Source organism: Pteronotus mesoamericanus, unplaced genomic scaffold, assembly GCF_021234165.1.
Source record: "Pteronotus mesoamericanus isolate MK-2021 breed Mesoamerican mustached bat unplaced genomic scaffold, CSHL_Meso_final contig_116, whole genome shotgun sequence".
Taxonomy (NCBI): domain Eukaryota; kingdom Metazoa; phylum Chordata; class Mammalia; order Chiroptera; family Mormoopidae; genus Pteronotus; species Pteronotus mesoamericanus.
The window spans coordinates 42,626,570-42,870,362 of NW_026555027.1; the positions used below are offsets into that span (position 1 = coordinate 42,626,570).

The 243,793-nt window shown below is 36.8% G+C and overlaps 2 protein-coding genes and 1 non-coding gene across 5 annotated transcripts; 2 read left to right on the plus strand and 1 right to left on the minus strand.

The window, feature by feature from the left end:
- Positions 1 to 109,010: 109,010 nt before the first annotated feature.
- Positions 109,011 to 109,526, minus strand: LOC129073476 (peroxiredoxin-1-like). Its single transcript, XM_054577106.1, has one exon. It carries the CDS (start codon positions 109,524 to 109,526, stop codon positions 109,011 to 109,013), a length of 516 nt encoding a protein of 171 aa, XP_054433081.1.
- A 25,683-nt stretch (positions 109,527 to 135,209) lies between these two features.
- ATP11B (ATPase phospholipid transporting 11B (putative)) lies at positions 135,210 to 239,457 on the plus strand. Of its 3 annotated transcripts, none has more exons than XM_054581029.1 (31): positions 135,210 to 135,523; positions 157,108 to 157,224; positions 162,622 to 162,711; positions 164,394 to 164,474; positions 168,629 to 168,736; positions 168,922 to 169,050; positions 169,577 to 169,680; positions 176,425 to 176,472; positions 178,528 to 178,592; positions 181,086 to 181,167; positions 188,051 to 188,201; positions 189,370 to 189,567; positions 195,121 to 195,363; positions 195,915 to 196,090; positions 196,519 to 196,587; positions 197,815 to 197,888; positions 197,966 to 198,069; positions 200,182 to 200,363; positions 202,240 to 202,443; positions 204,257 to 204,410; positions 205,912 to 206,014; positions 207,255 to 207,400; positions 208,891 to 208,950; positions 210,493 to 210,620; positions 212,195 to 212,333; positions 217,008 to 217,073; positions 217,585 to 217,688; positions 218,139 to 218,304; positions 220,775 to 220,860; positions 231,810 to 231,943; positions 235,975 to 239,457. In XM_054581029.1, the coding sequence occupies exons 1-30, from the start codon at positions 135,497 to 135,499 to the stop codon at positions 231,910 to 231,912; spliced, it is 3,507 nt and encodes a 1,168-aa protein (XP_054437004.1). In that variant the 5' UTR covers positions 135,210 to 135,496; the 3' UTR covers positions 231,913 to 231,943; positions 235,975 to 239,457. The 3 variants fall into 3 exon arrangements, with proteins under 3 accessions (XP_054437004.1, XP_054437014.1, XP_054436996.1); XM_054581039.1 differs by lacking the exon at positions 235,975 to 239,457 and adding an exon at positions 223,882 to 224,007 and having other exon boundaries at positions 231,810 to 231,942; XM_054581021.1 differs by lacking the exon at positions 220,775 to 220,860.
- On the plus strand, positions 162,332 to 162,438 carry LOC129077287 (U6 spliceosomal RNA). Its single transcript, XR_008529806.1, has one exon. It is a non-coding gene; the product is annotated as a U6 spliceosomal RNA (small nuclear RNA).
- Positions 239,458 to 243,793: the final 4,336 nt, after the last annotated feature.

A 243,793-nucleotide genomic window follows, 5' to 3' on the forward strand; every position in this document is an offset into this window, starting at 1 on the left:
CATAGTCATCCAAACAGTCCAATTATTTGTTAGGTAATTTGGGTGATTTTTCCAAGGTCATGGAGCCTGACTGTGATAGCCCAAGCAGCGACACCCACTATTTAGCACCCCTGACACAGCCCCAGGGCAAATAAAGAGATCTTGGAAAATACATGCAATAGCACAATAATTAGATGCATGTTAAACATTTACTGTGCTCTTGTGACTATTTAAGGGATGCAAAACTGAACTGACATGGATCATGCCTCTAAGAATTTATAATCTTAAAACCTAAAGTTGTAGGGTTCTTTAAAGTTGACATCATTTTAATCTGTCTTCATAGCCCCATGAGGCAATCATGCCCCCGACTTTGGAAGTGAGGTTTTATGATTCATTCAAGTCACACAGATAAGAAGAAGGGGCAGTTGTTCAGAATTAAAAGCAAGTTCATCATCCTACCTCACGCTGCCTCTTTCCCAAATGCAGCTGTTAGAGACCCCGGATTTCATGACAAGGGGTGGAGGACAAAGGCAGCAGAAAGCTCTCTTGGGGACTAGTCATCATGGAAGCCAAGAGTAGAATGTCTTTTCTTCTTTCCACCATTTCCAAACCACTCCTGACCTGAGAAAAATGACCATAAATCAAATCTCTCAATAGATCTGATTAAAACAAACTATCTACATTGTGTGGGTCTCAAAAAATGAGAACTATAGAGAACTTCAATAATCTAAAAAAGGAATATACACAAAATACCTACAGATAACACCATACTTAATGGTGAGAGACAAGGTCCTTTCCCCCTAAAATAAGTAACAAGACAAACAGATCTTCTCTCATCATTCCTATTCAAAGTCCTAGCTAGTGCAATAGGACAAGAAAAGTAAATAAAAGGCACACTGATTAGATAAAGAAATAAAACTTTTTATTTGCAGATGACATGACTGTTAATGTAGAGAACTTAAAATAATCTAAAAACAAAAAACAAAAATATCCTCCTGGAACTAATAAATGATTACTGTAGCAAGGTAACAAAAGTCATTATTTTCCCACATACCAGCAATAAACAACTTGAATATTGTGAAGCAATACCATTAACAATACTACTAAGAAGAGGAAAAACAACTTAGTCACAAATTGAACAAAATACATATAGGATCTGCATGTGAAAAATTAACTTCAATAGAGAGAAACCTTGTGACACATAAAAATAAGTCAATAGAATCAGGAATAAAGCATTCTTTATCATATAAATACTGAGGAATTTTACTGGAGGTAAAACTCTAAATTTCAAAATCCCAGAATCAATAGCCCATCAGTGGTTGTCTGGTTCCCCTCTCCCTTCTTCATTCTTCTTATAGAATAAGGGAACCATAATAACACATGACATGCTTACAGTCCCCAAGTCACTTAGGAAAGCTAAGGAAAGAACTAAGAGGGAAAAGAGTAAAGTTTTGTTTTTGTTTTTTGTTTTTTCATAAAAAGCCTTAATACTGTCAGATAGCAAAAAGAAGCAAGTACAGCATTTCTGCTGGCTCCAAGGACATGATGTTCTGTCTTTCTTCCAGCAGTTAAGATTCCAGATCTAAAATCCCCCAAGTAGCTCTTCTAATTAAAGAGATCATTTTGACTTGTCGAATGGATATGAGAGATACAGCTAAAGTTTCCCCTTCCACACTACCAGCACCACAAAAAATTTCATGTGCAAACATCATGCATCACAAGAATAGGATGGACCTTGACTCATAGGATGCTTACTGTATGCGACTCTGTGCCAGGCACTTCCACAAGTACTTTATACATATTAGCTCATTTTATCTCCATACAACCCCATAAAGGAAGTACTATTATTATCCCCATCTTCCATAGCTAAAAATAATGAATTTTTTAACATTGCAAAGTTTGTTTTTAAGTTTCAACTTGTGTTGCACAACCTATAACATGTCAACTGTAATATTTTATAATAATTTGAATACTTCACAATGTTTCAAGAAACTACTATTTGTGAAAAGCAAGGTATATTGGTGTTCTGGGACCCTTGCATGGGGTAAACAGGCAGGAAGGTGACTCATCTGAGGGAAATCTCTGCAAATTTAGTAGGGTGCTGGTCAGTATTTAACAACTAGCTCCTTATTTAAACAAAAGGGGCAATGGGGGAGAAAGTGAACAAGGAAAACCCTGGCTTACAGTGTTGGCCAATTTCCATGTATAAATACTCACCATTGCTGATTACAAGGTTCACAGAGTTCCTAAAAATTTAACCAGCTTCTGCAAGCTGGCTCCAGCACACTGCTACAAAGCGCCTTGAAGACAGGGTGCATGACTGTTTTATTCAACCTAACACCCAGCACAGCACCTACCAGTAGGCACTCAAGAAATATTTGTGGAATGAATGAGTGCATTAATGAGATGCATTCAAGTAAATTAGAAAGTTGTAAGTATATTCTCTTCCATTGGTTGTAACATACTGGGACCTTATTACTTCAATGGCATCATGGTCTCTATCATGATGGCTGTGATTTGTGCTACAATTTTGTAGCAAGAAGGGGAGCATTATCTCAACATTGTGCTTTGTTAAGTATAATGGGAGTACTAAGGGATATAAGACTCCTGAGTACAGGTTTTCAAAAGCAGTAAAAAAAAAAAAGAGAGAGACTAAATTTGTTTTTGTCCAATTTAATCAAAGAGAGTATACTTATAATTTTGAAATTTTTTTAATGATTGATTTCAGAGAGAAAGGAAAAGAAAAAGAGAGAAAAAGAGAAACATCATTTTGTTGTTCCACTTAGTCATGCATTCATTGGTTGATTCCTGTATGTGCCCCAGCCAGGATCCAACCTCAACCTTGCCATATCAGGATGACACTCTACACAACTGAGCTACCCGGCCAGGTACTTAGAAATTTTAAATGTTATTTAAACTCCTCTTAGGAAAAAATAAGTTTCTTATATAATCTGAAACTTCAGCCTCTATCCTTTTGAAATACGTGAAAAAAAATTATTTTGCTGATCAAATATTCTTAGGAACTCAGTTGTTTCATTTGAACAAAACAGACAGGGGACTCGCTCTCCCGTGCTACCAGGTACTTCCTTTTTGCTTCTGGAAAGGCTTTTCTTGTAGCACTCATTGAGCAGAATCTCAGAAGGGGACTAGTCATTCACTCATTCATAAATAAATAAATGTGCCTAATAAATAAATTTTTCAATGTGTCTAATATCGACTGTGTGCATGAACTTCAGCTCCTGTGAGAGATGGATGCAGACGTTGTGTAACACCATTAAACTTCTAAGTAGTGAGTGAGGGAAGAGCAGCAGGGCCCTGGCATAGCTTCAGTTGAGCATTAGAACAGTTCGCGGTGTGTAAGGGGTTGGGCTCGTGGCTCCCAACCTAGGACCGCCATATAAAATGCTGGCTTCCCATTTACATTTGAGTTTCAGATAAGCAATCATTACTTAGTATAAGTGAAGCTCCCAATATTGCATGAGACTTATACAAAAAATAATTCATTGTTTATCAGAAATTCAAATTCAGCAGGGCATTTGTATTTTTATTTGCTAAATCCAGCAATCCTATCCCAAAGACATATTAGCTTGAAATGGCTTACAGGGGATACTAAAATTTCAAATAGATTCGATATTTAAAAGTAAATAAATACAAAGTTTTGAGAGAATTCTTTAATAACCTTAGTGATGAAAGTCCTTCTAACGGACACAAAATCCAGAAGCTGTGAAAGAAAAGATTGGTAAGAGCCACTTCCTAAGAATCAAAACAATTTTTCTGGAGAAAAAAGGAAGTCAAGTAAAAAACACATGGCATCTGGGCAAAATTATCTGCACCTTAAAACATAGATAAAGGGTTAATCTCCACATTTATAAAGAGTAGCTACAAATCCATACAAGTAAAAGAAAAATCACTTATTCAATTAAAAAGTTCACAAAGATGGGAACAGAGCATTCACAGAAGAGAAATAGATATGGTTTTTAAATAAGGAGAAAAAGAACACATGTCTAACTTTACTCATGGTAATAAAACTGCAAATTAAAACTAGGTGAAGTTGAAGGATTTTTCTTTCACCTAATAGATTGACAAAAATTCCGGAGGTTTTATAATAAACTATGGTGGCAATTTTGCATAAAAATAGCACTTTTATATGTTGCTGGTGAGCTATGAGTTTGTAGAATTCTTATGGAGGGCTATCTGACAGTGTTTATCAAAGATTGAAATACATATCCCATTGACCCAGTGATTCTATTTTAGGAATTTTTTTCTACCAATATACAAATGCAAACCAAATTAAATACAGTGATACTATCTGTAGCATTGTGGTAATGGAAAAAAATTGACAACAACCTAACTACTCATTAACAAGAGACTAATTAAATAAATTATGGGTCTATCCACACATGAAATACTATATATATATTTGTATTGGCTTCTATTTGCATGAAAAAATATCCTTGAGAGGGTAATAAGAAATTAATAATAGTGGTTATTTATCAGAGGGAGAAGGATGGTTGGCAGGGAAGGAAAAGAGTCTTTTAATGAATAACTTTTATAAGTTTTATACTTGAAACATGTGAAGGTACTATCAATTCAAAAAATTAAATAAGAATTATAAAAATAAATGTATTATGATTATCCTGACACTGTTGTTATACAAAAATAATGGGGCCTGGAGACAGCATAATACATTTACTATGTGGTCGGTCCTATTGAACGGTCATTTAGGCCAGCGATTTTCAGCCTTTTTCACTTCATGGCACATATAAGCTAATTGCTAAAACTCTGTGGCACACCAAAAAATGGGGGGTTTTTTGGTGATCTGAAAAAAGTAGGTATAATTTTGATTCATTCACCCCAGACGGCTGTTGTGTTGGTTATTGTCATTTTTTTATTTGACAATCTAAGGGAAAAGAGGTCACTGCCCCTGATTAGTCAGATATTGCATGTTTTAAAAATTCTTGCAGCACACCACTTGCAAATCACTGACTTACACCATTATCTATTTATTCAACCATTTATTGAGCAAATACTATACTTACTATACTTCTGCTGAGTGCTTAGGGTACAGATATAAATAGTATAAACATGATTCTCACCTTCTCTGAGCTTAAAGTCTGGTTGAGAAAAGATGCTAATAGCTAATCTTCACGGAGTGCATTTTCTGTGGTAACCCCTGTACTATGCATTTATGCAATTTATCTTACTTAATTCTCACCATAACTCTGAAAAGTAAGGACCGTTATTTGAACTGGAGCTTGAGGGATAATAAGACTTTCCATATGCAAAGAATGAGGAAAATCAGCCCCACAGGTTGAGGAAACAGCGCAAGCAAAAACAAGTCAGTAAGGATAAGCTGGCAAGTTTGTGACTGCATCATCAGGTGCATGGAGGAATGAAGGGCCACAGAGTTCATCTGAAGCCTTAACCCCAAGGTGAGGGGGGGTTGGAATTTTATTCTAATAAAATAGGCATAGATAGTATCTGATACTTCTTCCTGCTTTTATTTGTGCTACTCAAGATTGTGAACTAAAGCAGTGTAAGAATGGGACAGAGGTCGCAGGGTAAAATTCAGCTTGAGGAAAGCTCCGCTGGCTCTCCCAGAGACCACGATGATGAACACATCAAGTTACAGCTCCATTCAACAAGCACCCATAAGAGCCAAGCACTGAGCCAAGTGCTGTAAATGCGGAATAAACAGGTAAGCCACATTCCTTGGACATGAAAGTTTATAGTTTAGCAGAAAAGAGACACTGTTAAGAGAGCAGGTACAGTTTAGTGATAACAGTATTTTGGTCTGGGAACCACGAGACACTGTGGGCACAGTGAGCAGAGGCATATGCCTTAGTACATTGGAGCCCCCCACCCCAAGGAAAAGCCCCTCAGACCTGAAGCACAAGTGTAATTTAACCAAGTAAAATAGGGAAAAGTAAAGAAGGAACAGCATCTGCAAAGACATGGAGATATAAGAAAGCACAGCTTGGAGAAATGGAAGAAATCTAGTGTGGCGCACTTGTGAAGAAAGAAGAGTAGGTTTTTCTCCCTTTCTACAGTGTTTCTTTTGCTTTCTCTGTGGCCCACTTGTTTCTCCCCAAATAGCCTTAGGAAACAAATGGAGAACTGGAAAAATAACAAGGTATAGAATTAGAAAAAGGCAAACACTACCTGGAAATGGAAGTAAGGAGGAAGAGAAGGCAAGAGGAAACGACTGAGGAACAAAGAAAGGAGATGATAGGAGGGAAACCGAGTGCGGGGGGGGCAAAGAAAGAGGTGACAGAACTGCAGATATTTTGAAATCATAGGTGCTGGTAAAGATTAAAATACTCTGGGAACAGCAAAATCCAAAAGCGTTTTTGAGAGAATCCTTTCAAAAAGGATCAGAAGAAAGAAAACAGCCACTGAGCACCTGCAGTGTGTACGAGGCATTTTCATACATGGGATCTCACTTAATCCTCACAAAAGCCCTACAGCTAAGGCTGTGGAAGGCTAAATGAGTGGCTCAGATTTACATGGTTGGTGACTGATGAAGCTGACATTTAGACCTGGGTCTACTTGAAAGTCTCTGCCATTCAAGACAACAGGAAAGCTCTGGCACTGAAAGGGGACGTACTCAACAACCTGCATCTTCCTTATCATTTTGCCCAAGGCTGTCTTTGAACCTGAGAAAGGAGTCATCTGCATTTTAACATAAAGCTCTTGGAAATGATACATTATTAATATTTTTAAAATATCTTTAATATACTCCTGGCTGTACATATTATCCATGACAATAAAATCATGAAAGATGAGGAAAAAAATACATGAACTCTGACACTAATCTGCAACCTCAGATTCACTAATAGCTTCCCAGTCATTTCAATTTACACACAGACACAAATACACACACAAATAGAAGGTAGGGGAAACAGGCATAGGCACAAATGTTTAGAAATACAGACTTAAGCATCATTCCATTTCACTTTCCTATGAGATGCATAGTCCAAAATGGCAGAAGGAAAGAGAAGATATTAGAGCTGTTGATGATCTGCTAATTATAGAATCATCCCTCTCCCTTTCTCTTTCCAGGGATATCCATTCTTAACTATTTGGTGTTTGTCTTCCAGACCTTTCCCCGTGAACATACATACAAATATGAATATATTATTATAATATATACACACAAATAGAAAATACATACAGCCAATATATTTCATAATATGCAAATATATACACACATAGATATCCACTTAAATTTAGGGTTTAACAACACAATCGTACTATGCTAATTATTCAGCTTCTTGCATCTTAAACATAAAAATATATCCTGGATTTCCTTGATTCCCTTTACTTGATGAGGAACACTCTGTTGCATGGATACACCATAATTTCTTTACTGATTTCCTTGTTAATGGACTTACAATGACTTCTGTTTTTATAAACATAAATAATGCTACATTAAACATGTTTGCAATTATATGCACACGCACTTATGTATTTCTGTAAGTTAGCTTTCTGGAATGGAAATAACTGGATCAAAATATTTATACTTTTTTTATACATACTGCCAACTTTCCCACCAAAACTAAACTCTTTACTTCTTTTGCCAGGATTTATGACAACTAAACTTTCAGTAAAACCACCATCATACATGCAGAGTCTCATGTTATTACAAAAATCGCATTTCGCAGATAGCTTCCGAAAAGGGTCTTCATTTTTCTTTTCCTTCAGTTTGGGTGTTACTATAACTAAATGAAAAGCTGAGAAATTTTGAAACAGGCTACCTGACAAGGATTCCATCAGAATCCCAGTACAGACAGCAGAAATAGAAGGTTGGGCTAGGGCTCAGGTAGGCCCCCAAAGCCACGCAAAGCCTGGGGGTCGACAAATGGTAGCAAGAACAGAGTGTCAATTCGAGTGGCAGCCATGAGGCAGAACCAACAGTGTGAACCAGGAACTTGACCCAGAGGACACATCAGGTGAGGTTGGTAAAGACCCACACCAGTTTATCATTCCCTCAAATATTTATTAAGCAACTACTACTATGGGCCTGGCACTGCACTAGGCTTGAAAAATATAAAAACAAATAGAACATTTCTCCCTAACATTAGAGTTGCTCCTAATCTAATGAGAAGCACTCTTGTCTTCTCTTCTGGGACTTCTAAATGCTAACTGGCTCCGGATTTTATGCTGAGCCCCTCCCCCCACCATGCGCCCCACCCCTAGCTCCCTTTCTTCCCTCCGCCTAGAGCAGCGGCTTACAATCCTGGTGGGACAATGGGGTGATGGTCAGGATGGGAGGGGAGATGCGGTAAATCATAGGATGCATTTTAGCCCATCCAAGGTCTCCAGCCGGGGCACTGGGAAGTCATCCACGTCTACTTCTTCCCTTGTCATGAGTCAGTCTTACTTTATATTTTTGGTTCATTTAACATGCTGAACATTTAAATGCTTCCTGCTGTCCTGGGTGGCTTAGGACAGCCAATCTGGGATTGCCACTCACGCTCAGATTTAGAGAGTTTAAAAGAGCAAGTTCTGTGTTTGTATCCATGGAGACAGGACTAGGGGGTGGTTCACCCATTGCATGTAACAGGCATCCTAAAGCAGTCTCTGGGGAGGACCTCACAACGTGGCACCTCAGGCTTGTCAGGACACTTCCCTGCACCATCACATTGCCAATTTACAAAGAGTGGGGAACTCATATTTTCTTAGGTAATTACACTGAACTGTCAGAATGACTAATCTATCCGTTCAAAGCCATCACTTGTCTTCTAAAGGCAACCTCAGTCTCTGCTCAAGATCAGAGTTCAAGGCAGGCTAGGATCTCAGCCCAAGATTAAAGTTCTTGGTGTACCCCTCCCAAAGCCTACCCTGAGGTGCTTCCGAAAGAGTAAAGAGCTTTTAATTAGAAAATCTAGATTCTCTTCTTTTCTCAGATACTAGCAAAGAAGAGAATCTAGTGTGTTTTAGAGATTCAGCATCTTCATATCTAAAATGGTGAGACAATCCCAACACCCTCCTGGACCTCAAAGAACTTCCGTAATGACAAAATAAGAGAATGCGTTAGAAAGCATCTGTAGCTGCAAACTGCAATCGCTCTATAGGAGATCATGATGGTGATGATGGTGATGATGGTGATGACGATGATGGTAGAGGAGGAGTCAGGGGCATGGCTAAAGTCCACAATTGGATAAGATTGGTCAGCAAATTATTCAATTTTGTCAGAGTAAGTGCATTAACTCTCAACATGAAAGCTTATTTCATGTATTGTCCCAAGTGCCCACTTTAGCCTTAGAAACCAGAGTAACCCAAACACAGTGTATCACTTTCTTGGTTCAGAGGTCAACATTCTGAGGAGCTAGCAGTTACAAACTAGGTCACTGGGCCCAGCATACGTGCCATGGATATGCGAAAGTAATATTATGAAAGCTTAAAGTGGGAAAAATCCTGAGGCCACACAAGTTGCTTACACATTGTGCTAAATAACCAATCCCCAGGGAGCGGCAGGAAGAAAACAACCGCATACTCTTGCTAGTGACCCAACTTTCCGGGTGCGTATGAGTTCATGGGAATGCCCACTTTATTGGAAGCGGGCTGGGCTGACCTGCAGGGACACTAAAGAATGATCCTCCTTCATGGAGCTCTCGTTGCAGACCTCGGCAGTCTTTTTTTCTTTCTGTTAATTGAAAAAACTAAACTCCTCCTGCCTCAATCCTGTGATTTCCACAGTAGGTCCTTAAAAACTACAAAATAAAGCCCTGAGGCCTCCTTAAACCAAGATTTTTAGAATTGGCTTCGCTTTCCAAAACCAATTGCGGGGAATAGAAAGGGAGTGAGGGAGACGGGGTTGTGAGTAGATGAGAACACATATAATTCCCTTGTATAAAATTATTGCATAATGGAACTTTTTGCAAAACCAGAGATTATGTAAGACATGAAAGCAAAGATTCCAAATCAAAGCACTCTATTTGTCAAAGTAACAAATAGTTTAAAACACACGCGCGCACGAATGCACGCACGCACACATACTGTTTTTCTAAAGCGTGATATTTTCTGCCTGAGCCTTTTCTTCTCACTTGGCAGCCCTGTTGTGTACACACGATCTCTACAGGAATGCAGAAAAACCACCTGAGGGAGAAAATTACTAATCACTAAAAATTACTAATCACTCTCTCGCACTAAACAAATCCCACCGGGAGGTTTTTAGTTACACGTTGGGATATGGGTTCTTTTTTTCCCCCCCTCTCAGGTTAATGATACAAAGGCATACAAAATAAAAAAAGGAAGCATGTCACATCTTAATATGCATTAGTGGGGATATTTTTACATGATAGTATCTAGGTCTCAGTCCAAAATAAAGGCAAAGTAGACTGAAAGTCTCTAATGCCCACCACTGGGTCTCTCAGAAAGAAAAGAGGTTGGAGAGAGAATCGTACTTCTCACAGCCCTGAATGCAGGGCCTATCATCCCCCGGCGGTGGCCCCTATCATTTACCCTAACATTCAACAACCTTATTTTCACATGATATTCAGTTCACAAGCTCATCAGGTGCCTGTCATATATTATTTCATTAAATAGATTAGCGTGTTATTTATGGCAGTTTATCTCAGACTTGTTTATCTTTTACTGTTTCTTTAGTCCATTGTAAATAGCCCTAGACCCGTGTACCTGCTTAGCTGATCAGAAGTTGAGTGTATCCAATTCAATGGTCATATTACAAATGAGAGAAATTGGTAGAAGCTGTAGAATTCAGAGTTTCTTTCATTGGAGTGCCCCTTGGGTTCTTTTTTCTCCTTTATTATTATGGTTTTGGCAGATTATAAAACATAATACCATTCACCATAAAAAACGTTTGAGCAGGTCAAAGGTTTATTAAGTACAAAGTAAAAGTTACTCCCTTAAAACCCCCTCATCCAAAGCCATTGTACACAAACATAGTACTCTTTATGTATGTTAATATAATTATAGATATAAGTGTAAATATATCCATCCAAGTAGATAATATTACGTAGTTCTAATTCACTTTCCACTTAACAATATATTCTAGATATCTTTCCATGTCAATAAATATAAAGTTATATCTTCCTTTCAAAGAGCCACTGAGTATTCCGTTTGGATATATCATAATTCATTTAAAAGATTTCCTATTAGAGGGTATGTATCTTGTACCCCATTTTCTTTTTTTTCTTGTACCCCATTTTCACTCTTATTGATGAAGGTACAATGAACAAGCTTATAAATATATCTTTGACTGCCTTTCTGATTTTATCCTAGAATAAATTTCTAGAAAAGTGTTCACTTATGAAAAATCATGACCATTTTAAATGTAAAATATATTTACAATATACTTTGCAGAGAAGTTGACCCAACACACCTATATTCGCACAAACACTACATATGATCAATATTTTTTATCTTTGCCAATCTGATAGATAATGATCAAATAGAATGTTGTTATTCTTTCAGATACATTTCTTTGTTAGTGAAACAATATTTTCAGATGCCTAGTTCATTGATATTGTGATCAAATCTAATTTTTTCAAGGTTAAAATTATTCCCATGCTATTTTATAGATGGAAATTACCCTTGCTCTTATTGGCTACTATTTCTCACAGCATTTAAAAAGTCATTCCCATTTTATAGGTGATGCTGAGTCCAAAAACATTAAGTAGGCGGCTAAAAGAGTAAATAGTTGACAAGCCTCCCAATGCAAACACTACTTCTGGAGGGGGAAAAAATGGATGAGAGGTACTGCGTGCTCTACACAGGAAGCAGGAAGCAGAAATATTAACATTTACCCCATTCGAATCTAAGCCATGTAGAGTCCAATTGCATATACAACCAAAAAACCTAGCTGACAAAGCATTTGAGCTTGTGCTCCCAAACTCCAAAATCTAGACCCCTGGTGTGGCCTGCTGCACTGGCACCTAAAATACCAATAGGAACTGTGCTCTATCTTCAGTTCGTCTTTACTGTGCAGATTACATTCAGTGCCGAATCAAACGCACTGAAAAATGAGCCACATCTGGCGGCGACCCGCCTCTGATCCACAGCTCCAGTGAATGGGGTAAACCAGATGGAGTCTTCCAATCTTTTAATTTTCAATCAGAAAATCAAGGAAGGGGAACTACGTGAGAAAGAAAATGTGGAAGAGAATACACCTCAGACAGAAAAGGGGGAAGAGGAAGGTAGGGAGCGCATGCACATGCACACATGTTAAAATTCTGCTTCCCTGTGACATTTGCCTTTCCAATTACCTTTCAGCACTTAGAGTAATTAAACAACATCTGCTAAATACCCTGTTGAAGGTGTTTCCTTCCCCCATCCCAACCCCCACCTCCACATCCACTGGCTTTGTTTTTTCCCCTCTTTATTTGAAGGCTTGTTGAGGCCTCCCAGTCACCACCTGTGTGGCAAAACCAGCCTTCCCTCAAGATCAACCTCTCTGCCACAGAGCACAGGTGTGTCCTGAACAATCTCGGCATTCTTGTTTTTCACTTAGGCAGAAAGAAAACAAAGAGGCAGAAGATCAAGTTATACCCCGGTACAAACAGATGAGAGACAGAGCATAGGAGAGGCCATGGAAGCTAGAACCATATTTAGGTAAATGGTACTAGAGGGTGCCTAGTGATGTAACTGGGATCAAAATGAATTTTAAAATCAACAACTACACAGACAGAGAAATCTGACTTTTATGTGATAGCACCAATTAATTTTAGTTATTATGAAAATGGAAAGTCTATAGTAAATATGATTATATTATTGGTGGGGAAGAAGAGAATTGACATGTATTGAGTACACCTCCTGTGTGCCATATCGTATGCATGCCAAGGTGTTCGGGGTTTTTCTTGGAAGTTTGAACTTTGTAGTATAAAGTGCACAAATCTATAAAAAATAAGGCTCTCTGGTTTCTTCTCTTGCCCCTCCCCACGTTGCTGACAGTTCCTGATGCCTCAGATCTGCCTGTCTTTCAATGTGAAAACATTTCTTAATCCTCTCTCATACATGCACACATGTTGTGAAAATAAATATGAAAATGCATTCTTAGGAAGGCACTACACAAACCCAAGGATCACTGAGCCTTGTCAATATAATGTGTAAATCCAAGGAGATAATAACTACAATATTATGTTGTGATGAAGGAAAGCAAATTAAAATCCTTAAAAAAGACAGGATTTTTTTCAATAGAGAACAGCAGGCTCCTTCCTTCCTCCATCCCTCCTCTTTCTCTCTTTCCCTCCCCTCCTCCCCCCTCCCCTCCCCTCCCCTACCCCTCCCCTCCCCTTCCCTTTTTTTCCCTTCCCTTCCCTTTCTCTCCCCACCCTCTCTCCCACTCCCTCCCTCCCTCCCTTTACCCCCAACTCCACTCCTCTCTCAAGGGCTGACTCCCATGTTGCAATAACATCTCCACAACCTTGGGCAACTGAAATACCAGTCCTTAGCTACAGAGTATTACTCATTCTGTGTGTTAAGTTTTCTCAGGCATTGGCATGCCAGGACATCAGAAAATCACAGAGAAAAGGCCAGAGCAATTAATTTTTCTTATGTCTACAAGAAGAAAAATATTTTAAGTAAACAACCTCAGCTAACATGAATAATTAAGAACAATGTTTTACAGAGGCTTCCCACTCAAGGAAAACTCCTACATGGTATTGCTTCTGAGTTTTTATCCCTGAATCTGGAGACACTGATAGCAAAACTGCCATAAGACCATTGCTGGTAGAAATGTACTTCTTGCTACCCAAACGTTTGCTAGCTGCTTCATACAGGAGGCAAGGAGAGCGTGGGCATCTTTAGCTCAGAGGCGGAAAGCTGAGGAGCATCAACACACAAGCTCCAGGATGCTCCTGTCACACAAATGACAAATGAACTAAACATGTCCCTCCCAAACCCTCAGAGCTGCTGCTGAATTATGACAGGCTATAGACCTGAACAGAATGCAGGGGCAGGGGTGCATAGCATTGTGGTTCAGAAAACAGGCGCTAGGACCATTCAGGTTCAAATCCCAGCTGAGCTGTGTACAAACACTGTGACCTGGAGCAAGTTATTTAACCTCTCTAAATTACCATCTCTTCTTCTTGACCATGGGCAAGTCAGTTAAGCTTACCATCTCTTCTTCTTGACCTTAGGCATCTCTCTAAGATACCATTTCCTCTTCTGTAAAATGAGCATAGGAATAGAACTTCCTTGTGACTTTGCTGCTATTATCGAATGAGATGATGACTGTGAAGCTGTTAGCTGCACCGTGCCAGAGTTACTGCTTGATAGATGGTAGCAGTGAGCATTGCTAGCCCGCGTCATCCGTTGGGACTGCACACATGACTTGCCCAGGGTCTCCCAGCTAATTAGCCAAGAGTAAGACTCAGTTAAATCCACTTCCTCCTTTGCCACCTCTGCCACCTACCAGCTCTGCCATCACCAGGTCCAACTGATTTATAGAAACAAGTCAGTTTCCCATGTAACCCAGTCACGCCCAGCTCTACTCGCCCCACCTTGACTTCACCCTAACCCTGCCCTGCCCTGCCCTGCCTTCCCCAGCCACGCTGGGTAAGTCTCAGTGGGAGGCTCTAGACAAGCCAGGTCTGAGCACCCGTCTGACTAGATAGTGAGGCCAAGGTCCAAAACCAAACTTGACCCACAAACCCAGGTTGAAACTGCTGCCATTGCCAACGAAAGGCAAGGACTTTCAAACTAGGAGAAAGGGGAGCAGAAGTAAACAAGTCATCCCAAACCTGCCCCTGCCACACTGCTAAGTAAGAGATTTGTCAAGGTTATACAATGGATCAACAATAGGAAGCCCAACAAACAAATTAAAAAAAAAAACTTCCCCATAAGGCTGGAATGGAGGAAAGGCAAGGCAAGGTATCCAAGATAACAACTTCAGGGCTCCTGAGACACAGACAGTGGCTGAAAAAGTGAAAAAGAGCAAAGAGAGACTGAGCTGGTACAGGTCCAGGCAGAGAGTGTCACGGACTTGAAAATGTCATGTCTGCAACTGTCAGGCTCACACAGAATTCTGTGCTCAGTTTTGGCCCCTACAAAAGACGGACAAACACTGGGACACCCAGGAGATGACCGACAGGCTAGTGGTGAGTCTCAGTCCTGTGTGGCGGGGGTAATGGAGAAAAGATTTCAGGTGTTTGTCCTGGAAAGGGTGTTTTGGATGAGCTATATCAGCTTCCTATGCATTGTTGAAGCTTTCCCAGCTAGGCCAACTTTGCCTCTGTGGCTCCCACCGGCAGAGCTGGGCTTGGTGTGTGGAACTCACAGTCAGGTAAATGGCAGCACCATATAAGAAAGGGATCCCAACTTTAACATCCGAAGTTGCGGTGGGAGAGTGGGGGCTATTCTGGCAGTTGTCAAGAGGGTGGTGGACACAGGCTGGATTCCTGCGCTGGGGATGGGGGCAGGGGATGAAAGAGATGACTTCTGCCACCTGAAGTCCCTTTCCGTTCTGGGGCAGCAAACTGAGGAGAGTCAGAGGGCACACTGAGCGCTGCTGTTCTTCGTAATTAATACCAATGTATGTTTCCTCCCCTCTTCGCACCACTTGACTTTTCTCTAAATAGGTAAATGGGACATAATCGTTTCCTAACCCTCGGGTTCAATAACATTTAGAGGCTGATTATTAACTTGCTGAAAACACTGGATTACCTTTCTATCTTTTATCCTAATGTGTTGGAAACAGAGAAAATAAGTAATTTTTTAAATATTTTTAAAAGGTCAAGATTGACATATTTCTCATTTAAGAAACAAAACTGAAAGACAAATACACTGGACGAGGATAATGTTTGAAATATACAGGACAAAAGAATAGTGTCTTAACATATAAAAAATACATATTAACCAATATGGATACAATCAAGGGCAGGCAGAGCAGGGGAGAGGAATGGAGGAAAAATTGGGACAATGGTAATTGAACAGCATTTAAAAAATATGGAGACAACCATAGCAATAAAAAAGAAATGGATCCTCATTTTTTGTAGAAAAACAACAAATTTTATATGTATGGGTATTTGCTTCAGTGGGAAGGAGGGATTCTGATCCATTTCTGATCTCTTTAGACAGAAACAATGCCAGGGGGGAAGTTCAATCATAGCACAATTACTTGAGAGGAGTTCAGTGGGCAGACCCTCTTCCGGTCTTTAGTTGCAGCGTTAAAAAAGAAGACGGCACAATTTTGCAGAAAGGTTTCTTGCAAGAATGTCATATGTATTACATGTTTTACTTGCTGAAATGTAAAATTTATCGTTCTGAGAAAGCTGCAAACAGATCTTGGTGAGATGTACTAGAGAAAAGTAGACAATAGTCACAATTTGCTATTTTCAGTTCTTTGCAAAAGAGAGGTAAGCATTATTCAATGTACAGGGCTCTTTAGGCCTATACAGGAAATTGAACCAAGGGTCTCTGAAGCACACAACTTTGAATAGGTAATTTCTCTTCTACATTGCTTGTAATAGAGATAGAATTAAAAAAAAAAAAAACTAAAATTCCATTTTGATACCTGTAAAAAGCTTATGTGTAAAGTTTTGTTTAGAAAAAGTTTCTAAGCACTAACTAAAAAGGCATCCTGGATATCTTAAACTGTAAATGTTATATGCTCTCCTTATCTCCCATCAGTGAGAAGAAGTCAGAGGTAACTGAGGGGAAGTCAGAGGAAACACACTGTGATGAGGAAGGTGGGCAACTTCTCTGAAAGAGGGAAACTAGAACAGAGGGACTGAGACAGTGGTCAGGAGAGCAAGCATGGTAGGTGAAAGAGAAAGAGAAAGTAGACAGAGAGAAGCAGAGAAGGATATAGGAGAGCTGGAAGGGAGAAGAAAATGGAAGGAAATTTTCAGGACGGCAGTGAAGGAGTAGCTTCCTCAAGGCTCTTCCCTGGTTGGTTTTCCAGGTGTCCATCTCCTTGAAGGCAGGGAACAGTCCCCTTTCAAAAGCTCCTCCCTCCCGGCCCTCATTGCTGCCTGAATTTTGTTCACTGGAATTGAAGTTAAAGAACATTGATGTTGTCTTTGTATTCTCTTTTACATTTTAATAACTTTTTACTATTACAAGCTATGTTAATTGTAGAAAATTAGAGAATTCAGAGAAACCAAAAGGAGTAAAATAAAAATCACCTCTACCTACCTCTCGCTAGTAGGCTTAAATCTGAAATAGATTTAGGTATAAATTTTCCTGCCTTTTTTTTTATTGTTTTTGTTTATAAAATGCGGGCCAAAATCAATGAGCAATATCTGAATGGTGTATCATCCCTGTTTCAGATAAATTTTTAAAAGGAAGAATAGAAGCCATTTGACATCATTTTCTAGATTTTTCGATGGTGTAAAACTTTCAATTTACTGTATCTTAAAAAAAAAAAAAAAGGAGCCAGTTTTTATTTTTTCAAGAGCTGGCACAAGAAAATAGGTAGCCAGAGAAAGAGGGAAAAAAATGAAAATTTGTGTAATCAAGAAACTGAGTAAACTACTTTGAATAAGCCAAGAATATCTGTATAAACTACTCTCAGTTGACATAAAAAGTAGTGTATCATTTACATAAAACCAATATACAACTGGTTAAGCAAATGCTGTTACTCTACAGTTTTCAGACTAACAATTTCATTTCAATCATTATTAGAGACTATACTGCATCCAAGCACTTTCTTCCAAACGAGTGTAAGGGCATCAGGACAAACTGCCCCAAGAAATTATATCTAAATTGAGACCTGAAGGATATGTAGACAGATATGAGCAAGCTGACAGGTGGGCCTGAGACCATGGTAGCAAAGGAAGAGTGTTCCAAGTAGAAGAAATAGCATGTTTGAGAGGGAGGAGAACATGTCACATTGCAAGACGTAAAAGGCTTCATCATGGGTGGATGTGGAGTTTCAGGATAATATGGCATGAGATGAGGCTCGTGACATGAGCCAAATAGGGCAGGGTCTCCCCCAGCTCTTCACCAGGCTTGGCACAGCACTTATTCCACATGGAAAATTAGTCAGAGAAGCCATTTCTCAGTGAGCCATGAGGAATGCTATCTGCAGGGAAAGCCGTTGATGTGAAGCCTTCTGTATTATAGAGCTCTACCACAAAGCTTACCACTGCCACCGATGTGTGGTTCCTGAAAATTCTATCAAGGTTGGTCAAAATCAGCTAGCAAGTGTAATAGCCAGACAGCACTTCCATAGCACACACTATGATCCATGCATTGTTCTAAGAGCTGTGGATGAATTGACTCATTTAATCTTCACAATAATCATGTGGGATAGGTAGTATTATCAGCCCCATTTTACGGATTAGAAAACACAGAGAAATTAAGTAACTTGCCCAAAGTCACAAAGCTGGCAAGTGGCAGAGGAACAGAGGAAGGAGACTTGGCTCCAACAGCTGTGCTCTTAAGGATAACCCTACCCACCCTCTTCGTGGGCATTAAGTACCTGCCATATGGGCTGCACTTTGCATCAGCCCAGAGTGAGGAATGTGCCCCAGTGAGAAGAGGCCGCAGTTAGTGTTCTGCTGCAGAAGACAAACTATATAGCAAGTCCCTTAGCTCAACGTTGCAGTACTTCATCAAGGTGTGCCTTGCTCAGTGGCAATGAAGTGCTAATGATTCCCTCTGGTATTTGTATAACGCACTGTCATTTACGAAGCACTTCCCCATGTCATCTCATAGCCATGGTTGTCGCAACAACCCTGTGAAGCCAGAAAGACTAGATGATCCTGAAGAATCAGACCCTGAAGAGGGAAGTGGCTGCCAAGGGCACAAGCAGGAAAGCTCCATCTCAAACCTTGGCGCCCCGCAGCACTGCCAGCGGCTCTACGGAGGCTCACGGCGCCGCCCCGACCTGGGACAACTAGAAGCTACTTAATTTGCTAATTCTGTGACCTCTCTGCCTCAATTTCCTCACCTCCAAAATAGAAATGATACTATCTGCAAACAGCAGTCCCCATCCTTTCGCTCTCCTGCTGCTCACCTCCTGCTGTGCAGCTGGGTTCCTGACAGGCCACGGGTGGTACCAGTCCACACCCCGGGTGTTTGGGATCCCTGAATAGACAGTTGTCGTGAAGACTCAGTGAGGTCACACAACAAATTCTGTTTCCTTTTTCCTGACAACTACATGCATCTCCCAGAGAGAAGGTATACAGCACATTCATTTTTTAATTAAATCATAGTTCAGATGTTGTTATATAAAGGAACAATACTCCCTTTTCTCCTCACCAGCATTTTCACTGATCTGTATCTTCTGCGTGGGGTTTAAACTCAGTCACTTAGCGTATAGCCTCCAGAAAGTGTGCATGTGAGAGGGTGGAGGGCACAAATCCCCCTCACTGGCCCCACATTTCTGAAGGCGACAAAGTGCTTGTATCTGGCTCAGATTCAAACTCCCAAGTCCAGAAACAGCCAGAGATGGAGGGACTTGCTCCAGATCCCTCCCCAGAGACAGCACCAGACGCTTGCCTTCCTGAAGCCCAGCCCAGCACACAGGCCATTGAATCACACTCTGTTCTTCCCCAGGCCTCAGGGACTCACTGTCCCCAGAAGCATAAAAGCCTGCACGTTGTGGTGAGATGCTCCACCAGCGCATTTAAACCCCCAGAGACAAGCGTCACAGTACTGCCACTGGCCCTTGGGCTTCCTTCTGGCAGCCGCACCTGCTCAGGTTTGTTCTGTGTTCCCCTGTCGAAGCAACCAGCAGAAAATGCTGGAAATTGAGGAAATTCACTGTCACCTTAAAAAGTATATTAAAAAGAAAACATATGTCATGCTTTTTATGTGAAATAAATTCAGACACTGAAATGTCTGAGGGAGAAAATGAGTCTTTGAATAGGAGCCTGCAGCAGGGAGAGAATGGAGGAGAAAGCCGAATTTCGAAAATAACTACATTTCTTTTCTTTCTTTTAAACACTGCCTGTTCAAGCAAGAATAAGCAGTCTCCAGCAGCACCCTCCCCTTGGCTCTTCCCAGGGCCTCTAAATCCAGGGAGGAAGAAATGGTGTAGTTTGCTTTGCATCTTTCTGCTGTATTTCTGCAGTATTTGATTGCCCTCGTGGTGTTTACCTCACAAATGCAGCCTAGTTCAGGCCAGAGGGGAGGCAAAGCCAATGAAAAGAACTCCACGGGCTAGAAGGGGAACAGGCTGGATGCCAAACAGTAGAAGCCTTTTCAGAGGCAATCAATGAGAAGTAGTGGAAGCCTTGGCTGCAGAGGATGCAGTATTCATTGGGGGATGGTAGGGACAGCCAACCTTTGGTTACAGACTGGACTCCATTATCTTAGAGGGTGGGCCAGAGAATAGATGGCCTCCCTTGGCCCTGCCTCACTGCAGCTCAGTTCACCTTGCTTTGAAGGAGTAAGGGCAGAACATCACTTACAAAAAGATCTGGAAGGTTTGTCATGGGTTATAGCATTCCACCCTCTACCACCCCGCATCCCATGGGATCCTCTTGTATAGCCAGCTCTGTGCGTTAAACCCCAAACTTCCCAGGAAGCCTTTGCAGATCCCCGAGGGCAGAGGTAGGCTCCTTCTGAGTCTCTCATGTAAGCTGTTGCCCTTCATTCATGGCACTTCACTATGCTGTCCTTTAGCTATCTTTTGACTTGTCTCTCTCCTCTTCCTGGCTCTAACTTCCTGAAGGGCAAGAACTGGCTTGTTCACTATTGTATCTCTGCACCACATTATGGGCATTCAATAATTACTAGTGAATGTTGAAATCTGAAAAGAAAGAGATGTTAGGCACCTACTGACCAGGTAGGTGCCCTCAATTGTTCCTACCCATAACGCACACCCACTCATTGCTTCCCCTGGAATGCTTCAGGCCATTCACATAGAAGGAAAATATTAGAATATGAGTATGATTATGAACTGTGACAGGTGAAACATGGGCTTTGGTGTCAGAACAGACCTGCTTTTGGATTCCAAGTTCTACCAACATACTATCTGTACATACTTGGACAATTTTTTGTAACTTCTCTTAACAAACTTTCTGATAAGAAGATAAAACTCATAGAAATAATATAAAGAGCACATGAAATCATTATGTGACAGTTGATATATGAAGTCTCAGCCCAAGCATTGCCCTGCCAGTCAGTTTTCCACCCCCGTCCTCTTCTACCCTAGCCTCTACTCTACTCCAGCCTCCCATTTCTCAATGCATAGTACGTACAAAATAAGTAAAATTTTGATTTTATTTCTCCAAAGGCTCAGCTCCTGGAAAAAACAAGACCTGGGAGAATACAACCTGTTCCTCTTCCATCTCCTTTACTTTTGCCTCCATGCCATCTACAAGAGCCATCTACAAACTGGGAAAAGTGAAGAGAACAAATTTAGATGTTGATCTAGAGGTCACGATCCTGCATCCTTAGACCAAATCCCTGTATGGAGGGGCGGTGCTTGAGGTGGGAGGTGACAGAGCATTTGTAGGTTGGAGAAGCCCTGAGGAGAGGGGGCTTGAATACCACTTGCTCTAAAAGGGTCTACTGGTAAACCTATAAGGGGGTCTCAAGGCTGAATGAGGAGACATTGCATGTACACTCCCTCAGGGGAGCTGACGAGAATGCAATTATTTCCTAGGAGATGGCCAGTGTGGAGAAGGACATGCTCAAACAGCTTTATCTCATGGGAGGTGGAACAAGATCTCAACAGATCAAGATCAAGAAAGATTTCCATCCTCTCCTCCACATCTACAGCAGCATATTCACAAATCTTTGCAGTTTTGAGGATCAATTATCAGGAAGAAGGAGAGGAATAAGACAGAAAGCCCAGATTTACATGAGTTTATGTATGAAACGACTAATGTAAGTCACCTAAGGAACTGAATTGACATAGATATAACTGGACTGTCTTTTACATCAGAAAAAAAATGTTTAAGGTAAAATTTAAGTTCACTTATAGAAAAATAAAGCTATATCCTTTCTTTTTTGTGGGCCTTGAAACTCATACTCACAAAGAATATGAAACACCTAAAATAAGGCATAGGAGGTTCTGAAGAAATTAACTCCCCTAGCCTGTGACATTTGTTGCTTGGCTTAAGAAACCAATTAGGCCTATTTTGAGAATGCAAATGAGTCAATCAACAATAATTATAATACACAACTATAAAAGCAGAGCACTGACCTTCCAGGAAGTGATGCCGTAATAAGTAAAACAAGATAATGCCTATCACTACCCAAGTGGCAGTAAAGTGGAAAAGGCCATGTAAGACGTGGATGCTTTATCTCCTCAGTATAATCAGACGTCAACAACTCTCATTCTTTCAACAACTCTCACTCTAGTCCAGGCTGCCATCTCTCACCTGGATGCTGCCTAGTCTCCTTGACTCTGCTGTTGTTCCTACAGTCTGTTCTCTACACAGAGTGACTCTTTTCGAGCACAAATAGGATTGTGTTGCTCCTCTGCTTAAAACACTCCAAAGAAGCTTAATTCCTACTGCCTCTCTTTTCCTGAGGGTGCGATAGATAGGAAAGAATAGAAGAGGGAAAGGAGACTATAGCAACTTTGTGGTAGAGAAATCTGGAAAACCTACCCTAACCTAATCATGAAAGTTAACATCCCCAGTGACGCCATGTGGTTATCAGGGACCACTTGATATGACATGATGAGATGGAAACCTCACCTCTGTGGCCTAGTTTCCAAAAACCCAGAGCCCTCGTCTAATCATGAGAAAGGCAACAGAGTAATCCAAGTTGGAGAACATTCTGCAGAACCTGACCAGTTCTCCTCAGGAGAGCCAAGGTCATAAAAAACAAGGAAAGATGGAGAAACTGTCACAGACCAAGGGAAATTAGGGAGACATGGCAACCAAATGCAATATGGTACCAGGGATTGGATCCTGGAATAGAAAGAGACATTAATGGAAAAACTAATGAAATCCTAATAAAACCTGGAGTTTAATTAATAGTATTGTAATATACTGGTGTCAATGTCCTAGTCCTGACAAATGAACCGTGGTAATTTAAGATGTTAGTGACAGGGAAAACTGGATAAAGGATAACTCCCTGTACCATCATTGCAACCTTTCTGTAAATCTAAAATTATTCCTGAATAAGTTAGTTTTAAAAACTAATGCAGAAATATAACCTTCTCTATAGTTCTATAATAAGCTTCAGTTTTTGAAACCCATTTCTGTAAATGATGAAAACCTTTTTATTTTTATCATTTTTGAAGTAACACAGGTAATTCCAGAATAAAATATACTGACTTTTGGTTTAAAAAAAACAAAACAAAACAGAAGACTCCCATAATTCCCAATTGCAAAGTCCTTATCACGGCCTAGAATGTCCTATATAGTGTGATAGTGTGACCCCTCCTCCGTCTCTGGCATCCTTCTCATTCTCAGAAGCTTAAAGCACATTCTCACCTCAGGGCTTACACATTTGCTGTTTCCAGAAACCTACATAGTGCCATTCCTCCCTTTTTCTCGACCTCTGCAAATATCCTTTTTTTAGAGAGGCTTTCCATGATCACACTAAAACAACACTCTTGCCCCCACCCCGTCGCTCCCGAGCCCCTTACCTTGCTTTCTTTTTCTCCAGACTTCTCACTAACATTAAATTTTGGACTGATTTGTGGGGGTGGTTTGTGGTTTGGTCTTTTTTAAGGGGTTTTTTGGTCACTTTTGTCTGTGAGGAAAGGGATTTTGTCTGTTTTGATCTCTGCTGTAACTCCAGTACTTAGCAGTTCCTGACATGCAGTAAAAGTTTAATCTGGTGAATGAGTGAAAATTAAATCTGTGCCGTTCTTTCTTCAGTCCATGTCTCTTCAGGTGGTATTAGTCCATTTCAACAGGAAAACTAAGATTGCTTTCTGGGCCCAAAAGATACCAGTGATGGACATGTTTGATGTAAATGAAATGAAACCTCCTGCCTTGGACTAATTATAAGAAGCTATTATAATTAGCTCATTGTTAAATTAATCAGCAAAGCTTTTGCTACCTAAGGAGTAAAGTTTTTCTCTGAATGATTTTGGCACTGCTGATAAACCCATGGGCATTGGACCATATTTGGCTGCCAGCAAATGTTAAATAAAATTACTTGTTTGTTTCAGACACTGGTAAAATTTAAGTCTTGAGACCTATCTTTATAATTTACTGGCATGACTAAGCCATATTTCTGACTGCAATTATTTTTATAATCAAATGTAGTCTGTATACTTCAAACTATGCCCCTATATTAGGGAACTTTCTGGAATGATGGAAATGTCCTCTATCTTGATCAGGGTGGTGGTCACATATATGAATACTCAAATTAATTTATCAAAATTAATTGAGTATTATACTTAAAATGTGTGGTTAACTGTATGTGACTTTTACCTTGATTTTTTTTAAGTATGGCCTTAAAGTGGTTAAAAATTCCATTGTACACAACCCATGTTTTCTTTAAAAAACTATTTGTAGGAGAAATGTATATGTTTATAGTAACTCTATCAGTTACGAAGGGGATATATATATTATAAGGACTAACCTTTGAACTGTATTTTCTGTTTGGAAGTTTCTAACTAGAAAACACCATACTGATATTTGCCATTATCGTCATTAATGTATTTTTTTTATTCAAAGACAAATCATCTTGAAACTATGTTTGTTGCCCTCATGACATAAAAGGCAAAACAATAGGTAGTAAAAACTGTCTAAATGTAATCTAAGAGCATAATCTTTCTTACAATTATATTTTTTTCCTTTGGAAAATATGTAGAAGTATAAAAAAACCAAAAACCATCCATAATCTCCCCACTCAGAGATAACTACTATGAACACTTGCTATATTTTTTCTAGTACACTTAACATATGTTGGGATTACAGAAAATATATTATTTCCTGATTTTTCACTAACATACTCATTTCTCCAGGTAATTAAATCTTCCTTAGAAACAAGATTTTAGGAGGCCACATAATAGTCTATTGAATAGATCCCCAACAATTTACTTAAGCATTGACCTCTTAGAAGACATTTAGACTATTGTTAGTTTTTCACCAATTAAAAATAAAACTGTAATGAATATTAAGATGTATAAATATTTGTACAGCTGAATATTCCTTAGGAATAAATTCCTAGACATGAATTTAGTGGATCTTGCCATCTATTTAAATTGCCCTCCAGAAGAGCTAGCTCACATGGGCACATGTCTTCCCAACTCTGCATTCGGTGACATCATGTTGGTACCTTGAAATTGGCCATGATAAGAGTATTTATACCATTAAAATTGGCAAAACATTCCAAATCAGCCTGTTTTCTCCCAGCTTGCTAGTTGCTAAACCTTTGGTAGAAGGTTTGGTACTTTGGTACCAAAGTTTATTTCTATCAGTAGTGTTTAAGAATGCCTTCCCACATAAGCACTGGATGCTACCATTAACAGCACTGATTATTTTACAGCACAGTCTTAACTGGAAGCAAAATGTACTGGAATACTTGCAGTTGCTGGGAGAATTTGCATAGAGAAAAGGTAAATACCTTAATTGGAATTAAGCCAGGTGAAACCCCTATTCCTTAAAGGAGGAACTAAAGACACCTGCAGGTAATTAGTACTATCATTAACACAAAAAGAAACACAAGGTAATGAGCCAAGACTGCAAGCACTCAGCTCAACTCTGGAAGCAATATTGTGAACCTAGGATTCCAACAGTAAATTAGCTCTTAAAATTATTCCAGTACAATAACTTTATAATACATATTTCTGTGTCTAAGTTGCCAGATCATGACCTATAAGTAACTAACATCAGATTTTCCCAAGAGGGGTTCTTACAGAGAATACGTATTCACAACACTCCTACTTTCAATCTCACAGAGATGACCTAATACGGTACCAACTGAAATTTAAAACATTTTTTCATTATATTTCTATTAAAGGCCTCTTCAAGTAGAGAGTGGGTGTACGAGGCTGACATCCTTTCCCTCATCAGTATTCACTTTGGCCATCAACTTTCCTAGCCTTACTGATGTACTTCACAGCACCTTGTCATCTGAAATCTCATGATTCGTGTCAGTTGGCTGACTTGTTTATGAGTAGGCCTCGCCATTGCCATGTGAGTTCTGGGAGGGCAAGACTTGGATTCCCCTGTCTTTGTGTGTCCCAGCACCTGGAACATTGGCCAGATGCGGAGCAATCGCTGAACCACCCGATTCTGTCACCTTACTGGTGTGGGCATGCCCTGGGAACAGGCTGCTGTGGGAAACACCAAGAGCTAGATTCCTTGGGGCCCAAAGCAACTTTTTATGGGGCCACTCCAAAGAGACTCCCAAGGGGTGATGTAACGGCTAGATGAGGGGTGGCGCACAGCAGGCAGGAGAGTGGCAAGAGGGGGAGCGGTTTCAGGGGGCTGGCCAGGCCGCATGCCATGAGGAGAGTGCCCGGATGGGTTGATGCACAGCAGTTCTGAAGTGGGTGATCTGGGCAAAACATACAAAAGCATGGCTTGTAGGCAAAGGATGTCAGCAGCACAGAGGGGTCAAGAGGTAGGGCCCAAAGGAGAGCAGTGACAATGACACAAGAGGCAGTATGAGAAACAGTAGACTGATACACGGGCAAGGCAGGGGGACATGTAGGTTACATAGGGAAAAAACTGGAAAACAGAAGAAAACAATAACATAATCCATCTGCAATGCACAATCACCACCACCGTGTGGGCATTTCGTCCCCGGTCCTTTTTGCCAGCCCTCGTGCTACACAAACATTACATCTTAGGGAGTAACTGCTTTCCCTGAGCGGGGGCTCCGCTCACACACATCCCCACACAGACTCTCTAAGTGTCCTGCCTCATGTCTGCCCTCGCTCCGTTCCTTCTGCCTGAAATATCCTTTCCTTTGCCCGTTTCCTGGTGACTAAATTCTACCTACACACCAACGGGCAGCTTTAATGTTGTACTGGTATAAGTTAAATTATTTATATCCTTTTAGGAAATGGGCGACTTTGAGGGCAAATGTTAGCTGTATCCTTGGAAAGAAGAAGTGCAATAAAAAATGTTCTGAGCTTTAGAGTGAGAAACATCTGGGTTCAAACTAGCAAAAATCACAGATACAGTATCAGGTGAACTATCCGTTCAGTTTCTCTTCTGCCTTAAGCCATGGATCGAAGGGCTAACCAGAGTTGATTGGTGGTAAGTTCAAATTCTTTGAAGGTGGAAGGTGGGCTTCTGTGACGGTTCCTTTGGGTTACCATCTTCCAGTGGACTAGATACAGGTGCTGACTCTGGCAGTGTTTTAAGTCCAACATTTTCTATACAACACTCCTCATACCCTGTTCAAGGCTGCTGGCATAAATCACCAGGGCACAGGTGGATATCCGGGCTGGCTGCATCAAATGGCGTTCTATTTGAAGGCAATGAAAGAGGAGGACGACAACTTCTGGTGTTCGCCGTCCACCTAAAAGGCCCCCATAAGTCCTCCAGCTTCTTGGTGTATAAACCTGAGGGGAGGAATCAGACACCATTTTGTTCTCGGATGGTGCGCTGACGCTCCCGTGCTAGAGAGTACACTTCAGGCCTTGGCTGTGGCGGGCCAGAAAGCATCCGTAAAATACAGCAGGTACTGGTCAACTGCCAGGGCCTTGAAAGCACTACAGGAATAGGGCAGAGGTGCCCAGAGGTAGCAGAGGTAAATGCCATAACTGCTCCAAATTCAGATATTCTGATCCAAGTTCAGTTCTCATTACGTGAGAATCTCCCTGTGTGGTATATCAAGACATATCCTCCCCTTAGAGCAACTGGTGGAAGTTTTGCTGGGCTGTCAGTGGAGATTATAGACCAGTGAGAGTCAGGTCACACATTAGGACTTGTGGGTGATCCATGAGGGCACACTGGTCATGATGACAATGATAAAAACAACAGCAAATATTTTGTACACTTCCCATGTGCGAGGCACTGTAGTATCCCGTGGAGGACCTTCTGTTATTATTGCCATTCTATAGGTGTAGAAACTGAAGTGCAAAGGTAAAATGACTTGCGTAACTCCACACAATGAGCGAACACTGGAAGTGGGACCCAAATGCAAGCAATCTGGACCCAGAGCCTGCCCTCCAAACTGGGCCAGCGAGCAACAGGAGCAGGGCCTGGGCAGTGCAGAGAGATGAGCGCAGCCTTAACGAGAACACCCTCTACCCAAGAGTGTTCATTCAGTGTGAGAGAGGTGAGTGGGAGGTTAAAATAAAAGAAGAAAGAGAGGGACTCACTCCAGATCATCAAAAATCATGCCCCTTAGCCCTCTGCCATAAGACTTTGAAACTACATGGTACAGCTAGCCATTTTTCCACCTCTAGGCAAAACTTACACCAAGCATAGCCCAAATTTGTGCCGTGGTGATGCTACAAGTTTCAGGAAGTCCTGTAATAGAAGCTTACTAATCTGGAAGAAAAGTTTATTTAACTCTGCTTCTTTCACCAAATACATGGCAAACCACATCAGCTCCCTGGGATCATATGTTCATGTGTTCCATATGTCCTAATATACGTACACCTGCAGGAGAAAGCACAGCAATGTCTTTGAGTTGTAGGAGAATTGCTCCCAGCGCAGCTATTACAGGCTCAAGGCAACAGGAATGCTAGAAGGACCAGGTGTCCTAGGCTATACGCTAAAGTATGAGCTCACTTGCCTGTGGCCTGAGGAGGCTGTGGGGCTCACTGTCAGCATGGCATGCCCCTCTGTGACCTCTAGAGGGTTCTGAGGCGTTGAGTTGAGTCATCAAACCCTGAGAACCCAGACCCTGAGCCTAGGTAAGCCTTCTAAAGCTGCCCAAGAAGGGCTCTATGCTCCCCTAAAATCTGCTAACTGGAGGACAGCATAGGTCCCTGGAAACACCAGGGTTTCTCAGAAGAACTTCCTGACACAGTGCCTCCCCATGGCTTCACAGCCTTGGAATCAGCACCCGGGGGAAGATGGACCTAGGAGCCAAGGCAGATACAAGCAGCCAGGCCCAGGTGAGTGGGCAGAGAACAGAAGAGAATCCACAGTCCAAAGTTAACAACGAGTAACAGGAGTACAGGGCAGGTTTCAAAGGTGGAGCCCAAGAGCTGATACAGAGAAGCAAAGGTGTTGACACAGTGACTGTGGCTGAGCCCATGGGCAGGGAAGCCTGACTGAGGGCACTGAGTCTGTTCTAACAAGCATTCCTAAACTCCAAGTCATCCTCCCACTATTTATGACAAAACTAGTGTCCGTCTTCCCCCATAAAAGGCAGATTTTCCCATTTAATGACATAATGACAGATGGAGTTGAGAGTTTTCTTTTACTTGGGGGTTATAAGTATTTAGGATATGTATATATATCTTTTACACACACACTCTACATGTTATACACACACACACATATATACACACACACACTACAGGAAATATGCACACAATATCTAGGAAATAAATATATATAAAATACATCTGTAAGAATAAGTATTTAGTTGATAAAGACATAAGAAGTGAGACATAGAGACAGAGAGAGATTGAAAGCAACAGAGACACAAAGAAAAAGAGTTAGAGACTTAAAAAATGAGAGAGGCTTACAGATCTAGAGTTCTACATGCAGGAAGAAACCGAAGTCTTGTTTGTTTTTTGAGAGGGGTGGTACACTTTGGATTCAGAGTGCCGTGTCAAGAAAACAATGTCCACACGTCTGGATTATGTCTGGGTTATCTGCGCCCTCCGATCTTAGTGCAACAGGATTTGCCAGTGGACCATGTCCACTGGAACAAAGACGTAAAAAGGATGCACATTCCTTCGCACACACCATCACACAGTGACCTCCAGGGTCCAAGGGCCATTTCTGTCTGTGGCATGTCCATCTCCTGTCATTAGGCTTCCAGGCCTTCAACCATGAAGAGGTGACTAACAGAGAGAAGGAAAAGAAGCTTGACACTCTTAGCAATTTAGTAAAAGCCCCTCTGCAGGTATATTTTCTTTAGTACTCCTGCTTTCCACCTTTGTTACCCAAGGCTACACTTGCCTACAGGTGAGGTAAGGGCCACCATTATAATCATTGTGCTTCAGGGTGTCACTGTTTGTTGATGTATTGGCAGTACTGGTCACTGTCTTCCTTTGCTAGATACAACACATTCGGGTAAAGGGTCCTGACTGCTAGCTGATATCCCCACTCAGTGTCAGAGTGCTAGGGTGTGCATGCTACTCTTTACTGTGGGTCACTTGAAATGATAGATGTTGGAGGATGTTAGATTAGATTTTCCTGAAATCCTAGCTTTCATTTGTACAAGTAAATGTCATCTGATGCTTGGCAAAAGCATTCAACTGAAATGAACAAGAATCTTGGGTTTCAGGCAGAAATGACCATTGAAATGATTTGTGTCAGCGGATAAAGGTTGCCAAAACTCTTCCATCTTTTTAAGAACTCTTAAGACTTGCCAAAGACTGCCTTTATGCCAATGTAAAAATGATTAGTGGAAAAAGGGTCAAAGAACTGCAAGGAAACTTAATTTTCATTTTAATAATTTTAATAAAATTAATTCATGAGAAAATTAGTTTAAAAGACAAATGAGTTGATTTCCACAAGCTGTCCAAAATCATAATAACCCATCACTTTTTAATTCATAAGGGTATGCAAAAGTAATCTGATGAAAACTGTCTATCCTTCCTTCCTATAGACATTTCTCTCTGCCCTCATTTTCTCCTCCCATTTATCTTTTCTAACTCACCAAAGTATATAATTATTCATGTAGAAAAAGGATTTGTGACCCCAACTGTCTTCTGAAAAATCCTATAGGAATACATAGTGGCATGGAATGCCTTTACTTATTCAAGTTATTTTTGTAACCCAGAATCAATCTATTCTTTCATTCATTCAGAAAATATTTATTGACTAACTACTAAGCCTGGCATTGTCTATGCTAAGAATGCATTAAGGAATAATTTAAACAGGTTTCCTGTCTTCATGAAACTTATAGTTTTCTGGGAGAAAAGACACTAATCAAAAATTCCATAAATACGCTCTGGCCAGTAGGTTAGAAAGTCATCCTGATATGCCAAGTTTGCCAGTCCAATCCCCAATCAGGGCACATACAAGAATCAACCAGTGAATGCATAACTAAGCGGAACATTATCTCTCTCTCTCTCTCTGTCAGTCTGTCTGTCTCTCTCTCTCCCCCCTCATCTCTATCCTCTCTCTCTAAAATCAGTAAATAAAAGTTTCTATATATCATGCTTTAATTAAAAATTGAAATTTTAATTCTGGTAAGTGCTGAGTAAGAATTACATGATGCTAAAAGCATATGGTCAATTGATTGACCTAAAGATATCAGAGGATGCTTCCTTAAGCAAATGACAATTGTAATCTGTATAAAAAGAGCAGAAGAAAACATCAAGTTATAGGTAAAGAGACTGGGGAAAAGGGAGTTATCCATGGAAAGACCTTGTGGCAATAGGGAATATGATGCATTTCAGAAATTAAAAGTAAACCAAGAACTGTATTAGTCACTAGGAAAATACAAATCAAACTATAATGAGATACTACTTCATAACTATTAATATGGCTATAATAAAAAGAAAAGATGGACGATAACAAGTTGGCAAAGATGTAGAAAAACTAGAACCTTCATATGTTGCTGGTAAAAAATGTAAACTGCTGTGGCAACTTTGGAAAAGAGTTTGGCAGATCCTCAGAAATCTAAACATAGAATTACCATATGACCAAACAATTCAATCTCTAGGTATACACCCAGAAGAATATGTTCACAAAAAAATGTATACATGAATGTTCATAGCAGCAGTACTGATAATAGCCAAAAAGTGGGAACAACCCAAATGTCCACCACCTGATGCATGGATAAATAAAATGTGCTATATCCATAAAATTTGGCCTAAAAAGGAATGAAGAACTAATACATGGATGAACCTTGAAGGCAGTGTGCAAAAGAAAGTCAAACACAAAAGTCCGCATTTTGTTTATATGATTCCATTTATTTGAAATGTCAAAAACAGGCAAATTCATAGAGGCAGAATATAAATTAGTGGTTGCAAGAGGCAGGGGAGAGGGAAATAGAGAGTGACAGCTAAAGGATTCCTCATGGGGGTGATGAAACAGTCCGCAACAAGACAGTGGTGATGGTTGCACAGCCTTGAAAATATACTAAAAAGCCTAAACTGTGCACTTCAAAAGACTGAATTTTACAGTATGTCATGCCATTAAAAGTGAATACCAAAAAGGGTAAATTATATCTTAAGTTTTTAAAGAAAGTCAGGATATGAGAAGTAAGGAGGTTATGGGTAGTGTAATGTAAACTGAGGCTGAAACAGGAGATAGGACTCTGATCTCACAGGGCCTTTGTGACGTACAGACTTGGTCTAAGAGTAACAGAGTCTTTTAAGAGAGAGGAAGATACTATTAGATTTCTGGTAAGAACCATCACTTGAGCTATATTGTGGATAATGGATTGGCTAGGGCAAAAGTGGATACGACAAGGCCAGATAAGCCTTTGTAGGATCCAGGTGTGAAAGGTTCATAACATGGACCAAATTAGGGGAAACAGAGATGGAGAGAAGTAGGTGGATTTAAGATTCTTACAAGTAACATCTCTATGACTTGGTGAGTGTGATGGTGGATGACTTCAGGTTTCCGATCTGCATGACAAAATTAACTATAATATCATTTACTGAGAAAAGGAACACTGCAAGAGGACTGGACAAAAGCAAGAAGGCAGTGATCTCTATTGAACATTGAATCACAAGTCCTTTCACACATCCAAGTAAAAATGCCAAGTAAGCTGGTGGATGTTCAGAGCTGAGGCCTAGAGAAGAGATGTAGACTGGAACTTGACATCTGTGAACATCTCCACAAGGTCGTTATTAAAGCTTTAGGCATGGGTCAGAGATGAGGAGAATAAGGAATGAAAAGAGGAAGAGGCTTAGGGCCAAATCTTGAGGATATCTAATATCAGTGACCAAACAGAAGGCAATGATCCAGCAAAGGAAACAGAAAGAGTGCCCAGACAGGCAAAAGGGAAAACAAGAGTGTGATGTCATAGAGGTAAAGGAAGAAATTGCCTCACAAAAGATGTGATAGGTAGTATTCTCTCTAAGTCAATCTGTTCCATGGGAAAATGTCCTGGGGAGTGGGGGAGGGCAGGGGGAGAATCTATAGTCAAATCCAATGTGAAATACTGGATTAAGCAAAGTTAAATAATTTTCTTTACTACAGGAATCCTCAGATTTTTTAGCCTGTTAATGTATATTGTGAATCTGCTACGGCATACAACATATGCCTTGTACGGTATACAACCCTTTCTTGTGTTGGAACACCTACTAATGTGGTTTGAGACACTGTCTGGGGAACACTGTAGGAGGCCATGTGGAGGTGAAGCTCAGTTATCACCCCACCCTCCTTGAAGCAAACACCATCCTCCTCTACAACTAGTAGATTTGAAATGAAGGTCACTTGTCCTTTTGCTCTTCTTTTGTCCTCCATAACACCAGCACATAAGCCTATTCAAATACACCAGACTTGACTAAATAGTTTAAGTAACTAAAGTTAATAAAACATAGGGGGTAGAGTAGACAGAGGGTGGATTGAGGGACATAAAATTTCATGAGACTTTTCTCACATTCAAAGGCAGAGCATCCAATAAAATATGTTACAGAGGAAAGGGGGTCCTCATAGTCACAGCATCTTAGCGCTTACCCTTGCTCCTCTATACTTACAACCCTGCCTCTCTAAGGAGGCATCTCTGCAATGAGAACCTCCTTCAATCCTCAGCAAATGTTACTTCTTATCTTCTAAAGGGGATCTTATCTGAAACATCTTTCCTCTTTACCCTAGCAGTGCCTTTCCCTGAGCCCAAAGTTTTCAGTCTAGAGAATAACATTCCCAGGACTCCAGGAAAGAAATTAGGTAGCATTTGACACATCAGACCCTAAAAGTCAGTGTGGGATTGGGGTGGAGGTGCAGATATACCTTTCAGGCTCAAAAAATCTCAAGGCAGTCCAGAGTGGGCCTAAGCATTGTCTAAGTAGGTCTTTTTTGGTATCACATATTCATCATACAACTATTCAGTAGATAGCTATTGAAATACACACATACACAACACACATTTCCCAAGGACCAATATTAACTCTCAGGGACAAGTAAGGAGAAAAAAAATATCTTCTTAACTCCTTCCATATCTTGCAGTATCAACCATCTCACAATGGAATTTTTAGTTTACATTTTTATAAAGAACACTATTATTAGTTATTTTGTTCTTTGCACCCCAGCCTGTTTAAACTGTGCTCCCTCAGGTCTGTCAAAAAAAACAATAAACAGTCCCATTGTTGAGCCATATATCTTTCCATAATTACCAAAAGACTCAGCTTATAAGGAGCCATATCAAATTTTTCTTGCATTGGGAGAAAGAGTTTGTTTGACTCTGCTGGAAAAACATAGATTGGTGCTTCACATTCTTAGAAAAACATTTAGAAAAAAAGAGTTGCAATAAAAACTTCAACTCTTAAATGCCTTGAACACAAGTAAATTCACACATAATTTTTATGCATCATTGAGTTTTCTCATAAGAGATCTCCGAAACTTTAGAACTGCCTAAAAGGTAACAATGGGCTTCACATGCCATTTTCAAGATTTGTAAATGTCTAAAAAAATGTTATACTTGGTCACAATAAGGGAACCTATGATATCTGCAAGTTTCTTTGGTTTAGGTAAGAATTATAGCAATTCAGCATTTAATATATATTATTCACATTCATCACAATGGTTAACTGGTAGCTACAACTGTCATTGCTTATTAAAATGAAAATGTCATTGTTTAATAAAAACAACTTAATGGGAAAAAATCTTTTGAAACTTGTAAATCATAGGGCAGGTGGGTGATAGGACTTTTGCTACTAACAATGTTAGGAACCACTATTTCTATGGTTCCATCAGAATCCTCTGTCTCCTGAAACAATGCATTAAACAAAACAGCTGCTTTCCAGCTTAGTAGTCATATTCGCAGGCGGTCTTCTGCTGACAAATTTTTGTTTTGTTTTCTGCGTTTGTGTTTACAGTAATAAACATTTCTTCCATTGCATCTACAAGGTTATAATTATTAGGTGTTCCAATTAAATCCATCTAAGGACCCATCTATTGTTGCATGATTTTGAAAACATGCTATCTATTTTGATGACTATTATATTATTAATCAGCTAATTATCATCATTGGAAAAACTATGTGTCCGAGAAGTTTTAAAAACACCTTCTGAAAACAAAATAATTAAAACCTTTGAAATGTGTAGGTTATTTGCAGATAAGATGCATTTTTATGTGTAACTGCTCAGCTCCAAACAATGGCAAAAATAAGCATAGGACCTCACAGGAATTGTGCCACCTTGTTGACTTCTGGTTTTTTTGTGACATTCCCTTCAAGCTCAGCACAAGGTATGTGTCTGTCAGCAATGGTCAGCTAAAGGATTAGCTGACACAGCTCTTCACTCTATGGGTCACTGGCAGAACAGACAGGTTCAAATATACAAGATGTTGGCTCTAGCTCTTCCTGAATGCCTTTTTTACTTCATTAAGCTTTAAGCATAGCTGTTTGTGTAGGAAAATAACACACACTGACACTCAAAAATATAAACCTACTGCTTAAACTCAATAGATCTGTGTAGGAATGACATAGACTGATTTTCAAGAAAGGTTTTTGTAAGGCTAAGATAAGAGATTTCAACTATGTTTTATTTTGAACTGTTTCATCCATACAGCCATATAAATATGACATAGTAGTAGACCCACATGTGGCCAAAATATCTGTTCTTCTTAGCTAAATCACACTCATACATGCACATGATATCAACCGGAGTTCATCAAAACAAACTATGACCAATAAAACATTCAGCATTTTCTGAACAAATCTTATAAGACAAGTGTTTGATTTAGTACCATAGCATTAAATTACTCAGGGAATGATTAGGGAAGACCAGAAAGTAAAAAAAGGACAAAAGATGCATGACTTGGAATAAAATGAGACAATCCAAAGGTTAATATTAAACTAAAATTCATATCAGTGTAATTGGCAGTCTTTCTTCCATAGACAGGCTATTAAATATGAGACCCCCTAAGTTCTAGGAAACTGGAAGCCCTATCTCCCTGTTTATCACTAGATCCTGAGTGCCTGGAACTTAGTAGGTACTTATAAATTGTTGACAAATAAGTGGAGTTTGAAAGAATCTTAGAAAATCTCCAGACAAACATTTGATTTCATAGAGGAGGAAACTGAAACCAGAGAAGAAAAACAATTTTCCAAAGTCACAGTAGCTGGCAATCTAACCCCAGTGCTTCCACAACATCTTGCTAGAGTTTCTTGGAGGAAGGCCTCATCCTCCACACTCCAAGGAAGGTATTTATTCTTTTACTCCAGGAGTCTATTACCTATGGAAGTTAGAGTTAAAAGTGGCCACTCCCAATATGAGATGTGCTTTAATTTTATTCCACATACCTGTGGCATGAGGATAGTTTCTCAGGGAGACTCCTTTCCATTCAGATTGCCCCAATTTATGATCCTGTCGAAGTGATAGTATTTGCTAATAAGAGCTAAGAAATGGGCACAAGGTGACCCTGCCAACCCAAAATAAAAGAAAATGTTGTGAAGATGGAGGATTTTTAAAAGTAATTTTGGTGACATAGAAAGTATAATTGAATGCCAAAAGTATATTTAGGCAGAAAAGATCCTATCCCAATGCCTAGCTTCCATGGTGTTGAAATGTAAGCTAAAGTTCTTATTATATAGAGTGAGGCATTTCCTTTCTCATTTTGAGTATGCTTGAGTGGCAATGGCTGAAGATTTTGTCATCAGACAAAATAGAAGAATATTACCTTTTGTACAGAGTTTTGTAGTGGAAGGGTACCATTTTATAAACCCAAATTGAATGTTAGAGACATAAATCAATGTATAAATTCTATAGACTATGAGAAGGGATTTAACAATCAGCTATTGTGTTAGAGCCAAAATAGATATGTCCACAAACCTATGGAGCAGGACTTCAGCCTTTTTGGACAATGCAAGTCAGACCTAAAGGCAGAATGTCCTCTCATCATTATGAAGCATCCAGCTGCATGTGGCCCTAGATGAGCACTATTCAGGCCAAGTAGAAGACACACCCTGAGGTCAAGGACCATACAATCAAAGACAACTTTAACACGGCTGAATCAAGTGGCATAGGAATAATTAGATATACACAAACCACGGAAATTACCACGTATGTCCCCATTAATTCCATTTACGCACAGCATAAGCATGTTTCACAGGGAAGTAGGAGAAAGGAGAGAAGTCATGGCATTTATTTATACAGACAGCTTGAAGCCTGAAAGAACCTGTGACCCAATGCTAGAGTATTCAGGATGACATCATGACAGTACTGGGCATTCCAGAAGACCCTGTCCGCAGGGTAATTTGATGAGCACGAGGTGAAGGTAGTATAAACAGGAAACAACAGCCTAGGAAACCTCTCAGGGGTGAGGTTGAGATGATTTGACAAGTTAGTGGATGAATATGTTTGAGAGGCCTGAGGGTGTGGGGCTGCAGGGAAGCAGGAGGAGATGGGAGAAAGTAAAGCTCACCATACATAGAAAGGACAACTGCCTCCTGTGTGAAGGGTTTGGTCCCAACCCTGCAGAGAACATCTACTGAAGTTCTAGTTTACCTGTTGATGCATTTAAGAATTCAAGAGTAATTTTCACTTTGATAAGCTTGGTCCCCTCCCAGGCTATAACCACTTTGGTGGTAAGAAAAATAATCTCCTGTTTCATTTTCATTTATACATATTTGGGGGGAAGGGAAGCAAAATAAGGAAACTCAGACACATGGCCAGACCTGGGAACCTAGGAAAATCAATCAGCCAGGCAAGGGAGTTACACGATCTAAACAGGAAGTCCTCTCCAGATCCAAGGAAGCAATAGCAGTCAGGTCATTGTCATCCTCAGAGGTCCTTGGTCCCTTAATCCGCTGTTTCATAGTTACAGAGTTGTAATCAAATATACCTCTAAAGAAATTTTTCTTTCCCCAATACTGTTTGCAAAACACCTTCAAAAGACACTTACCATTCCAAAAATGGCTGAGGTTCTTTTTGACATGGCTCTACAATGCCTGTTCTGGCTCAGGGGAGGGCTCTCTGTGTTCTTCCCAAAGTGTGCTCTGTTTCCCAGAGTGGTGTTATTACAGTGGAAGGTATCACACGTGTCTCCCTCTCCACCTCCCGTAACACTGTGGCTGCAGATTCCACGGCACTTCCTCCACGTGGCCTCCAGGCCCACCACCAGCAAACTCAGTGACCCCATTGAAGCTCATTGGTCTATAAATACATAATCTTAGTTATTTTTCCTTAAGTGTGATCATGCATATTATCATATATGCATTATAAAAACTGGATATTGATGAAATTTTTTAATGGCTGAATTACCTTCTTTCCCCTCAGTTTACTGCTAGCAGAAAAATATGTTTCCATTAAAAGTTAGCTGGATAGCTGAAGGGTACCCTATTTTAAGCAAAGGAAGTGAGTTCAGAAACTAGAAAACAGGACAAACATGGATTTTTTAAATGAATTCAGAGCTAAAACAAGTGTATGATATTTAAGATTCTAGATGTCAAACTTTATTTTTTTCCAGCTCTAAATTTATTTTTTTCTAGAACCAAATTTTAGAAAGAGAAGGCCTTGCTATACATCTTTACTTCATTGGGGCCTAGTTATATCATAGCACGCTATGAACTGGGGTACACTTAGCAAATGCTTAATGAGCATAATATAAGGAGGAACAACAGAGTTTTGGAAATCGCAATCAGTAGAAGCAAAAACATGGCTCTATATTAAAGTTTAAAAGAACATGACAATTGTTTCTGTGCAAGAGAGTTGGATGTGAATAATTTGGTTTGGGTGAGAAATATAGCAATTCAGTGTTGTATATATACGGTTCGTATTCATTACAATGGTTAACTGGTAACAACAATTGTCTTTCTTGTTCAAGTTAAAAAAACTCATAATTACTTAATAAATACAAGTCTACATTTTACTTAGATATTTTGCTCATAATCTTTGGCTTCACCCTCCCACTTGATGTAATATATATATACCAATCCTTGCCTTGACCTTTCCACTTAACTTAATACATATACCAATTTTCAACTTCAAGAACAGTAGATTAACAGAAAGATTAGCCTAAGTACTAGGGTAATGTTCAAAGTAAATTAAAATATCAAATTACAAAATACAGTAATACCCACTGACGAGTTTATTCCCTCTTAGAGTCTTAATTGTACAATTCTTGATTTCCCAGCTAATTAACCAGTTGCCACGACAAAGAGAATTTTCCTGTCTTCTTAATTAAATCAAATGTTGAAAGTCTCTTGGATTACATCAGTGACTCTCAAACTTGACTAAGCAACAGAATCAGCTGGTAGATTAGTTAAAACAGAGACTGCTTGGCCCAACCTCCCAGTATTTCTGATTCAGTGGGTCTTGATTTGCATTTCTAACAAGTTCTCAGTTTATGCTGATGCTGCTGGTCCAGCGACAGCTATCTGAGAACCACTGCATTAGAGGACATTATTTTGAACTATTACCTTTAATGGAAAGAAGAAACTTCACCTCCCAAAACTACCAGGATATATGGTTTTTCAATAAACATTTCAATAGTGTTGTTACTGACATCTTCAGCAACAGGTTGGTAGACCAGAGCCAAGCAACTGATGAATCTGCTGAGGGGTCCGGAGGAAGGGGAGGAAGGGTGGGAGGGGAAGTCCAATAGTTCTCCAGTCCAATAGAGTAGAGAAAGGAATCTGAGAGAAACTGACAGGATCAAGTCAACACTATAAGTTAAGCTGCCTCAACTCTGAACTCTATTAGACAATCTGACAGCTAAAGACCAAACGTGAACAATACCTTACTTCGAATACCTGAAATACCTGACTCTGTCAAGATACAGGTTGAGCGTGGGAGTCCAGGAGCTGTGAGGCAGTGAGGAATGGGAATCAAGCCTGGGAGACAGCTCTTAGAGAGCAAGGTGGAAACAGTGCGAATACCAAACCGAGAACAAATTGTTCCAAGAATTTCATTAAAATGAATAAAGAAAGTTTCTCCAGATATTGTAGGTGGTTATGATGTAATGTTGGAAAAAGATGGAAAATTCTGAATATCCAAAAGTACCTATATCACCTGGGAAACTTTTCAAAAATACCAATGTCCAGGCCCCACTCCAGACCTCAGATAAAATCCCTAGTGATGAAGCCTGAATATTAATGTTTCTTAAATCTCCCAGGTGATCCTGGTGGATAGAGGATTGAAAAATCACTGGGGTAGAATAACAATATTACATGTTTAAATTAGTATAAGGAGTCAAAGCAGGAAACTGAAGCAAAAGAAAGATGGACTCACACCCAAATATATCAATAAATGAAAAATAAAAACTTCAGTAAACTAAACTTAACAGTTTAAAAACAAAAAAAAAAAAGATATTGACATAGTGGACAAAAATACAAAGACCCAAATATATGTTGTTTATAAGAGAAACACTAAAAATAAAGTAGAAATCTATTATTCCTGGAAACCAGAAATTGGGAGTTGCTGTATTATCAGCCAAAACAAAATTTGACAAGCATAGTTAGAGATGAGAGGTTACCACAAAATGATAAAGTGCTCAATTGTTCAGAGTAATATAACAATTTTAAGCTAACATGCACCCAGTAAAATAGCCTCAAGATATACACAGCAATTATTTGATAGAACAACATGGAGAAATTAACAATTCCATGCTATATTCACAAGTAATTGTCAGTTCAAAAGATTCTATTTTTAAAAAGACTGCCCCGGACTTCTGGCCAAGATGGAGGTGTAGGTAGTTACCCTTTGCCTCCTCACACAACCAAAAGGACAACAACAAATTTAAAAACAAAAAATAACCAGAATTGCCAGAAAATCGAACTGTATGGAAGTCTGACAACCTAGGAGTTAAAGGAGAAACATTCATCCAGACCAGTAGGAGGGGCAGCGACACCATTTGGCAACGCAATGTCTGGCAGAACAGGCAGTCCCACATTTGCGTGCAGATAAACTGGAGGAACAGCTGGAGAACCAAACAGACCATGCAATACAGGGTTCCAGTGTGGGAAATAAAAGCCTCAGAACCTCTGGAGATAAAAACCTGTGGGAGTTGAGGTGGCAGGAAAAACTCCCAGCCTCACAGGAGAGTCCATTGGAGAGACCCCACAGGGTCCTAGAATGTACACAAACCCACCTACCTGGGAATCAGTACCAGAAGGGCCCAATTTGCTTGTGGGTAGCAGGGGAAGTGACTGAAAGCCTGCCAGGAGCCAAGTAAGTTGCATTGCTCCCTCTTGGACCCCTCCCACATACACAGCATTACAACGACGTGACCTGGGTTCCCCCTCCCTGGCGAATACCTAAGGCTCTGCCCCTCCCAATGTAACAGGCACTCGGAGACAAAGAAATATGGTCCAAATGAAAGAACAGATCAAAGCTCCAAAAACAGAACTAAGCGATGAACAGATAGCCAACCTACCAAATGCACAGTTCAAAACACTGGGAATCTGGATGCTCACTAAATTGGTTGAGTATGGTCGCAAAATGGAGGAAAAAGTGAAGGCTACGCAAAGTGAAACAAAGAAAACTACACAGTGAACCGACAGTAAAGGGAAGGAAACCGGGACTCAAATCAATGACTGGGAGCAGAAGAAAGAGATAGACATTCAACCAGAAGAGAATGAAGAAACAAGAATTCAAAAAAATGAGGAGAGGCTTAGGAACATCTGGAACAACTTTAAATGTTTCAACATCCAAATCAGGGATGCCAGAAGGAGAAAAGAAGAGCAATAAGTAGAAAACTTATTTGAAAAAATAATGAAGGAGAACTTCCCCAATCTGGCCAAGGAAATAGACTTCCAGGGGATCCAGGAAGCTCAGAGAGTCCCAAAGAAGTTGGACCTAAAGAAGCACACACCAAGGCATATCATAATTACATTACCCAAGTTTAAAAATAAAGAGAGAATCTTAAAAGCAGCAAGAAAAAAGGAGACAATTACTTAAAAAGGAGTTCCCATAAGACTATCAGCTGATTTCTCCAAAGAAACCGTGCAGGCAAGATGGGGCTGGCAAAAAGTATTCAAAGTCATGAAGGACAAGGACCTACACCCAAGATTACTCTATCCAGCAAAGCTATCATTTAGAATGGAAGGGCAGAAAAAGTGCTTCCCAGACAAGGTAAAGTTAAAGGAGTTCATCATCACCAAGTCCTTATATGAAATATTAAAGGGGCTTATCTAAGGAAAAGAAGAAGATCAAAAACTATGAACAGTAAAATGATAACAAACTCACAACCAACAACAATTGAACCTAAAAAAAAATAAAATAGCAAACTAAACAAACAACTAGAACAGGAACAGAATCATAGAAATGGAGATCAGAAAAGAGGAGGGTGAAGAATGGTGGGAAAGGTACATGGAATAAGCAGCATAAATAGTAAGTACAAAATAGGCAGGCGGAGGTTACGAATAGTATAGGATATGGAGAAGGCAAAGAACTTATATGTACGACCCATGGACGTGAACTAAAGCGGGTGGGAGGGAATGCTGAGGGGAGGAGAGGTACAGAGTGGAGGGGAATAAAGAGGGAAAAAATGGGACAACTGTAACAGCATAATAAATAAAATATATATTTAAAAAAGAAAAATAAAATAAAGTGCATTAAAAAGAAAAAAATAAAACCCACTTTTGGGAAGGAAAAAAAGACGTCCCCATGCAAATGGTCAATATAATTGGCTGCTCTGAATAGGATAAACTTAAACTGGGTCACTATCATACAGTGGTATATATAATATTTCAGAGAAGTACCATGCGTTTTTTTCAGTATGGATATAGAATGCCAAACGTATCCAAAATTTGGATGCAAATTTAAAATATGAATAATATACTCCATCTTTTATATAAATAATTTGAATGAAAGGTAATTTGCAGCAGCAGTTTGGATTTACTAACCTGGAATGTTTCTGTAGCATCCTAACTGTGCTCCCCACAGATCTTATTCTTGATCTGATATCATTCAGGGCTTCAGATAGCTCCCTGTTTTCTTTCATAACACTTTTTATAATATTGCTCACAATTTATAATGGCATTCACAACACTATTTCTAATCATATATTGATTTCTATGCTCATTCCTCCCTCTATATGTGTGTGTGTATATACACATATATACATATGTACATATGCATATATACATGTATATACTATATATGATATAGTTTTCTCATGGAGCTTATATTTTATGATATATACATATATGTATACATGATGATATAATATATCATGTATGCATATATACATATATGATATATACATATATAGCATAAAATATAATCTTCATGAGACCAAGTCTATTGTTTTCAAAAGCACATACCTAGCACTTCGCAGAGTGTCTGACAAAAGGCATCTAATAAATGTTTGTTAATGAATACATTCAGAGCATTCAGAGCAAGTGAAAGACTAAGAAGCTCAGCCCATGTGAGCTAACTAAAAGTTTACATTGCACCAGAAAACAATCATCAACTCAATCACATTTTGTTTCAAAACCATGAAGCAAAATAACTGCACCATCAACTCAATAATAGACAAAGGAAAAACACAGTTTCCATTTTTTATTCTCTGCCAGGTTAAAATACATCTTTGAAGCACATTAGAATGAAAACACTGAGACACCTTCAACTGCCACAGCAGGAGACAACCCTGGAGAGGATAGAGATATTGTATTTTAGCAAGGCTATAATCCACTCTTTGACTCAAACTTAGTCCTTCAAAAAAGAATAGGTCTTAGTGAGTAGGCAAGTTAATTTATAAGCTTTGTTGTAGCAACCAAACAGAGTGACAAGATACTACTGAGAAGTTTTAAAATTTTTTATTCTTTCTTTCTTCTGGAGGAAGTATATATTTTTTAAAAAATATATAGGGAGGAAATAGGAAAGAAAAGAAAAATCAAGACATCTTGAACAAGATGGGGTCAACTGAGTTACATAAAGACAGAGTAAAATGAATTGTACAACAGCTCACTTGGGAAGCTTTGGGACAGATGGATTGGTTTCATACACTGTTCTTGGTTGGGAAAAGTCTTCCTAGCTGGATACTTCATACAGAAAAAGATAGTTACTCTTCTATTCACAAACAAAAAATAATCTCATTGATATATGCTAATGTTCATTAAGTAATGATTACATATAAGACGGGCTAAAAGATAGGATGATCATAAAATTATAAGGGGGATGGAATCTCACATATTTTTCTTCAATTCTTCTCCTGGGAGCTATTTACAGAAATAACATTTCAGTTTTGTAAGATTAAAATAGAGCCCTGGGTATCTCTATATTGCTCTTAAAATTTTGGTTAACATACTATAATCAGACACAAAATATCAATAATGAACATAGAATTCATTGACTACATAAACTCTTCAGTTTTTTCTTACAGGTTTTATTTACTTATTTTTAGAGAGAGGGGAAGAGAAGGAGAAAGAAAAGGAGAGAAACATTGATCAATTGCCTCTCGCATGCACCCCAACAAGGGGTCAAACCTGCAACCAGGAAGCCCTGACTGGGAATCAAACCCATGACCTTTCACTTCGTGGAATGACACCCAACCAACTGAGGGACATCTTTCAGGGCTGAACTTTTTACTTGTTGAAACAATTTCTATCCTCATTTTCACTTCCATTTATATATGTTTATTTGTTCAGTTTATGTTCAAATCTGAACTTGTCAACTTCCCTTTAAAACCACTTCTTACATGGTTCATTTTTCAAGTTTAGAAACATAGGGACCATTTTTTATTTGTCCTGGCTGTGTGTTGAATGTGTGTTTATGTGTATGTATGATGAATCCTATAAAATCTGTCTATTCCATTTACTCAGTAATTCCTTTCTACTAGAGAAAACTCAAAATAAAAATTGATATTTAATTATGATGTGATGTGATTTTATTGTGGTATGATGTGGCCATCAGGAATCATGGTTCCAAAAAATAAATAGCAGTATGCAAAAATGCTGATAATGTGATGTTAAAAGCAAGTTACAAAAGTATACCTATGTTTTAATTAGGAAAGTAAATATTTGCATGGGGAAAAAAAGCTATAAAGAAGTAGAGCAAAGTAGTTGTCTTTGGGTGGTAGAATCATGGGCTATTATTCTTTTCTCTCCTTTGTTTATGTCTATTTTCCAATTTGAAGAAGTAGCTCTATTTAGTCAACCTTGTCTTTTATGACCCAAACTCTCAGTCAGATGGTCTCCCTTTGTCTCTCCAACGATCTTTTCCCCCTCCGCACCTTTGCTTACCCTCCTACCTGGAATCCCCATCTGCCTTTTCTCCCAGAGCAAGTTTCAATCTCTCCATTTTCATAAAGGTTTCCCTCGATACAGTGCTCTTTAGCCATCACTTCTTCCTCTGGACCTCTGCTATTCCTCAGTTGGTGGCATTATACGCCATTTATCAAGGGCATGGATTATCTCCTTTAATCCCCAAAGCTCCCTGGGAGACTTACATTATTATAACCATTTCGTGGATGAGGATACTGTGTGATGCAGAGCGATTAGGTAACTTGCACCAGAGCACGTTTCATTACTCTTTAATTATTTCATGTCTTTACATGCTTTGTCTCTCCACTGAGATTATAAGCACTGTGTGTTCAAGGATCTTATTTTATGCAACAGTACCTGGCTTATCTGGTATCCAGGAATCAGTTTTTGCCACAACTGTATTTTCTAAACAATTGTTTGCTTTAATTATTAAACAGCATTTTGTGCTAATTATGTGAGCATAATTAACTTTTTTCTATTATGTATTATCAGTATGAATATTGCTTATGATACAGTACTGTAACATAGTGACACTCTCAGAGAATATTGGGAAATAGAATTTGCCCTTATACCAAACATCAGCCACAGAATCCTAGTGTGTCTTACATTAAGTACTACCAATTAAGACTCATGTATCTAATTCCTTGTGGGTAGTGTGGTCCCTGAGTCCCTGCATATCAACATCTTTTCTTTTTCCTCTGTGAAGGAGGCTATTTTGGCTAGGTATAGGACCTTCTTCCTTCATTGGACAAATGGTAAGAGCCAATAAGGGCCTGTTCTAGGTGGTAACAGTGACCACACAAATCCTCTGTCCTCATGGTGTTCATATTCTAGTGGGAGAAAAGATACAGTAAGCAAATACACAGTAAAGCAGATAATGATAAGTGCTATGCAGGAAATAAAGCAGAGAAAGGAAGATAGAGAGTGATGAGAGGGGTTGTGATTTTAATAAAATACAGGGAGTTAGAAAGGGCTTCCTTGAAAGACAATAATTAAACAAAGACCTAAAGGCAGGGAGGGAGAGCCATGTGGGAGTCAGGTGAAGTGAATCCCAGGCCTAAAGCAAAGAAGCCATCGTGACTGCCAAGGTGTGAATGAGGGGAGAAGTGTCGTAGATGAAGTGAAAGAAAGGAGAGACCTGCTGAAATGGGAACTGCAAAAGCGTTTAAGCACACAGTGATGTGATCTGACCAGTCTTTTAGAAAGATCATTCTGGCTATTGTGTGGAGAACAGACTCATAAATAGGTTCTTGCAGTAATCCAGGTGAGAGATCCAGGAAGCTTGGGCCAGTATTTGAGATGAAGCTTCGCAGGGTTGTTTGTTTCCTCTCATATGAATTAGATTATAATAATTTTATCTCAGTCTTTGACAGATTCCACTATCTTTGGCTTTCATGTTTCAAAGGAAAAGAATAAAGCCAGTCCGACTCGTTTTATTTTTTTTTGCATACGTGTAATTTCCATGTGGAAGATTGTAAGACTCTCCTACTTATCCTTGAACTAAGCTTTCTAATGAAGCAGACAAAAGACATTGAGTAGGGTACCCAAGAAGAGTTGGGTTATCAAAGTTCTGAAAAACACAAAGTTGGGGACAAGAACTATTGGAAGCCCTGGGCCTAAGCACATAGGCAAATGGATAGGGGCAGAAAGTCAGTTCAAAGAAAATCTTTCCCAGGGCCTTCCTTGCCTGGCTGCAGGGTGGCTGCCCTTCCCCCACCAGCCCCCGCTCAAACCAGTTGACCTCAGATCACAGCCCCCAAGCTGGACTGACATCCTATGTCCTCTGCTTTTACTATCATTTTCCTTTGGGGGAGGGGGAGGCAGTACATGGTCAGAATTAGATTTGGAGATAATTTCATTGGCCACATATGTTGCCAATATGTAATTCCAATATATCTACTTTCATCCCTATTCATAAGCATCTGTTCTAGATACTTACTTAGTACTTAGATAGATCTAAGTATCTAGTCACACATATCTATGGCCCTGAAAGAATTTGGATATATTTATTCAAGTGTATAAATAGAAATTCTGCTTTATTTAGATGCATTTCTTGATTTTTTAAAAATTCCATATTTGGCTAAAAGCTGAGTTCATGTCTATAAAAAGTTAGTCTCCCTTTCAATGTAGGCAGGGAAGAGCCTTGACGAAAGTATCTATGCCTTGTGCTGTTTTGTGGGGACAGAGCAGGGGATGAACAGCGAAGCCTGACCAAATACAGGGCAAGTGAGACAAGGCACCTCCATTCACTGTGGAGGGTGAATGAGAACATAGGCTCCAGGAATGATGACAAAACATAAGCAATATCAAATGGAGATCACTGCAAAAAAGCAAATGCTAACATTAGATAGTGCTCCCCAGAAAGAGAGGTGCAATAAAAACAAACAACTTCTTATTTTATTGTGTGTCCTTCCCTCCTCTGTCTCCTCAGCTATTGGGATCTGTCTTGCTTTCACTCTTTCCCTGTTGCCCCCATCACATTTTTCTTCTCATCCATTCTATGAACATCTTCATCAGCTATTTCTGTGTTTTCAGATGAAGAAACACTTCAATGCAGGTAATGTGCAGCCTAGAAGATACATATGCAATCGTGGGTGATGTTAACTGACCAAGAGATACCAGGAAGGACATAAAGACCTAGAGAACTAAGTGGGCAAGATGCCCAGTCAGTGGACAGAAGGCAAAGATGAACAAAATCCAAAGAGCCACCTGGAGAACAGATGGGAACTGGGGACCAGAATGCTCTTCCCAAATCAAACGGAAAACAGGAAGGCTGTCCAACGTTTTGGGGGGCAGAGAGTAAGCAATGCAGAGGGAATCATGACCAATGAGCTAAAGCAGGTCCAGGCACAGTGGAGGTTCCCATTAAAGGTTTACAATTTGCTCAACCAGTTCTAGCAGGGAATCTCAAAGGATGCTACCATTTTCAACTTTAAAATACCCTTCTTCTTCAACGGGTGCATTTGTTTTTAAGAGTACAGATACATTAAAATATTCATGGAGGAGAGTTTTTCAATGGGAAAAGGGTATCCCGGGGATACCTTCTGGTTCTGTCTTGCCGCCTTGTGAGGCGCATTCTCCCTCGCTTCATTCTTCATTAGGCTGGAATTGGGATGAAAGAGCAGAATGGGTCATAAGGTCCTGTTCCAAGTAATTAGAGAGTTTCTTCTTTTATCTAAATGTGCCTTGTTAAAGTATATCAGTGTCAACCAGGTTAATTGGAACTTTAATACATAATTGATGTTAATTTATGGCCCTTTTTGTTCCAGGATGCTACTGCAGACCTGAAAGTCAGGATACAGTTTTCTTGTTATTAATTATATACAGAAAGCCAATATCCCCTTTGAGAAGAGACCCATGTCATCTGTTGCTTATTAAAGATACAGTGTGTCAGCCATAGGTCACTTTTACTAAATCCTCCCTAAATTCCATATTACTCCATAATAATGTAATACACTAATCCCAGTAGGTGAAATTAGAATTTTCAGTTAAGGCTCATGTATACTATATTTTTAAATGTTTAATGCGCAATGTTAAAAATGTATTCTGTTTCTTTGGACTCATTGCATTCCACAAGGCCAAGGGATCCCAGTTTCATTTTGGAAATCAGTACACCACCTAGAACCAAAAATGCTTCCATAAACATAAGCAATAATACTGCCGTAGCTGAGTCTGCCATGGACAAAAATGCCAAAGGGAGACTATGAAACTTGAATTTTCCTAAAAAGTTTCCCTTGCAATTCTGATTCTTGTTAATCTTTTTTGAACACAGGAGGAGAAAAATGGTGTGTCTCAAATCCAATAAAAAGTTCTGTGTTCTAAATTTTTTCCACTATGAGAACTAATGCTGACTTAAGAATCCAGGAGGCAAAAGTGCAGAATCATGCAAGAACTGGAAGCCACATAAGTCATGTATTGTCCAAAGTACCTTAATCAAAACATCAAACTAGAAATTGAGAGAAGGGCCATGCACTTACTTGCTGAATCGCAGTCTTACATTTGTTGATGGTTAAAAGATGCTAAATTTGCCGACTTCACCAAGTAACTACACCACTTCAAAGAGTAAAAAATGGATCACTTTATATAAATCTAATGTACTGGATTTTTTATATGTCACCCTGTTTTGTTCAACTTAACATTAGCACCATGTGATCAGATATGACACAATGTGAGAAACAGCAGGGGTGTCTAACAATGGAACATGACACAACATGATGTGTCAAGTTTCTTTTGAACCTTTCTTAGGATCCAATATCAGCCAAAAGGAGGTCATTTCAATTATCAGATGATTAATTAATTAGATAGTTGTCAGAGGTAGATGAATCCAAAGACAATGCAGTTCTGCACATGCATGTTTGCACACAGAGAAAAATGTGCCTTTTTAAAATATACTGACTAAACAAAAAAATACTAAAGTTTATAGATTTCAATTATTTATTATTCAAGTAACATTGATGAATAGCTACTATGTGTTATGCCATGTGCTCTGGGAAGTAGAGATTCTTTCCTGCTCTCAAAAGGCTGATACTCAAGTTGAAAACACAATGCATTCCCACAAACAATCTGGACATATAGCTAGTGCTTAATAAATTTATTTTTAGTTAACAACAGAGGAACAACTTCTAAGGCAATGAGTAAAAAATACACACTATACTATATATACCATAGTACTTTGCCACCACTTGCTTTTTAGGAGAAGCCAGCATATACCAGTAACGAGGGCAACTGGCACAGCAAAGGTTTTGTTTTTAAACATAGTAGTGAAACATCAGTGCCAGACACTCTATAAGTATAAACCTTTAAAAAATTAAGATCCTATGTAAAACTTTCAAAGAATCGGTGTTTTACAATTATTGTTTACTTTTGATTTCTCAGCTAAAAGTAGAGATTCAGGACAAGACAAATATTCAGTTTCATGTTTTTATCTAATGATGGGACACCTAAGTCCCCATCTCTCCTGCTTCCAGGTAGAGCTGGAGACTCAGAACCCTAATGTAAGAAGAGACTGTTGATATTTTGAGTTCCTTTATACCTATTTAGAAAGTTTTTTAAAACAACCAGTGGCAATTAATGCATCATACAGAATCATTGACAAACATATTTCCTAAGCATTTGTTCGCCTAAGATTCTGTCCTAGGCATTATACAAAGCAAAAACTTAATGATCTGCAATCTAAGATGTAAAGTACTTCTCACTATTCTAAATTAATGAAGAGGTTTTTGTTTGATTCTTTTCCCCTGCCAACATTTGTAATTAGCTCCATTGACTTCTCTGGGCCCCAGTCTCTTCATCTGCAAAATGAGGCTGTACTACCCGCTCATGGAGCCCAGTGATTGTCAACAACTTCTTTAAATCATGTCTGCTGTTTTTAACCATTCTATGTTAAAAATAAAAGATAACCAGAATGTTAGGAGGGGTTTTCAGACCAGAAAAGAGTTATAGTGTACTCCACTTATGTGAGCCAAAATGGGAAGAGCTCCCAGGCCTTCATTTCTATAGAGCCTAAACTATTATGATTTATTGCCTTTTTACGGTGCTTCTCAAAGTAGTGTCATGATTGATCCTCCCCTTTCCCTCACGTTCTTCCCAATCCACCACGAAGACTGCACACCCTGTCTCCGAAACCGCCCTGGAATTTGTGCACACTCCCCATGCCCAGCCCCTCTCCAGGTCCTCAGCGTCTCTGGCTGAAAATGACTGCACTGGTCTCTTCAGGTCAGGATTCCCCACCCAGTCCATCTCCCACGCTGCAAGCGTAATGCGCTATCAACGCAGGTCAGTGGGTCTGTCCAAGTTCTTTTATTCTCAATTGATATTCTTACTTCTTATATTACAGAGAAAACAGAAGCAAATTAAAGAGAACTTCCACAAAGCTCTGCCACTACATCTAGCCACACACCTGTGTCCACACTCACCCATTCTGCCTTTCTTCCTTTACTCCAGATGAATTGCTTTTGTTTCTGTCTAAAAGCAACCCTTCTGCTTGGCTTCTAGATCCTATTCCTTCTTACCTGCTTGATGACATTGCTCCAACGATTCTCTCCTCTGCAGCATCACCAGTTTCTTCTTCACCACTGGATAATCCCGTGAACAGACAAATACACTACACAGTAACAGAATCTTGTGATGCTGGGGTTAGAAGCATCCACCCCTGCACCGGCGCCCAGTGGAACGTCAAGGACTCTCCAGTTAGCCCTTTGCATCCGCAGATTCAACCAACCACAGATCAAAAGCAGCAGTTTCCATCCCTGGTTGGGAAACCACAATTGGGAATGCGAAAATACTGTCCTCAGTCCAGGGTTAGTTGAATCCATAGCTGTGAAACTCATGGATTTGAAGGGTCACCTGTATTTACTGAAGAAAAAAAAAAAAAGATTTGCATGTAACAGTAGAGTTCAAACCTGCGTTGTTCAAGAGTGACCTGTAATTTATCACACCATACAAAAAAAATTCTTCCTACACTTCACCCACCCAGTGCCCTAAGCCACTTACACCTCCACATTGGACTTCTCCCCTGAACTTCAGCTTCATGTATTCAACTCCTCATGTAACACCTCCACCTGGATGTCTAAGAGGCATCTCAAAGGTAATGTGTCCCATCTGAGCTCCTAATATTCCCCCAAACTTGGCACATTTAAGAAATAGTTAGGAGTCTTCTTCATCTTAGTAAATGGTAACACCATCCTTTCAGCTGCTGAAATCAAAACCTTGACTCCTCTTGAATCAGCAAATCATGTCGTTTCCCTGCACCTTACTTTTGGACTTTTCACCAACTGTGCTACTATCACCCTGGTCTAAGCCACAATCTCCCATCTTCTAAATTATGCAATTGCCTTCTTTTTATTTTTTTAAGTTGGAAAAGAAATAAAATTGTCTTTATTTACAAATGATAGGAGACAAGGTCAACAGTCAAAAATCAATTGTATCTATAATAAGCAACAGAGAAGGAAAAAAATTATGACAGCATTGAAAAACTTTTGCTAAATTGATTCTAAAATTTCAATATAAATGCAAAGTACCTGAAATAGCCAAAAATAGTAAAAATAAAAATATGGAGGACTCACGCTACCCAATTTCAAGACACATTAAAGCTACAATAGTAGAGACTGTGTAATACAATCATCCCTGGGTATTCTTAGGGGATTTGTTTTAAGACCCCCTCCCCAAAAGATACCAAAATCCTTGGATGCTCAAGTCCTTTATATAAAATGTCACTGTATTTGCATATAACCTGTGCACATCCTCCCACATAGTTTAAATCATCTCTATATCACTTACAATACCTGATACAATGTAAATACTATGTAAATAACTATAATACTGTATTGTTTAGGGAATAATGAATGACAAGGGGAAAAAGTCTGTACATGTTCAGTATAGATGCAACCATAGCAGGCCTCACTAAATAGTACCCGTCAGCAACAACGTAACTTTTCTTCCCAAATATTTTAAATCTGCCATTAGTTGAATCCGCGGATTTAGAACCTGTGACTATGGAGGGCTAACTGTAATTGGCATAAAGACAGACACCTCTAAAAACAGAGGATCCTGAGCTCATCCTCTGTGTCGTATAAGGACTTGAAGTAGGAGTTGCTTAGAGCCTCAGCCACTGTCACCCTTTGCTTCGCTGCCAACAGCAGCCTCTTCTCAAGTGAATTCTTCCCTGGTATTATCTTCCTAGGGGTTCGCCATTATTACAGTCTCCTCTGAGGAATTCTAGAAAGCAGCGAGTGCGCCAGTCCCTGGGTTACGCAGGCATCGCAGTGACGGCAGGCTGTCTGCCAGGCTGAAGCAGCCCAGCCACAGAGCCCTGGGCTCAGAGGACATAAATTGGAGTGCGTTTTCCTCAACAGCGCCTTGGCCGAATCTATAATCACTGAGTGTCACTGGATCTGCGCTCTGATGGGGCTGCCTCTTCGGTGCCAGACAACAGCCAACACGGCGCCCGGATCTGCCTCGTCTTCCTTTTTCCCACCCCGCTTTCTTTCTCCCCTGCCCCGCCTTGCTCTCCCTTCTCCCTACCCACCACCCCCGCCCCGCTGCCCCCTCTTACCTTGCCATAGCCTTATAATCAGCCTCTCTAGTACTTCCACCCTGTCTCCCTTCAATCTGTTCTCAACACAGCAGCCAAAGTAATCCATTTACATAGTAGTTAGACGACGCCTCTTCGCTGCTTAAAACTCTTCAATGACTGCCCATCTCGTGCAGAGTGACAGTCAGAATCGGTTGAAATGGTGCAATATTGTCTACAGGACTTGGGCCCCAGTTATCTCTGACCTCATTACCTTCTGTTCTCCTTGTGCACCTCACTCCGGCTGCACTGGTCTCCTAGCTATTTCTGAAACATGCCAAGAATGCTTCTGCCTCAGGATCTTTGCACTTACTCTTCCCTCTGCCTGGACCACTCACCCCCTAGAGATCCTCGATGCCCACTTCCTCACCTCCTTCCCGTCTTTGCCCAAATTCACCTTCTCAGTGAGGCCTTCCCTGATGCCTATATGAAATCACACCTCCCCCACCCCACAAAGAAGACACTCTGTATCTTTCTGCCCTGCTTTATGTTCCTCTATAACAACTACCTCACCTAATATACTCGTTGTTTCATGAAAGCAGGGAGGTTTTTGTCTGTTTTGTTCTCTGCTGTACCCTCATGCCTAGAATAGCGTCTGGTCACCAGTAGGCGCTCAAAAAGTATTAGGGGGACCCTGGCCAGTGTGGCTCAGCTGGTCCACGGAGCGTCAATCCTGCGAAAGTCATGCGTCGGGACGAGTATGAGAGGCAAGTGACTGATGCTTCTCTCTCACACGGACGTTTCTCTCCCTCTCTTCCCCTCTCTCTAAACTCAGTAAGCATACCTCCCGGTGAAGACTGCAGTATTTGGGGGATGGGTAAAACTGTGTTTCAAAAGCAAACATGTGGTGTTGATGAGAGTACAGGGCTACAGTTACTCTAATAGTCCGATAAAAATATAAATTTTAACAATTTTCTGGTGGCTAATTGGGGTGTTAGGATCCAAAACCTTAAAAACATAGGTATTATGCAACCCAACAACTACAGTTTTATCATGGATATGGGGAAAATCTTGTATGAGGATGTTTATTGTAGCACTCTCTGCAATAGTAAAAAATTGTGAACAATCCTAAAAGTCAAACAAAAGAGGTTCGGTAGGCTAAATTAGGCAGTACAGTACACCTATATGATAGAATTTTATATATCTAGTCATGATAATATTTTAGAAGATCATATAATGACTTGCAAAAGTTGTTAATAATAGATACCATATATTAAATCAAATTTTGTGAAATACTATATGCAGAGAAAATGACCGGGAGTACTTATCTGTTTATCTCTGGATGATGGAATTACACATAATTTACTGACTTTTTTTGTATTTTTTAATAGCTATAATGCCTAGGTATCACTATTATAATAACAATATATGGATAATAACAATAGTTAAGATTTACTGAGCATTTACAATATGCTAAAAACTTTTTATATACCATCTCATTTAATTCTCAGAGGGTTACTATCTTTGGTATTATCTTAGTCTGTTTGGCTGCTATAACAAAAACATTATATACTAGGTGACTTATAAATAACAGAAACATATTTTTCACAGTTCTGGACTGACTCTGAGAAGCCCAAGATCTAGGCCCAGATTTGGTATCTTGTGAGGGCCTGCTTCCTGATTCATAGACACCATCTTCTCAGTGTCCTCACATTGGAAGAGCAGAGGGACTCTCTGGGATCCATCCATTCATGAGGGCTCCATCCTTTGACTTAACTACCTCCCAAAGGCCCCGCCTCCAAATACCATCATGGTAGGGGGTTAGGTTGCAACATAATGTGTGTTAGGGGAACACAAATAGTCTATGGTAGGTATGTACTATGGTTATTCCCATGTTGCTGCTTTGAAAATTGAGGCTTAATGAGTTTAAAATTTTGGTCACGGTCCTACAGTAAATGGCAAAGCCCTGGCTGGAACCCAGTTATCTCTGACACCTGAAGTCTGTGCTCTTAGTTATCAAAGGGATAAGATAGATAGAAGGTAAAATATTCTCTTCTCTTTTAAGATCCAAAGCAGACGCACACTCAAAGACAACCAGAACAAGGACCACCAATTTCTGATTCTGAATTTCCGTGTGACTTCTCCCTTTCAACTCGGTTAGCAGCTGCCGCAAGTCCCTAACCTCACTTTTGCCTCCCCTTCCAAAGCAGCAGCTTCTCCCATCACACCCTGGCCTTCACCTAGTATAAGCTGGGGCAAAACATCATGAGTGATTACTGTAAACATCTCAGGACCCACCCAAGCACCTCTGTGGGTAGGGCTAATGTATTAGGAGACTCCACAATTATAGCCATGTGAGTAGAAAATCAAAAGTGAAGGATATTTATAGTGTATCAACTAAAGACATGCTTTCTTTATGAGATATCTGACATCACCTAATAGGAACTTAGCAGAAATAGGTGTTCAGTTTAAGGACCAGGATTAATCATTCCTAGTAAAGAGTGAAGGAAAATTCACAAGATGAACTGACACTTCTGTTTCCATATAACTACAAAAGGCCTCCAACCTTTCAATTACTACATTAAGTATGCAACGATGATTAGTTTCCAGGAGAAAATATTCATTGTGGTAAATGAAGTTAAGGAAACACTGCTTCAAGGGGGGGATCAAGATGGCAATGTAGGAGGTTTCTAGAACTCCCTCCTCCTGTGGACACACTGAATATACAGCTACACACAGAGCAATTCCATCTGGGAGAATTCTAGAAACTGAGTGACTCTTATACATTGAAACAGGTAGGAAAGGCTGAGACATACTCTTGCTATAATCCCCACCCAGCACAGCATCATACTGTTACCAGAGAAACCCTGGTTCTTCTCAATGATGCCGTAAAGAATTACAGGTTAGTGAGCCTATTAGGATGCACGCAAAGTGTATTAGTGCTAAGTTCTAAGGGGATAGCAAAAACAAAGGTGGCTAGAGTAAGGGTGACAAAAGCAAGATGGTCAGACACTGGTTGGCCGTAGCCCAGGGGGCCAGAGGACCCTGGCCAGAGGCTTGGTGGCCAGGGCCCCCCACCCCGCCACCATGTGGCAAGAAAGGGCCAAGAGAAGGGAGAGAGTCCTTTGTTCTGAGGACTTCCATAGTTGGCAGGGTTGGGGTGAAGAAGTTACATATTGATTGATGAGTAAAGATGGTTCCAGCTTTTCCCCAGGGAGACGTGGCTACCCAGACGTAGGTATGGGTGGGGGTCTATTAGCCCAAATCCTCATCTTGCTCCGAACTCTATTTTCTCATTTTGCATACGTGACAGGGGACAGGCAATTAACCAAAGTTGTTTTAGGGGCTTTTCTCTGAACATTGTAGACTCCCCTTTTCCCCCCCTTCAGGCCTTGGGATGAATACCAGTCTCAAGGTTTTCCTTTTACCAGCTAATGGAGATGAAACGCACAGACTCTCAAGGGCTCCCCCATCTGACACGATCTTGTTCAGAATGCCTGGCAGACTTATCAAACCAGGCTCAGGATTCCTGGATCAATGAGTGAGATATGTCTTCCTTTGCTTTTAGCCTCCTCTATTAAGTTCTTTGTTGGATTGCAATGGTGAGGGTCCTGCCTTTATTTCCCCTCTGGCCACTCATTCCTAGCTGCTACCTAAGTGTTAAAAGGTGTTGTCTGGCAATTGGGATGCTAGCAGCTGGCCAGCAACATCAGGACAATCTCAGAGCTTTTTCTATGTTCCCTCCTGCAATACAATCAGGAGGGAAACCCAAACTCCGCACTTCTCCCTGGAGAGCAAAAGGTCTGCACTGCACTGGTAGCACCCTATCTTCTAAGAATTCCATTCAAAGGATGGGGCCCCAAAACACCTAGCTCTGAAAGCCAATAGGGCTTGAGTCTATGAAAACCACTGGATTATAGTAAACAAAGAAACAGTTCTTAAAAGGAACATAAGCACTCACCACTTCTATCCCCTCAGGGCTCTGTGCAGAGGGAGTAAACAAAAAAACCCATCTCCCAGTTTTTCCCTGGAAGTGGTTTAACAACATACTTTCCCAGCTGCTGCCTGTATCCAGCTTCTAATCAACCTCGGTTTGGGTGCTGCCAGTGATCCTCCCCTTTGGGATGCTGACAGGTCTTGGCACACTCACAAATATCGGCTTCTACAAAGAACAAAGATGGCAGCTTGTACAATCGCAAAAGTTTGAGAGAAACAGGAGCTAGGGCCGATCTGATTGACAAAATTTGTCTCCTACACGAGATCAGTCTGTCAAGACTCGGAAAGGTGGTTATTTTATCTAATGCACCAAAACCAACACAGAGAGTCAAGGAAAATGAGGAAACATAGAATGTGTTCTAAACAAAAGAACTAGGAAAAAAAACTACACCCAGAGTTAATAGAAAGAAGAAAATAAAGATCAGAGTGGTAATAAATGAAACAGAGACTTAAAAGACAAAAGAAGATCAATAAAACTAAGAGCTATTTTTTTTAAAAGATAAACAAAAGTGACAAATCTGTAGATAGACTAGCTAAGAAAAACAGAGAGAAGACTCAAATAAAATCAGAAATGAGAGAGAATACATTATAACTGATAACAGAAATATGAAGGATCATAAGAAATTCCTAGAAAACTCCTAGAAACATATGACCTAACAAGACTGAATCATGAAGAAATAGTAAAGAGATTGAATCACTAATCAAACACCTCCCAAAGAATAAAAGTCCAGGACCAGATGGCTTCACTGGTAAATTCTACCATACATTTAAAGAAAAATTAAGGCCAATCTTCCTCAAACTCTTCCAAAAAATAGAAAGGAAGGGAACACTTCCAAATTCATTTTACAAAGCCAGACTTACCTGATACCAAAGCCAGAAAAGGACACGCCACAAAAAGAAAATTACAGGCCAATATCTCTGATGAACATAGATGCAAAATATTAGCAAACCAAATTCAACAATACTTTAAATATCGACAAAATATTAGTGAATCAAATTCAATAGTACATTAAAAAGATTGTATATCATGATCAATTTGGATTTATTCCAGGGATGCAAGAATGATTTGACTTCCATAAATCAATAAATGTGATATACTTCATTACCAAACTGAAGAACAAAATAATATATGATCATCTCAATAAATGCAGAAAAAGTAATTGGCATCATTCAACATCTTATGGTAAAAACTGTCAACTAACTGAGTTTAAAAGGAACATATCTGAACATAATAAAGACCATATATGATAAGGCCACAGCTAACACCATACTCAGTGGTTAAAAACTGAAAGTTTTTCTCTAAGGAACAAGACAAGGGAGTCCACTCTCGCCACTTTTATTCAACATAATGCTAGAAATTCTAGAAAGACCAATTATGCACGAAAAAGAAATAAAAGGCATCCAAATCAGAAAGGAGGAATTAAAATTGTCTCTCTTCACAGATGAATTATTATATAGAGAAAACCCTAAAGACTCCACCAAAAAAACTGTTAAACCTAATAAACAAATTCAGCAAAGTTGCAGGATACAGCATCAATATACAAAAATTGATCCCTCCCCTGACACACCTGGCCACTTATTTTCAGTACGATCTCATGTTCTATGTTACCCACTAAGGAAGCCCTAACTACCCAATATCAACCAGAGCCTCATCTCACAGGCAACGTTCCTACATGCATTTTCTTCAAAGCACTTTTCTCCATCTAAAGTTGTCATTTTACTTGTGTTCTTATTTATTTTCTATTTCCTCCCCCTAAAAAATCAATTCCATGAAAGCACCAACCATGCCTGTATTGTCCACTACATGTACTTGGCTTCGATAAATATTTATGGAATAAGCAGATGAATGAAAGATAGGCATAAAGAAGCATGGCGGTGTTGACAGGTAGTCCAGGAATTCAATGGGCCTTGAAGGACAAAGAGTGGTAAACCACTCAGAATCTAATTTAGCTGGCCCTCTTTCACTGTTCATTTCACTGGGAAAGCGTACCTACCTCAACATCTGGCCAAGTCAAACAAGTAACCCAGAAAGCAACTGCTAAATGTTTACTGAATTTAATAACTTTATTTTTAAACAGTTCTACATGATATGTATCAGTTCTGCATAGAAGCTAAGTGCCAGTGTGGGGTTCAATGGAGTTTCTTCTGGTTCAGACCAGCGCTGTCCCGGACAGACTGCTCTACGTGTAAAGTAGGAACAAAATGAAGCAGAGCTGCAGGTAACCCTAACCAGTGTGGATATAAGAGGGGGGAAAAAATCCCATTCCAAGTAAACTCCTTTTCCATCTCTTAAGCCTCAAGCCTAACCTAACAAAAGTACATGGAATGTGGAATCTTGTCAGCTTTTGTGATTAAAATACTATAGTGTTCAACTTAGGCAAGTATTTGGTTTCTCTAACATGCTTTTATTTCTGGGAATACTTACACAACGATGAGAAATTTAAGGCTTAACTTCTCTCCATTAGATATCCATACTCCCAAAGTCTGGGTTTTTTTTTTTAAAGAGAGAGAGAAACATTGATTTAAGATAGGAACATCAATCTATTGCCTCCCATACATGCCCCAACACGACTGATAGGATTAAACCCACAATGTACGTATGTGCCCTGACGGGGGAGTGAACATGCAACCTTTTTGTTGTATGGGCTGATGCTCCAACCGAATGAGCCACCCAGTTAGTACACACTCCCAGAGTTTTAAATTACTACTACTTGGAATAGTTGCCCCCCATTTCCATCCCATGGTCCCCAACACTGTGTCATTTCAACCACAATCAAGTAGGATACCAAAGAGGATTATATATTCTGTGAGGATGAAATATGTTCAGAAAACCCCATAAGAAGAAAAGATCCTTTTTCTATTTATGTGTTTAATAATGACGAACAAGAAAAGAAAAAAGCAAATGAAGAGAGCATCAAGAAATATTTATTGGATAGTTGTTTGGGAATATAGGAATTGACAAATCTTTCACTGGTATGACAACAGCTTTCAGACTAAGACTAAGATAGTAATACATTTTCAGTTGGTGCATTATGCCCTCAAAAACCCTCCAAGGTCAAGGAAAAACTTGGTAAATAAGAGAAGGAAAATGTGCTGTCTGAAATAACTAAAACTGCCTTAAATCTTAGATTGCACAGCTTATAGCAAATTTGTATGTGTGACGGTGTCACAGACACATACTTATGAAATTATTTTTTCTAACTTCTGGAAATCAAAAAATACTCAAACACAGACATCATAAACATATATATTCTGTGAAAAAGGAGATTTGCCCCATATGTGACAAAAGATTAAATGCTTATCATGTAAAACACAGTTTGCAAATTAATAAGAAAAAGACGGCAGTCACAATAATAAATGAACAATATGAAAGAAAGCAATTGACACAAACAAGAAATTCAAATGCCCTAGTAACATTTATTCGTATTTTTTTATTCATTCATTCAACGAATATTTACTGAGTAATAAGTATGTGCCTGGCATTAAACAAGATATCATGTGTATGTTGATGAGCAAAAAATGGCCCCGCCCGGCAAGAACTCATAGTATAATATTAACCCTGATTTTTAACCAAAGAAATTCTAATTAGTGTTTTTCCCATTAAATGCCTTCAATTTACATTTTATAAGTTTGGCAAGATACACTAAGAAGCTTAAAATTTTTTATATGACTTAGTAGTCCTATACCTGGGAATTTTCCCTAATGGAATAATCAGAAAGATGCAAACAAATTTATACACAAGGATGTTAACTATGCTATTTTAGAACAGTTAAAGCTGGAAACCACCTTAATATTCAACAGTTGGTAACATTTTCTAAAAATATTTAATGTCATTAGAATATTCTCACCAAAAAAATGTAGCTGAAAAATTTATGATACATGACTGGACATAGCGATAACATGATATTGATGTGTGGATAATTGTATGTCCTACATTTTCTACAGTTGAAGTGTCAGTCTAACAATTAAGAAAAATGCTTTTTAAATAAGCAACATGAGTGCTTTTGACAGTGATGCAATCTTGTAACTTATCTTGCCAAATAAACCGTCTAAATGTGTTTTTAATGTTCACAGTTTGGGTATATTTTGAAGCATATTGGGGCTAAGAAAATAGTCCTTCTGTTGGAAGCGATGCAAACCAATCCTCTTAACTGCTCGAGCAATAAAACGCCACTTCATTGTTTCAATATTTTTTAAGGAAAGCTTCAAAGTTTAGCTGACATTCACGTCTGCTTTAATAAAAAAGAAACATAGCACATGAAATCATTTAAAGCCCCAGACCACCGAGTTTTGGACTCAGGACTAGGATTGTCTCGGTCGTGCCCTGACTCACAAAGGTCCCCAGCAGACTTTGGGTTGGCAGGAGGCAGCCTCGGAGTGAAGCACCGCCACTCCACTTCCTGCCTGAGGGAGGCACTTGGGCCCTGGTCGGCATTTCAGAAATCTGTTCGAGCCACTTCTTTATGGGTGATCGTTCTTATTTATTAACTATATATTTCGCTCTGCTGAGGACGCAGAACTAATCACTGCCACTTCTCTTTAATAATAAATGCTGAACTTCAATTGCGACAGAACTCAACCAACTAATCAGTACTCGCCGGGAGGTGCAAAACTGCAACCCTCCAGTGGACATGAAAGGCTGAACATTTCCTGTTCCAGCTCGAGGCCCAGAATAAACTTACACCAAGTGGGAGATGTGGTTGCAGCCGCCCCCCGCGCACCGGCCGCGGGAGCCGGGCATCCATCTGCCCACGGCCAGGCGGTCCGCCCCCTTCCCCTTTCGCCCCGGGGACCCTCAAAGCGCGCCGCTCTGCCTGCTCCACAATCTGGGATGCGGCTCCCTAGGGCTTTTAATGCTTCCTTTTAAATTCGCTGTTCAGTTGCAAACCAATTAGCCCTTTCCATTTACCCGGGCGAGCGGCTGAGAACGGAGAGCGCCCTGCGCGCCCCCTCGCCAGCGGCAACGCGTGGGCTCGGCGCAGTGGGCTCCAGAGCTGCCAGGCCTACGCTCGGCCAAAGGCGGGTCAGCGCACCAGGGGGCATTTACGCCAGCATTCAGGCTTTGGTCTTCAAGGTCTTTTTTATTTACTAGGAAAAGTAAGGGTCGCCCCTTTGATGGTTTTCTTTGTGTAATGTAAAGTATAAGGGCCACCCCACACACTTGTATTCTCATCAAAGCAGCGCGGTCCCACCTTCATCCATTGCTGATCTGGATATGCTACCCGGCCTTTGGAAATCTTGAAAGATTTCTGTCCCAGACACAGGGATAAAGATACTGGATATATGTTGAAACATAAGTCATATTCATCATAAAACTCTGTTTATCCAAGGTGTAATATGAACTCTCTGTCGCCCATTCTGATGAAAGCATGAGCGTTTGAAGTGGAGCTGACTATAGTTTTCTGATAAACCGTACTATAGTTTTAAAAGAGAACTATATTATTCCCAAATTATTCTATCATTTGTATAATTACTCCATCTTTTGTGTCCTGGAGACCCAAACAGATGTTAAGTGAAATTTATTTTCATATTTAACACATTTCTGTTACTTTTTAAAACGTGAATTAATTTAGAATAGGTTGTTAGCAACATAGGAATTGATATTAAAATAGCTCTCCCTGGTTCACACAGAGCCCTGCCGATATACGTTTAATTTTATCCACTTAACGATTCGCAGGGGTGGAGAAAAGATTGGAAGCGCTTGTTCTCCGACCTCTCCCTGAAAAAACAGCGGGTATGTCAGTGATGAGCCTGGAGTGCCCCTCTGTGGAAGAAGGTGAGCACTACAATTTCTTTCTTACAGGTGAGTCCGTTGCTGCTGCTGTTTTGGGAATTTTGTAGTTCTTTACCTTTGGTCACCATCGGGTCGGACGTTACTTTTTCCTTTAACATCTGTGAGTGGAATCTCACTCCTTCATTTTCATGGAAACACAAATATTTGTGGAAAATAATGAATTTATGAATCCTTTTGTCTCCTCCCCTCACCAAGCTTTCCAGCTGATAAAAGGTGAACATTTATTTTCTCACAAAACCCATCGCTGTTAACTCCCCTTTCTGACATTTAGGAGCAGATAGAATGAAATGACAAGGAACACAAATAACTTGCCTCATATGCCAGCTCTCAACAATTGGCAATGGCTGCCAAAAAAAGGATACTGAGGCCAAGTTTAAGATCAAAATGAACAGAGTGGTGTGATGAGTGAGCAGGAGCAGAAAGTTAATCAGTCCTGGAGCTGAAACCTCTACTGTTGATCTGTAACAGTTGCTGATCATTGGCTAACAGTCATGGAGTTTAATTTTTTTCATTTCAGACTTTGTTTTCACCTCAAAAGTTAAAACCATACTGGGGTGGTTCAGTGGCTGGAACGTGGTCCCACAAACCAAAAGATCACCAGTTCGATTCCCAGTCAGGGCACGTGCCTGAGTTGCAGGCCAGGTCCCCGGTAAGAGGCAATCAATCTGTGTTTTTCTCCCTCTTTCTCACTCCCATCCCTCCTCTCTAAAAATGAATAAGATCTTTTTAAAAAAGAAAGAAAGAAAACAGTATATTCTTCATATCCCTTTGATGCTGACAAAAAAAAACAAATTTAAACGCTCTCTCGACATTATTGCTATAGCCTCAATCCTGGCTTTCCAGATGATTACCAGTTCCACCCTTCATGTGCTCTTCTTTTCCTCAGACTTACTCTGATCTTTGTGCCTGTATATGCTGGTGCTACCCAATCATGCAGTTTATAAGGGGCGGGGGTGGTTAATAATTTTCGTGGCATAAACTGGGGCTATCCTAGGCAAATTAGGACATATGGTCACCCTGCCTGTAAACTCTAATGTTGTTGTAGAGTTGTTTAAACTCTAACGTTCAAGGACCAGGGCTACTGTGCACGTCAGAATGCAATGAGCACCTCAGCAACCACACGCATGATAGGCTCACATCACAATAAATTCCACTCAGTAAATGTTCTTCAGAAACAGTGTCTGTGCTGCTTACTCATTCACTCTTGTTTGCTTGACAGCAGGTATGCCTAACTATACAAATCTCAGACGCCTTGCAAACTTCCAGCTAACTGCTAGAGGAAACTTAGGCTTCCACCGCAGAGGCTACTAGACCCTCAGAAGTCGAGTACAGAGATGACATTTCAAGTACCAACAAGCCCAGAACAATCATGCTTCCACTTTACACAACTGATGTGTCCCTGAAAAAGTGTACCTCAGGTGAACCACATTTTAAATTCACTGGAGAAACTGGCTAAATAATGAAACCTTGGAGTGAACCTCCCACAAAAATTTTTTAAAACATTTAAAATGCAAATAATTTACTGTTTTATAAGTCTAGATCATTGTATAATTAGTTTTCTTAAAGCGGAAAATGTGGCCTAGAACTTTGGTTTCCCTCAGAGATGATAAAACTTTATCTGAGCCATAAGTTCAAGTTTTACTCTAAATGGAAATATTTTAATTAGGATGCTTTTTAGCTGCAAGTGACCAAATACCGCATCTGTCCTTTACAATGAAGAGGATGTATTGGCTCATATAGCTGAAAATTCCAGCTGAAGCTTGAAGCAAGAGTTGTTTTAGAGGATCCACAAGTTCTAGTTTCTTTCCATTTTTCTGCTTTATCTTCCTAGGTGTTGGCTTCATCCTGAAGTTGGATTAATGAAATCCCCAGCATTATCATAGCTACAGGAAGACGGTAACTCAATGTTCTCTAACAAAGAATAACAGGTGGAAATGGCTGAGTCATTTGATTAAGGATTTTTTATGAAATAAATATTGTTTATAAATTAAACAATATTTAAAAGAAAAAAAAAACAACTTTCTCTGTTGTGAGCATAGAGGCCCGTGGTGGCGGAACCTCCCTTTTGTTACTGTATTGTATTTAGTGTGGTAGTAAGGGGAAGCTGTGGTGAATACCAGCCCTTGCTCCAGGCTTCACATATTACCCCGCACTGTTGGTGCTGGGAGAAACCTGAGAGAACACTTGGTGCTGTCTGTAGCGTTCTGAGGAAGTAACTAAAGCCCCTAGGCGGGGAACCAATATAAATTTCATTTATGAGAACTGAAGAGACACTTTAAAATGTGAATGGGGATCAAGTTTCTACATGCCCAGACTTGTTTATTTGTCCAGAAATAGCACCTGCAAGTCAATTTCACCCAGAACTTCAACCACTCCAGACCAAACCAGGACTCCCAATGAAGATTCCGTGGTGCAATTTCAAAGCAACCTGGTTCTGATACCCACAGCTTCTTCTTGGCTTAATATGGTGTTTTCTGAATTGAGGTACATATATGGTAAATGATACATTATATAGTGTAGGAAAATATCATTTATATATCAAGCTCATGATTTCAAGATTATTGTTTAGGATGATACTAGAGTTGATGTGTCACTGACATTTCACCTATATAATCCTTTTTTAACTTTAAGTGTGGATTCAAAAATATCTATGAGAAAGCAAATTTTACACACTGCTGTTTTCACAGAAAAGCTTTGAACACTCTGGATAGGTATAGAAGATTTAAAAGAAAAATTTTATAAAGCATTAAAGACTGTCAATCTCATTAATGCCAAACCATTGATTTCTTTGCTGTTTTCTTTATTTAACTTTTTAAAGAAATGGAGCTCATTGGTTTTTACTCAGTAATGCTCACACTCCTCTATTTGTTTTGCAAAAAATGCTTCAAGTCTCTTCTATATGTAATCTTTAATCTGACAAAGTGTATGCATGACTTGTGCTGGTGTTAAAAGGTAATTGTTCACTTGACACTCTAAGTCTAGCCTTCCATGGCAAGTCCACATTCTACATGCAAGATAAAGTGAATGGGAAATATCATAAAGCTGAAGCTATGAGGAGTGCTGCTTGATCAAGGTAAAGTTTTATTGTCCTATTTACCTTGTTTAAACTCTCCTACAGAATAAGTTACAAATATTTCAAATCTTATTAAAGAGACACTTGGGGAAAAGCCTCAGATTTCTGTTTCAGGCAGTTAGAGGCTAAATATCCTGAAAGATCCTCCTACCACAAAATAAATAGATCCTGGATAAGCCATCATTTATGGCATTTTTGAATTTGTGAAAAAAAAGGGGGTAGAATTTTCAGGATATTTTCTCCAAAAATAAATTCTTAAAATGCAGGACAATAAGCATTAATAAAAAAGGAAAAGTATACTGACCTAAAGACAAAAGCCAATATCAGAGCTGTGATAGCTGGACTAAATCTTGGGCTACAAGCAAGTACAAAGGTTGGACCTGAGGTTCTCACATTAAGCTGATATTCTCAAAGAGAATCAAAATACTCCAGGTCCGTACTCTCCAATCATTCCCATTGTATTCCCAGAAGATTCCAAAAAATTAAGGAAAAGCAAATAATAGGTCAAAATCAAAATCAGAAAATATACATGGAAAGAAGTCACTATTATTGCAGATCATCAATAATACAGATTAAAGTCCCCAAGGAATTCATTTGAAATTATCAGATACAGAATATAAAATTTCTGTATATCAACTGTTTAAATAATGAAATGTATGTTTACAAAAATGAGTAATCATTAAGAGACTGTCAAAAATATCCTGAAGATTTGAAAAATGAAAACAAAAAGAACTTCGGGAAATAATAAATATTGTTTCTTTTATAATTAATTTTTTCATTGTATTTTTTATTTTATTTTTAAATCATGTTTATTCTATTACAGTTGTGTCAATTTTCCCCCCTTTGCCCTCCTCCACCCATCCCACCCTGCCCCCCACACCCCCAGTCAATTCCCACTCTGTTGTCCATGCCCATGGGTCATTCATACATGTTCTTCGTTTAGTCCCTTCTCCTTCTTTCCACCATTGTCCTCCTTCCCCATCCCCTCTGGTCACTTTCAGTCTGCTTCATGTTTCCGTGCCTGTGATTTATTTTGTTCGTTAGTTTATTTTCTTGAACAGATTCCACTTATAGGTGAGATCATATGGTATTTGTCTTTCACCAGCTGGCTTATTTCACTTAGCATAATATTCTCCAGTTCCATCCATGTTGTCACAAAAAGTAGGAGTCCCATCTTTCTTTTTTTTTCATGCAGATTGATATTATTTATTTATTTTTTTAATGTCAAGATCCATTATAAAATATTAAAAATTTTAAATCCATTATAAAGTCTCAGCAGTCATGACAGCTGCCTAGAAATAATCAAGTAGATCAGTGAAATAAAATGAGCATTCTAGAAACAAACGTATATATCTTTCTAAGAATGTAATATATAATTAAGTTGATATTTCAAATCAATGGATAAAATAAGGCTTATTCAACATAGAGGGGCATGGATCACTAAAACTTAAAATAAGACAAATATAGAGCCCTATTTCACACATTATACAACAAATATTTAGGTGAGTTAAAAATCAGTATGTAAAATCTAAAGAGTTTTAGGCAAAAATACAAAATAACATTTTTCTTACCCTGAAATAACATATTCAAACCAAGAAGCTATAAAGTAAAATATTGACAATATGACTATATTAAACATTTAAGACTATACAGTAATATTCATGTAGAAAAAGTTAAGGACAAGTAATAGAATAAGAAAGTATTTGCAACACATCTATAAAAGGGTTAACAGTTGTTTTGGGTTTGGTTTTTCGTTTAGGGAAAATATTCTACAAACATTTAATAAAAAAAATGGATAAAGAATACCAAAAAGTCATTTAAAACTTTTTTTAAAAAAATAATAGAAATAGGCAAGAAATAGACAAAACAGGTTAAGTTTCAACAAATAATAAGGTAATTAAAATAACACGTTGTCACGATCAGATTAATAAGCATTAAAAATATTGGTAATATCAAGTATTGGTGACTGTGAAAGGAACTGGGTATTCATAGACTCTTTTTCTTCATCTTCTTAAAGCAGTCCTTTAAGCATATTTTGCAACGCTGGTTTGGTGGAGGTGTATTCTTTTCACCTTCTTTTGTCTCAGAAACTCCTTATTTTGTTTTCCATTTTTATTGAGAGCCTTAATGGGGAGAGCAGTGTCAGTTGCAGGCCTTTGCTTTTCATGACTTGGAATACTGCTTGCCATTCCCTCCTGGCTTGTAGTGTTTCTGTTGAGAAGTCAGCTGCTGGCCATATCAGGGCTCCCTTATATGTTACTGCCTCTTTCTCCCTTGCTTCTTTGATGGTTCTCTGTTTGTCTTTGATATTTGCCATTGTAATGATGATGTGTCTTGGAGTGGGCCTCACTGGGTTCCTCTTGAATGGGACCCTCTGTGCTCCCTGGCCTTGTGTGACTTTTTCTCTCCTCCAATTAGGGAAGTTTTCCATCATTCCTTTTTCAAACAGGTTCTCTATCCCTTGCTCCTCTTCTTCTCCTTCTGGTAGCCCTATTATATGGATATAATTACATCTGAGGTTGTCCTGCATTTCCCTTAATGCCTCTTCATTCTTTTTGAGTCTTTTTTCATTTCCTTGCTCTTTCTGGGAGCTTTTATCTACCTTATCCTCCAGCTCGCTGATTCGATCCTCTGCTTCATCTAGCCTCCTTTTGATTCCTTCTACTGTGTTCTTCAATTCAGAAATTGTATTCTTCATTTCCTCTTGTGTCTTATTGATAGTTTCTATGTCCTTGTTCATGGTGATATAGTTTGCAGCAAGTTCCTTGTAGTTTCCCTGTAGTTTTTTGTAATTCTCTCTGAGCTCACTGAGCTCATTGAGCTTCCTTAGAATCATTATTTGGAACTCAATATCTGTTCGTTTACTTGCCTCTAATTAATTTATATCTCTTTCTGGGGATTCCTCCTTTCCCTTCAACTTGGGGGTGTTTCTTTGTCTTCCCATTATTTGTGAGATTGTTTTTTGCTTCTGCTTCTTAAACTGATCTGTCTTGATTTCCTGACTTTGTGGTGTGAACTTCTATGGTAGGAGAACGCTGGTGTTTTTTTTGTTTTTTCTTTCTGGATCTGCCTCTAATGATATCAGATTGTTGACCCTGTCTCACCTTAGGCAGTCTGTTCAAGACTTCCAGGAATCTACTCTCTGTGGCTCTCCTTCAGCTCTTAATCTAGTCACTCTGCACTCAACAGCCAGGCTTAGAGACACCCAGGGCAGGGCAGAGTCCCTCCTGGATGCAGGGTTATTGGGTCTTCTCATACTGCTGCCACTCAGGGGAGTGGTCTGCCTGAGCCAGATGGCTACTAATGTTTGGGGGATGAGTCAGCACCGGGATCCTGCCGGCTATCCTCTCTATTCTCTCCCCAATGTCTCTGTCTCCAGTCTCTCAGCATCTCTAGACCACTCTGTGCCCCCTTTATCCAGGGATCTACTATCTGTGGCTGCTACTCTATACTCAGCTGTCAGGTTTTAGCACTACCGGGCCTAGCCCGAGCCTCCTGAGGGCACGCTATTGGGTCCTCTCATGCTGTTGCCACTCAGGGGGAGTGGTCTCTGCCTGAGCAAGATGGTTGCTGGCTCATGGGGGATGAGTCAGCACCGGGATCCTGCTGGCTACTCTCTCAGTGTTCTCCCCAAAGTCTCCTTCCCCAGTGTCTCCTCGGGCATCTCTAGCCCACTCTGCCCCCAGCTTTGCCAGAGCCCTGAGTAATTGACTGCAAACAAATATTTATGTGTTGGCCCTTTAAATGGCTCTTTGCATCTCCAGTTGCCTGTCTCTGGCATGGAGCAACCCTGTCGCTTTTCACAGCTGGCTGTTATCTGCACACTTTTGGGGCTCTGGTGCTGTAGGCTGGAGATCCCTGCTTATGGTTTAGACCTCACTCATCTCAGGGGGATCCAATCGGCTGTTTCAATATCCTTCTGGTGCTGCCGCCCATGGACACCCTGCCTGCCTTCTCGAGTCTCTACCATACTCCTTATCAGTTAGGTTGTGCTAAAGTTGATTATTCTGTCCATCCGAGGTTAAAAGGTCCCTCTCTCGCTATTGTTCAGTTGTTTGTTCCAGGTGATTGCTCCATAATTAGTTGTAATTCCAGGTTGGTCCTGGGAGGAGGTCAGTGTGACTTCCACTCACTCCTCTGCCATCTTTATTCTCCTGGAAATAATAAATATTGTTGAAAAAGAAAACCTAACAGATGGCTTTGATATCAGAGTAGATGTCTATGAAGAGAGAATTAGTGAACTGGAAGATATATCTGAACAGAATATCCAGGAGCCTATATGGAGTAAAAAGTAAATAGAAACTAAGGTAGATTGAAAGATATGGGAGGGTAAAATAAAAGCCTTTAACATACATCCAGTCAGAGTCTTAGAGGAGAGAATAGACAGAAAGGAGACACAACAATATTTGAGGAGAAATCAACCAGGAGAATTTGCCAGAATTGATGAAACACATATACTCACAGGTAGAGGAAGTCAATACATAACAAGCAATATAAATAAAAAGAAATCCACAGTATAGACATTGTAGCAAAAATTGCAGACCACAAAAGGCAAAAAGAATATTTTTAAAGTAACCTGAAAGAAAAGGAATGATTAGACTCTCCAGTACCAATAGAAAGAAAAAGAAAAAGAAAATAATAACAAAGTTATTGAGAGAAATTAACTGTTAACTTAAAATTATGTATTCAGCAAAATTGCATTTTCAAAAATAATTAGAAAATAAAGACATTTTCAGTAGAACAAAAACCTAGAGTTTGCCACCAACAAATCTTCACCATAGGAATGTTAAAGAATGTGGTTCAGTAAAAAAGAAAATCATTGCTAAAGGAAAGTCTGAAATGGAAAAAAAAAGTGAATTGGTAAAAATAGGGTAATTCTAAAATGATATCATATGTATAAAAAAAAGAAAAAGACAAGGAGGTGGGAAAGGATAAAAAGGGAGGAGAGGAGAGTTATAGATTTAATTTACAGTGTTTAAAAATAAAATATAAAACCAAAGTTCTAGCCTCCAATAGCATTTGAATCAGAAGTGAGTAAAAAGTGTTCTAAGATCCTTGTATTTTTCAGGAAAACATTGAATATATTGACTTACTTTAATCTTAAATTTACTATGTATGATATAATTTTAATGTTCATTATTAAAAGAAAAGAACGTTATTTTTAACTAATAGGAGGGAAATGTTGATTAAGAAATAATTTTGCTAAAAAGCTGAACTTTTAAAAGGCAAGGGGAGGAAATAAGCACAGTGAAGCAGATATGTAAAATATTACATTGATAGAAACAAGTCCAAATATATCAATAATCACAATAATTGTAAATAAACACCAGTTAAAAGAAAATCATTGGGTTCTTTTTCTTTTTAAATCTAACTTTAAGGTTATAGCAGTCACATCTAGAATACAAAAATGTAGATAGATTAAAAGTACAAAGACAAATGTCAAAATAATGCGGAGCTCACAACATATTAATGTTAGATAAAATAGAATGTGTTACAGAGAGAATTACTAGAAATAAAGAAGGTTGTTGTGTAACAATAAAAGCTTTCAATTTGCTATGTGATTATAACTTGGATGCACATAATAAAATAGCCTTAAAATTATGGTAAAATATTTTAGCACACCCTAGTAATTATTAATGGTTTAAGAGACATCAAATTAATACAGAAGGAGGATATTTAATGAATATATAACAAGATGGCTATAATTAACATTAAAAAGTATGTACCTAACAACTAAATACACATTCTTCTCAAGCTCACAATCAATGTTTCCAATAATCAACAACTAAAGCAAGTCTCAACACATTTCAAGAAATCAGTTTCATAACAACTATATTCTCGGACAACACTGTAGTTGAAAAGTTAAGGAACAATAATACAAACTTGATGAAAGACATCAAGCCATACATTCAACAAGTCCTATGAACCCTAATCAGAATAACTACAAAGGAAAAATATAATCAGCACATTAGAGTAAAAGATCTGAAAACCAAAAACAAGACAAATTTTAAAAGCAGTCAGAAAGAAAAGACATGCTATCTTTTAGGAGGCACTAATAAGATGAATAGCCATCTTCTCAAGAGAAATTATGGAAGTCAGAAGAGAATGTGTTAAAAAAAATATCCTTAAAAGATAAAAACAAAATAAAGATAGTTTCAGACATACAAAAATTGGATGAATTCATCCCTGGCAGACCTACATTAAAGAAAACAATATAGAGTGTTCTTCAGGTAGAGAAACAAATAATTCTAGAAAGTTAAAAGGTACAATAAAAAATGAAGAACAGAGAAAATAATCTGTGGGTAAATATAAATGAATATTTACTATGTTAAACAAGAATATTGCCTTATAGAGAGATATATATGATTGAATATTGTTACATAGAGTAATATTTATATATTTGTATATGTACATGAATTAATGTACACACATATATTTCTTTGCTCTTTCAGATGAGAAAACTTAAAAAATTAAATTAAATTTTAAAAAACACCTGTACATCAATGAACATGTACATGATTCACTGTAAGTCATAAACATGTACATGTTCATGATTTCTGATACCATTCTCTAATTAAAAAAGAGCAAGGATCCCTTGGAAATATAGCTGATAAGGACTAAGGCAGGAAATATACAAGACCAGCCTGTAGTATGTTGTAGTGCCAGAAGGTAAGAAAGTTCTGAAAAAACAATGGGTATAGGACCCAACTAAAAGATCTGCCAAAGGCCAAAGCTAAAGCAATTTGAAGAACAAAATAAAGTAGCACTGGTTTATAGCCCAAAGTACAAAATAAATATCCACGACCTCACAAAGATATAAAGAAGTGATTGAATAAATAAATAAGTGCAGAAAAAATATCCAGTGCACAAGAATTCCAAATATATCATGCAGATACTTCACTCTTAAGAAGGGAGAAGATAACTCCTCTCTATTTAAGTGAAGGCTGTGTATAAAAAATATTTTCAACAAAACAATAAACAAAACACATTTCAAAACATATGGATTGCACATAAAACCAGGCTTACAGCCCTGGCTGGTGTGGCTCAGTAGATTGAGTGCCAGCCTGCAAACCAAAGGGTTGCAGGTTCCATTCCTAGTCTGCACATGCCTGGGTTTCAAGCCAGTTCCCCTGTAGAGAGGCAACCACATATTGATGTTTCTCTCTTTCTCTTTCTCCTTCTCTTCCCCCTCTCTAAAAATAGATAAATAATTTTTTTTTAACAAAACAGGCTTACAAGGGAAATTTTTAGGTTTAAATATGTTAGAAAAGAAAAGAGATCAAAAATCAATGACTTATGAATTTATTCTCAAGAAGTTAGGAAAAGGACAAAAAAATTATCCCAAAGAAAATTGAAAGAAGGAAATAATAGAGATAAAAGCAGAAATTAATGTAATAGAAAAGATAGACAATACACAAAAAAGAAAGACTACACAAATTATCAATATCAGGGATGAAAGAGGAAATGTCCCTATTGATGATACAAATATTTAAAAATTAATTTAAAATATGCAATAAATAATGAATACCAATAAACTTGACAATTTAAATGACATGGCCTTGGAAAATATAACTTACCAAAAATTATACGGAAAGAACAGGAAACTTTTCTTTATGGAAATGTTTATGACTATATGTTCAATTTCTTTAATAGAATAGGACAATTTGAGTAATTTGATTCTTCTTTTGTGAGCTTTGAGCATTTGTGCCTTCAAGAAATTTGTCAATTTACCTAAGTTGTCAAATTTATGAGCATAAGGTTGCATGTGATGTTACATCTATTATCCTTTCAAAGTCTGCAAGGTTGGAAGTTATGTTTCCTGTTTCACACCTGACATTGGTAACCTTGTCTTCTCAGTCTAACAAAATGTTTATCCATTTTATTGATCTCCTCAAATAATCAGACTTTGATTGCATTGATTTTCTCTATTGTTTTTTGTTTTCTATTTCACTGATTCCTGCTTGCTTTGGGCTTAGTTTTCTCTTCCTTTTCTAGTTTCTTGAGGTAGAAGCTGATAAAGGACATAAAAAAAACTTTACATTTAATATCACACTTAATGATGAAAGACTGAATGTTTTCCCCCTAAGATCAGAAACAAGACACAGATGGTTTCTCACTCTGCTGCTATTCTACGTCATGATGGAGATCCAATGGACTAAACCAAGAAAAAGAAATAGACAACATGCATATTGGAAATAAAGAAATAAGCCTGCCTTTATTTGCAGAAGACAATTTTCTGCATAGAAAATACTAAAGAATCTATTAAAAAAATTACTATGATTTTGGCACTATTGCAGGATAAAAGATTATTATAAAAAATATTAATTGTAATTTTATGTAGCAGGAGTGAACAATTGGAAAGTAAAATTTAAAAGCAGAGTTACTTATACCACCATCAAAAAAACATGAAATGCTTAGGGATAAATCTAACCAAATTGTGCAAAAGTGGTATACTGAAAAGTATAAAGCATTACTAAGAAAAATTAAAGAACTAAATGTACTGAGTTCACAGATCAGAATATTCACTAGTGTTAAGTTTTCAGTTCTTGCCAAATAGATATACAGATTCAACACATTCACAACCTATATCCCATGAATCCTTTTATTCTTTTTGTAGAAATAGATAAGCTGATTTCAAAATGTACTTGAAAAAGGAAAAGATCTAAGACAACCTATTTCCCCTCCAGGCTTTACTAGAGCCCCTATATCCAAGTTTCACACTATCTTTATTGTTTGTGCTTTCCCTTAACTATATCTATTTGTTCTTACTCATTGTTTAATCTAGTATACATTGAACGATTGTACAGTCTTAAACCATATACAATCATATTTTATTAAGAGCAATTTTTGACAAATACATTCAATTAAAATAACTTTCCATCACTTTGTAAGTTATATAAATGTCTAATCACCATGTTGTACACCTGAAACTAACATAATGTATATCAACTGTAACTGAAAAGATATTTTTAATTTAACAAATAAATAAAATAAAATAATTTCCCCATCTTGATTGGTTTGTTGGGGAGAATCAAGAACTTCACATATCAATATGTGAATTTACCATATAATCTTTTTTCTGAAAAATATAACTGTGCGTCTGTATTTTCTCACTCATAAGCATAGAAGTAACGAGTATATTGTTTTCCATATTTTTCACAGCAGCATTCTTCACTAATATCTACTGCTTTCTATGTGATGTTTATGTGAAAATATATACCAATTATTTTAAGCTCTGTCAAAAAGGAAGACACTGTGAACATAAACCTTAAAATATAAATAGTAAGATCTTATTTTTAAAGCACTACTTGTGTCTGTTATGAACTGAATCGGGTGCCCTCAAAATTCATATTTGAAGTCTCAATTCCCAATGTGACTGTTCTTGGAGACAGGGCCTTTAAAGAAGTAATTAAAGTTAATTGAGGTCATAAGAGTGAGACCCAAATTCAATAGGACTGGTGTCCTTATAAGAAAAAGATGAGGCACCAGGGAGTCTGGGGAGGGAAAGCCATGTTAGGACACAGCAAGAAGATGCCATCTGCAAGCCAAGGAGGCCTCAGGAGAACCCAAACCTGCCAACACCTTGACTTTGGACTTCTACCTCAAGAGCTGTGAAAAAATAAATTTCTATTGTTTAAGACACCCAGACTCTAGTATTTTATTATAATAACCCTAGCTGACTCAGATGTACTCCATCAAGCATTTGCCACTAGTTTTTGCTTTACCTATTTCTGTGGATGTTTTTGTAAAATTATTAACTAAAATTCATGTCAGTTGGCCTCCTCTCCCCTTCATCCTGCCACCATCTTTTTGACCCAATCATATCCTCCTAAGTGTGGCTTATCCTGTGTGTGGCATGTATCCAAAGCCTCCTAGAAATTCAGGGTTGGTTTCTGGTAACCTATTTGATTAGCTCATTTCTCAAGTTTCTGGGTCTATGCAGACCATTACAACGCCCGCTGGGCCCAGGAACAGAAATCAATAAGGAGGAAGACAGCAGGAACGACAGGGGATGGGTTCAGAAACCTTGCCACACAGTGCGCTGGCTTTGTTGAGCTCCATGGCACAGGCCCATGTTCTGTAAACTTTTCATCTGCACACAAATTGCATTTCACAGCGATAGTAAAAGGGTGGGTTCTGATGCTGCACGTGGGAGGTTTGTGCACAAATCCTGTTATCAGATAATAGGATTACGACGCATGCCTCCTGAGCATGCTTTGAAACTCTACTCCTAAATCTACATATAGAGCCACAAGCCAGCCATTTTATTGCACAACAAATAAAATTGCTGCCAAATCATTTTTAAAGCCACTCTTTTCCACATTACTTCTGTCATCATTTCTGAGTTGAGCTGCAACAACAGCCATATCAAAGTGAGCATTTTCTTCTTCCCTCCCACAGCCACACTGTCACATCCCCGCCACCCAAAGTAACACCACGTTGTTTCTTACTACGGTATTTGATATGAAGCCCACAGGAAATTATAGGCTTCGAGGAAACTAAGGAGAAAAAAAAAAATCAATAGAAAAGAAAAATGAAAGAAAATGCCAGGTATTTTAGCAATACTGATGAGGTGTCATCTTCAAAATGTATAACCAAGAAGTTATTTTAAATGGTCGTTGACCATACATGTTGCCATTGGCTTTGATTTGACCCTTTCACTTAGTCTTAGGTTATAGACACAGCAGAGGTGCAGGTTTGAAAATTTCATGTGCATGACTTCTGCCCACTTCTGGCTGGGACGACCTCACACTGTGCCCCTGCCTCACAACCCAAGCTGAGGAAATTGCTCTATGTAGGGATAACCCCAGGGTTGTGGTGATGGTTGATTCAAGTTCCTGAACCAACAATCAGAATGCCCTGATCCGACAAAGATTTTTCTCTTAAATGCAAATGTATTCATTTGGATATTATTCAAGGAATACAAATAAATCTCATGTGCATTTGACAAACCATTTTTACTATAAATTATTTGATGAGAAATACGAAGTAAAATAAATATACAATTTAGTGAATGATACACCTGTTTCAGGCAACATACGAACACTGACATCCTGAGTATCCTAAAATATCTAGGTTGTATGATTAACTCCTGTGCAAGATAAGTCTGAAGAGGAATTGTGAAATAATAACATTTTATTCAGTACCAACACTATAACTCCCTTTATTTGAATCCATTCAAGACCCTCATGAGATCCTTTGACTGGACAGAGCCTCACCTTCAGCTGCCCTCTGCCCTTTAGAGAGGGGTCCTTGTCTGTTCAGAATTATTTCCATACATCTTTCTTTCCCTACCTGCCCTGAATCTCATTGCCTCAGAGTTTTACTTTTTGACTATTTTATAAAAGAAAATTCCATCCTACCCACGCCCTTGGAGGTGTCATAATCTTGAAATCATCCAAGTAGCTGTGGATGCAGATAAATGTAGCAGCTCACTACCTCCTGGACCCTGGACAAATCCTGGAAATGCCCTGCTGATATCACTTGTCCTTCCCTAAAAACTCTCTTGAGTTTCTTCCCGCTTTACTTACATTTTTTTACTACACAATTATGGATTCCTAACCAATATAATTTAGTTTTGAAAGCTGTTTTTAAACATTACTTAAAGAGAATATTTATAAAGTAGGGGGTATTTTTTAGCATCTAACCTCTTTCACTAAAAATTATGTATGGAAAACTTATCCATGAGTTTGTATGTGGTTGTTGTTCCCTTATATTATGCCTTACTGTATAGTACTTCATCTTATGAATATACTATAATTAATTTATCACATCTTTTGTTAGTGGTTTTTGGGGGTTGTTTCCAATTTGGGGCTATTTCAATCAATCTTGCTATAAATATTCTCGTACATGTATCCTGGTGAATGTAAGCACGCACTTCAGTAAGACCTCAGCTCAGCCTTAGGGCTGCCTCCTCTGAATCAGTAGCAAAAGTGATCAAGTGATATGTTCACATTCCGAGCTCCCATCTTCTGCCAGACCTCAGTCTAATAGTAGTTCACTATGCTGTTTGCTCTTTGATGCTGTCATATTGTGATTTATAATTAATACTTATTTTTGTTCCCATTTCTTGCACAGAACTCCTAAACTCTAGGAATTTCCTAAGTGATGAGAGCAACAAAGTTGTCTTTTGTTATGTTAATAGGTGTGCTCAAAGGAAGGGGGCTGGTTGCCAGGGGAACCAACCAGCTATTAAAAAGTTAAAGGGCATGGAGCCGAAGGTTGAGTCAATTGCTAATGGCCAATGATTTAATCAATCATGCCTATACAGCGATCCTCCATAAAAACCCAAAGGACAGGGTTCAGAGAGCTTCTGGGTTAGTGAACATGTGGCGCTTCTGCGAGAGTGTTGTGTCTGCAAAGGGCATGGATGAGCCCTGTCTTTTCCCATACCTTGCCCTCTGCAGTTCTTCCATCTGGCTATTTTTGAATTATTTCTTTTATAACTTATCTAGTAGGTAAAATGCTTCTCTGGGTTCTGTGAACTGCTCTCATAAATTAATCAAACTGAAAGTGGGCTTTGTCGGACTTCCAATCTGTATCCTGTCAGTCGAAAGCACAGGTGATAACCTGGACTTGTGGTTTGTGTCTGAATCTGGGAGGGGGAAGACATCTTGTAGTACTGAACCTTTAACTTGGGGGATCTGACACTATCTTCAGGTAGACAGTGTCAGAATTGAGTTGAATCGTAGGATACCCAGCTGGTGTTGGAGAATTTCTTGGTGGTGTGGGAGTCTCTCGACACAGAATTAGTGAATAGAACCCTAAGATGTTTTTTAGAAAAAATATTAATATATTCCATTCAGCTCTTTCATTTCAGAACCTTAAAGATTACTGCTGGTTCCTGCCACTGAGGTTCCTGGAGCTACTTATAATCTGGTTACGAATTTAACCAGTATTTATTGAGAGGCTACTTTGTGCCTGGCCCTGTCCTAGGCTCTGGAAATTCAGCAGTAAAGCCCTGCCCTTTAGAGTTGACCTGTTAATTGGAGAAAGAGATAATAAAGAGTAAACCTCTGAATAGAGTGAAGGAGTGAACTGCACAAAATCCTAAGGAAGGGGTTTTTTGTCAGGCAAAACAAATTCAAATGCCTTGAGGCGGTGTAATGACACAGAAACTCCATTTCTTTAACATGATCCTTTCTTCTTTCGGTCCACCTACTCCCTGCCTTAATCATTAAGCCCTTAGGACATCAGATTGTGGTCAGTGTCAAACTGTCTTAAGGACAAAGCCTCAGGTGTGTTGACCACAGACACAGAGTTTCAAGCAAGCTGTTACTGGACTAAAGGGGTCCATTTGCCTATGTGCATCAAAACCGAGTAAGATACAAAACAGGAACTTGCAGCAAAGAAAGTAAAGATTTAATTTTGAAGAAGTGGCCCACACCCAGAGTCACAGGTGAGCTAACGCTCAAAGACCTGGCTCCCATGACTTTCAGGGAATGGGTTATATAGGGGGAAAGCCATTAATCATGGTGGCTAAGGGAATTAGAGTTGCTATCATGGCCATGGTCTCTAATGACTGGTCGGCGCTAGGGTAAGGGGCCATTTGTCATTGCGTCTGGTCCTGAGTTCAGCCATGGTGTAGCTTTGTCAGGCTTGGTAGCTTTTGTGGGCCTAAAGCTGCAACACAGCTGAGACCTAGATGTTATCTCTAGTTTGACTGAAATTCTGTCTCTGGGTTCAACGGAACCAAGGCTTCCTAAGATTATCTGACGACCAGAACCTCATTGCCCTGAGGGCTTAATGATAAAGGGAGTGAACAAGCAAGGGAGAAGGAAGCAGGTGAGTCAGCGTGCTAGATAAGGCCAGTTTGAATCCTAAAGAAAGAAAGGAGAAAGTCCTAACAAAAGAATGAAATTTGTGACATTGCAAAGCTAATGATAACATCTTGACCTCAGTAGCTTTTCAGCCCCAAGCCCACAAAAGCAGAACAACCCTACTGACCACACCCTCCTGCAACCAGACAGAAGGATGCCAAGGCTGACACCAGCGCCTGATGCAGTGATCCGCTGCTCCCTACCCTGGCCCCCACCAGCCAGTAAAGCCCAGGACCCCAACTCCTTTAGCCACCATGATTAATGATTTTTCCACTATATAACCTGTGCCCTGGAAGCCATCCGGAAGCCAGATTTTTCAGCACATGCTCACTTGGGACTCCAGGGGTAGAGCCATTTTATTAAAAATAAACCTTTACTTTCCTGGCCGCAAAGCCCTATTTGTGTTTAGCCAGACTTTGATGCACACAGGTAAACGGAGCCCGCGAGCCCAGGCCGGCAGGAGGATGACCGGTGAAGAGCAGGGAGGGCGGGGTCCCGGGGGCAGTCCGCGGGAGCCGAGTAAGATGAGGGTGGCAGAGGGAGGTCAGGGGGGCCAAGGCCGGATCGTGGAAGGCCTGGCGGGATTTTATTCTAAATGTAATAACCACTCAGCTCTTGGCATGTTTTGAGCAAGAGAGAACCTTGAAATGAATTGTATTTATATTAAATTGCTCTAGCAGCGTTATGGAAGAGACTGGATCTTTTCTCTGATTCTGATTTAACACACGCCAACATATTCCTTTTCCCTCCTAAATTAGTTACAGTTGTAAAAACAAAGGTAAAGAAAAAAGAAAACTCCTAACTACTGTAACTAGAGAGGACTGCAAAGAAATGAAAGGTATTTCATTAAGACCTGGTAAAAGAGAGTGAAGATCCCTATTCATATGCCAGATTAAGAAACTAAAGGCCCTTGGTATGTAAAACTCCAGCCCTGCTACCCTGGGTCTGGCCTGCCCAAGCAGCTCCTTAATTGACACGGCCACACCTACAACTAGAGGCCTAAGAAAAGTGTGGCCACCTGGGCCCCAGGCTGTTCCAGGAACCAGACACTCCCTTGAAACAAGGTCCTGTTTCCAACCTAGATCACAGTCCCAATTCCTTCCTCCTTCATCCCCAGAGGGGACTTCAGTGTTCTCTGCCACCTGCTACTTCAGTTGAGGTCACCTCTGTCACCTGAAATATTCTCAAAATAGAAGAAGATTGTGCAAGGGCGAAGCAGCTAGAGATTGCACAAAATAGGTAACCCCTGAATAGTAGTCAGACATCCACTCATTCTAACTGCCGCAGAGACAGCACACTAAAAGGCTGGGGCAAAACTTCCCAGGGCCTCTTCAAAAATGAAGTAGGAATAAAGCAATTACGGCATAAGTAGCAAAGCAGAGGCTCATGGTAAAAATTTGAAAGAAAACAGTTTGCCATTCCTAGATTAAGCATGTGAACAGATGTTAAATATGATATAGCTCACGATGGGCCATGAAGTCAAAAGAGCCATTTTATTCCCATGTATGTTACCCAATGAATGGACCCGTGGGGGGTTGCCCAGCTGCTGTTACCAAAACAATGACAACCCTCTTCCGCGGGGTCCCTCGGTTGTAGGTCCTTTGCCTACCACCCTTGGAATTATGGCTCTGAATGGCAGAGTTTGAAGATAAGGAAAGGAACTATTTATTCAAAAGTTATACAGGTTTGATTAATGGCTAAATGTCGCTCCTAAATCTCAAAATCCCTTTAAAACAACCACCAGCACACACAGTCCTGCCTTCTCCCCTTTGCCCAGTTAGGCCAGTCAGACCAGACAGGGTACCGTCCTTCAGAAGGAAAAGAACAGAAGTCCAGGGCTCAGCTAGGCAGGCCTCTCACGGATCTCAGCACCATCCGCCGTGTTGCCGCGGTCTCCAGCTCTTAATCCATAACCATGTGGCACCTTCTCATGGCCCACTAGCAAGAGTCCTTTCTCCCCTCTTTCTTCCCATGTGGTCTTCACACTGTTCCCCAGAGTCTGTCTCTTTGTATCCCCTGCAGGGCCCTGTCTCTCCTCCTCCCTCTCCCAGCTACATTCTGCATTAAGTCTTTCAAACCTTCCTGATTAGCCTTGGGGATATGCAAAATAATACTCTTTGCATACAAGGAATGAAGCTATCCTGTTATTGACATGCAAAATGACTCTCAGTGGCCCTGCTCAAGGCTCCCATCCCCCATGGCTGCCCACCCTGGGGTGGGGAGAATATATTTTTCTTGGACACCCCAATCTCTGGACCCTGTCACAAATACCCTTTGGGGGGGTCCTGGATGTGCCCCATTACATGTACGGTAATGTTTCATCTTCAGAATCCAGACTCTCATATTTCAGCTATCCAGAGTGCATATAAGAAAGGTAGTAAACAAAAAATTACCCAAATAACTTGACTAGATTTGACAAGGGATGGTCAAATCACTCAGACCCTTGTCTTTTACTCAGAGAGGCCCTTACACCCTCTTTTAGGGTTTCTTTCCTCTGAGTGTATTCACATTTCTCTGAGTCCTCTCTTATCTTTGTTCTTTTTCCTCTTAGGGAACAACCAGAAAAAAAATAGTCTGACATCAAGAGACCAGAGTAAAAATTTGAAAACATAGATGCAATATCTAAAACACAAATATGGCAGTTTGGATTAATTTTGTTTATGGGTACATGGCACTTGCATAGATATGGAAGTGAACAAAAACCATCTCCATGTTTGTTTACCTGATTTTATTTCATTTTTAAATTTCATGTTGTGAATTTTGACCAACTTCACTGTCTTTAGTAAGCATATCAAAGATTTCTAGTTGATGATTTTCTGTGTCCCTTAAAATATAGTCATAAATATTTTTGTTAGCAACAGCTAGAATGGCCTGACAACAAAGATCAGTATCAAAGAAATAATAGTATCAATTATAAACAATCATCTATCACATGACCACCAGGAGGTAGGGCCTCAGGCACTATTGCATTCTCTGTCTCTTTGTCCAGTCAGTAATTAGTACCCAAGTTACACTATTTAAAAAGTACTGCTACAGGGGTCTGTTAGTGGAGAATAATCTGTGCAGAATTGCTGGATCACATGTTCTGCCCCAACCCAATCTTCTCATAAATAAATTGCCCTATAATAAGTTCTGCTATAGTCTGTGGAGTTGCCTGCTTCGTCTTTTGGTCTGAAGATACCTTCTCATTAATCCAGTACACCTTTGCCCCACCATCGGACAGCACTACAATTTTACAATTACAGCATTACAGCATCATACAATAGCTGGAGTACATAATGATTTCCCTTAAAGATCAAGAAAAGGTTAAATTGTTTTTCTTGAAAAGAGCGAGAAATGCATATGGCACTATAAAAAGAGTCCCAGTAAGCCATAATCAAGAATCATTTTTAAATGAGGGCATGTGGGAGTGTAACTCACCCATTCCAAACTATTATTTTACTGTAGTAATTTTTTCTTCTCTTCGTATGGTGATTAGATAACACTCTAGGAAGCCATGTGATTACGTGACTAAGAGATGGGGCTCTGAAATCAGATGGATCTGGACGGACTCAGCTATTTCAGAGCTGTATAACTTTGCACAAGTTACTTTACTACCCTAAGCCCAGGCTCCTGATCTCTAAAATGAGATAATTAGTACCTCCCTCAGAGGGTTACTGAGATGCCGAGATGAGGCGAAGTGTGGGAGGCACTTAGCCCACACAGCAATCGCTTGATAAGTGAAAACTGTAACTTCTGTTGTCTTAATGCTGGAGGCACTGTTGCCTAACGACGGTGGACCGAGCAGCCAAAATGCATAGTTTCAAAGTTCAGATTGTGGCTTGGCCACTAACTGTGTGACCTTGAGTAAGTTACTACATCTCTCAGTGCCTCCATTTCCTGGTCTTTACAATGGAGGTAGAGAGTGTACCTACCTCGTAAGGTTGTTGGGAGGATTAAGTTAGTGCACAAGAAGTGCTTTGGTCAGGGTGTGTGGTATACGTTGTAAGCACCACGTAAGTGTTGACTGTCATTGTTGTTAATGACTGACCATACCGATATTACAAAGCACCTTCCTCCTTCAATTTAGCCACGGCTTCCTAGCTTTGTCCTCCCCTGGCAATCATGTCCTATACAAAGTGTTCTTTGTGACATCATCTCAAGCCAGTCAGGACATCCTTGTGACACAAACAGGAGAACCTGATACAAATGCATATAAATTCCATACAAATATTTGTCAAAAAACACTGAACTGCATCAGAAATCCTAGCGTCAAACAATCCAAGTACCACATTCCATAATAATAAATTCTGAAAAAGGAAGCAATTAATGGTGCATAGTTACAAAAATAGGTTCCTTATCTCCTTAATTCATGGGGAAATACAGCTATTGAGTCTAGTACAGTGAAACCAATCTAAATAGGTGCAATTCATTCCATTTAGCATAAGGTGGCACCAAAGGATGTTTTAATCTGTGGTTCTGTGCTTTGGCCAAGGTGTTCCAGCCTCATCAGAAAATGTAGAAATGCAGCAAGAGCTTCCAAGTTAACTTGGGAATCCCAAGGAGCCTCAGCTGTCAGCAACTTCCTTGAAACTTCTGTGTTCACCCTTCTGAAATTGCTTCATTTTGGATTAGGCCAGGAAAGCTCCTCTACAAAAGTGTGCCTGATACTGTTAACCTGAGGCAAACATGTTTGACATCTGCCAGGAAGCTGTGCTATTTTTCCTTTGTTTCTTGGTTTCATTTCTGGTAAACAAAAATAACACATACACAGTGTAGAAAAGCTATCCAACTTTAAATACTAAAAAATAATAACGCGTAATACTATAACCCAAAGATAATTGTTAACCCTGTGCCCAAAATTTCAGTCTCCAAAATTCCTTATTTCTGTCAGAAGTACCAGTATTTTTGGTTGTCTAAATCAACAGCATTTGGTGTATTTTATTCTTCCCTAACAACAATAATATCCACATAAAACTTAATTGGTTTAAAACTGTTTAGTGGAGATCTGTTATACATGTACACTTAACACTGCTGAACTGTATGTTGGAAAGTTTGTAAGCATAAGATGGTAAATTTTATGTTATGTGCTATTTACCACAATTTAATTTTTTTTATTTTTAAAAAGAAAAAGAAAATAAACTAAAAAAGTATTTTAGCCATTTAACATTTTAATGCATTTAGTTCACATTAAGTTAAGCAGTCCATAGTGTAGAGGGGCATAGAAAATGGGCCAATAAGCAAGCTCATGTTAAAGAAATACATTAAAAGCCTCTGATTTTGGGATTCACTGGGCATATGTTCCAAGGAACACACATCGTGCCTAGTCCTATGGGTAATAAAAGGGAAATATAGATGTGGAGGGTGAGAGTAGAACTTCAACTTCAACCTCCACTTCTCCAGTGACTTGACCACAGGGTCCATGTGACCTTGAGCACTTCTTTAAGAGATCAGACGGCAAGCAAAAACTGGAAGCATGTTTGACAACTGCAAGAATTACTGGATGTCTAAAATGTGGGGAAATAATGAGAAAAAAAGTGAACTAGTTGCTTTTTGAGATTTCATCTGGATTTCAGGCCGGGGCGGAGGAGGGTGGCAGGATTTAACAGCTGAAAGTCATACTAAAGTGAGATTATGGAATGTGCAAACCTCCAGAGGCAGACTGTGTGGATTCAAACCGTGGCTCTGCCACTCGTTAGGTGTGTGGCCAGTTTTGCAAATTGCTGCCTCTTTAGGTTCCCGCTATCCCTCTTGGCAAAGTGATAATGGTAATAGTAGTACTTACCTCACAGAAATGATAAGTAAATTAAATGAGCTAATATGTAAAAAAGCTCTTAGTTATGGTACTTGACATATAGAAGAACCCAATAAGTGGTAGCTATTAGTACAGATTTTGAAAGGCCCTGAAAATTAATCTGAAAAGTTTGAGTGGTAAGCAGCAAGGAGACACCCTTGAGAAAATAGGATGAAGAAAAAGCACAATAGAAGATCAATGTGTTGACAAAGCAGACTAGGGTGAAACAAAGGAGAAATAGAAAATAATAAGAGCTAATTGGGCTTTGGAGGGTTTGGCGTCTCATGGTAGAGAGAGGTACAGTAGAGAGCAATGTGTGTGAGAAATTAATTGGTTATCATGAGAAAAAAATGTCAGAAGATTTAGAGGTGAAAAGAGCACCCAACAGGAGCTGGGGGACTTGGGCCTGGCTCTGGCTCCACTAGCTATGGGATCTTACATGAGTAAGTCACCAAGTCACCTCTCCCATCCTCCTCTGTCAGTTTGGAGAATATATTCACTATCTCCCTTAAAGGTTGTTAAAACAGAGTTGTATGGTATGCCTGAAAATACTTTTAAAACAATTAATATACTAGGATGTTCTACCATTACTCAGTCGTTACCTCAGGAGACAGAAGTAATATCAACTGAAGCAGTGGGTGGCAGAGGACACCAGAGCCCCCTCTGGGGATGAAGGATAAATATTATTATTATTGGTTTTGTTAAGGAAGAATAAAATGCCTCGATGGTGAATTTAGCCAACCAGAAACTAGCGATGATAATTTCTAACAGAAATAGGGTATTTGAAAGGCTGAAATTTCGCGGGCGGGGGGCGGGAAACAAATCTTCATCATATATAAGGTTTTGCATTCATGGCCTTTGGCTGCTGTAACAAATTATCACATACTTCGGGGCTGAAACAACACCTCTGTCCTCTCACAGCCCGGAAGGTCAGAAGTCCGCAGTGGGGCTCCCGGGCCGGCAGCAGTGAGCCGGCAGGGCAGTGCGCCCTCTGGCGCTCCGGGGCCAAATCCGCTTCCCTACCTTGTCCCGTCCCTACAGCTTGTTCCTTTGCGATCATTTTCATGGCCCTCTCCTCCCTCTTCAAGGCCTGCAGTGTAGCATTTTGCTTCATTGTCAACTTGCCTTTTTCTTCTGTGTCAAATCTCCCCCTGCTTCTTGCTTAAAAGGATACTTGTGACTGCATTTAGGGCTCACCTGGATAATCCAGTATAATCTCCCCATTTCAAGATTTTTTTAATGTAACCATACCTGCAAAGTCTTTGTGGTTTTTTTTCTTCCATATAAAATAACATTCCCAGATGCCAAAGATTAGGACCTGGAAATCTCTGGGGCCATTATTCAGCTTACCATGCGTTTTAGCTACACATTATGCTTTTGAGGGAGGAAAGTTCAGCTACACATTATGCTAGCCAGACTCTCCTACACTCTACTTCACCCTGGATTACAACCAACTGAAGGGGAAGATAGCCCTATCCTGACTACGACAAGCCAGGAAAAGTTTCACAAGCCACCCCGCACAGGCTTGTCACCCTGCCTTCAGAAAGCCTGGGAAAAGGGCCACTGTTGGCCCCAGCAGAATCTTGGCAGGTGTTACTCTGTTACCTGTACTTTGACTGTTCAGCTGGGGCTACATGCAAATGCCAAGAGTGTGGAGGCAGCAGTTGAACTCTGACAAAAGCACAGGTGGGTTTCTTCCCTCTGGAGTACAAACCTGCAGGCTGGCCAAGCCCAGAACAAAATTGCGAACTACACACCCTCTTCTCCCTTAGCCAGGGAAGCAGGAGGGAGGGGTACCAGGCTCTCTATGTAGATAGAGAACTCCCTCTCAGCACCATCTGGCATGTTTCCCCATCACTATGAGCTGCAGTTGTTTTTTGTTTGTCTTTTTAAAAATTTGTTAAGACTTACGTCATGCATAGCTTAAGTCGGGCAATTCCCCAGCCATATAATTCTCAAGTGTTTCACCCAAGAACTTCCAATCTTATAGATTGGACAGTTGTCTCAGAATGCAAATAAGAGATTAAGAACAAAAGACTCAACATTTGCTGAGTGCTTGCTATGTGCCAGGCACCATGCCGGCTGCTTTACTTTTATAATGTGAGATTTTAGCAGTGTTAAGTTCTAATAGTGTTCTACATTCAGTTGCATCAGCTTACACCAGTGCAGTGGAAGGCCACAATCATATGCAATAACTATTGAGGTACAAACACACTGCTATATACCAAGACTCATTCATCAACATCTAAGCAATAGTTAGAAATGCATATAATAAAAAGTTACTGCTTCTGTAGTCAAAAAATTCTATGGCCTCTTCCACGTGGCCAAACAGAACCCTCCCAGGTCCCTTCATGACCAGGTGGTGGTAGGTGCTCTGGACACATTTGCCTACCTCCTTCCTAAATGTCCTTTTTATTTTTATTTTGTAATTACAATTGACATTCAACATTGTATTAGTTTCAAGTGTGCAGCATAGTGGTTAGACATTTATATAATTTATGAAGTGATGCCTCCATTAAGTGTAGTGCCTGCCTGACTTAAATGTTCTGATTCCCATAGTTAATATGTTCAAAAATGGTTCTGAACTGAGTATTATACCATAGACACTCAGACTTTTGCTTAAACTTCGGCATGAAGAAACTATCCTGAATTTGGGATGGGGAGTAGATCAAATCTTCTTTATTTCTGTATTGTAGATTATTTGGTCATAGAGGAGCATCTGTTCTCTGCCCCATTAAGTCTAGTTTATGATTTCTGTCCAGAACAAGTACCCCTGGGTTTGTCTGTCCTGTGGGATGTCTAGAGCCCTTCTCCCTGAGTGGGGAGGTTTTCTGCAATATCTTTGTAAATTGCCTCTTCTCCATGGCTTGTCTGAGATAAGGACAGAGGCTGGCCTGGCAGAATGGTTCCACTAACAGGAATTTCTTCTTCCTGGACCACAGATGGGTTCAAATGAACCCAGTATACTGAGCAAAGCAGCCCATACAATGTATGTGATATTAGAGATGACAGAATGGGGGAAGAAAAGGGTGACTAGCCAGGGAGGTCTGTGTAAGGAGGTAGTCAAACAAGGAGGGTCTGAGGTAAGTATCACAAGTCAGAGTTCAAATTCAAAAGCTTAAAGAATCTGGGAGTTCTAGCAGAGCTGCAACTCCATGGGCCATATGGGCAAATACCTAAGAGGAGGCCTATTCCCTTCGGCTAGTTTTTCATGCCCACTCAGACATGTGGAGAGAAGACCAACTCCAAGGTGAAATGCCATTGTTGTCAAACTTTACTAGGCCCAGGATCACCTGGGCATCTTGTTAAAATCAGATTCTAATTCAGTAGGCTTTGGCAGGGAAACAGGGTACAAAGACTATGCATCTGCATTTTTATCCAGCACCCCATGGGATTTTGATGCAGGCATTTCATGGACCACATTTTAAGAAGCTCTGAAATAAGTTATAGTAATGTTCAGGTTACCAGGCTACCACTGGGAAAGTAGTTCCCCGAGGTTTAAATGATATATATGTGCATAAATGACTTAAATAATCATATTAGTTAATGTGTGCTGTGTATTGTTCCCACTGAAAGATGTGTCCAAAAATCATCCCATTTGAATTAGGTGATACTGATAAAAAGTAGCACCTACTTTTCAGGTGCTACTAGGGAGCAAGGAGTGTAGTAGATGACCACGCAAGAGCAATTATAATGCCCTTCTACTGGCAGGTGCAGCAATGTAAACCACCCTGCAGGAGTTATCTTCCAAAAATTGTGTCATAGATCACAAAATTGATCAATGTGCAATATATATTACTCGTAATAATTTCTATTTCACATTTCTTTTTTTCATAACTCATGGCTCAAAAGTAATACAAGCATATCTCTAACATTAGACTCAGGCTTACTGTTTTAAGACTTCTGCAGAAAAGACCATACTAGGCTTGCCAAGCAATATTCAGATCTTGCAACAACCAAGAAAATTACAAACACTTGGAAACAAGAAAAAAAAATTGAGTTGATAGTGAACACAGGGTTGTAAAGCAAAAGATAGTGGTGAAATCAGTCTGAAAATGTGAATTTATTAATTTCAAAGAGTGTTGGCTTCATTTCTAGTGAACAGGTACCCAACCAAGAAGAGACACATCAGAATTTGGCAGTGACAAAGGGTTTTGGTTTGATGTTTGGCAGGTGTTGAGGGAGAAGGTGTCCTAGGTTCTAAGGATAAAAAGTAACCTCCACGATGCCTTTTTGTCATGTTTTTGCTCATTGTTGCTTTCTGTATACTAATATTCTATCAACACTTTGATTTAATTGCCCACATGACTATAATATTGGCATTCCTTCCAATGCAATAATTTACTTCAGTGTTTTGTGCTAGTTTTTACTGAAATATTTGTTTGGTTACATGTGCTGTGTCTTCCTTATGGAAATTTATTTGGATTTATTTTATGTTGCTGCTTACTTTGGGCCCATTTTTATTGATATACTTACTGTCTATAAAGACTATGCAGAAATTTATTGCAATGTATTTTGTATTATAACTCACTTTTCAGTACAATCTCATTTGCTTTTACAATATAACATATAGAGTAGACAACTTAATTTACCAGTTTGTGATGTTTTATATTCTTTTAGGGACCAATATTCACTGTTTTTCAGGTTTTTCCAAGGTTAGTAGAATATTATATATTATATACTGTATTATATGAACAAAACCGTATTTTCCCTTATACAAGCCGCTTTAAAATCACTTTTAATACAAGTTTAGAAATAGATTTATTATTGTTTATTATGTTACAGGCAGCATTACATGGGTTATTTTATTTAATCCTTACGGCAACCCTAAGAGGTAAGTAGTATCATCATCCCTATTTTGCTGATGCTGGAACACCAGTCTATCACTTAACAGCCCCTTGCCCCTCCAAAAAAAGAATTTTAAATGGCCAATGGTGTTATTCCCATTTTACAAGAAAGGAGATTGAGTTTCCGAAAAGATAACTAACTTGTCAAAGACACAACCAGTAAGTAGTAGAATTAGGAATAAACCCAGACTTGTCACCTTTAAAAGCCCCAATAATGAACCTCCACACTCTCCTGCCTCTTCCAACCATGTTATACATGGGTACGTGCTATACAGAGAGAGATGGGGGAGACAGAACACACTGGCAGGGGGGCCCCCTCTTCTCTATCTGTGGCTACAATTTTGTGAATAAGAATGTGTATATAGTATGAGTTGTAATTCTCCAAGTGCCCCACTTCCTGCCTTTCATGCTCTAAGATTGCTAAGATTGACTGCTTACGAACTACCAGAATCAGCACAGAGGACTTAGAAGACATGGTTCTGCCCTGGCCCTACCACTAACATGGTTTTGGCAAGTACAGATACTCTTGAAAATATATAGGTAAAATAGGATTGAGAATATTTTCTTCGCTTGTCTCACAGGACAGTTATGAGGATCATATCCATTGGAAAAATATTTATTGAGCGTCTATATTGAGTGCCTAAATATTGGGTTGACCAAAAAGTCCTTTTAGTTTTTTCCATAAAATAAAAGACACATTTTTCATTTTCATCAATACCTTTATTGATTTGGATATTTTGAGTATTCTGGTTATCTCCCATGTGGTATAACACTGATTTTTCTCAATTAATGTCTCAGTTTGATCGCTATCAACTTCAATTGGTGTACCTGGACGTGGAGCATTGTCCAGCGAGAAATCTCCAGCATGAAACTTTGCAAACCACTTTTGACATATTCAATCAGTCACAGCACCTTCTCCATACACTGCACAGATCTATTTTTGCATTTCAGTTGCATTTCTACCTTTTTTGAAATAATACAGAATAATATGCCAAAAATGTTGCTTATTTTCTGCCATCTTCAATATTAAAATGGCTATACAAAACTTCACCAATTTTTATAAGTTTTTTTAAAATTCATGCTGATGTGACAGCTGTCACAATATGCTGTAACAAAATTGTTTTGAATGAAGTTAAAAACAACTAAGTGCTACTAGAGCCATCGTACAGGAGAAAAAAACAAATTAAATTTTTGGCCAACCCAATATTTGCTGAGTACTGTTCTGGATTCCAGTAATAAAATGAACAAAATAAGTAAGACCCTGAACTCATAGAGTTTATCTTCTAAAAAAGGAAAATAAACAAAGAATGTAAACAAATAAACACGATAATTTCAGACCAAGATAAGATTGTGACTAGGAGGAGTGAGGGTATTTTAGATGACGTGAGAGTGGGGGAGGACCAGGAAGGAATCTAGAAAAGGAGACATTGAATCAAAGACCTAAAGCATGAGAAACAGCTGCCATTTCAAGAGCATTAAAGTGTGTCTGAGGAAAAGAAAGGCCATGTGGCTGGAACCCTGCGAGCACAAGTCAAGTGGAAATAAGGAAGAAGAGAGGCATGTGAAGGAGTTTGTTTGTATTTTAAATTCAAAGGATGGTATTAAGGGGTTCAAAGGTAAATGGTGATGTGATCTGGATAATTTATAAAAGAGATCTTCAGGGCTGGTGTGTAGAGAATGGTTTGGGGGTAGAAGGAAGAGGCAGCAGACATCCAGGAGACCAGGTTGAAGGCTATTGTTGGAGTCCAGCAGGGAGACAAGGACGGCGTAGGCCTGAGTAAGCTGGGACACGGTGGAGAGGTAGCGCACAAGGGAGGGGAGGGAACAAAGACGACAAGATGACAAATGAGACAACATCCGTTCCGAGGAGAGGACTGCTCAGCTGCAACGCCCTGTAACAAGCTAAGGAATTATCATTAGGTAATGACTTACAGAGGGGATGCAGGGAGTATTCCTGCCGGGAAAGAGGTAGACATACAGAAAGGGTGATGATCAGGGGACCCCAAATACAAACTTCTCCTCCATGATTTCCCTAGGTCAGACCCTGCTACACAGGAATTCTGTTGCAAGGGTTTGAAATGAGGGGCCTGACCAATTCCCAAGACATTTATTATATCTCTTATAAATTTTATTATTTTGCTGATGGTCTTTTTTATGGTAAATAACAATAAAATTACTATCTTAATCATCCTAAAGTGTGCAGTTCAGTAGTGCTAAGTACATTCACATTGTTGTGCCAACAGATTTCTCGAATATTTTCATCTTGCAAAACTGAAACTCTATTCCCATTAAACACTAATTCCCCATCTCCCTCTCCCATTTATGTCTTATTTTGAAAATAGATACAGACAACTTAATTCATTCTCCACAAATTCAAGCTCCATCCCTTGGTATTCATCCTTCATATTTGAAAACGGCATTGAAATTCATCAATGTCCAAAATATCCAACTTAATTGGATTTTGTTTTCAAAGAATTTGATTGATTAAATTAAAAGCTATGAAGTCTAGTGCCACAAGGCAGCATTCTCTGATATCTATGACTCGGTGTTTTTGAACAGGGTGATTTAGTATGTTCAGTGGGACCATTCTTCCCTGTCCTGCGCTCTCTATGCAGTCAGCATAGGATATCAGCATCGCTGCTCCTGACTCCCACTAAACGCCTGTAGCATCCTCGATCATTGTGACAACCAGAAACACCCTCTTACATTTCCAAACACCCCTCGGAGAGTGTTGTCCCATCCTGGCAGAGATCCACAGGTTGTGCATTTATTAGGACCCCTTGACTTTGGACAATCTTGTCTGTCATAGTCATCGTATGACTTAGATCAACTATGTCATCACAAGTCGATGATACTGATATGGTTCTAGCTACTTATTATGCAAGAAATAATTATGTTTTCCCACACTCTTTTCTCCTACAAGCATCAGCTTGAATTTTTTTTGGCCAATTCCCTTGGGCTCACACTTCTTTGAAGTCACTCTCATTAAGTAGGTTCTTAATGAGAGAGCCCTGCCCGCTTCCCAACCCGCTCGCCCAGTCCTGCCACCACCTCTGCTTTTTCTTTCCTTATAGAGACCCATGGTGGGGTGTGCCTGGGAGCACTGAGGGTGCCGGGAAGGGACAGCCAGAGGGGCTTGCATGCCAAGAGACTGTTTCAAACAGCGAGGGCCCTGGTGGGCCTCATCACCACCCTCACACCAATGGCACAGGCTCCCTCACAGGGCAAAAGGCGTTCTTTTGAAGTGCAGTCCAATTTTGTCGGTAAGAGAGAATGCAGCAACTTTTACCGGGAAAGACACAATGAGTAACTCCTTCCAAGCTGGTTTCTCTGGTTTTTCTGGCTTTGGCTAGTTTGATATGATAGTAGGAACCAAGAATAAAATATCTGCTGGCTCTGCTTCTGATTCATAGCAAGGCTTTCTTTTTCTTGCAATGAATTTATTACTCACCGAAGTCAGTCACAGCCACCAAACTTGATAATTGGCTTCTCTGGGATCCTCCCAGAAAAAAGGAGCATGTATTCCAGAGCACATAGTTATGAAATTTATGTCACCTCCAATTACATCTGTACCTTTACCTCATATAAGTGATGACAAGTTGTATGTATCTTGTCATGGTGAGATTGCATTATCTGCTTCTTGTCATGACAGGACAGACAATAACCCATTTTCACTGAAAGCTACAAAGCCAAGGGTGCAACAGGCCATATCCTTTTATTTTTATTTTTTTTCCTAGCTCAGACATCAGTTTACAGTAACATAATCTTCTGTGAAGTCTCATGGGGAGAAAAGCAATTTGGACATCCCCACTGTAACTTGATTCACAGACTGTTCAATGCAGCAGACACCTCACGTTACTGTCTTATCGATCCTGGAAACACCTGATAGATGTCTCATCTCCTCCCAATTCTGCCTCCAAGCATCTCTCTTTACGCCCCTTTTTGTCATCCTCTCCACCAGTCTGAGACGGAGGTTGTATCTGCTTCCTTTCCCATCTGCTCTCTCCACCGCTGTCTGTCTTACCTCCTTCCTTATTCAGCTGAATCCTCTCTTTCGAGCTTCTTCACTCCCTTCTAATTCACTAGCCCTTTCTTCTATCTCCCCTCTGAAACAAGCCTCCTCTGTCCTAGAAATAAAACACCTTGGCTAAGCTTCTCCATTAGTTAACCAACCTGTTCCTTTCCTTCCTTTCTCTACCCAGTGCTCCTCCTTTTGTATCATCCATTCACTTTCATCTATTGCTCTCCCTCTAGAGTTCCAACCAACCTACATTCTCCAGTGATGTTCACCTTGTCTCTCTGCAATTTTCTCTGCAGCTAACTATCCACTTTTTGAGAGGTTCTCTGTCTTTGAATTCCAAGACTTTTCTAATCAATCCCCCCGTTTACTTTATTCTCAACATTCACCCCCCAGAAATCCCACCTACACTCAGGACTTCAATTGCTCGATTCCAGCCTTGCAGGGAACTTGCAAGCAGCTGTGCTTACCTCAGAGCATGGCCCGGTTTCACGGACTTTGCTTCCTGAGCGGCAGTAGGTGGAGACTGAGTGTCTGGAAGGAGAAAAAGGCCTGATTCATTCCCAGCCCTGCTCCCCCTGACATTCCTGTCTGTCAGTCCATCGCTCATTCTACTGTTACTCTTGCCCATGCCCTCACGGATCATCACATTGTTCCGTTTTGACAGCACATTTACTTCTTATATCTTGGATCCTGAGTTTTCTCCCGAGGTTTAAATCTGCATTTTAACTACCTCAAATATTTCCACTTGATTCATCACTTCAAAACTTTAAAACCTAAGAATAAATGTACTTACTCCTGAAGGAGTGGAGTGGGGCGGTGGGACACAGTATTCTTTCTGGCTCACAGATTTCTGTCAAAGGTGCCCTCTTTCACTGAGTGAGTCTCAAAATACCAGTCATTTTTGCTTTCTCTTCTTGTTCTAGTTACCAAGCCCTCTTAATTCTTGCTCAGTACTTTTCTCTTCTTTTCTATGTATTTCTACTACCAGCATCGTCATTTATGTATCCCATCTGCAACTGAATTAATCTTCATAAAACCCTGCTCAAAACCATTTATTATTGCCTGTATTAATGAGAAGTATTTCAGTTGCAAATAAAAAAATCACAGGTCAAAATGACAAGTTAAAAAAGAAATGTTTTGGCCCACATCTAACCGAAGGACCAAGAGTATCTGCCTTCAGGCGCGGTTAGATTTAGGTACTCAAGAAACTCTCTAGGAATCTCTATCCATCTCTTGGCTATGGGTTGGCTTCACCTCAAGCACATATGTTTTTTATTTTTTTCTCTTTAAAATTGAATTTATTGAGGTGACATTAGTTAATAAGACCATACAGATTTCAAGTGTACAACCTTACAACATATCATCTGCGTACTGTATCATGCTCTCATCATCCAAAGTCAAGTCTCTTTCCTCTACCACGTCCCCCTCCCGTTACCCTCTCCCACCTCCCCCCACCCCTCTTTCCCTCTGGTGATCACCATACTGTTTTCTATGTCTGAATTTTCTTAAATTTGCTTTTTTGTCCTCATGTTTTGTTTGTTCGTTTGTTTGTTTTTTTGCTTAATCCCATCATCTTTTTCACCCAGCCCCCCAAACCCATTCCCTCTGACAGCTGTCAGTCTGTTCTCAGTATCTTTGAGTCTGTTTCTATTTTGTTTATTTTGTTCATTAGATTTCACATATAAGTGAAATCATGTTATTTGCCTTTCTTTGATTGGCTTATTTAACTTATAAAAATAATCTCCAGTTCCAACCATGCTGTTGCAAAAGGTAAGATTTCCTTCTTTTTTACAGCTAAGGAGTATTCAATTGCGTAAATGTACCACTGCTTTTTTATCCATTTATCTACTGATAGACGCTTGGGCTGCTTCTAAATCGTGTCTATAGTAAATAACACTGCCATGAACATAAGGGTGCATATATTCTTTTGAGTCGGTGTTTCAGGTTTCTTCGGATATATTTTCAGACATGGAATTGCTGGGTTGTTGGCAGTTCTATTTTTAATTTTTTCAGGTAACTCCACACTGTTTTCCACCATGGTTGCACCAGTCTGCATTCCCACCAACAGTGCACAAGAGTTCTTTTGTCTCTACATTCTCACCAACACTAATCATTTGTGGATTTATTGCTGATGGCCATTCTGACAGGTGTGAGGTGATGTCTCACTGTGGTTTTAATTTGCATTTCTTTGATGATTACTGACATTGAGCATCTTTTCATATGTCTATTGGTCCTTGGTATGTCCTATTTGGAGAAGTGTCTATTCAGGTCCTTTGCTCATTTTTTAATTGGATTGTTTGGGGGTTTTCAGTGTTCAGTGTTTGAGTTCTTTATAAATTTTTAATATTAATACCTTATCAGATGCATCATTGGCAAATATATTCTCTCATTCAGTGGGTTGTCTTTTCATATTGTTGATGGTTTTCTTTGCTCTGCAAAATCTTTTTCATTGGATGTAGTCCTGTTCATTTATTTTTTTTTCTTGTTTCCCTTGCCTAAGGAACTATATTAGAAAAAATATTGCTATGAGAAATGTCTAAGATTTTATTGCCTATGTTTTCTTCTAGGATTTTTATGGTTTCATGAGTTAGATTTAAGTTTTTAATCCATTTTGAGTTTATTCTTGTGTATGACATAAGGAGATGGTCTAGTTTCATTTTGTTTTTTGCATGTGTCTGTCCAATTTTCCCAACACCATTTATTGCATAGACTGTATCTACCCCATTGTATGTTCTTGCCTTCTTTGTCAAATATTAATTGACCATAAGGGTGTGGATTTATTTCTGGGCTCTCTATTTTGTTCAGTTAATGTATATGCCTGTTCTTAAGCCAACACCAAGCTGTTTTGATTACAATGGCCTTGTAGTATAGTTTGGTATCAGGTATTATAATACCTCCAGCTTTATTCTTCTTTCCTAAGATTGCTTCAGGTATATATCAGGTCTTTTGTGGTTTCATATCAATTTGTTCTAGTTCTGTGAAAAGTGCGTTGGGATTTTGATAGGGATTGCATTGAATCTATAGACTGCTTTGGGTAGTATGGACTTTTTAATGATATTAATTCTTCCTATTCATGAACACATTATATGTTTCTGCTTATTTGTATAGTCTTCAATTTCTTTCTTTAGTGTCCTATGATTTTCCAAATGCAGGTCCTTTACCTCATTGGTTAAATTTATTCCTAGGTATCTTACTTTTTTTTTTTAATGCAATTGTAAATGGGATTGTTTTTTAACTTCTCTTTCTGATTATTAGTGCATAAAAATGCAACTGATTTCTGGATATTTATTTTGTATCTTACTACTTTACTAAATTCACTGGTCAGTTCTAGTAGTTTTTTGGTGAAGTCTTTAGGGTTTTCTACAGGGTCATGACAGTTTTTCTTTTTCCTTTCCAGTTTGGATGACTTTTCTTTCTTTCCTTGTCTGACTGCTGTAACTAGAATTTCTAGTACAATGTTGAATAAGAGCGATGAAAACGAACATCCCTGATGTTTTTGATCTTAAGGGAAACGCTTATAAATAGTTTTTCCTTATTTAGTGAGATGTTAGCTATAAGTTTGTGATATGTGGCCTTTATGTTGAAGTATGTTCCCTCTATTCCCACTTTCGAGAGTTTTTATCATAAATGGGTGCTGGATTTTATCAAATGCTTTTCTGTATCTATTGATATAATCATATGGTTTTTATCCTTCATTTTGTTTATGTGATGTATTATGTTTATTGATTTGTGAATACTGTACCAACATTGCATCCCCAAGATAAATCTCATTTGATCATGGTGCATAATATTTTTAATATATTACGGGATTCTGTTTGCTAATATTTTGTTGAGGATTTTAGCATCTATGTTGGCCTATATATTTTTTGTAGTATCTTTAGCTTGTTTTGGAATTAAGATAATGCTGGACTCACAAAATGAGCTTGGGAGTTTTCTTTTCTCTTGAATTTTTTAGAATAGTTTGAGAATAGGTGTTAGTTTTTCTGTGAATGTTTGGTAAAATTCACTTGTGAAGCCATCTGGTCCAGGAGTTTTGTTTGCCGTGAGTTTCTTGGTTACTTCTTCAATTTCATTAGTCTATTGGTCTGTTCAGATTTTCTGATTCTTCCTGATTCAGCTTTGGAACATTGCATGTTTCTAAAAATGTATCCATTTCACCCAGGTTGTCCAATTTGTGGCATATAGTTGTTCCTGATATTTTCTTAAAGTAATCCTTTGTATTTCTTTGGTGTCCGTTATTACTTCTCCTCTTTCATTTCTGATCTTATTTATTTGAGTCATCTCTCTCTTTTTCTTTATGAGTCTGATTAAAGCTTTGTCAATCTCATTTATCTTTTCAAAGAACCAGTTCTTGGTTTCATTGTTCTTTCGTATTTATTTTGTAGTTTCTATTTCATATATTTCCACTCTAATCTTTATTATTTCTATCCTTCTACTTTGGGCTTTGGTTTTGTTCTTTTTCTAGTTCTTTTATGTATAGAATTAGATTATTTATTTAAGATTTGTCTTGCTTCTTGAGGTAGGCCTGTAATGCCATATGAATTTCCCTCTTAAGGCGGCTTTTACCATGTCCCATAAATCTGGGGTTGTTGTGTGTTCGTTTGTTCATTTTCATTTGTCTCAAGGTAACTTTTGATTTTTTCCTGGATCTCATTTTTGACCCATTCATTGTTTAATAATGTGTTATTTAGCCTCCATGTGTTTGTGTGTTTTTCAGGGGTTTTTTAAATTGTAGTTGACTTTCTAGTTTCATACCACTGTGTGCAGAGAAGATGCTTGATATGATTTCAGTCTTCTTGAATTTATTAAGACTTGTTTTGTGTCCTACCATGTGGCCTATTCTAGAGAATGTGCCATGTGCACTTGAAAAGAATGTATATTTTTCTGCTTTGGGATGAACTGTTCTATAAATATCAATCAAATCCATCTGGTCCAGTATGTTGTTTAAAGACACTGTAGCCTTGTTCATATTCTGTCTGGAATATCTATCCATTGATGACAATGGGGTTTTAAAATCCCATACTATGACTTTGTTACTGTGGCTCTCTCCCATTATGTCCATCAAGATTTTATTTATATATTTAGGTGCTCCTATGTTAGGTGCATATATGTTTACAAGACTTATATCCTCTTTTGGGTTGATCCCCTTAGTATTATGTAATGTCATTCTTTATCTCTTGGTATGGCCTTTGTTTTTAAGTCTATTTTTTCTGATACAAGTATTGCTACCCGAGCATTTGCTGTTGTTTCCATTTGCATAGAATATCTTTTTCCATACCTTTACTTTCAGTCTGTGTGTATCTTTTGCTCTAAGGTGAGTCTCTTATAGACAGCATATATATGGGTCATACCTTCTTATCCATTCAGCTACTTTATATCTTTAGATTAGAACATTTAACCTATTTACACCTAAAGTTATTATTGATATATACTTATTTATTGCCATTTTATTCTTTATGCCTATGTTCCTCTCTCTATTTCTTTTTTCTTTCTTCTTAAAGGAGGCCCTTTAACATTTCTTGCAATTCTGGTTTGATATTAATGAACTCCTTTAGCCTTTTTTCTTGGTCTGGGAAGCTCTGTATTTCACCTTCAATTTTAAATAATAGCCTTTCTGGGTAGAGTAGTCTCGATTGTAGGTCCTTGCTTTTCACCACTGTGAATAATTTCATGCCAATCCCTTCTGGCCTGATGTGTTTCTGTTGAGAAATCAGTTGACAACCTATGGGAACTCCTTTGTAGGTAACTAATTGTTTTTTTCTTGCTGCTCGTGAGATTCTGTCTTTATCTTTAAACTTTGCCATTTTAATTATGATGTGTCTTGGTGTTAGCCTTTTTGGGTTCAACTTCTGTGGGACTTTCTGTGCTTCCTGGACATGTGTGTCTTTTTCCTTCACCAGGTTAGGGAAGTTTCAGCCATTATTTCTTCAAAAATGTCCTCAATACCTTGCTCTTTCTCTCTCTCTTCTCCTTCTGGCACCCCATGATGCAGACATTGTTACACTTAATGTTGTCCCAGAGGTCCCTCAAATTTCCTCATTTTTTAAAATTCTTTTTTCTTTTTGCTGCTTTGTTTGGGTATTTTCTGTTATCTTGTTCTCTAAATTGCTGATTTGATCCTTTGTTTCTTCTAACCTGCTGTTGATTCCTTCCAGTGTATTCTTCATTTCAGATATTGTGTTCCTCATTCCTGACTGAATTTTTTTTTAATGGTTTCTATGTCCTTTTTCATGTTACCTCTTTGTTTAAGCTCTCACTGAGATATCCATTCTTCCACTAAATTCCTTGATCATCCTTACAACCATTGTTTTGAACTCTGCATTTGGTATATTTGTTGCTTCCATTTCATTTAATTCTTTTTCTGGGGCTTTCTCTTGATCTTTCACTTGGGGCATATTCCTTTGTTTCTCCATTTTATCTGCCTTCTTGTGTTAGTCACTGTGTATCAGATAGATCTGCTATGACTCCCAAACTCATTATGGTGGTTCTATGTTATGGGTGCCTTGTGGGGCTCAGTGACGCAGTCTTCAAAATCACTTGAAGTACTTGCTCTAGGAATGTCTCTTGTGCGGATTATGTGCACTCTTCTGTTGTAGTTTAGTACTGAATGCTGTTGGCCCATTTGTAGGTGGGGTTAACTCTCAGGCTGGCCCCCTATAAGAATAGACCTCTATACAGCTTATGAGCTACTTTGTGGGGGCTTCCCCCTAGGTGGAGTTGTTTCCAGCAGGATCTGGTGCCTGTTGGAATCTCTCTTAGTGTGTGCCACTCATGTGGTTAGTTGGGTCAAGCTCTTAAGTGTCCTGAAGCCCTCCAATGGTTGTGTTAGTTCTGGGTCCACTTGGGTAGGGCTCCAGTGCAGGTTGATATAATCATCCTTGGGCTAACTGCCTGGCGCTGCCACACAATTTGCTGTTTGTCGCTCCCTCTACTAGACTTGGGTGTGTGTGGGAGAGACCAAGCTATGTACAAGGGTCAGTTTCCTCCAGCTCTGAACCTGGGGCAGGTCGGTAAAAGTTCCAAGGCACCCTGAGCTCCGCCTCCTCCTGTCAGCAACCCTGCCACCCCCTGAGGCTGTCTGGTCTTCCTGGAGAGCCTTCCATAGACAGACTGTCTAGTGGACCCAGGCAGGTTGTGACCCACAGACCCTTCCACAAGGTGTGAGCTCAACAGGGCAGGGTGATGGGTTGGGAGGACAGTGGGCCTCCTATCAGATGTGGTCTGGTCAGGCACTCAATGTGGGGAAAGTGGCCCCTTCTCCAGAGCCATACCGTTCAATCTCTACCAGAGTCTCTAACTCTAGCACCCCTAAGAGTGCACCACAGGTTCAAGTTGGGTGGAACAAGCTGGCCCTTTTGCAGGAGTGAACTCAGCAGGGTGGGACCACCAGGACTCAGGAGGACAGATCAAAAGAGTCTTTCACTGTCTACCACCCCCACCCAGGTGCCTCAACCACATAACCCAGACAAAATCCTCCCAGGAAGATGTGCTCTGAAGTTCCTAGCTCTGCACAGCACATGATCCCCCTGCGGGACTGAGCTCAGCGGGGCAGGACCACCAGTTGTCAGAAGGGCAGGTCAAATGAGTCTCCCATTGGGAGTAATGGAGTGGGCTGAGCTCACAGGGGAGGCTAAAGTGGCACCTCCCCATCACTGGGCCACACAAACCAGCATCAGGCACATTCTTAAGTGTGACAAAATAGCCACCACCAATTGCAGACTTATACTGAAGAAATGTAGCATCATTAATGGAAAGAGAGTACTCTTTTCTCAGTTGTCCAGTACAAAACCTAACACTAATTCTGATTTGCAAGACATGGGTCATGGACCTATCCCTAGACCCTGGGGCGATGTCAACTTATCAAACCTACATAGATTAAGAGTGGGGAAAAGCTCGGTTCCTATAGAAAATATGCGTGCTATTACAAGATGAGGGAATATACTCTGGGTAGGCAAAAGCAACAGATGTCCAAATACACTCCCTTACTATATAATAGAGTTAAATTCCCTTAGTCTGACATTCTATATCTTTGTACCTTAAAATGCCCTAAAACTTCCTTACCTATTTTCTCTCCCCTTCTTCAACACAAGCCTTTCACTTGAGCCAATCATTTTTTTCCAGCTTTATCGAGATATAACTGATATATGATAACATATAAGTTTAAGGAGCACAATGTAGTATATATTACAAAATGATTATCACAATTAGGGTAGTTGACATATCCATCACCTCCATAGTAACAATTTCTTTGAGCCAAACTTAACTAATTTTTATCCTCTAATCTTTCCATGGCCTTCCTGTCTCTACATCTGTGCTAATACCACTACCCCACCACCTCTTCAAATTCTACCCATCTTCCACACCCAAGATTAGCACACCTCTTTTTGGCCCACCTAACCATTCAGGTTGCAATAATTAATGCTTTTATTCACTCAACTAACATTTAGTGTCTATGAGCTGGGACAAACAGAATACCACTCAAAAATCAGAAGTAGGAGATAATATCTGCTATCATTTAACCAAAAGATTAGTAAAAATAGAAAAGGCTGGTATAAAAATGAATATTTAGAATGAGAAAATAAATTATAACTAGTTACAAATTTTGAAAAGATGACACAAGATCTAAAATGTAACAGCATTTTTGTTAACTACCTAGCACCCCTCTATAATACTTGTTCAGTACATTTCTGGCTGTAGAGTCTTTCATCAGACAATCATTGTTTAGCAATTATTTTGTAATATTTCCTATAAAGAAAATAGAAATATAATTCAGTGTTTTCTCTAACCTGAGGGTTTTTGCTCTTTATTATTGATACATTGCAGAACTTATTTCAGCTTCACAACTCACATTTGGTAACCCATGTAAATACTTAGCATGCTGTCAAGTTGGGGGAAAGCTCTGTGTTGAAGGGTTTGTTTGTTTGTTTGTTTTTCTATTTATAACCTATCCAATTTGGAAATTTTTCCACAGACTAGCTTCTGGCTCCTAATATTTTAAACCTTGTTGCTCCTGCACAGCACACTGCCCCTGGTCCTGGTCCCTGTGGGACACACACACACACCGTTCATGACAAGAATCTGGCCCTGCCCCTTTGGGTGGAGAATGGTGCTGTAGTCAGCACACAGGTTGGTGGGAATGTTCTTAGAAGCTTTTCCACATCCTGCACTCAAATGGCCAGCAATAACTTTACCCATGGAAGTGAATGTGAACTATGTAAAATTTTCTTACTAAAATCTCCACTAAGTATATTTCCGGCTCTGCTTTTGGCCCTGACACCATTTCAGATTAGGTGTAACCCCCAGGAATCAAATCCCAGGTCTCCTTCCAGCCTCCTTCTTCCCACAGTTCCTAAATCCGACCGGGCACTGTTTGTTCCAGAGCACCTCCTTTCCCAAAAGGGAACATCCCAGATCAGCAGACACAGATGCCCCACTGCCACGGTTTGTCCAACCTCCTAGACCAGTTCTACCAGTCCTTCCCATTTCAAAGCATTATGAGCCCAAGAAAATTGCCAAAAAAAAATCCAGTCTGGCACTTGTAGAGGCAAAAGACCAATGCTGAGTTACAATTCAGGATCCTAAAGAGCCAAACATAAAATTCTAATGCCTGTTTATGAAGAGATGTTTCCCAAACAGTAAGTGCCTACATAGACCCGTTCTCAGGCTGGAGTGGCAGCTGCCACCAAAAGCCCCACAAATGATCACCAAGGACACTGATAATTCCCCTTTCCCTTTAACTGAGCTGAGAAAAGTAGCAATGTGTTTTTTCAAAATGAATTTTTAATCTGTGAAAAGCAAACTAGAGCTGTGTTTTCAATGTGGGTCTGTTAGAGCTCAACTTTCAGGTGCCTTTCCCATTATGTAGGAGAGTAGTGCTCCTTCCCTGCGAGAAACAGACTGCAAAGCCCTGTGCTTCAAGGAAGGCCTGGCCCAAATAACCTGAAGTCTTTGAAAACAGTAGGCCTCCATCCTTGATCCTTGATCATGCCTTTGAATAGGTTTGAGGCCCAAATACGTGGTTAATGCAAAGCTAGGAGAAACAGTGAACTAATAAAAGGAGCTATACATTTTCCTCAGCTTAATTTTGCGAATTTGAAAAGCAAAAATATAAATAAAATAATATATGTGGAACACTGTAGTTGAGTCAAAAATCCTCCAAATACTTGCAGAAGTACAAGAAGATAAAGAGTTAACACTTATTGAATGTTACTATGTGCCAGCCACAATTATAAAAGGAGAGAATGGATTTGTTCTGTGTGGTCTTGAAGAAAGAATTTAAAAAACAATGTGTTGATATTATAAGGAACTGGTAAAAAGAAAGGGAGAGAGAAAGGGGAGGGAGAGAGGGAGAAAGAATAAAGGGAAGAACAGAGGAAGGAAGTTAGGGCAGCCTTAAGAAGCAATGAGCTCCCAGATGACTATGGGGCTATTATAGTCATCTATAATAGCAGGACAAATCTTTGACAAGGATGATTATAAGGGTAATTCAAGAATCATATCAGCTTGCAGATAGGGAGTGTTTTTCACTAGCCTAATAATACCAAGTCCCATCTCAAATCCGCCCAGATGGCTTGAGATAAACAGCTAACACCATGGAGACTTTTCATTAGGCCTCAAGCTTCCCAGGACAGTTTTCCACACAATGGAATTCTCATTAACGAAGCAGAGGATAAGACTGGTTCCTGTGCAATCCAATAGGAATTGTCCACACCATTAATTTTTAAAAGCCCTTTGAAATTAACAGGAAAGTAAACTTTCCCTATTAGACCAACAATCCTTAGGCCAGTAGCTCAATGACATATATTTTTTCCCTTTCGACTACAGAGGACAGTGGATAATATTTGTACAGCTTTAGGAAATTCATTAGTTAAAACATTAGTTAAATGAATGCGATAATGTAATTCTTGGAAAATACTGGATCTTTTTTGCAAGGTAAAGAATCGTTTCTCCTATAATAAAGAATTCAACACTATAAACATTAAAAAAAATAAAACACTATACAAATACAAAGTGCCATTTTTGTTATTTTCATAGTCTCATCCAAACATTCTTTGACAAATTGAGCTTCATTATAGAACCTGAAGGGGGGTGGTTTAAGCTTTTTTTTTCCTCTCTCCATTATAAGGAACCAGATTAAAGCTCAGAAAACAAGAATCTGTGTTAACTGAATAAGGTATATTTCTATATAAAGTATCTTTCAGAAATATTGTAAAAGTTCACTGTACCATAGTCTCAGAGTCACACTTCTGATTTTCACTCAATTTGAATCAATCCCTAGTCAGGCATTTTGTAAACATTACAGATTTAACTCACTAACCTATATCTCAGCATGTAGTATGGCACAGTGGTAAAATGAGTTGATGCTAAAGCCAGACCATCTAGCTCAAATCACGCATGGCTCTACCACTCGCTAGCTATTAACCTTAGGCAAGGTACTCACACGTTTGTGCCTCACTTCTAAGATGGCAATAATGAGTATCCAGGTCATAGAGGTGTTGCAAGTTAATGAGCAGAATGCATAGGAATGCAGTAATCAGTCAGTGAATGTTAGGTACCATTGTTATTAGTATAAATATTAAAGAAGGAAGAAAATACTGCATTTCAGAAAGGTTGACTGATGCTGAGTTAAAATACAGTACCCTAAATAACCAATATTGTAAAGTTCTAATGCGTGTTTAGTAAATGATGTTCTCCCAAACAATAAATATATATATTGGCATGAAAAGTTAGCGTTTTATTTCAGAAACACAGATCTCTTGTTGGTTCTTGCATGCAAACATTGAGGCAAACTGTCCCTTTTGCTATGCATGTGTGAGAGTACGTGTGAGAATGTAGGTGTTGTTTAGCAGGTGGGTAGGTATCAGAGAGTCTTATGGTAGAGTTCCATATTGATTTTATAGTAAGGTTTTTCCACTGCAATGATTAAGCTCACACTTAATAGCTCTTCAAGACAGTCACATTTAATAATACATGGTGAATTTTTTGAAGCTTCATTATTATAAGAAGCACATACATCAAATATATCATACACATGACTTTTAACAAAAGAATAAGTAACAGTTATCCATAAATAATTGGTGGGATGAATTACATACTATGATCATTTACAGTGGTGCCTAATCTTATAAAAATGAATAATAACTAATATTTACTAAGTACTAAATATGTGCCAGCCAGAGTTCTAAGTGCTTTACATCTATCTTTCATTCCATTCTCATTTATTATTATTATCCTCATTTTATGGATGTTCTGAGAGATAAGTAACTTGTTCAACATCACACAGAACTTGCGAAGGCGGGATTCAAAACCATGCAGTGCTATTTCTGAGCCCATATTATTAACCATCTCATCATGATGTAAAGAGATAAACTGTCAGTCAAATTTTCACTTTCCAAAAATGTTTCCAGAAGGAATTTGATCATTATATCATAATACTTTTAAAATTAAAATTATATAATTTATAAAATTCTATATCACACATTTCAGGAGGACATAACATGCATTAGAGTGTTTATTATTAGTTCACTCTGGAAAAATATTGTATTGTTCTTTTAAAATTATTTTCACGTGGAGTTATGTAATTAAGTGTCTTTAAAGCAATCTATACATGGATGTTTATTTATTATACCTGAAATATGAATGTAAAATACATGAACCTAAAATTATGATTATTTATTTAGAGATGCATATATATAAAACATAGTTTCCTGCATTAGAGAATACTGCAAGGTACAAAAACAATTTCAAAAAACTATGATCAGTACCTTCAAAGAGAAAAGGTAAAATACTGAATCCATAAAACAAAAATGGTTGATATACAAAATCTGTATCTCATGTGTCAGATATAACATTGACATATAATATAAATCATATGTATCAGATATCTAATGACATATATGTCATATACATGTACATGATACATATATAGAGCAGGAGGAATGTTTAATGATATTACAAAGGAAATGCTTTGGAAATCTATTTTCCTCTTAGACACCAAGTAAAGAATATCTCTTCCTAACATATGAAATTTGCATGCCTCCATAAGCTGAAGTTAAGAGAGGAAATGCTACAAGGGAACACAGATCAGATCTAAACCTGGGCTCCAAGTTCTTCCCAGCTCCAGGAGGTACTGGAAATTTATTTCAGAATCATATACACACTTATCTTTAATGTAGTTCATAGTAAAGTGTACCTATAGAAACTTTACTCCAGAGTAGACTTAATCAAACATGGATGTCTTTATTGTCTTCATGAAATCCCAAGATAAAAACCTCTTTGAGGAAGCTGTGTCAGGATAATTTTTAAAAATTTTAGTTTACCCAATTCTCCTCCTCCAGCCTAAGCAAAGAGGAAAGTCCTTTGTAACTTCTTACCTTAGTAATTTTTAGTGCTGAACACATATACATATGAAGTCAGAGGCACTTCTCATCTTTTGAAAAGCCTAGGTCTATAGAAGACATGACCCAGGGTGTCCTGGAGCAGAAGAAGAGATGGAAAAGCATTTTAGAACTCAGAAAAGAGGGAGAGCTGAGGGTCCGGGAGACTGGACAGCGGGCAGAAGTCAGTGAGTTCTGGGGAGCACCTGTTGCATAGCTTGATGGTAGCATCAGCTTATAGTGCTAATGAATTAAGTTTCAAAGTATGGAAAAATTGGTAAATTGGTAAATTAATAGTTTATTAATTTTGATAGTTCAAATAAGGAGTACATCTGTATTCATAGCATGTATCTTGAGCTCTTCAAGAGAATTAAGAATCTTAAAAAGGTTAAACATTTTCTTCTAAGAATGACCCTTCCAAAAGATTAAAAATCAGTTCCTGGATCCAGCTTACCTCTATTGCTTAATAACATTATAAAAGAATGTAAAGTATATTCTACGTTGGTCAATTATCAGATTTTATTTATTTTGATGTATATGGAATCATTGGTGTAATTATTAATAACTACATTAGAAATTCAAATATTTCAGTTAATGTTTTCATGCCTTTTTTATTTCAAAAAATAATAGGGAGTTTATTGACATAGCATGAAATTTAAGATATCATGATTAATACAAAAGACAAGATAGGAGGTAGTCTCTTGATCTGAAATGGAATAGATTCCTTGCTCAAATCAAGAGAAGCAGTAATATAAAACATAATCTGTTCATTGCAGTTAAGCTAAAATCATTATTTTTGTGTCTCAGTTCAAGTTTAATAGAAACTACAAAAGATAAAAGGTGATGCCCTACGACGGTACATATCAGTTGGCCTGCTCCATAAGTTCAGGCCATTTCCTCCACAAAATGAAAGGCTGGCCTCCCCGAACTGCGCCAGAAAGGCCTGCTTCATCACATACTGCATCTGTCCCAATCTAAGATCTTGTGTTTTAAGCATGGCAATAGTAAAAAAGAGGTTTTGTTCTCATGGCTGTACACCCTATAGTGCCCCAGTGCTCACATCTGCTTAGGGAAATATTATTTGCTCTTCTGGACATCAGGCTTGGTGGTATCACTGCCAGGTTTCCAGCCAGCTGGGCACACTTCCTCATGGGTGTCATTGAACTGGAAAGCCTGAACTAGTCTCAGAGTCTCAGCCACACTGTGGCCAACAGGAAGGTCATTTACAGTGGTCTGGCAAAGGATACCTTTATCGTCAGAGGTAAAGGGACCCCTGAATGAGGTGCCTTCAGCCTTTAAGACCCCATAGTCATGAGCAATGGTGCGCTTGGGGTCTGATACCAAGGGAATGTTCATGGGTCTCAGTTCTCCTTGTTTCCTGGATGTGTTGAGCCATGCCAGGTGGCAGAAGTGAGAATCCACAAAAGCACCAATCACTTGGTAGTTGAGTTTGTTAAATTCTTCTGCCCCATCACTGAAAGCAATGATCTCCTTGGGGCACATAAAGGTAAAGTCAAGAGGGTAAAAGAAGAACACCACATATTTTCCTCTGTAGTCAGATAGGCTGGTATCTTTGAACTGACCATCTGGCATAACGGCCGAGGCTTTTTAAAATTGGACAGGGTGCCCAATTTAGCATTTCCTAAAGACATCTTGCTATCAGCAGCTCCAAGACACAAATACCAAGACCAGCTGGTCAGGAAGAAGACTCGCCAAACTAAAATTATTAAATAACATAAAGTTAAATTCATTTCCCATTCCAGAAATATAAACACTATAGGCATTTTTCCCCTTGCCATTAGGAAGGTAGAAAAGATGGAAGGAGCGGGGAAGGGAGGTAGGAAGGGAGGGAGGGACCAAGCAAGGGAGGGGCTGCCCTTTCCTAACAATCTTAGAATCTGTAATGGTTGAAAGAAGAAATATACCTGAAAAAAAACTCATGAACAAAGCAACGCAATCACATACTGGGTTCAATGCCACAATCAGCTGGTATATCATTTCACTAAATAAGCTGAAAACTAAATAACCACTTTGTGTTTGTGAAACATTTTATCACAGTTTATTAGGTGCCAAAATACATGTCAATATCGAATAAAGGTCAAGGAATCTGGAAACAAATTGAAGACAGCTGGAATTAGTCATCAAGGAAGTTGTTCTCTACTGATTTCATTGAAACTCAAGGTTACCTTTAGTGTGTTCATGTCTCTCATTTTGTTTGGTTTTGTTTTCAATTTCTATACGTGTTTTTTTCACTTTTGTCCTCTTCTCCAGGAATAAAAGACTGTCAGCCCACATGGTTCTGAGGAGTGAAAAGTGTTCAGGCAAAAAGACTTGAGTATAAGTCTCATCTGTGTCATTCCTACTTGTTCTTGGCCTGAGGAGTTAAATTCTTTTGACCCTGTTTCTTCACAGGTAAAGGAAGATGGCAGGGCCAACCGCAGAGAGTGAGGATGAGGGAAGTGGTGGTCAAAAACCAGCATTGGTAGTTACAGAATAGTCACAGGGATGGAAAGTACAGCATAGGGACTGCAGTCAACAATATTGTAATAACTATACATGGTGTCCGATGGGTGTAAGATTTATCAGGGTGATCACTTACTAAGATATATAATGTCTAAAAACCAAAGGGGAAGAGTTGAGGGAGGGAGGGGGCAAGAGAAAGTGGTCGGGGGAAGGCAGAGACAAATGTATTTGAAAAAATAAATAAATAATTTAGAAAAGATATATAATGTCTAATCATTGGGTTGTACACCTGAAACCAATATAACGTATGCCAACTGTAATTGAAAAGTAAAAACTTTAAGTTAGGAAAAAAACACTTGGCACAGAGTAGGCACACAATCAGTGGTGTCCACTATTCTTTCCCCTTTGGAAAAAGGATAGAAAGAGAGAGAATCTTTGTTTTAGAGCAGTGCTTCTCAAATTTTAGCATGTGTATCGAATACCTGAGGGTGTTGTTTAAACGTAGATTCTGATTCAGTTGGTCCAGGGGGGATGCTGAGATTTGACATTTCCAGTGTTTCTGGTCCTTGGACCATATTTTGAATAGCAAAGTTTTTGAGGCAAAAGGAACATGGAAATGGTCAGAGGAGAGAGAGTAGTATGTAGGGAAATAAACCAACATTTATAGAATGCCTACTGTATGCCTAGAAATGTGTACATATGCATATTTTTTAATCCTCAAAATAACTCTAAGAAGTAGGTTTTATTAGCATTTTACAGAGCAGAAAATTGAGGATCAGGTGCACTAGCTCATAGGAATCTTTGTATTTCCAAAGCTCCCATTCAGTGTTCATCTTGAGGGAGGACACAGAGTCAGATCAACAGAAGGAGGTAAGGATGAATGAGTCAACGTGGAAGGGAATGATCAAGTAGGGAAGGGCATCAATGACCTGTAGAGGGAAAAGTGAAGGGGCTCGGGGGGCTGGAAAGTGCATTTCATGGGAGAGCAGAGATAGGAGTACAAAGGCATAACCTCTTCATCCTCTCTCTTTCTCCCACAATCCTTCAAAAGCTAGAATAGCTACTGTTTCAAGGTTCAACCCTCCATTGTTTCTGCCAAATCATTATTGATATAGCACTAGTGCAACTGTTACTTTCCATGCAGTAAAGGAGTGGATCTGTGCCAACCTTACCTCTCCTAATTATTCCTATGGTTGCCAGCATAAGAAAGAAAATGCAAAGAGGTCAAAAGGAGGACAACCAAGTACTGCACTTCTGAAGGGAGTTTTTCAACCACTGAGTTTAGCAGTGTTCATATCTAATCTAAGTTCAACATTGCCTTAGCAAACAAGAGCTGGAGCCAAAGGCATGAGTCCATGATTATAATGAAGTCTAACAGGTGACAGTCATATGACAAGAAGAATATGTTGCTAAAATGTCTTACTACTGTAAGGCAGCAGGTATTGTAGTGTTAAGGTTCCACAAACTATGGACTTTATTTAGGGCAGACACAAAAAATATAACTTTTTATTTTTATTTTTATTTTTTGAATTTTAAATATAACTACTTTTAATAAACTCTGACCTTAGTTTTGTTTTCAGGATGACACACTTAACTGTTTTTAAGGCACTATTCGGGACCCAAATTAGTAAATTTCCTCAAAATTAAAAACTATAAATTTAAAATATTTTAAATTTAAAATAAAAACTATAATTGTTAAATGCCAATAATTCATATAATAAGTTTTATTACATTACCAACTTCTTTCCTTGAAGATATAGGACCTGAGAATAATTTCATTGGATGAGTTCCTTTCCTTATCTTCATGGATAAGATCTGGCGAAAATGAATCCCACAAGGTAATCTTGATCAAGGAATCAAAATAATACAAGGAAAATGATATAGGAAAATGGTCAAAAGAAAAGCGGAACCAGCTTTATGACAAGGGGAACCAGTGCGTATCTAGTACCTTTGACATGTGTTAATTGTATTTCATTTTTCACAAACTTGTGGACTAGGTAGTGATATGACCCTTTCATAGATGCTAGGACTGAGATTCAGGTAAATTTATTAACTTGCTCTTGGTCATACTGCTGGCAAATGGCAGAGTCAGGACTGAAAAGGAAAAAGCCAATGCTCTTACAGAGGGTGTGACGATTGCGGTGGAAAGTGGTAATTGCCTCCTTTTATCAATTCTCTTCTTCCTGAAGAGAATCCCAAGTTTTGTCTGGGAGCACTCTCACTTGGAATAAAGACTACATTTCCCAGCCTTTTGCTGGGAGTTGTGGCAATGTAGTCTAAATTCTGGGCAATGAGATGTAGGCAGAAATGCTACACTGGACTCTGAGAAGTATTGATACTAGTCTCTCATGTGTGGTCAGCCTGCCTCCTTGTTCTCCCTTCTGAGTCCCCAGTTCTTCATTCTCAGGCCACTCCCAATAGGACTGGATTCCAACTGTGAACTCCACCACAATCGGCTGAAACCTTTAGCCTTCCCCAGCCCAGCTCATATCCTACATGCCCTTCCATGGGGATGTTGCTCCTCTACTCCTCTTAGTTGCCTACGATGGAAAGTGAATCAGATGCCGCGTGGTCACCAGGGACCCGCTATTCCTATCTAGCTTCACTAAAAATAACCAGGGTTCACAGCTGGTCTTTGGCACTGGGTTGCAACTCTCTTCTGAACCTCTACAACATTGGAGCCAGGCTCTGAACCCCAGCAAGCTGGCTGGGGCTGCTGCTGGCCCCATCTCCGGGGCTGGCCCATGGATGCCTCATCTCATCACAAACACTTTATAGTGTCTGCTTTATAGTCTCAGGCCCCAGAACATCCAGAACTAGTGTTGCCTGCCCTGACCCTTCAAATCATATCCCTTTTGTCTACTGACACTTGCATGAAACAAATTGAATTTTGTCGCATGCCACTCCTCCAACCTCAGCATGTTATTAAGAAGGCTGTTATGCCTTTCCAATGAGCAAAAGTGCCAGTCACATGTACATGCCAGTCAATATATCCCTGGCCAGTAAGTTGCAAGTCGGTCTCAGCTCAAAATGTTTTCTCCTTTCTTAGTGTTACTGTTCAGAACACCATTCTGTGAGGGAAGGAGGGAGAGCGAAGGGCAGAAACCTTTTTATTATAATATTATATACCTAACTGAACTTCTCTTGAGTTGAGATATATATATATATAGTTAGACCAGTTTTAAATCATAAAAGGATGCCTAAAGTCTGACCATTATTTTCTACTTTCTTGTTAATAGATATGAAAATGTGTTTTAATGCAAACATTCCAATTAGATCAAGAAAACTACTAAGAGACAGAAGTTGACAAAGAGTCTAACCTGAGGATTTGTCAAAGCCACAGAATGCAATGCAGTGATTAAGTGTGGTTTTGATTGAGCAAATAGACATAAAGGGGCTGCTTGTAAGGTACCATTAGTCTCATTCATGTCAGTGAAGATCAAGCTCTTAAGTATGAGTTCCCATGGATGGCTCACAAGGAAAACTAATCCAGAAAAAGGAGAAAAGTAGGAGAGCTTATTGTTAATCATTTTAAACAATTTCAACATCCTTCCTTGTGTTTTGAGTGTGGAAAACCAATGTGGAAATGAACCTTCTTCCTACAGGTCTGCCACTGGAGTCGGAGACTGACACTGTTGATCTGGAGTTTACAAGAGAAAAAGGAACAACTTCATTTCAGATGAGCGTAATCTCATTCAGCATTATGCTGCTCTGAAACCGATCTTCCAGGACTCCCAACGACAGGAAGAGGAAAAAGTGACTTTCACTAAAGAAACATGAATTCCTTGCGAGCATTAAGGTAGACTTTTTATTAACGGGAGGACTAAGTACAGAAGGTCAATCAGCAAGAAAAAAGTATAGTCAGAATTTCTTTTGTGTTAACATATGTGATGCTTGCCTTCAGTGAAGGTCTGAAAGGAAAATTGGGCCTATATGTGGAGACCTAACAAGCTACATTTGTTTATTATTAAAACTATCACTCTGGGATGTCTTCCTGACTCTTTTGTAGACTTAGATACCACTTCTTTGCACCGATTGCCATTGGGTGCAAAGGCAGTTGGGTACATGCCTCCAATATAGCAGGCATCATCACTATATCGTAAGAGTTTTGGCTTACCTGGCTCCTAACTAAGATTATAAGTACTCGGGGTCAAATGCTATTCTATCTTTGGATTTTCAGCAGGCTTGGGCCTGCCAATGTGTATTGAATTAATTCATAATTTTGTTTCCTAAAATGCCAATATAAGATCAATATTTCTACCAATGGAATGATTTGGAAAAAATATTGGTGGTAAAACTAAAATTGGTTTATTTTAGTCTTTTCTCTAAGGTGGAATCAAATAAAGCAGGTAGGACATCTTTTCCTTTTAGAGGAACATTTTTTTAGTAGTATGATTCACTGGAAAGAAAGGTCACTTTCATATGAAATTACTACGTCTGTTGCAAAATGCAGTGGTAATTTAAACACTGCTTCTATTTGGGTTTCTAAAATATTTTGTATTAATCGAACTTCTCCAGAGAAAGATATTGTATTTTGTCATGTATAATGTGCACCCATGTTTTTACATACATTATGTGCATTATACACAGGATTATTATGCCCATTATTATACCCATGTATAATGTGCATGCTTATTTTTTCCTCAAAATTTTGGAAAAAAAAGTGCACATTATACACAGCAAAATACTATATCTATATATATCCTATATATGTATATGTATGTATTATGTGTAAATATGAGGTGTATTAGAGAGAGGGATTTATTGTAAGGAATTGGTTCATATGATTATAGAAACTGGCAGTCTACATCTGCAGTGTGGGCCAGCAGGTGGAGACCCAGGAGAGCCAGCTGTGCACATGAAGTCCAAAAGCAGTCTGCTGGGGAATTCGTTCTTATGGGGAGAGGGTCAGTCTTTTTGCTCTATTCAGGTCTTCAACTGATTGGATGAGGCCTACCCACATCATGGAGCTCAATCTGCTTTACTGATTAGAATGCTAATCTCACCCAAAAAACACCCTCACAGAAACTCCCAAGGTAACATTTGACCAAATATCTGGTCATTCCCTGGCCCAGTCAAGTTGACATGTAAAATTAAGATCCATGTGATAGGCTTTATATTGGCCCTGTTCACCATATACTGCTCTGCATAGTGAAAGTTCAGGTAAATTTCAAATAAATAGACTCCTGCTAATTTTGTACAACTGTGAATAACATGGGCCTTTGCTTCACAGAGACCTGGGGTCCTGGCCCTTCTACATTGATACTATCTGTGTGACACCAATCAAAGTATCTCAGGTTTGCACACTTCAGAATCCTCATTTGTATTTTAGGAATAATAATAATAATACTTACTTTGTGGAGGCATTATAAGGATTAAAATTAAATGCATGTATAAAGCACTTAGCTCAGTACAATAAATGTTGACTATTGTTACAATTATTTCCACATGATCTTCTCCCCTAATTGAGTGATCAATTCCTCGAGGCAGAGAATTTATTTTTAAACTCTCAGTCACAGTCCATGCTTAATCCGTCATGTGCATCTGATAACTATTTATGGATTTAATTGGCCTCAGATTCTATGACTTTCTTTTTATGATGAGAATGCCAGGGGCAGAACTACATTTCAGCAGCAGAGTCTGTACTCATGTTTTTTTAAAGAAACAAAAATGGAAAATAGTTCATATGCTATTGAAGTAGTTGGAGAAGCTAGACAAAAAAATCCATGGAAGCAAAAATAAGCTCTAAACAAGCTCTGGTGGAAAAAGATAAGGTCCTTCAAAGGAATAAATAAATTTATAAATGGAAAGGTCTGGAGCACATGTGCAGCATTCTACAGACTTCAGTCACTTAACAAAATTGATGTCTGTTCTATTTGAAGAAACTTCAGATCATTTTGAAGCAAATCCAAAACGTCATATCATTTCTTCCATGTATACATCTCAGTATGCATCATTTTTATTTAAAAAGGACTTCCCTTTTTAGTAGACACAATATTCTCACTCTCCTTCCTCCCAAAACAATCAGGAAAAATTCCTTAATACTAGTGATACGCAGTGCTCATGTTTTCCTTATTTTAAGTATAAAAACTTCTTAAAAGCAGTTTGTTCAAATCTAGATATAAATAAGATCTATATATTGTTATTGGTTGATCTATATCTTGAGGGCTTCTTTCTTTAATCTATAAGTCCCACACCCCCGCCCCTGCCGCCACCACCCAAGATCTCTCTTTTTCTTATTGACACGGAAGGTCTTAGTCTGGCAGAAGTCCCCACTGTAGAGATTTTGCTGATTGAATATCCATGGACTCATTAAACATATTCTTCTAGCCTGTGTATTTTCTATAAATTAAAATCTGAAACCTGATCATTTTTAGACTTTTTTTTTTTTTTTAGAGAGGGCAAAATTACCTTCTAGGAGTTTGTATACTTCCATCAGAAGGTAAATGTCTGGTTATCTTCTCGAGATGCAAGCAGCCATTCTTAAGCAATGCCTATACAGTGATTTTTTTTTCCCACTATTGATTTGAGAGAGAGAAAGAGAGAGAGAGATGTTCATTCTTCCATTTATTTATACATTCATTTGTTGTTTCTTGTATGTCTCCTGACTGGGGATCAAACCCACAACCTTGGTGTATGAGGATAATGCTCTAACCAGATGACATTCTAACCAAATGATCTACCCAGCCAGGGCCTACAATGATACTCTGTTATTCCTTTCTCATTTATGGGCTATAAAAGAAAAATTTTCCCTTATCGCTATTAGGTTATCCTAAGGTGTAGGTCATAATAGGATCACCAACAATTGAAAATACATTTTTATTAAAATTTTAGTAATTAAATTTTGTTTCATATTGTATTATAGAATCAACCATTTCTTACCCCTGTCAGCTGCCAGATTGTGTCTATAGTCTCTGTAATAAATGTTTATATCATGAAATACATGCTCATTTTTAATTAAAGTTGATGAAGGAATATGGTACCTAGTTTCCAAAGATCAACCAAAATTTTCACCTATACCCCAAATATTGATTATTTATTTGATACCAATATCTTCTTACTGTGAATAAAGAGGTAACAAATTAATTCATGTATGAGTATATTCTTTTTATTTCTTTTGAATTACTTTCTTGGGAAAAATTCCTCAAAGTTCAAGAATTAATAAAACAAAAGACTTGATTTTATATATATATAATATATGTCTTGATTATATTTATGTTCATTGCCATATTTCTTTACAAAAGGATTATATTAATTTACAGTACCATCAAGAATGAGTACACAATTTTACTTCAACATTGACAACTGTTACATGTTGCTATTTTAGTAGATATAAAATGCTATTTTAAAGTTGCTTCCACTTGCATTCCTTTTATTAATATCAAGAAAGAACATTTTTTCCCCCTATGTGTTTGTTTACTAATTATTTTTACTCTTGGGAGAAAGAGAAATTTTTCTTGATGTATGAAAAAGCATCTCTGGACAACATAATTGTATAACGATAGCAGAGAATTTCAGAATCTGGTGAATTCTCAGTTTCCACAAATTGGCTCACTTGGAGTGAACATGAATATTTCTGGTTTTAATTTCCTTTTTGTAAAGTTGGACTGATTGTACTTTAATCACAATAGAAGGCCATTCAGAAAATTTAGTGAGTTTACATACCTTAAATTCTTATGAAAAAGTATATCCAATCATATTTTAAGTATTTTTAAAGTGTGACTTTAAAATATGACCTTAGCATTACAAAAGAAAAAAAAAGTTAATCCAAGATCAACCTTAAATTTTTCTTATGTTCAATTATAACCCTAAACTTGTAGTCAGGAATTTATTATGAATTACAAAACTATTTATTTCTGTACATTTCTATTTAGGGAAAAAAATGAGATATGTTAAAAGTTTGTTTAAAAACAGTTCTTTTGAAAAAATCAATTTATTTAGCAAATATTAATTAACACATTGGTTTCTTGAGGATGTGAGCAGGGAGTACTGTTTAGGCAAGGAAACTTCCCTGAGGATTTGATTACATGACTACATTCTCTCCCATTCCCTCCCCTCCCCACCATTGGACACCCAGGGGATTTAAAATCCAATCCTGTGGGCATCCAGATACAAGTCAACTACTGCCTGCTCCCCTGGGAAGTCGGCTTTCCAAGCCCAACCTTGGTTCTAGTCTAATGCAGAGAAGCAAACAAGGAGAGAAGAAGGCTGAAGAAAGCCTGCACAGAGTAGCTCACTGAACTTGGCTCTAGGCTAGACTTTGTGTACTAGTCAGGGTTCCCCGTGTCAAGCAACTAAATTTGACTTGAACTGATTTACAACTGACAAAGACTTTTGCTTATCCATTTGAACAGTTGACTCAGCCTTAGCAATTTTTTTGATCCACACTGACAAAATCACAGTGAGAAAATGCCAAGTTGACAATGATTTTACATGACATTTTACATTTCCCATGAATTTGACTTCTAGGAAACTTAATCAGTTGCTTTCCCTAGTGTACATAGACTTTTCTTCTTTTCATTGCCACCTTAGTGCCCAATTAAATAATACATGTGCTTATTAAAATAGCAATAACATATAAATAACTTTTGAAAACAAGTACATTTATCAAAGGGTTAGGCATTAGGAAACCCCACTTATAAACTTAGCTTGTTAATGACAAAGTCTATTTCCATTCTCTTTATTTCTTCCACTTCTGGAACTAATGTAAAATTATTAATAATGTCAAAATGATTAATAACTAAAAATTGAGAAAACACTTATAACTAGTACATGAGATAAGGAGATACTCTTAAAGAATGGGAAATAAGATTGCCCTTTGAATGTTAAACAAAAAGCAACACTGAGATGCACCTTTAAGAAACAGCATAGCCTGCCACCTAATTAAGAGTAAAGATAAGTATGGTAGAGAGACCTGGTCTGCCACAAAAACATAGAAAAGGATATTCACAGGGTAAACATTGGCAGAGCCCAGATAATTTGTGTCTTGAGGAAAGGGATCCCAGCTAGCTTCTACTAAGTATCTGATCTGCCTGGAAGGTATTTCCTTAGAGCAGAAATGTGGCATTGGGCTCTTTTAACACAATGCCATTAAATATAAATCTCTCATAAATACCTCCTTTTTGAAGCCTGTGCTCCCTGAGGTATCTTCTGATGGTTTGGCTTCTTAAGGGGTTTCTGTTCAAAGAATGACAGGAAGAAAAATTAAACAATGGCTCCCCGATCCCTGAAGGTTTTATTTCTTCTTGTAGATGAATAAAATACCTTTCTGGTTTCGTATCTCAGTTTTCTTGGGAGGTTTGCTAAATTGAATATCCCCCGTCTGATCAACTTCAAAACATTCATGAAATGTTTTTCTAATCTGCGATGTTTCAGCAAACTCTACAGGCTCTACAATACCCGCCCTGCGTTGATGAGTATCTAGCAGGCCTTTTCCTTTCCAAAATGTTCGCATGCTTACTGGTAAGCACAGTGCACTCGAGGCCACACTTTTGCTCCAGAATGTAAGCAAAATGTTGAATGCACAGGGATCACATCCAGAACTTAACTTTTCTCTCTTTCAGGTGAAATAGACCTCATTTGCCCCATCTCCCTTGAACTGTATAGAGGCAAATAACTCCTAGCATATTGTAGGACCTCAATAAGTATGTGCTGAAATGATGGGGGCTCTTGTGCATGTTTGATTGTCAACCATGTAGATTAGGAGGTAGCTCACCATTTTAGTATTTTTATGACTACATATACTGGACGATTTAATCTCAGAGTGTGGCCCTAAAGTCAACAATTCCCACAACTTGGATGACTCTTTGTTTTTTTTTAACAGAGACACTCCTCAAGTTCCTAAGGGAAAAAACAATGCAGGAAAAAAAAGGAAATGAAAATGAGGGTAACAAACCATCACGAGCTCAGACCCTCTCCAGGGCACTTGCTAGAGATTTGGCCCTCCCCTTTCAGGTCCCTGCTGTCTCCCATCAGGGTCCCACACCCTCCTGGCTCCAGTCCTCAGCAACACACAGGAGCTTTGATTTTGGCTTCCCTCCACCAATTACAATCTCCCTGGGTGGAAAAGCGAAGAATAACTCCTGCTTCAGGTATGTTCTTACAGTTCTCTGAGCTCAGGGCCTGCCTGCAGCCACTCACACCTGTGGAACGGCAGGCTGTGTCCCTTCCTAAATGCAACTGAAAGTCCCACGATTAACCATCACCAGTGAGCCATGTGGCCACAGCTGTAGGGCCTCAGGTGAGGCTCAGAGCCCAGGAGAGATAAGGGGGGTGTCTCATTCCGGCTGCTGCTGTGGTATGAGGTTGCTTGGTGCTGCTGCAGGCTGAAACCTCCACTGGTCCCAGGGGTTTCAGATAGATACAGAGCCCCACCATGAACTGAAATGGGTCGGCAAGAGACAGGCACAAAAATCTCCTTGGCCCTGGCCATGAGGCTCAGTTGCTTATGACATTGTCCCAATGTGCCCATGTTGTCGGTTTGATCCTGCATCATGGCACATAGAAGAATCAACTAATGAATGCATAAATAAGTGGAACAACACTTATTTGATGTTTCTATCACTCCCTCCCTCCCTTCCCCCTCTCTCTAAAAATCAATGAATTTAAAAACAAAAACAAAAACAAAAAAAAACCTCCTTGGCCCTGCCCCTGATTCCAGACAGATCTTCAAAGGTTTTCTGCTTATTTTTTCTCCAAATGCTACAGATGGATTAAATGTACTGCTTTTTCACCACATTCAGGGTATTTTTGCTTTTCACCTTGTAAATTTTCCTGCTTTGGTACATAGATGTAATATGTTTAATATTGGGAGGTCTACTGCATTTTGTGAAATTTGTAGTTGGCAGATTTATTAATTCATGTGTCAGTGCTAAGTAACTGCCTTTTGCGGGTGACAGTAGGCAAAGGAGGGGGTAAGAAATGAGACATCTGAAATAGTGTCAACAATGAAAAAAAGAAACATAGCATTTTAATAATAGCATTCAAATTTCCTTTAATACTACGGATGGAGTTGTATAAGTGACCTGGATATTTATGGATGCTAAATTGGAGGTTGGTTTTTTTTATCAGAAATGGAAAGAAAGACATGATAGATGAGACACAGAAGTAGAAAAGCAAAATATAATGCCAAGGGATTTCAGCTGCGGATATTTAGATTTTGGACCTAAAATTATATTAAAAATATAGTTTAAAATATTTATATATAAATGTTACTTTTGTAACTTACAATTCTTGGTTAGGCTTATTATCAAGGTTGCTATTTTGGGGACCCAGTGATAAAATAAATAAGAATGAATACTATAGAGAGATTATCCAAAAATACAGCATTGGCTAAATCAGTGAATATAGGCCTGTTGACAGAATAATACAAAGTAGTATCTATCATCCTTGTACTTAAATGCATATTATTATGGCTGGGAACAAGTTAGAAGAACAACATTCTCACAGTTTTAAGGTAAATATCAAAAACATTATGAAATTTAAAATTCACTGTACAAGCAGTCAGACACAGGGTACGGAGTTCCAAAGCTATTTACGTTGGGCCTGGGAAGTCAACATCAAAGGTCAGCTGACTCTTTTGTTTTCAGTACACTGCAGTAGCTAAGAACAGGTATTTCAACCTGAGACGAACCTGGGTTTGAATACTAGTTCTGACACTTCCTCGGTGGGTGATCTTGGGCAAGCTGCTTAACTTTTATGGTCTTATATGAATTTCCCCACATGCAAAATGGAAATGATTATAACTACATCCTTGCTAACAGTCAAAATTTTAACCTCTGGTGCAGCTTGGGCACAGACAAGTAAGAAAAGACTCTAGCCTTGGCCCTTGAGCAAGGTCCTGGAGGGCTGTTACTGTGACCAGTGCTAACTCCTAGCTTCTGGATTTGAGAACAAGGTTGAGGGGGGTGCAGACAAATAGCTGGGCAACCAGAGAAAGAGGGAAGGGAGTGTCATGATAGGATTAAAATAATACCAACTTCAGGATTACAGTGAGGATTAAATAAGAAATGTGTTATTGCCTTGGCCAGGTGGCTCAGTTGATTGGAGCATCGTCTTGTACACCAAAAGGTTGCAGGTTCAATTCCCAGTCAGGGCACATACCAAGGTTGCAGGTTTGGTCCCCTGTTGGGGTGCATATGGGAGGCAACTGATTGATGTTTCTCTCTCTCTCTTTCAAATCAATAAACATATTCTTGGGTGAGGATTTTTTTAAAAAAGGCTTTAAGATTTCAATGGTATACTTTTTCATTTCTGAGAGTTTATGTTAGAAATAAATCATATTTTTGGCTAAATTACCAAGCAGGTAATGACTTTTCCTTCGTGAATACATCAACTTAAATGTGAGTCTTCTGAAAGCTTTCTTAGACTATGCAATTTAACAGTTCTTCAGATTGCGGTTATTTAAAATAAAATAGCTAATTGAAAATCACCTGTTTATTTTTCTTAAAGTAGACATTCAAAACAAGATAATTTGATGGATTTGGGGTTTGTGGGTTGTGAGGTTCAATTTGTTTCCTGGCACTCAATATTAAATCAATTAATTGCTATCTCACTTTATAATGCACTTAAAGTCTCCAGTGTACAGTTAGTGGTCTAGTGGTTTGAAATATGTGGGTGAGACCAAGTGAAACTCTATTGAACTTACCTACAACTAAAATACCAGTATTTTATTCTTAGCAGCTTTATTTCAGATATGACAATAAAGGTCAACATATTATTTCTTTACTCCACAAAATAACAGTCTTCCCCATCATTACGAGGGAGGTGTGTCTGAGGGCATCAACCACCTCAGGAAGCCCAGAGACAGAACTCTGGGTCTTACTTTCAATTTTGATTCAAATAAAATTTTTCCACATTTTGATGGTAAGCTCAAAGCTAATTTGCATTATCTATTAATCAATATTATACCACCTTAAAAGAGATTTTTCCACTCAGGTAATCCTGGGAGAACAGAAACTGCTATCACATGAACTCTGTTTAAACAGAAAAAATTTTAAATGGTCCTCACAGTACCAGATGCACATCATTATTAAACATACAGTGTGTATATATAATTTTCTGGCTTCTGTTGGTTCACTAGCTTTCAAAAGGCTTACTCTATCTGAATGATGAAATAAAGACAATTGTTTGCAGAGAAGGGAGCTAAATCCATTTGGGGATATGGAGAAGAAAGATAAGTAGGAGTAAGACGTTGAAGAGCTCTTCCCCACAGAGATGATATTGTTGGAGACATACAAAAAAGTAACACAGAATGTGAGCCCCCCAGCACTGTATATTCACAAAGGATGTCTTTTACTCCACAATTATCTTCTCAGAGCACCATACTGAGGTGATCTCCCCACTTATTAGTAATTAAATTTGGTATGAAGAAAAACTCTGGATTAGTTACAAGAATGTATAGTGTTTAATAGTGTAATTATTGCATCACAGTTAAACTGCATCTTTCTGTAAGCAGTCAAATTTAATTTAATTAAGCATGCTTTTACTCTTAGTCTAAGATTTAATTAATAAAAATTTGAGCCAGGTAAATAAAGAGGAATTAAAGAGCAGGCTATATTTTCTCACCCCTGATAATGATATTAAATCAAAAATTAATATTAAAATTAATAAAGCATCAGTTATTTTAGAAGAGATGATCAATAGCAGTAAATGTCCCATTTTGAAGAATGCAAGAACAGTACTTTCTGTCATTCTCCCTTTGTGGATGCAGTGATGTAACTCCTTGGACTCTGAGCCAAGGGATAGGGAGGGGATGGGAGTGGGGATTCTGGGGAAGGGCAAGAGGAAGGGAAATTCAGGGAGAGACTTCTGGATTTCAACTGGAGACAAATTCCAGTTACCTGTTCTACAAAGCGCTCCAACGAGAACTGTCAAGACTCTAAGATGCTTACCCCTCTCTACATGACCTGGCCTCAAATAGAAATAGGTTCTTCCTGGTACTGGCCCCGTATGCCCAGCCTGATGCTGAGGAGCAGATGAGCATGTGCAGGTGTTAGTAATAGAGTGTTTATTTTAGAAAAGCTAATGGAGACAATATTGAAACGATAAACTATCAAGAGTTTAAATAGCAATTTGAAAAAACATAATAGATGGAGCTAAAACTGATGGATGCAACCTAAAAACTGGCATCTCTCTCAATAAACACAGGAGAAAAGATGCTTTTTCTTGCCTGACATATCAAAACAATTCAATAAAGTGAAAACACGATGCCATTTAAAATTCCAATGCAACCTTGCAGAACTCTCACTTTTACTGAAGTTGTCATTAATTACTCGGTTGGACTAAGGCCTGTTAATTAGACTTCACACACATTATTTTATTATTCAAGGTTAAATTATATGTACATCTATCTATACAGGTACATAAATAAAAACAAAATGTAGAAAATAATACAGAGGAAAATATATACATAGTATGTGTTTAAAAAGTGGTGTACCTTTCCTATTGATTGTGAGGGTTCTTCCCCTTGTCTTTCCACAGTACAGTGGAAAGTCATAGAGTGATGCATATAACATTAATCTCTTCCCTTTTATTTACAATGATAATATGAATCCACCATTATATGACTGAATTGAGTTTCTCATCATGGTGGTGATTCCGGTTACCTGCTCTCCTGTCCTGTTTTGGAACTGGAGTGCAAGCTATGGTCATGGCACAGTTTTTCTCTGTGTAAAGTTAACAACCATCGGTAAGCCTTGAGCCTACACTTTTACACTCATTAATACCTCTGGAGACTGGGAATTGACTGTGGGAGCAGGGGGTGGGGGTGGGATGGGTGGAGGGAGGTAAAGGGGTAAAAATTGAGACAACTATAATAGAATAAACATAATGTATAAATAAAAAAATAAATAAATTTAAGGAAAAAAAAATAAAGCATACTATGCCAAAAAAAAAACAACCCAAAAACTGAAGCCCAAGCAGAGGTGTGCCTGGGCCCAGGGTGGACCAGCCTCAGGCCCACAAGTAGTATGTGGGTTCTTGACTTGATGTAGCAAAGATTTCACAACACGAGTCCAGGTGATTTTGGAAAAAAAAAAACAACCTCTGGATAAAATCAAGTGAGATAAGTAATAAAACATGTGCATATCATCTCCCCATGTCTTCCCCTCTAGGCACACGCATACACACGTGCGTGCATAAGTACACACACACACTGACAACACTATCACCCCTGTTTTGCATAGATGAAGTACAATCTCCTTTTCCTCAAACAGGATGTATCTTTAAGCAAGGTCACTGAGTATGTATATGCTGACTGGCAAGAAATACTGCCCTATGTAGAAAAGTTATGTCTCAGCTGAATCATTGAGGACCTGGTCAGTGAACACGCAGGTCTTAAGTTGGAGGTGATAAAACTAAGAAATTTCTAGACTTTATCTTCTTATGGGCCTTCTTTATTCTATCTATAATTTTCTACAGAGGTACAGTTAGTGCATTTCTGAATACTTTTCACATATAATATTTTTATTATATTCAAGACAGACATAAAATTGTGTTGTTGTTTAGAATGTTAAATATATGACAGTGCCCAGGCCTTAAACTATGAATGAGCTCCTTGAGGGCTGGGCCTGTGGGACTATTAGCTCAGGCCCCTACGACAATGGCTAGCATTTGCTGAAGATAACTGAACACTGGCAGAACAGGTGAGGGTGAAGAGAGCCAACATCTAGCATCTGGACCAGAATAAGACAGACTTTGGTATGATTTTATGGATGGGTTTTCTAATACTGTCAATAAAAAATTGATTATAATGACATATTTATGATTTTATAAAAATTATCTAGAGGAAATTAATTTACCTCTGCAGAATAACCACATTAAATAGTCTGCAAAGTCTTTGATTACATCAATATGGTACAGGAGCATACCTGTTATTTCATTTGTCCCTACCCAGTACGTCATCATCTTATTTTATCCCCTATTCACTCATAAAAGTCCAATTTACCACTATAAAAGATTCCCTGATTTCTTAACTGGTTACTTGAAAGATGTTTACATTTTACAGGATAGTTGGTAAAGAAAACAAATTTTGGAGCTCTTGAATGTCACAAACTGAGTCTCTGCCCTACAAAAGAATAGTGTCATGGGGAAGACAGACATTGAACAGATGGCAGCAAACAATTGCTTGATTACCAGTGTGCAAAGTACTTGGAGAGGTATGGAAGGCTATGGGAATGCTTAATGGGGAGAGTGCCAAATTAGCTAAACAGCTGACTCAGCACTTGCTTGGGGTACTAGCAGAAGCTAAAAGAGAGAGAAAGAGAGAGAATGTATGTGAGAGAGAGGCAGAAGGAGATAAATGATTTGAATCAGAGGAAAATCTAGAAAGAAGTTATTCAAGATATGTATACATTTTCTTGTACGTCACCTTTTAAAAAGTAAACATTTGTTTCATTTTTATTTTGTGTTTGAATTCATATTTAGGCCAGGTGTTGGGGGACAGCCAACAGAATCTTTTAGGTGCCTGTCTTAACCCAGCTCTACAAGGAGACCTAACCTTCTCTGAACAGTAACATTTAAGCTGAGACTTAAAAAAATGAAAAAGAATTAGCTGAGTAAGGAGGTAGAGCATATCAAAAGATTTCCAAACAGAGGGTACATGCAGCATATGAAATAACCCAAAGGTGGCTAAGACCACCGTCTTGGTCCCACTCATCTATTTCCTCTCCTCTGCAGGGAGTCATTGCCAAAGGCAGACTTATTCAGATCTTGTCACATGTGCACAAGGAAAGGCCTTGCCGGAAAGCCATGCAGGGACATTAAGCGCCAGCAAGTGGGCAATCAAAATAACAAGGATACAGAATTCAACTTGGTCCAGCTTTATTTACATGAAAAAAAAATTAACACATACAATGGGCCAGGCCATAGGTTAAGTGCTGGGGATACCAAAGGATTTATCCTTCTCTGGGTTCTTGTAGGTCCATTGCCAGGTCTCAGCTCTCTTCCAATTAAGATCGTCCTCTCACCTGATTCCCTGAGAAGTGTGGCTTCTCTTCCTGGTTACATTCGGTTTCTGCTCCAGCATCCTATCTCTCCCACTCCCAAACCAACCCAGCCCCTGTCTTCAGTCCATTCCCAGAGCACTTCTTCTTGGCCAACCTGAGCAGGAAGGAAGCAATAGACTTTTTGCCTGTTATCCAGGATTGCCCAGGATTTTGCCCTACTACACCATCACCTGATATGTCCTAGCTGCTATTTCTGTGACACTTCTATACCCTTCCTGAGTTGTAAGCTATTACTAAAATCAGATGTTCAGTCTAACTCCTTGAACAAGTCACCGCTTTCTTCCTGTTTCCCATACAGAAGTCTTTTTGAACTAAATATTTCTCAATTTCACCTTCCAACCCATTCTACTCCTTGCGGTCTTAATGAACACAGTTCTTGATTTCTCTCTTTGACTCAGCTTATTTTCTTCTTGCTCACATTTTTTCCCCCTTTAATATTCTACCTTACCTGGCTACAGCCTTTACTCATTGTTCTGTTTTCTTCCAGTCAATCTCCTACTCATGCAAATCAACATTTATAGTCATTGTAAGGCAGTAAAAATACAAATATAATTGTGAAAGAGGTAAATGAAATCACACAATCTTCAGATTAGATTATTTGGGGTTCATTGTTATGTCATCTTAAAACTAATCTTTATGACTTAAAATAACGAATAGTTATGTCTTGTATTTTCCTTTATTCCTTCTATTCAAAAAAGATTGAAGATGGCTAACAAAATGCATACAATAAAAATATATTGAGGAAATGGAGTAAACCAACCAAATGTAAACAAAGAGTAGACAAAATAAAAAGTCAGGATAAAAAGGACTTCACAAAATGTGCACTAGAATGTGGGCACCTGCTATAAGTAAACCTCTGAATTTTTAAACTACCAGCACAGGAGGGAAGGAAGCACATTGAGTTACACAATTCAAAATGCTCAGAGGATTATAAAATAAACTGGTTGCTCAAGAGAAGCAGAGTCATTTGCAGCAATGAATTTCTGCAGGCGCTCCTTCAGACAACCCTGTGATGAGTAAGTGGCGTCCTCAGCTACACCTCCACAGTAAAAACAGTCATGGGGGTTTCTGAGGTTGCTTCACCTACTATTAGATAGGCCAAGGGTCTCAGGTCTGGGCTATACTTCCTAAATGCTATTCTTCCTGTTAAAATGTAGCATAGTATTTTGCAGGTCAGCTGTAAACAGGATGAGCTTGACAGGAACTCAACCTAAATATGGCCAACTGAAAAGAAGAAATCAACTTGTAATTGACCAAATAGTGTACATAAGCCATGGCTAAGGTTCCCTTTGGGCAGACTGAGCTGTGAATATGAACAAAACCACCTTGTAACAACCAGGTCTTGTTCAATAGAATACTTCCAGAGCAATTCCCCTGAGTGAGGTGACACTACCATCCCTAGACTTCAGATGTTGTTCATGTGATTCTAAACAATGGTTTAGGAAACGTAATCATAGGAAGGCCAAAAGAAGACTGTGCAAAGACAGATTTCTCATCAGTTTTCTCTAAAGATAAAATTTAGGTAGAATGCAGAGTCTCCAGGAAATCTTCTCTTTTCATTTCTTCTCCCAACTGTTCAGTTGCATGTTGGCAATTTCTGTCATATTCATTTCCTTTAGTACTCAGCAGAACTGAGGATGAATTAATGTCTTATAAAAGTTAAGAAAACAGACGGGAACTGGGGACATATATGTGGGCTAAGCCAAGATTTTCCTTAGAAAACAATTTTGGATCCATTCTAATACAGATAAAAGGGTAAATCCCAAAATTTTGCCATTGAACACAACTGTGATAGTTAGGCTTAGAAAAGCTATGAAGTAGTTAGCAAATACCTACCTATGCATTTTTCCTTTTTTTACTGTTAAAATACACATAAAATTTATTATCTTAATTGTTTTTAAGTGTACAGTTTAGTAGTATTAAATATATTAATATATTTGCCTTGGCGGATGTGGTTCAGTTGGTTGGAGTGTCGACTGTGGGTTCATTTCTGCCCTAGGTTTGTATAGGCAACCAATCGATACTTCTCCCTCACATTGATCCTTCCCTCTCTCTCTCCCACTTCCTCTCTAAAAAGCAATGAAAAAATATGTCCTTGGGTGTGGATTAAAACAACCCCCCCAAAATATATATGTATATAAATATTAACATATTCATAACGTTGTGCAACCATCACCACCATCCATCTCTATAACTCTGTTCTTCTTGTAAAACTGAAACTCTATACCCATTAAACAATGACTCCCTACTTCCCCTTCTCTTCAGGCCCAGGTACCCATCATTTTACTTTCTGTCTCTAAGACCAAGACTGGCTGTAAGACCTAATGCAGTCGTTTTAATCAGGAAAAAAAAAAAGACATAAAATACCAAGTCTAGCAGAAGTAATGCCTGCTTGAGTGTGGTTGGGAGCATAGTAATACGGGTGTAATGATTTATAGTTTTAATTTGAACATTTCACCTAAAAAGTCATATGATGTGCTGGAGTGTGATACTGTTATGTTACAAAATTACATGCTTATAATTTTGTGATAAAATATTCTGTAATAAAAAAGGGGTGTTATGTGTGCCAGACCCTGTATTTAACCCAAGCAACAAAAGTTCCTCATGATGTCCATAAGATAAAGTATTACAAAACTGACGCCTCTAGATGGCTAAATAATTTGACTTATTATGTAGCAGAAGTAACCCAAAGTCGGCTGTGTGAGAGATTATTAATAGCACCTTGGTTTTTGCTGCAGCTGCTCTGAGGCCATAAATCTTTCAGTCAGTAATACAATCACAGGCTACTTGTCTGTTTAAGCACCCCCTCTCTTACAAGTAAAACTGAAGTCAAAAAAGTATACAAGTTCATTTTCTGTTTTTTACAGAGAAGTGATAGAATGCTGTATTTAATTCATGCAAAAGTAGTATCCAGTTATTAAAGGACAACCTAAAAATAAGTGAAGAGGGAGATACAGAACATATTTATGGTTTACATACACTAACTTGTCAAAGAAAAGAGTTTTTATGAATCTTAACTCTATGTTTTTCAGTTTCAGTTCTGTATAAGCATAAATAGCCAAAAATTAAAACTGCACTCATGTAACTTAGACCACACCTGGTAACTGTTAGGGAAACTTTCAAGAAAAGTTGCAAAAATGTAATGTGATATTGTTCCTAATGAATTTCTTCACAAGATAATAAAATACATAATTCTGATCAGTACCAGAAAAGCTTGCCGGAAGTCTGTTTTTTCTCTGCCTTAAGTCTGGTCTGAAAATTCTGGAAGGATAATTAATCAGAAGGAAACTGCTTTTTAAGTGGAATAACTTGTAATCTACTAGATTTATGGTTTTGAGAAAGTGGAAAGTTGCCCTTTTAAAAAATTAGATAGAGCAGATTCTAGAGCCCCTCTGATGGCTCCACTGCCATAGAAATAATTAAAGGCAACAAACTGGCAAGGCTCAGTGTCCTCCAATCAGACTAACCCTTGAAGAGCTGTGCCCTACATTGAAGGATGGTGACAACTGGCCTTACTGCATAGCTTAGGATCTTCTGAAACTATTCGGTATGCTTTGCTTTCCATCCCTCTGATATTCCTACACTAGGTATTTTTCTCCTAACCATTCAGTTATCAACATTAAATTATTAATTCATTTAACAAATATTACTTTTTAGACACTATGGGTATCATAACGAATGAGCCAGGAATCTTGACTTTAACAAGTGCACAGTTTTTGCTCCTATTAATGGTCCAAGATATTCTGATTAAGAAAAATATCCCTCTGTTTTGTCTTTGTTACACCTAAGAATCTCTATTACACCAAACCGAGAGATGTTTTCCCCCCCAGGAATGAACATATCTCACATGTATAACTAGCTAAGAATTATATTAACAAGTTTGAGCAAAAAGAACCACATTTACCATTAATTCAGTGGCTGTTATGTGATGCTGGTAAACTTACTCTCTCAGAAAGATCTGTAATATCTCTTGGAATGGCTTAAATTTCAGTTTCCTTGTCCATCATCAGAGCACAACTTCCCAGAACATGCTTTACTTCTGCCTCTCTGCCAGTCCAGCACTTTGAACTCAGTGTTTCACTCCAGCAATAACTTCCTACCTGACCTTCCTTCTCTCTCCGACCCATCACATAGAATGTCTATGGGATAACATTCTAATTTCATCCTGTCATTTCCTTGTTCAGAAAATTCCAGAGATTGCTCATGTTCTGTAAATTCTTATGATTAGCCAGAAACTCTCCCCATACTATGCCTCGCCTTACTTAACCCAAGCCCACCTGTTCTTATTCCAAATTAGTAATTGTATCTCAAACACCCTGAACATTCATTCATTTAAGTTTTTATTCCTGCAGTCCTTCCTGCTGGAAAGCATCCCCCTTCATCCTCCCACTGTAAGTTCAGTTTAAATTCAGCTGCTTTCTTCTAAACTCTCCCCAGTCACTACTGCCCACATCAATTTTCTGAAATTAGTGGCTATTATCGGGATAGCTATTTAGGACTTAATCTTATACTGACTGGGATTGTTATTTAATTGATTCTTCTTTGCAACTTCTCTTTCCAATTAGATTTTAAACTCCACTCAAAGGGGCTCACCTTAAAAGTTGCATTTGAATCTCCTAGTTTTAGGCAGTTGTTATACATACATTTGGTGCTCGGTACATTTAAGAAATAGCTGTGGAATGAATGACCACATCCTCCAAATACATTTTTCTCCTTTCTTTTACAGCTGATGCCAGCCTTTCATTGGGATACATTGTGTGTATTCCAAAATCAATGCTTTCGAACATTTCCAACCATAACCAATAGGAAGAAATTCTTCTTAAATTGTGACAAAACAATACTTATTACTTACACAGTGCAATATATTCTGATGTTTTTCATCCTATTTAAAAACAAAACATCATGACACACTAAATTGATTTGCTCATCACAAAAGGGTTCTATAGTATAAAAAAATAGTTTATGCTCCTTGAATTAACATGAAGTGTATAATATTATTCTTAAACAATGCTTAGAACAGTGCTTTGAATTCTCATTCTGTTCCTGACAGTTCGAGTTACAATTTTTGTCTTTATAGTTACCTTGAAATCACTTCTTACCATATTCCACCATAGCATTTAGAATCAACTCCTCCTCCCACTTCTCCTTTTTAAAATTTAGGACACAGTTAAATAATAATGCACAAAGTATTCTCTAGATTTCTATTTCTTATGTTTAAAATTTAGTGGCATATAAATAAAAATTTTCAGGCCTAATTTTAATCAGACCACTTGCAGATGAATAAAAGTAGGTATCGTCATATTTTTGTTTCTTTACATATCTTAGGAACTTGCATAAGCCTGACCATCCACAATCTAAACCCCTGCTTTGCGAAGTTACTTAACCTGAGCAAGTTAACCTGAGCCTTTATTTCTACATCTATACAGTAAGATTAATAATATCAACTTCAAGGGATTGAGAGGGGTAAAATTAGATCATGCAAGTACAGACTTTAGGACAGGGCATGGAACACCATGAATGGTTATCACTATAACAAATAAGTAAATGTGTCTTAAACTTCCTTTTAGGTTCATAAAGCAAGGTTCAGCCACAAAAACAAGATTACTTTTTCTCTTAAATATTTAGCTCAGCGATTTTCTACTTTTTTCATCTCATGGCACACATAAGCTAATTACTAAAGGTCTGCAGCACACCAAAAAAGATATTTTTTGCCAATCTGACAAAAAAAATTGGAACAGGAATAATTTTGATTCATTTACACCAGATGGCTATTGCTTTGTTTGCTGTTGTCATTTTATTTGACAATCTAAGGGAAAAGAGGTCAGCGCACCTGACTACATAGTCAGATATTGCATGTTTTAAAAATTCTTGTGGCACACTGGTTGAAAATTGCTGATCTAGCTAATTTTCGTGATTGGCTTATTTATAATATAAAATTCCACTTCTAGTTTTATAAATCATAAATATCCCAAAGTCTCTATTTTTGGTGCTGGACAACCATTACATAAGAAATGTCTATTGAAACTAAAAAAACTATTCAGGGTTGTCCAACCCTTGGCCTGTGAGCCACACGTGGCCCAGGATGGCTATGGATTCTGCCCAAAACAAAATCATAAATTCACTTAAAACATTATGAGATTTTTCTTGTTTTCGTTAGTGTTTGTATATTTAATGTATGGCCCAAGACAACTCTTCTTCTTCCAGGGTGGCCCAGAGATGCCAAAAGGTTGGAGACCCCTGATAGTCAGTCCAGAAAGTATCCAGCCATGTAATGTGGAGAGACGTTTATTGAAGAGATAAGGAACATTATACATAGGACAATGACATCTCAGTGCCCTTCAAAGTAGGCACCTTGTGACCGCACACAATTTTCCCAGTCATCATCAGCTGCTCCATCATATTTTCCTGAATCCCATCAGTGGTTTGAAATTTTTTCCCATTCAAAAGCGATTTCAGTTTTGGGAAAAATCAGAAGTCACAATGCGCCAAATCTGCCAAAAAAACTCTGCATGAGACTTGATGCATGAGCAGGTACATTGTCCTGATGAAGCTGCCAATCACCAGTTGCCCATCGCTGTGGCCTTCCCAATCATCCCTGTAGTTTCCATGGATTTGATGCAGATTCATTACTTTACTCAGTCATTTTGAATGCTATGACCACACAGTACACATGCTCACTCAGTGGAGGCATCTACCACCCCCACTGACTAGTACAGTAAAGTCATCATTGTTCACGCATGCGCATTCCAACCCACTCTCCTTGGCTGCCAGGTTACATCAATGTTGCGCAAAACGGTCATATTAACAGTGGATGGACTTTTCCTGGATAGACTATATATATATGTAATAACTTGCCTAGTCATGTTCATCTCATTTAGATTTGATTTCACTTTATAAAGGTTTTTTTAATTTAAAAACCACAAACTCCTGTGTGAAGAGTGCTTTAATTCAGCAAAGTTACTACACACAAGATACATATTTAACACTAAAGATGTGTATGTGGCTGCTTTTGAACAAGGCGAGACCGGGCACTTCATTTCAGCTTTCCCTTGATCCAGTTTTTACATTCCTCTTGCCTTGTTTACCCACCCTTATCTGATCTAGGTCTTGCTACTTCTGGGTGCTTCTGATTGCAGGAGTTTGGCAGTGAACAATACACAGCTACGTTTTCATAAAGTATTTTTCACCCTAATCTGTTCAATTTAGCAATGCAAAACACAGTATCTCATCCATTCTCCTGCAAACACTGGTCCACAATGGTCTAGGCACAGGGGAGCTGCAATCCCTTTCACAATTACTTGAAGGAAGTGATCAAGATTCTCTCAGCCCCACCTCAGTCGTTTGCTAGAGGGCTGCGTTAAGCGTTGAGGCCAAAGCTTCAACAAAAGGGGAGACCTCAGGGAATTAACCTGCAGCATTACTCTCGAGACTGTTGCAAACGCGGACTAAAGGACGCGGGTGGCGGTGGGGGAACCAAAGGAAGCAGAAAGGCAGAAACACACCTGCAACAGGAGGCAGAAATAGAGGAGTCAGCCCAAAGCCCCGCACTCCACAGACTGACCCACAGATGAGATTTAATCCTACCCCTTAAAGGAGGGAGACGCGACCCGGGACAGAAACTCCGTGCGGGAATTCCGCACCTTTCCCCGCCCGCCCCTGGCCCCGCCTACACCGCCGAGCCCCGCACTAGCAGGCGACCACGCAAGCCTGGTCCCTGGGGCCGCGCGGCCCCTGTCGTCACGTCCGGGGGCGGGCCGGGGGGCCAGGGGCGGGCCCAGGTTGGGCTGGGCAGGGAGGGGGTGGGGTTGTGGCGGTGATTTGGGTGACAACGGTCAATAATGAAGGTGGTTGCGGCGCGGCGGCAGGTTCAGCTGTGCCGGGCGGGAACGGCGCCCAGGTCGCGCCTGTAAGACCTCAGGGCGGCGCGGCGTGATGGGGACCCGGCGCGGGGAGTAAGTGAAGTGGCGGCGGCAGGAGCGGCGAGCAGAACTTCAGCCAGAGGGGCTCTCGCGCTTCCCCCTCTGGCTCTTCGGCCTCCACCTGCAGCTCCTCCGTCCCCGCGTCCCGCGGGATCGGGACAGCGACGGCGGGGGCATGTGGCGCTGGGTCCGGCAGCAGCTGGTACGTACCTCCGTCCTCCCACCTCCCGGTGGCCCCCGCGCGGCTCCTCGGGGCCTGGTGGCGGGGAAGAGCCGGCGGCACGGCGTCGCGAGGCCGAGGCGCGGGCATCGGGCTAGGCCTCAGCCGAGGCGGGCGCGGGGGCCGGAGCCGGCGGAGCCCCGCGCAGCCCTGCGCAGCCCCGGCCCGCGTCTCGCCTCCAAGCCCGGGACGCCGCGCTTCCTGCCTCGCGGGTCCTCGGCGGCTGCAGCCGGAAGGGTCGTCCCCACCTGAGCAAACAGGGCGAGGGAACGGAAAGAGGAAAAGAAAAGAGACTAGCGTTTCCTGTCTCTAGCAATTTGGAACACGTCTGAGGAAGGGGAGAGGGAGGACTGGTCTTTAGGTGCCCTCTCGTCACTCTTCACAGTTAGTGTCACGACTCAGTGTGGCGTTGATTATCTGGAAGGAGGCTTCCCTGTCTGGTCTAACTCTTGACAACGGAAGAAGTGCTACCCAGGGCCTGGGTCAGGGACAAAGTATTCCAGCACCCCGTTTCGATTCGGAAAAGACAAATAGGATAGTTATGGAGGACTACGTGTTCCTACCTTGTCCTCACCGCACCCCAAGTGAAACTTTTGGAATGTAGACCTTACTTTCTTTTTTTCTTTCTCGTGAAGGCAATTTGAGCGAGACAAGTTTGGAACCAATGAGACACATCTGGGCCGGGGGATAGAAACCTTAGAAGAGGGTGACTTAAGGCGTATCAAAAGCGCCGCCTTTTTTAGAATTCAGGGAGAAAAAAATCTTACCTCCTGGCAACTACAGCACTAAGGCAACAGTGACAAATTAGGACAAAAATTGCTCCTGGCTGAAGAAGCCTTACTTTGTCTCGGTAATGAGGTCTGTTACTGGTTGCTGCTTAATTTCTAAATCTCAATAGTTAAATTGCTTCTACAATTAAATGGTTTCATTTATTCATTCAAAAGGCATGAAGCAAAAGCGATTTTTGTGAGATAACTCTTTCCCTGCTCGTTAACAGCATTTTAATGCCAAGACTGAGAAGTATGCTGTTTCAGAGCTAGCCTTCTGTTAAGTCATTTTGCAGTGGGCATTCTAAAAAAAAAAAATTACAAATAAAACTAGAACTGCCTGCCACTCCCTCAAACAAATGTTGGCTTTCTATTTTTAGCTAGTTGTGATTTCAGATATCCCAGATATATATGCCTTCTTAGGAAACCAAGCTAATGATACCATTATAATACCTTACTGTGGCAAGACGGACTTCGTTGCAGTAAGCCTTAGCACACTAACTTGACTCGAAGTTAATCATTACAGGTCTGATCTGCTTTTGTTTTGCCAATCTTCCCGTATAGATGGCTTGTTTACCTAATGGTGTTTTTGTTTGGTTAGGAGATTATTTTAAAGTGGTTCTCTTAAATGCTTCTCCTAGTAGATTAAGACACCACGTCTCAATGTTAAGTATTTTTGTTAACCTGAGTTAAATCCTGTTTGTATAACCCACTCATCTTCAAGACAGGCAATCTGGTAATGTTTTTTTAAAATGGCTTCAAATGAATGCAGCGGAAAGCAAGGGTGGGAAGTTGTATGGTTAATTTATAAGATAACTGCCCTACTGCGCGGTTAACAAGTTGAACAAGTGGCTGTACATAAAAAATGCTATCTCTGGCATTTAGTTGCTCACCTCACTGGTTTCATTTTTAAGTTATCAGATCTTCTAAGTATGTAATTAGACCTATGTTAATGTAGGACTTTGTACCTCTGATTAACTTTGTACAGTCACTTAAATTATACATTAGGAATAATGGATACACAGCAATGAAAGTGTATTTTACTATCCCAGCCATAAGCAGCTATTGTAGTTACTACACCAGGAATAAGAGTTTAGTAATCCATTTGCTTAATGGATTGAGCCATCCATGTCTTTTAGCAAGAGGTTCATTAAAAAATTGTGATAAATGGGACAGAATTGGGAAAATTAATATGCAGATCACAAATACAGGTTTTTAGAGTTCTAAACACTCTTTAATTGTTACATGAATCCTGATTTTCAACAACTTATGCTGTCTTGCCAAAAAAAAGTCTAGTCTTTTCATTTTATTGATTTATTTATTTTATTAACAGAAATAACTGATATGCCCTAGTAATTTCTCCCTAATTACAGAAAATGTTTGACTCCTTATCTCCACAAAGTGTTTTCACTAACTAGACTCAATGAGGAAAATCAGGAGGTTGTCAGAAGGTTGATTCGCCACCCCACCCCTTGGGGAAGTGGAGTGGAAAGAAAACATTGGAATATCCTTTCTTTCTCTTTAGTTCTTTGTTTTTTGGCTCACAATGCTGAAGTTATTTTACACTAAGAAAATTTTCTTATGTCTTTTTGGTACAATTAGCATTATTCATAGTGTGCTCATTTCTAGCAGCGTATTATGTGTGTTAACCCAAATGGTGGCACATTCATTATATTAGTGAAAATGTCATTAGCTACTCACTGTATTCTAATATTTAGTTTTGTATGGTAGTTATTAACCATACTTGCTATTAAAATAAAAATGTAAATTAAAAATAATGTGACTGTTAGCTCTACCATATTGGACAGCTCGGAGTAGAAGGTTTTCATTATCACGGAAAATTCTACTGGACAGCACTTCTTTAGACTTTTAAAGGAAAGTCTTTCCCAATGCATATTTTAGTTGATACGTAATATCTATAGGGCAGTGTAATGCTGTTTTTAAAGCACTTCCTGTGTGTAGACATTATAATATGCTAAACACTGAAGATGTGAATGGAGGTCTGTGATGGCCTTTTATGCTCATCTTTTATGCTCACTGTCTCACAGTATTTGACATAGTGTAGACATTGGGTACATGTTTGCTGAATATAGGTGAAGAAAGAAAGAATGAATCCTGTGGTATTGCTTCTGTGTTCAGAGATACAGTGACAAAATTCAAGATTGACCAGTCCAGAAGAAAGCTATACAATTGCTGTATTTAAAAAAAAAATACAACTTCATGTTGTTAAAGTAAGATACCATTTCTTAAATTTTTCTGTAAATGTAGTCTCTTCAGATTTGTATTAGCATTGGTGGAAGGGCTGGTAAGATTGTTTTCTGATTCACTGAGAAAAATGGGAGGCTCTTAACCTAAACTGTCTCAAGTTTCTGTTCTCTCCCCACACACACTCACCAAACATGTCTATAATTGTACTAAATTCTTCCCTTTCCACCTGTCACAAAGGAAGGTGTGACAGTCCTCTTTTTTAAACTAACTACTTGGGCTACTAATCCTGTTCTCCACAGTCTTCATCAATTATCAATACTAGTATGTTTACTGTCTTACTCTTTTCCTGTAACCTGTAGACATGTTCAAGCCCCTCTGCTATTTTATTTTGTCCTGTACCTGAAAATGTCAGATTATTTTCAGTTTTCTAAAAAATAGGTTTATCCTGAATAACTGTGCTGTCCAATACACCTGAAGTATGGCTTGTTTGAATGGGGATATTCTTAATTATAAAATACACGCAGGACTTCAAAAACAGTATGGAAAAAGAATGTAAACTATCTCAATTTTTTTGTATTAGTTACATGTTAAAATGATATTTTGGGTATATTGGGTAAAGTAAAATATTACAATTAATTTCACCTGTTACTTTTTACTTTTAAAAATGTGATTACTAGAAATTTTAACATTACAAATGTACTTTGCATTTGCAGTTCATATTATATTTCTGCTAGTACTGATATGTTTCTATGTAACACATAAGTCTAGATCTCTCACTCACTGGACTAGACTGTAAGTATTTAAAAGCAAAGACCATATCTTAGTTATCTTTATATTTCTCACTCTCAAGACAGCAGCTGGCCCCATTGTAAGTACTTGCATACCAAATGTTGGTTGAATGAATGAATGAGTGTCAGATTTATTTCAGCAACAGGTTGGAAGTACCTGCATTCTTTGCCTTTCTGTTTGCTTTTCTCTCAAGGAAGGAAGAGTAGGAAAAGGAAGCTCAGGCCTGTGATGGTATTGTTTTGGTGTGACTAAAAAGTTTTTCCCACAGGAATTAATATTTAAGGACCTAGCTCTTTGAATATTTGCTTCTTTTATCTCTGTGTTCAGACATATATTCTTAGATACCCAATTTTTCATTTGATATGGGAGGGTCAAGCATTATAGGAATCCCAAGTGTCCCAGCAGCAGTGAAGTAGGGAGCTTGACCAGACCTTTAAAGAACTTTATAATTTCTGTTACTGCCATTAAGTGTCCCTTCTATCCCTGTAGACTGTTTTCACCATAGCCAGAGAGATCTTATTAAAACACAAGTTAGATCACGGAATTCCCGTGTTTACAACCTTCTAAGAACTTGCCTTCCTGCTCAGAGTAAAAACCAGTCTCTCTTTCATCTGTAGACTTTCTTCCCCAAACCCCTTCTCATTCCCATCACTCTTCACTCACTTTGCTTTATCCACACTGGCCCTCTTGTAATTCATCAGCAGTGTCAGGCCTACAGTACTTAAATCTCAGGATCTTTGCCTTGGCTGTTATTTCTGTCTGGAGTGTTTTTCCTCCAGTTATCTGCTGGTTCCCTTACTTCCCTTCATGTCTTTATTCAGTTGTTATAGGTGAGTCCTTTCCTGGACATTCAGTATAAAACTAAACCTTCCACAAGACTTTCCTATTCCCCTTCCCGGCTTTTTATTTCTCCTAGCACTTAATACTATTTAATAGATTCTGTGATTTTCTTATTTATCTCATTTATCCCACGAAGATTGTGATTTTGGTCTTTTTATGTTAGTTCTTCATATAACAAGCAGTTACATGCATCCGCTTTTAGGTAACACCATTTCTTTCTCATTTATTTATTCGTTCATTCACGCAAACATTTTCTAGGCACCTACTCTGACAGCATGTTGCTAGGCACTGGAATTACCAAAATGAATCCCTGTCCTAGCTAGTCATCTAGGAGTCTCTTCTTCTCTAATAGATATCATTGTCGTCATTTTTTCCCCTATTATAAAAAGTGTTGCAGTGACTGTTCTTATTTATGTTTATAGTTTTTTTTTAATTGAAATACTTAGAAGTGGACCTGCTGGGTCATGGGGTATACACATTATGACTGTTACCAGATGTTGCCAAATTATTTTCCAAAACACGAGAGTTCCTCTTTCTCTACATCTTGGTCAACCCTTCATACTGTAAGACTTGAAAAAATTTACTGATGTGATGGGTGTAATTTGCATTTCATTTTTTTCTAATTTGCATCTTTCTGATCACCGGGGATATTCAGGTGTCCTGAATTTCATTCATCTGAGTAGATTACCCATTTTTCTATTGGGTAGTTTGTCTTTTCCTTCTTTGTTCCTTCTGTAGTCTGGATGCTAATATGTTGTAAATATCTTCTTCTGTCTGTCCCCTGTATTTAACTTTCTTGATAGTGTCTTTTTCGATACAGAAATTTAAAATTTATTTGTAGGTAAATTTATTAGGTACATGATTTCTGCTTCTTACTACTTATTTAGAAATTCCTTTCTTGTACCAGGATCACAGAGCTGTTTTTTTAATGTTTTCTGCAAATTGTTTTAAAATTTAGTTTTTCAACATGTAGGTCATCAACATATTTGAAGTTGATTTTTGTATATGGAGTAAAGTAGATCATTTATTTTCTTCAATATGCAAACTTAATTTTTCCCAGTGCTGTTTATTGAGCAAACCATCTTTCACCACTAATCCATGTTGTTTGGCTTCTCTCTCATAAACCAGCATTCTCTTTCATGTATCGTGTCGTCTTTCTGGATTCTCTATTCTGTTTCATTCATTGTTGATCTATTGGTGCACCAGTAATACACTGTCTTAATTGTAGTATTTTTGTGATGTCTTGGTAACTGGCTGGGCAGAACCCCCATTTGCCCCCCTTCACAATTACAGTGGATCTTTACTCTTCATATGTTATTTATAATTAATTCATTTAATCCTGTGGCAAATCTAGGAGTTTGATTGACTTTGCATTGAATTTATTAGGTTTTGTCTATTCATATTTTCCCTTTTGAAGATGTAGAAGAACTGGGTTGTATTTTCATTCTTTATTTCCCAGCCGTGCTTAAATATTGAGTATCTCTATTCACCTATAAGTAATAAAGGGATTTAGAAGGTTTTAAGGCCAATATTTCCTCTCTTGACTTCACATTACTGTTATATCTTTTACTATTACTTTCTTTTTTCTTTTGCCAATTTTATTGAAATATAATTCACATATCATACAATTTGCCCATCTAAGGTATACAGTACAGTTTTTTTAGTATATACAGAGTCGTACGGCCATCACCACACTTTAATTTTAGAACATTTTTATACTTTCTGAAAGAGACTCTACCCACTCTCCATACCACCAAACCTCTGGCCCCCGGCCACAAACCTTTCTTTTTCCTCTGGGCATTTCCCATAAATGGCATCATATATACAATATGTGGTACTTTGTGACTGCCCTCTTTGACCTGGCATGTTTTCAAGGTTCATCCATGTTACATAGCACGTATCAGTAGTAGTTTTTATGCCAAATAATACTATGTTGTGTAGATACACCACATTTTGTTTGTCAATTAATGGATATTTAATTTGTTTCCACCTTTTGACTATTATAAATAACACTTTTTTGACTATTCATGAGCAAGGTTTTGTGTGGCTTTTTTTCATTTCTCTTGGGTATATACCTAAGGAGTACAATTACTGGGTTATATGGTGATTCTATTTTTAAATTTGTGAGGAATTGCCTAATTGTTTTCCAAAGTGGCTGCACCATTTTACATTCCAGCAATGTATGAGGATTCTTCTTATCCTTGTTAACACTTGCTTTTGTCTATTTTTTTATTATAGCTATCATAGTGAGTATGAATTTGTGGTTGTGATTTACATTTCCCTAATGACTAATGATTTCTGACATCACTTCATGTCTCTTTTGAACAGTTTGTATATCTTTTTTGGAGAAATGACTATTCAGATCTTTTTGCCCATTTAAAAAAATAAACTAAGTTAGTTGTAAGGGTTTCTTATATGTTCTGGATACAAGACCCTTATCAGATACATGATTTGCAAATACTTTCCTCCTTAATGTGTGTTGTAGTTCTGCTTCTTTTTAAACTCAAAATATTATCTTTTTAAGAGTTGCTCAGTTTCATTTACTACAAGGATTTAGTGATTTCTTTATTCACCATTGTCTCCTGCATACCATCTCCTCCCTCTAGATTTACTTTTTTTTTTTTAAAGCAAGGGTTAATGGGTGGTAAACTCTTAGGTTTTGTGTCTTGAAATGTATTTATTTCATAATTTTAATTGAGTATTTAGGTAGATACAGAATTCTAGATTAACAATTACTTTTACTCAGCGTTCTGAAGATACTACTTATTATTTATTACATTTCTGGAATTTATTATTGCTGGTGTAAAAAATACACTTTTAATCTAATTTTCATCATTTTGTTGATAATCTCTTTTATATTTTTAAAATTATCTCTGTTCATATTTTGCAACTTTACTGTGTTGTATCATTTTTTTCATATTATTTTTGTTTTTTCTGCTCTTCAGTTTTATGTGTTACCAACCTGAAGGCTTTCTTCTGCAGTTCAGAAAATTTTCAGCCTTTTTTTTTTCCATTAAATATTGTTTCTCACTCAGCCTTTAATTTTCTCATCTAGAACTCTTCCTTCACATTAATTGGTCCTTGATGGCTCTTAATTTATTTTCCATATTTTGCATCTATTTTCATCCTGTGCTGCTTCCATGTGAATTTTCTTAGTTCTAATTTCCAGTTCAGTAATTTCTCTCACCTAGCCTCCAATCTAGAGTTCGTCATGTTTTCCATATTTTTTATTTAAATGACTGTTTTCATTTCCAGAATTTATTTTTGGACCTCTTTAATTTCTGTTACTGATGTATATCTGCCTGACTTGTCTCATTATGTTCTTTTTTAAAATAGCGTATTATTCTAATATCTCTTAGGAGATTTTATGTATATTTAAAGGTACAGTTTTTTCCAGCCTCCTTTCAACTGCACCTAACTCTAGGATCCAGGTAAAAGGGGGTGCTATTAACCCTTATTATGCCATAGGAGTTGAACTGCAGACGGCCTATTTCCAGGCCCAGAGTTCCAAAGGCTCTTCCCCTGACTGCAGAAATGACTGTCTTAAGCTAGTCATTTCACAAATAAAGCTTTATTTTGTGAAATAAAGGAAGAGTTCAAAATGGACATTTCTAAGGTCAAAAACTACTTAATACCCCAGGCGGGACTTGAATCCAGATAGTTTTTTTCAGGGAGTTTAGCAGTTGCAGCAGTTTTCCCTATTGTATCTGTCTTTCCCAGTCCTGCCATTTTAAATCTGCCCAAGAGTGAGGCAAGACTAGGGAATGGGTTAGCAGAAGAAACTTCTAGGCAACATTGGTACTCTGGAGATGGAGGTGATAGGTATGTAGGGGAAAAGGAGAAAGGTGATTAAGAGTCCCTTGGCCATTCTCAAGTTGGCATAATATTTCAGTACCGCAAGTTAGGCCTTGCTTGTACCTTAATGTATATCACCTCTGAAAATATTATCTAACATAAAATGCAATACATTTAAGTTGATTTTGAGCTGCATGGCAAATTTTTTGGAAGTTCTTGAAAGTTTGAAATTGTTTTTTCATCTTGAACCTTAGGAACCACCAAATTATTTTAGAATTTGAGAAGTTTGTGATGAAATAAAAATTGGAAATCCTTAAAAGAGGTAGGATAGTTGTCAATTTTTATATACTTTTTATTGCATCTGTACAGCAATGAAATTATGCCATACCTCAACTCTTTATTCAGAAGAATATGTTTGATGATTATCTGTAGAAAAACAAGTGAGTTATCTAGTGATTTGTTGATTTGGTCAAAATTTTACTTATTTTACTTGATACTTAGTTTCATTTTGTATTTGTTACAAAGCCATATTTTTTAAAAATGAGGTTTTATTCAGAGCAGGGGCCTTGACTTCTCATTTTGGTATTTCCACTGTACCAAGCATACTACCTAGCATATAGTCAGTGCTTACTGGTATTTATAAATTGACTTTAAAAAAATTAAATTACAGGATAATATAACAAATGACATACTAATGCCTTGATATTTCAGAGTGGTCAAATATTTTTACTTAAGTTTAGTGCAGTGCATAGTATTGAGTCCATTTTTTATTAATAGATGGTTGTGTTGCATGTTGGTATTCTGAGATTTCCCTTTGAAGAGTCCTTTGCAGTGAGTGCAATTGGCAGATACAGCTCGAGTTCAGGACTTAAGCATGTCACATAGAAATTATTTTTTCACTATTGCATCTCTTAAACTACAAAGGGAACATAGATAGTCTTGCTTATCTGCTTATCCACTATGCTATTTAATATAGAAGTCCCAAAGAACTATAACAAAGATGTGAGGGGTTCTTGATTCTTTACTATTAAAAGACAGGGAAGTAGTTCTCTAACTTTGTGTTTTGCTATTGAAATTTAAATGTTGTGAAGGAACTTGCCTCTAAACTTACATATATATGCAGGTGGCTGTCAGATTTTGTGGATCCAACTCTGTATACCACATTAGAGGGAATTGATGCAGTGCTTACCTATCAGTGTCAATCAGCTTTTTTTCCAACATACATTTGCAGAATTAAAAAAAAGAAACTTAGGAATTTATTATGAGGCAGTGGAAGTTCAAATTCTTAAATAATCAGAGGTGCTTTTAAGAATCTTTATAGTCTCCCAGACCAGCAATTTTTCAACCAGTGGGCTGTAAGAATTTTTAAAACTTGCAATACCTAACTATTTAGTCAGGGGCACTGACCTCTTTTTTTCTGTCAGATTATTAAAAAATGACAACAGCCAACACAATAGTCATTCTGTGCAAATGAATCAAAACTATACCTTTTTTTGGACAGATTGGCAAAAAATACAATGTATTTTTTTGGTGTGCTGCAGAATTTTATTAGTTAATGTGTGCCATAAGATGAAAAAGATGGAAAATCTCTGTCCTAGACCATGGGTTCACTAATGATGATGTTTCCTGTAGACTGAGATGAAGTTTTGGCCCACAACAAAATGCGAAAAACTAGGTTGGTGTATGTAACACACACATTTGTGTGTGTATGTGTGTATATGGCTTTGCTTAAATTTATGATGTCCTACTTTTTGAGGACCGTCTTTACAATTTTTAAAAAATAAACTTTTAAATCTTAGAATAGTTTTAGATTTACAGAAATGTTGCAAAGATAATAATTCTTATACATTCCCCTTATTCAGTTTCTCTTCTTGTTAACATCTTAAGTTTCTATACACTAACGAACAAATATTACCACATTATTATTAATTAAACTCCATATTTTATTCAGATGTTGTTAGTTTTTCATTAATATCTTTTTTCTTGTTCAAAATCCCATCTGGTATAACATGCTACATTTAGTCATGTGTTCTTGGGCTTTGACAACTTTTCAGACTTTGAGGAGAACTGTCCTTTAAATCATAGATTATTTACCTTACTTTCTTTTTTGTTAAGGTTCTTATTTGGAGAAAATAAAAAGTTGGCAACTTTATGTCAGTTTTCCAATTAAAAGTTTTTTACTGATCTGTGAAATCTAAAACATTGGTCAGAACCAGTGTCTTTGGTTATCAGAAGTCATTGTGATGACTATTAATAATTAAAGAGGTTCTAAGTTTCCTAGTTATGTTTTATTTTTGTTATATAAGAAATATCTTAGTAATAAGTGAATATGAAGCTTAAAATTAATTGAATTTTAAATTATCTGATTTGTGACAGAAAGCTGAGCATTCATTATAGAGATACACCTTATGCAAAAAGACATAGGTAAAAGATATGAAGTCTGTAAATACTCCCTGAGTAACTGAATTCAGTTACTCAGTTGATAAAAGTATATAAACTCATTAGAGTTGTGTCTTAGAATTATGAATATAGAAAAGGTTGATAGTGTATGACTTCAGCTTTCTTCATTCTTGTCATTTTTCACATTCAAATAAAAAAAATTCTGTTTCAAATGAGATCCTATCCATTTCCAAAGTTTTAATGCTTTACACCTTGGCTCTTGATCATTTTATCTTCTTCCTTGATCCTCCAATTTTTTCTTTCCCATAAATTTATTTTTCCCCTCTTTGCCAGATTCTTCATTTCAAACCCCAAAATATGCTTATGACTTGCTTACACTAAAAATCTTTCATTTGATCTAGTTTTTCAATAGTTAACCACTGTTCCCACTTCTCCACCTTCTTCTCCACCCTCATTCGTCAATCCATTCTAGCCCTTTTAACTATAATCAGACAGTATTGGCAAAAACCACCAATGATTTTCTAATTATTAAGTTCAGAAGCATTTGTTTTTTTTTAAGTTGAAATAATTCCTTTCTATAACTTCTTTCTGGGTTTCTGTTCTGCCACTCTTCTTGTTCTCCTTCCTTTCTGGTAAGCTTTCTCCTTTAATTACTCCTTTTCTCCTAAGTGTATCTTAACTAATAGCCCTGAGAATTTCATTTCTTACCCTTATGCTCTTCCTTCTTCCTCAGTACACTCTTAATAGGCAGTCTCACGTGTATATTTGACTTCAGCTATCATTATGCTTGTTGGGTTCCAATCTCAAGTTCAGCCCTCTTTCCTGACCTCCAAACAAACATTTAGTTGCTTACTAGGTATCTGTATTGGGTGTCCCACATTGAAACCAGAAGAGGATCCTAGTTTGACCTCAAATATGTGAGGGAAAATAGGAAATTAGATGATATCTAAGGTAAATAAAGTCTAAATCACTAAGGTTTCCTTAACTCCAAGTGGCACAGACTGTCATATATTTTTGTCATCAGTCGTCCTTAGCACACTACAAAAGCACATAGAAAGAGTTGCAGGAGATATCATAGGAAGAATCCTCGCTACTGCTGGCCAGTGGCTAGCTCCTGGTTGCCAGGCAACACATTTTAACACTTAGATAGCAGCTAGGAATGAGCTGCCAGAAGGAAAATAAAAGCAGGGACTTCACCATTACAATGTAACAAAGAACTTAATATAGGAGGCTAAAAGCAAAAGTTGACATGTTGACCCAGTAATCCTGAGCCTGGTCCAGTAAGGCTGCCAGGCATCCTGAATAACACAAGTAAATTATGATAGTGCGGGGGTGGGGGGCGCCCTTGAGAGCCCATGTGTATCATCTCCACTGGCTGAGAAAAGGAAAACCTTGAGACTGTGTATTCATCCCAAGGCCTAGAAGGGAGAAGGGGAGGGGGGCTACAGTGCCCCAAAGAAAAAGCCCATAAATAAATTTGATTAACTGCCTCATGTACAAAATGAGCAAATAGAGTGTGGAGCAAGGTGAGGATTCCTGCTAACAGACCCCACCCATACCTACATTGAGGCAGTAACGCCTCCATGGAAAACTGGCATCACCTTTACCCGTCAATCAAAATGTAACTCCCTCACCCCCATCCTGCCAACTATTTTAAGTCCTCAGAACAAAGGACTCACTCTCTTCTCTTGTGGCTTGCTCTCTTGCCACACAGGGTGAGGGGGGCAATCAGCCCTTTTTGGCCACCTGGGTGCTGGCCACCTGGGCCTTTGGCCACCCTTGCTCTAGCCACCCTTCCTTTTGCTCTCCCATTCACCAGTAAACTTTACTTGCATGCTAATAGGCCCACTGACTGTAGTTCTTTACTGCGTCAGCAAGAAGAGCCCGGTAACAAAAGTACTCAGTGAACACTGGTTGGTTGCTAAAGTAAATTCTTTATATACAGCAGCCAGGAATTTTAGATCAGCACTACAATTTTAATAGCCATAAAATAGCTAATCCCTTTACCTTTTTTCAACCAGTCCCCACCTCCCTTCCCCCCCGCCCCACAAGCTATCAGTCTGTTCCATACTTCTGTGCTTCTGATTCTGTTTTGCTCGTCAGTTTATGTTGTTCGTTGGAGTTCACATATAAATTGGGTTCTATGGTATTTGTCACTGACTGGCCTATTTCACTTAGCATAATAGGTCCATCCATGCTGTCACAAAAGAGTTCCCTTTTTACTGCTAAGCAGTATTCCATTGTGTAAATATACCACAGTTTTTTTTTTTAATCCAATGAGTGGATAAATAACTGTTTAAAAAAAAGTCAGCATTTTCAACTCCCAAAACTTCTCGCGAGAGGTTCAACTTAGGACTTTCTCTTCATGTACTCATTTCCCTTTTTTATGTAATATATGTCAAATTTTAATAAATTCAGAGTCACACTCCATTTGTCATTTGGTGTCTCGAGAATATGTATACATGCCAGTTTGCCTCAGTTTTTGAAAAATGAAATTATTCTCAAGAAGTGTAGTTGATTGGATTGTTGGTTCTTTTTATAGACTTGTGAAGTTTCTCTGTGATACTAGACGCTTTGGGCCCTGGTAAGAAATTAGTGCTTTTATACCTACCCAAGTTTGAAAACACTGTCACCATTATGCTCTATGAGGTGAAACTTAATAAATTGAAAATTTTACAGGTCAGATATGAATATTGGCAGGATCAAGTCATTTGTACTTTATGCCCAAACAAATAGGAAAGAAACTCTGGGCTCAGAGGAAGTACATTTCTTCTTGTCTTTTTTTAAATGTTTTTAATGTTCTACGGTTCCAATTATTTCCCCCTTCCTTCCCCCTCCCACTTCCCTAGTCAGTCCCCACCCCATTGTTCATATCCAAGGGTCCTTCACGTACGCTCCTTGACTAATCCCTTTACCTTCTTTCGAATAGTCCCATTCTTCCACCTTCCTGAAGCACATTTCTTAGGGAGAATCAGTGCACCATCTACCCCATCCCATGAAAGAAGCCAAAGAGTATCCCTTTAATGGGCCTCCGTTTTCCCTGGCTAGTGAGTGATCTGTTATCTCAGGGACTCTCCCCAGGACCTCTTGAGCCTCCTTGTTGATAGAGCTTCTTGTGGCTTGAGGTTCTTGTTCATCTCTGTAATAAAGCTTCTCACTTTCTAAAATAAAGTCATGTTGTCATGTGAAGGGAAAATAAATACATTTATATTAAATAATATAACTACACTAGATATAATAAATAATCAGTTGCTATAATCATGTGAATGCATGGCTGTTAATGCAGACTGCTGAATGTGTGGTGTATTAGTGACTCAAAATTCAAGTGACATTTCCTCTGGTGATGCAGTTTTCTGAAACAGTGAACAGCTCTAAAGTTCTGACAAAACAAAGTATGTCTTCAGTTTACGTGATAGTTGCATTCCTGAAAAATTCGTACATTCATGCAAAATATTTTGTGTTTATATTTAAATAGGACATTCATATTACTCTAAAGGTATGTTTACCGACATGAGTATCAAGCATGGCATTTGAAAGTAGTCTGGTTCACAGGACAGTTCATTGTCAGGGCTCTACAGTGAATGCATTGCCGACTGTTTAATATCCCTGCCCCACGTACCCATTCACCCACCCACAAAATGCCAGGAGACACCACCCTCCCAATGATTGTGAAAATTATTACCAACCTCATTTCTGAAATGGCCCGTGGAAGTCTTCCTTCCCTTAAGCTCATTCCCAAAAGGAATTTTGACTTTGAGACACATAATCTCTTTAGTTGTAATAGAGAACTATTACCTATAGTTCTCTCAATGAGAATAGGAAATCACACTTAAGCAACCAATCAGGAAACAATAGATGAGTAGAAACACCTGTGGAGCAATGTATATGGCCATTCAGAAACATTATTTCAGTAATAGTGTTATTTCGATAGACTTGCTACATATAAATGCTTGGTATTATATTGTACCTATGTGATAACAGGAATGTCATACACTCTTATTCTATATAAAGGCAAGAATCTGATGGATTAATTATAATGTTTACGATTATGGCAAGATGAAAGGTAGCAGCATATCTATATTGTGTAAGTAGACCTGATTAGTACAAGACTGTTGGTTTTTGTTATTGCCGCTGCTATGGTTATTTATTTTATAGCAGTTTCTTGGTTCAGGCATTCTTCGAAACAGGTTTCCTATATAAAAAATTAATAGGACAATTGTGTATCTTCCTACCACCCTACATTTTTTTTTAACCTTTTGTGTCAATTCTTACCTAAATGGAATTTACCCTGAATCTCTATTATATTCTTTTTACTCTAATACACTTTTTAATGTTATTACTAAGAACTTTGTGATTGTATCTTTGTGATTTATATATATTTTTAAATATTAAACTTTGAAGATACTGTATAATAGATACATAGTTTGACTGACAACGTGTCTCTGGCCTTCCCCAGTTGCATCCCACTGCATCTGATAAGCTAAGGGGGACCTGGGAAGCCACCTTCATTGCTGCTGTTGTCTCTGATTGTGCAGGGAGAAGAATACTCAGAAGTGGTTGAGAAACCTGGGTAGAAATTTCATTTTACCTGTCTGTTTCAGATCTGGCTGCCAGTTACAAGATTTACAAGTTTTTACTCCTTATCCAGCTAATGTTCAACTGGATAGGCAGGCCAAAAAAAGAAAAAAAAAAATCTCCTTTACTAAGACCTATGATTTTTAAATGTGATATAAGCTAAAGCAGTCTCACATTTATTTTTGTCATAAATGTCTCTGTGATTCTATACATATAAATTACCAGACTAGCAAACAGGAGACATTCATTATCATGGTTGACTTATGGCCAAATAGGACTCTTCTAATCCAGAAAATCCATGGTGTAAGGTCCAAAATGGGTGAAATTGATATTTTTAATTGTGCTAAAATACACATAACTTAAAATTTATTATTTTAACCATTTTTAAGTATATAGTTTTGTGGCATTTAGTACATTCACATTGTTGTATAGCCATCCATCTCATAATGTCTTTAAGGTTTATCCATGTTGTAGTATGTGTTAAAATTTCCTTTTTAAGGCTAAGTAATATCCCATAGTATGTATATATCACATTTGGAAAGGTCATCTCTCAGTAAACACTTGGGTTGCTTCCATCTTTTGGCTGTTGTGAATAATATTGCCATGAACATTGGTGTAGAAATACCTGTGCAAGTTTCTACTTTCACTTCGAGTATATATCCAGAAGTGGAATTTCTGGATCATATGGTTAGTCTCTACTTTTTTGAGGAGCTGCCATACTGATTCCAGGTGGCTGCACCCCTTAACATTTCCATCAGCAATGCAGGGATTCCACTTTCTCCACATCCTTGCCAGTATTTGGTCTTTTCTCCCTCCTCTCCTTACCCTTTTCTTTTTCCTTTTCGTCCCTCCATTAATAGTCATCCTAATGGGTGTGCAGTAGAATCTCATGTCTCATCATGGTTTTACTTTGCATTTTCCTATTAAGAGGTTGATTTCTTTGACATCTGAAATGAACCCCCACCAGTTGTAAAGCCATATAAATGGCTTTGATGAGTATAGAATAAATCTAGGAATACCAGCATGAAAAGTTTCCTATTAGCCCCCATTTCACTAATAATGGTAGATTACACTCTACAGAATCACGTCTAAAGCTTCCTTTGAAATTAAATTAAATTCAATTTGGTTGAAAGTTTGTTGTTAAAGATATTTAAGAACCAGAGTCGAAACCTGAAAACCAAAGAATTTAAAACCATTCATTAAACATTTATTAAAGAGCTAGCATATGCTACCTTTAAGAATCTTACAGTCTGGAGGGTGAGATAGGTATACAGACAAGCAATTAAAATTCGGTGTTATAAAATCTATAATGGGAGTGTCTTAAAGGTTTGGTGGGTGTAATAAATAACAAATGCCTGCCTTTATTTCTGGAGAAGGAGTGTCAGGTAAACCTCCACTGAGAAGGAAACTCTTAAGCTGAAACTCAAAAGATGAGTATGCTTTTGCTGGAGGTATATGTTAGGAGTAGGGAGTCAAGTTTGGGAACTAGTATAACTGATTAGAGATGAGTTTTCTATAGTAAAGCACTGGAAGATGATTTAAGAATTCTGGAATCAAAAATCACTAAATTTTATATCCTGTAACTGGAAGGCCAGTCCGAAACCATCTGTGAGCTAAACCAGAGTTCTTGAAAGCCCAGAAATCTGACAGGCAATGACTACCTTAAATCCTAAAATGAAAATTATGTAACATGAAACAAAAAGTTAAAATTTAATTGTGTTTGTTCACTTTATGGGCATTTTAAAGTTATTCTCTGTCACCTTACTTTGGTCCTTTAACAGTGTAAAATTATCGTGTCCTTGCAGAACCTTCATAAAGATATATTTTATTTAAAGTCTGTGTCCAGGGGCCCTGGTCTGTGTGGCTCAGTTGGTTGGAGCATAATCCAGTAAACCTAAAGGTTGTGGGTTCAGTCCATGGTTGGGGTTCATGTGAGACGCAACCAGTTGATGTTTCTCTCTCCTTCCTAAGCATGTCCTCATGGTGAGGATTTAAAAAAACAAATGTCTTCGTCCAGGGGACAGTAATTCACAATTAAGTTTGCAGATGTGGTAAGATATATTAAATCATTCCTCCCCAGAAATATCGTATTTTTGCTAGGCCATTTTCATGTACCTGTAGATGTTAGAGCATATATCCAACAAAAATCATTTTCATATAAAGCATGTACCTAAATAAAGCTTCAGTTCATTTGTTTTAATAATACTACTCTTGCTTTTTTGACTCTGAAGCTCTTTTGTTTTCTAAAATTTTATTATTATTTTTTATCCTCACCTGAAGACATTTTTTCATTGCAGAGAAAGAGAGAAACATCAATGTGAGAAACAAACAAAAAAAAAACAAAAACTCAAAACAATGAAAAAATCTTAAGCCCTGACTGGTGTGGCTTAGTTGGGGCATCATCCCATAGACCAAAGGGTGGCAGGTTCAATTCCCAGTCAGGGCACATACTCAGGTTTCAGTTTTGGTCCCTGGTTGGGGAACGTACAAGAAGGCAACCAAGTCACTTTTTCTGTTATGGGGGAACTAGATCGCATATAAGAATAAGAGACACAAAGTTTGATCACTGTGAACTCTATAAAGATGATGTTTTTCTAAGCTATGTTAAAGAAATGTGACAGTATTTAATTACAGTACAATAATTAAATAACTCTTTTATTTGTAATGCTTGTATTTTTTAATAAAATCTTTGGGATTTTAGAATAGTGCAGAGGCTAGTATATTTGGTATGAAAATGTAAAAATGCTGTGATGCATTTTCAAGTACTGTTTTGTGCCAAAAACTAACTTCTGAAAATTATAAAGCATTTGCTCCTTTGGCTTCCCTAGGTCTCATCAGTTTGTGGTTACAAAAGGAACCTCTTAAATCAGTCCTTTGCATTGTCAGTTCTTCCCCTAAATGCCACATGGGACTTTTTTCCTACTTAAGCACCCACTTGTTTTTTCTGTACCTGTAGCTTTAACATAAATCCAGACAGAATAGAAAAGAGGTTTTGAATTTCAAACTTTCTTAGAATATGAAAGTTTTTATTTTTAAATAATTAAAAATTGTGTGCTTCCAACGCCCGTATTGGGTGGCTAGAATAGCATTAATCTATCTCTATTCCTTTGCCTAAGACAAGGTGAAATCAGGGGAGAAAGTAGCAGGCATGCATCAAAGGGTTGAGGGTGTGAATAGGTAATCCGGGGTGACTACAGAAAATGTAATATGTGCCAAAAGTTGTGTTTTTTTAAATTAATTTAGTTATTTTTTCAAATACATTTGTCTCTGCCTACCCACCATGTGCCAAAAGTTTCTGAACCTTGGCATGTATCCTAGCCATTATGGAGTTCAGATTGTATTTCTTTTTCAGTGCCGTAGAATTGCTGATAATGCTTGCTAGAAATAGTTTGAAACTGTACTTGAACCTCACACTAACAGTATAGCTTATACAATTAGTTTTGATAACAGATGTTTTGTTTTGACTCCTGTTAAAGAGAGGCGTCATTGCAACAGAGATTCTCTTGTGTCATTTTAAAAATATAGAATATTGAGATGGGGAACTGATTACAAAAGGAAGTATTGGGTAAGTGGTGTTAAGCTTCTTTACATCATTAAAACTGGGTGCTCACTTTTATCAGAAAAAAATCCACATATGCAAATTGGCATACAGTTTCAGAGATTCACAGACCTGAAGCCCATTTATGGTGACCCTAATAAAAGTCACTTTCTTTATTTTTGGTCATTTGTATTCTTTTGTTTTTATTTAGTTTGTGGCTAGTGTGATTTGTTGCAGAGAAGATGATGTGAATGAACTAGATAGGTTTAATTTCTGTAGGGGACATTTGGCTGTACATATACTATAGTCACAAATATAAATTTAACTATTTTATGTGTGAAAAAGAATACATACACCCACACATACATGCATGTCATTGATTATAGCAGGAGTGGATGAGATCAACTGAAAAAACTCAAAATGCATAAGTGGATGTTATGGCTTCTTTGGGACTAAGGAAAACTTTTTCTCCTGGAATTGTCATTTTAAATTATGTTATCTTGGAATATAGTGATGCTGAATTTAAAATTCAGTTTAATTGAAAACTTATTTTTTGAACATTTTAATATATCCTTTTAAAATGAGAAAATCTCAGGAGTTTGCAGACTTGAGTATGTGATCACTGGTAATTCTAGTCATGGATAAAATGTTGCAATACTACATATATTTGTATACATAAATATATGTATACGTATGTATATTTTGGGAGGGTGTGGGGGTTTTTTTGTTTCTTCAGTTTAGATGAACATGGTAATAAATTCCATTCTTGATGGAATCCAGCAAAAAGTAAAACAAAATTCTCTTATCAGTGGTTCTCAGCCTCAGTTGTCTTGACATCTCATTAAAGATTTATATATTCTTTTAGACCCTCAAATTTACTTTGTTTTTTCTTTAATATATCCCAGACACTTACATGCATGGTAGGTAACTTAGTGTTACTTAACATGGTTACAGAATATGTACGGAATGAATATGCTTCCTGCAATTTAATACTCATTAATTGTGTGTTTCTCTTGTAACTATGAACTTTATAAGCAAACTTACTGGGAACCACCTTTGAGAAAAATAGCCACGGATTACTGCTTTAGAAGTCAAGCTATTCATTTATTGATTTGAAAAGGTTATGATATGTTTGCATATACAGTATAACAAATCATATGATCCTTCATGGGTAACATACTAATGATTTAAGCTAGTATGGTTTAAATATTTGTTAAATTAATAAATGTCTTGTACCTTTAAGATGAACAATGGTCCCAACTTTGATTCTGAGACCTGCCTTTCTTCCTCCTATAAGTTTTTACTGGGGGCAAATGTAAAATTTTTTAAAGAAAATAAATATATGTGCCACATTTTGTCCTTGAAGAAACTGATTTTGAAATTATACACATAATCGCCCATTCACATCCACAGAATGTGCTCATCACTATAGATAGCATAAACAAATAATAGTTGACTTCATAGGGGTTTTTTTTTTTTTTCCTATGGAGCATACATTTAATTCATGGTCCTGTACTAGCTGTTTCTAAGATTACAGAATAATGTTTAAAGAAACAGAATAACAGCAGTTGAAAACCACACATTGCACTGTTAATACCCTGATGTGCTAAATAAAATATTCTGGGTAATATGGACATTTCCACTATGTGTGTCTGTGCTTAAAAGAAATTTTACAGGCATGCCAAGCATTGAATGGCAGCCACATTACTTAGTAAACTACTAAATTAGAGTCCTTAATATTTAAAAATGGATTATTCTAGTTTGTGAATACCAAGTTTAATTGACCTTTTAATAAATAAGTACTAGTAAATAACCCTTGACCACCATGAAAAAAAAGAAAATCTAAGAAATTCTAAGTCATTACCTGTTAGAACCAAGAAAAGACCTTGGCATTTGGTGACTGCTTTTATAGTCTGTTAGGGGGTCCCAAGATCTACCCATGAAGAGTGTAATACTATAGTAATGAAGTATCAGTATTCTTATCATTGAAAACCTTTTCGGTAGAGATCGTTACTAAATGAACCTTGAGAGATGGTTGTTTAAATGTGAGGTTAGAATCATAACATACCCATATTTCTGGGAGTCAGTTGATAATGTAATTAACACAAAGACATGATTATATGGAATGAATCTGGGCAAGACCCAACACATTTTAAATCCTCTGAGAACAAAGTTCTTTGAAACCAGATTGATCTGGGTGTGGAAGAATAAAATATAAACTTTTTCATCACATCTGGTAGTTGCTATCTAGGTTCTGGTTACTCAGGACTTCCCCATCACTAAGTAGGCATCATCCTAGGAGCAAGGCAAAGAACCTTCAGGAATGAAGGGAAGGTAAGAAGCCTCATCCTCAAATGCCTCTGTAGGTCTCCTGTATGAATTTCCTTTTCTTTTTCTTTTTCTTGTGGTAGCATTTCTAAGTATATGGACTGGTGTTCATTATCAGAGATATTACCTAGTTAATTTTATATCTGAATAAAATGTTTCTGTTTACCTGTGGAAGAAAAAAATGTGACTTTAACTCTGCTAATAAATAAAGAAGTCTGTAGTTTAAGGCCAGTAATCACGCATAATTTGATAGTTAAACCAAATGTAAAGAATCATAACAATTAACCTTGTTGACCATTTTTTTTGTTGTTCTTGTTGGCTCTTAGGGTTTTGACCCACCACATCAAAGCGACACACGAACTATTTACATAGCCAACAGGTTTCCTCAGAATGGCCTTTATACACCTCAGAAATTTATAGATAACCGGATCATCTCATCTAAGGTAAGAATTAACACTTTTATTAAAATTGTGGATAGGTATCACTTTGTTTTGAAAAGTGATTTATTTGTGTAATGTCGTGTACATTTATAGCCTTAAAAACTCAAGGAAATGGTTAGTAGAATTAGCTTAAGCAGAATTTAAGAACTGCAAAATAAAAGGAGTTATCAGTTGCTAAGTGCAGGTAGCCAACATGCTAGAAATTATCCTTAGTTGCAGTTAAACTAATAAACTTAATATTTATACTATGTGCCAGGTACCGTATTAGATACTTCTCTTATCATTTAATCCTTACTACAACTCTGAGATAGTTTTACAAAATATTATACTCATTTTGTATCATTTTCATCAATTGAAATCTTGGGAACTAATTTACTGAGGGCTGCACACTAGTAATTGGTAAGATTGGAGTTTGAACTCAGTTCTGTGCAACTTTAAAGCCTGACTTCCTCCAGCTTTACTGCTCTTCTATAAACTTTTTATAGTACCAAATACTGCTTCACTCTTACATATTCTTCCTTGTTTCAATTTTAGAATGTCTTAGTTTATTTTGAAACTTGAAGATTATAGCGTAATGCTGTCCAGTAGACTCCTCTCATGATGGAAGTGTTTTCCACTCTAATATAATAGCCATTAGCCACATGGAGCTATTTAGGCCTTGAAATGTGGATGATGCGACCGAAGAACTTAATTTTAATTTATTTTCAATTAAATGTCAAAACCACATACAACTAGTGGTTACCTTATTGGACAGAGCAGGTAGAGAACGTGTGAGGCAGAGAGATTAAGGGTAAAGTTCTGCTGAGAGCATAACTATTGCTTAATAGACCACCCTAAGAAGCATTTTTGTATTGCTCCTTTCTTCCCTTCCAGAGTGACTAATAATTTTCTTTCTAATCCTGATCTCATCTTTTCCAAGGATGTTGTCTTCGACCAGTGATTCCCTTGTTCTGCCTTTTTTTTCAGTCTTCACATCGTTTACTTACATAGCACACCCATTAGTGATCTCTCTCATCAATGGTTCTAAAGCAGCAAGCAGAAGGGAAGTAATAGAGGAGCTTTAGATTAATGACAAAGTTCTTAGTAATAAAAGTCCTTGAAAATTTTAAGGTTTAAAAAAAGCTAGGTATAATTTATGTACATTAAATTCAGCAGTTGTAAGTGTACAATTTGATGAGTTTTGAGAAATGTGTAACATCACATGACCACCACCACAATCAAGATACAGAATATATTCACCACTTTAAAAATTAGCAGCCAGCCTCCCTCCTCCTAGTGGTTACTAGAAGTAGTAACCACTGATCTACTTTCTGTAACTATAGATTTGTCTTTTCTGTAATTTCATATAAATACAGTCAATAGAGTATGAATCTTGCGTCTGACTTACTACATTTAATACTCCTGAGGCTCATCTTTGTTGTTGCAAGTATCAGTGTCAATAGTTCATTCCTTTTTAGTGTGTAGTTTAGTTGTCAGCCTGGGTTTTGGATATTGTATGTTCTGAATTTGAGTCAGAACATACAGTATGTTCTGGGGAGAGGGGGTCCTTTGACTACCAGTACTTTCTTGTTACATTTTTAGCTACTTTTCCAGCCCCGAACTCTTAATCTCTGCCATATTTTTGTTAAGGGCGTAGTTTTTCCTTTGGTTTGCTGCCATTGCTCAGAGTTTGAATAGTGTCTCCAGGCTAGGAAGCTATAGCTCACAATTCATACTCCTTCCAATTGCAATTAAAAAAAAAAAAGAGATTCAACCCTCTGTAATTTCTATCTATATTTTGGGCACTTTCCAGAATTTTAAATAATTTTTCTGGGTCTAGTTTTTGTCATTCTTATCTGCTAGGAGTTCACAGGACCACCAAACTCCTCTAACAATACTGAAAGTTGCATCTCCTGGAAAACTTTGGGGATTAAATATCTTTATATGACTGTTTTTGTATGCAGTGGTATCAGGTTTAATACTTTGACTACAGTTTCAAAAATATAGATATTGAAATAAACATTTCCTTGAGAACTGTCTCATTACTCCCTTATTACTTCTTCTCACTCCATTACGGCTTTCTTAAACTACTTCCAAGCCAGGATACCTGCTACTCCATAAATTTATGTTGAACTTCCCTGCCACTGTGCCTTTGCTATGATTTTGTTTTGATAACCACAGTTTTTAAAAACATACTTTATGTTTTTGTAGAAATGTAGAATTCATGTTTTTGACCACAGTTTCAAGAATGCAGATATTTATAGACAGTGTAAATTGTTTTTCTGACCATAAATGAGGCTGGCTTTTATTATTCCCTTTATACTACCTTTTTATATCACTGTTATTCCCTTAATCTCCTCTAAACTGCATTGTCTTTTATCCCTCAAAGCCATAGTGAACTTTCCTCCTCTTTGCCTTCGTTCACACTGTCCTTCCCTCCTGAAATGTTTTACCTATAGCCCTCTATTTTCAGCCTGTGAATGTTCCTCTCTTAAAGCCCATGTCAGGTATGACCTCCTTTATTAAATTTTCTTTTCTCACTGACTGCTTTTCCTTCTAATTCTTTGTATGCAACTATTGCTTCATTTACTTTATCTTTGAATGCAGCCATTGCTATTTGTTTTTAATCTCTAATAGTGAATTTATCACTGTTCCTCTTATAAAGTGTGTCTTGCACATTGTAGATGCATGATATGTGTTGGTCCAGTTTAATTTATCATGGTAACTACCTTATTTTAAATTTAAATTTCTTTGCAAAAGATTTAATTTTATATCTGTGTTTTGGTTTTCTTACTAATGTCAGACCACACGAGGAAAAAAGGTCAATTATACAGTCATATACATAACTGCAGAGAAGCTACACTTCTAGTTCACTTTTCTTGACAATTATTACATATTATAATGTTTTAAACCATAATAATTTTCTTAGGATATTTTCATATCATTTACTATTATTTTACTAGCTTCCTCCTTCTATCTATGACAGGACAAGTACAGAATTTAGACTCATTCAACCTATTAATATGTTTGTCTTTTAGAAAACTTGCAGACAACTATTCCTAACATTTATAAGTTAGTTTTCATAAGCAATTTTTATTTATTCCGAGTTTTTCTATTTCATAATTGAGCTAGCCAAAGAAAATGTCGTGAACCCAATTACCTTACTGACATAAACTTAAAGACATTGCCAGCCTAATTCTTATAAAGTTTATACATTTGATTTGATGATTGGGAAGTTACATGGAATACTCTTACCCCTGTAGAGACAACTATATTTTTAATCCAGTTAAGATCAGCTGAAGATGACTTGAGCCAGAGTTACCATTTCATATATAGATATTGAACAGTAACTTCTTTTGGTTCCAGGAAGGATCTACCTGACTTCTCTCTCTAGAGCCCTAAACTTAATTCCCAATCCCAGAATCTGAAGCCACTGATTCTACCATAGGAAAATATGTTTCAAGTATCTCAGATTAGTACTGAAAAATATAATTTCACCTAAAAAAGAAAGGTGTTAGGTATTGTACAACTCTTTATATACCCTTGAGTCAAATAGGCTTCTGTGGGCTCTTTTGGGAACACAGCCGTATTTATAAAATTGTTCATATGGTAAAGAAAGTTTCAGGTCTCAGACTAACTGATTAAGAAGTGAATATTTCAGCCCTGGTTGTTGTGACTCAGTGGATTGAGCGCCAGCCTGCAAAGCAAAGGGTCGCTGGTTTAATTCCCAGTCAGGGCACATGCCTGGGGTGCAGGCCAGGTACCCAGTAGCGGGGGTGCCAGAAGCAGTTGCACATTGGTGTTTCTCTCCCTCTCTTTCTCCCTCCCTTCCCCTCTAAAAATAAATAGATAAAATCTTAAAAAAAAAGAAGTGACTATCTCACATACAGAATTTTAGAAATTAGAACCATCTTATATAACACCAGAGAAAATTAGGTAAAATGTCTCTTTAAATATCTTGAATTGTCAGTAATCATTAAGGCTTCATTGCCTAGCATTAGGATAGTGACCTGAAAAAGAAAAACCATTTCCACCATATTCATTCATTCATTCATTCATTCTTCTACTCAAGTATTGATCTCCAACTATGTGCCAAGTAGTAGTGTAAGTGCTGGACAGATCCATAAATAAAACAGTGTTCTATCCTCAGATCTTACATTCTCCTGGGAGAATGTATGCAGGGTAAAGTAACAGTGCTATAAAGTGTTCCCCTGTTTATATATGAAGTTGTGTTGTGAGTAGGGAGTGACACAAATGACATTTGTACTGAATTGGTACTCTCCCCCATGAGTTAATAATATACCAGACACATAGCAATTAATATGAGCCAAGTTCTGTCTTAAATGCTTAATAAACTTATTAGTTCACTTAATCTTTACAACAATATGATTATAAAATACAACATGATTATTACTGCCCCCCTTTTATAGAGGTAAAAAGTGGGGCACAGAGAGATTAAGTCCAGGGTCATTTCGTGACCTTGAATTAGAATGTAGGCCACCTTGGTTTAACCCACTACCATTTATATTCTTAACCATTATACTTTACTGTTTTACTTTAAAAATTGACATTGTGATAGATTTTCATGTTCTTTAGGAGATTTTTCTTGGTGGGTATTCCAGTGATTATAATTTATCCAAAGTATTTTTTTAAATCTTTTTCACATTCTGAGTTATTTTTCCATATTCCATACTTAACAACAAATAATTGAATAAATGTAAACAGATTGTATCTAGTGTAAACATTTCTATCAATTCTTATTTATCTTTAGCATTAGGTTTAGTTTTGTGTAGTAACCAAAGTCCAGAATAAATTATTAAAGTATAAAATGTGATTTGACTTTGGGCACACAATGCAATCATGTATTATAGAAATGTACACTTGGAACCTATATAATCTGATTAACCAATATTACCATAAAAGTTTTTTTTTTAAACAAAAATGGTTTAGATCTGCTGTCCCCAACTTCAAAAAAAATCAAGAATTTAGTAGCAAAATTGCTGGGTCTAGTTTATCTCATTTTTTAAAATCACACTGAAACTGCCAATAAATAGTAAAGGGAAAAAGAGTAGACTAAATGTCATTAAACTGTAAAAACCAGAGAGTTTCTGTAGCATCAAGAGTTTCATGAGTATTCGCTGTGGCAGCACATATACTAAAATTGCAACTATATAGACAAGATTAGCTTGGCCCCCGAGCAAGGATGGCACGTATATTTGTGAAGCATTCTGCAGTTTTTACAAACTTTAGAAAGAAAGAAATCCAACAAATTTTAATCATTAAAGAAAGTTATATGAAGTTGTCTAAGAGCTTACTGATTTTATTTTTTATTATTATATCCATATAGTGTATATTCTTTTTAAATATTAATTTATTTGTCTCCTCTCTCTCTCTCTCTCTCTTTTTTTTTTTTTTTTTCAGTATACTGTGTGGAATTTTGTTCCAAAGAACTTATTTGAACAGTTCAGAAGAGTGGCAAACTTTTATTTTCTTATTATATTTTTGGTTCAGGTAAGCTTTATCACTCAAGTACATTGTTAAATTTATAGGTAAGATTTTTAAAGTATGTCTTCAGGGGAAAGTTACTTATTCTAAATCATTTGATTTTGGAACTGTTGGTTTTTGTTTTGTTGTTTGTTTTTTTCGTGTAGAACTTCCCCATTGTATCAGTGAATGTAGTGATTTAATCACATCTAGATTTCTAAAAACTAGCCAATGAATTTTAAGATTAATTCTATTTTACTTTATTATTGATGTGCTGTGATGCTGATAACCATAAGCAAAACCAAAAAAATAACATCATCTTTCAGATGTTCTTCCAGAATATAAATAGTTTGGCCTTTATTTAATATGCTACATACGTTTTTGGCACATTTCTGCCTATGGAACCATTTTGGTACAAAGTAAATTTTTTTTAATGTCAGTTTTACTTTTATTTTTAAAAAATTAAGAAACAAATTTTTAAGAATCCCCATGAGAGTAGATTTTTATCCAGGAGACCATTTTCTTAACCTGGATATCTATATTCACTATAGGCTGTTTAATAGTTTCTTTTTCACATTTGCTTTTTTTCTAGTATCAAAATATCAAGAGAACAGCTTATGAAACACAGAGTATGAGTCAAGATTTAAAAATAGTTTTTGTCATTTTCTTTTAAAAGATTATTTTTTCTGATAATACTTTAGCGGTCTCTTTCAATGTGGCATTGAATTTTTGTATGAACTCTGACCTTTTCTCTGAATAGAATCTGGGATTTCAAAAAAAAGAAAAAGAAAAACGCTTGGCAAGGTATTACTTTAAAGCTTGAGGAAACATTTACTTTTTAAAATAAAATTTTCTTCATCAACAGAGAAGAAGCTTCTGGGTTTGTTTGTTTGTTTTTAATCAATAGAACATCAGCTTGCTTTTCTCGGAAAAGTGAAAAATTTATACTAACCATGTCCACCTAACATGCATTTTTGAAATTACCAGCTAAGGTCAGAAATTCAGCTTGTCTATGGAATGGAACAAATGTAATTGGCCTCTGTGGCATACAGGAACATTAATAAATTATCGATCCATGTTCTAATTAGCCAAACATAATTAACTGCAAAAATTTCTTTATTTCTCCAACAGTTTATTGAAACCTCAGTTGTGTGATTTAGATAATAATTTCAGCATTATTTTCTAAGCTGCTCCCCTTCTGGCTCTCTTGGGTTTAACAAAAACTCTTACAGAAGAAAAACCTTTTTCTTAGTCCCATTCTTTGTTCTGTCTCCCTAAGTGGTGAGTTTATTCTGAATCCCAGAGTAAAAATTACTCAGACTTTACAGTATTTATCAAGATGCACAAGGAAATGTGAAGGAAGAGTCTAAGCAGTTGTAGCTCCACTTGTAGGCAAATGTTGTGGAAGACCTGAGGTACTCTCTGTTAAGAAGGCAGGGTTGTAACTGAGTCCATTCTAACAATATTGCAGTAGATTTGGGTATTCTACTAACCTCATGTAATGGCCAACAAAGTGAACTTGAAAACTGAACTAAACTATACTATACTCACTGCATAATATGTCCTTCCTATTATTTTTTACTCTGGATTATGATACACATTTTGTATAGTATTCTCAGAATTCCAAGTATATCTGAGATCTAAGATGTTAATAGTGTGATGTGTACAATATAAAAATATAATACTCTGCATTCTTTTTTTAAATCTAGCTTATGATTGATACACCTACCAGTCCAATTACCAGTGGACTTCCATTATTCTTTGTAATAACAGTAACTGCCATAAAACAGGTATGAAGTGCTTTCTATTCTTGTTTCCCCCAGGCCATTCATAAGTTGCTAAGTATGTCCACTCCGAAGTAACATTTATTGGTGTGAAAATAATTTCCACAAGAAAGCAGCAAACTTTTTTTGATTTTGCATATGGTAAAATTAAACTAAGTTAAGCCACACTATTATATTTCAGGTGACCCTTGCTATTATTACCATTCTTAAAATATGTTGTTATCTTGAGACAGCTAAGAAGCATCCAAAAACAGGCATTTTATATATACAAATAAAATGGTAGATGAAACATTAATATAATCATCTTGTAGAATTTGGCAATAGTTAAAAGAAATACAGTTCAGAAGGGATATGTTTATGGGGAATGGAGCATGTACTTCTAGTTTGAAAATCTGAATATAAATCGTATAATGCTTTCTCTACTTTTTACCACTTTCTCTGAAGTTGATTTTTATGTAAAGTTGTACCCTAGGGGAAATAGCTTCAACCAAGTCTTGAACTGGTACTAAAATCTAGAAAAACACTGTTATTGGATGAACATACCAAGTAAGAAATAAAGAAATTTGTAGAAATGTTATATCTTTATAGCTACTACTTCTCAAAAAAATCAGTTACAGAGAGATGGTTCCTTCCACCTGAAAGAGTTAATTGAATTTTCTTATGTAAATATGATAAATTTTCATTTTATATGGTTTAGGAACGAGATTTAAATTACAATGGAAATAAAATTAACAAACGTTTTATAATTCTGTGGTGTAGTATATTTTAATAATTACATTATGTATATAGTGTGTCACAATATCATGCTACTATATAAATCAATAATTACCCAAATTACTTCATACTTACTTGGTTTTGCAGATGTCATTTATTTCATCACAGTAACACATATTTGTCCCTTGTACCTATAGTTTCCTCTTCGGTGATTTCATCCAGTGTAGTGGCTTAAAAGTACCATTTACATGTTGATGGTTCTCAAATTTATATGTATCCTGAAACTGTTCCCTGAACTCTGACACAAACATACAACTGTGCAACGTTTCCACTTGGATAGCTTAGGTGTATCCTAACCACCATGTCAGTTTATTGCCTTTGTTTGAATGTTTAGCTCTGTATGAATTAATGAATCTATTGAATACTTTTTTTAAGCAATGTAAAAATGTTAAAATACTTCTTTCCCTGTTTTCCCAATATATATTTAGCCAAGTATAGGCTGGGTTTATTTGGAATGTGATGCCATTAACAGTTGAAAAAATGCTGGTGAATTTAATATCTGCAAAATAGGAGAGTTTAATAATGTTAATAATAATAATAAAAAAGAAGATATCCTGTTTCCTTCCAACATGGGTTAAATAAAAACATGTAATATCTAAGAGTAAGATACAGGAAGATTATATCTCAAACCTGTATTAGTGTGACTACTGAAGTTAAGTACTAAATTTTCATGAGAGCTTCTTGACAACTAAAAAGCAAAAGAGGAAATATGAAAGGTCATATAATTTTTTAAAAACTTATTTGACAGAGAGTGAGGGTGAGAAAAGTATCATTCTGTTCCACTTATTTATGCACTCATTGGTTGATTCTTACATGTGCCCATGTGCCCTGACCAGGGATCAAACCTGCAACCTTAATCTATCAGGATGACACACTAACCAGCTGTGCTACCTAACCAGAATGAAAGGTCATCTAATTTTCAAACAGAAAATTTGATATGTAAGGATTTTCTCCCTTTACCATGTCAGGATTCAGGGTTTTCTTTTCTCCAACAACCATTCTTCAGTTGTGCTCATTTAATAACACACAACATATTAGAATATACTGTTCAGGTTTCTATGTCCATTACTATAGATCAGTGAATAAATTTTGGAAAAATTGTAAAAATGAAAGTTGCCACATTCCAGTCTTTCCTGCTTCTCTCCTTTTAGTCTGCCTTTGTCCTTTGCATTTTTATCAAAATAAGAAGTGCTATCTTATCAGTTATTTATACTCTAAGTAAAGTTGTATTTTTAACTTCTCCTGACCGTATTTGCATATTAGGTTTTTCCTCTAATTGTGTCATCCAAAATATAGTGCCCTTTATGAGCCTAAAACCTTTGATAAGAAGATAAGAGCAAATGCAAAAATAATTGTAGTTTAATAAGGTAGTAGGAAGAGCCAGTGAGCTATAGGTATTCAAAAAAGGGTGAAACACTGGATATTAAGGAGGGTTTTGTGAAAGAAACATTATTAGAGATGAGACTTGGAATATGGGTAAAATGACAGTTGGTGGAAAAGGTGATGTAGCAACAAACAACTTAAGCAAAGGCCCAAAGGCAAGACCTATTTTGGGGAAATGATGTGCCTGACTAATGTGTGACACTGTATACAAAAAGCACTAAAAGGTAATGCTGGTTAATTAAGCAGGCTGGAAGATCTTGAAGCATTGAGAATTATTGAGGAGGCTTTGAATGGGTTAGTAAATTAAAGCAGTGGTTTGGAAAAATTAATCTGGCAGTATGCGTAGGATGAATTAGAATTTGTGAACATATGTTAAAAAAAATAATGTGTTTATTATTGCTCTGCTGTTAGTGACATCTGACTATAAAAGGAAGTGTGCTTTTTGACGGTTGCAGAAAAAAATGTTCTGACCCTCAAATTTTTCTAAATTGACATACTACATCTTCAATGGGGCCAACATAATTTATTTTTTATAGATTTATTGATTTTTAGAGAGCGGGAGGGGGGGTCTAGAGAGAGAGAGAGAAACATTGATTTGTTTTCCACTTATTCATGCATTCATTGGTTGATTCTTATATGTGCCCTGACCAGGGATCAGCTGCCCACCCTTGCTGTTTTGGAATGACGTTTTAATCAACTGAACTACCAGGCCATGGACGCATAATTTAAATATTTTAAGAATGCTTTGCCAGAGTTTTCTCCCTGAAAAAAGAGGCCTTCAGGCAATTTTTAATATTTGCTTTATATTTTATAATATTATAATATTTTTAGGTAGTAGATGCACAAATTTTAAAAAACAGAAACAGTACAAAATAGCATACAGTGAAAGTCATTTATACTTCTAACCTCTACCGTCCAGGTCCTTCTCCCTGAGGGAGCCATTATTTGTACATTAGTCCAGACGTTTATACAGAATGTTTTCAGAGACAGGCATATTTTTTCCACAAATGATAGCATAGAACGCAACACATTTTGTACCCTGTATCATTTAATGCTATCAGATACTTTGTTTACCCCATACTGTACCTCTGAGTTCTTGAATTTTCTCTAAAAAATAACACAAAATTTTCCATTTACAAAATACTACTTCTTAACATTTAATCACAGTATTCTTTGCGAAATGCTTATGTCTGTTTCCCTTTTTAATGATGATCCACTCAACCTACCATAGTTTTTGGAAGTAAAAATAATTCTATTGATCTAGTATTTAAGAAAGTGAAATAATTCAACCTCAGTTTTAAAATCTGTTCATTTTTTTCCTATTTGTTGTCTTTAATAATGCTGTGTGAATTTATATTTTATGTTTAAAATATCATTTGTATCTATAGAAGCAATAGAACTTACTGATTGAATAGGTGTCAGGAAAAGGTAGGAGTCAGAAATAACTCCCCAGATTTCTAGTATGAGTAACTCTGTAGATGGTGATATCATTTGTCAAATGGGAGACATTGAAAATTCAACAGATTTGGAGGATAACATCATCAGTTTAATTTTGAAATGTTTAATGTACTTTTATGAGACATCAGAATGGAGATGTTAAGAATGCATTTGGATATTCAAGTTTAGAGTCCAAAAGAAAGATACAAACTGGCAATTCAAATTTCAGAAATTTTTGAAGACACAGATATAGAAGAAGTTTGTAGTGAGAAAGTAACAGGTGAAAAAAGGGCTAACAATGATGGCATAGAAAGGCTCCCATAAGGCGATTGAAAAGGAGCAACTGTGAGGTACTATGAAAACCAGGAACATGTGTGTAATGAAAACCAAGAGAGAGTATTTTTAGTGTGATTGAATGTCAAATTCCTGTGAGTATATGCTTCAGAATAGCTCAATATTCTGGTGAATGAAATGTTTTGGGGCAGTTTCTGTTTCTTTTTGTTGTTTAATAAAAGTATCTTCTAAGTCTGCTAAAAAGGGTACTTATTTATTTTTTATATTGATAGGGATATGAAGATTGGTTACGACATAACTCAGATAATGAAGTAAATGGAGCTCCTGTTTATGTTGTTCGAAGTGGTGGCCTTGTAAAAACCAGATCAAAGAACATTCGGGTATGCACTTAGTAAATAATGGGTATCAGTTATATTTTGGTGTCACAAAATCTAATCTGACTGTATTTTAATTAAAAACCTTTCCTGCATTAAAATATTGGGATAGACCAATTGGTTAGAACCCAATAAAATAAGTCCTTGCCTTTTAAAATCAGTATATTCACTTTCCCCAAAATTCTTCATAGGTGGGTGATATTGTTCGAATAGCCAAAGATGAAATTTTCCCTGCAGATTTGGTGCTTCTGTCCTCAGATCGACTTGATGGTTCTTGTCACATTACAACTGCTAGTTTGGATGGAGAAACCAACCTGAAGGTTTGTACATGTATACGTATCAGTGTTCTTCTTGGTGAACAAAATGTCTTTGTATTATGCCTTTGACCTGATAAAGGAAAAATTCTTTTAAATTACTGAAATTTTTAATAATTACTACTTTTTTTTAAAACAAAATAATGTTATACATCTATTTCAAGGTTAGCCTCACATGGTTTAGTCAAGTTAAAGAAAGATGGAAAGTGTTTTTAGGAAAAATAAAATAATATTAATATTTCGATGCTTTTTTTTTTTTAGATGAGGGAGATTTGAAACAGATGGAGGTGTAAAGTACAGCATAGGGAATATAGTCAATGATATGGTAACAACTATATTGAGTGTGAGATTGGTACTAGATTTATCAGGGTGATCACTTAATAAGTAATATAAATGTCTAATCTTGCAGTTGTACACATGAAATCAGTATAATATTGTATATCAACTACAATAGAAAAAAATTATTTTAAAAAAAAGATGATTTGTAGGGTCCCATTTGAGTCTTGAAACTGCAGTTTAATCCTTTTTTTAGACACATGTGGCAGTTCCAGAAACAGCAGTATTACAAACGGTTGCCAGTTTGGACACTCTTATAGCTGTGATAGAATGTCAGCAACCAGAAGCAGACTTGTACAGGTATGTGTGATATTCAACATACTCATTTTTTAAGTCCTGTTTACAGATCTCATTTTTACAATTACAAACATACAATTAAATCTTTAGCTAATTGAAGATGACATTGAAGGGAAGAAGTAGAGAGATCAATTAAGAGGGGGAAAGGCTAAAAGCAGAATTTGCCAGAATTCTAATCCAAAGTGTTAATTCAAAAGCAGTGCTTTTATTCAAATACTCTTTTTCATTACCTTCTACTTCTGTATGAACTTGCTTTACAGCTGTAATAGTTAACTTTATAAAAGCAGTTATAGGAGAAGTAAAATTATTTCTTTAAAAGAAAGTGATCATGTGTGTGTGTTCCATGAAGGAAAGGGATATATCTTTGTGTTCATTCAGAACTCCTTTTAACATTATAATTTACTAAATACAATGTATGTCATTTTTCAGTTACATGCCAATTATCGTGGGCTATGAAATAGAAATAAATTTTATTATTAAAGTGAAATACTAAACTCATTTTTATTCAGTAACTGGTGATAGAATATAAATTACAACCACATTGTAGAATTCACTTTCAGCTTCTTAGCAAATGATATGTCTCCCTCTATTGGTTGAAATGTTCAGATCTTATCATTAGTCATTGGCTTTTCTATAATCTCTTAACATAATTTGTTCCGGATCTATATATTATTTATAAATGCAGTTTTTCTCTATGTGATGTTATAAAAATTTCCAGTTTCATCAAAGTCAAATGAGGTATAGAGTTTTCTAATTGACCATAAAAATTTGGGGTCCTACATTTTGAAAGCATTAAAACTATAAGATTTAACTGTAAAGAATTTAGTACTTTAAGATTTCTATATTGCTGTTATTCCCTTGTCTCAAACAGTGGGGAGTTATAAAAAAATTCTGGAAACTAGAGAATGGAGCATTAAGCAAGCATAAGATTAATATGAGCCCAAATATGACTAATATGTAGATGGATGGTTTTTATATTATCTTGGAAAAAGTTAAAACATTTTTGATAGTAAATAATTCACTATTAAATATAAGGTGTTCCTCTTTATTTTCTCTTTTCCTCTTATGGAAAGTATATATTTTGTTTTAAATATAAATGCAACTATGTAACTACTACAGAACACTTACATAATGGAAAGGTAACTAATAATTAAATTTATTGCTATTTATTCATGCAAGTTATTGTTGAGCACTGGTATACTCATTATGGTAGTTTAGAAATAAGATGAGTTAGCATGATTTCTATCCTTGAGGAATTCGTAGCTGTAAAGATATTATATATAAAAATTATATTTTTTCGCTTTTCTATATGTTACATATAAGGGGAATGTTGAAAGATTTTAAGTATCCACATGGGAGAGTGCTTAAGTGGGCATATGATACTGATAAAACAGGGAAATATATAAATTATAAAAACAGTTTCAAAGAACTTAATGACATAGAAACACACGAAATGTAATGTTAGATACAGAGTTGTAGCTTTAATATGATCCCAATTATATTTTTGAAAATATGTATTTTTTATCTATTTGATAGTAATTACGTAGGATAGAAAAATAGGTACAGAGAGAAAGAAAAACTTGCAGGAATTACATTCAGCTGTTTTCTATTTACATTTTTTTTCTCCATATTTTCTAATATTTCTTGAAAGAATATGGATTGCTTTTCTAATTTAAAAAATGTATTTTCCATTTTCTGCATAGTATTCTTAATGGGTTTTTTTTTTTATTTTTTTAAGATTTTACTTATTTATTTTTAGAGAGGGGAAAGGGAGGGAGAAAAAGAGGGAGAGAAACATTAATCAGTTGCCTCTCATACACCCCCAAGCAAGGACCTGGCCATTAACCCAGGCAGGTGCCCTGACTGGGAATCAAATCACCAACCTTTCAATTTGCAGGCTGGCGCTCAACCCAATGATCCACACCAGCCAGGGCCTTAATAATACTTTCTAATGGCTGCAGAATAGTCTAAGTAAATGTACTAGAACCTAACTGTTACTTAATCTTTCAATATCTAACTCTTCATTTTTCTTGCTATTGTAAATATTTTGTGGTGCCTTAATGCAAATAATTTCATCAATTCAAAATCCAGCAGTTGGATAGTTGATTGCTACCCTTCTTTGATACGATTAATTCTCTTGGCTCCCAGGACACTCCCCTCTCTTGTCTTTTCTCCTTTCAGTCTCAGTTGCTGATTTCTCCTCTTCTCCCTGACTTCGTAAGGTTAGAGTGCCCGAGGACAGGATTGTCCTTGGTCCTGTTCCCTTCCCTGCCTGTACATTTTACTATCTGCACTCACTGCTTTGATGATTTCATCCAGCGTGATGACTTTAAAGATCACCTACATGCTAACTCTCAGATTCATATCTTCATTCCAGACATCTTTCCCAAATTCCAGACTCTCGTATCCAACCTCATGTTCTACAATTCTACTTACACATTTAGTAGAACTCTAAATTAATTATGTTGAGAACTGAGCTTCTGATCTTCCCTACAAATCTTTTTATCCAGTCTTTCCTATTTCAGTTGAAGACAGTCAGTCCCTCCTTCCAGTTTTTCAGGCCAAAATCCCTGCAGTCAGCTATGACTCCCCACATCCCCTCTCTGCTAAAGTCTCCTAACCTCTTCTCCCATATCTTATCCCAATCCATCAGGGCATTATTGGTTTACCTGCAGAATACACACCAAATTTGACCATCTTTCAGTAATTTCGCTGCTACTAATCTGGTCTGAGCAAGCATCATCTCCTCCCTTGCTTGCTGCTATCAAAGGCATTATTACCAGTTTTTCTGTTTTAATCCTTCTTTCCCTTGCAGTCTGTTCTCGCAAAAACAACCAGAGTGATCCTTTTTAAATGTAAGTCAGATCATATCACTCCTCTGCTAAAACCTTGCAATGGCTTTTCCATCTTACTCTGAGTCAAAACCCGTGTCCTTATAATCTGTAAGACCTTACCGATTGCCCCTCTCCCCAGCCTTTCCTCTCTGACCTGATTTCTGGCCATTCTCCCTCTTGTTCACCCACCAGTTACACTGGCCTCCTTATTTCCCCTTGAACATGCCATATTCACTCCCATCTTTTCACTAGCTGTTCCTTGTCTTAACTCTTTTACCACCCTCTAGCCTCTGCTTAAATCACCTCAGTGAGACCTACTTTGACTATTTAATATTGCAGCCTAATTCTTCTTACCCTGTCTGCCTTTCTTTTTTTATAACACATAATACCTCCTAGTATATTATGTATCTGTTTTGTTTATTGTTTATTATCTCTCTCCAACAACAATTGTAAACTGAAGGGCAGGCATTCTGTCTGTGTTGTGTTCACTGATACCCCAAGTACCTAAAACAGATCTGACATATAAGAGGCCTTACTACATACTTGTTGACAATTGAAAAAACAAATATCTTTATGTACTTACATTTATGCAGTTAAATTTTTCCTTTTATTGAATTGTTTGTGATATGTGCAAGCAAATTTGTGTGTATAGTTCACTTTACTATTGAATCGATGTGCATGAACAATACTAGGTACATTGTAGACACTCAATGAATTATATATTGAATGAATGGATGAATGATAGCATTCCAAAATATTACTAAGTCAGAAGATGTGTAAACATTTTTAGTGACCATTCATTCCTTCATCAGATATTGAGAGATATTGAGTGCCTCCAATAACTGAGGCATAGTACTAGACACTGAAAATACCGTGTTCACTTTGGCAGCACATATACTAAAACTGAGAATACGATGGTAAAGAAACAATGATAGTTCTTGCCTCCTACAGTTTGTAATCTAACTAGATTATTCCCTAAGAACAGACAGAATTGCAGAAAAGGAATTACTGGATTAGAGTACTAATAAAGTTTGGCCTGTCATAAACATACTGACATTTTACAAAAGTGTTGGACTAATTTTTGTTGCCATGAGCGGAGTATAAGTTTATGGAGTATTTTATTGTTTCAGAATTTACTAGTATTAAGTATTATAGTTTTTAAATTTTTGTAGTAATTTTGTAGATAACAGTTTCATAGTTTTAAAACTCTAGTTATAGTTCACTTTTTATTAGAAAGCATAAACATTTTTATTAATTCTTCCCACTTGAGCATTGTTGATTCCTCCCTGATTACCGGTTTATTAATTGGGGTTATATTACTTTTTAAAAAAAAACTTTAATAGTTTATTGATAGAGGATAGAACATGGTAAGAAATGAACTTTGCCTAACAACAGGAAGAAATGAAAACCAGGAGAGCTCTTTGTTTAGGAGCAGCCTCTCTCAGGGAGTTCACAGTATCCTCCATTTCTTTTCCTTTTCTCCTTTACTCCTTCAGTTTTTTATTCTTTCCACCTCTTAACTGTTTAGGCTCTGACTTAGCACTTCCACTTCTAGGAATCTTCCTAACAAAATAATGAAATTCTACTATTCCTAGGGACTTAATGAAAATGTGAAAAGATATGGACACAGGTTTTTCAGGGCTGCGTTGTTTAGACCAGAGATTTTCATCCAGTATGCTGCAAGAATTTTTAAAACATGCAATACCTGACTACTTAGGGGCACTGACTTCTTTTCCCTTAGATTATCAAATAAAAAATGACAACAGTCAATACAGCAATAGCTGTCAGTGTGAATGAATCAAAATTATACCTATTTTTTGTCAAGTCAACAAAAAGTAAATTTTTTGCTGTGCTGCAGAATTTTAGTAGTTTGTCATGCAATGAAGTTGAAAATCGGTGGTTTAGACTGTAACTTGGAAAAAACCTAAGATTCCATCAGTATTGAATTGTTTAAATATATTATACACGAACCCCAAAATGCAATATTATGTGCAACCACTAAAAATAATGATGTAACCCTGGCTGGTGTGGCTCAGTGGGTTGGGTGTCATCTGCAAACCAAAGGGCCACAGGTTGGGGCACAGGCCTGGGATGCCAGCCAGGTCCCCAGTTGGGGACATGGGAGAGGCAACCAATCAGTGTTTATTTTACACATTGATGTTTCTCTCCTTCTCTTTCTCTCTTCCCTTCTCTCTAAAAATAAATAAATAAAATCTTTTAAAAAATAGTGATGTAGATCAGTGTTTTTGACAGGACATGCTAAGTATGTGGGGCGGGATGCTACCAACACTATTTATAGTATGATCCCCCCTTTTTTTTAAAGATACATATTTATCTATATGTGCATGGAAAAAGCCTGGAAAACCTACCCCAAAATAATAGCAGTGTATGTATTTGAGCAGTGGGATTACCTGTGATAGTAGTTATTTCCCTATTGTTACTTTTTTTTATATTTGTTTGAATCATTTTGTAAAATGTGTGTTTGAGTGTATATAGTCTTTATAATCAAAAAGAGAATAATAAAACTATTTTTGCTTGGAAACAAAAGTGCGACTTTGGATAAAGGGCAAAGGAAAGGGCAAGATGAGTTAATCCAGAATGGAACTGGCATGAACCAACAAGGAGTACCTTAGAATCAAGGGTAACAGGATAGATAAAATGAAGGAAAACAGGAATTCTCTTGTTGAAATTGAGGTCAGAAAAATCAAGAGAGAGGTCCACATCATCTCTGAAGGATACCCAGAGAGACTCCAGCTGAACTGGTTCTTTAAATCTGAATCCAAAGTTGTGGTTGGAAACAAGGCTACATAAAATCCATTAAAGGGAGATTTAAAAACAAAAAAACAATGCTTTTCCGTGAGACAGGCAGTTGAAGGAAGCAGAAGTAAGAGATTCGTCAGAAAGAATGAAGCCAAGGCGATAAAGCATCTGTGACCTGGAAGTAGGAGGAATGATAGGGGACATTTGGTAGGGAGTGCTTAATACTGCGTTGCCTAGTTAAGTAACATGAAGCTCTGCTAGAATTTGCTTCAACTCAAAATTTACTTCTCACTGTAGTAGAAAGTAATTGTTCATTTGAATTGACCGTGCTATGGAGCTATTTTGGTAGTGGAAATTGGAACCAAAAGGCCAGGTTATGAAAATTCATTGATAACTCTAGAAGCTGTGGAGTTCACTGATTGCTTTTTGCTTACTACTCTGTTCCCACCACTTCACTCACACATAGTAGTTGTTCAGTGAGTATTTGTTGGATGAATGAATGCATGAATAAGTAAATGAATGATTCTAATCACAGAAGGGAAGCTTATTTAATAAACTGATGAAATACGTGAGCATTCCTCATTGGCTACATAATGTGTACATCTTTGTGTAGCAATTATAAATTCTCATGATGATGAAACTAATAGTAATATAACTTAAAAATTTTATTTATTTTTAGAGATAGGGATAGGGAGGGAGGGAGGGAGAGAAATGTGTGTGTACGAGGAAAAACATCAATTGGTTGCCTCCTGCATATGCCCCATTGGGGACCAGCCTGCAGCCCAAGCACGTGCCCTGACTAGGAATCAAACCAGTGACCTTTCACTTTGTGGGATGACCCCTAGCCAACTGAGCCATGCTGGCCAGGGCAGCAACAATTATTTAAATCACCATTTTGAAAACATTTTTTTCGTTTATTACCTCATTAATAGCTGAAGTGGGGTGGCAAGAATATTACAATTTTTAAAGCTTAGTGACTATTTTATCAGTACTAACATGATTATTGGACTGTATATATATATATAAAACGTTGGTTTGGTTTCATGTATAAGAATAGTGCCAAAGTATCTAAAGTTTTCCACCTGTTGATGTCAAGTAATTTATCCTTTTTTTTTTTTTTTTTTTTTTTTTTGTAATGTGAATTCTTTGGTAGATTCATGGGACGAATGATAATAACTCAACAAATGGAAGAAATTGTAAGGTAAGAATAAATTCATATTGTTTGAGGGAGGGACCAAAATCAAGTTAAAGGGATATTAGGTAAGCAAGCTGCATATAATGGAAAAGGTTCATTTTAAAGCGCTTAGCACTTTTATCTTCCAGTAATTTGTAGCATCAGCAAGTGAAGATGAAGCAAATTCCATGAAATTATATCAAAATAATTTAGTACAATTATTTGTATATTTATATTTCTCTTTTGAATAATATCAGGTAGTAACATAAAAGGAAGCAGACATTCTTAATCAAATTCTTACCCACCACACTTAAAATCTAGAATACAAAAAATATATGCTGTTTAACAAGCATAAATGTTTCAGTCTTCCTCACTTCAACATCATTTAGAACAAACTGGAGTATTTAGTGGCCAATTCAGAACCTCTTTGTTACTCTTCTAATTGGTTATTTCATTTGGTTGGTTATTTCATTTGGTAGTTTTTTGGGGTTTGTTTTCCCTCAATATTCAGGTTAATTTCTGGCTACTACATGAAAGACGTTGGGGTCATTTCAAAGAATTGCGAACAGGGTGAGATTACATTGTTATTCATGACCACAAAGCCAAATTTAAACTAAATCTTGGAATCATCCCTTAAACTTCTAAATCAAATTAGCATGTCACCTTTTTATTAAAGACATGTTTAATTTAATTGGCTTCATGAAACAAGTCACTGACATGAAAAGCTGAGTATTTTTTTTAATGAATTTCTAAAAATAAATGAATTTCTCAAGACATGCCACCATGCATCAGCACTGATTCACATTTTTTATAGACATTAACACAGGAGCATGTTCAGTGAATTGTGTTGCAAAGTCTTTTGAAGTGTAGGGTCCCTGCTTGAATAACTATGACTAGGCTTTTATTTTGGTTTCTATTGTGACTTAATAAGATAGATGTATGGATACATAATCTGAATTGCATTAGATATTTTGGCTGGTAAAGGGAAATATCAATTATGTTATCTCAGCCCCTAGAATGGTTAAAAAAAAAGAGCCATGTTCTTTGCTGAAGCAACCAGAGTGTGCTGATGAAACCTTTTAATTTGAAGCTTTCTGTCATTATCCCATTTGTTTATGCCATTGTGAGCTCAGAGTATTTCTATTCATTGTTAGAATCAATACCAAATAAAAAAGAGCTATTTTGTGACTCCTGGTTCATTGATTTTGGAATATCCATGTAGTGTACTCCAAATATGACTAGTTATTAAAACCATACTTGTTAACCATGTCCCAAGTACCTGGTCCACCTTGGTTTATTGGATTTTTTTTAGAGTGTTTGGGTTTGCAGACATCTTCAGTTTTAGTTCAGATTCTATTTGATTTGGATGACTCTGTATGTATGTTTCAGAAAAGCATGAGGAATGTCAACAAAATTTAAGGCTTTTTGACTTATCCATAACAGAGTCTTATCATTTTGCTATGACTAAAAAAAGTACAATTTTCTTTCTAGTTATTCCTTCTAATTTTATATCTCCTTTATGGAGAGAAATTCAAACAGCAAGAAGACCTGTGCTCCAAGAAGTATGCAATGCAAGTAGTCAAGTTGTAGTGTCATTCGTGCCTAGAAAAATACTAACTCACTACCTGATGTTTTATAATCCAGGGTAATTTTAATTGTGCATAACTCATGCATTTATACACAAATCACACTACAATTTATTTTATTGCATTTTAATATCTGTTTTCTTTAAAAACTTTATTAATTTTGCTCAAAATTTCCATCTTCTGCTAAATATTTTAAAATCATTGCTTAGTCTTGTGTGTGTGTGTGTTTTATGTTTAAAATTTTTGAAACTAGTCTGATGGCTTTGTGAGTTTGTTTACCAGTGTAATTTATTTCTGAGCCACTGATCTTAAAGTGACTGAAGTGCTAAAGCAGGTGTTTTTGTTATGGTAACTAATATTTTGATTGACCTAGATAGTAGTTGAAATTTTGGTTTTATATAAAAGCAGTACTATAACTCAGGTACTTTCTGTGGAAGATGACATTTTAGAATTTAATTAAAATTTTAATATAGTTAATGCTTTTTTCCTCCCCTAGACCTCTGGGACCAGAGAGTCTCTTGCTTCGTGGAGCCAGATTAAAAAACACAAAAGAGATTTTTGGTTTGTATATGTTGAAAATTTTTAATTACTGATTCATGTTGATGCTTTATATGAAGTATTTTTAAAAGCACAGTATTTGTGGTCTTTAGACTGGATAACTTAATACTTAGTTAAATGTTGCTTGTGATAATTTTCTTATAAAGATTGTGTTAATATAATTTTGGTTATATTTTTTGTTATTAATCCCATTTTTTGAGTAATAGACTAGAACCTTGCTCTTATATTCTTTGTCGATACTTGTGAAACTGAGTGCTAAGAAGATAATTCTGGCACTTCTATTCATGGTGAATGAGAATCAATATAATCTGGTGTCATGGTGTAGTAAACCACCTGTATAATTAATTCCATTATGATTATTCTTAGATTGGATAAATAAGACTGCTGACTCATTCATTCAACAAATTCATATTGATATGACTGTGTATCAGGCAGATCAAAAGGATGAATAGTGCTCTTGCATTGTAGATCTATTAATTAATTAACAGTTAATTAATTTACTGTGTTCTGTGTCAATTCTAGGCAAACTGTGAAGTCAATGATAATCTTTAGCTGTCAACTAGTTCTTCCCATTTCAGGAATGGCCTTTCATATACTAAACAGCTTATGTTATTTACTGAATGTTTATGGCTTTTGAGGTCCATCCTCTCTTCTCTGTCTCTTCTTTCATCTATCTTATCTCTCACTGTTAGGCTTTCTGATAAAAAAAAATCCGTATACTTTTTTTAAAAAATGGATAATAATGAGTGTTGGTGAGGATGCAGAGAAATCGGAATCCTCATACGTTGTTGGTGAGAGTGTAAATGTTACAGCCGCTGTAGAAAACAGTTTGGCAGTTTCTCAATAAGTTAAATGTAGAATTACCATGTGACCAAGCAGTTCTACTCCTAGATATATACCCAAAATAATTGAAATAGGTGTTGAAGCAAAGACTTGTACAAGAATGCTCATAACAACACTATTTACAGTAGTCAAAGGGTAGAAACTGCCCAAATGTTCATCAAATAAGGAATGTATAAACAAAATGTAGGATATCCATATAATGGAAAATTATTTACTTAAAAAAAATGAATTACTTGACGTACAACCTGCCATGACAAGCCTGATACAAAATGCCACGTGTTATATGATCCCATTTATTTTGAAGTACCCAGAATAGGCAGATTCCTAAGAGACAGAAAGTAGATTAATGGGCTGGGTAGTAGAGGGGAATGGGGAATGACGCACAACATTGTGAATGTACTAAGTGCCACTGAACTGTACATTTTTAAAAGATTAAAATGGTAAATTGTATGTTACATATATTTTACCACCATCTAAAAAGAGAAAACCATATTAAATGTTCTGATTGCAGAAACCAGCAAAAACCTCCAAGGCTTTTAAAGCCCCTCGTGCAGTGCTTGTATTTTAACACATTTCTCTAGCAGTAACAATTTTTCATGCTCTTAAAAGTTGTGTATTTGAATGCCTTAAGTTGGGTCTGCTCATCTTTGCCTCAGTACCACCTCTCTCTATGGTATCATCCTGGCTGATTTCTGTAATTTTGTGCCCTTTGCATTTGAGGTATCATTCTGCCTTTAAGGAATAATTCTAATGGTGAAAATTCCAGGAAAAATCTTTAGGAAGAGGGCATGATGATCCTACACTGTTTCTCAAATCTTACTACTTAGGAATGAGTGTAAACATTTATTGATTATCTGCTTCTAGGCATTTTACTAATTTGTCGTACAGACCTCACAACAATTCTGAGGTGATTTTTCTTCCCCATTTAAAGTTGGGGAAATTGAGACTAGAGAGATTAAATAATTTGCCCAAGGACGTAGAACTAATACATGGCAGAGCTAGCACTCAGACCAAGGTCTAACTCCAGCAAAGTTTCTTATAAGACTGGTGTTAACCTAACTTCATTCACTCCCCAGCTGTAGTCCCACTGTTACTCTCCTCCTTGTTCATCTCAGAGGCATTCACATGGACACACTTTTTTAAAATAGCCCTTTACTTGTGTTCATTTACTCTGATAGATTTCCATGTTACCTCTCCAGTGCTTATTAAATTATATCTAGACTCAAGATCTTGGCATTCAGGGTTTTTCAAACTCTAATCCCAGTCAATTGTTCCAACTTAACAGAAAGTGCTTTTCCATTTTTGCCTTTGTTAACACTGTTTGCTCTATCTATAGTAGTAGTCCCTGCCATCTTTATTTTTCCAAATCCTTTTCTCCCATTATTTCCAACTAAAGTAGCATCTCTTTCATTCATATATCTCAGTTACAACTCAGGAGCAGAACTTCCATGCCTTCCTTATCCAGCAGTTTGAGGAACAAGAACACCCTAAAATGGAATTGGAAAGCCTTTTTTAAATTCAAAAAAAGGAAAGCCAAATTACAACAGCTGTCAGAAAATGCATTTTCTTAGGTGCTTTCATGCTGGTGAGCACATTTCTCTTGTGAAACATGCTACGGGATTATTTTAAAGAACTATTTTGTTTTGTTTACAGGTGTTGCTGTATATACTGGAATGGAAACAAAGATGGCATTGAATTACAAAAGCAAGTCACAGAAACGATCTGCAGTAGAAAAGTAAGAAAACTGTATTTTCATTTATTTGCACATAAATATGACTATGGATGTGCATATTCTTATGTATACAATATTTTTTGTATAAATATATTTGATACATATATAATGTCAAGTCAGCACAAGGTGGTATCCTTGAGGATAGGGATGGTTTCCTAAATTTTCGTGTACATGTAGCATCTCGTACAATGTTTAGCATCTAGTAGATGCTAAATTATGGCTTTAAAATAAGTATTATTCAGTAATAATGGAATCACTTGATCAGACTAATCCTTCTGCAGATAACAATTACAAAATCTGGAAAAATATTTTTAAAAATAACTGTTTGACAGCTCTGGAGAGTAACCAAAGGGGAAAAAAGGGAGAGAAACTGGCAAAGAATCTACTCTTGAAAGATGGCATCAAGAAGGGGAAAAAATTAAGAATGTAGCTTTTTGCCTGAGGGCACTCTCCAATTCATGTTCTGTATAGGGCATCAGAGGGCTAGATTCTGTACAGGCTTTAAGAGAAAATTATGTATGGAGGGAGCCACAGGAGGTAATGAATTATAAAACCTGTGTATAAATTATATATCAATCCTTGCCTGACCATTAGACCTGTACATGTATAGGAGAGACCCCAGTGGGCTTGGCAGTGGAACAGTATATGTATCAACAAGCTGAAAGATCTGACCAGAGTATTTTGTTGTTAACCTGTTGGAGCACAGACAGTGTTTGGTGTTTGAGCTTAGCCAAGTTAACTTTCTGAGGAAATGAAAATCCATACTCTTTTCTGAGGAACTTAAAAGGATACATTATGCAATCAAAAATAAACAGACATGTGAAGAAAATGTAACTTGTACTCAATAGAAACTGTCTCCATCTTGCAATTAGTAGACAAAGACTTTAGAGCAGATATTAGAAATATTTTCAAAGGCCTAAAGGAAAATGTGAGTGAACATGAGAGATCTCAGAATAGAAATGGGAACTATAAAAAAGAACTCAGTAGAAGTATTTGAGTTGAAAACCATGACTGAAATGTAAATGTTATTAGAATGGCTCAACATCAAGGTGAAGAAAATAGAAGAAATTGTCAGTGAACTTCAAAGAACAATAGAAATTATTCTATCTGAAGAACAGAAAGAAAAATGTAATAGGAAAAATGAACAGTTTCAGAGCCATTTGTGACAATGTTAAGCTACCTAACATAAGTATGAGAAAGTCCCCTGAAAAAGAGAAGAGGCAGAATAAAAATATTTGAAAAAAATAATTGAAAATTTCTAAAATTTGAGGAAAAAACAAAGGCAATGCCTGGGTTAGAGATAAGTTTCTGATAATGTTTATTTAAGAGAAGAGAAGCTTAAAATCAGTCATCGAAATTTCTGTCTCTTTAAGAAGCTGGATAAAGAAGAGCAATTCAACTCAATCTGAGAAGGGAAGGAATACTAGAAATACTAAAGCTGTGAGCTAAAATCAGAATAGAAAACAAACAATAGACAAAATTAACAGATCCAAAAGTTGATTTTTTTTGATAATGTTAATAGAGTTGATAAATCTCTACCTAGGTTAGCAGATCAAGGCGGAAAAAAGAAGAGTTGTAGGAGAGAAATATTAAAAAATTACCAGTATTGGGAACGAAAGAGAGGCGATCACTATAGATTCCTACCTACTGTGGTCACTTTATCCATGGATAAATATTATGAACCGTTTTGTCACTAAATTTTTCTAGATGAAATGGCAAATTCTTTGAAAACACAACTTCCAGAAATTGACACAGGATGAAACAAAATGTAAACTGTCCTGTATCTATCAAACAGATGATTTATTATAAAAACTCAATCCACACTAAAATAATTTTAATATATGGGGCCAGAACATTTGGGCATCCATTTTCCAAAAACTAACCCTTAATCCTTATCTCCCACCATATAGAAAAACTAACTCCAAATGTAAAACTCGAAACATAAGAGTTTAATCTATAAAACATAGGAGGAAATGTGTGTAACCTTGGATTAAAAAATGATTTTTTAGATAGGAAACATACAAAAAAAAAAGAACCAAAAACAAAATCCAAAATTAAACTTCATAAAAATTAAAACTTGCATTTCAAAAGACATTGTTAGAAAAATGAAAAAATCATGCCATAAAATAGGAGAAAATATTTGCAAAGTATGTATCTTGTAAAGGACTCATGTCCAGGGTACTGGCCTCACTATTTTTCAACTTGTTTCTAGAAGTCTTATTTATGCCACAAGACAAAGAAATAAAAGACGTAAGTACGAGAAATAAGAAGAAGATTTCCCCTATTTGAAGACATGATTTTTTAAATAGTTGTAAGCATTCAACAAAAAACTGTTAGAATACATGAATTTAGCAAGGTCCTAGGATCAATTTTTTTTTTATTATTTTATATCTATATAATAGAAGAAAAAAGTAGGAAAAATTAAATTTAAAAGTTCTTTTTTACAGTAGTGTCAAAAAGCATAAAGCACTTAGAAATAATTTTTTAAGAACTTGTGCAACATCATAAGAAAAGTATAAAACATGGTAAGAGATATTAAAGAAGAACAAATAAATGCAGAAATAACATTGATTGTCGGGCTCAGTATTTTTAGATTCTTTCAATCCTAATTAAAATCCTGATAAGCTTTTTTGTAGTAATTGACAAGGGATTCTAAACCAAATACTGAAATGCAGTAGTGAAAATGCATGTGCAAAGTGCATAATGAAAACAATCTCCTAAGAAAGCTGGAGGATTTACATTACCTGACTTTCTAAAAAATTAAATTTATTTGATATTTAATTGGTTAATTGGTTTAATTGATGATACTGGTTAATAAGGTTTTATCGTTCTCAAGTGCACACTTCTCTGATACCTGATCTGTATATTGCCTTGTGTGCCCACCACCCACAGTCAGATTATCTTTTCTCATTATATATTTGGCCCCCTTTACCCTTTACTATCCCACCATCACCCTTCCCTCTGGCAACCACCATTCAGTTGTCTGTGTCTGAATTTTAGTTTGATGTGCCACTTAGTGAAATTACATGGTTCTTAGCTTTTTCAGACTGACTTATTTTGCTTAGCATGATATTCTCAAGGTCCATCCGTGTTGTTACAAATGGCAATATTTCATCTTCTCTTATGGCTGACTAATATTCCATTGTATACAAAGGGGGACCCGAAAACAACCGGAATTTATTTATAAAAAAATTGTGTATTTATTTTCATATGTGTAAACTTTAGTCACCTTCGAAGTATTCTGCATTTGATGCAATACACCTATCAAGTCTTTTTCCCACTGCTCAAAACTGTTTTAAATTCATCGATTTTGATGCCTTTTAATGCTTCTGCCGTTTTTTGTGCTTCCATGTTGGGAAATTGGCAGTCACATTGAAGGATCCTTCAAAAAAATTCACTGAAGCTAAACACAGCCTCTCACACAATGCCAGCTAATACACTGATACTGATGCATTCTTAGATCACTCACCTACCAGGGAAGCTTGTACTACAAGGGACCTGCCCTCCAGAAGATAATTCCAATTTTTTTGTTTGTTTTTTTGTTTTTGGGGGGAGTGTCCCCCCTCATATATGTACTACATCTTCTTTAGCCAGTCATCTGATAAAGACAAATTGGTCGTTTCCATGTCTTGGCCACAGTGAATAATGCTGCAGTGAACAAAGGGGTGCATATACTGTATCTTTGTGAATAAATGTTTTCACATTTTTTCAGGTAGATACCCAGAAGAGGGATTGCTGGGTTATATGGTAACTCTGTTCTTAATTTTTTGAGGAACCTCTGCACTGTTTTCCATAGTGGTTCTACCAGTTTACATTCCCATCAGCGGTGAATGAGTATTTCTTTTTCACCACAACCTCTCCAACACTTGTTATTACTCACCTTACCGATAATAGCCATCCGAACAGGTGTGAGGTGGTCTCTCATTGAAGTTTTGATTTTCATTTTCCAAATAGCTAGTGAAGTTGTGTGTCTTTTCATATATCTGTTGGTCATTTGTATGTCTTCTTGGGAGAAGTGTCTGTATAGGTCCTCTGCCCATTTTTTAATTGGATAGTTTGTTTGGTTTTGAGTTGTATGAGTTCTCTACATAGATCTTCCTAAGGGATATGGATCCCTTGTTTGGATATGGATCCCTTCCTTTGGATATGGATCCCTTGTTGGAGCAAATATCTTCTCCTATTCAATTGGTTGCCTTTTTGTTTTGTTGGCGGTTTCTTTTGCTGCTCAGAATCTTTTTAGTTTCATACAGTCCCATTCATTTCTTTTTGTCTCTACTTCCCTTGCCTTTAGGGTCAAATTCATAAAATCTTCTCCAAGGCCAAGGTCTGTAAGTTCAGTTACTATTTATTCTTCCATGTAACTTATTGTTTCAAATCTTATATTTAGGTCTTTGATCCATTTTGAAGTAATTGTTGTACATGGGGACAAGCTGTAGTCTTGTTTCGTTCTTTGCATGTGGCTTTCCAGTTTTCCCAGCACCATTTATTGAAGAAGGTTTCTTTTCTGTATTGTAGGTTTTTGGCTCCTTTATCAAAAATTATTTGCCCATATACATGTGGTTTTATTTATGGGTTCTCAATTCTGTTCCACTGATCTGTGTGTAGTATAGTATTAGCAAAAAAAATAGTTCAATGGAGTGAAATAGTGAATTGAGAAATAGTCCCATTCATATATGGTCAGTTGATTTTCAACCAGGCCTCAAGTAAATTCAGTGAGGAAAATGATCATCTTTTCAACAAATAATGTAACAACAGCTGGATATCTATGGTGGGGGGCCAGGGGGCGGATAATAAACCTCACCTACTACCTCATAGCGTACACCAAAATGTTTTTTAAGATGAATCATCTAAACATAGAAGCTAACACTATAGAACTTTAGAAGAAAACTTAGGAAGATATATTTATAACCTAGGGATAGGTAAATGTTTCTTAGGATACAAAAAGCAATAGCCATTAAAGAAAATGATAAACTTCCATGAAATTAAAAACTTCTGCTCATCAGACTATTCTTTTAAGTAAAGAAACAGGCAAGCTATAAACTGTGAGACAGTATTCAAAAAACATGTCTGATAAAGGACTTGTATCCAGACTATATAATAATACATAAAAACTGCTATAAATCCATTAATAAAAGAAAAACAGCCCAATAAAGATAATGGGTAAAAGATGAAGCAGTTACTATACAAAAAATATACAAATGGCCAATAAGCACATAAAAAATGTTCAACATCATTAATCATGAGATATATAAACTAAAACTACAAAGAGATACCAGTACACACTTACTGGAAATGTTGAAAATTAAAAAGACTAAAAGTTATAAGTATTTGCAAGGATATGGAATAACTGTATCTCTTCTAAATAATCTATGTGTCAAAGAGGAAATCTCAAAGAAAATGGTTAAAAATATCTAGAAGTCAATGAAAATACAATGTGTTAAATTTTGTAGAATGCAGCTAAAGTAAAACAGAACCAGCAGGTTATAAATAGGAGGAGATTATTACAGGAATTGGCTCACAGGGTTGTGTAGCCAACAACCTGCCATCTGCAAGCTGGAGAACCAAGGAAAGCCGATGATATCATTCAGTGTGAGTCAAAGGCCAGAGAACCACGGGGCCAAGTATAACCTGGAGTCCACAGCCCTGAGAACCAGGAATTCTGATGGCCCAGCTAAAACAGACTATTTGCTCTACCTTCACTTTTTTGTTCCATTTGGTTCCTCAGTGGATTGGATGATGCCCGCCTACCTTGGTGAGGATGTAACACTTTAAGTCTACTGAATCAAATATGAATCTCTTCTAGAAACACCCTTGCAGACACACTCATAAATAGTGTTTTATCAGATAGAATAAATATGTTCTATATTGGCTTCCCTTATCCCAGTCAAGTTGGTGCATAAAATTAACTGTCGCAGTCCTGGCTGGTGTGGCTCAGTTGAAGTGTCGTCCCTTAAAAAGTCTCAGTTCAGCTCCCGGTTAGGGCACAGGCGTGAGTTGTGTGTCCCTGGTTGGGGTGCATATGAGTACAAAAGGCAACCTCCAATTGCTTCTCTTCTCTCTCTCCCTCCCTTCGTCTCTCTCTAAAGCCAATAAGTGTGTCCTCAGGCGAGGAATAAAAAAAAATTGTCACAGCACTAAATATATATATATATATATATATATATATATATGAGAAAAGAAACACCAGTGACAGAAACTGATATTAAAAACAATACTTTCTGTAATCATTCCCCCAAAGAGAAATACCTAGATGTACATCTAACAAAATACAGGGTCTGAACGCTGAAAATTATAAAATGCTGATGAAAGAAACAAAGACCTAATATTAATGTTGCCTAGTGAAAAATTGTAATATTAAGCTAGCCCAATGAAAAGAAGGAGGATTCTACAGTCAGTTCCTGACCCGTGTGATTTGGGGGAAGTTTACAGAATGATTTTTGGGCTTTGGTCTTCATTGAGAAGGATGTAATCTCTTCCTCTCAGTTTTAATAAAAATCAGACAAATTAGTGGACATGACAAAAGTTTTATAAGTCTTAATGCTACATAAATGTTAGTTATGTTTATACTTAAAATTATATAAGTCCTGAAAATGCAAACAGTCTTAGAATAATTATACAAAAAATAATTGGTCAAAACTGTCAGTTACTATTAGCATTTTGAACAGTAACATAACTATAATAAATAGGCTTATAATCTTATGTATTGGTTATTTTATTGCTAGTAATAGATCCTGTTGAATGGTCATTTCTTAAAAACAAAAGACTGTCCTTTAAATAGCTGCTGTAATATATATTTTAATATCTTATTTAATATCAATATTACTTTCCAAGCCATATATAGTAACATGTAACTAATATGTTTTATGTTCTCTTGTTCTCATTTCAGGTCAATGAATACATTTTTGATAATTTATCTAATAATCCTTATTTCTGAAGCCATCATCAGTACTATCTTGAAATACACATGGCAAGCTGAAGAAAAATGGGATGAACCTTGGTATAACCAAAAGACAGAACATCAAAGAAACAGTAGTAAGGTATTTTATGGTGTTCTTCACTCTACTGTAAAGGAAACTATTGTTTAGCAAATTAATTCTTTGTTAGTGACTTCTGATAGGAGTGCCCACTATGCTCTTCCTAAAACCATTAATACTGAAGGATGACAACAGAACATTGCACATCTGAAATCAACACAAAAAAATATTGAAAGTAAACTGTAAATAAAAATAAAAAAGAACACAAGTGGGGGGGGGAAGGAAATTGCGGAAGAAGAGTACCAGCCTGTTTGTACTAACATGCTTTTTGCATTTTAGGATGTAAACAATTATATTTTCTGTGGCATGACTTGAATAGTTACAAGAAATTACAAAAATTTCAATTGTCTGTATTGGCATTCCACTTGAATACTACAAATTTAGTTTTTTATTTCTGTATACTATAAGTGAAATAAAGAGGAAGTTGATTTATTCTCAATTTTTGTCAGAATAATTCAAGGAATCTTACTGTCAGTCTATTGATGGCATGCAGTAGTAACACAGATGTTGTCATACAGAGTTTTAAACTGATTAAATATGGACTACCAAGAGAATTTAACCTGTAATTTTGGTAACTAGTTGTTCTTCAGATTTCACTTTCAGTTAAAATATAAATATGGAAATACAAATTTGGGTCTCAGGAGACCACAAAGCAGATAATCATGGGAACATATTACCAGTTCCTTTCACAGAAGACATGTTAAAATTTGGTGCTGCTGTGCCATTGAAGTAGGCTATTCCTGTATAATCTGAAATTTTAAGAGTTTCAAATTCTAGCGATTCTAGCCTGGCAATTATTTTATAATTTTTTAAAATTACTGTCAATTTTTAGTTATGCGTAATTTTGAAGAGTAGAAATAGAATGATAAGCATATTCCAGAGATGATAATGAAAAATTTGCCAAAAGCAGCTTCAGTCACACCAGGCTTTTTGGCAGCTGCAAAGTAAGAAATAGTAGTTTGAGTTTAACCTTTTTTTCCTTTGACTTTGTACAAGAGTCTTATGAGCTCTACCAAGGAAATGTGTTAAAACATTCAGTAAATAAGTTTTAATTCATGAGACTATTCTGCTTCAAAAGAGTTAATGGTTTGTTTAGACATGCAACTTTCTGATAATTAGATGAAGATACTCTCATATTTTCACTTACCAAATGATCATGTTTTTCCTCTAGATTCTGAGATTTATTTCAGACTTCCTTGCCTTTTTGGTACTCTACAATTTCATCATTCCAATTTCATTATATGTGACAGTAGAAATGCAGAAATTTCTTGGATCATTTTTTATTGGCTGGGATCTTGATCTCTATCATGAAGAATCAGATCAGAAAGCTCAAGTCAATACCTCTGATCTGAATGAAGAGCTTGGACAGGTAAATGATCCTTTTAATTTGTTTTTCTGATTTGTTATTTTTATCAAAACTACATGTATAAAAAACTAGTAAAAAAAGAAGATACTACAAGGCTTACACCAAAAAACAGCCCTACTTTGCTCCACACCTAATTTTGTTTACCATTTTTATTTAAAGCTCTTTCTTCCTTTATCTAGTACCCTATTTCTATATAGTATTCTTTCTAGATTTTTACATTTTAGGTATTATTTACTATGCAACTTAAAGACAAAACTCTTGCACTACTCCTTTCACACACATACTCTGACACGTACCCATTTTGCCTCCCCACAGACCCCTCAGTATTGTTATATCACAATTTGGGATTTAATAAATACTCACTTATTGGCATTATTTTGACTGTTTTAGTGTTGCTCCCTAATTTCTGGTTCTTTGTGTGTGCTCTGTAATGCTATAATTACATTTTATTTCATATGTAGTTTGTTTTCCCTAGAGCTAATTGCTCTGTTTTTTCATTTACTTAATTTTAATATATTACAAATATTTCTTTGATGACTGCGTGAAACCTTTCTCTACATATTCAGACACAGTAGGTAATCTAGGATTCTCTCTCTCTTTTCTGTTTTTGGTGGCAGCTTTTTAGAAGCTTTTATCTTTGTTTCAATTTGGATTTCTTTCTGGCCCTATTGTAGGAAGATATTTAGAGACTTTGCATTTCTGAAATTTCTTTGTTCCCTTTCCATACTGGATTAATTATTTAGCTGGGTAATGTATTTCAGGTGGAAAGTTATTTTCCCTCAAAATTTCAAAAATATTTTTTCATTTTCTAGCTTCCAATGTTGAGAAATATAGTGCCATTCTGAGTCCCAGTTTTTTATGTGTGATCTGTTTTTTTATCTCTGAAAATGTTCACGATCTTTCTTTATGAGATAATTCTGAAATTTTATGATGAACCTTAGTGTGATGTTTTTGTTGTTGTTGAGTATGTGTATGTGTGTGTGCACGCACTTTGGTGAGGGTTTTTTTATTTTTTAATTTTTTGGCTCTTTTTATTGTGCAATGAACTCTGAGCCTTTTCTAGAAACACATGTTCTTCAAAGCTGGTAATTTTTCTTGTATTATTTCTTTGATAACATTTCTTTTTGGGTTTTTTAAAAAAATTATTTGACAGATCATTTATCTTGATTCTCTAATTCTTTTTTTGGCTTGGTTTTTTTTTTTTTTTTTTTTTTAATTATTTTTCCAAATACATTTGTCTCTGCCTTCCCCCTTCCACTTTCCCCTGCTCACATTCCCCCTTCTCCCTCCCTCAGTCCTTCCCCACTTTGGCTTTGTCCATGAGTCCTTGCTATATGTTCCTTGACTTGCCCCTTCCCTTCCTTTTCTCCCGCCCCCCCTTCCTCCTTCCCTCTTGTCTCTATTGGTTTCTTTTTCTTTCAGTGTGGCTGGTCTTATTTTCTGATTCTCTAATTCTGACTTTCAATTTTCAGCTATTTTTATAGCTTGTCTGGGAGAATTCATTAACTCTCCTTTTCCACCTGTCTTTTGGTATATTTTTGTTACAGATTTTTAATTCCTCATATTTCAGTATATCTATCTGATTGGTATTATTTTAATTGCATCTTACTCCTGTTTCTTGAATATAACCTATTATTTTAGCGTTCTGAGGATATTCATGACAATTTATTTAAAACCTTGTGCTCCCCACGTTTTCACTTTGCTCCTGATTCTTGTTTTCAGTAGAGTCAGTCATGCTGTAGTATGACACATGCATTCCTGAAAGTCGTCGTGCTAGGCAAAGTGCGTAGTAAAAACCACAAGGCTTAAGAGAAAATGGGATTTAGGGGTACTACAAATATTTTGTAACATGCTTAAAATACAAAGATAGGAACCTAATAACACCAATTGCTAAATTGTTAAGCAGTACATAAATACTACAGTAAAAATATGGGGCTTTATCTTGAAAAAGACCTGACAGTCACTTGTGAAAGTGGCCACCAGAAGTATTTCAGACTGTGTATTATTGTGAAGTATTGGAAGGAAGCTTTTCTGAAAATAGAAGCAAAGTAGTAATACCACATGTGGGTGCATGTGGCTTATAACATGATGACCTGAGGTAGATGGTAACAGTTCGAGATTTTTTTCATTTCATGTATGTATGTTCCTACTCTGCTTGGATGCAGAAGTTTTCTGCATTCACCTAGTTTTCTCACAGATGAAATCATGCATAAGCAAGTACAAAGTTCATGTTATGCTCAAATTGTTTTCTTATATATAAATCTCATTGTAATTTATGTTTTCAAGTCAGTGTTATAGCAGAACTGATTGTAATTTGTTTTAGGCTCTATGTTTTATTTAAGAGGTGATCCTCAATGACAGTCTTTGGTTTTCTTTACAAGTATAAAAAGTTTTCCCTTGAAAAGCCTGGCAGCCCAGCTGTTTTGGGAGGTATCCCGAAATACCAGTATTGCTCTTTCCTCAGTTTCCTCAGAGAAAATTACTGCAGGTAGCATTTCTGCTGCTTGTGATTGTTGGAGCCAGCCGGTAGAAATCTTCCTGCTTTTAGCAGACTCCCTCACCCGTTTTCAGCTTCCTCGTGCCTTTTTCAGCTTCCCAGAGTTCAGATTCTCTCTGGTTCAGCCTCCTTAGGGAATTAAACCTTACAGCTGTGGCTCTGATAGATGAGAGGCAGTTTGCAGTTTGCAAATTATGAAGGAATTTCAGAGTTCAAACTGTACCTGATACTTCCATTTTCAGCCCCATCCTGTGCTCCCACATTCAGTGGTAGCTGGTATATCTACTTCCTGAGAGTTTCTGGGAAAGGCTTTCCCCCTTTGGGTAGGTCTCATATTCTAAGTGCTGCTAAGTCACCACTCATTCATCTTTCCATCTTCTAAACTTGTCGTCTCCTTTTCCATGTTGTCTTTCCTACCATTATTTTGGGTTTGTTTTTTTTTAAGTCCTTTATTCTTATTTTGGTGAAGTTTTAAGAGGGACAGAGATGATTACATTTGTTTAATGGGCCATTTTTAACCAGAAGTTGATCCATTTTTTTAGTAGCATTTAGGAGGCTTTAATAATTTATGCTGAATATTAATTCATGTCATGTCTTTAATTATGTATCACACATTCAAGACCTAAACACACAGCCTGTCTTTTACTGCTTCTCTGAACGCACTTTATTCTTTGACCTTTCTATCTCAATTTTCTCCTCCTCCTCTTTCCTTCATGGTAGAATATTGTTTTTCTGGAACCTCACACTACGTATGCATACCCGCATCTGCTTTCTCTTTAAGAAACTGTAAGTGATGATTAATTTTCTTTAATTATCTCAGCCTCTCCTTTTACATTTAAGCCTGCAAGTATTTCATATATGTTTATTGCTTCAATTCCTATTCAATTTTATTATTATGAGGTCTATTTTACTCTTCTATGCCCTTTCATTTCCTCCCTAAGAAATTATTCTTAATGAAGGTGTATAGTGACCTCTTTACCACCAAAGTTAAAAGATGAAACACTTGATTTTATATATTCTTTAATCAAAATAAATTTATTTTATTTCTACTATAATTTTAATTCTAGAGAATCCTCTATGACTGATAGGTTTCTCTATTCTAATCACCTTCGGAGTTTTATTTGTTTAGTATCTCATATTCATTCCTCCTAATCTAAGTTTTTTTGTTAACTTGTGTAAGTAAGTGACATCTCTTAATATCCATCTTTAAGTAACAATTCAAAGTTTGCTATGATACTGGCCACCTTTTAATATCACATAGCAAAGATAAAGTATGTTATCTTTTATTTCCAGTTTCACCATTTGCTAGTTACATGGTGGGGAAGGTTACTTTACCTTACTCTTGCTTAGATTTCTCTTCTCTAAAACATAAATAATAATACTTAACCTCATGGAGTTGTTGAGAGGAGTTAGAACACTTAGCAATGCTTGGGAAATAGTGTTGTACAGTTACTGGCTTTTTTTTTTAATCCTTACCCAAGGATATGTTCATTGAATTTACAGCGAGAGGAAGGAAGAAGGAGAGAAACATCGATTGGTTGCCTCCCGTGTACAGCCTAACCAAACTGGCAGCCTTTTGGTGTACGGGATGATTCTCCAACCAACTGAGCCACCCAGCCAGGGCCAGTTGTTGGCTTTTTTTATTATTAGTTTACATAGCAGAACTCCTGTGTCTCAACTATTATATTTATCTTCACTATTTCCAAAACTATGAACTTTGAAGTATAGTTTTTCATGTATCTTTATGTCTTGATCAAAACACTTTTGTTCCAACTTTAATTCTGCCTCCCTTGGTATATGGTGATCTTTTTATTCTGCAATTTTGCTGAACTCATTTATTACTTCTAGCAGTTTTTTAGTGGATTCCATAATCTGTATAGGAACAGGAACATAAAATACAAGGTCGTGTTTTCTGCAGATGGAGATAGTTTTACCTCTTCTTTTCCAAGAAAATATTTATTCCTTTTTTCTTACCTAACTATCCTGGCTAGAACCGTCAGTACAGTGTTGAATAAAAATGGCAAGAGCAAACATCTTTGTCTGATTTCTGAACTTGGAAGGAAAGCATGCAGTCATTCTCCATTAAGTGTTTTGCCACCTATGGGTATTTGTAGATATATTTTATCAGGTTGAGGAAGTACCCTTCTATTAATTTGTTGAGTGATTTTTGTTTTTATTTTTATCATGAAGGGTTATTGGCTTTTGTCAAATGCTTTTCTACATTTATCGAGGTAATTTTGAAACTAGAATAAAGGACAAGTGCCATATTATTATCATGGGTTTCATTGAATTTTATATTGAATCAATTTGCATTCCAAGGATAAATTCCACATGCTTAACTTTATAAAAAACATGTTTTTAAACATTTCTTTTACTGCGTTTGTTTCCTGTCCTCAGTTTGAATTTCCTCTGTTTTAGACAACTTCCACCTCTGACTTTTTGTATTGCTATCATTTTCTGTTCCTGTTTCCAGCTCTGTACCATTTCTCCTGGACCAGATACTTTTCACATTCTAAGTTAATTAAGCGTCCCTTCCATCCTTGTTCACAAAGCATTCTTGAGTCCTCTTGGAAAACACCTTGCCCAGCCCTGGCTGCTGTGGCTCACTGGATTGAGCACAAGCCTGCAAACCATAAGGTTGCTGGTTCAGTTCCCAGTCAGGGCACATGCCCAGGTTGTGGGCCAGGTCCCCAGTTGGGGGTGTGCAAGAGGCAACCCATCTACTTTTTTCTCCCTTTCTCCCTCCCTTCCCTTCTCTCTAAAAATAAATAAAATCTTTTTAAAATATCTTACTCAGGAAGTAGCAAAGAAATAATACTACCACGTTGTCAGTCATCTCTAAAGACGCCACAAACTTCAAAATGTATATATCTTTAAATATTTTCTGTTATCCTGCTTTGTTTCCATGGCATCTTTAATTATTTCATTGTGCTTAGATTAAAAGAATCAGCATCAGCATATCGATTTTAATAGGTAGACTTGAGATAGAGGCCAACTGTTTTTGTTTAACATAGGACTATGAACACAAAGATTTGTTTTCTTTTGTTTTCTCTCTCTAGGTGGAGTATGTGTTTACGGATAAAACTGGCACACTGACAGAAAATGAGATGCAGTTTCGGGAATGTTCAATTAATGGCATAAAATACCAAGAAATTAATGGTAGACTTGTATCTGAAGGACCAACACCAGAATCTGCAGAAGGAAGCTTAAGTTACCTTAGTAGTTTATCCCATCTTAACAACTTATCCCATCTTACATCCAGTTCTTCTTTTAGAACCAGTCCTGAAAGTGAAACTGAACTAGTAAGCAATTTTAAATTAATAAATAGGAGTTTCATTTGCAAGAGTTCTCTTTGTATTAGTGGGGCAAGAAATACGTATTTGCAGTGTATTTACATTGATTTAATACTGAGAATTTATAGTCATAACCCAGTTTAACTTGTCACATAATGTGTGTTTGCATTAGTTCTCTTGGTATTTAAATGGAACTAAGTTAAGGAAAGTCCTTATTGCCTTGAAGTAAAGAAGACTTTGCTGGGGAATAGAGTTTATATTTATTTAATACTTTCTGAGACCTCACTTCTTCAACAAAAGAAGTTTCATCTTTAACTTACAACTTGGTTACGCCTCCTAAAAAGTTGAAGGGTCATAAGCAAATGTGACATTTTACTCTTTAAAGCGGATGCAGTGAGCTGTTACTTAGGCAGTTCAAGTTTGTAACATTGTTATTTTAGATCTTAGGTTACCAAATTATTAACTGTATTTATTTATATTTTTTAGAATTCTCTTTCTGATTTCCTAAATGTTATTTGGGAATAGTATTTATAGTGTGAGTGTTAATTATGTTTCTGCAGATTAAAGAACACGATCTCTTCTTTAAAGCAGTCAGTCTCTGTCATACTGTACAAATCAGTAATGTTCAGACGGATGGCATTGGTGACGGTCCCTGGCAGTCCAACCTTGCACCCTCCCAGTTGGAATACTATGCATCTTCACCGGATGAAAAGGCTCTCGTGGAAGCTGCTGCAAGGTAGTTTAGTCTGATATCGAAATCATCAGAAACACATCTTTTAAATAAAAATGTGAAAATACTAGAATATTGTCAGACAAAATTCATAAACACATAAAGGTAGATTGTATTTTAAATTTTTAATGAGAATTTAAAATGTGTTATTTTGTTAAGCTTGCAAGAGTCATGTTTTGAAGTGATTTCTGAAAATCTGGTTATTCAATATGAATAATATAAATTGTGAGAATATATGTTTGTATGTATTATTTTGGACCCTCTCTGATCCTTCAGGTTCTTAAAAATAATGCCATATTCAAATGAAATATTTTAAAATACATCTTAAACTTATGTGTTAAATATTTTTATTCAAGCTACGTTATGGTGATGTATTATGAAATATGAAATATCATTCCTTAAATTTTTATATTTTTCCTCCTTTTAACCCCTAGACTGGGCATTGTATTTATTGGCAGTTCTGAAGAAACAATGGAAGTTAAAACACTTGGAAAATTGGAACGGTAATTTTTTTCTATCTTGCAATATTCTGTATGTCGAGCATTTAGTATAGAACAGATTTAGGTAAATTGTGACCCACAGGCCATATCTGGCCTACAGCCTGTTTTTGTACAGTGCACAAACTATTACATTTATAAGGGGTTGTTAGAAAAAGAAAAAAAGAAATCATATGTCATGAAGGACCTAAAATACTATCTGGCCTTTTACAGAAAAAGTTTACTGACCCTGCACTAAAACAGTGTTACTATTACATTGTATCTCATCACATTGATAACAATAGCTTAACAGTAGTATTTTAGTATAATGGTTCTTGAATTTATTTATATGTTTATTTTTACACCCTCCTGGGGTAATGAATTTCCTAAGTTTCTTACTAATGAAGAAAAACTTTCTTTCATTTTCTATGATTAAGGAAAAAGCTATCTTGTGTCCACTGTACAATTAATTAGACCATTCTTCCTACATTTGGATCTTTCATGGTTTTATTCATTTCAGTTATCTCAACTCCAACTCTACATTTTCAGACTATGCTTTTATAAAACTAAATAGAGCTTACTCTTTGGCTATTTTCATGTGGGAGTCTGTCTGGCTCATTCTATCTACTTATAAACTATTATTCCAGTCGGTATTTTTCAGCATCACATAGTACATCATTGTATAAATTCATCCAGAATATTTTTCAATCCACACCTGACCCATCCACACATTCTTTACAGCTCCTTAGAGAGAAATTTGTTCCCCCACCTATACACATCTGTTCTGTCCCAGGTTCAGAATCACTTCTATCAGGAACCTCCGTTACTCATATGAGTGTGTTGCATTTCTCAGGTGTGTGTGAGCAGAAGAAGGGTTGAGGATCAGTCACCTATTTGGTGAGAAAGACATGGGCATATCGAGATTTCAGTCCTTGCTCTGCTACTCACAAGTTTATTTGACTTTAGGCAAATCACTTAATCTTTCTGAGTTTAATAGCCCTCATTTGTAAAGAGATGAGACCAATCTCCTTTGGTTCTCATGGGTATTAAAGGACACAGGTAAAGTTACAGGGTATTTGGTAAGTACTCAATAAATATTACTTGTATTTCTATAACCAGTCATCCTGAAAATGTAGTTGAGGTTAATTTCTTGTTCTAAATTAATCTTTTTTATCTTATAGGGATTCTTTCTAAATATTTACCTAATATTATTCAAAAAAGTAAAGTTTTGTCTTGCCTTTTTTTTTTCATTAGGTACAAACTGCTTCATATTTTGGAATTTGATTCAGATCGTAGAAGAATGAGTGTAATTGTTCAGGCACCTTCAGGTAACCAGCCTAAACTTCTGTGAATTTTTATATATCTAATAAAAATTAAGAGCTTGATAATTCATTTTTCTTTTTAGGTGAGAAGTTTTTATTTGCTAAAGGAGCTGAATCATCAATTCTCCCTAACTGTATAGGTGGAGAAATAGAAAAAACCAGAATTCATGTAGATGAATTTGCTTTGGTGAGTGCAAATTTCTGTGATTTAAAAACTCTGAAAGATACATAAATACATACGTATGTGTGAATATATTTTTGAGAGATTTGGAGTTTTCTTTTTGTACTAATTTATCAAAAATCATAGAATTATGTGTTGGCTCCATATTACTTGGTTAAAAATTAACTTTCACCTGTCAAGATTTGTCTTCTCTTTGAAGCTTTTATAGTCAGGGGACTTGTAGCTACAAGGACCACTCAAATTATGTAAAAAAGGGAGGAGAGTTACTAAAAGAATACAAGGGAATCACAAGGATGTGGAGATCCTGGAACCCTCATACATTGACGGTGGGAATATAAATGCCACTTCAGAAAATGGTTTGGCAGTTTCTCATAGAACATGGAGTATAATATATGACCCAGCAATTCCACTCCTAGGTGTACACCTGAGAGAATCGACAACATACATCTACACAAAAATTTGTACACAAAATGCTCCTCTCAGCAGCATTACTCCAATAGCCAAACACTGGAAGCACCCAAATGTCCATCATCTGATGAATGGATTAAACAATGTGCCATGGCCATATAATGGAGTGTTATTTGGCCATTGAAAAAATGAAGGACCGATATAGCCTATAACGTGAATGAACCTTGAAAAGATTACACTGGGTGAAAGAAGCTAATCACAAAAGTCCACAGAGGCCAGTCATGTGGAAATAAGCAAATTCATAGTGGTTGCCAAGGTCTGGAGGAAGCTGGGAAAGGGTAGTGTCTGCTAATGGATATGGGATTCTTTTGGCTGTGATGAAAATGTTCTGGAATTATTAAAAATAATTACACAGCTCTTTGAATTCACTGAAAACTACTGAAATACTCTTTAAAGGAAGAATTTTATGGTATATGAATTATATCTCTCAATGAAAGTGTAGAAGAATCTTTCAGAAACAAAGTGCACAAATACGTGAACAGGAAAATTATTAAGCAGCCCTCTCAGTCTTAAGACTTCATGATCTCTATTTCTGCATGCTGTATACTCACCTCTGTTCAACTGCCTCCTCCACCTATGGTTTCTTTTTTCCCATTACTGTTTCCCTAATTATTGATGGGACCACACTATAACATCCATGAGAACAAAGACATGTTCTACCTTAGTATCATACCAGTATTCAGAACAGTGCTGGCACATAGCTAAATGTACCCAGTAAATGTTTGGTGTAGAATGAACTAATTAAGTTAATATATCAATAAGTCCCGTAGTCCCTTAACTGTTATCTAAGAGAAACAATTACATAATTTATAGGTGTGGTTCATTTGTATATCAAGGAATGCCACTTTTTAGAAATCTGCTAAATAGTGTTATATAGTACTTTAAAAATCTACCTTTCCAAGAACATTTAATTTGGGTTTTTCTAAGGAAAATACATGCAAGAAAAGAAACTTTTTTAAATGAGCTTTTAGATTTCAATACTAACTTTCAAATATCAACACCATAAGACAAATTTGGACCCTGTAGTATCAGAAAATCAAATACATGTTTTTAAATTTTACGTAATTCCAGTTCACCAGTGAAGATGTAATGATACAATTTTTAATCATTCAGTGGCTCTAGAAAGTATTGTTTGAGAATGGCTACCTTAAATACTTCTTTATTTGAATTGCAAATATGTCATACCATAAACCCTCAGGAAATTATGGTTCCCTTAAAAAAATTCCTTTGAAGTAGGTAGAGTAGATTTGTAATGGTTAAAACAGGAAAGTAGAACCTGGGGCTGCTGCTTCTCTTGACAGTTGTGAAGGTACCATTATGGAACTCCTTGGCTTTACAGGTTTAATAACCACAGATAAGATAATCTTGTGATCCTGTCTGTTCTCTACTATTCCACAATTCAGTGACCTTAATTGTTCTGAGAACTTTTTAAGAACTCATCAGGAATTGAAAGAGTTATGATAATATGTGTTCCATAACTCAAATCACTAAGTCTTTGTGACACTTACTTTCTATCACTAAATGATAGTACTTTTTAAATTATTTGTAATTGATTTTTGGTAATGAGGTCCTCAGTTTTATTTCAGTGATTTCATGATTCCTCATTAGTTATTTTTGTACAATTTTTGTCTTTAATTTTTCTGTTTTTAGAAAGGGCTAAGAACTCTGTGCATGGCCTATAGACAGTTGCCATCTAGAGAGTATGAGGTAATAGATAGACGCCTCTTTGAAGCCAGGACTGCCTTGCAGCAACGGGAAGAGAAGTTGGCAAATGTCTTCCAGTTCATAGAGAAAGACCTGATATTACTTGGAGCTACAGCAGTAGAAGACAGGTAAGTATCAGATAAATAGGCAATATCATTTTTCTCTCATAAGAATTTTATTAGCCATTTCTGATTTATGACATAAATTTCACTTAACATGATATAATAACTTAATATATTTAAAATCAAAATAGAGTTAAAGCGTTTTCTCCCAGTTAATATGTATAATTTTTCTTCTTGCTAAGTCTTTGAAATAGATGAAAGATGTATACTTTTGTCTATAGACCTAAATTTTAGGATACTCCTCAATGTGTGCCTTACAAAAACTTTAAGCACCTGCTTAATTCTCAAGCCTCGCCTCCCACCACTGAATCCTTCCGCTTTATACTTCAGTAATACCAAAGTCTCTGTAGTTCTGTGAACAACAGCTATAGTTGAAACTATTCTATTTTATGGCTTTGTTCCTTGGCAAGGCTACCCATTTTTTAATACTTATTTATAAAGTACATTTCAGATGTTACCCTACTCCAGTAAGACCTTTCCTAACTTCTAACAGGATTTTTTTTAAAGTATATTTTATTGATTATGCTATTACAGTTGTCCCATTTTTTTCTCCCCTTTATCCCCCTCCACCTTGTACCCCCATTCCTTCTGACATGCCCCCCGACCCCAGTTCATGTCCATGGGTTGTATATACAAGTTCTTTGGCTTCTCCATTTCCTCTGCTATTCTTAACCTCCTCCTGTCTATTTTGTATCTACCAGTTATGCTTCTTATTCCCTGTACCTTTTCCCTCACTCCATGTCCACCCCCCAACCGTTGATAACCCTCCACGTGATCTCAATTTTTGTGATTCTATTCCTGTTCTAGTTGTTTTTGTTTTTTTATGTTCAGTTGTTGATAGTTGAGTTTGTAGTTCTTATACTGTCCATAGTTTTGATCTTTTTCTTAGATAAGTCCCTTTAATATTCCATAGAATAGCACTTGGTGATGATGAACTCGGTTAGCTTTACCTTATCTGGGAAGCACTTTATCTGCTCTTCCATTCTAAATGATAGCTTTCTGGATAGAGTAATCTTGGATGTAGGTCCTTGCCTTTCATGACTTTGAATACTTCTTGCCAGCCCCTTCTTGACTGCAAGGTTTCTTTTGAGAAATCAGCTGATAGTCTTATGGGACTATCTTTGTAGGTAACTCTCTTCTTTTCTCTTGCTACGTTTAAGATTCCTTATTTTTAATCTTGGGTAATGTAACTATGATGTGCTTTGGTGTGTTTCTCTTTGGATCCAACTTATTTTGGACTCTCTGAGCTTCCTGGACTTGTATGTCTATTTTCTTAAAAAGCTGATTGTGAAGTCTCTGTATTTTGTAGATCAATGTTGTCCTTCTGGCGATATGATATAATTACTTGTTTAAAGATTTTCTTCTCCATCAGCCTGTGAACTCCTTGAGGTCCATTTATTCTCTTTGTTCCCAGCATCAGTATCAATGTGTGTTTTAGTTTCTTGAATTAAATTGAATTCTACAAATTAATTCTGTTGTATTTTTCTCTACCTCTTAGATCTATAGGTGTTCAGTCTAATTTTTGAACTGCTGATATGAGAGATTTCCTTACCAAAAAGAAAATCTTATAATTTGAAATGTAAGACTTTCTAATAAAATAGTTTAGGTAGACCATATACTTAGTTCTGTAAATATCAGCTTTGAAAATATACTCTTAAAATATGAGGTTGTAGATTTTTTATGTTACCTAGTTGATCACTGATTTGGTTATTTCTGTTTCTTAATGGGAAAAAATTTCCGTTATATTACTGAACTGAACATTACTGTAACAATTCCTAGGTCAAGAAGTCTAGAATTTACCTTACTTACACTGTTTGATTTATACTTAAAGTACAATCAGAAAGGTATTTCCTACTGCTGATTTTATTTCTTTTATTTTCAGACTACAAGATAAAGTTCGAGAAACTATTGAAGCATTGAGGATGGGCGGTATCAAAGTATGGGTACTCACTGGAGATAAACACGAAACAGCTGTTAGTGTGAGTTTATCATGTGGGCATTTTCACAGAACCATGAATATTCTTGAACTTATAAACCAGAAATCAGACAGTGAATGTGCCGAACAGTTGAGACAGCTTGCCAGAAGGTAAGAATATAATTATTTGGATCATTGAGTTTTCAGGGGAAAGCAAACTATGGCCCACTGCCTGTTTTTTATAGCCTGTGAGCTCAAAATAATTTTTACATTATCTGATGGATAAAAAAAGAATCTAATTTCATGTTGTGAAAATTATATGAAATTCATATTTTGTTCATCAGAGATATTGGCCTATAGTTTTCTTTCTTTGTAATGTCTGTATCTGTGAATAAAGTTTGCCTGTGAATAAACTTTTACTGAAACACAGCAACATTCATTTATTTACTTAACATCAGTGAAGGCTTTTGCTCTGTAGCAGAACAGTTGAATAGTTACAAGAGACCTTATGAAGCACTTTTTTCACTTCTCACTGCTGCTTGATATACTTCAAGTAACAGTGACACAATTTTAACTCCATAGTGTCTTGAGTGCCACACCTATTGTTGTATGTCGTTTTATTATATTTCAGTTATCAGTATTTACTCATCAGCTCCAAACAAGAAAAATGGACTTTTAATATCACACTTTTAAAGCATAGTGTTGTTTTATCAAATTAGATGTGAAGCATTGTATTATTTAGTGACACTTCAATATGCTACCTTTTAAAAAAAATTGAAAGATAAGATATAAAATCTCATTGCAGATTGTTCTGTAGTATTAAAATGTAAAATTTCATTACAGAGTCAGCATTAACAAATGGACATTTGTGATTGATTTTGATGATGAGAATCATTAAACTCCAGTTAGGCAAAATGTTACTTTTCCTTCTCTCCCAAAATGATTTTTATTTTTCTCATTAGTAGACTTGTACTATCTTTTATATAATGGTGATTATTTCATAATACACATGTGTATCAAATCATCACATTGCACACCTTAAACTTAAATGTGTTATATGTCAGTATCTCAGTAAAGCTGGGGAAAAAATAAAATTAAAAGAGAGGGGTATTTCTTAGTAGCAGTGTGTACTGTATTGTAACCCCAGTGGTGAAATGAGCGTGATGTTCTTGCGGTGGATGTAGCACAGTGCTCCTTTGAGTGCTGGCCTTCAACAGCGTGAAGGAGCTTGCACCGGAATGTCAATCTATGCACTGCTTCTTTCCTCAAGAAATCTTACTCTAAACGGAGAATGGGGAGAAACAGTGGAACAAAATAGTGTTTTCAGTAATGTAGTTGGTTTACATACTGATGCAAGCTTCTTATCTCTTCCTAGCAACAAATAGTTTTTGCCCAGCTGCCAGTAATCAGCCCATACTTTGAGTAGTATTTATTAGCGCATGCCCTCAAGGGCAGTGTTACCCGTGTTTCTCCACAGAGTAATATCTCAAGTCACAGCCCATTGTAGGAATTAATATCAAGAACAGTTATGATTCCTTTATTCATTTGCTTCCTACGTATACATAATTTAGTTCATGAATTTTCCTGAATATTTTTTAATTTTTTAAAATCAGGATTTACGAAATGAAACTAATAATGTTTTTATTTTCATAAGACTTTATACTCATAATTTGGGAGAATATATATTCAGATTATACTCAGGATATACTCAGAATGTTATAATTCACATTTAGAAAATACAGTTAACTAATTCAGTCATTGTAAAATTGAATATAATCTGTTTATTCATAATAGCAGTCACTCTCAGTTTCACTTAATCTTTATTTCAAGATAATACAGTTTAGTTTGTTCCCTGACATACCAGTTTTGTAATAATAAAGTTGGTAGATGAATGGTCCCTCTTTCAGTGAGACTCTTGTTTACTGAGTATAAATAATATGACTTCAAAGTGTCTTACAGAGGATATAATTATTTTCTGTTTTAGAATTACAGAGGATCATGTGATTCAGCATGGGCTTGTGGTGGATGGGACCAGTCTATCTCTTGCACTCAGGGAGCATGAAAAACTATTTATGGACGTTTGCAGAAACTGTTCAGCTGTATTGTGCTGTCGTATGGCGCCACTGCAGAAAGCCAAGGTATGTTTGTATTACTAAAAGTTTCATAAAGATGTATAGATCTAAAAGTATTCTTTAAGGTCAGTGTCTTACCTAGTTTCATTTGGTGGCATGTAATACATGAATCTTACTAGGAGTCAGTCAGTCATTTCTCATGTTAGGAATTTTAACCATGTACATTAGAACATTGAAATTGCCAGAGTGATTATAAAAGTTTCCACTGTTCATCGTAACCTAGAATAGCTGTGATGGGTAGCAGTTTGTGATTTGAACTGTGGTAACTAAAGTTTCACAAGTTAATTACTTACCTACTGACAGAGCCTAAGAGACTTCAATTCACATGCACCTTTGAGTGATTCTGTTGATCTCTGTTCATTCTTGCATTGTCATGAAGTGATAATTCTCTTTGTTAAAAATAGTTAAGTGCCCAGACGCTGTGACTTAGTAGGTTGGAGTGTCTTCCCGTGCACCAAAAGGTTGCTGGTTCGATTCCTGGAAAGGGCACACATCTAGGTTGCATGTTCAGTCCCCAGTTGGGGTGTGTGCAAGAGGCAACCAATCGATGTTTCTCACACATCGATGTTTCTGTCTCTCTCTTTCTCTGTTTCTCTCTCCCTCTCCTTTCTTCTCTCTCTCTCTCTCTCTCTGGAATCAATAAATATAGATGTGTGTAAAAAAATAGGGGAAAAAAATGACTGGTAAGTAATAGAACTTTAGAAAGAAGTTGAAAAGCCAATTAATTTGCGATATAAAGTTATGTACAGAAAATATTTAAATTTCAGGTGTGATTCAAGTAAAAGCCTATACATACATTTTTTGAACTCCAACTTTGTAATTTGAGGTCTTAGATTATATCCTTCATAAACAGTATCCTTTGAAATGCACATGTAAACACTGATTTTTTCACATACAAGTCTAATAAATTAGACATTCAATTTTTCTTGGCTCCATGGAATTTTGTTACAATGCCTATGTTATTATAATACATGTCCCTCCAGTCTGTGGAGACTAAAACTAGAGACCAGACAGAGCTAATGTCTAGGCTCTTTATAAAAGTACACTCAAGAATTTCAAAGAAACATTTTTTAAATTTTATTGAATTTAATTTTGATTGTTTTTTTAAATTTTATTACAGGAGAAAATAATTACTTTTATTTCCATATCAAATGAAAAGAATAATTTCTTGAGAAATAAAAAATTTTGCCTGTCAAAGTTCAATTAAGTATAGTTACTTTTTACACAATTATTATTATGATTTTTATAAATTTAAGCTGTATTTGAAGATTCTTTCTTCCCATAATAAAATCCAAGATAGTACTATTTTCCAGTCTCATTTCTTAAAGACATTTCTGACATCTTTGTGGAGACATCCCTCGAAAAACAAATCCCAGGGTATACTATTGTCTAACATAAAACTAATTTTTTTCTATTTTAACAGAGTCATTGCGGATAAATGACTTTATATAAATCTAAGAAAGTTGAAATTTTATCATAAGTACCTAATTACTTGTATATCTTTCAGGTAATAAGACTGATAAAAATCTCACCTGAGAAACCTATAACATTGGCTGTTGGTGATGGTGCTAATGATGTAAGCATGATACAGGAAGCACATGTTGGCATAGGTGATTGATTTTTTTTTTCCCCCTGAACTTTTAATGTTGGTATAATTATCTGGGGATCTTGAATTTTCCTTTTGTAAACGAAAGTACAATATTAAATACACGAGTGAAAACTGAATGCCACATGGTACTATATCTCAGTGTGTCCCCATCAGAAGCCTATTATAATTAGTTCAATATTTAGAATATTTTAATTCCGAATTTTCAAGGGCATGAATATCACATGAGTAAATTCACTTTTTTAAAATTCTTTAACTTTATTTTAACTCTAAATTTGTTGATTTACATAGAGTTGCCCTCATGGTTTTAAATCCTTGTTTTAAAATGTTGTTATTATTGGTCAATCTGAAGATTCTGCAGCTCATTTTAAAGACAATTTTAGAGACAGGAAATTATACCAGACTGTAATAAAATATAAAATTTAAAATAGACTTCTTATTTAATAAACTTTATCCTAATTTTTTTTGCCCTGAATTTTTACTGGATTCAGAACACGAATATTTTATTTATATTTAAGTTATCAGTTATTTCCTATGTAAACTATATTCTAATCTGTCTTCCTCAATAATTTTATTGTACAAATACAGGAGTAAAGAGAAAACTATGGGTGTTTCTTCCCTTTATTTTTATTGTTGACGCTCTTTCAGATGTCCCCGTTTTCCGCCCCTTCGCCCACCTCCACCCACCCCAGCCACCCCCTTCTGGCTGTCACCACAACATTGTGTCTATGAGTTATGCATGTTTGCTTATATTTATCAGATAAAATTATGGACTGATTTCAAATGATATTGTACTTTTTAAAAGCACATTTTGTTTGAGTTATGCATGAAAATTTTAAACACGCTCATTTGTGCTAGATTCAAATCATTTTGGATATTTTCGTGTTCAGTGAAGTTAAAGTTGTTTTATAGCATCCTCTCCATTAGAAATATATTAACTAGGACTTTGAGCTTCTGAGGTTCTTATTAGATCCTGGACTTTGAATATTATTTTTATATTTATTGTACTTTATATTATATTCTAAATCTTTGAAAATTGATATTACATGCCTGGTATCTATTGTAGCTTTGTCTTAGATTACACATTTGTTTAGAACAAACTTTTGGGAACCTGATGTCTGCTGTGTATTAGGATATGGTGATCCTAAGTCCAGGAATATGTAATTAACATATTCACAGATATATCATGAAAATTATACTAATCAGTTATCAATGAATTTGCCTTTTTGTTCCCTTTATTACAGGAATCATGGGTAAAGAAGGAAGACAAGCTGCAAGAAACAGTGACTATGCAATAGCTAGATTTAAATTTCTCTCCAAGTTGCTTTTTGTTCATGGTCATTTTTATTATATTAGAATAGCTACCCTTGTACAGTATTTTTTTTATAAGGTGAGTTTCATGGAGCTATTTTAAAATTTATTATTGACTGTAATTTGAGGCTTCAGTTGAAAGAATGCTATTACCATACAAGTTATTCTTAAAAATTGTTTCCATAAGTAAAAATAACAGTTTATGGAATATACTTTGATTACTAGTCATGCATTTAATTTGTACTGACAGAAAGCAAATCAGTGGTTACCTGGTGTCAAGGGTGCAGGTTATAGAACTGACTGGAAAGGGATATATAGAGAATTTCACATAATGGAAAAGTTACGTAGTTTGTTTGTGGTGGTTGTTACACAGGTGTATAAATTTGTCAAGACATAAAAAAATTTACACTTAAAACGGACACACTTTATGCAAATTAGAACTCGTTTAATTTGATTTAGTTGATGTTATTTTGTTTTCAATCAGTAATACTCATGTTTTGGGTTTTTTAAAATTTTTCTTTCCTCACCTGAGGACACGCCCTTTGATTCTAGGGAGAGAGGAAGGGAGGAGGAGAAACATTGATGTAGAGAGAACAGAGAAACATCAATTGTTTGCTTCTCATGTGTGCCCTGACCTGGGACCGAACCCACAACCTGTGCATGTGCCCTGACCAGGAATCAAACTCACAGCCTTTCAGTTTATGGGACGATGCTCCAATAAACTGAGCCACATTGGCCAGGGCTGAACCAGTAATACTTTTTAATTTAACTTAAATATGCTGGTTTCAAGCTGAGGTTCTAAATCTTTTTGTGCCATGAGTGAACATTTAGTAGTCTAGTGAGATGTATTAAGTGACTCAGCGTAAGGCTTTTGGATACATAAAATAAAATACATACATAAGATTACAAGGGACCTAATTATGTTGATGTACTACCTTTCTGTCTCTTGATCCTTTTGGGGAAGGTGGGATTCTATGGAACTCAAGTTAAGAGCCCCTTAGTACCAAGACATTTAATACACCTGTATGTCTTCTATTGTATATATACCTATAATTAATAGTTGCAAGCCAATGAAAGAACACAGGTAGATTGCATTTTGCTAATAAATGATGGTGGTAGGTTTTTTCCTAGCTTATATTTTTTATAGCTTTGCTGTGACATAGGTGTATTGAAATCAAAAGATGTTCTGATTGTTTCATTTATTCTGTTTTAAATTTTTTTTAGCATTTTAAAGCTATTTAGCCCTAAAGTTGAAGTAAAACTTATTGTACCGTATATGACAAGTATTGAATAATAATTGGAAAATGTAAATTAAAAATTATGGTATTGCTTGGCAATGATATGAGTCAATGGTATTTTATTCTGACATTTGCAGTGCTACTTAGAATACTACTAGACTTTTTAATAAAATGGGAGTTCTGTTTTGCCATTTTATCTGGACAAGTTCTTATGAGATCTTCTGTTTTCCATGTCAACTGAGATTGTGTTTCTGGATCATTAGCCATCTTTAAATGTTTTTTCTTTTAGACCTGAATATTTTAATTATTTCCATTTAATCTTGTTTTTCAGAATGTATGTTTTATCACACCCCAATTTTTATATCAGTTCTACTGTTTGTTTTCTCAACAAGTAAGTAAATAGAAGCTTTTGTTGTATACATTTAGAATAAAGTATGTGTGTTCAGCCTTTGATAGATACTTGGAGGGAATTTTTCATATTCCCACTGATAAGTAGATAAAACTTGTCTATTTAGTCAGTATAACATAATATTTATTCTTATTTTCAGTCTGAAGTGATGTTAATATCAAAATACATTTTAATTCTTGATACTTTTCAAAAAATGGATATTAACTCTTAACAGCTTAATAGAGAATTTTGGTAACTTTTTCAATTTATGTGTAATATTTCTATAAAATCCATATGAAGCCAAGGCAGAAAACTATTGAGAGAAAAAAAATCTCTTTGTTTTGACTCATAAAATATTTGTAGATTTGGAAGGAACCTTAGTGGTAGAGTCCAGGGATAACATACAGGTTTAATCTCAGAAACTAACTCTAATTTATAGGGACCTCCACCAGTGCTTTATGGAAAGGGGTTCTGAAGGTATAGACTCACAGAGAAAACCCTGTCTGTGATTAGCAGTAGCTGTAATGAGCTCATGGTGGTGGGTCTTCAGCTATACATGTCACATACTTCTCATTCCTAATCTACGCTGTCTGACTTTATTAAAAAAAGGAAATTGAAATACACAGAGATTTGGTAACTTGCCCAAGATCTCATAGCTAAGTTAATAACTAAATCATATTTAGACCTACTGCTTCTGATTAGAGCACCCTCTGAACATACCACACTATACATCTTTAATTGATCAAGATACTTCTTCAAATTTATTGAAGTAACAAGCACTTAATTATCTTTTTTTTTTTCTCAAGTTTTTTCTGTCCTTAACTGTTTTCTCTTGTTTACCTTTGGTAACTCCAAATTGTAAGTATCTGCTTAGTCACTGATTGCCAGTAACAGTGTTTGCTTACTTGAATGAAATAAATGCTATAAGAGCATATGACAAGATGAACTAACTTATTTTGATTGTTTCCAAGGAGTTTACAGTATAATTAAAGATGAAATATTAACAATAAGATCAATATGTGAAGCATAGGCAGAGTGCTAAGCAAATTAGTACTAACAGTAGTACACATGACTGTTTAGAGGAAGCTATCAAAAATATTCAAAGTTTCATGGATCATGCCTTAAAGGAAGTATACGTCTTAGATGTGAAGGCAAAACTGTGAAAGCAAGACTAAATGTGCAGCATATCAAAGGAACAGTAAAAACCGTTGCAACGTGTAGAATTATGTGAAGTTACATCACAGTGAATGACTTGTGGAGAATCTTGAAATGTAGGTCCAATTTACTGTAATTCCAGAATAATTTGACATAACAAAATACTCCAGTTCCCACAAAGAATATGAATCTATGAATATTTTATTTATATATATTTATATATATATATATGTTTATGTCAGAAACAGATTGGAATTATTAAAAAAGATTTTGGTATAAACTGAAATAAACATTTTTATGTTTATGTTTATATGCTTTGTTTTTGTATGCGTAAGTATAATCATACTACATAATTAGGATCTCAAAGTTCCTACTGATTTCTCTTTCTAGACGTTGTATGACAGCGTGTACCTGACTTTATACAACATCTGTTTTACTTCCCTGCCTATTCTGATATATAGTCTACTGGAACAGCATATAGACCCTCATGTATTACAGAACAAGCCCACCCTCTATCGGTAAGGATTTTCCAGTGTTAAACGTCCATAACAACTCTGATTGCAAGTAGTATATATAGCTAATCAATTTTTAACAGTACCTTAAAAATACATTGGGTAGTTTCTTAGTGATTAATACTTTACTAAGGAAAGTACTTTAGTTGTTGTATGGTTTCTAATTGTTGAACACAATAATTTTTCCAATATTTTTAGGAATGAACACTTCCATACTAGTAATGTATTAGGCAGTTGTATAATTTGCAGTTACTGTTGCAAGCCAGTAATATTCCATTTCATGTGCACAAATAAAGTTACTCGATAATTGGTTGTCTCTAGAGTTCCTTAAAAAATAGTTCATGTTCTAGCATTGCCAAGTTTATGAGTAATCGATGTAAAATATAGGGTTGGGGACATTAATTCTCATCCATTTCCCCTAAGTTAGTCCTGGTTCCACAGAACCAAGTAATCACAGGGATGTGGAGCCATTCCTCGGGACCAGCTTACAATTTCCACATCCATCTGACCTCCACTCTTACAGAGGTATTCAGTTATCCAGAAATGGTAATAACTTCACCTTGATTTGCCAGTATATCTAGGCCTGAGCTTGACCCAAGATTGGCAAAGACTCTTCTTGTCATAATAGCTATTGGTGGACATGAAGTTGATTGGGAATCTCAGTGCTGAACCTTACGCAAATGACTCCACTAAAAAGATCAGTCATGGCAGTGACTAAATGTTTACAACAGACTACAATACCAATAAATCACCTTTTTTTACAATTAAACTGAAGTATTATGTTTATATCATATTTCTTTATCAAATGAGAAAATGAATTTGAATGCATTATGTGAACAATAAGCTGTTAAATGGTTGTATGATTAATTACAAGTAGTATTGGGTTGACCAAAAAGTTTGTTTAGTTTTTTCCATAAAATAGTAGACACATTTTTTTATTTTCACCAATAACTTTATTGATTCCAATATTTTGGGTATGTTAGCTGTCTCCTGCATGGTATAACTATCGTTCTCAATTAATGTCTCCATTTGATTGCCATCATCCTCACTGGGTTGTCTACCCAATCACGGAGCATCGTTCATTGAGAAGTCTCCAGCACGAAACTTTGCAAACAACCCTTGACACATTCGATCAGTCACAGCACCTTCTTCATACACTGCACAAATCTTTTTTTGCGCTTCAGTTGCATTTTTATCTTTTTTGAAATAATAAAGCATAGTATGCCAAGCATGTTACATATTTTCTTCCATCTTCGATATTACAATGACTGCACAAAAATTCACCAGTTTCGGTGTTTTCTTTCTTTAATACACACTGATAGGAGAGCTCTCATAATACAGTCTTAACAAAATTGTTTCAAATGAAGTTAAAGACAACTGAGCGCTACTAGAGCCATCTTATGGAAAAAAACAAACTTTTTGGCCAACCAATAGTTGGTAAATTGGGGTTTATTCTTTCTGCCAATATTTTCAAACTTTAAAAATTGACTCTTTTTAAATTACAAAATTATAATTAAGTAGGTAAATAATAAATGTAAGTCCTAATATGTTCCTTTTTCTCCTTTGTTTTTAATTTACAGAGACATTAGTAAAAACCGTCAACTAAGCATGAAAACTTTTCTTTATTGGACCATCCTGGGTTTCAGTCATGCCTTTATCTTCTTTTTTGGATCCTATTTTCTAATGGGGAATGATATATCTCTGCTTGGAAATGGCCAGGTAAAATAGATAGGTTTTAAAAAATCATTCATTAATAATTTAATTCAGTTTTTGATAACTTTCTATTATAAAAAATGAAAGTTAAATTCAGTTTAAATTATAAAATTACAGATATTAAAATACAATTATAAAAAGGTTTTAAACCTTTTTACTTACTAAGATTTTATACAAATCAAGAATTTTTAAAAAGGCAATATAGTTTAATATTGAAATGAAACTCAAGGTACTAGGGAATTTTGCTATTCAAAAATGAATTAATACAAGGGAATGTTCATGCACCTGTGCTGTTCACTTCAGGATTATGTTTTAATAATAGCTACTGTTTATTTAGTGCTTACTTTTGTGCTAAGTGCTTTACCTTCCCCATATCCATTAATCCTCACAATAGGCCAGTTGGAGAAATAATATGACCCACCTTTTTTCGATGAGAAATGAGTATTTAGTGTTTCATTTTTTGCTTTTTAATTGCATGAATTTTTTTTTTTTTTTTTTTTTTTTTTGGTATGCTTAGGAAGTGCTATGATACTATTCAGTGCACACTAGCAATTTTTGAGGATGTTTTAAGTTACTATTTAAAATGGCCACTTTTTGGAAATATGAAAGTGGGAAAGAGTGTGACATAGTACGTTGTTACCGTGTCCTAATTGGAGTGCTCATGTCAAGGGACTCTTGGCAGAACTAGGCCTCTTTTTCTAAGCTTAGCAAGATAGGAGGAAAGGAAGCGACAGCAGTGATCCTAGGGTGGACTGGAAATGCTTGTCCCCTTTGGTTTCCCCTTTCCATTGGCAGTACTTAAGTTTTGCAAAATATATTTAGTGACACAGACATACAGGATTTACAAAGAGGTGAATATTAAGTTTTATCTGCTCTGCGAACATTCATTGAGGATTAACCATTCCTTTCAAATACAGTGCTAGCTTTTGGATGTATGAAAGTAATGAGCTTAGAGTCTTGTGAGGGATACAGAAAATAAGCAAATAAAATAATAAAATCTGCAAGCGCAGTGAAGGAAATGGGTCTCAATTGTAGAGAGCCTTGAATCATTCACATCTCTTCAGGATGTAGTGTAGGAAAATATATATTACTGCCACTTCACTTCTGAGGACATATTTAGCCTGATAGGGACAAAAAGAGGGATGACTATAGTTTGTGTTGCATTAAGACTACAGTACTTCCCAAATCATAACTACCTTTTATTGCTTGTACCAGGTATATAATATGTATTAGCCTATTAAATTGTAATAACCGTGTATGTGGAAAATGTCATCTATTACTTTTGCATATTAGACAGTTAAACTCAGGTTGAGAAAATTGCCTCAGGAGGCAAAATCACCCACTTTGAGAACCAACGGAGCAGTGGCTAAGGGCTCAGGGCTATGTCATCTTTTCTTTACCTGTACACAGGGTGAACTCATTCTTATGGTTTAATTACTGATTATATGCTGGAAACTCCCAAATTTACATCTCTGCCAGTCTCAGATTCAAATAAGTAACTACCTTCTCCACTCACAAGTCCCACTGGAATCTCAAACTTAATATAGCTAAAACAGAATTTATTTTTGTCTTTTGCAAACCTGGTCCCTTTCCACTTCTCCTTATTTAATAAATGCTACCTCCTTTTACCCAACTGCTCAGGCAGAAGTCTAGGTTGTTATTCTTGATTTCAATTCTCTCTCAATCCATATGCAGTTACATTGGTTTTGATGTTACACACATCCTAAGTGTTTACACTACTGCCCTTCTCCACATTGTCTAGATCATCATCATCATTTCTTTTCTGGGCCATAACAGCTACTTCCTCTTTGCTCCTGCTCCTTTTCTTCCCCTTGCTGCTGTCCTCTGTACAGCAGCCCACGTGATCTTTTAAAAATAAAAATATGATCATATATCCAAGGAGCTCCTCAAAATCATTAGTGATATATTCATTCAGGTCTGCTGAAACATCACAGACCTAAGAAGGGCTTTCTACCCACTTCTGTATAATGCCACCTCTCTCACCTTTCATCACTTCCTGGACCTCTGCTCTGTTTATTTTTCTTCATAACACTAATCTCTACTTCAAGGTATATATTTCTAGCTTTATTTATCTCTCTCATCCACTTGGTATAAGCTCCATGAGGATAGCAAGTTCATCTTATTTATCCCAAAGCCTGGAATGGTAACTGGCATATAAATCGTGTGGGCCAAAAAGTTCATTTAGTTTGTTCATATGGTAGCTCTTGTAGTGCTTAGTTGTCTTTAACTTCATTCAAAACGATTTTATTAGATTGTATTGTGACAGCTGTCTTATCGGTGTGCTGCATGTAAAAAAAAAAACAAAACTGGTGAATTTTTGTGCAGCCATTTTAGTATTGAAGATGAAAGAAAATATGCAACTTTTTCAGTGTATTATACTTTATTATTTCAAAAAAGGTAAAAACACAACTGAAACAAAAAAAGATTTGTGCAGATTTCTAGTCAAGATGGAGGCATAAACACGGGTCACCTTCTCATGCAACCAGAGAAAGAGTTACAGCTAGACCTCAAAACAAACAACACTCCCAACTGTCAGAAAATCGAGCTCTGTGGAAGTCCGACAACCAAGGATTGAAAGAAGCCACATTCATCCAAATGGGCAGGAGGGGCAGAGGTGCAGAGGTGCAGTGTGGTATGGAGAGGCAGTGGCAGCAGAACGGACCATCTCATATTCACGTGTGGTGGATAAAAATCGGGAGGGATACCTTGGGAACGAGCCATCCATGATGGCAAAGTGGGGGGAATTGGGATAACTGGAATAGCATAATCAATAAATATATATATATATTTTTTTAAAGATTTGTGCTTTCTGTGGAGAAGGTGCTTTGACTGATCGAACATGTCAAGTGGTTTGTGAAGTTTCTTGGTACTGTTGACATTGTGGCCAAAAAATTCTTTACTTTGGGGCTGTACTACGCATTGGAAGATGTTTAGCAGCGCCCTGCCCTCTACCCACTAGAAGTCAATAGCAAGAGATAACTGACATACTCAGAATATCCAAATCAATAAAGTTATTGGTGAAAATGAAAAACATGTCTTATTTTACAGAAAAAAACTAAACGTACTTTTTGACCAACCCAGTAGGTACTCAGTTACTAATAGTTGAGTGTACCAATGAATAATGAATAATTGTTTTTAATTTCGAATACAAGTCTGGCTTTATTAAATAACTAAGTAATAAATTCAGTTAGAAGTTATCCAGAAAACAAGCAGATAGTGGTAGTGTATTAAGCATCTGTCTCTTTTGAGCAAGGGCAGAGCTAGGTTTAGTATACCTAAACCTTACACATTTTGGCAGGTCGTTTTTAAGGGAAAAAAATACAAGTATAAATACAACCAATATAAATACAGCCAGAATATAAATAAATTCTGGGGTTTTTCGGGTCCCCCCCCATAAATGCTAATTAGAAATCTGTGGTAATAAAACAACCTTTTAAGTAATTTTCAAGCCAATGGTAAAGACTATGACTACTTTATAAACTAAATTAACATAAACTTCTGGTTGTGTTCTTACTTGTAAAACTTTACTCCTGACATTCTTTGGGGATTCTGCATTTTTAATAAACTGTGTAAGTTTTTGCTGTAAAGCCCAGGGAGATACTTTCTGACTGACATACACAGCATTTTTACAAGGAATCCTTTGAGGAGTAATTCTGTAGTTAATTCTCTCTCCTTTTAGGTATTGTTTTTTTTTTCTGTAATTTTTTTCCTGCTCTGCCTATGCTGTGTCCAGAAATAGAGTGGCAAGTTACCTGCTATAACTTATGGTTGGAATAGCTTCAGAAAATATTGTAGTGGTCAAACATCTCTTTAGTTTTTTCCATAAAATAAAAGACATTTTTCATTTTTACCAATAACTATTGATTTGCATAGTGAGTTTATCTGCTGTCTCCTACTATTGGCTTCTAGTGGTTAAAGACCAGGGGTGCTGCTAAACATCTTCCAATGCATAATTACAGCCCCACAGCAAAGAATTGTTTGGCTAAAATGTTGATAATACCAGCAACTTCACAAACCATTTTCAACACATTAGACGCCTTCTTCCATATACTGCATGAATCTTTTTTTTTGCGTTTCAATTGTGTTTTTACCTTTCTTGAAATAATAAAGCATAATACACTGAAAATGTTGTGTATTTTCTCCCATCTTCAATATTAAAATGGCTGCACAAAAATTCACCAATTTTGATAATTTTTTTTAAATACACACTGATAAGACAGCTGTCACAATACAACCTAACAAAGTTGTTTCAAATGATGTTAAAGACAACTAAGCACTATGAGAGCCATGGAAAGAAAAAGAATAACAACTTTATGGCCATCCCAATAACTGTGATCAAACAGGGTTTTCTTATTATTTTTACTGTGTGACAGGAATAAAGCATTTACTCTATCATTCTAAATAAAAACAATCTGTGCCACAGAATTCCAAACCAGTCTTGGGTTTCCAGTCTGATGATATGCAACGGATGATGATAATAAACATTGTCAAGTTTGTGGTGTTTCTTCACAGGCTGCTTTAACTTCACTCATCTAGTTACAGCTTTGAAATGTAACTGGCTTAAATAACGCAAGTGATTTTTAGTCAAGAGTGAAGTTACTTTTTGCCTTAGCATCATGGTGACACATAATGCAATAATGGTTTGTTCTTTTTGTTTAGATGTTTGGAAACTGGACATTTGGCACCTTGGTCTTCACGGTCATGGTCATTACTGTCACAGTAAAGGTATGGTACAGAAATTAGAAACATGGACAAATTTTGTGTCTGTATAATTCATAGTTAAATTTCTTTAGCCATAAGTAGATGTATTTCCTTTTTTAGTCATAAATAATTTCACTGATTGCTATTTAATAATTTATTTTCATTTTTGTCAAAAATCTTATTTAAGTTCATTATTTATAAAGCCTCCATGATTTTTATGGTTAAATAAAGGTTAATCCCACAGTAATCATCTCTGAAATTTTGCTTCTCTGTATAAAATGCAAGACAATAGAAGTTGTTTCAGACAATAGAGTTAAGAATTGTCATGAAATTTCAATGCTGTTTCCTCTGAGAAGAAAAATCCTATAAACTTTAATTGTTCAGTTTTCTTCTGTGATCCTTGTGTTAATATTTATCTTCTAAGAGAATTTGCCATAGGAACCTTAGTCACATTATAATTAACTCATTTGTGACTTTCATCCTAGAGGTTAAAGATATGCTATATTAAGAATTTTTTTAAAAAAATTTTTTTTAGATGGCTTTGGAAACTCACTTTTGGACCTGGATCAACCATTTTGTTACCTGGGGATCTATTATATTCTATTTTGTATTTTCTTTGTTTTATGGAGGGATTCTCTGGTGAGTGACTATACTGTCTTTTTGTTTGTTTTTTTCATTTACTGACTTTAGAAAAAGAGCAGAAGGCGGGGAAGCAGGGAAGGGGTGGGGGAGAGGGAGAAAGAGAGAAACATTGATATGTTTTTCCATTTACTTACGTATTCAGTGGTTTACTCTTGTATGTGCCCTGCCTGGGGATGGAACTCTTCAACCTTGGTGTACTGGGGCGACACTCGTAACCAGCTGAGCTACTCAACCAGGGCTGTTGAATTTTGTTTTAACAACTAAAGTCTGTCTTGTTTTATTAGTTATTCAATTAATTACTGGTTTCAAATTTTGAACATTATCTCAAACTTGTATTCCAGGTTAAAATTGTTAACCTTCAAATATTGTGGATTTATAGGATATGTTGATTTAAGAAACTGTCTTACCAGTTTCTAGTCTTATTAAGCCCATTTTCTTTCTTTGCAGGCCTTTTTCGAGCTCCCAGAATATGTATTTTGTATTTTTTCAGCTCCTATCAAGTGGTTCTGTTTGGTTTGCCATAATCCTCATGGTTGTAATATGTCTGTTTCTTGATATTGTGAAGAAAGTATTTGACAGGCAGCTCCATCCAACAAATACTGAAAAGGCGCAGGTAACCATTTTTATATACAAAACCTTTTATTTGGGGGCTTTAACTGTGAATAGCTGTCATTACAATTTTCTTATATTAGAAAATAGGAGATTCTCTACTTCTGTATTAAGCATTTTACAGTCTAAATCATGTTAAATCTGATATTTTTTAAGTTATTGTTTTTATTAATTGTATGACTCGACAAATTATAATCTTTTATATATTACATTGTTATTATACCACTTCAGCTTTTAAAGGTAAAACTATCATGTCCAGATAATAATAATAAATATGTTTTAAATAATATTGTCAAAGCATTCTATCAGACATATATAATTGGGATATATATCCATGTCTTTAGAAACATTAGAATTTGAGTAATACTCTTTCAGGTTATATTGTTTTCTGAAAAAAGAGTATAAAATAAGTTCTTTAACCTAAATAATTTTTAAAGAATGGATTTTTATAAAATATATTCTCTCACCAAACATTTAATAATAAATATTAAACTAAAGCAAATAGTAACAGTATGTTGCATAGTGTTTAAAAATATGGTCTTTAGGGCCTGATGTGACAGTTCCGTAGTTCAAAAGTTATGTCTACCACTTGGTAGTTCTGTGACTTGTAAGTCTCTCTGAATATCTACATGGGTAAGGTTATGATAGAAATGTCTATTTCATTATCTTTGTAATGAGGATTAAATAATGTCCAAACACACAGTAGGTGCTCAAGAAATTATAGCTATTTAGTTGAATGTGCTTTGTTTGCATATTTGATTTGTACGTGAGCTAGAAGTCTTATCTTAATTTGTCTTATTAACTATACCTTTTCATTGGATAGGTATCCTCAAGAATACATTCTTATTAACTTTTATGCCCCAGTGAACAGCGAGTTCATTATCATTTAGTTTTGCCGAGTTTGAGATTTTTTTCCTGTATATTTGCTACCTACCAAGCAAATTTTGTTTAAATTTTGGAAAATTAGTTACATATTCTACAAATAGAATTGTGCTCCCTAAGTAGTGATTTGAGTTAGGCTTCCTAAATGGTGCATTGATTTTAATTTCAGTTGATCATGGCAGCATTTTTTTAGGCTATATTTGCTTTGGTAATTCAGTCCTAAGCAATACACATTTTAATCCCATTGAATCAGCATAGGCCTCTGAAGTCTGACAGACTTAATTCAGAAACTGTTTTAACCATTTATAAAATGTATGTCTTTAATCAAGTTATTTTCCTAAGGCTCAATTTCCTCTGTACAATCAGAATAATTACTGTCTTACATGATTCTTAGAGATAGTGAATATAAAACACCTAACCCTGACCCTACATGTAGTAAGTCTTCAGTAAAAACATAATTATGAGGATGATGAGGATGTTGCTTTGTGATACTGATTCCAAGTACGGCTAAAAATTTTGCATAATCTGATTACTCTGTCTATGCATATATGTGTATCAGTAATGAAAACCATTTCTACTCTGCAATATATAATTCTTAAATATATGTCAGAAATGTGTACCTATCTTTTTTAATCTTAAGAGATAATATTTACAGTAACAGAATACTATTAATATATTTTCTATTACAGTTTTTCTAGACCTTTATGCAGAACACACATTGGTCTGCCCCCCTCTTGACCTATAAAGTTCTATTTCAACAAAATATGTTAATGACATCACTTTAAAAACTTTATTCTTCATAAAAGTAAATAATTAGATTTATTTATATTTACCCTTAGAAATTCTATAATCAGTGCATTTGCAAATTATGATGTATTTTCATAGAGATTTCTTCATAGCCTTTTTGATAGCCTGTTTCTAAAGAATTACATAGGATATATTTGGTACCTTAAGGTTGACCCTTAGGCAAAAAAAGGTTGAAAGTACTTGATATATATTGTAGTTCTCTTACCATAAGGTAAAATTGGTTAAAAATGGAATGTGCAGTAAAAGCAACCATTTTATCTGTGTATGAAAGCAGGTATAATGTTCCTATTTACCCCATTTTACTTTAAGTGACTTGACAAGTGTTCTGTTGTGGTCAAATCCAAAGAGGAAATCTGTACTTCTACTCAGGAATCTTTGTGGGGTTTTTTCCCTTAATCAGTATATGGCCATTCAGATCCCATGTGTGACATCATTCCTTTGCTGCCTTATACTTTCACTTCTGAGTTCAAATGATGAAGAAATGATTAGAAAGTTGTTAGGTACTTCATTGCTTACCAAAAGTAGCAAGAAAAATCCTATCAAAAGAAGAGTTGTCAGCATTTATTTTGAATCTTGTTTTCCTCCAGAATAACAGTGTGGTGTTATGAGGGAAGAAAGCCAGCAGCGCTACAAATGTCGGTCATGTATATGTACCATGTATGATATTTCCTACTCTTGTAGGAACAGATGTGTCTTTACAAAGCTTGTCCTGTGCCTGTCTCTTAGATGATGAATACAGCTCACTGACTTGTTGTGTGTCCCATCCCTTTTCTGTCCACTTATAGATGTACTCCAACACAGTCGCTTTAAGTGACGAGTTCATCGCACTGCAGCCATTGTCGAGGGCAAGGAATCAGCTGAGCAAACTTAGGTAGAGTAGGAGTAGAACCTTGTTAACTTCTGCATGCTAAAGGTCAATTAAACTATTAAAAGATGGGCAGAGGCATGAATTAAGAGTGGAGCATCTTTTGTTAGCACAGCTCTGTCTCTAATTTGACCTTTATTAAATGTATGTTTCAACCTAAAAATAAAAAATCCATTTCTTCATTGAGATTAAAATTTCAGCATAAAAACAGGACAGAGATCTATACCTTGTTATATATTTTCCACCTTAACTACCTTTTGTGGCACAATTCTAATGCTTCTGCTTGTCATATTCATATTTAAGAATGCTCCTGCATGTTGAGTAATTTAAGCTACCAAAATTCATCATAAAATCTAAAGTTTTAAGTTTCCGTTACTTGCAAGTGAGAGTTGCCCATTTTTTATCTTGCCTTAATCTGTGTTGTAAATTCATGTGCATATTTGTCTTTGTGCATTGTAATGACTGCTGAAGCATTTCATATCCTTGCTGCTGCTTAGTGCATCTATAAATTGAACATAAATTTTGTATCTCTTATATATACCTTTATCTCCACAGACAGATCCATTCTCTCATTTACCACAGGGAAAAAATAAACAAAACCCAGAAGTCTAGAGATATCTTTTGATGGAAGAGAATGAAAACTTAAATGTTAGAACTGTTGATATTAAGATACCAAATCTATATAGTATTATCTTTGACTCCAGTCTGTTTTGAAGAGAAAAAGTAATTTAACTAAAATATTTCTGTAGTTTTGGCACTCTTTGATTTCTCATTCTATCAGTATTTTGTGGATTCTTAAATATATATACACATATATATAATTCTTTTTTATTCTCAAAGTTTCTAATCCCTACATTCACTTGATCAAATAAATAGCTTTGACAAAGCACCACTTAAATAACTTCTTATTAAATAACTCTGTGAGTTCATAATTTTGAGCTGTTCTAAAGTTTTGCCAGACCTTTTGATTTTCTTATTTACCTTCAAGATTTTGAAATACTCTACTTTGAATTACAAAGTTGCAATAATTGTAGATGAATTTACAAGTGAGTGTTTAAGTGGTAGCCAACTAAAATTTATGTTTAAAACAAGAATTAAAATCAAAACAAATTTCACCTTGGTTGAGCCAAATATGTATATCACATTTTATTTGTATGTGCCTTTCTCAAAAGAGTGGATATTCATCACATTTTTGAACATCTAATTATTTTAACTCATAGGCAGTAGGAGAGCTCATTATTTGAAGAACACTCTGGCAAACTCTTGTCAAGTGAAGATAACTTTTGCATTAAGAATAATTGTAGTATTTTCATGAAATCATATTTTTATGTATCATACTCGCTTAAATCAAGCCCCAAAAAGAATGAGGTAGGGAGATCATAAACTAGAGGTCTCAGGCTCCATAATGGTATAACAAAGTGCTAAGCCGAGCATTCTTCTGTGAAAGAACACAGTGATAGCAGGATATTGGTCAGGTAGCCTTTGCTGCATGCCAGCCTCCTGTCAGGCGGCCTAAGAAAGTGAGAAGAGCCCTCTGGAGGAGACAGCGGGCCTGAACGCTAATGCTACCCTGGTAGTGCTCCCTGTATGTGCTAATCAGATTAGTTCACCTCGCTTAGCCTCCAGGTTATTTACCTATGAAGTGATCGTTTTGCACACTGTGATTTATTTACTTACTGTCAGCATCAGAGAAAAACAAAAAGAAGAAATACTGTGCTCAGCCAAAGGCCAGGCAGAAATAAGTTGCTTAAATGAGCAATGAGCGACCACTGGGTGGGCGTGAAGAACAGGTGCCTACCTACATCTCTCTACTGGTGCGCCCTATGAATTTTAAATACATCTTCGTTCTGAACTGCACTGAACAGCATTCCTGGGTGTTACCCATGGTAGCTTAATTGTGTCCAGAGAGGAAAAGGATACAGATATTAAGTATCCTTAAGAGCTTTCAAATCAGGGTAGTACCTCTTAAGAACCATTAACACAAAATTATTAGCACTTTTCTTTTGAATAAAATATTTTCCTCTCCCCAGAATTATAGGCAAAGCTATTGTAAAAAGCTGTCTTTACATAAACTTACTGTACTCTTAAAACCAAAGAATTCAACTACTTTATTTTTTTATATATATAAGAAATTCACCATAGTATTTTGTATAGAAATAGTTACTAGTCAGTCCTCAGACTGAGAAAATACAGAGAAATGAGGAAAATTTTGTTTTTTATTCAATGAGGACTTTTTTTTTTTTTTTTTTTAATTCAAGAACATAGCTTAGCTATGGGCACATACACCTGACAGGGGTGTCCAGCCCACAGCCTGTGGGCCCCATGCAGCCCAGGATGGCTGTGAATGTGACCCAACCCAAATCATAAAGTTACTTAAAACCTTTTTGCTTATCAGTTTTCATTGTTTCTGTATTTAATGTGTGGCCCAAGACAATTCTTCTTTTTCCAGTGTGGCCCAGAGTCACCAAAAGGTTGGACACCCCTGCAAGGCCTGTAAAACAAACATAGAAAAAGTAAAGAATAATAATTTGTTTAGTGAACACTAAAATATGTATTTCAAATTAAGGATTAAATTAATGTTGTTAAGGCAAGCGCCCTTCACCCACATGTTAACATTTGAAAGTCCGTGTGACCTGTCTACTCTGCTGAAGTCCAGTTGGAGTAGAGAAGTCTTCTAAGAAGGGAGCATGAGAAGTGCAAAATGGGATAAATCTTTGCAAGGAAAACCCTAAATATTGGTGGCAAGGAATTTTTTAATAGAAGAAATTTAATTTTATTGAAGGAAACCTGGTTTTAACATGACTTAGTGCACTGGAAAATCATGGCTTTATTTTGTGTGCTTTGTTGTATGTCCCTTAAGAAGCTGCTGTTAGCTCTCTTTTGTGACAGTAAATGAATGTAGTGGTGTGTGAACATTCATTTGTGCCTCACAGATTGTGGACCCCAACTTACTGTTTTGATTCTAAATCTATATACAGTGAGAGTATTGTCTGTAATATGAGACTTGTTGCTTTTCTGTCCTTCCAGATGGAAGAAGATAAGGGTTCAGTCAGCTCAGCATATGAATTTGCTGAAAGCAAGCACAGAGGGGAGGACAGTAGGCACCTGCTAGCTGAGGCTTGCAGCCAGCAGGACAGTTCTTACGTGCACTAGGTAGTACTGCGCTGGATCTTCCTGGGGATGCGTCCGCTAAGTTCTCGTGTTTGGGGCATGCTACGGGAGAACTGGCCTGACGTTTTAGTTTTTACTTTACTAATTCCTTCATTGTTTCTCACATGTTGTTTTTGTTTACTTGTTTCCTTTTTTGTGATCTTTACTTTTTATATGTCCATCCCGTATATTTTATTAATCTTTCTTTGGAGTTACAGTGTTGAATCATACTTCATCTCAAATTCTTACCTAGTAACATACTCTCGCAACCTGTTGTCCTACATTCAAGAAGTTACTCCTTGTCGCTTCTCCTTTTGAAAATATCGTGCTTAATTCTGTTATTTCTGAAGTCAGTTTTCCCACTTGAAGTTGTAGTTGTGTATCATTTTACACATCTTAATATAACTAGACACTGAATTACTTATCTAAGTCTACCTCTTAAGTAGAGTGATCAAATAATGAGTACTTCGGCTTGGTGCTGAGTAGTTTTCTCTGACTGATACTCACTATACTCTCAGTTCTCTTCATAAACTTTCATAGTTACACCTTTATAATAAGTTAGTATGAACTTATGAGGACTTGATTTATTCCCCTCTTGGGAAGTAAACCCTGACAGCCACTTCTAGATCTAAATGGAAGATACAAAATGTTTTGATTGGTAGTAATTATGAAGGATAAAAATTCTTAACCACTAATATATTTTTACGTAGCCTATTTACCATTGTGTATATTGTACAGCATGTCCTCGAATAACATTTCTCTCAATGTCATTCATTGTAACATTGAGATGCTGTAGGAACTTAACTGTTGTTTGTATCAATTACCATATGGTAAAATTGGTTTCATTATGTTTTATCACTTAAAGTCGCATAACCAACCTGTCAATGACTTTAAATGAGGCCTTCCTGTCAAGAAGGTGTTATTGTCTCATCTAGGATAAACCCTAGTAAATGATGATACTTTAAATCAAAGCTACTTGTAGGTTATAAACCTTAACCTCCTATAAATCAGGTCGTGGAACAGGTATAATATGAAAAATCTGAATTATTCTGGAAAAGTTTTTAAAATATATTTCTTTAGTGAATTGCTTTAAATGGAAAATGTTGACGGTAATCAACTCTCATTATTAATTGAAAAGAAATTTAAAAGAATTCGGAATTTTTATTTTGTTTTGGAATGCAAGTTCAAATGGATATTTAATGATATGGATTTAGTATTCTTATGCTTTAATGTTCCCATTAAAATAGTCAGTACAGTTGAGAACTGGGTTCTTGGGATGCTTCTATTTAATAACAGGGGGCTTGTTATGGTTACTTTTACAAAGTGAATTTTCTCATCATCCTGTGACATTTGGTTTCCCTTTCTATAAACAGGAAGTCAGAAGAATTCTCAAATCATGAATATGATCTTAGTAAAATTGTTTTGGGGGTACTACCCTGATTTGCACATTTTTTTCTACTTATCACTGAATTTTAATTGGTTGAATGAAATCTACCTTGAATATTTTTCTCCTCATGGATTTTGCCTTTGGCATATATTTTGAGATAAAAATCACTTTTTAAAAATAAGTGTTATATAACGTCCCTCTTCTTTCTCCCCCCCCCCCCCCCCCCCCCCGTCTTGAAATTCCATTTGTTTCTGTACTCTAAACTTTGGTCAGCCTTGCCAAATCAGGCAGAAAGCCCTGCCAACCCTAAGTGTTGCCATGGGCTAGGATCTTCTAGTCATCTCCCTCTACTGTGACCTGACTCTTAGACCTCTATTATTTTGTTGTCTTTTGTTTTGTCTCTGGATTCCTGCTCTGAATGCCCTCTTTCAGGCTGTACCTGACAGCCGTAGGGACAGCAGCAGGGTGCCAGTGCTGCTGCCTGTTCTCACTGTGGGCCGAGGTACTTAAGTCTCAGACCGGAAACCTGCCACTACCAAAAATGGAATACATTTTAAACAGTTTTAACCAAGCCACCTTCCTCTTCTGTGATAAAGATACAGATACTGCCTCATTAAACAGAGCAGTGACAGAAAACCTTAATGGCCTGTATTCAGTTTTTTACCACTAAAAACTACACTGAATGTAGTAAAATTCTGTAAACAAATAGAATCAGACATTTAAAAGACTAATAAGGATGCCACCCCTGGCAGGAACTGGATGCATACCTGATAAATATGACTGGCACTTTATAAAAACTAGTGTTATTTTCAAATGTGTGCTGATATATTGAGCAGCTTTTTCATCTGGAGGTTGAAATGAAAAAAAGTACTAATGTTTACATTATTCCTTCCAAATACTTAAACTATGACATACTGTAAATGTTGATACTTAGAAAACTGAATTCTTAGTATCAGCTGTGCCATGACTTTGTGCATTAATTAGCGCTATTGTGCTTTACCCTCTCCACTAATATTGGGGATTGTATCATTAAAATTCCTTGTCCTATAGCCCTGACAGGTGTGGCTCAATTGAGCGTTGTCCCTCGAAGTGAGGGGTCTCTGGTTTAATCCCCAGTCAGAGTACATCCCTGGGTTGCAGGTTTGGTCCCTGGTTGGGGTGCATACAAGAGGCAACCGGTTGATGGTTCTCTCTCACATCAGTGTTTATCTCCCTCTCTTTCTCCCTCCCTTCCCTTCTCTCTCAAAAAAAAAAAAAATTCCTTGTCATATATTGTTATTTATGCATCCACATTATTAAACTAAAGGAGTCTGTTGTTTTGGAACTAGGAATAAGCTAAATTATGAAAATAAGCTTACTTAAAACATAATTATTGCATGTTTATTTTCATAGTTAGATTTAGGCAACACAGACAGAGTGAAGGTGTTTTATATTTTAACTATCTTTCAAAGCTGTTTTACTTGGAGAGAGAGAAAGAGGGAAGTTAGTTTAGAGGAGTGAAGGTGAGCCTGAGGCGTGCTTTGGGGGGACAGGCCTTGAGAAAGGTAGGGCGGTTAGCTACCGGCCATCATAGAAAGGCTGCCCGTTGCAATTCTGAATAGTGAGATGAAGCTATTACTTGTTTTAGGGGTTTTATTATTATTAACCAAATTTCGAAATCGGTAATATTTTTATGACTTTTGATTTTACCTTTAAAATAAAAACATTTTTTAAACACAAACTTCTTTTTTTCATAATTTAAAGTTTTCTTTCCAAATACCTCCTTGAAGGCTATACAAGGGGCTCACTTTGAATATCAAGTATATTAAACAATTTTAAGGGCAAAAGAACAAATATGTTTAATAGTTTAATAATTATTATCTAAACTTAAAAACATTTAATTTGATAGGTAAGATTTGGTGGGAGTGAGTAAAAGATTTAGAAATGTATGATAATTTTTAAATATTTTTAGAAGATTTAAGGAAGCTATTTTGTAGAAGCTTCTAATAGGAGAAACTTGTAAATGTTTATCATCGTTGATATAAAAATAATGGAAATAAGAGCAGTGAGCCAGAATTTATTTCAAAAGGCAAGTTCTGTAAAGATGAAAATTTGTGTTAGTCATACATAGTCATGTTGAATCCCCATGGCTGTTTTGTTTGGCAGCCCTCCTAGCTCTAAGTGACGTTGTGGTTCCCCGGAAGCAATGATGGTAGAGCATGGGGCATACAAATTAATCAAAAATTTTTATAAATTATAAGTTAGTTCTTTGTGCCATCAGATAGGATCTCACTTTTATTACCATAGTTTACTTTTTTTTTTTAGTATTTGCCATTTTAAAAAAAACACCCTAATTTCCTCTCCTTACTTTGCCTTACTTTGAATGAAATGAGATCTGAATGTTCCACCCCTTTCCCAACCCCAGTTATACTGGCAGCTGTGGCTCCCTGTACTTTGGCTGGGCTCCCAGTTCCCAAATACGAGATCAAAGATGTGTATGGGAAAGTGGTAGAGCTTGAAGGTTTGCTAGAGAACAGTGCTATTTTCTATAGATAGCTATGCAAAAACACAGTTCATCATTTTCAAAGCAGCAGAGTTTTTTTGGTTTTTTTCTCTTTAGGGGAAAAAAGAAACATTCTGCTTAGTTAAAAAGGTGAACTGAAGAGGCCATTTCTTTTTATTATTTTTGCTATTTCAAGATGTTTACTCTGTTGGGTTACCCATATATTAATAACTGTCCCTAGGTTTTAAAGTGAAAGATGATGAATTCAAAGCAAGATCATTACCTAAGCAGTGTTCTGCACATAGGTGGATACGCAAAAGCTACTGACCTTGTTTGTGGATGTCATCTTCAGGGAATTCCCATCAGTTAGTTAACCACTAGCTTATATAGGCAAAGCGCGTGTTGTCAAACTAAGAAGAACAGGACAAACTCCTTGCTGTCTCTAGTTTCTGGTCTAGTTCAGTGTCCCCCAGAGAAATATGGTGTAGGACCAGTTAGTCATTTTCTTGTTTTGTTGTTTCTAATTTCCAGTCCATCAAGTATACAACCAATACTTGTATAAAATAAAAATTACTAGGAAGTGAAATTTAAAGGATATATAAAATAAGCCCCAATTTTAAAAATATTTTTAGACTCAATAGTTATAAAAGTATGCTGTCAAATTGCCTTAAAATTTTCTACTCTTTCATTCTGAGACTGGAAACACTTAAAAGTCCTCATGAGTCAGTAACAGTGTTTTTGGACAAACACCAATCCGTGGACCACGCTTTGAGTCACACTGGTCTTTTTGCAAGGGGGCAGGAGTAACAACTACTCTCTCTCATGCTTAGGCTAAATGTACTGAATGTACATCATACTTTTCTGCCCACACACAGTTATTACTCATTCTTTTCACTTAGCCTGGAATGCTCTTTCTTTGCCATCTTCAGCTACTGAAATCCCATCCAGTCTTCAAAATATATTTCAAATGCCGTCTTTTCATCAAATCTTTTATGCTCTCCCACCGTTACCAACAGCTGGGTTTGAGCGTTCCTCTTTTTTGATATTTGTAGTCTGCCTCATGTCATAATTATAAGAAGGCAGTATAATGGCATGGTAAGACGTTTGGGCTCTGGAATCAAAGAAATCAAGACTCAAGCCCCCCCAGCTGGGTAACCTTGAACAAGATCTTAACCTCTGTGTTTCCTTATCCATATAAAATATATATGAGAATGGTGCTTATCCCGAAAGGTTGTTACAATTTTTAAATGAGATAATCCATGAAAAGCCTCTTAAATTAAAAACTGGCACATACATAAGGAAGCATTTCATAAGTATAACTGCCATTATTATTTGTTCCTGTTTATATCCCATCCTTTATTAAGCACAGTGCTTTGCCTAATAAATATAGGTTGTATTTAAGTGTTTGTGTCATTTAAGTGGTGCAAGCAGTGGAATAGAGTCCAGAAAGACATTAGGATAGTTGGAGAGGTGAGGATGTATTTAAACTGAACGTGGTGTAAGGGTCAGCATTCTGACCCTCATTAGTGACAGGCCCTGAAACGTGGCCACAGGCAGGCAATAGTGCCTGGTTGGCTCTGTGGAGATGGTGCAGGAGTATTAGGAAGTTGAGCAGGGAAAGCAGCCTCAGGTCAGTTTATATAAAGCCTTAAAGGCCTCCCAGAGGTGGTATAATTTCTCCTTTGAGTATTATGTGGGATCTGTAAAGTCCCCGTTCCTGCAGAGGGTGATTTTTGAGATGGAGGACACTTGAGCCCAAGGACTAAACTGGGAAACTGATGAAATCCTGTTAACCTAAATCAACATTTCCTAAACTATTTCTCTGAATATTCCCTCCTGATTTGACTAATGTTCCCTTGGGACTTGGGGTCTGTTACTGTTTGAGAATTGTGGTATGTCTAGCTCTCCCCTTGGAGACTGACCATGCATAATGACTTACTGACAATCCTCTACTCAAAAAGTCTGTTTAGACTTTTGTTGAACTAGTGTTTCCTAGACTTAATTGGCCACAGAACTTTTTTGCATGAAATGCCTCTGAACATCTGGCAAAATACAGTTTAAGAAGCAATACCAAAAACATTCCTAAACCAAGGGTATTTTAAAGAGAGAAGTAAAATGCGGCTATTTCTCGGTGCTTACCACATCCTAGGAGATCAGTGCAATTGGGCAGTTGCCAGTCAGGAACTCTGTTGACTTGCACTGCCTCCTATTACGTAGAATTACTGTGAGCAGGGCTTTGGCAGGACTTCCCCAGTTAATCAGGTTCGGAATGCCAGGTTATTTACATGCCATCACATCCATCTCTTCTGTCCATCATGAGTGTCTCCACAAATGTCCTGTGTTGCCATACCTGCTCTCCACTCTTGGTGATTCCCAACCTTCGTGAATTGCAACCACCTAATGAATCTATTTTTTGTTGTTCTTCCTTTATACTTTTGGAAGATTTAGTATGCCATATGTTATGTATGTAAAGGAAAGTGAATGAAGATAAGTTTGTTTAAAATGACAGACCTTGAAAAATTTAGGAGTACTCTTGACTACCAAAACTAGGGTTGGGATTCATTGAGCTATGTGTCATAACATTTTTTTTCCTTCATTTAACAGGATTAAAATTACTAGTATGGCTTAAAGTTATCTTGCTCGGTTATTTATGTCTAAATCAATGTAAATCTTGCATACTTTGAGAAATTAATTCACTTTTAAATCTTAATAGTATTACTTAGTACTTGTTGAATTGATTTTAATACTTGTACTATCAAATAGTTGCTCAGCAATTTAAGGTAAATTATGCCCTTTTTTTCAAGGATAACTATGGAGTGAGTATATGCAGAGTGCTTAGAACCTCTTGAATAGTAATGCTGTATAAACTATTTGCTAGTGTTGTTGTTACTATTATTGTAGTTGTAGTGAGGATTAGAGTTAGGTCCTACCTGGTTGTGACTTCCCAGTCTTCAAAATATTGGGTTGGCCAAAAGTCTGTGTGCAGTTTTTTCCATAAAACAAAAAACATTTTTCATTTTACCAATAACTTTATTGATTTGGATATTTTGAGTATGTCGGCTGTCTACCATGTACTGTAATGATTGTTCTCAATTAATGTGTCAATTTGATTGCTATCAACTTCAAAGGGTCTACATGACCGTGGAGCATCGTCCAGCAAGAAATCTCGAATATCAAACTTTGCAAACCACTTTTGACATGTTTGATCAGTCACAGTATCTTCTCCATACCCTGCACAAATCTTTCTTTCTTTTCTTTTTTGCATTTCAGTTGCATTTTTACCTTTCTTAAAATAATAAAGCATAACATGCTGAAAATGTTGCATATTTTCTTCCAACTTCAATATTAAAATGGCTACACAAATATTCACCAATTTTGATAAGTTGTTTTATTTTTTTTTAATGCATGCTGATGTGATAGCTGTCACAATACAATCTAACAAAATTGTTTCAAATGAAGTTAAAGACAACTGAGCACTACTAGAGCCATCTTATGGAAAAAAACAAACTCACTTTTTGGCCAACCCAATAGTTCACACTTGATTGCTATACATTTTTTATTGAAATTGCAGGGGCATTTCACCTGCACAAAAACTCAAGAATTAGAATTCATTATGTTTCTGAGTAGTTGACGTAAATCATTTTGACCATAATAAATTATTAAGACATTAGAATCAAAAATCTTTGCAGATTTAAATAGCATCCAACTACTTTTTGTATAATTATTTTACTTAACCTCAAATTTAGGACACAGTGCTGTTTAAATATTTTGTAAGATTACTCTTAAATTAAGCCTGCCATACTGTTCATATCCGTGTTACAGAACACAGGTGTATATATATTACTTTTAGCCTTACAGTGTCTGTTGTAATTTGTAATGCTTTGCGGAAGTCCAGATCCATAAATAACTAATATTTTTCCGCTTCACCTTCTCCAGCTTACTGAAACAAATTCAAGTATCAAGTGCTTGGACTCCATGTGCTGTTTCTCAGAAGGAGAAACAGCGTGCGCATCTGTTGGAAGAATGCTGGAACGAGTAATAGGAAGATGTAGTCCAACCCATGTCAGCAGGTGTGAAATTTCTCTAAGTAGCCTTTGCTGCAGATGAGTGTCCTATAAACTGGAACAGATGAACATGCATCTCTAGATACCTAATAAATCAGCAGCAGGTTTTACCAACTGAAGCAGGAAGTGTGCTATTTATTAGCACTCTTTGATGGTAGATTTCACTTTGTGGCTTTGGGTAAGGGTTTCTTTCACTAAGGAAGAAAAAGCACCTTTGAAGAGACTTTTCATCTAATGAACAAAAAATTTTTCTTCAAAATCTTTCTAAAATACGGTGAATAGGAGTATGTAGATGGCACTCTTACTTGGTTTTTATATAACTTTTATTATATCTATGCCACTGTTTTATTTCCTATATATTTTTGTTTTTTGTATTGACAAAATAATCTACACATAATAGTAAAATCAAAAGATTTTGCTTTCCTTCTTTTTCATCTATATTTTCTAGTCAGTCATGTGAGACTTTCAGGTATTTCTAAACACAGAAGAAGGCTGTATTGCTGCTCTCCTGCCCTTTTTATCTCTGTAATGAGGTTTTAAAATGAGTTGTAATTTTTAAGTTTTTACTTGGTATTTATGGTCTAATTAAAAGTTGTTAAGTTAGAACAGGGTCTTTAAAATATGATTTATTAGAGTCTTTGCATTTTTGTCCCCTCCCAAATCGATTTCTTAAAAGATTTACCAGAGTTTGCTTTTGTGGTTCTTAACAAACAGTACAATTTTGGGGTAAATTCCACTTTTATTTCTTCATACGTTCCTCTCAGGAGACATTATTTAGGGGGTATTAATATTATTTGAGATATTAAGGAGTAGAAAAAACTTCACACTTTGGTGTTCTTTGGGTAAATGATGTATTCGTAAAAATCAGAGCAGCAGTGTACTGGTGTGCGGGAATGGTTACAGACGCAGGGACAGATAGCGATTTCCATTGTCCACAGGGTACCATGTGAATAGTACTACTTTGTATGTGTGCCATGGCTTGGAAAAGGTTGGAAAGTACACGAAGAGCAGGAAGTAAAGGGTGGAGGAAGGAGTGCTCTTACCTGTTGATAAAGGAATTTTTAGTAGTTGGTTAGCTTTGTGTTTTAAAAATGATAAGTATGGTATCATTCATGTATGATAAAATGCAGATAATTTTTACTGGCAAACATGTTAGTTCCCACTTTGCCTTTAGTTATGGCCATGTCTTTACGGTACAGTTGCATTTGTAAATAGCACTTTCATGTTAACATAATGTCTATGTTTTCAGTCCCATTTATTGATCCTAACATGTAATCAAAAATATTTTTGTAATGCTGTGATATCATTTTGTAGTCATTTTATTCCACATAAAAGAATTACTATGAGCGGTTAAATTTATTGGGACTTCTATGTCATGACATACACAATTATATTATAAAATGCATTATGAGAAAGCAGCTCTGTCATGTACCAGGCCAACAAGTTTTTCAAAGGAAGTTCCAGAAGGACCTAATTTAACCAAGATAGCTTCATTGCACAAAACTAAGATTGGAGGTAGAATTAAGAAAATATTGTAGAAATTCACAGAATTTAAAAAATTTCTACTTAAACAGGAAATTCTCTTTAATGACAGTATCCATCTTCTCTATTACAAAAAACTAGAATTTAAATGACAAAAAAAATTTTTTTCTGATTTTCTTAGTATCAATTGTTTAGGTAATATGTCTCCATTATTTTTTACGTAGCCATTTTTTTACTCCACTATCCCTCTTGAACCTGCTCCAGACATCATTTCAGCCTGTTTTCTTAAAGGTGCCTGTTATCATCTATACTTACTTCCACTTAGAATTGTACCACTTAGAATATTTTTTTGTAGGACTTGACTCTTTATTTTTCTAATAAAATCTTCAACAGTAATTAATATCTTATTTGACAGACTATAAATATCCAATTTTGGTTCAACATCTAAGGTTATAATTATCAGTTAACTACTTTCATTATCTTTTTTTTCCTTCAAATGAACAATCTAAAAAGTGTTTTGAGATCTGTTCATTTTTTTCTAGTGAATAAAGTCATGCAATATGACTTGGTGCTTTTCAAAGGGTGATAAGAAAATTGCCATAGATCCATGAACATCATATTTAAACTTTGAAAGTTATTTTGATACATAGAATTTTGTTTGTTTTTTATATGCAATTATATCAGTGAAATATGTTTGGCATTCCTGTAGGTTTTTTGGAGCAGCCTGTATTTCTATTTCATGTCTAATTTACAAGGTAGGGCAAGGCTGGCACCTCTGTTACCAGATGTAGGAGTCCTTGGCCTATTCCATTAACATATCAAATATAAGGGGGGCATCACTAGTGCTTTCATATGATAGATTTCTCTGCTGATTAAATTTACTATCCAGGCATAAAAATTCTACTTACATTTTATTAATTGATATGGTCAAAGGAATATGCCATATTGCAAGCTTGGTTTCAAAGGTAGCATCGTGGTGCTATGTAAAGTATATGCCATGTTGTACCCTAAAGGGCTGTACTTCAGCAATAAATGATTTTCTTTATTCAAGAGTTACTTTATCCAAATCAAACTATTTTCTAAACAGAAAGGGTTAATAGTTGATATGTAATTTAGGTATTTAATGTTCTGTCAAATAGGATATTTAACATGTGAATGCACATGTGTGCTTTGGAAAGATAAAAAATGAAGAGAATCTTGCCTAATGAGATTTTTCTATGTAAGCAATGGTTGGAAAGAGGAAAAATTTGTAAAAAATATTGGCAGTTTGGGAGTGGAAACCTGACTCCAGATTATTGGGGTGTTCACACTTACTTTTTGTCATGTATGTCTGAGTAGACTTTTTCTTGCATGGATACTTTAAGAAATGTTTATAGTTCCATTTCATTCATATATTTTATAAATAGCGAGTGCCTGTTATGTACCAGGTACAGTTCCAAGCGCTAGAGAGATAGTAGTGAACAAGCCCTTCCTTAAACTAAGGTGGATGTTGTATAAGATTTTCTGGAAACTAGTAAATTCTGTAAACCACTGGTATGGTTGTTAAATGTCTACTGCCAACTTTGTAAAATGTCTAGGTTCCAGACCTCATTATGATTGCTCATGTAATCGATTTAAATATGAATTATATACAGAGTCTCTTAGAAAACAACAGATGTTTGATAAAAGTGAACTTGGACCATTTTAAGTGCTAGTCTTTAACATCTTTGTTTAAGGAAAGTGGAAACCCTAGAAAATTACATAAAGTGTATTTATTGTTAAGTTCTGTTAGTCTTCCAAGAAAAGCCACCTTTGATTCGGTAATCCTAATATTGTCCTTAAAGTAGGTTAGGCTGTTTTAAGCATGGCAGGTTATTTTTGATCTTGAGTTACTTAAGCTTAAATTAATACAGCTTCACATAAAGTATATAATGAATTGCTTATAATAAGGCTTTATCATTCAGACAGTAGTTAATTTTTTCCAGACTAGTAGAGGATCATTTGTTCATGATTAAATGAAAACCCTAGTGACTTACAGGTGTCTTTGATGCCTATTAAATAAACCATTCACTACATTCAAGCTAATTATGCTAAAATCTTTAGAAGTTTATATCTGAAAAGAAATAAATTATGACTATATTGCTATTTCATTCCAAAGCTTTGGTAAGTGTGATTTTTGTTTGTTTGCTTCTGTAATACAGCCTAGTTGCTTTTCAGGAAAACTGAATATGTATAACTCTTAATAACCTACTTACTTTTTTATTGAATTAAGATTTTAAGAGCATCTTATGCTCTACTATCTATAGAAAATGTTTTAATGCTAATGAATGTCTAAATTTTGGCTATTATTTTTATATGATGACTATAGCATTATTTTTCCCAAGTTTTTGTGTAATATAAATGGAATGTTTGGTCAGTCAGCGCAGTATGCAGAACTTCTTTTTAGCATTTAAAAATGAATCAGTGATTATTTTAATATTCAAATTGCATTTTGGTCCTAAGTTTCAGAGTAAATTTTTTTCTCAGTTTAAACATAGGTCCTGGTGAGCCAAACTTTTCTCTTATTGTTACTTTAGATCATGGAGTGCATCGGATCCTTTCTATACCAACGACAGGAGCATCTTGACTCTCTCCACAATGGACTCATCTACTTGTTAAAAGAGCACTCAATACTTTGTGGGAGCCATTTCAACTCCTTTCCTAAAATTCAGTGTGATCATCCTGGTAATGGCCACACTAGCTCTGCAGAATTACTTTCTGAAATCTCTGGAGTAGTTCGTACCCGCTCAGAGTTATAATGGCAAACAAACAAAAAGCATTAGCATGAACCACTCTCATCCCCTTTAATTGATATCTGACCATGTTGAAATTGGTGAATAAAGAGACATTTTCCATCTTTCCTTTGGATGTCCCTTGTGTTTATGGGACCTCTGATGGCACTTCAGCCTCTTGCTAAGGCCACATATTTTAATATCAAGGTAGAAAAGAGAAATAATTTCTGGGTAATTGTATTTTTGAGTATTAGCTTAGTTATTGAGTCTTCTATTTAAATCTGCTTCTATAAATTAATGCTGAAAAGTTTGCCTTGAAAACTCTATTTTTTTATTAGAGTTATATTTGAAGCTTTTCGTGGGAAAAGTAAATGTGAATAGTAAGGAATTTTGGTTCCTAAGTGACCCATGTTGTTAATTCATTAGTGCTTTCTAAGTTCATAGAGGAAATTAGGAGAATGCGTTTCTAACTATTATTTACTGCACTATGGGTAGTAAATATATACCAGTACCAAACTTAATGTACTGGAACACAACCAGTAAAGTTAACTGTATACATGCAACGGGTGTATCATATCTTATTCATGAATCAGAAATCCAGTCCACCAAATTTCAAGTTGATGTTTACTAATATTTTTATGACAGAATATGAAGTGGGTATATTAGGTACCATTAGCATATTATTATTTAATGTGTTTATCTTTGGATCTTTTGCATGCTTTAATCTGGTTAATATATTTAAATTTGCTTTTTCTCTATCTGAAGGCTCTGTTTATAGTATTTTTATGACACTTGTAAAGTTCAACTATATCAATAAAAAAACAAGTTTGGACAGTATTTAAACATTGCAAATACTTTTAATTGTAAAAATCAAAACGTTAGGGTAATCAATAAAAAAGAGAAGAGCCTCTTTCTGTGGCTTAGAGTTGCTTTTGCCTTTCAGTTAGCTAGATTTTAGAATAAAGGCTCTCAGACAAGAATCCTGTTACCATTAAGTCAGTGTATGTTGTCCACATTTCAGCAGACCGCCACGGGAAGGTGAGAGTTGCCCAATATGTCATTTAAGGTATAGTCTCAGATATGGCTATAGAATGTAAATGAAACAAAGTCTAAAATGCTAAGCTTTATGGAATAATGGCAGCAACAAATTAAAATGCTAAGAATGATTAATTAGAAATATTTGGTATTAACTCACTGCACTTCAATACCCAATTTCCATCCTGAATTTATCACGTAGGTCCATTGTTTGACATTTGTTTTGATTAAAAGTAATATTGTTTTTAAATTTGGAAATGATTATTGATTTAAGAACTATTTATTACCCAGCCCTAAGCACATATAATGGTGGTGTACATATATACATTTTAAACTGTATGGAAGTAGTTAAATAAGTTTTTGCCAGAGTTTCCATACAATTGAAAATATAATTCCTTTTTGTAGATTTTTGTGCCACCCTCCACCCCTTTCTCATTTCATGAATATGAGACTTTACCTTTTTTCACTGGTAAACTATTTTCTTGCTAATATAACCTTTGTCTTTTTTTAATGCAAGAATATTGGGTTACGAATTTGAGCCTAAATATCAATTTTCATAAATAACCCTTCTTCAACTTAGATACTCCAGAATTGCTTTAGGAAGATCCTGTTATTCTGGAAATATGTTAAAGGGATAATAAAATATACAATGTGTGGTACACTCACCAGTTCATGTTCCAGAAGAGGAAATATTGCAAAAAAATACTCAGTAGAGTAGTTTAGTGCAAGATATTATGGAATTTGCTTTTATTAGAATGTCTTATAAAATGTCCGCCTAAAAAAATGACATTCAGTAGGCCTGCGTTATATCTACCTTCCAGTGTTTATTTGCCACAACTACACTGACTAGTGACAGTAGAGAAGGACTGCAAAGCCATCAAGCGCTCTTCTGACCAGCTGCAGCGAGGCAGAGGATCAGCTGATGTACATGGTGCTTATTGTGTGGCTGATACAATTTCTGCATTCCTATTTGAAATTATTTAAGAACTTATTTTAAAAGAAAAATGCATCCATTGATAATGGTCATCCTGCTCTGTTGTTCAAAACCTACTCCATTTAAAGGAAGATTATCTTACAATTGTAAGAAAAGGGTTTTCTTCTATTAAAGAAAGTACCAGTGTTGTCTCTAAGTATCCAATAGTTTTCTAGTGCTAACACTTATATTGTAGAACTATCACTACATAACCAGTAATCACAGCAAATTTGCCCTTTGCATATTTAAAATTCTTTGGAAAGTACGATGTGGATAATTAATTTACTCTCATCTGCCAAAACCAGAGTAAGATGCTCCATTTGTTATTACTAATTAATTAAAGGTCTTGAATCTGTTTTCCTCATTTGCTTGCCTTTGCCTAGTCCAAGGCTGTAGCCCTGAAGATAACAGCAAGCACCAAGTCAGTTTCAAGAAATGCCCGGCAGCGGCTTCATGTGACTCAGCACCCTGCCTGGGCATTATGTTCCCCCTTGAGGGAGGAGAGTGTGGCCAGGAAAACTGCAGATATCCAGGCTTGCTGTTGGCGAAAAGTTGGTTTGAATTTCCCTTAAATACCCTCCTCCTTGGATCTTAATTCCCTTGATGTTCAAAGGCTTCCCAGAACTGACCCAAATTCTGGCACTGTCCTTTTTAGGAGATTAAACAGAGGCACACCGTCCGGTTAGGAAATAGTTCTCAGACTAGGGTCATTTCTGCTGCATGAGATTGTGAAATTGGGCTATTGGGCTTGTGTGATAAACTTGAGACCCCTATCTAACAGGAGGCAAGGCCAGTAAAAAATTTTGGAAACTGTAATTTTCTAAAATATGGTAGTCTGAAAAGTTACTGGGGTCTGGAGGGAAAGGGAAAATTATTCATGTTTGTATTTTTCATATAAAGATCATTTTGGGGTATGATATAAACAGATATTGATAAAAATAACAGACCAAAGAGATATGTAAAGCATGTTCTATTAATTTTGGGTCCCCTTTTAGAGACATTTTTATTCCTATCCTGAATTAAGTTATCTATTTTCATAAAAATGGAACATTATTAATGTGCTGTTTATGTGAGATAACTTGAATGATATTCCTACAAAAAAATACATCATAATGATATGTTTGTAATAATGGTGATTGTTAGATTTTTATGAGGAATTAGTAGCTGTAAATACTGTAGCAACACTTGGTTTCAAATTTTGGACCTCAGACACTGTGGCTGTCTAATATAACCCTATGAAAATTTTATGCATTTTTAGTAAATGTAGCATACTTATTGTACAGCTCTCAGTAATTTTTTAAAGATTATGAAATTATATTTATCGAATAAAAATTTTCCTATATAATTAAAAGTGTTTTTCCATCATTTAAGCATGTTAAGCCTCTCTGCTCATTGCAACCAGCACTGCCAGGCTGGTTTTGCGTTAGATTTAACTACCTTTGCCCTCCATTACAGTACAGGAATACCATTGTGTCTTTCACTGACTGCAGTTTTCAAAAATCGAGTTCTTTGGTTACCCAGGGTTTATAGATCATTAGTACAGCTCCTGGAAAGGGGCCTGGTGGGAACGCACCAACTGCAAAGAGCAGCACACTTCAGCGAGAACCTGGGTCATTTGTGAATAGCCAGCCAGCGTGAATTTGAAAATGCCGTGGTCGACAGAAAATATGTGCTGTCTTTAAAGTATAACTGATGTATATTTATATATAAAATATTCTAATGATTGTTATTCATAATGCTTCCTCAGTTGCCAGTGAAAACACACATGCGTAATTGTTTAACCAACTTTTATTAAAAATGTAAGCTGTCGTCTTTGCCCAAGTGGCAGTGTTTCCAAAGGTTGGCAATGTATGATACATGTAATGTATTTTTATTCCTGAAATGAATATGATCCTGGACAAGTCAATTTCTCTAACTCAGTATCTGTTTTTATTTAAAAAGCTGTTGAGGACTTAGGCAATCTTTAGGGGTAACTTCAGTCTTTAACTTTTATTGTACAAAATGATGGGTCATGGTCTTACTAGTAAGAGACTTAGGACAAAAACTAAAATTTTATGAGCAGCATTTCACCATAAAATTTAGTGACTTGATAAACAATTTCAGTTTGGTTTTTAAGTGTTTCCTCTTGTCCTTTTTTTTGGAAATGACTCAAAGGATAATGCTGCTGTAAGTGGAGATAGGTCCGTGTGTCTCTGAACAGCTTTTTGGGGAGTGGCAGAGGGCCCTCTGATAAATCAGACTTTTTAATACTAATATTTGAGGTAAAATGGTTTGTATTCATGTAAAATTTGTAGACAGCAAAGTGCATACATTTTAGGACTATATTCTGTAATTTTTGACAAACTTACGCATTGTGTGACCATTACCTGACTCTAGATAAAGGTTCTTTCCATCACCCCAGAAAGTTCCCTTGTGCCTCTTCCCAGTGTATTTATTACTCCCGTCCTGTCCTTGGCAACTGTTTTTCTGTGTTCTTTTCATAGGTAAGTCTTCCCTGTTTTTGAATTTAAAAAAACAAAATGTAATTCTACAGAGTGTTTATTTTTGTATGTGGCTTTGTTGTTCAAAACGTGTGAGATTCTCCCATGTTGTTACATATATCCATGGTTGGTTTTTGCTCATTAGTAGCGTTTCATTTCACGAACATCCCACAATTTATCCTTTCTCTTATTTATGGACACTTGGGTTATTTATAGTTTGGGTGGTTATAAATAAAGTTAGAGTGAACATGCTTTGTGGACATGTTTTCATTTCTCATGAAATAATTAGAATTGCTGAGTCAATGTAGATTTATGTTTAATTTTATTTAAAAAACTGCCAAAATTGTCCAAAATGATTGTGCTATTTTATGTATATTTGTGTACAGTTATGAGAATTCCAGTTCTATTATATCCCATGATTTTTAATTTGCATGATGACAAATGATGTTTAACTTTTTATATGCTTATTGGCAGTTTGTTCTTTTTTCCTGAAATGTCTATTCACGTCTCTAGCCTTTTTTTATTTATGCTGCTTGTCTGGTTACAGAATGGCTGAAATCCTTTATATAAAGATATCTTTTGCCAGATGTCTTGCTAGCATTTTCTCCCAGTCTGTGGCTTACCTGTATATTTTCCTAATGGTGACTTTGGGAAGCAGAAGTGCTTTGTTTTTGACGTCGTCCAGTTTTTTTTCCTTTATGTTAGTGTGCTTTTTGTGTTATATCCTCCCCAAGGTCATGAAGATACTACGCTGTTTTTCTGAAAGCATTATAGTCAACTTTTACATGAGTCTGTGATCTATCTCAAATTCATTTATGTATATGTTGTGAAGCAAGGATTGAGGATATTCCTTTCTCCTATTCCCCATAAGGATATCTGTTTGTTTTAGTCTTACTTGTTAAAAATATTCATCTCCATTTAATTTGTGTGGTGCTTCTGTTTAATTGACTCTATAAATGTGGGTCTGTTTCTGAACTCTGTTCTATTCATTTATCCTTACCCATAGCAGACTGTCTTAATACTATAGCTTTGTACCTACTTTTGAAATTAAGTAGTAAAAGTTCTAACTCTGTTGTGAAGATTGTTTTGGCTCATCTAGGTCTTTTGCATTTTCATACAAATTTTGAAATATAAATTTCTAAAAGATCCTAATATTTTGATTTGGATTGCTCATAATCTGTAGATCATTTGGAAAGAACTAACATCTTAATAGAGTCTTCTCATCTATGAGCATGATATAACTGTCCATTTATTTTGGGTCTTTAATTTCAGGAATGTTTTGTAGTCTTCAATGTAGTCATATTTTGTTAAGGACTTTTTATATATCTGCTTATGAAGGAAATAGGTCTTGAACTTCATTTTCTTGTAATGTCCTAGGTTTTGGTATTTGGATTATGCTGGCCTCATCAAATAATTTGGGAAGTGTTTCCTCCTTTCTTCTTTTTTTGAAGAGCTTATGTGAAGTTGGTGTTACTTCTTCTTTTTTTTTTTTTTTTTTAAATACTCTCCCAAGAGTATGTTTGATTTTAGAGGGGAAGGAAAAGCAAAAGACAAACATTGATGTTGGAGGGAAACATCGATTGGTTGCCTCCCATATGCGCCCAACCAGGGATCACACTGCAGCCGTTTGGTGTAGGGAACGGTGCTCCAGCCAACTGAGCCACTGACAGGGCTGGTATTGTTTCTTTTTTAAGTATTTTTGGCAGAATTTACCATTGAGGCTGTGCGGACCTAGAGTTTATATTTGGGGATATTTTGGATCACAACTTCAATTTCTGTAACAAATACAGGATTATTCATATTTTCTTTTGTCAAGTTTGGTAAGTTGTACCTTTTAAGGAATTTGTCCATTTCATGTAATTGCCAATATTTTTTACATAAAGTTGTCCAGAATATTATCCTTATAATGACTATGGAATCTGTAATACTTCTGCTTGCCTGTTTTATATTGGTTGGTTCTTTTTGTTTTGCCTCACCGGTTTTGCTAGGGGTTTAATCAATTTTAATCTTTTTGAAGAACCTGCTTTTCACTTGGTTAATTTTTATCATTTTCTGTTTTATTGTCCTTTACTCTCCTCTTTATAATTTTACCTATTTTGGTTTTAACTTGCTTTTTTAATGGACTTTTTAGATGTGTAGGTAATTGATTTTAATTAAACCTTTTAATATATGCATCAAACCTGTATATTTCCCTGAGATACACTGCCTAAGGTGCATCCCACAAATTTTATATTATTTTTGTTGTCATTCAAATCAAAGGGTTTTTTTTTTATGGTTTCTTTTTGTATCCCTGGGTTATTTAGAGGCATTTTCTTTGATTTCTAAATATTTGGGGAATATACTTTGTCCCCCTTTTTATACTCTTCTTTATGATAGTGTTAGGCAGGATTTCCAATACTGTGTTAATTGTGGTGACAATGGCTTATCTTAATCCTGTTTCTTAAAGGGAATGATCTGAGGTTTATCCATTTATTATGATACATGCTGTATGGTTTGGATATCCATAACTTCCCACATTAAGACTATTCCCTTGTATTCCTACTTTGCTAACAGTTACTTATACACAGGTATTGTTTTTTGCTTCGGTTAAAGTTGTCTTCTCCTTTATTAATGTAGACAAGTGTATTGATGGATTTTTCTGATGTTGAACAATCCTTGCATTACTGATACAGAGAGATCAGATCACTGGGGAAATGAATAGATCTGAGAAGGGAGGGGCCATAGTAAGAGGTTGCCCAAGGCGATGGTAAACAGCCTAGGATGGGATTGGCTCAGCAGCTGAACACATCCAGAGCACAAAGAATAAAAAAAGGGCAGAGACCTCTTCCTGGAGGAAGCCTGGATGGTTGTGCTGCAGCTGTCCGAATTTCTCAAAGGGACAGTATTTTTGGAATGGAAGGAACTCTGGGTGCAGGCTCGGATCAGGCTGGCCTGGCAGAGGGTGGCAGGGTTGTTCTTTGGGTGTTCTAGAGGGGATGAGCTCTGAGGCAGAAGCCCGCCATTCTCCCCAAATTGTGTAGCTTTTCTATCTTATGTTGTTTTAGTTTATAACTAACCCTATAGAAATAATTAAAACTGTAACTAAAGAATTAAAAAGTTTAGCCTTAATTGAGGGGCTTAAGTGACTAGTGCATGT

What these genes read in the sequence shown, in the direction of transcription:
- LOC129073476 (XM_054577106.1), bottom strand. Translation starts at nt 109,526, where the DNA reads ATGCCAGATGGTCAGTTCAAAGATACCAGCCTATCTGACTACAGAGGA.
- ATP11B (XM_054581021.1), top strand. Translation starts at nt 135,497, where the DNA reads ATGTGGCGCTGGGTCCGGCAGCAGCTG. An exon ending in GCTGGGTCCGGCAGCAGCTG is followed by an intron (nt 135,524 to 157,107) that starts GTACGTACCTCC and finishes GTTGGCTCTTAG; the next exon opens with GGTTTTGACCCACCACATCA. An exon ending in TACAGTATTTTTTTTATAAG is followed by an intron (nt 207,401 to 208,890) that starts GTGAGTTTCATG and finishes CTTGTTTTTCAG; the next exon opens with AATGTATGTTTTATCACACC.